At 35.5% G+C, this 271075-nt stretch overlaps 2 protein-coding genes across 2 annotated transcripts; one reads left to right on the plus strand and one right to left on the minus strand.

Moving 5' to 3' along the window:
- Positions 1–3953: 3953 nt before the first annotated feature.
- On the plus strand, positions 3954–126168 carry LOC124370054. The gene is made up of 5 exons (XM_046828374.1): positions 3954–4189; positions 91433–91468; positions 120074–120230; positions 121401–121527; positions 125962–126168. The coding sequence occupies exons 1-5, from the start codon at positions 4066–4068 to the stop codon at positions 126007–126009; spliced, it is 492 nt and encodes a 163-aa protein (XP_046684330.1). The 5' UTR covers positions 3954–4065; the 3' UTR covers positions 126010–126168.
- Positions 126169–128292: 2124 nt separating this feature from the next.
- LOC124370055 (chaoptin-like) lies at positions 128293–222245 on the minus strand. The gene is given in 24 exon segments (XM_046828375.1): positions 128293–129782; positions 130459–130694; positions 142416–142529; positions 146032–146157; positions 146710–146994; positions 150238–150432; positions 152176–152460; positions 153690–153908; positions 155697–155807; positions 158860–159156; positions 160792–161016; positions 161639–161745; positions 162362–162474; positions 166467–166621; positions 184773–184931; positions 187580–187790; positions 190169–190392; positions 190395–190438; positions 191093–191132; positions 191135–191167; positions 191170–191226; positions 191229–191275; positions 211106–211319; positions 222166–222245. Coding segments are annotated over 24 exon segments (3840 nt in total). The 5' UTR covers positions 222238–222245; the 3' UTR covers positions 128293–129511.
- Positions 222246–271075: the final 48830 nt, after the last annotated feature.

Genomic DNA, 271075 nt, shown 5'->3' on the forward strand with positions numbered 1-271075 from the left:
TTAACCCCTCCCCCCATCATTGATACAAATATTCAAGGTATATTTTATCTTGCGTTACACCGACTGTGAACTCGTAGTCCAGCAATGTTTCATAGTTCAGTTCTGTTTTGATTTCTTTTGATATATAAATATTGACATATAGTAAAATCGTTTTTAGTAATTTTTCAGAATGATGGGTCTCTCTGCAACCCGTAGTGGTTGACAAATATAATGCTGCCACTGTCACTTCTACACTACGCCTACCGGTCATCCCTTTGAACGGCTGATTTGTAATGTGATCGTTGTTGCCGCTAATTGTGTATTATCGATTTCTGTTAACAATAAATACCAACAGTTGTAGTAGTAACATAGTCCTCATCGCTTTCTTTGTTGGCGCTAGCCGTGTATTATCGAATAAAATTGCAATATTTTAGGATTAGAATAGCTTTTCCAAATGAGTTGTGAAACACTCTGAGTGTTTTAGGATTTCAACAAAACAGTGAAGTACCAAATTGGCCACCGGCAAAACTCATTATAATTGCCACAAATAAAATAGATTTATTTTTCGTCGATATATTCGTGTACATTAGTTATTGCGATAGTTATTTACTGATCGCTACAACATGTTTCTGTCTTAATTTGTGTATGCAAACAAAAAATTAGATAATCCAAGGAAAGAAATATCATGCTTTGTAGATAATATTAAACTTGAAGTTCATATTTTCTATGTTTATTTCTGTTTATTACCGAACCTCTGCCGCATCTATTGGTAGTGCATTCAGTGGATGTTAACCGCTCGGCCGCGGTAAAAACATGCAATTAATAAGTTCATGCCTAGAACATATGTCGTTCTATACATAGATAATATAAGGGTGTCCCACGAAGAGGTTTAAAAGTTTTTATTTTATATTACTTACCCATTTATGCCCCGAACATTTTCAAACTCTACACAATTCATTAAATAGATTTTTTTAATGTTCTGTAAAAATGTTAGCTCACTATTATTGAAACAACAATTTTGAAAACTATGCTTTAAATCAGTATTTTTTGGTTTTGTACGATTATTTATTTTATTATTCTAGAGAAATAAAGAAATTCAATCAGGAAATTAGTACACAGCCTATTAAAAAACATACAATTACAGTCCAAAATCATTCGAACTGTAATCCATCCTCAGCGACACACTGACAATAGCGCTTAAAAAACGAATTGTAAGAAAACAAAACAAAAAAATCAAAGAAATTATGTGGTATCCAGAGAAGTTTCTCTTCAATTGATTGTTTTAATTCCTCATCATTATTGAAGCTATGAGTATAAACTTGTTCCTTCAAGTAACTCCATAGAAAGAAATAACACACAGTTAAATCTGGGGACAGGGGTGGCCAATCTAAAAGATCTCTTCCAAGACCAATCCAACGGCCATGAATGTTGTTATTTAGTAATCGTTTGACAGGATTTGCGAAATGAGGAGGAGCACCATCTTGTTGGAAGATTGCTTGATCCATTTCTGGAACAGTAAAATGAGGCAAGACTTGTTCATTTAAAACCTTTTCATACCTATTCCCAGTCATTGTACTGTCTGAAATGTCGTAAGATATCATCCCATTACAACTGACAGCTGCAAAAACAGTAATTCCTTTGGATTTGAGTAGATTCTGTTCAAGATTGTGTGGGTTACTGGTGTTCTAATAATTACAATAATTATGCCTATTTAAATCACCATTGCGGTAGAAAGTGGACTCGTCTGAAAAAAAACAATTTGAGTATGCCAATTATTATCTAGCTCAAGAAACTCGATGATACGAGAATAAAATTCCACTCTCCTGTCCTGATCATCTTCAAGAAGATTATGGATTAGGGGACTTTTGTAAAATTTAATTTGGTTTTTCTTAATTATTCTCTGTACTGAAGACTTTGGAAACACCAGTTTCAAGTTCAACCTTCCTTGGTGATTTCGGTTTACTTGGAGAGCGGAGCATTGATGCTCATACTAGTACTTCTTTTACCTCATTAGATCCTATAGAGTAGGTACTTTTGTGTCCACTATAAAAATTACATGTAGATTTTTATCTAAATATTTATCAGGGATAGCATGATTTTAAATAAAGAAATTATTGTAAAACACATATTATTTAAGTAACCCAATTGACGCAAATATTTTCAAAATATAAGGCACGTTTCCAGAAAGCTCATTTTAGAATGTAAAAGTCTTACATAATATATTGAGGATGTGTCTTGTAGTTCTTAAGATACCCATTTCGCCATCCCAGATATGCCACCGATTAACTCTGATAGTATAACCGAAACGAAATGCATGGGGCTGAACGTGGTCAAAACTAGGCGTGGACCTGCAGTCGTATAATCAACATGTGAAAGTAGGATCTGTAGTCCACGGGTTTCGGCGTGGACTCACAGTCCTGCCCTGTAGGAACGTTGTCAGCTATACTCGTCAAAACTAGGCATGCACCTACAGTCGTATAATACACATGTGAAAGTAGGATCTGTAGTCCACGGGTTTCGGCGCGGACTCACTCTCCTGCCCTGTAGGAACGTTGTCAGCTATACTCGTCAAAACTAGGCATGCACCTACAGTCGTATAATACACATGTGAAAGTAGGATCTGTAGTCCACGGGTTTCGGCGTGGACTCACTGTCCTGCCCTGTAGGAACGTTGTCAGCTATACTCGTCAAAACTAGGCATACACCTACAGTCGTATAATCCACATGTGAAAGTAGGATCTGTAGTCCACGGGTTTCGGCGTGGACTCACTGTCCTGCCCTGTAGGAACGTTGTCAGCTATACTCGTCAAAACTAGGCGTGGACTTGCAGTCCTCATATCAGGGAATTCGATCTTAAACCCGTGAATTCACGCAAATTGTCTAAAATAATTCTAAAGATAGTTCAAAAAAGTAGTAAAATACTAAAAAGTAGATAGGTTACAAGTTATAGACTGCATTCTTTAATTTGTACACGGATTTCACAACATTTATTTTCCAAATTCCATGATTACAACACGATTTAAAGTGCGGTGTTCCGCTGTTAGCTGTGCCAAATGTATTATAGGTTGTTTTCATTTTATTACACAATGATTGTCATTATACTTCCATACCATAAATCTTCTTTTTTTAAAGTTCTTCCTGACGGGTGTTAGTAATTTTACGTTCTTAAACCCATTGTATTACACAGCTGGGATTTCTCCTGAAAACATTTCAATTTCATGCTCTTCAATCCAACGGTTCTCCGACACTTAGTGTTAATTGGTGCCATGATGATTTGTCAATTTAGAAAATCTAAGCCCATTTTTTAATAAATACAAAGACTATTATGTATGTTACAGTTTTAAAATTCCTGGCCGGGGTTTAAAGAAAACAGTAACAAATCTTTAGTTCAATCTACTTTCACTCACGTTGTCGTATTTACTTAAACTAATTGAGTTTTGTGTCAAAGGTAGATATGGCACGACTGCCAACCACCAACACGGTAATCTTCATCTATTAAAGCTTTAGCATAAATATAAGATAAAACATTCCAATTGATTACAGATATATCGGTTTGAAATTTTCTCGCGCCTTTCCAGCTAACGAATCGCTACTAACCTTGCTCTGTACGAGTATACACGCTCTGTATATACACGACCACTTCTATTACGTAGTGCACTATTCTTTATCTCATTATTGTGCAACTATCACGATCAACCCATATCCGACATTGCCAAATCAACATATATTTACTATAATTAATGAGAGATACGGTGGACTGTGATATCTGTTATTGTATTCGGCGAGCTTTGAATGTGACAACCCCACTCGAGCGCGTCACTCATTGATTTTGTCCATTACGACATCAGTGTTTCGTGCCTTTCCCGTTGCGTGTTAATTAGTAAAACATAATTATAAAAATGCATTATACTTGACTTTTGATGAAATCGCGTGTACGGAACGGATGTTTACAATAAGTTTCGGTCAGTGGAGATATGCCGTTGTCGCGCGGATGTGCGAGTGATCTTTCTGCCTCCCACGCCCTCCCCACGACTCCCCACTATTCCTCCCCGTGCCCTCCTGCGCTCTGCGCCTTATATAGGAGTGATGGCGATTACACGCTCACTCCCCGACACCATGTCCTCCAGCACGTCACGAAGCTCCCCCCTCACGGCCGTCCAGCTCCACGTGGTCGTGCTCATCGTAAGCTGTCTCGTGGGCTGTGCTGCCGGTAAGTCTCGTCGGGTGCTAAGAGAAATTCTTGTCATTGCAGGATAATAATGATCTTCTGAACTCTAAACAGTTATTTTAATACGTAATAACGAAGGAAAATGGTTAGGAAACGTTTGGGAAAAAAGTTAAATTTAAATGTACCTTTCGACGACATGAAACCTTAGTTTGTGAAGAGTGTGTACATTTATAGAACGTAAATGTTCTATATCTATAAGTCGATATATCCGCATTACAACAAACACGATGTAACAAACGTGAAGTATTAAACTGTTATTTACAAAACTGTAACAAACAAAAATTGGTAGAAAACGAGGTTTACTTAAGTTGCAAGAGTTAGGACGTACATGGTTAGACGATAATGAACGAAATAGGTTTTGAATCCAAACTACACTATTTAATTGTACATTTTCATTAAATTCAACCAAGAAATACATAATTATTGAAGCAGGTTAGTTATTTTGTGCTGGGGATATCTGTAAAGCTCTTTTTGTGTATATTAATATAACGAACATATTCAAACGCAAATTTCACCACGAAGTGATGATAAAAACTTAATATAGGTAGTACGTAAGTTATTCGAATCTCAAGTGTTGTAAATTTTGTGTGATCTTTTCTTTTAAACTGTTATTTACAAAACTGTAACAAACAAGAATTGGTAGAAAACGAGGTTTACTTAAGTTGCAAGAGTTAGGACGTACATGGTTAGACGATAATGAACGAAATAGCTTTTGAATCCAAACTACACTATTTAATTGTACATTTTCATTAAATTCAACCAAGAAATACATAATTATTGAAGCAGTTAGTTAGTTATTTTGTGCTGGGGATATCTGTAAAGCTCTGTTTGTGTATATTAATATAACGAACATATTCAAACGCAAATTTCACCACGAAGTGATGATAAAAACTTAATATAGGTAGTACGTAAGTTATTCGAATCTCAAGTGTTGTAAATTTTTGTGATCTTTTCTTTCGTACGTACACCGGTCACCATACTTCATATACGCGGGTTTCAAAGAGCAATGTTAACTCGTACAGTGAGCAATAGAAATCAGATTTAAAAGACAACAGTCACAATAGGAACTGAATAACCATGATTACATGATAAAATACTGATTTTTGTTAGTTAAATCGTTCTTTATGAATATTAATTAATGTTTTGTAAGTTATAAACACGTTCTTTATTCAAACTATGGACACAGTTATGTGAAGGCATCAGAAATAATGAAGAAAGTTGTTGTTGCTTTACTGTTGTAATAAATTGTTTTGAGCCTGCTTTGATGTACACGACTTGATCTTTTAAGTTTTATAGCTTTTAGTTTTTGAGATACATTGACAGTTGCGCTCCGCGAAGATTAAGCAGTTAAGTTTTTCTCACACCATTAACTTGTAGTTGACTCCAAGCCCGCTGCGAGGACCGAGATATTTACCTGAACACAATTAGTTTGATTTTTCTGCACGAATGATGAAGAATATTAATAATTGTATTTGGTGAACTTTTAATTTAACTTCGCACCTTGAAAGTGCATCATACAATATACCTAAAAACGGTTCAGCTTCAGTTCATTCATTAGTTAATCAATGCCTAATAGTGACGATAAATACATTTCACTTCGAGTCTGAACCTTAAAATTTCGTTTCAAATACAATTTGCTGAAAACTATTACAATGGAGTAATGTGCAGTACTAAATATTCTGCCACTGCAAGTTTTGCAATGTGGGAAACAAAATAAATGCTAGAAATGAGAATTCATTGACTGCAGTATCGGCCAAACTTGTATCGTAATTATACGACGTTTTACCGTAGTGAAATGCTCAATAACACTAATTACTTTATACCTACCTGCTTCAAGTTCACAATCTAGAAGCTAATCTAGCCTCTCAAGAATAATTCCTTGGGTTATTAAATAATATATTGTTATATTATTTTTAACCAAGCCGGGCAGTACCTTGTTAACAAAATTAGATAGTTATGACAAATTTTGCTTAAAATGTACAGTACGACCTCCGGTATAGTTTTATTGTGATACTATTTTACAGAATATTGTCAGTTGATAATATTATTCATATTAAATCATCAAATATTTTGATATAAACTATTTATTAGGAGATTGAGTTAAATGAAAAGTTACTTTTATGTGAGGTCTTCCCATTCCCTCAAACTGAGAAATATAAAATAAGTACAAAGAGAATATAAAATATTTATTAAGATAAGTTTTACGTACACGGGATACAGCAACTTCTGTAATGTCGTGCAGCAAAGATTTGGATTCTCCCAAGAGAATTTATTTTTCAATCTATTTATAAAATAAAAAAAGACGAAAACCTACAACAAGATAACTAAAATATCACCTGTGGAATAAGATAGTGTAGTTTTTAAAATACAAATTTAATATTTTCTCAAAGAATATTTTTACATCAACGTATAACGTACAATATATTTTTCCTAGATTAACATAAACAAAAGTTACAGAGAATACTTGAAGGATTAAAAGTTTTGGAACTACTGTGACGCCAGATACAGTATTGTATCATCATAGAGTAAGTACCTAAGGCGCTCAGTATTGACCACAAAGCCGTGCCACCTTTCATAGTCCATCTGGTTTGTATTATGAGGGGTATATACAAGTATATACTATACAGGAAGCGTCAGAGAAATAAGCGCGAGCCGATTACGTTACTAAACATTTCTATCTCAGTTCTCATTTTGAACTCCAAACATTAATGACCAATAAATAAATTTCAAGTAGTGGGATCTCTGCTACAGGTGGAGTCGAGAAGGGTCACGTTTGAACGTGTTCAGGGACCCTTCCTCCTGAAAGATTTTAAATTGTAACATTCCAGAGCATTTTATATAAACCACGGATATTAATCGTTATATCCGTGACTTAAAGCCGAATTAAAACGTAACAAGTATAATTTAGACACTCAGAACAATTTAATTTGTGTGTGAACAGCTTATTTTTCAACTTTTAAGGCCAAAGAATGGAGATATTGCCTAAATCAGTAGGTTTTAGTCTAAATAAACAGCTTTTTATTCGTATTCCCCATAAATATTTAGAGTATTTCAAATAGCAATTATCTCTTAACCTTTAAATTTCTATCATTCAAAAACAAAGTGCCATGTTTAAGGGGCAAAAATGGTACACACTTAAAATAGCTTGAATTGTTGTCAACAATTTGTAGTTTAAATCAAAATAATCGGTAACAAGTTTGGACTTCAACGCGTACCTTCACAAAAATCATATAGTTTGATCAAATATTTGTACAGCAAAATGAATTAAAAAATTATTTCAAATAACATTTAAACTTGTAAGAGACCGGTGAACGAGAGACTAATTTCGCTAACCACAATTTGAGTTAAGGTTAACACAAAAATCAGCAGCCTTGATCGTTGGAAACGCCAATCGTTATAACTCGGTTATTAAAACAGGCACGGAAGTGAAACTTAGTTGAAAATTCTAAAGGTTTTTGCTCTGTCTGTGGACTGCGTACAGTCTAACAAATTACTCCAAAAGCTTCATTAAAATAATGGCAAATATATTTAAATAAGTGTTTAGTAACTGTCCTCCGCAAATAATACCTTATTAAAATACTATTCGTACAGATGTGATGAATAGGATTGATCAGTCACTGACAATATTGTCATTATTATAACGAACATATTTAAGATGCCACAAGCTGATGCAAAATGAAGACCGAATCTAGCGGCTACAATCTTATCACACATTTGCAGGTGCATGAGACTTTAAACTATTTATAATAGTCCGACAGTTTTACCGAAAGTCTTTATCCGGGTAATAAAAATGCACATTACACATCTTTAAAATCAAAATATGAGGGAACTACAATTTTGAGAACACAAGCACTGTATAAATAGTTTTATTTTGCCCGTGTTCAAACACCATTCATTCTACAGGTAATTTTACTACGGGGAGTGTTCTCATTAGATCCGTTCTCAGTGATCTCACCCACACTGTTATCACACAACAAGTGTGTGAGTTGCATGATTAAGATACATTTCCAGAAAACTGTACGTATGATATTTCAGCAATGTATTTGATTTTTAATACAACACTGGTAATATCGTGTTTTAAAACAGCTGATAGGATGGATACCTATTTCGGTTAAAGGCGTTTGGATTTTTGTTGACAGTATAACTGACGCGGGTTATTGTTACGTTTCACCTTCGGCTGTAAGAAGTGATATGGCACAGCCGAATGGACGAAACTCGAACAGAAACATAAAAACATGTCCACACTCGGTATACTGTCATTATTTAGCTTTCTTGTGTGATTTCAGTTCCCTTTGTCTCCGTTCTATGAATGTTTTCTTACAATTCATCTGGAATCTTATGATGGATTAATTATAAGATATGAGTATTTGATACGTAAACGTGTGGTTTTTACTGGAAACAATTCAGGATGTTCAAAAATTCCAATTCCAAGAAAATGTCACTTGGAAAAATGTGAAACTATCCATTATTATGTAAAATCATATTTGTAACTTGGGCATGAGATCTGAACATACGAGTAGAACTAACAATGAGTTTAATTATAGTTAGACAATATTTTAAATTATAACTTCAAGATGATTGACTATATGGATTCAGTTAACGTATTTTCTGTATTATCTTATAATGTTTTTTAATAAGTAAGATATATACATGTTTTGTGTAGATGGCTGGATTTTTTCAGTTCTTGCTAATTTAATTTTTATGAAATTGGATACCAACATGAAAAATTATTGGTGTATTTGACTAAGAATACAGAATTTTTAATTTATCACAAAGTTAATCATTTCTGTATAGATATCGTCCTTAATTATGGTTGTATAAAATCAAACCATTTATATGTAACTTTAGACAGATATTCACATATAGACAAGTATAAGGCAGAACAGAGAGTTTGATGCTATTGTATCTATGGATTATTTTTATCTTCAATCTCTATTTCTATTTATTACCGCCCTATAACATCTTACCACTACAGCCACATAATATTTGGATGCAAGACATGAAATCAGATAAATACGTTTGAATTTTCGTTGTATGAAATTACATGTTAAAGTACATGTGGAAATAGAACTATTTAATTTTGCTCTTGGTTCACCTGTTTGTGACGAATGTTTTAATCCAACATACAACTTGTTTACAATCGTCGATGTAACGCACGCTTTCAGTATTAAACGTATAACTTGTAACAGCCTTAGATATAACGAACTCTTTCAAATATTAAACGTATACTGTACAACATACAACTTGTTACAATCCTAGATACAAAGGATGTTATGGTAAGAAATACCAACTATCAATAATGTTGTAGCTTTAATAAACAAAATTTTACATGTTACTCAAGTTTAAAATACGAAAATTATAACAATATTTGTGGAAGTATTAATCAAGAATGTGCGAATTTATAAATAGATAATATTTGTTTACTATCCGTTAGGTTTCAGTTCCATGTGAAAGTATAACAAACATTGTATGACCGCTAACTACTACACCCAGCGATGGCAAATACAGTTAACAATCAGGGTCAACCTTTACAATACCCCACCGTTAAAATCAAACTTAGTTACGATACTATTATTGTATTATTTAAATATAAATTTTAAGACTAGATACGTCGAACAACCTATTTTTGGTTCGCTATTCACAAACTGATGAAATTTGTATGAAGTTTTAAATTTAGTAAATTAATAAATAATTCATATAAGCAATGCAAGTGAGGACCATCGGACTAAGAGAGAAATCATGATTTTAATCTATACAAGATGTTATTCCCTCTGCACATTAGAAAATATTGGTCAAAGGTTTGCAAATAGGCTCACTTAACAGAAAATGGTTCTGGTAGTTTTGTTCCTAGTGGTTAGAGAGTAATTTAAACCACTGTATACATGAGAAACTTTGTGGAAATTTAATGGAGAGTAGAGTTTTGCTTCATAAAATAATAAAAACTATCAGATCACTTTTTAAACTACCCCGTATGATTTTTTAAAAAGTTAAAAATTTAATACTTGTATCACCTTAAAAATAATTTTTCTGTTGGTATTTCTGACTGTAAGATAAGTACTGTATTGTTGTGGTTGAATTCCATGCAGTTGGCATAGTGTAAATAAATCCATTTTTAATTATTTATCTAAATTCCTTCAACCAATGAAAATAAAACTGATCTATAACAAAGTTTAACTTGGTAATATAAAAAGAGTAATCAATGTGTCTTCACTCTATTTTTTAGTGAAAGTTTCTTTTGTGGGCTTAATTTTAAATGCAATACATTAATACCGAGACATATCTCTACATAATTTACAAAACATAGTTCGATTTGATATTTACTAATTATAAAATACTAATTACAATGAAGTGTGCAAAAATGATGCACAACCAACCTCACTGCACCACGAATATGTCAACGGTTTATTAACTTAAAAGATGTAAAGAAATATTTTCATGTTCATATTTAATTTACGCGTTCTGTGTTTCCGAGGAAACTTGAGGACTCGAAAGTGAGTTTCTGAGCACAATCGACCTCATGAGGTACTGTTGGCTGTACTTTTCATGGGCACAATCGAAATTAATTGCTCACAAATTTTTTTTGTTCGTGAGATTAATAAGGCCTTGACATCAAATATTTACTATTTCAGGTTTATCTAAACCTATTTGAGGTTTTCTAATTTTAATAAAATGTTTGACTTGTTTTCACTTCAAATTATATCAATTAGAAAAACATCTAAAAAATAAAACCTAAGGAATACGTAAAAAAATCATATTTGGTATTGTTCAAATTAATGAGTGAAGATCAAGAAATATAGAAGGCATACTGGAAACAAACCGAACATTTATTTTTGTAATGATAAATCTATCTGAAAAGGATATTGTAGTGTGTTCGTAAATTCCTACAGTATACCATAACGTTAAATTTAGAAAAATATTAAGATAATTTTTGAGTATACTACTTTCTTAATAAACCTAATACCTTTCGTTACATATTTTGTATATTTTATCTTCACAAACGCACTGGAAAACACATATTTGTATTGGTGGATTTTTAAGGAGAAGCCGTTCTGATTTATAAGTATTACCCTGCCCGACTCATGGCCACTGGCCTGTGCGAGGATCTTATCCAAGAGAGTAAGGGGATACTCGATACTGTGCAAGGTCGATGTTACTGATCAAAATTGCTACTGTCTCTGACTGTAAGACCATCGGATCTCCAAAACTTGAGAATATCGATATTGTTTTGGCTTACCCAAATTTGCACACTTACAAATGTATTCTAATTTATATTATCTGCCTATTTATATCCTGCAATCAATCAAGATAATTATCGAGGAATGTTAAACGAAACAAAATCTGACCCTATTCTCTCATATTTATAGTGACATTTATTTATATAATTATGCTTTAGCCGATTTGTTTCATTTTTATAATATTTATTTTACGCACCTGCGTTATGGTTTATTTGGGTGTCGATGGTCCGTGAGGAACCACCCCGAAGTTTAAATACTAAAACGCTGTGTTGCTATTTACAGAACAGGGTTAAACGAAACAAAATTGCAAAAGCCGAACTGTTATCTTTATTCTATTTTTAGGCAGGTTTATATTTCGTCAAATTTATTTCACACCACAAAGATAATAATTCTCCTTAATCTGTTAGATCAGAAGGCAAACTATCAGTAAAGGTTTTACATTGCAACAAAGAGGCTCTGTTACAGTTTAATAAATAAAGAGAAAACCACATTGATAATGTGTTAACATATGTGATGTCTTACACATTCACGGGTTATAAATTGTTGATAGGGGTACTATTAACTCTAAGCTTTGAATTGTTGCATTGAAACTGCTTTAAAGACTGATTTTACATTTTCTCTTTTTTATGTTTTAAATAAGAAAAAAATATATTTTAAGGTGCCAAAAAGACTGTTAAATTGTTTATGAGGGTATAATAATAAAACCTTCTGTAGTATTTAGAAGTATACACGTTGTATTGTATATTGTATATATTGTATTCACACGAATGTCGGTAATTGGTTTCCCGGCACTTCTAGTGTTAGTGGCATTGTTAATGACGGTATGAATTGTCTGTGTACTGCTAGGTTAATGTTAATGCATCTACTAACACGACAGCGATGTGGCGATGAGCTGCCTTACATGTTTCACCTTACAGGTAAACAACAGGTTTAACTTACAGGTTTTTGCTTTTGATCTTGTTTAAAATGAAGTCGTATTATAGATAAGGTTGTGTCTGATATATTTAGTTAGCATTCAAGTAAAATAGCCTATTATCGTTGCAACTGCATCCAGAGGTTTGCACTAACATATACTGTAGTTTGAGCAGTGCAGTTTCATGTAGGGTCTAAGTATTTGATTTTTACTTATCTAAAACGAAGTAAATATATTGAGTGTAAATACCTTTTTAATACCGTCATTGCAATAAGATGCACAGATATTATACGATGATTGACAAAAAATTACTTATCCTACCGTTTGTACTTGATTTTGAGTTCGCTACTTAAAACGTTGGCTGTATTCGAACAAATAGTTTACAAGTCAAATTAAAACTTTTCCCGGTCAGCAATACTTTGTTTGAGAAATACACTTTTACACTCAATTGTACAAGTACCGCCAAATTGTACCAGTACAAGTATTGTACAAGTACCGCCAAATTGTACCAGTACAAGTATTGTAAAAGTACCGCCAAATTGTACCAGTACAAGTATTGTACAAGTACCGCCAAATTGTACCAGTACAAGTATTGTACAAGTACCGCCAAATTGTACCAGTACAAGTATTGTACAAGTACCGCCAAATTGTACCAGTACAAGTATTGTACACGTACCGCCAAATTGTACCAGTACAAGTATTGCACAAGTACCGCCAAATTGTACCAGTACAAGTATTGTACAAGTACCGCCAAATTGTACCAGTACAAGTATTGTACACGTACCGCCAAATTGTACCAGTACAAAAATTGTACAAGTACCGCCAAATTGTACCAGTACAAGTATTGTACAAGTACCGCCAAATTGTACCAGTACAAGTATTGTACAAGTACCGCCAAATTGTACCAGTACAAGTATTGTACAAGTACCGCCAAATTGTACCGGTACAAGTATTGTACACGTACCGCAAAATTGTACCAGTACAAGTATTGTACAAGTACCGCCAAATTGTACCAGTACAAGTATTGTACAAGTACCGCCAAATTGTACCTGTACAAGTATTGTACAAGTACCGCCAAATTGTACCAGTACAAGTATTGTACACGTACCGCCAAATTGTACCAGTACAAGTATTGTACAAGTACCGCCAAATTGTACCAGTACAAGTATTGTACAAGTACCGCCAAATTGTACCAGTACAAGTATTGTACAAGTACCGCCAAATTGTACCGGTACAAGTATTGTACACGTACCGCCAAATTGTACCAGTACAAGTATTGTACAAGTACCGCCAAATTTTACCGGTACAAGTATTGTACACGTACCGCCAAATTGTACCAGTACAAGTATTGTACACGTACCGCCAAATTGTACCAGTACAAGTATTGTACAAGTACCGCCAAATTGTACCAGTACAAGTATTGTACACGTACCGCCAAATTGTACCAGTACAAGTATTGTACACGTACCGCCAAATTGTACCAGTACAAGTATTGTACACGTACCGCCAAATTGTACCAGTACAAGTATTGTACAAGTACCGCCAAATTGTACCGGTACAAGTATTGTACACGTACCGCAAAATTGTACCAGTACAAGTATTGTACACGTACCGCCAAATTGTACCAGTACAAGTATTGTACAAGTACCGCCAAATTGTACCAGTACAAGTATTGTACACGTACCGCCAAATTGTACCGGTACAAGTATTTTACAAGTACCGCCAAATTGTACCAGTACAAGTATTGTACAAGTACCGCCAAATTGTACCGGTACAAGTATTGTACACGTACCGCAAAATTGTACCAGTACAAGTATTGTACACGTACCGCCAAATTGTACCAGTACAAGTATTGTACAAGTACCGCCAAATTGTACCAGTACAAGTATTGTACAAGTACCGCCAAATTGTACCGGTACAAGTATTGTACACGTACCGCAAAATTGTACCAGTACAAGTATTGTACACGTACCGCCAAATTGTACCAGTACAAGTATTGTACACGTACCGCAAAATTGTACCAGTACAAGTATTGTACAAGTACCGCCAAATTGTACCGGTACAAGTATTGTACACGTACCGCAAAATTGTACCAGTACAAGTATTGTACACGTACCGCCAAATTGTACCAGTACAAGTATTGTACAAGTACCGCCAAATTGTACCAGTACAAGTATTGTACACGTACCGCAAAATTGTACCAGTACAAGTATTGTACACGTACCGCCAAATTGTACCAGTACAAGTATTGTACACGTACCGCCAAATTGTACCAGTACAAGTATTGTACACGTACCGCAAAATTGTTGTGTTCAGTACCGATCCTCGGTACATGCATAAGCCATAGAATCCATGCCTTTGGGGGAAAACCGGCCAATGTCTTGAGACCCGGACCAATTAATTGCTCGATTAATAGCCTTCGCCCACGGGATTCGTTCCTTCAGGGGGTATTTAATTGAAATCGGACCATAAAATTGCGATCCACCCGTAAAATTACTGTGTTGAGGTTCTTTAAGATCACCCAAATTATAAATCCCTAGTATGCTAGTTGCTGAACACGGGTTTCATCCCCGTTCTCTGTCTCCTTGAGTCTCGTTATGGTGATATCGTAATGACACTGGCATATAGGACACACATACACGGTTCACGTAGAAACACTTTTGAACTTTACTGGTATTAAAAAGAGAGTTTGTGCCAATTTTAGTGAAAATTACACGATTCCACGATAATTCAATTTAAAATGGACTTGACCTTATTGCAGGATTTATATGTATTGTACTTTTAATATATACAAGTTCAAATTGGAAATAGTTTATCTAGTGGTTGAAAGTTGAATCTCGAGATATTGACTTATGTATCTGTGAAACTGGATTTACTTATTATGTGGGACAGAATATCGAGGACAAAGCGAACACAATGAACCAGACTACGCCGACAAGAGTAAGACGGGACTTGTTGTAAGATACTTGTACTATCTGGAGAATGTGTCAGTTAAATTATATATATATATATATATATATATATATATATATATATATATATATATATATGTATATATATATAATTTCAATAAACATTGAATCACAAAAAGTACTTGCTCCGCCGGGAGTCGAACCCGGATCTCTCACTCGCCGGAATTCGACTCCCGGCGGACAAGTACTTTTTGTGATTCAATGTTTATTGAAATTAAATAAGGCTATTGCCATTTATACAATTTTATGTATATATATATATATATATATATATATATATATATACATATAACTGAAAATTCACACATGCAGAGAAGGCATTTTCTAGTCTATTACACTTTAGAAGAATGTTATATTACATTTCTAATGCTTTGTGGTTAGGCCACAATACGCAATGTCGAGCTTAGTCGAGCAATTGGAGAGAATTACAGTTAGTGAGTAAATCATTCACTTATTGGCAGTGAGCAAAGTTTCTGCTTGCTTAATCTGTCAACTGCTTATCGTTGGTTAATACAAATTCCAGGACACTACATTGATCATACGGAGCAACCAAATATATACAGATTGAATCAGTCGGTTTATATTATAAAAACATAATTTCATTATATAAATAATGATCGGTTAATGATTGAAAAGCAGTGATATTTAAATTGTAAGATAAATCAGGAACAACTGTAATTTAAATAGCAGATAAAAACATTACGTTGCAAATAGCATACGTTGAAAAAAAAACTATTATATTAAGTGAAAACTTAGTCTTGTGTTACTCCTTCTTCAATAAGTTTAATTATAAATCATTGATTTCATTGCTGTCAGTTACAAAATATCATTGAACTTCTAGTAGGAATTTCCAGATCACTGAAAGAATTTGGTATGGTTCATATCAGAGATTTGCAGAACTACGATCCTAGCCTCATCACAATAATCATGTCTCCCCAAATAACCAAAAACAGAATTTAAAAATGATGAAGCCTTCTGCACCAATCCTCAAAGGTTTGTCAAAAATAAAAAAAAACTGCCCAAATAAGACCACTAGTAAATTTTCAAAATGATCCTTTAAAATTTAGCAAAATACATGGACAGCAAAATTAAAGAACATTTCAAATTTAAAACTAACATAATTATTGAAAAACAGCATTGACCTAGTAAACAAAATTAATGATACACATATACTCAACAACAGTAAGTTTGTATTCTTCGAAGTACCAAATTTGTACACAAATGTTCCAATCCAAGAAACAATACTTATGAATTAAGAATGCTTTAACAGAACAAAACATTCTAAATAAACACGAAATTTAAGATATTCTTGAACTCACAAAAGTATCCCTAAAACCAAATTACTTTATATTTAACAACAATTACCACTATCAGGATTATAGAAAATAAGAAGAAAGATATAAAAAATACATTCAATCAGACTGCCTTGGAAAACATTGCCACAAAATTAACAAATTATTTTATAAACAAGGATATTAATTGGCTTTCAAAACTTCTAACAACCTTGGCTTTATAATAAAAAAAAGTAATTCAACAAACAAAATCAAAATTTAACAATAGTGGAGTATACAAATTAAATTTCAATGATTGGCAAAACCACTATATTGGACATATCGGCCGATCCTTCAAAATTATATTTAATAAACACATAAAAGCATAGAAATTATGTCTTCTAAAATATGCTGAACATTTAAATGACACCGGCCATACATACACAAATATAGAAAACAATCTTTATTTTACAAACACGCAAAAAGTCACCTATTGTCAACTTTAGAACATTTTGAAATTTACAAAAGTGCCAAAATTAATCCTAATGTATTATTAAACGACAAAATTATTATTCTGTAAGAGATATAAATTGATTACCTATAACATTTAATAAAGAAAATTAGCCACCAAGATAGTTAAAAATAATAACAATTTGGATGTCGGAGTAATTGAGTATAGTTTAAAAAATAATGATCAAAACATTGGTTATGAAAGGCATGGAAACAATTTTTACTGTTTAAACATCACTTAGTCAAGTGAAAGAATTCCATTTTCGTCAGTTCGTTAGTCGTTAAATTTCTGAATGGCACTCAACGTTCAGCCGTATTGGAAATGTCACATGAAAAATGGTCAGGATAGATCGATTAATGGGCATCCTAAAAATCTTGGAATTTATGCATGAGACTGTTTTATATATATACAGGGTGTTCACAAAAGGGTGTCACAAAGTACAGTAGCTTATAGTATTGATTATATTAAGCAAAAGAAGTCATATAAACATAGATCGAAAACATTTTGTTTTTTTCATAAAAATATTATTATCTCTAACACTAAAACTAAAGTAACTAAATTTGGCACATATTTTTCAATAGATAAGAAAATATTAAGAAAAATAATGGTTTTATTTTCTTGAATATTAACAAAATGGAGCCAGCTGATAATTTTTAAAGTCAAAAAACAAAAAAATTACAATATAGTTATAAAACTTTACTTGAAACCAACTATTTTGCAATATTATAGCAATTCCAACGGTACTTTTTTCTACGGAATCCGTCAATGCATAAGCGAGCACGACCACTTTAAATGTATGCTTGCACCAGCCGGGAGCACCAAACGATTTGTCTTTTAATAGGCATCAGCTATTTTATAGAGGTTATAAACATTTGACAAGATATCACGTATTTTGAAATTTTATAAAAATTTCAACGGTACTTTTTTTCTACGATATCCGTTAACGCATGATCGGGCACGATCACTTGTACAAGAAGCAACTGACAGGCAACCTCTCTACTGTAACATGTTTGGCTCACAGGGCTAGTTTTCGTGTCTACAGTGAAGAGCGTACATATTAACATTGGCTTGTCGTACCGATTATGTTTATCGGATTAGAGGGCCAAGAGAGGCTGTTAAATACTCCCTAGCGAGATATTGTACAGCTATATAAAAGATTCACTACCGACTGTTTTAACATCGGTGGTAGAGAGGGAGGTTCCTACGGGTAAGGTGGCATTGAAATAGATCAAAAGATAGATATCATCAAGGGATACTACGAGCTGTGTCTGCGAAATGGCCCTTCTACATTCAGTGATGACTTCCATATATTCGTTTGCAGCTTTGAACGCGATATATAGGTTTAGCGAAGGGCTATCCAGCAACTGAGTAATAGGCCTATAGCTTAATATTTTTAGGTTGGTATTATGTGTATTCAATGTCACTTTGTGATTACCTGAACATCCAGAAATATTTAAAGAGAAACCGAAAATATCAACTTGATTTCGGTACTACCTTTTACTGTAGCCTATGTTTTTCAACCTGGAAGATAAAACAGTCAAGACACCACTGATGCGGTGTTTGTCATTAGTTATACTCGTATGCCTGATTGACTCGTAAGTTCCGTCATTTGTTCGTTAATTCGTTATTTCAATCTAACATGAGAGAGCGTTCAATTTTTTTGTGACTAATCTTATTCTGTAACAAGACTTTTATTGAATTATGCATTTAGTAGTGATATTACATATAAATCATAACTACACAGTTCTTTGTACACTTTTCCTGGAAGTCGTGAAGGAGTAATTAATTTTATATATCACTATTGTAAGGAAGGGATGACAAATAATTTTGAAAAGAAAAATACATAAAACAGTAAGGCCCTTCTGGGGGAAAGTTTATAAGTATTAATACTCCTTATAAATAAGGGTCTAATTCTCTCTAAAAGAATTTAATTTTGTATCGCGCTGAGAGTAAATTATAACAGTGAGTAGACGTATGAAGCTTCTGACCCTTTGGGCAATCAAAGCCAAAATAAACACGCTTTTCAGTTTTCAAGTTTCAGTTCCTCATCAGCTTTTAATGCGTTTTAATTTCAATTGGCCTCACTACGCTTCTGAGAATATCCCTGTTTACTCTAGTTTTGCTTTGCTGAACAATGTTTTATTTGCTTGTTTGAAGTTAAAGCAAGCATCGAGCTACGAGAAGACCTATGAAGTTTTATGGGCTACAAGATGAACTCTGCACAAGAGCCATTCGAGTGTTGATACAACCTGTAACACTTAATAATGTTATTTGTTGGTTACGTGCAACATAGAACAACTATAATAGCACTTTAACCGTATGATATATTATTTTATTTTAATTAATTGTTGAAGTAACATTTTAACAAGCTTAGTTCTCGATTGACTTAATAAATCGTAATATATACTTCCATATGTATTTCTATACAGCTTATGACAAATTGAATGATTGATTTAGTTTGATTCCTTTCCTGTCAAAGCAATGGTTTTGGACCTATAGTTATTACTCACTCCTATACACTTATATTCTGAATCCAAAAACACCATACAGCTACCATTATAGTGATGAACAGTACAATATCGATGACAGAGGACGAACATTAACTATAACACAATGAAACGTTTAATAATGAATCTCTTTACTTGTTACAGTTTAATAGCGGCCATAAGGATATATTTTTGTAAGGAACTTACAATAAAAAAATTGGTCATTAATATCATCATCATTCCAAGTAAGTAAATTCCATCGTAGACCTTATGAAAGGATAATAGAATTTCTGACATTAGCCCTCGTCATTAGTTTCAAAACTAGAAAGCAACGTTTCGAGGAATGGTATCTGTCAGTGTTTCACCGCCGGGGGTAGGTTAAGGATGGAGTGTATAGTGGGCTTGTCCTGGGCAGTGAGATGGTTACTATTAGTGGATCGTCATTAGTTTCAAAACTAGAACGTAACGTTTCGAGGAATGGTATCTGTCAGTGTTTCACCGCCAGTGGTAGGTTAAGGATGGAGTGTATAGTGCGCTTGTTCTGGGCAGTAAGATGTTTACTATTAGTGGATCGTCATTAGTTTCAAAACTAGAACGCAACGTTTCGAGGAATGGTATCTGTCAGTGTTTCACCGCCGGGGGTAGGTTAAGGATGGAGTGTTCAGTGCGCTTGTTCTGGGCAGTGAGATGGTTACTATTAGTGGATCGTCATTAGTTTCAAAACTAGAACGCAACGTTTCGAGGAATGGTATCTGTCAGTGTTTCACCGCCAGTGGTAGATTAAGGATGGAGTGTTCAGTGCACTTGTTCTGGGCAGTGAGATGGTTACTATTAGTGGATCGTCATTAGTTTCAAAACTAGAACGCAACGTTTCGAGGAATGGTATCTGTCAGTGTTTCACCGCCAGTGGTAGATTAAGGATGGAGTGTTCAGTGCGCTTGTTCTGGGCAGTGAGATGGTTACTATTAGTGGATCGTCATTAGTTTCAAAACTAGAACGCAACGTTTTGAGGAATGGTATCTGTCAGTGTTTCACCGCCGGGTGTAGGTTAAGGATGGAGTGTATAGTGGGCTTGTTCTGGGCAGTGAGATGGTTACTATTAGTGGATCGTCATTAGTTTCAAAACTAGAACGCAACGTTTTGAGGAATGGTATCTGTCAGTGTTTCACCGCCGGGTGTAGGTTAAGGATGGAGTGTATAGTGGGCTTGTTCTGGGCAGTGAGATGGTTACTATTAGTGGATCGTCATTAGTTTCAAAACTAGAACGCAACGTTTTGAGGAATGGTATCTGTCAGTGTTTCACCGCCGGGTGTAGGTTAAGGATGGAGTGTATAGTGGGCTTGTTCTGGGCAGTGAGATGGTTACTATTAGTGGATCGTCATTAGTTTCAAAACTAGAACGCAACGTTTCGAGGAATGGTATCTGTCAGTGTTTCACCGCCGGGGGTAGGTTAAGGATGGAGTGTATAGTGCGCTTGTTCTGGGCAGTGAGATGGTTGAGACAGTTGAGACAAGTTGAGACAGGCGGAGTCACGGGCGAGACAGCGGCGGACCTCAGCAGACGACAGCCTGCTGGCCGAGATGACCTTGGCTGAGGCTAGCTGCCCTCCTCCCCATGCTACATTGACGGCGGCTCATCAGAGCACCACATCAGCCCGCAACAGCATCGACCAACCTACCAGCCTCTCTAGTCTTCCGGTGCCTCATGCTGTCACTCCCACACCCTCAGCAGACCGTCGGGACTGCAGTTTTAAGAATGTTTTGTTGATAGGTGACTCACATTTGAGACACGCTAGTAGTAAGTGCGTTTTCAAAGGGGCCTATCTTGAGTGCTGTCCTGGGGGGAAAATAGTAGATATTAAGAATAGATTGTTAAATTATGTAGGTTTATGTTTATCTGTAATTTATATTCATGTTGGTGCCAACAACTTGAGGAAAGGGTATCGGGGGGGTCTTGGGTACAACGGAGGGCATGGTAAGCGGGAGGCCCTCCACAGCATGGCGGATCTGCTGTTCACTGTCAAAACCAATTTTCAAAATTCTAAAATTTTCTTGGACAGTGTACTAATTCGACGTGACATTGGCTATAAAGCTCTACATGACTTCAACCTTCAGTTGGAGCTCATGTGCAATAACTTCGACGTTGAATTCGTCGAAGCTAACACTTGTGTTAGCAGGCGGGACCTCACCCGGGATGGTGTGCACTTCTCCAGGAGAGGTGTTACTCGCTTGGGATCTCTATTTGTGAACGCTATTACTGCGGGTTTGCGGTATCTGGATGCAGCACCAGCCGATGACCTGGGTGAGGACATGTCTAGTCTCGATTTGAGTCCCGGGCCTGGGAATACCATCAGCGGGGACCATGACCCCTCTGGGAGCTGCGATGTTTCTCTGGTCCCGGGAAACTAACTGGGATGGGGGGCACGGGGCGTCTCAAAGTCGCGCACCTCAACATTAGATCCCTCAATACAGGGTTTGAGGAAATGTGCTCATTTGTGCGTGACTTTGACTTTGATGCAATTGGGATATCTGAGACATGGCTTCACCCCGGCACCCCATCAGACAATTATCAGATGACTGGGTACACACTTCTGCGATGTGATCGGCGTGCTGACTTACACGGCATTGCAGACGCGGTGACAGGTGGTGGCGTTGCCTTGTATATTAAGGAGGGAATCTCCTTCGAGCAGCACACACTTACTGAGGATGTGGGCCCTGGTATCGAGTCTCTTTGTGTTGTCCTGAGGATAAGGGGAGTAAGGCTTGGTTTATGTGTGGTATACAGGCCACCACATGTAAGGTACACCTCACTGTCAGCTTTGTTTCACTCTATCTTTGTTAACTTGGCTATCGGATCGAACTCCATTATGTTCTTGGGCGACAACAACATAGATTTATTGTCAAATAGTTGTAATGAAGCCAAGTACTTACGCCGACTCTTGAAAGAATACAATGCAATACAATTAGTAAATGAACCAACAAGAGTGACAGCAACCTCTTCCACCTTGTTAGACCACATAATAGTGGACAGGTCGGTCGAGGTCGAGAGGACCGGCGTCATCGATGCAGCAGGCATTAGGGACCATAGAGGGGTGAAGATAACGGACCACAAGTTGATATATTGTTGCGTAAAAGTTAAGAAAGAGAAAAAAGGGCCAAAAATGATAACCTACAGAGATTTTTCAAAATTCAACCCAGAAAGTGCTGTCAAAGCAGTCGCGGAGATTGACTGGGAGAGAGCAATGCACATTGACGGGGTTGACAATATTGAGCACTTCATCACTACCCATGTTAAAAGTGTATTTGATTCACATGCTCCAATTGTATGCAAGAGAGTGACAAAAAAGAAAGCCCCGTGGAGGAACGATGTCATAAACAAGCAGACTAAACTAAAAAACAAACTCCGTAAGATATATTGGAAAACCAGGGACAGTAAAGATTGGGAGATGTATAAAAGAACACGCAATGAATTGAATGGGATGGTGTGGAGAGCAAAGAGAGATTTTTTCACTGAGAAATTATCCACTAACAAGGATCCCAAAGATTTTTGGACTTGTTTGAAACAGTGTAATATAGTTATGAAAAACAGAAATGAAAACATTCCACACCAACTGAAGCTTGATGACATCAATCAGTATTTTGTCAATATGGGGAATGGAAATGAAGCCAGAGTTGAAGAAATCGATGTCTTCAGAACTAGTAAGAGAATTGAATCGATGAATGATTTTAGCTTTTCTGCTGTCACTGAAGATGATGTAAAAAAAGCACTAAATGAAATAAAATCTAGAGCTGTTGGTAGTGATGAAATATCCATCCAAATGATTAAGGCCGTGAGTCCGTATGCTTTGGGTGCAATTACTCATCTTATTAACAAATCATTGATGAGCGGTGTGTTCCCGCAGAGATGGAAAATGAGTGTTGTTCATCCATTGCCAAAAGTAACGTCCCCTAAAAGTGTCCAACAACTGAGACCCATCTCGATTTTACCAGCAATATCGAAGATTATGGAAAAAATAGTAACACGTCAAATAGCACAGTATATGAACGAAGTAAACATATTGCCAAAAACACAATCTGGATTTAGAAAAAATCATAGCACATGCACTGCCCTGGTAAGTCTGTTCAGTGACTTAATTGATGCGAAAGATAAAGGGATGTGTAGTTCACTAGTGATACTGGACTACTCACAAGCATTTGATTCCCTTAACCATGAACTTTTGTACGCTAAGATGCATTTTTATGGCTTTGGCAAAAATTCAATCGAGTGGGTAAAATCATACCTAGGAGACAGAAGTCAGGTTACAAAGATGGGAAGTGAGACGTCAACTTCACTTGTCAAAAGGCGAGGTGTTCCTCAAGGAAGTTGTCTTGGACCTATATTGTTCAACTTATATACGTCTGACTTCCCAAGTTGTGTTCAAAGCTGTGCAGCTCACCTGTACGCAGATGATTGTCAGTTGCGCTTGTCATACGAGCCTGGCTCCATTGATGAGGCTATTGAGAAAATAAATTCCGACCTAGTGAACATCAACACTTGGTCGGTTAACAATGGCCTTAAACTCAATATAGGTAAGTGCATTGTCCTTCATCTTGCCCCACACAATCTGGTGCAGGCCCTTGGTCAGAGAGGAGTGAGAGTAAGGCTCAGTGGGGAGAGCCTGTCTGTCTCTGAGTCAGTCAAGACTCTCGGAGTTGTGCTTGACAGTAAGCTCACCTTTTCTGATCATGTCACTCATGCTATCCAGCGTGCCCTTGGTAGGCTGAGGGGTCTGTACAGATTTAGAAGTCTGCTGCCAGAATCCGCTAAGCTCCGGCTTATGAGTTCTCTTGTTCTGTCTGTATTTTATTACTGCTATCCTGCATACGGCAACAGTATCTCTAGGGGAGACATAGATCGGATTCAAAGACTGCAAAACTCTGCAGTTCGATTCATTTTCAATTTGAGGCGCTTTGATCATGTGTCACCCTTCCGAGATGCTGTCAGTTTGTCCCCCATGGAAAATGTATGCAGGATCCTGACATGTGGCATGATCCACAAGGTGCTTGCGCTGGGTGAGCCGCGGTACCTGGTCGAGAAGCTCCAATTTCGGGAGGAGGTCTCTCAACGCAGTGTCCGCCATGGTGACTTGCTTCACTTTCCCAGAGTCAAGCATGAGTTTGGGAGGAGGAGCTTTTCTTACTTTGGCCCAAAGTTGTACAATGACCTCCCCCAGAGCCTTAAACAGACTTCTGTTACTGTTTTTAAAAGTAAACTAAGAAAAATGATTGTACAGTAATTTATTTGTCTTGTTTGGGTGTTATATTTAGTCTATAGGTTTTAGTTTTTAATTTTATTTCCCAGTATTGTAAATAGTGTAAGATATGACAAGAGTTGTTCTGTAAAGCAGTTGTTATACTGAGAAACGCTTGCAATAAAGGCATTTTTATTTATTTATTTATTTATGGTTACTATTAGTGGATCGTCATTAGTTTCAAAACTAGAACTCAACGTTTCGAGGAATGGTATCTGTCAGTGTTTCACCGCCGGGGGTAGGTTAAGGATGGAGTGTTCAGTGCGCTTGTTCTGGGCAGTGAGATGGTTACTATTAGTGGATCGTCATTAGTTTCAAAACTAGAACGCAACGTTTCAAGGAATGGTATCTGTCAGTGTTTCACCGCCAGTGGTAGGTTAAGGATGGAGTGTTCAGTCCGCTTGTTCTGGGCAGTGAGATGGTTACTATTAGTGGATCGTCATTAGTTTCAAAACTAGAACGCAACGTTTCGAGGAATGGTATCTGTCAGTGTTTCACCGCCAGTGGTAGATTAAGGATGGAGTGTTCAGTGCGCTTGTTCTGGGCAGTGAGATGGTTACTATTAGTGGATCGTCATTAGTTTCAAAACTAGAACGCAACGTTTCGAGGAATGGTATCTGTCAGTGTTTCACCGCCAGTGGTAGATTAAGGATGGATTGTTTAGTGCGCTTGTTCTGGGCAGTGAGATGGTTACTATTAGTGGATCGTTATTAGTTACAAGAATACTCACTATATTACTATCCAGTGTGTGAACAGTAAATAATGCATTGTTTATTACGTGTATAATAATTACTTAATTTAATATTTAATTATTATATATTTAATGACATCAATCAATACATTACGAGACCGAATAATGTCCACAACTTTCCTGTTTTTAAACTGTAATTCCCTCTAGCCTAACTGCAATGTTTATAACTGCAGCATACTGTGAATGGGTTTAATGTCTTGACAGCTTAACGGGTCTTAACAGAAGTCAGATGATTAACAACGGCATTTACTTATTAGTTTAGGTAAATCACAATAAAATTTCGTTGTTTTACTACTTTTCTTTCATAATGATTTTCATTGTTGAGAACAGTCAATTTGATTTTTATAGGTATATTATTTAGAAAAGATAAGAACAAGTTTATTAAATTCGTTATTACGAGACATTTTTTTGAAAATCTTATGATTTTCTCTTTTAATACATTTAGAATACGCAGCTTTCCTCTTTGTTTCTAAACTTTGCACTTGCAGATCAAATGCAAGAAAGTTAGATCACTTAATATTTGTGCCATGATTGTTATATTAACGCTGTCCCTTTGTAACTTTGAGAAGTATATGTGAATGTTTTGCTTCCTCCAAAAACGGCATCACATAGATATAATAGTACCAGAATATTTGTTTCCATAAAAGAAACTAAAATGTGCTATCACGTAAAATCTTAGTTAATAAAGAAAATAGACCCAAACGTTAGTTCATACATTCGAATAGTTCGAGCTTTATTTTATTTTAAGTGGTGAAAAAACTATATTACTTTTTTGAAGAATCATGTACGTATAAATATATTTCATCCAAATCTTATTGTAACTATATCTCATCAGTGAGTACAAAATAATTTGAGTTTAACTTTTGGTAAAGCTATGACAATAATAAATATATTTTGTATTGCCTGTATACATTGATATGTTATCACAACATGCATGAAAGTAAATTACATACTAAAGTTTTGCATCCATTCACTACATTTGAATGTCATTTATACATAGAATAACAATAAATTCATCCTAATTCTCAATTAGTTGCATATTTTCGATCTTGCCCCAATGTCAGTCAGCCAATCATGTGTTCTCTGAAACATGAACCATAAACTCGTCAGTATACTGTATAATATACAGAATACTGTATAATATACAGAATACTGTATAATATACAGAATACTGTATAATATACAGAATACTGTATAATATACAGAATACTGTATAATATACAGAATACTGTATAATATACAGAATACTGTAGAATACTTTTGAAATCACGTGTTCCGTCTGCTGTTGAGTTTTAAATGCCTTGGGCCATCGCAACATTTTAACTGAATTTTTTAATTGGTTGAAAAACGTTCAAAAGCTATAGTTCTGTGTTTCCCAGTTTCGTAGTTACCTCTGTCTATAGTTTCATAAGAGTTTATGTCACTATCTCTTATAGAATTGTACTTCCTCTTTAAAAAAGAGACATTTTCAAAATATAGAGGCAAATATAGAGCAATGTCAACAGTTTCAATTTCTCAATACTGGTCTTCATGAATGAGTATTGCAAGTTACATTATTGCAATTATTTGATGGACGGACTTTTGTTAGAATAAACATTATAAAAAGACGCATATTTGCTCAACCTCCCACAACCTCCCCCCCACCCACAAAGCTACATTACAGAATAGATGTGAGTAGATTGTCCATAATACGCCGTGATCAGCTCTTGAGTTGGGCAGTATTTGGATAGCTGTTTCAGTACATAAATGCCTGAGGACAGGTTTGTCTACATGACGATCCCATGCCAAACTCGATCAAGGTGTATTCCTAGAAATTTTGATGACACTTCTTCAATCTTGGAATCTTCCAAGGTCACTGTTGGACTAAAACTGAAAATTAAAATTGATTAATAAAAATGGGACGTGTTTTATGATTGAGCTCATTACGCTGAATTGTATTTTTGAGCTCAGTAATGTCACCGTTTCAAGTTCCATGTTTGATTTCGCCTTGAAAGATAGAGTCGTGTCATCTGCATGCTGGACAGTTTGACTGTAATTCAGCGATGAGCCAGCGTTGTTAACTTACAATACAAAGGGTAGTTGGCTGAGGATAGGCCTTTGAGCAACAGGATATATCCACGTTCCCTCGACTGAGCGTCTTAACTTTGGACATGTTGTTTACTGTATATCACTAAGGTATAACTTACAATACAAATGGTAGTTGGCTAAGGATAGGCCTCTGAGCAACAGGATGTATCCACGTTCCCTCGACTGAGCGTCTGAACTTTGGACATGTTGTTTACTGTATATCACTAAGGTATAACTTACAATACAAAGGGTAGTTGGCTGAGGATAGGCCTCTGAGCAACAGGATATATCCACGTTCCCTCGACTGAGCGTCTGAACTTTGGACATGTTGTTTACTGTATATCACTAAGGTATAACTTACAATACAAAGGGTAGTTGGCTGAGGATAGGCCTCTGAGCAACAGGATATATCCACGTTCCCTCGACTGAGCGTCTGAACTTTGGACATGTTGTTTACTGTATATCACTAAGGTATAACTTACAATACAAAGGGTAGTTGGCTGAGGATAGGCCTCTGAGCAACAGGATATATCCACGTTCCCTCGAATGAGCGTCTGAACTTTGGACATGTTGTTTACTGTATATCACTAAGGTATAACTTACAATACAAAGGGTAGTTGGCTGAGGATAGGCCTCTGAGCAACAGGATATATCCACGTTCCCTCGACTGAACTTTGGACATGTTGTTTACTGTATATCACTAAGGTATAACTTACAATACAAAGGGTAGTTGGCTGAGGATAGGCCTCTGAGCAACAGGATATATCCACGTTCCCTCGACTGAACTTTGGACATGTTGTTTACTGTATATCACTAAGGTATGACTTAAGCCACTCAAGTCGCACTCCTCGTACCCCGTGATACTCCAGTATGTAAGTTAAGGTGCCATGATCAACACAGTCGAATGCTTTTAATAAGTCAAGAAAAAACTATGAATATCTCTTTAGCTTTAAATTACTTCCAATATCATGTCTACTTGATGCGTGGTTACATCAATTGTCGACTTTCTAAATCCAAACTGTTTTAATAGTGTTTTTCTAATTGTTTAATTCTTTAGCAGTCATAGTAAACACCACTTGTCGGTGGTCTGCTAAATTTGTCTCGTGAGATAAGCCAGAAACTGCGACATAACAAGATTGTATCATAGAAGTAAACAATAAAGGAGATATATGAAAGTTTGATCCAGTTGTGGTTTAAACCAGTTGTCGGTGGTCTGCTGATGTTGTCTCGTGAGATAAGCCAAAGACTAAGACATAACAAGATTGTATAAGGGAAGTAATATGGAATATATATATATATATATATATATATATATATATATATGGCTTCAATCCAGTATTAGTAGAAATTATATAAAAAGCTAAGAATATCCTTCCTTCTCGGTCCTACTATATAGTACTTATTGCAATGTAAATGAATCTTTCTTTAGATTTTTACCAAATAATTTTCAAAACTAAAAAAGAACAAAGCGATATTACATATCTTTACAATGTAAGATAAATTTCTACGATGTACTAAAAGTACGTATTTTGTGTCTGGAACGCAAAGGAAATAATCTCAGTTCGTGAAGTTTAGTTCAGCTAGCCCACACATTAACAAATAGCAGTGTATACTTCACTTCACTGATCTACTTCCTGGTGAATTTATATTTGGGTTAGATCCTGACTTGGTAGAAACCACTTGTCGGCGGTCTGGGGAAGTTGTCACGTGTGATAAGCGATAAACTGAGAGATAACAAGATTGTATCATGGAAGGTGGTTTCTAACTGATCGTCACTGACACAAGCGGTATCTGTGCGTCACATCTATTTTTGTGTCAGTTATTTATTTGAAAAAAATCTCACCTATACCTTTATTTAAACTAGTGCGTAACAACGTGTTATGAAATTGACTGTCTAGTACCTGTTACTGTAGAGGAACGAAATAGATTTACGTTATCTCGTGATTGGATAACACATTAAATCTATCCTTGATGTCCGTTTGTTTTATTTCTACTCTTGTACATTATACAAACAGGTACTTCGATTTTTGCGAGGGTGAACTAATAGAATTAAAACATCGAGTATTCCGTATATTTGTAGCATGCGACTTTTATTACCCGTACTCAAAGATCTAGTATTTACTGTATTTGCAACTCAACAAATAATAATAGACTATGAGAGAACAGTACAGGCAAGATAGATAGTCTCCGACACTATGGACACAAGAGGTATACTTACAAGTCTTGGGGTTTGGATTTTATCTATACTGTTTTCACCAAAAACAGTTTCGTCCTTGAACAAATTTAAATTTTACTATATAGCTTTAAAACAATTTTTTTTTTATAGCAATATAATCCTTATAACATGAAACATAGCAATACGTTCACCTTATCCGCACAACCAAACAGAATTTAAAATTACGTGATACCCCCAGCAAATGTATGAAAACTAATTTTGTTTGATGTCAATTAAGAAACATCCAAACACGCATTTAGGCTTCCAGAAAGTTACATGCAACAAAACTAGAACACCACGCTTCGAGAATTGGAATATATCTTCCTTCTCAGGTGCCAATATATCTTAATCTATAAGGCTAAGCACAAATCAAACATAAACACTTAATAGCATATCAAATGTTTTGTCAAAGAAACCTTGCATATATCTGTAAATTCAAAGTGGTAAAAAGAATAAAACGACATTTTGACAAATACTCGAAATCATGTCATTCACTCAATAGTAAACTTTAAGCGATGAATTTCGTATAGGATTGATAAGATGGGTATGTCTTGCTATATTTTAATATCTGCTTAACACAAGAGTAAAGTAGTATAAAGACTTTAATTACACTATTTCCTGGACAGAAAGAGGAGTAGTACTTTTAATGGTTTAAAATATGAAACAGAATAAAAATAAAATTGTGTTATTGATAACTGAATTGGACCACTCAATGAGTAGCAATAGGTAGCTGTATTGAGGGAGATCAATGGCCAAATCAGCATCCGGACTGATCCAGTCATTCATCGTTCATCACACATTTACACACTTTCAGAACTATCAATCTTATTGACGGTTATTTGTCATTTTAATAGTATTAGACATACATTTACTCTTATGTACGTACTCGTAGATTAAGTATTCAATTTACACATTCATTAGGAATATATATATATATAATGTTAGAAACTCGTGTTCGATCGATGTTGGTATTTAAAACGTAACAGGAGAGTAGGTCGAAGTGTCGGCAACGAACGGGACAGAATGGCAGAGGTGTGCCGGCCATAAAACAACTGAGAAGTGAAATTAACAAAGTTGTCTTAATTATTATTTAGGGCGAATCAATTATTCCATTTACAAGATTTTCTCGGTTCTGTCTCACAAATCAAGCCAACGTTTTTAAGATACTAGCATAAAAATCCTGATCATAGTTTTACCAAGTTATCAGAGTCTTAAGTACATTGTATTTGTTTAATGTTATATGTTCAAATGTTCCAATTACGTACAATGATTAAATTTCCATACTGATCTCAAATACGTGTTACACTCAAAAATAGTTGTACACAAAACTGGTAAAGATGAGTGAAGACAGATTTTGAACAGTTGGCAAATTATTGGCTTGGTCAGTTTTAATTCTGTAAACCAATCTAAATTAGATATGGTGAAACTTTATTTTCAATAATACAATACCCATAATATCATTTATCATGAAACATGTAAAAGCTAGTTTTGTTGAGTTTTATAGGCATTTACTATCTGACACAAGTTCACCTGACATACCCCAACAAACTTAAACACATACCTTAAATCTTTAAAGTGAATCTTTCAAAACTAGTTTAGAGAATTCAGCCTGGTAGAACTTAACTTTTAAGTGGTTCTGTCTAAAGAGGAAGTTTAAATAAAAAAACGCACTATAAATTTTCACTGTATTCTATATTTTATATAAAATACCTAAATTTATTACCAACACACACAACATTATCATAGGCCAAATTTCTTATATATTATATAATTATTATTATGTTTTGTCCTCAATTTATTCGCCCATTCTTTGAATACCTGATTTGTCAAGACATAAGTATAGCCATACTTTAATTACATAGGCTCTACCTACAACTGAAACTACTCTACAACTGACTCCTACGTTCAAAATGTATTGTTCAGGAACATTTCTCTGTAGTTTAGCCCTTCCAATTTATTTTCCACACAATCCTTAACAGTTTTTAAAACCAGTTGAGACAATTAGAATGCCTCTTCCCCTAAATTCAACCATATTTGTATATTGTTATTTTGTAGTCTAGGTGTATCTGGTGTCGAAACGATGTAGAAAGTTCGTATTTGACTTGTTCGTCACCGAATTATTTTGGATCTCTTCAGACGAACACGACTCCAGATTCCAGGAGTCAAGTCTGTGACTGATATTAACTACAAACACATTCAAAGATGCGGTAGATTCAATTGTAATATTCCATTTAAGATTTCCGGCATTTTATTTTTAGCTCTCTTTTCAAAATTAAAAAATTAATTTCGATTATGTACGGTGGATAGAAAAACTTCTACGAAGAGGTAGACTGCTCTTTGTTTTTCCCTACTTCACTTTATTTTATTACATATATTTGTATAAATAGTAATCTTATCGGTTGTTTTTTTTTTAAGTTTTTCATTTAAATTGGAATAAACTCAAATTAAATTCAGTTCAATGGTAAACAGCAGCGTTGTGCTATAAACAAGGTGGTGCAGTTTAGGAAACAAAGGTGGGCCTTATTTGTTATTGGGTCATTCTAGATAATTTTCTCAAAGCGATAATTTTATTCACAATTTGTTTATTAGAAATTTCTAATTTGTTTGATATTTTACATTTCCTTTGTTGGTAAATGTTTTAGAACTAGCAACCAAGGTGGCCTAATGCCCACTGACGGTCGTTCAACTCATTTAATGTATGAAGCCTCGATTAAGGAAATGAGATTATAGATGTTCTTTTAATCCTTTTCTCGTGTTTTCTGTGTTCTTGTATCCCACCCTAACCTACAATAGTCTATTTTTCTCACCTGTGTTCTCCTTGAAACAAGTACATGTGTTTTATTAATCAATTTTTTCGGTTTGGTTTTTACCAGACTCTCTGATAATCCCACCACCTAAGGGATTGACATAAACTCAAATTTATATCTATTTTGAGTTACTGATTCAGGAATATTTATCATGTTACGTTTACACTTGTTGATTACTAAATGAGAGCATCCATATCGTCTAGGATCGATCTTTTTCCTTCAAGATCGCTGATTGTTCAGTTTTAAGTATATTCCCCCAGCTATAAACTTGCTTAATTTGACTAATTTTGAATCCGTGCAGTCTTTCCTATAAACTTGAAATATCTACGTGGATACAGAATTTAATACTCGAACACTTCGCACATTGATTATACTGTGGTTACTAGTACAGAGACACTGATATTTTTCGTTAGTAATCAGACTTTTGATTTAAATATTATGAAAATAACTGCTGCTTAGTCTTGCTTATTTGCACTTTGAACACTATCATCTTATTTTAACACTATATTATGATTGTTATCATCCTCAGCTACTGTACGCCATTCCTATTAGAATAAATAACTTTAGAACCAAGCACATTTTTCGACTGCAGCAGAGAACTCTGCGAACCATACATGGTTTAAAAAGAACCGAGTATTGTAGACACTTGCTCAGGAACATAGCATGCTTTCTTTTACAAGTCGGTTTGTTTTGTAGTCTCAGAGTTTCTTCAAAAATGAAGCTTTTTCGACGTTACCCGTATCTCTACGACACAAACAAACATAACAGTCCCCATCACACTTCAGTTTTTTTCAAACTTCCGATGTATAACTGTTCAGTTGTTCAACCATCTCCCAGCCATCATGAAACGTTATTTGTTTATACATTGTTTTGAGTAAATGTTAAAAAATGTCTAATGGACGAATCATTTTCCAGTGTCTATGAACTTTTTTCTGGTCAGGTATGATGTTATATTTTGTTTAAAATTTTAAAAAATCAGGAGGATTTAGTTCTAGCGCAATTTTAATAATCGTGTGATACTTACAACAGAACATAATATAATTATACCAGAACTTTAATACTTATACCAGAGCCTAATAAGATTATTTATTGTAAATTTCTAGTCTTCACGGTGCAATAACACAAATAGCGGGAATAAACCACTTTACTTGGTGCCATTATTGTTGTGTTCTTAACTGAGACACCAAATTCCTCATTTTTCACATCATACCCTTCAAAATAAGGTGTCATCTGATTGTGTGAAAACCTCGTATCTATCCCTGTACATATCCATACAAATATTTGTTGGGGTTTATTAAGATATGTTTACCTGTAAACCCAACAAATGACGCCCCATTTTAATGGTTTAGTAGGAGAAAGTTAGAGGCCATTATACTGAATCTATCCGACTTGGCGAAGTTGAAGTCAGAATGTGTCTTTGTTGAGGAGTAGTCATCGGTCAGAAATAGGTCTTCCTTCGTGTCGTCGGTACTGTCTCATCCGCACTTTTAATTTTACCTGGTGTGTAGTACTTTTACCCATTAATACTTTTTAAGTCGCTCCTCTACCCCTATTTTGGGGACTGATTGTAAAAACCAACAATAACGTTACTCACGCATTGTAATTAGGCCTACATACAAATTATAACATTAGAAAGTTACAGTGTGTTGAGATTGTGGAGGCCACTTATTTGATCCACTGTAACCGATCACAAACAAGTAATGTGGAATTAAATTTATCAATATATTCTCAAATAAAGCGAAAGGTGTTGAAATTATCGAAGTGCTCATAAGCGCCTCCTCTCTAAGTGGTACTAGCCCAATACTCCGGGCTAGAGATGTCCGCGACAGTCTTTCGTTTCCAACACTACAGAAAATATTTACCTTGTTGTATAAATTGTTAGCGGATTAACATAGATGAAGTTAGATTAGTATTCGTAACGGAAGGAAAATTTAATTCAGATGCAATATTCCTTTTACTTCTAACTAAATATTTTTGGAAAACATCTGATACACGGGGATTTAACATTTTTTTAGCTAAATTGTTCAAATTGAGACGGATGGCAATATACTTGGCAATAAATTATCAAGAAAGTGAACTAAAGGTAAAATTAGATAGGACAATAATATCGCTATAAATGCCATGATTTATCGTATAGCGTCATGAATAATCTTTTAAAATAAATTATACCAATTTTCAACACTTCTTGTTTATTAGGATAAGTATTGATGAGCTTTTTGCTACACAGTAAATGTGATTATTACTGTCAAAACAGATCGTCACCTGAAATTCAGAAGTTAAATTTAAAATCACGTACTAAACCACATATGATACTTAAATATTGTATATGAAATAATCCATTGGAATTAAAGTTATAAATATAAGATAGTTACGTATCTTGTTCTTGTAAATAATTCTGTAAAATACCACACTTAAAGGAGTAGTAGGCCTATTTTAACCAAATATTGTATTTTAAAGAACCGAAAGTGACTTCTGATATACTAAAATCAGTTGTAAGTCAAAGGAGTATAAAGCAACAAATGTAGATGAAAATAACTATGTTATATGTAGTAAAAATATTAAATTAAAATGAAAAACAGGATCTTTAGCAAAAATCAAGTAAGCGTAACTGTAAATAAGTAGCAGATACTGAGCCAAGTCGATTTCATACAAAAATAATACTTAAACATGCATAAAAGTGTCTAAAGCTAAAATCAATTTAAATACGGACATTTCTCAAAACTAGGTCAGTCAATCAAGGTGTCCAAAAACACAATTGAATCTGTTTAATACATTTGGAAACACATTCAGTAAATTCTTAGTCAAATCGAAAAGGCACTTACATTTCTGGCATTGGCCCTATAGCGTTCATTACTACTTAGTTCAGTTTTCCTCAGTGAATAGTGTGAAATGTGTTTAGTTTGAATATTACTATTTTATTTAAGCGCAAATAATGTTTCTTACTGAATAGACATTTGAATACACATTATCATTAAAATAAGAGAGTACTAAAAACATTTGGTCGGTCTGAAAAATTTAATATTGTAAAATTGGTCAGTTATCAGAGTGCCACTCTCACCAACTAATTATTAACGAGCAAACAAACATGCAAGTCTCTTTGGTGACACGCCTATCTGTATACTAACAGAAAATTGGGTCCATTCCGGGACGTTCATATGTAAAATAGGTCAGATAACAGTGTTACTCTCCCCCTCTAAACATCGTTAACGAGCAAACAAGCATTCAAGTCACTGTGACGACACGCCTATTTCTATTATCTAACAGAAAATTGGGTCTATTCCGGGACGTTCATAATTGTAAAATAGGTCAGATAACAGTGTTACTCTCCCCCTCTAAACATCGTTAACGAGCAAACAAGCATTCAAGTCACTGTGACGACACGCCTATTTCTATTATCTAACAGAAAATTGGGTCCATTCCGGGACGTTCATAATTGTAAAAAAGGTCAGATAACAGTGTTACTGTCCCCCTCTAAACATCGTTAACGAGCAAATAAGCATTCAAGTCACTGTGACGACACGCCTATTTCTATTATCTAACAGAAAATTGAGTCAAGCCCGAGACGTTTATAATTGCAATTAGGTAAATAATAGGATTTGATGAGTACAATACATCTTCTAAAGTAAGTAAGATAAAGCCTAGCTTGGTTCCGGCAGGCAGCAAAGCCTCTGCAGCATTGGCAGTTGAACCATTAGTGGTGAGCTAGGTTCCAGCAGACAGCTAATTGCTATAGCTTGTGTATAGTATTTGTCTGTCCCTAAGTTATATATTGCTGATGCTGACCTGATATAATTGCAATCAACATGCTGCCATTGTTTTCACTGTCATTTACAAATTTTACTTGGAAACCAAAACATTAGCTTAGAGTAAAAGTGAAACAACATTTTTGTGTTAATCTTGTAATTGTTTGTACAATGATCCTCATTGTACTATATTATATTCCGACGTTATACACAATTTTACTCAATTTACATTATACTCTGACATTTACACAATGCTCAAGATTAGCTCGTTCGTTCGTCCCCTCATGTATTCAGACATATTTTAGTTATTAACATTTATGAAATAATAACAATGTTCAGAAGGGTGTTTTACCATCATTTATGAAATATTTTATAAAAAGTAAAATAGGGGGTTTTTAATTTATTTTAACATTTTATTTTTAATAAATATTAAAAATTAAAGTTATGAAAAACCTTTAAAAACAGATTGATTATGGATATTTGCATAAAACACAAACATTTGTACGGATGCATTTTAATTCAACTCATAATAAAAAGTATATTTATACTAATACTGCTCATGAATGTTCAAAATTTACCATTTTATAATTCTGTACATCAAAGTTACAAGGTCTTCCCCTTTTTAGTAACTATTTTATAATTATCATGACATACAAATTGTTAAACTACTATAGAACATCGCCTCACGATTATAACACCTTTTAAATTCACATTATAGTTGGAACATTCCTCATTTTTCAACATAAAAGTTGTATTGTTTGATTTTAAAGACGTTATAAAACAAGAACATTTTAATATTTAGAATACTTAGTAAGCAGGTTTATATGGTTCAAATTAACAAACTTCTTTGGGTAGTAAGACTAAAGTGTTTTTTAAGGCAAACGCTAATCATAAATTGTAAGATAGAAAAATGTGTAAATATATTATAAATTGATAATTATTATTGTTCGAATTCAGTATATTAATTGATTAATGTCTAACTGAACTGAGATCTATAGTAGAGGCTAGTGTTGAGTGTTCACTTCGTATCTTTAATAAATTAGGGCATATAAACAGAATTAATCATCTAACCGATTTTTTTCAAAACTAAATCGATTTATACACCTAACTGGACAATGAAATTCCGTATAGAAGCAAATATGGAATACTCGGCACACTCAGACCTCGTCTTGATTTACGTGTAGTTACAAGTACACTTGAGATTAGGAAGAACGATTGTTTTCCTGTATAAAATTCTAGTCTTAATAGTAGGTCTGATGTAATAGAAATATCAATAAATAAAGTATTTTGGTCCTTAGCTTGACAGTGGACTCCGTAACTGTTGATTCACCGTATCCTGTTGTTGGTCATTACTAAAAAAGGAACTAAAAAGGCTAACCCTTGAGAATAGTTTAAGCAAGTGTTATAATCTTGGTCTGTTTCAATAAATACATCAATAATGGCCCAAGTTGGCAATTCTAGTCCATTCTAATACCGTTAACCTGCGATTTGGTGTCGTCATAAATTTTACCTTACGCTACCTAGGAGGCTTGTTAGGCGCAGCGAGGGGAGGGGGTTAGGGGTAGTGCCGGTCTTATGAGGAGAGACGGAGAGGGACCCATTCTGAGTTATCGCGTCCCGAGAGGTCGACGATATGCCATTAGTCATCTCTTCCTAAATGCTAATATATTTTTCCCAGTTAATGTCCAATTGATTTCGATAACTCAACGTATTTATTATTAAAATGTATCAACTTATTGACAGCAAAATAAACTACAGTTTATGTATGTATATATATGTATATATCTATATATCGTACACTTCTACGACACTTTTGTAGAAATCCAAAATTCAATAATAAATATCTTAATGACTAAAATACCACAAAATATCTATATTTTAGAGCTATAGCACTTAATTATAAATAAATAAATAAATAAATATATATATATATATATATATATATATATATATATATATATATAATAATGAATCGTGAAAATTTAACACCTAAAGTTTCAAAACCATTCGAAAACATAAAATTTCAAAACTAAATAATTAAGAAATTTGCTAAATAATAACATTTTACGAATGCCTATTTAAAAAAAGTCGATTAAAACCCAGTAAAGTGCATCAAAATTTTATGAAAATAACAATTCTTAAATAAAAATTTATTTTACAAAATATAAAATCTTTTCTCTATTGTAATATTGTCCTTACCGCAATTAAGATATTTTAAAGCAAATTTCTAAAGGAATGTGTAGAGTTTGTTCAAGAACTACAGTTTATGGAACATAATTCTCCTTTACGTGGGAACATAATTTCTTATTTGAAAAATAACCTTTGAGTTAGATGTATCAAAATTAGTATTAAAATAAGGCGAGGTAAGCATATAAGTCCTATAATAAAATGAAAACCTTCCAGGAAAATACTATGAAATGACCCGACGGACACAGATGTGTTCCGTTTACACCAAAACTTAGAGCTAAACTGTCCCAGTGAGGTACGTAAATATTACCCGTCATCAGAATGTTCTACGATTCACGAGGCCAATTTTCCTAAATGTGTTGTACGAGTATTTATTAATACCGATTTATAATACGAGATGTTGTCACAACCTGGTGAATATGTTAGTATGTTACCTAAAATAAGGGCCAAGTGTAATTTTAAGGTTAACAGAAGTGCTTGTTAATTTAAAATTCTAAATATGAAATATTTAACTTTTGAACATTTTTGGTTATTATGTTTGACACCTTATACGTGACAACATGTGTAGTAGTTCTTGTTTTTAGCTCCTGTGTTATTTAATACAAGTAGACAAACAGTTCTTACATCGAAAATTATTACAAGAAGTTTCTGCATATTAATATTTATAACTACCAAAATAACAGAAAATGTGAAAGAACCTTTTTTGACAACCGCCAAAACAAAACCATTCACTAATGCTGTAAAACAAAACAGTCTGATTGACGAGACAACACACCTGAGTGTATTCGTTTGTTACATTGTTCTCTTAACGACGATTATTACGTTTATTTGACCAATGGACTACAATAATAGTTAAAATTCTCACTGTGTTTAAAGGTAATTTATTGTATATATAATCACACACTTGACAATATTGTTAATCCACATTAAAGAAATAATTATTCGTGCAATCGGTATTTCAGAGTGGTTTGTGATATATAAACCAAATAAGTAATTTCTGTTCTATAACTTCAGATTGTTATTTTAGTATATAGCAACGTACCAATATAAGAAAGATATTCCACTCGAACCATGCCGAAATACAGTAAGCGACCCGAGTGACGGCACTTGTCCCAGCGGGAATGGGTTTGAGGGGAGGAATCCAGGTACATGTCCCAGCGGGATTTGAATATTAAGGGGAGGAATACAGGCACTTCCCAGCCGGATTGGGTTTGAGGGGAGGAATGCAGGTACTTGTCCCAGCGGGATTTGAATATTAAGAGGAGGAATGCAGGCACTTCCCAGCGGGATTGGGTTTGAGGGGAGGAATGCAGGTACTTGTCCCAGCGGGATTTGAATATTAAGGGGCGGAATGCAAGCACTTCCCAGCGGGATTGGGTTTTATGGGAGGAATGCAGGTACTTGTTCCAGCGGGATTTGAATATTAAGGGGCGGAATGCAAGCACTTCCCAGCGGGATTGGGTTTGAGGGGAGGAATGCAGGTACTTGTCCCAGCGGGATTTGAATATTAAGGGGCGGAATGCAAGCACTTCCCAGCGGGATTGGGTTTGAGGGGAGGCATGCAGGCACTTGTCCCAGCGGGATTTGAATACTAAGGGGCGGAATGCAAGCACTTCCCAGCGGGATTGGGTTTGAGGGGAGGAATGCAGGCACTTGTCCCAGTGGGATTTGAATATTAAGGCGAGGAATGCAGGCACTTCCCAGCGGGATTGGGTTTCAGGGGAGGAATGCAGGCAATTGTCCCAGCGAGATTTGAATATTGGGGGGGAGTATGCAGGCACTTGTCCCTGCGGGAGCGAGATTGTGAGGGAAGCTTCTATACATGAAATATAGTGTTGTAAGTGGGTGCCAAAATAAACACGTAGAATGATCTGACGACCCAGGCGCCGGCGATAGTGAGTGGTGGTGGCAGGTACCGGGGGATTACATCACGGAAATATAAGGTACACTTGTAATCATATTTACTCTAGAAACTACTAATACGACGATAGTGAGTGGTGGTGGCAGGTACCGGGGGATTACATCAGGGAAATATAACGTAAACTTGTAATCATATTTACTCTAGAAACTACTAATACATTAATTTTAGTAATCGAATCAAGTAAAATTACACTTTTGCATAACGTTGTTGGATTTTAATGATAAATAATGAGAGATGCAAGAGAAAAATAGTTATTGGGTTAGGAACGATCTTTTTCTTAAATTTAAGAAAGATTTATGGTGACATATTAGTAAATTGTAGTTTTTTAATTGGCCTTGTCTTAGACTCAGATTATAATTCAAATGTTAAATAAAAGTAATCACATATATTGTGATAAACGCAAGCACAACGCGAGTGGTTTACTGCTTAGACCATCTCGTCTCATTGGCACAACTCAGCCTCTGATTCCCAGCCATACTAAACACCGCAGATTATATATAAAACTTGCCCATTTCTTTAAATAAAACTTCCCACTGACGAAAACTGCCTTAACAATAAATTAAAAACACAGAGTTAATTTTCATGTCATATCTCTCAACTTCAAACTGTTTTTAAAGTTTGATACTTAGTTACAAATAGAGATAAAGAGGCAATACAATTTACCACAAATAGTCAGTGCTTCTTTAACTGCCTCACAAAATATTTCAAATATTCTACGCAGCAATTGCAGTTTAAATTCTATTTATTTTGTAAAACTATTCAGTATTCAGCGCAGATTTGCCGTCGAGTGAGGCAATATTATTTACAAGGAGAGTATATTGTTACCGATAAAGTGTCGCCACCTACGCCGCTTACTGTACATACACTTTCACTGGAAGACTTTTTTTGTATGCGTCATAACCCACTGAGAACGTGGTACCTGTATGTGATCTGTTGTTCCCTGAGCATAAAATGTTTATTTATCGAACACTTGCTACTCGTTCACATAGGGCCTTATGTTTCAAAAATTTACATTTTTGTTCAATTGGATCCATACTCATATTTTATTTTATTTTTACAATACATTTTCTAAATTATACTTTCCATGACCACATAAGTTTAAAGAATTTGAACAGTTGTTCTTTAACATGTCGGTAATTTATATTGTTTTATTTGAACTTGTATCCAAAGTCCGTATAAAATAAAGTTTAATTTAATATAAAACATGGTAAAGTCCTGTAATTAGACATCGTACTTGCATTAACTGGATTATTATTTTCTAAGCAAATCATTTTTTTCTTTCAAAACAATTCGTTGAAGGCGAACAGAATTTTTTTGTTGAGCAGAGCAACTGAATTTTGTTGAGCAAACATTTTGTCACTCCACATATGACACTAAGTCTGAGGCTTTTCACGCATATACATAATTATTTTATCGCCACTGCATCAAATCTTAAATAAAACTGGTTTAATATACATTTTTATAATAAAGTATTATTGGAAAATATTATTTAGACAGCGTAAACAGTTACTGTAATATATTCTCTGTGAGGGAAACTTGCACTACCAATCCAAGTATTTAGAAACTAAATTTCATATATTAAAAATTTTACAAATTTTTATTGATTTTCTATTTGAAGCGGGGGACTTTTGATTGTTTTTCTGTACCATATACCACAACAAATCAATGCATTATTTGATAACGGGAAGTTTTTTCACCTTTAATATATTTACTTTCTGTAGAATTTTGATTCACACGAGTATGCTTTACCAATATAGCCAAGATAATAAAACCAAGAAGTTGCTTATATTATTATTATTTGCTTAGAGAAGATATCTTAAAGAGATGTGAATAAAAGACATTTTAAATAAAAATAAACTGACAAAAATTCAGTTGCACCACCTTACTACAGTTGCACCACCTTACTACTTGAACACTGAAAATGATGTGTGTGTGTGTGTGTGTGTTTACTACACGTAACGTTCGGTTTACACATACGTCATAATATAAAACAAAGATTATACATATTTATACAATTATTATACATAGATTACACACATACACATATATTAGGAGTAAATTGGCATCAGGATGACAAGCTGTTATCGCCGGGACATATGGTCGACAAGTGGCATATTCGTCACAATCACAGTTCTCATTATACGGTACTTCAAATTCTCTCTAATTACAAGTTTCATAAATCAATGTTAGCAGTCCCTCCACAACACCCATGGTAATACTATGTAATTATTGCTTGTGCTATCGCCGGGACATATGGTCGACAAGTGGCATATTCGTCACAATCACAGTTCTCATGATACGGTACTTCAAATTCTCTCTAATTACAAGTTTCATAAATCAATGTTAGCAGTCCCTCCACAACACCCATGGTAATACTATGTAATTATTGCTTGTGCTATCGCCGGGACATATGGTCGACAAGTGGCATATTCGTCACAATCACAGTTCTCATGATACGGTACTTCAAATTCTCTCTAATTACAAGTTTCATAAATCAATGTTAGCAGTCCCTCCACAACACCCATGGTAATAGTATGTAATTATTGCTTGTGCTATCGCTTCGTACTACAATCGATAGAACACGGCACATTGGAATTAGTGCCATTTATAAATGTGATATTTGAATCGAGGAAATGATATACGCAAAAATGAACTACGCAAAAATGTTAACCCGGCCGCAAAAAATTACTATCAGTCGAACACAAAATATTTTTGATTTGATCCCGTTCTTATCAACAATAATAGTTCAGCTACATCGAAAAGCCAATTTCTTGTATAAGGATTTTAATTCATATACTTAAATTTAAGCTAAATACACCATAAGTTAATATATATAAACTCGTCTGCCATTGATGAGAATTTTTCTTTAATTTACTTATATATAACCACCTGTATTTAAAAGATACAGACATTTGTAACATATTTATCGGCCCAAATAACGAAACTTCATCAAAACTTGTCATATTTATTTTTAGATAATTACTAAGAATTGTTTTCGTACTGTTTCCGTAGTTTCATATAGTAGATGCGTGAGTCGCTGAGGACCAATCCTCCTGAGTACAATCGCCGCGACGACACAACCTGTGATGTGCTGGACAATAAACCACTGACCGAGTTAGCCTAGACTGAGGTCAACAATATTTTCTAATTGCAACTCTTCTGAACAGATCTACGTCAGCTACAACATGATTAAACCGCGCAGATACAATAATAATATAAATTAAGCTTTTTAAATTTTTCCATGAAACTTTTCAAACAGTGATTTTTCACACCAAAAGTAACACATAATAATAAACAACATGAGGTAGGACTAATTAAATGTCACTAATATCGGGGCTGCGTAGTTGTCTGGATCTGGTGAAAAGTATAATTTATGTCCATTGAACGATTGACTTTCTTCGGTGTCAAATTGCAAACAGTTTAACATTTTTTTTATTAACAGTGTTTAAGAATATGTCATTTTAAATCATCGTGTTTAATTTCAAATCGATGTCCAATCATTCTTACATTTAATTTGATTGAAGTTTACCCTACCTCTTACACGAGAGTTAATTAATAGCATTTTCGAAGGAAAATCCATTTTGCCAATTATGGCGTATGTTATATGTAAAATTGCTTTTGAATTTGCCAGTTGGTTGTACATTTTGAAGATGACAAGACTAGGTTCGTGGCAGAGTTTACATCTGAGATCTAATTTTAATGTTATTACATCTTTATGTAATACTGTGCCATGTGGGCCGGACGCGGAGTCTCCGCGCAGCGCGGTAGCGGTCTCAGGCAGCGGAAGTCAAACAACACTTGACAAACATAATCGAGATGGAATTACTTCCACGTCGGTCATGTGAGGAACAGTAGCAATATATGCAACATATGTGGCTGTACCGTGTCTATGGAGAGAGGACTGAAAGTTGAGAAGACACGTACAGATAATATTTTACAGACAATGTAAGTATTTAACACCATTTATTAAAATAATTTCTGTTGTAACTATTTAGAACTTTTTTATTTTCCCACGTTACAAAACAGTCTAAAATAATATTCCAATATACGATCCCTTGGCCCTCCTGTACCGCCCGAATCGCAATAACTGCCAGCGCATTCGTAAGAGAAGGCTGTTCGTTTAATTTTAATTGATTGTAGCATTGGCTACGTATGCAGTTTAAAGTTTATTTACTAAATATTGATGGGAAAGAATATATGCGAAAATATTTTAGAATTTAATTAATGATGCTAAAATATAGGTAAAATAAATAATGTAATTTCTCAAAAAAGGGTCCAGTAATGAAAAAAGAATGATACAATAAAACAACAGGTTTTTCTGGTAGTCTACTTTGATAAAGGGATTGAAATAGAAATAGGCTTGGGTTGATAACGAGAGTCTCTGAACTTGTGACTGCATAGTCTGAGGACACTCACAGGCGTTGGTGTTAGTTAGCTGGTTGGGGAAAGTGGTCGGTATAAAAACTTCCATCACGCGCATCTCAGCGTCCTTTTGAGTTTCTTTTAAAGTTTAATTGTTGGTGGCATCTGACTTATTTATTACTCAAGAAGTTTGAGCTGAATTTTGCGTCAGTATATCTTTTACAATCGAATTACGTTTAATATGAGAAATGTGTCAACTAATGTTAGCTTTCTTCTAAAGGGTTTATTGTAAAAGGGAAATAAGAACATTTGAATTCACTTAATAACTAACAAAAGTTTTCAAGAGAGTACATGACGTCATTGCAAGTATTGTTCTAAGTAAAGTTTTCAATTCCAATATTATTTAACAATTACTTGTAATAACCATTTAATATAATACAGTCAGAACAATTTTTATAAATCAAGATTTAAAGTTTTTAGTAAACATTTTTGGGCGAAACATTCAATTACAGTTTGAACTTTGAGTGTGTACCAACCGTAACAGGTTGTGACCTAAGTGGTACGAACCATTTTTCAGGAGGTTTTTAGTTCAGTTTTATTCAGCCATGTTTTATAATAGAGAAAAGTACATTTTATTTTGAATTAAATTTAAAATACGATTTCATTTGAGTTTTATAATAAAGTTAAATTTTTAGTTCAATTTTATGTTTAAAAAAAGTTCTATTTTAGTTTTAGTTATTTAGTTTAATGTATATCATTTGAAAGAAGAAAACCTTTTCTTGAGAAAACTTTTACGACAAAAGTGGTTGTGTAAACTTTTGGGAATCAAATCTAAATATGTAACAAGTACAAAGACTGCTTTTTCAGTCCAATGTAATTTCAAATTATTGAACTGGTAATTAATAAAAAATTTTAAAGTAATTTGAGAAAGTATTCTCCTGTCTATTTACAATAGCAAATATATTTAATTCGTTATTTAACTTGATGCAATTTTAATACAAGAGCAGTAAAACTAACCCAACAATTATTTAAAGGGAATTGTAAAACTTACGGATCTCTATAAATTGAGTTTATAATTTTGTAAAATAATTTTTTGTGTCGATGCAACCGATCGCAATCTAACTAATCACCAGACCGCCCTAGACATATTACTTATCTCCGGCTAAGTACTGTAATGATGAGTAATGTTTAGCTGTTTACAATCCGTGTTCTTCGTGAGTAATCTAACTACTCATTAGACCGCACTAGCCTCGTCCTGCTTGATGAGTATCACCCTCGGGCACTGGCCAGACTGTCTCTAGCTGTAATTTCATCGCTATGCCATAGAGAAATAATGACCGACCTCTTCTACTCGGCTTGAGTAGAATCTGATGCAAGTGTAAGAAAACAAAACCACATTATGGAGAATGGTTGACCATAAAACCACTTAACTAACGAACACTCGAGTACGGACAGCGACTGCATTAAGGCCTTAGTAACATGTAAACACAAAATTAAATACCTTCGGCCTTCGTACAGTACAAGTGTAACCCGCTGGAAATTATTCTGAAAGGTTCGATTTTACGAATAACGGAAAGAGATAAAATCCGATTTCTACTATTCCACCGGAAAGTAATTGAGCTCATACAAATGAAGTGTGGGTCTATACCCTTTTAAATAACGTGATTATACCGGCAGCAAGAAGTGGCAGGCCAGACTTGTAGCGTGGGATAACTCACTTACACTCCACGTATCGCCTCATGCGCTCTTACTCCGCTCTTGGCTCGGTGTTAAACGTTCTAATTGTTTGATGTATAATATCTAATGACAACAATTGGTTTTCATTACAATTAATTCAGTATAAAGACATTTATGAGGATTATATATTGTTTCTAAGGACAGTAAATTGTTTTTTTTCTCCTACTATACAAGTACTAGTTTGTCAAATGAATCTAATACAAGCATTTAATCTTAGATAAATAACTTTTATTTATTTAAACTCATTCTAAAATTGATACTAACATAAAGTATAAAATGTTTCGTGATTACTTATATATCCGATTAGCTTCGTGTTATACTTATATGTACAAATATGTTTCATTATTCGGAATGATCAATAACGTAAATAAACAGCTATTTACCGCGTTTGTTTGATAATAACATACTGAATTTCCATTAATGAGTTATTTTTTAATTGTTAAACCACTAATTAGTTGTACCCAGTGTTATAAAATTAAAACATACCATATCGTAGACCAACATAAGGGAAATCATTTGACATATAATTAAAAAAGTATAGAAATAATATAAGTTCAGTGTGGCTTGTAGTTTGACCATTACTCTCATATCTCTATATGCCCTCCCTCGTTTTTAATGTAGAAGTGAACGATATTTTCAAGAACAACTACACAGTGTTCGCCTTAAAGCACGTCTGTGTTTTGATGCATCACTTCTACTATGTGTTTTGATGTAACACTTCTACTATGTGTTTTGATGTAACACTTCTACTATGTGTTTTGATGTAACACTTCTACTATGTGTTTTGATGCAGCACTTCTACTATGTGTTTTGATGTAACACTTCTACTATGTGTTTTGATGCAGCACTTCTACTATGTGTTTTGATGTAACACTTCTACTATGTGTTCTGATGCAGCACTTCTACTATGTGTTTTGATGTAACACTTCTACTATGTGTTTTGATGCAGCACTTCTACTATGTGTTTTATGCGGACCTGAACTCGGGAGTCCTCGCAATTGATAGTTGAAACTTTCATTCATAAACGTGTCTATCGCGTGAATTTACTTTTAATATCCTGATATTGGGAATTAAGTGTAATGCATAGGCCTTGTTAATTATGCATAATCTTATAATATTCAATCCGCAGACTTGGCCAAATTGAGAAAACCTAATAGATAACATATAATGGCAAAATAAAGACTATTAGGATGTTCATAAGACTAGTGTATTGAAACTTACGCGCACTAAACTAGAAACTTCTAGCCCTTATACCTCTAAAACCTGGTTCCTGGTAGTTCTAGAATTTACATAACACTAACTTTAAAACACTTGGTCTCTGCGAACCCCTATGCACTGAGAGCGTTCTGGCCTCTGAAGATCTCGTCTCAGATGAGTTCTGACTATAGGAAGTTGTGGCCTCTGGAAGCTTCTGACCTCTGGTAGATCTCGTCTCCGATAAGTTCTGACTTTAGGAAGTTGCGGCCTCTGGAAACTTTGGCCTCTGGTAGATCTCGTCCCCGATGAGCTCTAACTCTAGGAACGTGCGGCCTCTGGAAACTTTGGCCTCTGGTAGATCTCGTCCCCGAGGAGCTCTGACTATAGGAAGTTGTGGCCTCTGGAAGCTTCTGACCTCTGGTAGATCTCGTCTCCGATAAGTTCTGACTTTAGGAAGTTGCGGCCTCTGGAAACTTTGGCCTCTGGTAGATCTCGTCTCAGATGAGTTCTGACTATAGGAAGTTGTGGCCTCTGGAAGCTTCTGACCTCTGGTAGATCTCGTCTTCGATAAGTTCTGACTTTAGGAAGTTGCGGCCTCTGGAAACTTTGGCCTCTGGTAGATCTCGTCTCCGAGGAGTTCTGACTTTAGGAAGTGCGGCCTCTGGAAACTTTGGCCTCTGGTAGATCTCGTCCCCGAGGAGCTCTGACTATAGGAACGTTGTGGCCTCTCTGGAAACTTCTGACCTCTGGTAGATCTCGTCCCCGATAAGTTCTGACTATAGGAAGTTGCGGCCTCTGGAAACTTCTGACCTCTGGTAGATCTCGTCTCCGATAAGTTCTGACTTTAGGAAGTTGTGGCCTCTGGAAACTTTGGCCTCTGGTAGATCTCGTCTTCGATGAGTTCTGACTTTAGGAAGTTGCGGCCTCTGGAAACTTCTGGCCTCTGGTAGATCTCGTCTCCGATAAGTTCTGACTTTAGGAAGTTGCGGCCTCTGAAACTTTGCCTCTGGTAGATCTCGTCCCCGAAGCCTGACTCTAGGAACGTGCGGCCTCTGGAAACTTTGGCCTCTGGTTAGATCTCGTTAGGAGCTCTGACTATAGGAAGTTGTGGCCTCTGGAAGCTTCTGACCTCTGGTTAGATCTCGTCTCCGATAAGTTCTGACTTTAGGAAGTTGCGGCCTCTGGAAACTTTGGCCTCTGGTAGATCTCGTCTCAGATGAGTTCTGACTATAGGAAGTTGTGGCCTCTGGAAGCTTCTGACCTCTGGTAGATCTCGTCTTCGATAAGTTCTGACTTTAGGAAGTTGCGGCCTCTGGAAACTTTGGCCTCTGGTAGATCTCGTCTCCGATAAGTTCTGACTTTAGGAAGTTGCGGCCTCTGAGAGAGCTCCAGCTTTCCTTGTGTCAGGGAATTCGCAGGAATTCTGTCTTTGAGAGCTACCGGCATGTAAAACTCAAGACTCAAGCCTCTGGTAGGCTTCGGCCAAGGCTCTCCGTCTAAAGTCAAAGTCAATACTTTTATTACCGTTGACAATAATACAGTTATGTGGCAAAAGTCATACCGAATAAATCTATAATTTTTACATTTGTTCACAATACCACATTCAGACATACAATCGTTACATTCATCCATACCACTTTACTCGCCAATTCTCTCCACCGCCAACGCCAGTGTCAGTCTTCTAGATTGGAGGTCTCCCAACTATAATTCAAAAACTCGTCGACGCTATAAAATGCTTTAGATGCTAAAAAGCACTTTAGACGAGCTTTTAACGCCTTGGGCGTTTGTACGTTTTTCATGGAGTCGGGAAAACTGTAGATGAAACGGACACCTGCCTGCAAGGGCAGGTGTTCATAAACCACCGTTCTGTGTCGCCCAGTACGGTAGTTGTCTTTGCCTCTCGTTTCAATTCATGCACGTCTCGGCCCCTAGTCAGGGCAAATTTTGACTTACAGAATAAACCTGCCTCCAAGATATAGAGACATGGCAGAGTCAAAAGCTGCAATTTTTTGAAAGCTGGTCTACGACTCTCTAAAGTTCTTGTTGGCGATTGTTCTGATCGCTTTCTTTTGAAGCCTGAAAACTCTCAAAATTTGATTGTTTGAACAAGCTCCCTACAAAATCACACTGTAGGAAAGATGTGGGTAAATCAGGCCGTAATACGCCGCCATCAGCACCTGACTTAGGCAGTATTTGGTTAAAGATCTTAAAACATAAACGCCAGATGCTAATTTTTTAGAAACTGAATCAATGTGAACATTCCATGTCAAACCTCGATCAAGGTATATTCTAAGGAATTTGGAGGAGTAAACTTCTTCTAATCTGGAGTCTCCTAGCATGATTCAAGGCCCACACCCAACGTCCATTGGCCGCAAGGCGAAATTCATAAAATTCGATGTTGTGGAATTTGTTGTGAGGTTGAGGCTATGAAAGTGTTGGTCACAGTTGTTAAGGTCAAAAAATGGGTTTTTGTTCCAAAACTTCTTTTGATTTTTCGTTAAAACATAGAGTTGTGTCATCAGCGAACTGTACGACATTCCCGTACAGAAGTGATGACTCGATGTCATTGACATAGACCAGAAAAAGGATTGGAGAAATTGGATTGGAGGATGGGGAACTCCATATCTCAAATCCAATGGACTTGAAAGGTGATTTGTAATTTGGACAGTCTGTGGTCTATGGCTTAGAAATTATTTAATCCACAACAGAGGCATACCTCGAATGCCATGAGATTCAAGTTTGTCAAGAAGTGCATTGTGGTCAACACAGTCGAATGCTTTGGATAAGTCGAGAAACACACTTATGGTGGGATTCAGAAACCCTAACCCCTTCACAAACCATTTCGACCAGACTCACCACTGCATCTACCGTCGATTTTCCCGTTCTGAAGACAAGTCGGTCTTCAGAAAGCTGGGTGTGTTTGCTAAGAAAATATTCTTCTCAAAAATAGTTATTTGAAAATTTTGCTCACAGTTGGCGAAATAGAAACAGGCCGATAATTGTTAAGAGAGCATGGGTCATCTTTTTTAAAAATGGGGTGTACTTTAGCATTTTTCCGGAGGGAGGGGAAAACTCCTCTTTGAAAAGACAGGTTTACTAATTGAGTCATAGGGCTCACAATATGCACATTTTTCTAAAATCCACATGGACAATAAATTGAGTTGACTTTTTTGACCGGGAGCTGCTGAATAATTTTTTCTAACTCTTCCTCAAGTACTACTGGACTACGTCTTCGCTTGTGAGTAACCTGGGGCCAGAGCCCCACTACACACAGAATACACACACACACCACACACAGTCAAAACTGTCGAGGACTTCGCCCACAAGCACAAGCACAACAGACTCAAAACAATCTATTAAACTCATGTGCGATCCCAGCATCATTCTGCACCAAGGTATCTCCAATTTTAATTTTGATATGTTTGTGAGTTTTATTTTTATTGTTAATAATGTCCCAAACAGTTTTGAAAGAAGGAATTCTTTTGAGACATCATTTGATTTCGCGGTTTGGATCACTATCGGTAAATTCTTTTGAAGTTTAGGAAATAAATTTTGAAATTTTCATTTGAACCCGATTTTTTAGTTTATCTTTCGAAACCAATATTCCTTTCGTGATTCAAGTATTTCTTGTCTTTTTTGGCATATTTTAATTGTTTTGTAGGACTGCATGAATTTAGATGAAAATTTACGCAACTATTGAATGCCTGGAACTCCTTTTCTACTGTTTGGCTTGAATTTAGAAAATGCTATTGTTCTTTAAAAAGAGAGGCATTTAGGAGAGCAATGTTGCTAGGCCTTATGTCTCTAATTGTTTTATTAATTTTGGGCTCCCTCTCGATTTGTTGTCCTGTAATTATAGCCTCTTGGCCATAATGATCCGCGATTGCTGTGTTGATCACGGACACTTCGACATTTGGGAGATTTGAAATGACATTGTCGATAGCAGATTGTGTTGCTGGCGTCACTCTCGTTGGAGTTTTGACCAGCAACTCCAAGCCAAAGCATTGTAGCATATCGACAAAGCGTTTAGTCGACGGATGAGTTTGGTTCATCGCATCGATGTTAAAATCACCCATCAGAACGAAGTTCAGCTGCTGGGTAGTCAATTCTGTCAGCAATGCTTCAAATTTTGACATGAAAACATCTGCGTTCCCGTTGGGAGACCTATAAACGCCAACGACGATTTCTTTTTACTTGTTGGTGTACATGTTGACTCCAACTGCTTCAAAATCTTTTTCAACTGTTTCCTTGACTGGAAAAAGGTTGAATTTAAAACTTTCCTTCATAAAAATGGCGTCACCCTCTCCTTTGGAGAGTTGTCTACAAAATGCGTTGGCCAAAGTGAAATTTGGAATTTTGCAGAATGCAATGTTCCTGTCGTTGAAACCGTTTTCGGTCACTTTTTTCGTCTTCAAAATGAGTTGCAGTTCCTCCAGTTAGTTTCTCGCTGATTGGGCATTTTTGTTGAGGTAGTCGGACTGAAATTTTTTGATTGAGAAATTTTGAAGTGGTTGTTTGTTGTAATGGAGAGGTGTCTGTCAATGTAGTTGGAGAGTGGAGTCCCTAAAAAAATGTTGAGGTGAAATATTATTAACTTTTGCGTCATGCAGCTGTATTTGTGGAGGCGCAGGCTGGCCCGGACCTCCAGGTGTAGAAGGTACTCTGACCACCTCCGCGTACGTGAGTAGCTGGAGACCAGATGACCGCCGAGGGGCAAAACAGAATTCCCCGTTGGTAGCAGCAGGCGTCGGCAATATGGGGGGTGAGACGGCCACTGCTGGGGCAGTCACTAGGAGTGGTGGTGGTGAACGCGTCTCAAGTCTTGTACCGGCAGAACCCGAGAGTACGAGGCCGCCCACGATCATCCTCGCCAGTAGTCTCTTGCCCCGCATTGAAAGATGCTGACCGTGTCTCGTGAAATACCTACGGCCGATCTCATTGAAGTTTATGACAAAGATGTTGTGTCCAATTTCCAGTTCTTCAATATAGGCATTCACGAGCACGGTCCGAGTTTAGAACGTCGAGCAGCTTTGCGCCTGGCAAGCACACGCCATCAACTGAGGTTCCAGGGGCGGTCAAGTCACTCACCAGCCCAGGGATGTGACGGGCGTGGCAGTCACCTCTGATAATTACTGATGCAAAGTGAGTGCTATGATTGTGAGATGGTTGCCTGTTAATGGGGAGATTTTTTAATCTGTTTTTACATTTTGAGATGTTTTTTTGGATTGGCAATTCGGTGATATTAGTCTATACCAGTCCCAAAATGTGACGGCTACAGCCCTTGGCAACTCTCCTAATTTGGCAGTTCCTTGCCTCAGGGAGCTTCTGGTCTTTTGGTTCAAAGTGTTGTAAAATCGACATGTTCGAAAGCGGTTGGATTGGTTTTCACCGGTTTTGGTTAAAATCTGTAAAATCAATATTAAGTAAATATATAAAAAGTAAATATTTATCACATGAAACATAAATTCCAATCCTACAATCGCTGTACATACACTGTTACCAAAAATGCATTAAGAATATCGACTGTTATCTTAACGGTAGATTGTAAACATGGTAAGCTTTTTACACTCACACATTGCAAAAAGAACATTATAAATTACCTACAATTAAAATGATACGCTTAATGTTCTTGTATAATCAATTATATTATTATTACTTCAGGGGAAATTATTTAAATTCATAAATTGGACAATTTTGGGGACGAATTTGTACAATAATACAAGTAATACCAGACATTAGTTTACATGGAGCAACTACTATCGTATAACTGATCTTACACCTGAAATAAAAATTCAACAACAATCTTAATTTTTTATTTATTAACAAATATTCATTAATGACAACAAGTTACTAAGTTAACTATTCAAGTAAAATAAACATATCACGAAAAGGGTAAATTGAGTAACTAGGCGTAACTTTTGTTGGATTCCATACCTAACTCACCGGGGGATGAGTAGGGGGGGAGTAGAGGGGTAGTAGGGGTGAGTAGGGGGGAGGAGTAGGGCGATCACAGACATCTTTACCGATCTGTACGCTGAGAAATTGTATGATATAATAATAACTTATTTATCACAGATCTTTAAAAATAGATAAATGAGGTAGGTCTTACTGTGCTACAGACAAAAATTAATTTTATGTGTGCTGTGAGTAAAGTTGTGTGGCTTGAAGTTTTTAGTTTGTATACTTCCTCAGCCAGTGTCTTAAGTGATTTCAGTGTTCCAGTTCACTTCCTCAGATGAACGGTCTTCCTATGAAGGTTTTGGACTTAAGTACTACCCTTCGTACTAGCATATAATGTCAAGTTCAATATTAAACCTCAACTATTTAATACATATATTCATACATAAATCTGAATACAGCCTAACTGTATAGCTGACGAATACTTGTTACATGATTATATCAAAAATATTTAGGAATTTTTATATTAAAGTTTTAATGAAATATTGAGCAACAACATAAGTTTTATAGACCGGATCCATTTAAACCTAATTAAGTTTTTAAAATATGTATCTGTTGTAATTAATCATGTTCAATTTAAATGATTTATTTCTTTTTATGGTACGATTTTAAATCGTATCTATTTTGTTCCATTCAATATAAGTTCATTTTAGATTTATGATACGAATAAATGAATATATTTAGGATGAATAGAATCGAAGCTCGGTGGCATAGCGTGACCCTCAGCCCCTGAGTACGCTGTTGCTCACCACCTACGGTATACACTGTAGCTCGTTACGGGCCTAAATGCAGGAGTCGCGACAGGAGCAGGTGACGGCTTGCGCTTTAACAAGCCGCCTTCGCCAATTTACCCCGTGACCCATACTAAATATCGCGTCTCGGATGCCTTTTATTAAAAATTATTTTATTAGAAAGCGACGGTTTCCAAGTAAAATTATATACTTGCCGTCGGGCTCACTATTATAACTTCGAATATTTCAATAGCTAATCGGCCTTCCAAATTAAATATTTTTGGTACAAGATTTTTATGAGCATAAACATAAAAGTTTTTAATTTGATTTGGTGTGATTGTGACTATTTGTACGGTCTGCTAATATTACAGGTGTATTGAAAAAATAACGTTAGTTGTGAAATAAATTATAATTTATAACCCGAATCCATGAATGTAAATATTGTAAAAGCGAGCAGGGGTTTACTGTATATTCGTTACGTTACGTACATACTGGAGTCTGCGATGTCTTATACACAAAAGCCAGAACGTTGTAATGTATTACTTATGAACAGACACAGTAAGTTCACAGTACATATGTACTGCGAGCAGGGGTTTACTGTATGTTCGTTACGTTACGTACATACTGGAGTCTGCGATGTCTTATACACAAAAGCCAGAACGTTGTAATGTATTACTTATGAACAGACACAGTATGTTCACAGTACATATGTACTGCGAGCAGGGGTTTACTGTATGTTCGTTACGTTACGTACATACTGGAGTCTGCGATGTCTTATACACAAAAGCCAGAACGTTGTAATGTATTACTTATGAACAGACACAGTATGTTCACAGTACATATGTACTGCGAGCAGGGGTTTACTGTATGTTCGTTACGTTACGTACATACTGGAGTCTGCGATGTCTTATACACAAAAGCCAGAACGTTGTAATGTATTACTTATGAACAGACACAGTATGTTCACAGTACATATGTACTGCGAGCAGGGGTTTACTGTATGTTCGTTACGTTACGTACATACTGGAGTCTGCGATGTCTTATACACAAAAGCCAGAACGTTGTAATGTATTACTTATGAACAGACACAGTATGTTCACAGTACATATGTACTGCGAGCAGGGGTTTACTGTATGTTCGTTACGTTACGTACATACTGGAGTCTGCGATGTCTTATACACAAAAGCCAGAACGTTGTAATGTATTACTTATGAACAGACACAGTATGTTCACAGTACATATGTACTGCGAGCAGGGGTTTACTGTATGTTCGTTACGTTACGTACATACTGGAGTCTGCGATGTCTTATACACAAAAGCCAGAACGTTGTAATGTATTACTTATGAACAGACACAGTATGTTCACAGTACATATGTACTGCGAGCAGGGGTTTACTGTATGTTCGTTACGTTACGTACATACTGGAGTCTGCGATGTCTTATACACAAAAGCCAGAACGTTGTAATGTATTACTTATGAACAGACACAGTATGTTCACAGTACATATGTACTGCGAGCAGGGGTTTACTGTATGTTCGTTACGTTACGTACATACTGGAGTCTGCGATGTCTTATACACAAAAGCCAGAACGTTGTAATGTATTACTTATGAACAGACACAGTATGTTCACAGTACATATGTACTGCGAGCAGGGGTTTACTGTATGTTCGTTACGTTACGTACATACTGGAGTCTGCGATGTCTTATACACAAAAGCCAGAACGTTGTAATGTATTACTTATGAACAGACACAGTATGTTCACAGTACATATGTACTGCGAGCAGGGGTTTACTGTATGTTCGTTACGTTACGTACATACTGGAGTCTGCGATGTCTTATACACAAAAGCCAGAACGTTGTAATGTATTACTTATGAACAGACACAGTATGTTCACAGTACATATGTACTGCGAGCAGGGGTTTACTGTATGTTCGTTACGTTACGTACATACTGGAGTCTGCGATGTCTTATACACAAAAGCCAGAACGTTGTAATGTATTACTTATGAACAGACACAGTATGTTCACAGTACATATGTACTGCGAGCAGGGGTTTACTGTATGTTCGTTACGTTACGTACATACTGGAGTCTGCGATGTCTTATACACAAAAGCCAGAACGTTGTAATGTATTACTTATGAACAGACACAGTATGTTCACAGTACATATGTACTGCGAGCAGGGGTTTACTGTATGTTCGTTACGTTACGTACATACTGGAGTCTGCGATGTCTTATACACAAAAGCCAGAACGTTGTAATGTATTACTTATGAACAGACACAGTATGTTCACAGTACATATGTACTGCGAGCAGGGGTTTACTGTATGTTCGTTACGTTACGTACATACTGGAGTCTGCGATGTCTTATACACAAAAGCCAGAACGTTGTAATGTATTACTTATGAACAGACACAGTATGTTCACAGTACATATGTACTGCGAGCAGGGGTTTACTGTATGTTCGTTACGTTACGTACATACTGGAGTCTGCGATGTCTTATACACAAAAGCCAGAACGTTGTAATGTATTACTTATGAACAGACACAGTAAGTTCACAGTACATATGTACTGCGAGCAGGGGTTTACTGTATGTTCGTTACGTTACGTACATACTGGAGTCTGCGATGTCTTGTACACAACAGCCAGAACGTTGTAATGTATTACTTATGAACAGACACAGTATGTTCACAGTACATATGTACTGCGAGCAGGGGTTTACTGTATGTTCGTTACGTTACGTACATACTGGAGTCTGCGATGTCTTATACACAAAAGCCAGAACGTTGTAATGTATTACTTATGAACAGACACAGTAAGTTCACAGTACATATGTACTGCGAGCAGGGGTTTACTGTATGTTCGTTACGTTACGTACATACTGGAGTCTGCGATGTCTTATACACAAAAGCCAGAACGTTGTAATGTATTACTTATGAACAGACACAGTATGTTCACAGTACATATGTACTGCGAGCAGGGGTTTACTGTATATTCGTTACGTTACGTACATACTGGAGTCTGCGATGTCTTATACACAAAAGCCAGAACGTTGTAATGTATTACTTATGAACAGACACAGTATGTTCACAATACATATGTACTGCGAGCAGGGGTTTACTGTATGTTCGTTACGTTACGTACATACTGGAGTCTGCGATGTCTTATACACAAAAGCCAGAACGTTGTAATGTATTACTTATGAACAGACACAGTATGTTCACAGTATGTACTTATTCCAGGTAGGAACCAGGTTTAGAAGACATTTTACCATGAATCAGAGTTCAGTAACTGCTTAGGTATTGGATTACATTAGAAAACACATTTAGTAAGCTTACTGTATTTGCTTTTAAATTTAAATAATATTCTAAAAACTATAAATTTTGCCATTTGACATAAGATATTTCACCACCTGTTATCGGTAGGGATAATAATGATTTACACAGATCTTTATGAAATACATACGTAATTCCTCATAACAGTTGAAAATATATCATCTATAACTTTCAAACTAAAAATTAAAATATACATTTGTTTATTTACTAAAAGAAATATTTTAAATATTCTTAATATTTATGATTTTATAAATATTATTGTTTTTTATGTGAAACAACCAAACTAAACACTTTGGAAATAAGAAATAAAATAAACATGATCTACCCACCCTTTCCACCATAGCAACGTTGCTGGTGGGAAAATAAATGACACGAAGTGGGATTATACCGACATAACAGACCGCGAGCATAAATTTTCAAATGTAAACTAATTGACGCTTCATAGATAAAATCAGTAAATCAACCGACAAAATATGAACCATGTATAGTCTGGTTAATTAGTGTTATGTATTCACGTTGCAATCGAGGCCATCTTTTGTGTATTTTGTAAATTTAAGCCAGTTTAGCAACAATTTTATATAAAGAATGATTTTTTGAACGAAAAAAATTGTCATGACCAAAGAAACCTGCCCTATAAAATTCGAACGTAAGCCAAGACCTTGACTGTCTTCAGTTACTTTTACACCTGAAGAAGAAGAAGACTGACTCCAATCCTCGAAACGTAGTGTTCTAATTTTGTTAAATATAACGGTAGTAAATGCCCGGAATCCCGTTACCCTTTCATATCATCCATCGTCAGTAAAAAGTATAAAAATGTAAGAGTTCTTGACCTGAACGAGTAAGTATCTAGCTAATTAGTAACGAGAAACGGTAAGTACACTTAATGTGTACACTTTAACCATGGTGTGTGTGCTGATTATAAATGCAATATGTTAGTTATGCCTAGTCAGATTTCTTCATGAATATATAAAACTAATTTCCCACATTGACTAGTCTATGTAATCGTCGGAAATAACTTGCGGTAGAATAATGACAGGAAGGGAAGTGGGCGAGTTCGCACTACAATAACCCACTGTATTATATCACCGATAGTTTGGCTCTTTCGCACCATCCGAGTTGATAAATACTAGAATTACAGAACTTAGTTTAACACATAAATACAAAATTTAATAATGAACTTATTTATTTAAAAAAGGAAAATATAATTAGTACAATTAGTTTTCTCAGTAGTTCATTTTTGAAAGCGCTTTATTTTATATAAACTAGTACCAGATTTCTTTAAAATTTGACAACAAATGTAAGAGCCTTTTCGATTCTGTAATACATTAGGTATCTGGACTATCCAATAACGGGAAAAAGTAAGATGTGTACACTATTAATGAATTAACTTTTACACGCAAACTAAAAACCCTTTTCAAACACTTCTGAACAAGTTTTTTGCGGGTGCTATATTTAGTGCTGCATTTTAAATACCCAATATTTAGTTTATTACAAAACTTAGTGCTAACCTTTTTGTGTGAAACTTATTTGTACAATGCATGGGGATGAATATGTATCAAGCAATGGTTTATATATTAACCAATCCTTACGAAACTATGTAACCATGTTAAATTAAACTTATACTTTTCTACTAATAATTATCATACATGTTATAGCTTTTAATATATTACTAGATTATAAATATCATTGCGTATACAACTCAAGGTCGAATGTAACCAACATGAATATTCCCGTTACATCTAGGAATGACATGCACACTGACTAAAAGCCATTCGATAGTACAACTGATCCTCAATATATATTTTTGTACAACTCCCAAAAGTAAACAGATTTCTTAAATTGCCCTCAACAATATCAATATCTGGAATAAGGAAAGTACTTACGATCTTATTCGGATTTTATTTCTAACTTGTTGTTGAAAAGTTATCTTAACTCTCGTCTATACTTATTTCTTTAAAGATCCTTCTCGACATTCAACGTTTCGAAGATTGAAACCACGAAAATGAAATGACAGCGATGTCACTGCACTGAACTATGAGCACTACAGAACACATTTCCCATACACCAGGGAAGGTGTAAGACTAGTGAGAATGGACTCCAGCGATGTCACTGCACAGAACTAAGAGCACTACAGAACACATTTCCCATACACCAGGGAAGGTGTAAGACTAGTGAGAATGGACTCCAGTGATGTCACTGCACAGAACTAAGAGCACTATAGAACACATTTCTCATACACCAGGGAAGGTGTAAGACTAGTGAGAATGGACTCCAACGATGTCACTGCACAGAACTAAGAGCACTATAGAACACATTTCTCATACACCAGGGAAGGTGTAAGACTAGTGAGAATGGACTCCAGCGATGTCACTGCACAGAACTAAGAGCACTATAGAACACATTTCTCATACACCAGGGAAGGTGTAAGACTAGTGAGAATGGACTCCAGCGATGTCACTGCACAGAACTAAGAGCACTATAGAACACATTTCTCATACACCAGGGAAGGTGTAAGACTAGTGAGAATGGAGTCCAGCGATGTCACTGCACAGAACTAAGAGCACTATAGAACACATTTCCCATACACCAGGGAAGGTGTAAGACTAGTGAGAATGGACTCCAGTGATGTCTCTGCACAGAACTAAGAGCACTATAGAACACATTTCTCATACACCAGGAAGGTGTAAGACTAGTGAGAATGGACTCCAGCGATGTCACTGCACAGAACTAAGAGCACTATAGAACACATTTCTCATACACCAGGGAAGGTGTAAGACTAGTGAGAATGGACTCCAGCGATGTCACTGCACAGAACTAAGAGCACTATAGAACACATTTCTCATACACCAGGGAAGGTGTAAGACTAGTGAGAATGGACTCCAGCGATGTCACTGCACAGAACTAAGAGCACTATAGAACACATTTCTCATACACCAGGGAAGGTAGTAGGACGGCGAGAATGGACTCCAGCGATGTCACTGCACAGAACTAAGAGCACTATAGAACACATTTCTCATACACCAGGGAAGGTAGTAGGACGGTGAGAATGGACTCCAGCGATGTCACTGCACAGAACTAAGAGCACTATAGAACACATTTCTCATACACCAGGGAAGGTAGTAGGACGGTGAGAATGGACTCCAGCGATGTCACTGCACAGAACTAAGAGCACTATAGAACACATTTCTCATACACCAGGGAAGGTGTAAGACTAGTGAGAATGGACTCCAGCGATGTCACTGCACAGAACTAAGAGCACTATAGAACACATTTCTCATACACCAGGGAATGTGTAAGACTGGTGAGAATGGACTCCAGCGATGTCACTGCACAGAACTAAGAGCACTATAGAACACATTTCTCATACACCAGGGAAGGTGTAAGACTAGTGAGAATGGAGTCCAGCGATGTCACTGCACAGAACTAAGAGCACTATAGAACACATATCACGTACACCAGGGAAGGTGTAAGACTAGTGAGAATGGACTCCAGTGATGTCTCTGCACAGAACTAAGAGCACTATAGAACACATTTCTCATACACCAGGGAAGGTGTAAGACTAGTGAGAATGGACTCCAGCGATGTCACTGCACAGAACTAAGAGCACTATAGAACACATTTCTCATACACCAGGGAATGTGTAAGACTGGTGAGAATGGACTCCAGCGATGTCACTGCACAGAACTAAGAGCACTATAGAACACATTTCTCATACACCAGGGAAGGTGTAAGACTAGTGAGAATGGAGTCCAGCGATGTCACTGCACAGAACTAAGAGCACTATAGAACACATATCACATACACCAGGGAAGGTAGTAGGACGGTGAGAATGAACTCCAGCGATGTCACTGCACAGAACTAAGAGCACTATAGAACACATTTCTCATACACCATGGAAGGTAGTAGGACGGCGAGAATGGACTCCAGCGATGTCACTGCACAGAACTAAGAGCACTATAGAACACATTTCTCATACACCAGGGAAGGTAGTAGGACGGTGAGTATGGACTCCAGCGATGTCACTGCACAGAACTAAGAGCACTGCAGAACACATTTCACATACACCAGGGAAGGTAGTAGGACGGTGAGAATGGACTCCAGCGATGTCACTGCACAGAACTACGAGCACTGCAGAACACATTTCACATACACCAGGGAAGGTAGTAGGACGGTGAGTATGGACTCCAGCGATGTCACTGCACAGAACTACGAGCACTGCAGAACACATTTCACATACACCAGGGAAGGTAGTAGGACGGTGAGAATGAACCTAATCCATAACATCGCCTAGTCAAAGAGCACTGATCAACATTGTACTGTTAAATATAGTTTAGTCTGTGCAGAATTAACAGATAACAGTTTAGAAATTTTTATTACTGAGGAACGTGAGTGATTTAAATCCTCGAACGGTACATTTTATTTTTACTGTAACAGACAGCTTTGAGAAAGTAGCCAGACCCGATTACCTTTTGTAAGGTGTAAGAATTTAATTCTTGGCTTTATCGTCCAGGATACAATACACAGAATTTGGTTTCAGTACTTGAACGAGTGATCAATATTACAATGAAAGCAGCTAATTCAGAAATAAGCGTCACAATTAATTACTGGATTACACAACATTGTATAATTAGAAGTGAGGCAATCATTTTGATCTTGTTTACTAGCGAATTACATTTTTGTCATTTCCGGGTGTCCGTAAAAGTAATACAAGCAGAAACATTATGTTTTTTATTGTGTCTCACTCACAATTCGAATATCACTATTATAAGGCCAACCACTGTTCCGTCCATATCTTTGACTATTCGTTTTGTTTGTAATTATCTTTACAATAGTTAAAAACCACACACGCGCACACGCACAAACCCACGCACGCACCCAGACACACAAGCACGCACGTTTCCCAGAGTAATAATCATTCATTATTCTTGAATTCTAGGTACAGTCTGCTGTGACTCTAGTTGGCATCGGATAGTGGCGTCACAGGTTTATGACGATTCAAGTAAAATAATTCACCCAAAGTGGATCGAGGGTTTATAGCGCGTAAAGTTCGTCTGGTCGCAGAACAACTGGGTGGATTGGTAAACAGGTCGCTCGTATTGATCTTCACCTTTTAATAATAAGTAATAAGCTCAAGTCAGGATTTTCACCTTAAAACAGTGCAAATACAGTAAAGTCATAGCAGATCTTGTTCGAATAGAAAGCTGTAAAACTTCAACTTTGTGTATCATTTGTTACACTTATGTCATTTCACCAATCACGTAGTCTCTAACTTTAATGTAGTGTAATGGGTTTGTGTTACATTACTTTTTATAAATAACACTACTATTCCACCCAGTTATCTTACAAATACTCAGGTTACAGTAAAAGTATCACATTGTTACCTCGTGCAATTTATCTTTGGACCTTATTTATAAGATATCAATAATTATAGAACTTGCATAAATTGCTACGAATTAATATTCACATTTATTGTTAAGAACGTTATAAACTTCCATTTATAAATTCATTAAAAAGATTTATTTTTAATATTGATTAAACTCTACAGGATTCTTGAAAAATTTCTTATTATTTTTCTGGTTTTGTAGAATTTTACATGTAAGATCTCATGTATAAATGCCCATGTATAAATTTGTACTTTTTTGAGTTGTTTATTAATCACATTAATTATGAAACTATTCTAAAAACGAAGATTCTCTGAAACATAGATCAGTTGATGTAAATTTTTGCCATTTAAATCCCCGAAATTAGTTTATATAGCTAACATCTATGACTAATTTCGTGTTGATGTGCTATTGAAAGATTCGCAATGCGATGGTGAACCCACACAGCGAAGCATATTGTCTGATACTCCGCTTAGATCATATTCTTGAACTAATTGGCTTAGTTTGTAGTTCTCGTATAAATCTTTATGTAAACTTTGGAAGAATGTGGCCAAAGAATCATAAAACAGATTTCTTTTAAACCGCAAATCAGGACCTTAGCTGTGGAGATTGAAAAAAATAACGTACAAACTAAAAAGTCTTAGATCCTAATCAATAGTTTCACCGATCTACCTTACAACTAACATATAAATACAAAAAATAAATAGACAGAAATAAAGATTACAGAAAGAGAGTGTTGGGATTTTTGATGTTATAAGTTTGGTGCAGCGTTGGGCTGAGAACAATACGAGAAAATGACGCAGCAACTGTATACTAGCAACTTACGCAGCGACTGTGGACCAGAAACTGACCAAGCGACTGTAGACTAGCAACTGACCCAGCGGATGTGGATCAGAAACTGACACAGGGTCTGTAGACTAGCAACTTACGCAGCGACTGTGGACCAGAAACTGACCAAGCGACTGTGGACTAGCAACTGACGCAGCGGATGTGGATCAAAAACCGACGCAGCAACTGGGTACTAGCTAGCTGTACAGAGCTGAAGCAAAGCTATCAGTTTCCATTGCCACAAAATAGTGTTAATACTTCAAATTATAAACCCAGTTTATGTCATTGCCATATTAACGTTAAATAATAAGAGTAACTCGTCTGTGATTGAGTACTACCAGTTGTCTTTACCATAAAAGAGTTTCAATGTTTGAATTCTTAACATATTTTACATACGTGACATTATTGTTACGTATGTAAAAATTTTCTATTAAAAATTGCGGTGGGTATTAAAAACTTTCTACGAGAAAAGTGGAAACAGGAATGACAGAGTTTACCAAAGAACAAGAGGTGACATACTGGGGCTGTTCATGAGACCGAAGGTAAATAAGTCAATTTTCAAAAAAAGTTTTTCTTTTTTGAGTCCAAAATTTTTTAATCTTTTGCCTTTACAAATAAAAAATTGTAAAAATAGAAGCAAATTTGAGAATAAATTGAAAATTTGGCTTTTAAATTTTATTAATATTGGTAGCTTTTTTCAAATTTTAGTTTAGGAATTTGTACAGTTTTATATTAAAAGATTTTAATTTGTAAAGTTATAATTGAAAAATGTTATGTTTAAAATAATGTTAACTGTGGGGTGTGCACACTGCAGATTAACCGAACGATGTACTTGTTAAGTTTTGACTGATCATTATACAATGAAGTACAACTTTCAGTTGAGCTAGCCACGCTTACTGGATACTGTGGCTAGTAATTCCTACCAGTACTGATGTAGATTTTTGTAAACTATATTTTCTGGAATAAAGTATATTCTATTCTATTATTGGGAATGACTCATCTGGGATTGAGCACTATCAGTTTTCATTGCCATAAACGAGTTTGAATGTTTAAATTCTTAACATATTTTACATACGTGACATATTGGGAATGACTCGTCAGTGATAGAGCACTATCAGTTGTCAATGCGATAAACGAGTTTGAATGTTTGAATTCTTAACATATTTTACATACGTGACATTATTGGGAACGACTCATCTGTGATTGAGCACTATCAGTTGTCATTGCCATAAACGAGTTTGAATGTTTAAATTCTTAACATATTTTACATACGTGACATATGAGTAATGACTCATCTGTGATTGAGCACTATCAGTTGTCATTGCCATAAACGAGTTTGAATGTTTGAATTCTTAACATATTTTACATACGTGACATATGAGTAATGACTCATCTGTGATTGAGCACTATCAGTTGTCATTGCCATAAACGAGTTTGAATGTATGAATTCTTAACATATTTTACATACGTGACATATGAGTAATGACTCATCTGTGATTGAGCACTATCAGTTGTCATTGCCATAAACGAGTTTGAATGTTTAAATTCTTAACATATTTTACATACGTGACATATGAGTAATGACTCATCTGTGATTGAGCACTATCAGTTGTCATTGCCATAAACGAGTTTGAATGTATGAATTCTTAACATATTTTACATACGTGACATTATGAGTAATGACTCATCTGTGATTGAGCACTATCAGTTGTCATTGCCATAAACGAGTTTGAATGTTTGAATTCTTAACATATTTTACATACGTGACATATGAGTAATGACTCATCTGTGATTGAGCACTATCAGTTGTCAATGCGATAAACGAGTTTGAATGTTTGAATTCTTAACATATTTTACATACGTGACATATGAGTAATGACTCATCTGTGATTGAGCACTATCAGTTGTCATTGCCATAAACGAGTTTGAATGTATGAATTCTTAACATATTTTACATACGTGACATATGAGTAATGACTCATCTGTGATTGAGCACTATCAGTTGTCATTGCCATAAACGAGTTTGAATGTTTAAATTCTTAACATATTTTACATACGTGACATATGAGTAATGACTCATCTGTGATTGAGCACTATCAGTTGTCATTGCCATAAACGAGTTTGAATGTTTAAATTCTTAACATATTTTACATACGTGACATATGAGTAATGACTCATCTGTGATTGAGCACTATCAGTTGTCATTGCCATAAACGAGTTTGAATGTATGAATTCTTAACATATTTTACATACGTGACATATGAGTAATGACTCATCTGTGATTGAGCACTATCAGTTGTCATTGCCATAAACGAGTTTGAATGTTTAAATTCTTAACATATTTTACATACGTGACATATTGGGAATGACTCGTCAGTGATAGAGCACTATCAGTTTTCATTGCCATAAACGAGTTTGAATGTTTAAATTCTTAACATATTTTACATACGTGACATATTGGGAATGACTCGTCAGTGATAGAGCACTATCAGTTGTCAATGCGATAAACGAGTTTGAATGTTTGAATTCTTAACATATTTTACATACGTGACATTATTGGGAATGACTCATCTGTGATTGAGCACTATCAGTTTTCATTGCCATAAACGAGTTTGAATGTTTAAATTCTTAACATATTTTACATACGTGACATTATTGGGAATGACTCGTCAGTGATAGAGCACTATCAGTTGTCAATGCGATAAACGAGTTTGAATGTTTGAATTCTTAACATATTTTACATACGTGACATTATTGGGAATGACTCATCTGTGATTGAGCACTATCAGTTTTCATTGCCATAAACGAGTTTGAATGTTTAAATTCTTAACATATTTTACATACGTGACATATTGGGAATGACTCGTCAGTGATAGAGCACTATCAGTTGTCAATGCGATATAAACGAGTTTGAATGTTTGAATTCTTAACATATTTTACATACGTGACATTATTGGGAATGACTCATCTGTGATTGAGCACTATCAGTTGTCATTGCCATAAACGAGTTTGTATGTTTGAATTCTTAACATATTTTACATACGTGACATACGAGTAATGACTCATCTGTGATTGAGCACTATCAGTTGTCATTGCCATAAACGAGTTTGAATGTTTGAATTCTTAACATATTTTACATACGTGACATATTGGGAATGACTCATATGTGATTGAGCACTATCAGTTGTCATTGCCATAAACGAGTTTGAATGTTTGAATTCTTAACATATTTTACATACGTGACATATTGGGAATGACTCATCTGTGATTGAGCACTATCAGTTGTCAATGCGATAAACGAGTTTGTATGTTTGAATTCTTAACATATTTTTCCTACGTGATATATTGAGATTGACTCGTCTATGATTGATTACTATCAGTTGTCATTGCCATAAACGAGTTTCAATGTTTGAAGTTATTAACCTATTTTTCCTACGTGATATATTGATATTGACTCGTCTGCGATTGAGTACTATCAGTTGTCATTGCCATAAACGGGTTTCAATGTTTGAAGTTTTTAACATATTTTGCCTACGTGATATATTGAGATAGACTTGTCTGTGATTGAGTATTATCAGTTGCCATTGCCATAAACGAGTTTCAATGTTTGAAGTTATTAACATATTTTTCCTACGTCATATAATGAGAGTGACTCGTCTGTGATTGAGTACTATCAGATATCATTGCCATAAACGAGTTTCAATGTTTCAAGTTTTTAACATATTTTGCCTAAGTGATAAGTTGAGATTGACTCGTCTGTGATTGAGTACCATCAGTTGTCATTGCCATAAATGAGTTGCAATGTTTGAAGTTATTAACATATTTTACATACGTGACATATTGGGAATGACTCGTCTGTGATTGAGTACTATCAGTTGTCATTGCAATAAACGAGTTTGAATGTTTGAATTGTTAACATATTTTACATACGACACATATTGGAAATTACTCGTCTGTGATTGAGCACTATCAGTTGTCATTGCGATAAACGGGTTTGAATGTTTGAATTCTTAACATATGTTACATATGTGATATATTGGGAATGACTCGTCTGTGATTGAGCACTATCAGTTGTCAATGCGATAAACGAGTTTGTATGTTTTAATTCTTAACATATTTTGCCTACGTGATATATTGAGATTGACTTGTCTATGATTGAGTACTATCAGTTGTCATTGCCATAAACGAGTTTCAATGTTTGAAGTTATTAACCTATTTTTCCTACGTGATATATTGATATTGACTCGTCTGTGATTGAGTACTATCAGTTGTCATTGCCATAAACGAGTTTCAATGTTTGAAGTTTTAAACATATTTTTCCTACGTGATATATTGAGATTGACTTCTCTGTGATTGAGTACTATCAGTTGTCATTACCGTAAACGAGTTTCAATGTTTGAATTCTTAACATATTTTACATACGTGACATTATTGGGAATGACTCATCTGTGATTGAGCACTATCAGTTGTCATTGCCATAAACGAGTTTCAATGTTTGAAGTTTTTAACATAGTTTTCCTATGTGTTATATTGAGATTGACTCGTTTGTGATTGAGCACTATCAGTTGTCATTGCCATATTGAGTTTGAATGTTTGAATTCTTAACATATTTTACATACGTCACATATTGGGAATGACTCGTTTGTGATTGAGCACTATCAGTTGTCATTGCGATAAACGGGTTTGAATGTTTGAATTCTTAACATATGTTACATATGTGATATATTGGGAATGACTCGTCTGTGATTGAGCACTATCAGTTTTCAATGCGATAAACGAGTTTGTATGTTTTAATTCTTAACATATTTTGCCTACGTGATATATTGAGATTGACTTGTCTATGATATAGTACTATCAGTTGTCATTGCCATAAACGAGTTTCAATGTTTGAAGTTATTAACCTATTTTTCCTACGTGATATATTGATATTGACTCGTCTGCGATTGAGTACTATCATTTGTCATTGCCATAAACGGGTTTCAATGTTTGAAGTTTTTAACATAGTTTTCCTATGTGTTATATTGAGATTGACTCGTTTGTGATTGAGCACTATCAGTTGTCATTGCCATATTGAGTTTGAATATTTGAATTCTTAACATATTTTACATACGTGACATATTGGGAATGACTCATATGTGATTGAGCACTATCAGTTGTCAATGCGATAAACGAGTTTGAATGTTTGAATTCTTAACATATGTTACATACGTGATATATTGAGATTGACTCGTCTGTGATTGAGTACTATCAGTTGTCATTGCCATAAACGAGTTTCAATGATTGAAGTTTTTAACATATTTTGCCTACGTGATATATTGAGATTGATTCGTCTGTGATTGAGTACTATCAGTTGTCATCGCCATAAACGAGTTTAAATGTATGAAGTTATTAACCTATTTTTCTTACGTGATATATTGATATTGACTCGTCTTCGATTGAGTACTATCAGTTGTCATTGCCATAAACGGGTTTCAATGTTTGAAGTTTTTAACATATTTTGCCTACGTGATATATTGAGAGTGACTCGTTTGTGATTGAGTACTATCAGTTGTCATTGCGATAAACGTGTTTCAATAATTGAGTTTATTAACATATTATACACTCGTGCTATATTGAGAGTGACTCGTCTGTGATTGAGTACTATCAGTTGGCATTACCGTAAACGAATTTCAATGTTTGAAGTTTTTAACATATTTTTCCTACGTGATATATTGATATTGACTCGTCTGTGATTGAGCACTATCAGTTGTCATTGCGATAAACGGGTTTGCATGTTTGAATTCTTAACATATGTTACATACGTGATATATTGAGATTGACTCGTCTGTGATTGAGTACTATCAGTTGTCATTGCCATAAACGAGTTTCAATGTTTGAGGTTTTTAACATATTTTGCCTACGTGATATATTGAGATTGACTCGTCTGTGATTGAGTACTATCAGTTGTCATTGCCATAAACGAGTTTCAATGTTTGAAGTTTCTAACATATTTTTCCCAAGTGATATATTGAGAGTGACTTGTCTGTAATCGAGTACTTTTAGTTGTCATTGCCATTAACGAGTTTCAATGTTTTAATTTCTTAACATATTTTACATACTTGACGGATTGAGAGTGACTCGTTTGTGAGTGAGTGCTATCAGTTGTGATTGTTATAAAGGAGTAACACATTTTTCCTAAGTAACCTTAGAGGGTGATCAGTCAGATATTGTATCTTTTGTGGTATGTTTAACATATTTTCCCTAAGTAACCTTAGAGGGTGATCAGTCAGATATTGCACCTTTTGTGGTTTATTTAAACATAGTTTCCCTAAGTAACCTTAGAGGGTGATTAGTCAGATATGGTACCTTTTGTGGTTAACACTGATCGTAGTGACGGAATAACGCTCACATGCTATCAGTGCTAGCAGTCATAAAAATTTTTAATCATGAATGTGTTGTCATTTTTCTTTTACATGGCCTTGATACTTTTACTTTAAGTAAAACACGTGTTATTGTACATAGTCGTGTTTTTGCAGCAAACCTTTTAATACAAAGTTACTGTATAAATCTCTTTACGAAGCAAAATATTACCATCACTGTCTAGAGGTCTGTACAAGGAAAACTGCGCTCCAAATGAATTTCTCCAAATACAAATAATCGAAAGCTGCACTTAATGGGATTTATATAAAGCACCTAATTCCTACTTAAGCAAGTATCGTGCTCGGGGAGCTTTTTATAAAACAATATGACCAGTTGTTAAGTTCAACCTGTTGTGCTTACACATTTACCGCTGTAATAAATCATCAGTTTCATCGTCACTTCTATAGTTTTTAGACATGATACGTTATTTTGATGATAACATATTTAATATAATATACATTGATTAAATTTCTCTCTAGATTATCTTTATACCAATCGTATAATGCCTTTGTATAAAATAGTATGTAATTGAATGCCGCAGATAGAATTTGTGAAACCTGTAACAGAACATTCATAATTATTAAATAGCGCCTTAGATATAAAATGTTGATAATATAAAGAAAATCAAAAATGCGCGATGTAAAAACTTGTTTTCTCAAATATTAATCCTGTTGTATACAAGTAAACATATTTTCAAATATTAACTACTCTTTCATAGAAATGAATCAAACTCTATAGAAAATAATTCTTTTTGCTGATATTTAGCATTTATTTCACGCAACGGTAAAGTTTCAAAAATAACTGACTCTCATTGACAAGTGTCATAGGGAACCATTGATATCGCTTCCCTTAATAAGTCCGCAAACAATGAGGTGTGTATTCCTTCCCTGCGGCCGTTTATAATTGACGCTTCATTTTCAAATATTCACTCTTCTAAAAACCCAAATTAAAACGGCGTCATTGTGTAAGTATCATCCCAGGAATAACTATAGGATAACTTTTGTGTTCTGATCAGGATTTTGTGCATTATAGTGTTTTACCTAGGAGATATTCAGCAGGTAGCTTCATTTATTGAATATGTATTAGCACGAAAAATTAACTGTAATAAGACTTGGAAACTAGCGTATATATTATATAATATCAATAAACATTTATACAATTTAATGTAAATAAAAGTCGTTTGACAGGTATTTGGTCTTTCGATCATATTTTAGTTTGCTTATTTAAACGCATATGTGACAGATACGGCCAAATACAAAATAATTGAATCGGAAAAAGTAAGCGCTCTGTGGTGTAATGGTAGCACATTCACCCGGCAAGTGAGAGATCCGGGTTCGAGTCCCGGCGGAGCAAGTATTTTTTGTGATTAAATGTTTATTGAAATTAAATAAGGCTATTGCCATTTATACAATTTAATGTATATAGATATATATATATATATATCTAGGCTCAACACACTTTTAATACTTATACCATTGTTCCTTAACATTTTGTTCAGCTTTTGCGAAATTCCAGGTAGAGCTTAATGATGTTTATGGTGTTTCTCTCTTAGGACAAAAAGCTGAGAAGTTTCACTTAGCCCTAAAAGGATCTTTACGTTGCTTTCGGAGTGACATGACACTCCGGATGTGCAGGGCTGGGGGTAGGTGCCGCCCCGCCTCTTGTCAAAATCCATGAGGAAAGATATTGGGCATTGATCTCAGTCACGTCTTCTTGGAAGAAGGTACCACAGCCTCTCCACTCTAAGGGAGCAGGGGTGGCACTCCCTTATATCTAGGGTAACAACAGCCTTTAACACTTAGGAAGGCCCATCAGCTCAAACAGTCATCTATGGCATTAGGTTAGACCTATCGATCTACCCTTGCACCACACTATCTCCACATTTGCGGTTAGTGATGTGCCGCTCCTGGACATCTATAGGGTTGACAGATTTACGTGACACGTCGGTTTTTGCTGTACCCAGTGCAGGTTAATTGTAATAGTTTAAAACATTATAAGTATATTATAGTTCTATTCTCTTGTTTCATATTGCCATCTTTCCTAAGCAAACTTTCCGTTTTCGCAGATTACCGACTAACAAGCGCCATCTCAGATAACCTTTCATAAACCTCTCTGAAGCAACGATGACTTCTGATCATGCTTTTCTCATAGTCACTGATCATATTCGACCCTGAAACATCAACTTACGTAGACCCTTTATTCTCACATGAATACTTCCAATGAATACGCAAATCAACAAGGCGTAAAGAAATAACTACGTATTTATGACACCAGCGGCGACGGAAATTCTTCATATTTATGCTTAAGTAAAGTTGCGTATCCCACTAAATAAACGTATTAGTTTCGCAAGTTAACTGGATGGGCGTTCTTCAAGTTGTCATATAAAACCACAAAAACTGACAGACATTTAAATATGAAATAACACACAGTCCTATTTACGTTATAAAAATACATTGGGACTTAAATGGACACATTGAAATTTTCAGAAATACTAACTATTTTTTTAAGAAAGCACTTATGTTACTTGAACCAGTTTGTTATTTATCATGCAAATTATACCCAAGTAAAAAATTGAAGAAACTGAATCTGAAATATACTTTGAAAAACAGGTTAAATATTATTAATCGTACAGTATTTCAATAGTAGTGTATTTTAAATAGTAAAAGTATCATCTAACGTTTAATATTTATCACAGCAAACACTTCTACTGAAATACATGAGTTTACAAATGAGTAAAATACATAAAAGCACGGTTTACGGTAGCAGAAACAGAAAATCAGAGAAACAAGCATTAAGATAATACAATAAGTCGATCTGTCCGAGACGAAAATCCAAAGTAACGGACGTGTTCCCTTTACAAACATTAACATGATACGGTAAACCGTATTATACGAGACAGAAATCCAAAGTAACGGACGTGTTCCCTTTACAAACATTAACATGATACGGTAAACCGTATTATACGAGACAGAAATCCAAAGTAACGGACGTGTTCCCTTTACAAGCACTAACATGATACAGTGAACCGTAATATACAAGACAGAAATCCAAAGTAACGGACGTGTTCCCTTTACAAACATTAACATGATACGGTAAACCGTATTATACGAGACAGAAATCCAAAGTAACGGACGTGTTCCCTTTACAAGCATTAACATGATACGGTAAACCGTAATATACGAGACAGAAATCCAAAGTAACGGACGTGTTCCCTTTACAGCCATTAACATGGTACGGTAAACCGTAATATACGAGACAGAAATCCAAAGTAACGGACGTGTTCCTTTTACAAACATTAACATGATACAATAGACCGTACCTTCCAAGACTTAACTCTAAATTAACGGTCGTAGTACATTTAACAAGCATTAACATGATACAGTAAACCGTAATATACGAGACAGAAATCCAAAGTAACGGACGTGTTCCCTTTACAGCCATTAACATGATACGGTAAACCGTAATATACGAGACAGAAATCCAAAGTAACGGACGTGTTCCCTTTACAAACATTAACATGATACAATAGACCGTACCTTCCAAGACTTAAATCTAAATTAACGGTCGTAGTACATTTAACAAACATTAACATGATACAGTAAACCTTAATATACGAGACAGAAATCCAAAGTAACGGACGTGTTCCCTTTACAAACATTAACATGATACAATAGACCGTACCTTCCAAGACTTAAATCTAAATTAACGGTCGTAGTACATTTAACAAACATTAACATGATACGGTAAACCGTACTATACGAGACAGAAATCCGAAGTAACAGGCGTGTTCCATTTACCGAACATTAACATTTTTCGTAATGCAGTATGATTGCAGTGTTGACTCGTATACTGGTAGGAAGTAATAGTCATATCGGAGAAGAAGGAGAGGTAGGAAGGTGGATTATCGAGGAAACAAAAGGAGTTTACAGTCGAGTGACTCGTCACGTGCGATACGATGCCCACTGTCAAACCGAGCCTGTACACGAGTTACCGCTGCTACCGCCTCACTACAGCTAGTCTTACCTGGAATACGTGTCTAAGCGTATGCTTTAATCTATAGGTAGCCTATTTATAGATATTTTTATTACAATGTTACAATTTTCAATTACTCATAATAAATGTAAATAATTCCAATTCATAATATATACATTCTTGAAGCTCTTGTCTTATTGGAAATGATATATTAATTCAAACAAACTCTCCAATAACATAAAGTTTTTTATTTTTGTGAGGCCTTTCGTACTCAATGAGTACATCTTCGGACTCACACAACTGAATGAAAGTAATAATAACAATAGTAACATAAACAATTTTGTACTAAATAAAAACATATGTCATTAAAAATACAAAGAGGTAATATTCTATGACAGCACAGTATGTTATATGTATATATAAAAATAAAGTTTATATTTAGTTAAATCAAATAAAGTAACGGTGAATTTTGAAAAGGTCCAGGTTCGTTGTTTACCAGATTATTTTGGTTCTTTTTTATAAAAATTGTTTCATATGCATCAAGGAATTTTTTATTTTGTACTTCTTTTAATAATTTTGCATTTGAAAAAGAGTGTCCAGTTTGAAGTGCATGTTTTGCCATGGCTGATCTTTCTTCCTGTTGGTATTTTAAACATGCCCTATGTTCCTTAGCTCTCTGTTTTAACTTTCTTTTTGTTTGGCCAATGTATTTTAAATCGCAGTTGTCACAATTAATTTGATAAATTCCAGATTTTTCTTCTTCATTAATTTTGTTCTTGGGATTTCCTAATATATTCTTTAATTTAATTTTGGAATTTGTAGATACATTAATATTGGCATGTTTCTTAAAACTTTTAGTAATATCTGTAGATAGATTGTTGTAGGAAACAGATATCCATTTTTCAGGTTCTTTACTTTTGATTTGATATAAGGTTGTTCTAGAATTTCTTTCAATAATTTTCTTTTTCTTTTTTATCATATTGTCTACAAAATGTCTACAAAATTTATCATAATGGCTGCAAAAACTAACATGATTGACAATATGATAAAAAAGAAATCAATCAATCATGTTAGTTTTTGTAGCCATTATGATAAATTTTGTAGACATTTTGTAGACAATATGATAAAAAAGAAAAAGAAAATTATTGAAAGAAATTCTAGAACAACCTTATATCAAATCAAAAGTAAAGAACCTGAAAAATGGATATCTGTTTCCTACAACAATCTATCTACAGATATTACTAAAAGTTTTAAGAAACATGCCAATATTAATGTATCTACAAATTCCAAAATTAAATTAAAGAATATATTAGGAAATCCCAAGAACAAAATTAATGAAGAAGAAAAATCTGGAATTTATCAAATTAATTGTGACAACTGCGATTTAAAATACATTGGCCAAACAAAAAGAAAGTTAAAACAGAGAGCTAAGGAACATAGGGCATGTTTAAAATACCAACAGGAAGAAAGATCAGCCATGGCAAAACATGCACTTCAAACTGGACACTCTTTTTCAAATGCAAAATTATTAAAAGAAGTACAAAATAAAAAATTCCTTGATGCATATGAAACAATTTTTATAAAAAAGAACCAAAATAATCTGGTAAACAACGAACCTGGACCTTTTCAAAATTCACCGTTACTTTATTTGATTTAACTAAATATAAACTTTATTTTTATATATACATATAACATACTGTGCTGTCATAGAATATTACCTCTTTGTATTTTTAATGACATATGTTTTTATTTAGTACAAAATTGTTTATGTTACTATTGTTATTATTACTTTCATTCAGTTGTGTGAGTCCGAAGATGTACTCATTGAGTACGAAAGGCCTCACAAAAATAAAAAACTTTATGTTATTGGAGAGTTTGTTTGAATTAATATATCATAATGTATATTCAAATTATACGATACAATATTTTTGGAAATTTATAAGAAGGTGGCAAATATATTGCAGAGGGTACCAAATAAAACTCCAAATAATCGAATTGTATCTCAGTATAAATTAAATCCCAGAAAGAACTATGTAGTGACATTATAACGAGGCTGCTGTTAGAGCAACTCTCAAAGCATGTTTCCTTTTCCTGAAGACGAGTTTCCGACATTGAAAGGGTTATGAGTGATTACCAAAACCAGCAAATATTTCATTCACTCAGCTTATCCCCAAATATGGTTGCGCCCCAAACAGATCATATAAGCCCAGTCACCAGTTCAAAGATGTCCGCAGCAACTTTGAGTGGCATTCGATTACATTGAGTGACTGATGGATGTGCCGGTTTGGCTCAAGTCCTTCTTCTTAAAAGAGTTGGAAATAATGATTTAGAAATCACCGAATGGTTGGCTGATGTTTATTCGATTGTTGTGCTGAGAACTGACTCGAGTAACTACGGAGCGTGAGCGCTACTTTCTCTAGAGTTAAACTTGTACAAACATTTTCCAAAAGATTTATACTTGTAAAACATCAGTAAAGTATTTTGATTTATATTAATTTATAAATATCAAATATCCGACAGCTTAAAATAAGTAAATTGTGCATTATAATATATTTTTTAATACATCATTAATACCTTCCATGCAAAATTTGTATGATGAATGTGTTTATTTAAAATGCATTTTAACAAAAAGACATACATACAGATGGAATACCAAAAACTTAAAAGTCCAACTACTGCTAAAAATGATTAACGATAGGTACAATCGACCTTATATATTCTATGCCATAGCCTGATAAGTTTCAAAATCTTCGTTTCTCCTTATAGAGACTCAACTCACTGTTAATGTGTAATGTAATATCAAATTCAATCGATGATTTACTGAGCAATTTCTTAACACAGATATGCATGTGAATTTCTGAATAATATACAGAATGTAATTAAATCCTCGTGATAGACCACCACAGATTTTGGCCCCAAGAACCAGTCTACAACAACCCCCACCTAATTAGGTTTATGCCGACACATTAATTAATTTAATAAAAACGACCTCACACAAATGTTGACTGTGTTAATCATTTATAAAAAAAACTGGGTTACTTTATCAGTAACTGTATAATACATTAAACTTACAATTGCAATAAGTTTTCGGCTTAATAACTTGCAATACGCAAAATTAAATAGTTACGGTCGGAATTTGAGAGATGTAACTTTGTGTATGAGACAGATCAAGAGAATTCACCATACTTACACCCGACACGTTTAACTTAATAGGGAACGTTCGGTATGATTGTTGTATCGTACCGTTTTATATTATAATTTACTAAAACTTGTGAAGGATTGATAGACCTCGTTCTTACCAAGGATAACCCGAATGACCTTCGAATACCTTTGCAAACGTAATAATATATTCTACAACAAGTATTTTAAGATATCACTAATTTGAATCGGAATTACTCATTATGTGAGGATTTTCTTGTAAATGTAACTTATTTTAATGAAGTCAGATTGAGATGTTTAGATAAGATAGCCAATGTGGTGTCCATTGTACGGTTATCAGTAATCAAGAAACGTCATGAGGCCACGGTTATCAGTAATCAAGAAACGTCATGAAGCCACGGTTATCAGTAATCAAGAAACGTCATGAGCCCACGGTTATCAGTAATCAAGAAACGTCATGAGGCCACGGTTATCAGTAATCAAGAAACGTCATGAGGCCACGGTTATCAGTAATCAAGAAACGTCATGAGGCCACGGTTATCAGTAATCAAGAAACGTCATGAGCCCACGGTTATCAGTAATCAAGAAACGTCATGAGCCCACGGTTATCAGTAATCAAGAAACGTCATGAGCCCAGATGTATCTATAAAGTGGTTGAAAAAGTATGAGAAAACAACTAAAACCTACCTCCTTTTTGCTATTTAAAAATGAAATCAGGGAATATTAATTGTTAGGCTATATAAAGTTTATTTTACGTTCTTTTTTACAAATTCACTCTTTCTCTTAATGGATGATATTTATTTTTGAACCTAGTATATAACCAGGCAACTCCATTCAATGCTTATGTGTTCTGAGTTACACAAATGTTTATCCATAAACAAATTCATATTAATAGTAAAATGTCCTGGGATGAATTTTCACTTTTACGAACCCACGTGACCTATAGGATAATACGATGACTAATAAAACTTGTCACACAAAACCCTCGGTCCAGTGCTAGCTTTGAGTCACTCGAGTGTAGTAATGATACTAATTAACTTTGAAATCCAAAACTATAACATCATTAAGGACATAGCTCCGAGCCAGTGTGCTAATAACAATACTGTAGTCATGTGTGTGCTCTAGCGTCGCCAGCTTCGCCTTGGTTACATTTCCTACTGGACGATCAACAAAGTTTAGGTGTAAATATTAAACCCAACAAATATGTCGTCACCTATATATTTTTTAATCAATTAAACTATAAAAAGAAATTTTTTACTACAGTAAAAGTTAATGCGTCATAATTGATACTAAAGTATTTAAACTATAATACAGGTATAAATGTCAGTGGTCAACGAGTATTGTACATCAATCAATACTTAGATTATTATTAATAATATAACGTTATATTTATTGACATTACATTTATTCTTAAAATAATTTAATGTTTTGTAATTAACTGCATGCGTACATTTTAAAATTATATTTTTAATTTCTTAGTAAAATCTAAGTTATCGTGAAAACGTGGTACTCAGCCAGTAACACATACATCTCTTTATTATTATTTTATTATATTAGAATAATATAAATGTTGCATTTGTTGAATGACGACAAGAAAACACTTATTGAATGTAAACAAATAACGCCTGTAAGGTTATTTGGTTATCCCATTGTTTATTGTTGTAGTTGTAAAAGTGTTGTATGCAATTATTTCAAGTTATATACGTTTTAAAGGTGATAAAAGGAAGAGCAAACATCGAAAGTAGAGAAATGCTATTGACTGTTAATAAGCTCATAAGAATGAGAGTGTAATTAACGGAAATCCGAAACAAGCGTGGGCGGTGACGCGTAGCTAGCGTCAGATAAATGCCGGTAATTACGTGGAAAAGGATTTTAATTAAACTATTTAGCCGATTTCAATGCAAAAGTTTTAATATTTTAAAACTATCTATTTCACAATGTTCTATTACAAATAAAATAATTGTTTTCCTTCCATACATCACATTCTATGATTATATTGTTTACAAATCAGTTTTAAAAATTAAAATCAGTTGAAATTGCAAATACAGAACAATACATGTGGTCACAGAGACGCATCCATCGGATAAATTCGGTAACATTTCCGGGTATGTCAGATTTAACACCGGTTTGCTTGGTACAAACAATTAGGGGTTAGAGAAATTATCTTTAGTGTTTAGTTAAATTTAATTCCTATAAAAATGATTGCTGTAATGTAATTGTAAAAACACGGGAAACCTAATTATGTATTTTCTTCCTTACCTTATAAATAGGTATCTACCAAATAATTTTCCGTTTTATGGTACACTTTTTATGTATGACAATTAAATCAGCCGTTCACATTTTATGGTCACCCTTCTACTTATAATGCAGACTTTTCGAGTCCGGAACTATGTTTCATGTCTACCGTTATTTCTAAAACTAGAGTTATGCAATGGGTTTGGGTATATACTTGCAATGAATGGAATAGATATCATTTTACCTCATAATACTTCCATTTATAATACTTATTTATAATACTTGTTTTCCCCTTCAATAGTCGACACGGTTTTACTATTCAAAAACAAAATACGATACGTAAATATTATAAATAAATTATTTTAAGTTTATTTTTTTAATTTTATATCCTTTACTAATATACTAAACCGTTTATAAACTAACATTCGGTTCAATAATTTTTCTTTGATTTAAGCCGGTCTTGTTTACATATCTGTTCACAAACAATCAATAGTTTAATTATTATAACAAAGCAGAATATAATAAACCAAATAACAATTAGAAAACACATTCACAGCATAGAGATAGTTTAAAACTAAGTTTAGAAATATAATATGTATTTCTCCACATCCTTTAAATTGTCTTTATTGTATAATTTGCACCTTTTTAAAAATAACTAAACATGTAAAATCGATTTAATACAGTAAAGCAATGAGCACTATGATTCATATTATCTCAAGACAAGGAAAGTCAAAACATATTGTAATATTTCTAATCATTAATATTATTATTCTTATTATAATACATAAAAATATATAGTTTGTATTAATACTGTAAAAATTTGAAATTAATGACCAAAGATAAGAAAGATGCGCGTACTTTTGTCAAGACTTTACCTTCTTGTTGACATACTTTCTATTAAGGGAAGTGTCCATAGAAGGGCACTTCAGTCATTTAATTAGTGAAACTTAAGTTTTGTCGTAACACTTTTAAATTTCATTGTTATTCGTGTTAATTTGTGAAACCCTAAAGAACTTTACGGTTTTACACAGTTCATGCTGAAGGATAATAACAATACTTAAATCGTGCACTTTGTATAGTCGTGTACCTTACTGTACCATATTCAAGTAATAGAGGAATACGGCTAAGATTGTGTGTTAGATAAGCCTTTCGATTCAACCTTATATCTAAAATAGAATCAGTAGTAATGGATAGCACAATAGATATTATAAGCCTGTAAGGATGCCGGTTTCATGTATGACACGCTCTACTTTACAAAGACATCCGCCCATTCTGTTATACCTACCTGCAGAGGACCTCAGAAGTAACCTCTATGCGAAACATTGTAATGCACCTGTTCACTGTGTTTTAGTTATTGCATATTCTTTAGAAAGCACAAATACGGATAATAATTTTAGTTTTACATAAAATGAAAGATCCAGGATATATGCATGTAGTGAATTAAAATTTGCAGTTTTGTACAGCGTTTAACCCCCTATTGTTGTATTACGCGGAGCGAGAACTAGTTGGCGGCCGTGTGGGACAAGGGGGGGAATGTAACAAGGAAGATGCTGATACAATTATTATGTATAAACCGTGTTGACGTGTCGTTCACCAGTTAGCGTGTTCCAACATCGTACTTACGTATACCGATGAGCAGTGACTAGGTGGTTAATTATGTTAATAGCTCAGTCATCGAGTCAATAGAGTTACGCAGAGGGAGTTACTGTATTGATGTGGAATCATCTATTACTATCGAGTTAAGATATACGACTGCCTTTGCCTCCTACACATTCTGCTGATCAATACTTGATGTTGCAATAGTGGAATCGGAATCGAACATTCATTATGCGCGATATTTCATAACTCAAATGAAAAATGTTTAACTTTCGAATTTGCGACACAGATCGATTTTCGATCGGTGGTTTTTAACGGTATGGAACTATGTAAAATAGCTTCAGTCCTGAATGAGAATCCCCATAACGTTTATACAACTTTCAAATTTGTGACACAGATCGATTTTCGATCGGTGGTTTTTAACGGTATGGAACTATGTAAAATAGCTTCAGTCCTGAATGAGAATCCCCATAACGTTTATACAACTTTCAAATTTGTGACACAGATCGATTTTCGATCGGTGGTTTTTAACGGTATGGAACTATGTAAAATAGCTTCAGTCCTGAATGAGAATCCCCATAACGTTTATACAACTTTCAAATTTGTGACACAGATCGATTTTCGATCGGTGGTTTTTAACGGTATGGAACTATGTAAAATAGCTTCAGTCCTGAATGAGAATCCCCATAACGTTTATACAACTTTCAAATTTGTGACACAGATCGATTTTCGATCGGTGGTTTTTAACGGTATGGAACTATGTAAAATAGCTTCAGTCCTGAATGAGAATCCCCATAACGTTTATACAACTTTCAAATTTGTGACACAGATCGATTTTCGATCGGTGGTTTTTAACGGTATGGAACTATGTAAAATAGCTTCAGTCCTGAATGAGAATCCCCATAACGTTTATACAACTTTCAAATTTGTGACACAGATCGATTTTCGATCGGTGGTTTTTAACGGTATGGAACTATGTAAAATAGCTTCAGTCCTGAATGAGAATCCCCATAACGTTTATACAACTTTCAAATTTGTGACACAGATCGATTTTCGATCGGTGGTTTTTAACGGTATGGAACTATGTAAAATAGCTTCAGTCCTGAATGAGAATCCCCATAACGTTTATACAACTTTCAAATTTGTGACACAAATCGATTTTCGATCGGTGGTTTTTAACGGTATGGAACTATGTAAAATAGCTTCAGTCCTGAATGAGAATCCCCATAACGTTTATACAACTTTCAAATTTGTGACACAGATCGATTTTCGATCGGTGGTTTTTAACGGTATGGAACTATGTAAAATAGCTTCAGTCCTGAATGAGAATCCCCATAACGTTTATACAACTTTCAAATTTGTGACACAGATCGATTTTCGATCGGTGGTTTTTAACGGTATGGAACTATGTAAAATAGCTTCAGTCCTGAATGAGAATCCCCATAACGTTTATACAACTTTCAAATTTGTGACACAGATCGATTTTCGATCGGTGGTTTTTAACGGTATGGAACTATGTAAAATAGCTTCAGTCCTGAATGAGAATCCCCATAACGTTTATACAACTTTCAAATTTGTGACACAGATCGATTTTCGATCGGTGGTTTTTAACGGTATGGAACTATGTAAAATAGCTTCAGTCCTGAATGAGAATCCCCATAACGTTTATACAACTTTCAAATTTGTGACACAGATCGATTTTCGATCGGTGGTTTTTAACGGTATGGAACTATGTAAAATAGCTTCAGTCCTGAATGAGAATCCCCATAACGTTTATACAACTTTCAAATTTGTGACACAGATCGATTTTCGATCGGTGGTTTTTAACGGTATGGAACTATGTAAAATAGCTTCAGTCCTGAATGAGAATCCCCATAACGTTTATACAACTTTCAAATTTGTGACACAGATCGATTTTCGATCGGTGGTTTTTAACGGTATGGAACTATGTAAAATAGCTTCAGTCCTGAATGAGAATCCCCATAACGTTTATACAACTTTCAAATTTGTGACACAGATCGATTTTCGATCGGTGGTTTTTAACGGTATGGAACTATGTAAAATAGCTTCAGTCCTGAATGAGAATCCCCATAACGTTTATACAACTTTCAAATTTGTGACACAGATCGATTTTCGATCGGTGGTTTTTAACGGTATGGAACTATGTAAAATAGCTTCAGTCCTGAATGAGAATCCCCATAACGTTTATACAACTTTCAAATTTGTGACACAAATCGATTTTCGATCGGTGGTTTTTAACGGTATGGAACTATGTAAAATAGCTTCAGTCCTGAATGAGAATCCCCATAACGTTTATACAACTTTCAAAGCATACAACCATTAAAAGTCTGGAACAAGCGTGTTTATTACTTGTAATGTATTTTAATTTAATTTACCTGTTATTAATTTCACACAAATGTAACAATATCGTTTCCAACTCCTAATGTGACTTTGCCTAGGTGTGACGGTAGAAACTTATTTATTTTCTTTACCTACAGTACTTATAAAAGTGTTTGGAGCTTCTTCGTGTATAATCTTTTTATTATTTTTCTTTGTTTGGCGGATTACTAGGCTTTGAATTATAGCTAAGCTCAAAATGCATATTAAACACTAACAAATGGTTTTTTTACTATGATGTGTCAGTACAGTTGAGAAACTATGCATGACTCAAGCAAACACACGACCGAGTATGTTGTGGTGGGACAGTTGTACAGTGTATTGCTGGTTATACAGTACGATGCTAATCAGAGAGATCTGACAGCAGATTGTTAACTGAATTTTACCAGTTGTCATAAATGGTCTTCAATGTTGTTAATGGTGTAGAAAAGTCTAAATATCGATCAATTCGTGAACAGAAACTTTTATTCGCATACATTTATTATTTCTCCAGATAATTAACATCCACTTCACACACCTATTCCTATATCTGCTATGGTAATCAAACTACTGTTAATAACGGCAAAATAGAATGAATAACACAAATATCAATCAAACCGTATTTAATAAGTTGTTTTTCTTACATCTGTTTGGATATCCCCCTATCATTGCATATAGAGCAGTTCAAATAACTTCACACATTTACAGACACGCACTTACATATATAGCTTCACATTCTTTAGATTGCTGAATTCCCATTTAGATGAGTTCGATCAAAAAGTACAGGAATCTGAAAAGGCTAATTGGTATCCGAAGACTTAACTAATTGTAACACGAGTTAAAATGTTCCATTTATGTAAATATAAATAACTGTAAAAGTTATTAAATTATAAATAATAAGTGATAGAAGCACTTCTTAAGTTGTTGCTATAAGACTAAGCAATTCACTACATGCGCCGTGTTAAAAGAATGTTATACTATATAAATTTATATGCATATAGTTATGTATAAATTTATTTGCATCTACTTATTTAGCATTAAAATGCTTAATGTTTTTGTTTGAAGAACATTTTAAAATGCATTTAAAACATTATGTTTTTCACTTATACAGGGTCTCCGAAAAAATAATGTTTGGGATTTTGAACTGCCGTTACTTAAGATCTATTAAGATATAACTAAATGATTTCAACGTCAAATTGAAACTGAAACCACTACATTTTGTTTTCCGTGTAGTATGGGAGAAAACGTTGACCTTGGCATGTGCAGAGCGGCTGCGCGGTGGCAGTCGTGGGTACGGTGTTTACGGCGTAACACAGGCGAAGTGTGACTTGTGGTACATAGAAGTAGTGTGCAGCGTCGGTTTCGAGGCTAACATTCGCCAGATGATAAAGCAATTCGTCGCCGGTTTAACCGGTTTTGTGACACAGGAAGCGTGTTGAAAGCACATTCAACTGGCCGACCAAAAACAAGTGATGATAAAATGGAAGAAATCCGAAAATCTTGCACCGAAATCAAAATGTCGAAGCATGATTTTCACTTGGGTGTTTGCGTTTACATTCTACACTTTTTAATTCAAATAATTGTTTAATCATATTTTCTGTGAAAATGATGTTATCATATTGAACACAAGGCTAATTTGTTCAATGCTAAATTGTTATGGTTTTCTATCCATAATGATATCTTTAATACGTCTCTCTGATTGTTTTTGATCTTCGAATAAACAGCTCTTAAAATGTTTCATATTTATTGATCTAAACTTCCAAATCAATCCACCAGAGTTATAATAAGGATTTCGGTGCTTCTAAAAATATCCTCACGAAAGAATGGACAAATTATGTTTAAGTATTCATTTTTAGAACAACTTTTCTTACTGGATTTAGTATTTTTCAATTGATGAGTAAATGTTTTATAAAATTCTAATTCTAATTATATTTTTGAACTATATAGAACTGCACGAGACAATTCAAACGACAACTTTTCAATAACTTTTATGTCCTAAACGTAATCACATAGTTCATCGTAGTTTTTTCAAATAATGTTATTTTAAGAAAAGGCAGTGTAATATTTTAATACTACTTTTTCAATAATTTTCCCTTGATATTTTAGATTTTTCAGAGCTTTTTGGTCATTGATAAATTTTAAGGAAACTTTATTATCAATATTTTGACTAGCTTGGTCTATGAAAATAAATAGACTGCAAGAGTCAAAACACCGCACTTTTAATTACTTTTTAAATTGATAATTTTCGAAAACCCCAGCAGACATCATCTAGTATGATACTTTATAATAGGTCTAAAATTATTAATATTGATAATTTTTTTAACAAAAATAATTTTTAGTATTCTTTACGAGTTTTTGCTGTTACAATTTGTATTTAGTTCAACTCGTAATGTAAAGTCTGTTCTTTTAATGGTTATCAAACTTGGACCAGGAAACATTAGATGATAGACTTTTACAGATAAAGAATAAGACGTGTGATTGTAATAAAAACCTGCGGAGTTATTCTATATCGCCTTGAGAACTTTAAATTGAGTATTTACTTCCATCCCGGATCTGAAGAAGGTTTTATTTTTCAAGACTTTATAAATCACGTAGCAAAATAACACGATTTCGCTTTCCTCTTGAATGGTATTTGGTAACAATATCTTCAAAGTTAACCCTTTCTACTTTCAAGTATCTGCGTTCTTCTCCATCACTTTCAATCATACAACGATAATACTACCTTACTACCACTGTACTCATAATACAATTTTAATAATCTTAAATACAATATTTATCTATTGCTATGTGTCACCACTGTCCAAAACAAAAAGCGTCTTCTTTATCTTTTAGCGGTGTTGTAAAAGACAGTTTACTGAAAACTTAGAATTCAAACAATAAACAACTGCAATAAACCTATACGTATGAAACTCTGAACTATACGTCAAATAGTCTTTATGTTTTATCGACCAAACACTAACCTACCGCACTCTCGTGTATTAGGGCTGCATATCTACAAAAGTATCGCCTATCGATGTGTTACAGTACAGTACATACCGAACCCTGAACTATACGTCAAATAGTCTTTATGTTTTATCGACCAAACACTAACCTACCGCACTCTCGTGTATTAGGGCTGCATATCTACAAAAGTATCACCTATCGATGTGTTACAGTACAGTACATACCGAACCCTGAACTATACGTCAAATAGTCTTTATGTTTTATCGACCAAACACTAACCTACCGCACTCTCGTGTATTAGGGCTGCATATCTACAAAAGTATCACCTATCGATGTGTTACAGTACAGTACATACCGAACCCTGAACTATACGTCAAATAGTCTTTATGTTTTATCGACCAAACACTAACCTACCGCACTCTCGTGTATTAGGGCTGCATATCTACAAAAGTATCACCTATCGATGTGTTACAGTACAGTACATACCGAACCCTGAACTATACGTCAAATAGTCTTTATGTTTTATCGACCAAACACTAACCTACCGCACTCTCGTGTATTAGGGCTGCATATCTACAAAAGTATCACCTATCGATGTGTTACAGTACAGTACATACCGAACTCTGAACTATACGTCAAATAGTCTTTATGTTTTATCGACCAAACACTAACCTACCGCACTCTCGTGTATTAGGGCTGCATATCTACAAAAGTATCACCTATCGATGTGTTACAGTACAGTACATACCGAACCCTGAACTATACGTCAAATAGTCTTTATGTTTTATCGACCAAACACTAACCTACCGCACTCTCGTGTATTAGGGCTGCATATCTACAAAAGTATCACCTATCGATGTGTTACAGTACAGTACATACCGAACCCTGAACTATACGTCAAATAGTCTTTATGTTTTATCGACCAAACACTAACCTACCGCACTCTCGTGTATTAGGGCTGCATATCTACAAAAGTATCACCTATCGATGTGTTACAGTACAGTACATACCGAACCCTGAACTATACGTCAAATAGTCTTTATGTTTTATCGACCAAACACTAACCTACCGCACTCTCGTGTATTAGGGCTGCATATCTACAAAAGTATCACTTATCGATGTGTTACGGTACAGTACATACCGAACCCTGAACTATACGTCAAATAGTCTTAATGTTTTATCGACCAAACACTAACCTACCGCACTCTCGTGTATTAGGGCTGCATATCTACAAAAGTATCACTTATCGATGTGTTACAGTACAGTACATACCGAACCCTGAACTATACATCAAATAGTCTTTATGTTTTATCGACCAAACACTAACCTACCGCACTCTCGTGTATTAGGGCTGCATATCTACAAAAGTATCACTTATCGATGTGTTACAGTACAGTACATACCGAACTCTGAACTATACGTCAAATAGTCTTTATGTTTTATCGACCAAACACTAACCTACCGCACTCTCGTGTATTAGGGCTGCATATCTACAAAAGTATCACCTATCGATGTGTTACAGTACAGTACATACCGAACTCTGAACTATACGTCAAATAGTCTTTATGTTTTATCGACCAAACACTAACCTACCGCACTCTCGTGTATTAGGGCTGCACATCTACAAAAGTATCACTTATCGATGTGTTACAGTACAGTACATACCGAACCCTGAACTATACGTCAAATAGTCTTTATGTTTTATCGACCAAACACTATCCTACCGCACTCTCGTGTATTAGGGCTGCATATCTACAAAAGTATCACCTATCGATGTGTTACAGTACAGTACATACCGAACCCTGAACTACACGTCAAATAGTCTTTATGTTTTATCGACCAAACACTAACCTACCGCACTCTCGTGTATTAGGGCTGCATATCTACAAAAGTATCACCTATCGATGTGTTACAGTACAGTACATACCGAACCCTGAACTATACGTCAAATAGTCTTTATGTTTTATCGACCAAACACTAACCTACCGCACTCTCGTGTATTAGGGCTGCATATCTACAAAAGTATCACCTATCGATGTGTTACAGTACAGTACATACCGAACCCTGAACTATACGTCAAATAGTCTTTATGTTTTATCGACCAAACACTAACCTGCCGCACTCTCGTGTATTAGGGCTGCATATCTACAAAAGTATCACCTATCGATGTGTTACAGTACAGTACATACCGAACCCTGAACTATACGTCAAATAGTCTTTATGTTTTATCGACCAAACACTAACCTACCGCACTCTCGTGTATTAGGGCTGCATATCTACAAAAGTATCGCCTATCGATGTGTTACAGTACAGTACATACCGAACTCTGAACTATACGTCAAATAGTCTTTATGTTTTATCGACCAAACACTAACCTACCGCACTCTCGTGTATTAGGGCTGCATATCTACAAAAGTATCACCTATCGATGTGTTACAGTACAGTACATACCGAACCCTGAACTATACGTCAAATAGTCTTTATGTTTTATCGACCAAACACTAACCTACCGCACTCTCGTGTATTAGGGCTGCATATCTACAAAAGTATCACCTATCGATGTGTTACAGTACAGTACATACCGAACTCTGAACTATACGTCAAATAGTCTTTATGTTTTATCGACCAAACACTAACCTACCGCACTCTCGTGTATTAGGGCTGCATATCTACAAAAGTATCACCTATCGATGTGTTACAGTACAGTACATACCGAACCCTGAACTATACGTCAAATAGTCTTTATGTTTTATCGACCAAACACTAACCTACCGCACTCTCGTGTATTAGGGCTGCATATCTACAAAAGTATCACCTATCGATGTGTTACAGTACAGTACATACCGAACCCTGAACTATACGTCAAATAGTCTTTATGTTTTATCGACCAAACACTAACCTACCGCACTCTCGTGTATTAGGGCTGCATATCTACAAAAGTATCACCTATCGATGTGTTACAGTACAGTACATACCGAACCCTGAACTATACGTCAAATAGTCTTTATGTTTTATCGACCAAACACTAACCTACCGCACTCTCGTGTATTAGGGCTGCATATCTACAAAAGTATCACTTATCGATGTGTTACAGTACAGTACATACCGAACCCTGAACTATACGTCAAATAGTCTTTATGTTTTATCGACCAAACACTAACCTACCGCACTCTCGTGTATTAGGGCTGCATATCTACAAAAGTATCACTTATCGATGTGTTACAGTACAGTACATACCGAACCCTGAACTATACGTCAAATAGTCTTTATGTTTTATCGACCAAACACTAACCTACCGCACTCTCGTGTATTAGGGCTGCACATCTACAAAAGTATCACTTATCGATGTGTTACAGTACAGTACATACCGAACCCTGAACTATACATCAACTAGTATTTTTAGGAAGTTTGAAAAGATCTAAAATTTTAGTAAGTTTCTTTTAGGTGTCTAAACAGAGAAATGCTGTTTTCTATAGAACTTTTGGCTTTAAAGAGCTTTGTGTTAAGTTATGATTACGAATAATAATTTAACTATCATCACACTTATAGATTTCAAATATGAAATAAAAATAATATAGATAAGGAGGTATATTTGCTTTTCCGAAGAAACATGTTATTTCGTTTACTACATAATAATAAATTATAAATCACTCTGAAATATATGATTTACCTATGCTATCAGTCGTTTTCTTATACACTATTAAATTAGATGAGATTTGATTATGTCGTAAAAACTATTACTACATTACTGTTTTCATTTATGCTGCAGCTATGGCACTTCCCAAAAGGGAAATTATTTTTCAGTTCCTTAAGTAATAATTTCGTATTACAACAATATGTAAAATATATATTCAAATATAATCCTGTAAGTAACTTCTACCTTGTGCCCAAACACCTGTAGTAGTTTGGAACAGTATTTTCAAAATACAACACAGGCATCTGAAATTGTTTCACTCCCAGGACATTCACTTTTAATTTATTATTTCGAAAACTTATTTTTAATAGCGATTATAAAAATCTGAAAACTTCTCATTTTTGTAGTTCATTGAGAACACTGGAATTAAGTTTGTTAAAAGGTGTACATAATATCACAGGAAAATATTTAGTACGCTATAAATGGATAAATTATATACCTTAAAGTTAAACACATTAACATTGATTTTAATACAGCAAAACATAGTTGTTTACGCTGATTCTGTAGACAATAGTTATACTGTCATTAGTTATTATATCAGTATTGACATACCAGATCAGTGTTCAGTATTAATGGGCATAGGAGTTTATTTAGCTTCGTGTAAGTTCCCAGCATTTCTGATATCTGTATTATTTTGTCTAGGGTCCCACCTGAGCTATGGATAAGTACATGAATTTGCTGATGATAATAATAATAATAATATCTGTATTATTTTGTCTAGGGTCCCACCTGAGCTATGGATAAGTACATGAATTTGCTGATGATAATAATAATAATATCTGTATTATTTTGTCTAGGGTCCCACCTGAGCTATGGATAAGTACATGAATTTTCTGATGATAATAATAATAATATCTGTATTATTTTGTCTAGGGTCCCACCTGAGCTATGGATAAGTACATGAATTTGCTGATGATAATAATAATGATATCTGTATTATTTTGTCCAGGATCCTGCCTGAGCTATGGACACTCCTGCTGGGGAGGTGAGTACTTTTTACGAGAATAAGTAAATAAAACCTTATTTTTACTGTAAATATAAGAATGAATGGTCACAATGCAAATGGTCTTGCGGTTAAAATCTCTTCGTCCAATCTTATTGTGGTTAAACTGTGAAAACCTCAAAATTACATGTTTGTCTTTATGGCCGTAATACTGCTGCAGGCACGTATGAAACAGCAATCCTTGGTTGTTAATAACCACTATCTGTCTGTGAGTATAGTGTAATAATGTGGATTGTTATAGCTTAGCGCAGATTAATAACCCACTTCAAGTGTTTTAATTATGTTCAAATATGAAGATATATGCATATCTAATGTATCAAGTCCGTGTGCTGAAAAGATGAGAATTCTGATTGAAGTACTAGAATACAATATTTCTAGTTACGGAATTTTTCAGTATATTCGGTATTCTCTGTATGTGCTACAGTCGGAAGAAAATAAGAGGAAGGTGCTTATTAAAATACACTAGGTAGTGCTACGATTTGTACATCAATACAAAAAACTCCCATAGAATTTAAATATTAAACTGACAGAGTATTACTCTGAACCCACAGCAACCTTTCAGGAGGTAATCTAGAGGTCAGAATAAGAGATTCTTTCCAGTGGGCACGAGAAAGTTTTCCCTTCTGAACAACAATATTTTTTCGTTACTCAAACTTATCTATGGAAACTTAATAAATGTGATATGTGGTAGAACTGTTTTGTTAAAAACTGAAGCAATAATTGTAATATTTACAGTAACTAATCTATTTCTTTAGCTTGTATTGCATAATTCTAATAACTAATGGGCAAGAATGTTAATTTAAAAGAGTAAGTTTTGTTTAAGTAAGGACAGAGTTACAAATGTTCCACGTTGTTAAAGAAAACAAAATTGACATTTACATTCAGTTCATGTAAGTACCGAATAAAATTGAAGTTCATTTGAATAAAAAGCCTTAGTTTGAGCCCTAGAATAGCTCTGGGAAGGTGTTCCTCAAGTTTAGTAATGCCCAAGTGTATAGTAAATACCCTGTACACTGTATCTTTCTACATTTGTCATAGAATATTGTAACTGTACGGCTGCCAACATTTCAAAGTAGTATTGTTTCATCCATACAAATTAAAGTAGCTGTGTCCGCCCAGAAAAAATTCTAAGAACTTTGGCCTTTTTACAGTAAAATAAGCATGCATGAGTGTTTTTGTGTAATTTTTAAATGACTTCTAACTTTTAAATTACTTTTTAAATTATAATGACTTCATTTATAAGAAAATTTATGTTTTCAATCAATTAAAAAAAATATTCTTAAAACGTTCGACCCGGCATTTTTCAGAATGTTGAAAAGTATTAATAACACCACCCAAACTATCCCCAATACCTACTTTTCTTTACTCGACTACTAGCCTAAGTATTTTCAAGCAAAACTGTTAGTGGACAGGCATAAACTAAAATCGTTCCACCCATAAATTCTGTTTTAACTGGCTAGCTTCCTTGACATTTGCTTATTGAATTAAAATTATATTTGAATGCATTTAAAAATATACATATATGTGTATGTATATATATATATATATATATATATAATTGAATATTATTTTTACAAAGAGATGCAATAGATTACAGAATTACATTATTATCTCGAAAAGGAAGAAAACATTAACCCCCTCACTATTAACTTAATTTTTTAAAGTAATACAGTATTTCAATTATTATAACTGCAAACAATATAAACCCTAATAATTTTGTCCAACCTATCAAAAACGCCCAGGAAATAAACCAGAGACACGTAATGCTTTTGTTGAATGAGTTGCTACACTTACGGCAGAAACAGATGTGTGTAATCTGATAACATGAGTGCAGAAGAGCCAACTAAAGTTACCTCAGACATTAAATTTACCTCGCTCTTTGTTCAGAGAAACACAAAAATCGTTACAAGAAAATGTACAAAAGAACATAATTCGTTTACAGACAGTTAAATAAGTAATAATAATTGTAACTAATACATAAAATAATGAGTATGAAAATAGAATACATGAATATTTGATACAGAGTTTATTTTTTTAGCCTACACTAAACTTTAAAAAGTCTTACATAAGAAAACCAATTGTTAACCATTTCGTATAACACAAGAGGTGAAATGTAATAATATAAATCTTTCTATATTTGTTAGAACTATTTACTATATTTTTCAAATGTTGAAAATGAAAAATTCTAAATAGTGAAAAGGTCTTTTTTAAATTGAACTATTTAATACAGAAAACTGTTTAGAAATAATACCATCACATAATAGTCAATATAACTGTTTCCATTCCAGTAAACTACAAACTTTGGTAAAGTTAAAACTTTTATTTTAATAAATTTGTGTGAGAGAACATGAACTTTATAGGCGTGTAGTACTTAATTATTGAAATTGCAATATTATTACAGCAGGTCTTTTAGACGATGAACATTCTCGGCAGTGTCACCGCAGTCTTGTGTCTCTGCTACCGCCACCTTTGTATGTAAACCAGTTGCATGTAAAAATTATCATAGCCAAGTCATAATACACACTATTAAGTATCTACATATTAATATTACTTTATCCCTTTCTCATGAAGCGTGTATATTATTTGGAAACTGGAACGACAATTAAAGCGCTAGGCTTTATGAAACACAAATTATTTTCTTGTCGACAGTTTAATTGGGGATAACTGGGATGCAGATCTGTCGAACATGGATCTGATCGTGTCACATTAAACCCAAGAGAATATTTTTCTGCAACCAATTATGCCAACCACTGCTAAGTGTCACCCACCATCTTGACGTGAACAGTTAATTTTATCTACGATCTATTGAATCTTATTCTGCAACCACTTCTGCCAACCACTGCTAAGTGTCACCCACCATCTTGACGTGAACAGTGAATTTTATCTACGATCTATTGAATCTTATTCTGCAACCACTTCTGCCAACCACTGCTAAGTGTCACCCACCATCTTGACGTGAACAGTGAATTTTATCTACGATCTACTGAATCTTATTCTGCAACCACTTCTGCCAACCACTGCTAAGTGTCACCCACCATCTTGACGTGAACAGTGAATTTTATCTACGATCTACTGAATCTTCTTCTGCAACCACTTCTGCCAACCTCTGCTAAGTGTCACCCACCATCTTGACGTGAACAGTGAATTTTATCTACGATCTACTGAATCTTATTCTGCAATCACTTCTACCAACCACTGCTAAGTGTCACCCACCATCTTGACGTGAACAGTTAATTTTATCTACGATCTACTGAATCTTATTCTGCAACCACTTCTGCCAACCACTGCTAAGTGTCACCCACCATCTTGACGTGAACAGTGAATTTTATCTACGATCTACTGAATCTTATTCTGCAACCACTTCTGCCAACCCCTGCTAAGTGTCACCCACCATCTTGACGTAAACAGTGAATTTTATCTACGATCTACTGAATCTTCTTCTGCAACCACTTCTGCCAACCTCTGCTAAGTGTCACCCAGCATCTTGACGTTAACAGTGAATTTTATCTACGATCTACCGCGTATCGATGTCTTTGATGATAGTAAACTTTATCTACCTATTTCTACTGGAAAATAAATAATAATGATTTTAAACATACTCCTACCTATACCACATCGATCTTTCCATTAAACTGATCACAAGAATTCTCCTGGATGTTGCACTTTAAAACATAAGGCTATATCTGCTGGTCAGTTTTAAATACCAACCTGCTCTTAATGTTCGATACAAAGAACTGCTCTTTATTTTGGTCACCAAGTTGGTGTCAAGGTTTGAGATGTTGTTCATGTCATCGATTATCCAAGCCGATAACAGATATCAGGAGAATTCTTCTCGTCTTGCCTCAGTTCCAATAGCAACCTGTTCTTAAGGTTTGATGCAAAGAACTGATGTTCGTTTTGGTTAGCTAGTTGGTATCAAGGTTTGAGATTCTGTTCATGTCATCAATTATCCAAGCCGATAACAGATATCAGGAGAATTCTTCTCATCTTGCCTCAGTCCCAATAGCAACCTGTTCTTAAGGTTTGATGCAAAGAACTGATGTTCGATTTGGTTAGCATGTTGGTATCAAGGTTTGAGATTCTGTTCATGACATCGATTATCCAAGCCGATGCCAGTTATCAGGAGAATTCTTCGCTCCTCCCTTCAGTCCCAATACAACCTTTCCTTTTACCAGTCGAAATTAAGACTTGCAAACTTAAACTCGACGAGTACAGTAAATACTGCGTTGGAAATAGCATTAAACAAGCTGCATTTTTGAATCATCAGACACAGAATTAAAACGTAGTAATATTGCTTCTATTACACGAAAACGTGTATCTATTATGATATCGATAGTCGGACATACCAGTTGTGAGGCAGTGGGCTGTCGACTGTCAAGTGGGCGCGCGGGAGGACGCTGTGAAAAATACGGGATTACCGTAATGTGACGGCCACCGTTTGTAATACCGGGATATCTGTGGATTTACAGGATTAACACACTTTGTAAAGATGTTGTTAAGCTTCGGAGTGACAATGGCAACTACACAGCACCACCACAGTGGCATAATGTTTGAAAGAATACATTGTACATTTTCTCTTACCTTAACACAGTGTTTGTAATGTATGGCTTAGAAAATGTCGAGTACCTTCTTTCAAATCATATGTCTGATACATTAACAGTATGAAGTTCAGGTTAAAATTTAAGACAGTTCCAGTTAGTTTTTATGTGAGTTTTGAGACACTGTGGAAGCCTATGGTTCTCACTCGGATCAGTGAGGATGAGTGAGGTGTTGAAGTACAAGCAATGCGTTGGAGAGGTTTACTCTATTCCTCCTCAATCTCTCATTGATCATTCACAAACCCCATTCGCTGTAACCACAACTTTCTGATGCTCGTAGAAAAAGTTAAGGCTAAATTAATATGTTCGAAATACAGTAAAACAACTGCTTTCAGTTAGGTTTTAAAAATAAACTTTATTTAAAAGTTATTATGAATTATAAATGTTCTCTTTAGTGCGTGTTTTAGTTTCTATAAAACAGGCGTTGTATATAAAATTCTGTTCAACATACAGTTATAATACGCTAAGTATTGTATAAACCCGCCCACAAAAAATACGGTTTAACAGTTGTCACAGAATATCTCTGACAGCAACATTAGCGTAGCTTTAGTCGGAAGGATCCGTTCAATGCGAATGTTGGGTCAGTTCCATTTCACTATTTGCACCCTTTCAATGTCAGAGACTCATAGGCCACCAGATCGAGTGCAATCCGGATGAATAGGAGTTCTCATTGTCTCATCAAATGCACAACGGAGTGCGCTACGAGATTTTAGACACGATCCCAAAGCACGCGGAACTCTGTGATACGGAGCTGAACTCGATATTCGCATTGCTCCAACGCTTCCCACCATAACTACGTTGTGTAAAGAAGTCCAACCTACTTTAGGATCGTGTATAAAAGATTTCATTTTTTAGCAAGCATTTCAACACTAAACGTGTATAAAAACAGTATTTATACTACAGAATATACACAGTAGCTTTGTGCATATATTACATTTTATAACAAAATCTGTTTTTAATATAATTTTTAATTAATTTAAGTTAGAGAAATAATATTTAAACATTATCTAATAATAAAATTTAATTACACTAACGCGCCTCTGGGCCCTTGCCAACCAATTGTATTGTTGGGAGCAAGTATGAAACCACTATAAGACAGAGAACCCTTATGTTGTGTTTGACAGAAGTTATATTTGCGCCTACTTAACCCTTCTATTCAAGTGTTTTTCTTCGATTAAATATTAATTAATATCTCGGATTAAAGCTACTTAGTTTGGGAACTAGGCGGGTTCATAATCACAACATTACGTGGTGATGACATTGTAATCTCAAAACAAACAAATCCAAAACCATTGTCATCAACTTTGCTCTGCGGCCTGTAGACTCTGAGTGTGGCCCTGCCGTCATGATAGCAGATTACATAGTAGAAGAAGTCTACAGCTCGAAATTCCTTGGAATACAGCTTGATCGAGGGTTGACATGGAACGATCACATTGACCATGTTTGCGCCAAACTATCCTCAGGCATTTATGTTTTGAAGTCTCCAGCCAAATATTGCCCTACTAAAGTTCTGATGAGGGCTTATTATGGCTTGATTTACCCCCAAATCTGCTTCGGATTGGTATTGTGGGGTGCTTGTGCAAACAACCAGTCGATAGAGTGTTCCAATTGCAAAAACAAGCGATGCGACTAATTGCACATTTGCATTTCAGAGTCTTACAGAGAAACCTTCAAACAACTCTGTTTTGTATGTCTAAATGTGTCAAGACAAGTGGCCGATACATACATTCGTATGAGACCAGAGGCAGAGATAGCTACCGAACTGGTAAACAAGAACGGTGGTTTATGAACATCAGCCTTCACGGGCAGGTGTTCATTTCATCAAGAAGCTGCCGAATTGGATCAAACATGCTAAAACGCCCAAGGCGCTCAAAACTCATTTAAAGCGCTTTTTGGCATCACAAGCGTTTTATGATGTCAACGAGTTTTTGGAATGTAAATGGGAGACCGCCCAATCAGAAGATTAACTACGTCGCTGGAGGTGGGCAAATTGGCGAGTGCGTGGAAAATGAATGAATGCTGAATTGTATGTCTGAGTGAGATTTTATGAAGTGTACATTAAAAAGGTTTAGTTATAAAAAACTTACGTTTGCTATAAATATAAAACTATGTTTTTGCAATAAAGAATTCATTGATTGATTGTGTGGACATCAACTTTTTCTTGTCTCTTCTTTTGGTTTTCTTCAAACGATTCCTTCATTACTAGAGTACAAGCCATTATACAGGACATCTAGTTTAAACAGTGAAGCGAAGTTATTACTGATGGGGAACATTGCGAGGGGAAGTATCAGAGCACAGTACCATGCCATGCGCGCGCGCGCGCGCGTGTGTGTGTGTGTGTGTGTGTGTGTGTGTGTGTGTGTGCGATTTGACTACATAGGTGCTTTATGGTTACAAGTACTCGTACATGAAACCATTAATTAGTAATGTCTTGTTAGTGATTTTACTCTACAGGTCAAGGTGATTTGATTGTGTAGGTTCTTTACAGGTATACGTATAGGTAGAAGGGACCATGAATGAGTGAGTGTCTTGTTTGTGATTTGACTATACAAGTTCTTTACTGGTACAGGTACAGGTACATGAAACCATGAATGAGTGAGTGTTTTGTTTGTGATTTGACTGTACAAGTTCTTTACTGGTACAGGTACAGGTACAGGTACATGAAACCATGAATGAGTGAGTGTCTTGTTTGTGATTTGACTGTACAAGTTCTTTACTGGTACAGGTACAGGTACATGAAACCATGAATGAGTGAGTGTCTTGTTTGTGATTTGATTGTACAAGTTCTTTACTGGTACAGGTACAGGTACATGAAACCATGAATGAGTGAGTGTTTAGTTTGTGATTTGACTGTACAAGTTCTTTACTCGTACAGGTACAGGTACATGAAACCATGAATGAGTGAGTGTCTTGTTTGTGATTTGACTGTACAAGTTCTTTACTGGTACAGGTACAGGTACATGAAACCATGAATGAGTGAGTGTTTTGTTTGTGATTTGACTGTACAAGTTCTTTACTGGTACAGGTACAGGTACATGAAACCATGAATGAGTGAGTGTCTTGTTTGTGATTTGACTGTACAAGTTCTTTACTGGTACAGGTACAGGTACACATGAAACCATGATTGAGTGAGTGTCTTGTTTGTGATTTGACTGTACAAGTTCTTTACTCATACAGGTACAGGTACATGAAACCATGATTGAGTGAGTGTCTTGTTTATGATTTGACTGTACAAGTTCTTTACTGGTACAGGTACAGGTACATGAAACCATGAATGAGTGAGTGTCTTGTTTGTGATTTGACTGTACAAGTTCTTTACTGGTACAGGTACAGGTACACATGAAACCATGATTGAGTGAGTGTCTTGTTTGTGATTTGACTGTACAAGTTCTTTACTGATACAGGTACAGGTACATGAAACCATGAATGAGTGTGTTGTTTGTGATTTGTTTGTATGTGTGCTTCACTGGTACAGGTACAGGTACATGAAACCATGAATGAGTGAGTGTCTTGTTTGTGATTTGACTGTACAAGTTCTTTACTGGTACAGGTACAGGTACATGAAACCATGAATTAGTGAGTGTCTTGTTTGTGGTTTGAATAGTTGTAAACGAGCGGCGCCATTCATTTTCTATTGAAGTTAATTTTGTTAATGAATGGAAATTTCAAACTGTCTTACAAACGTGACATAGTTGTATACTCGTGGTGCTTACAAGATCATAAGTTAATATCGTTATTGTTCTTGTTCAATAAGCAAATGTTTCTCTCACCTGAATGCTACTCCTGATTGACATATTCCAAGTGAATAAATTAATTTTATTTCCCATAATAAAATATATAAAGGAATAAAATGTTTAATGTTTAAGAAATTAAACTAACCACTTAATTCAGTAGAGTGGTCAATTGTACAAAGTAAACTAACAATAACTGTGTAAGAAACCAGTTATATTGAGTTTAGCGTTAGTTTAAAAGTCAATAATGTTCTAACTGTAACACCTGTGGGTTTACTATTACTGTAACAGAGGTAAACATATTGAGTTCTCAACTGTGTCCCAGAGTATTTATTTCTTCTACTTTAATTATATATTATACTTTAATTAATATCCATTGTGTGCATTAGAATTCTCTCCTCGTATCTTCAAAATATCTACGAAAATTTTAAACTTAAAATAGATATTTTTTGTAGCAGAGATTTTATAGAAAATGCGGCAGTTTTCATAACTGTCTTCGTTCATCTAAGTCTTTTTACACCATGAAAATCAACATAATATAACTCTTTTGTCCTACTGAATGAACCTTGTGTATGTTCTTATAAAGATTTTCAAATCAATATTTGTGTATAGATTTTATATTCTGCAAAGACGTTTGTAATTATATAAAAGACAAAAATCGAGAGAAAATGTAAAATACGAAAGAAGCTTTTTAATATATAATATATATGACAGTTTAATACATCTATCTAGTTTCAGTAAAAAAAATTAAAATCATATAAGATTAATCTATACGCATCGAAGTGTCCAAACAAGAGAGAGTGCCTTTGGCTGAGCGTTCTAAGATGTCGAACTTTTGACCTGAGTTATATACATATCGCAGGCTGAAATCTTGTCTGTGACCGCAGCACTTTTGTGTCAGTATTGTCAAACTCGTACTTTACGATCCTACCCCATATGTTGTTTGATAAGATCCTTTCACAAGCCAGAGAATCCATGATGACGGGAAGAATAATATTCATTTACCACAGTTTGTCTTACAAATTTATTTATTAAGTTATTTTCTCGTTTCCATCATGGTTACCCATAAGAACAATGTAAATATATTCTTTAACACACAGGAAAATCCCATGGAGTGACATGTACCATAATCTAACTCAGTGTTCCTTATATAGAAATGAAGTATCATGTGAAATGTCAAGTATATATGTGAGTTTGTTTTTAAGACATCGTCCGGACACAGACAGACAGAAATTAACTTTTTTCGTACCCAGGAACAAGTGTTTTTAGAGAGGGCAAGAAATCCTTTATTCATACAGGTGGCCAGCCTGTAGTGTGGGACTCCTCCAAGCGGCGGGATAGAACCCACATGTTACCCACTAAAAACCTGCTCTACTACTTGAGAATATAACCTGGGATTGTTTTTCACATTGATTCAGGCTACGCCTAAATTTGGTTTGCACCCATAGGGCTCTCTCCATTACAAGCTTTGTCATAGGTTTAGCCCGCTTCTCGGTCCAGATAAGTCTTCTTCAATTGGAGGACTCCCTGGACAAATTTTGAAGCGCTATTCCGGTTTCCCTACCCCTCCACCATCTTTCCGAACACCGTGTCTACACATGAACAAGTGGCATCCAGGCGAGGTCTTTCTCAATGCGGGCAGCGGAAGAAAGTTTGTTCCATGTCGTCGAGAATAGATACAGTTCTGGCTTTGCACATCCGATGCAAGTTCGTCGATGAAGTAACCGTGACCTTTGAGGAACTGGGTAAGGTAATATTCCACCTCACCAAGTGGACCTTACCAGCAGGTCTTTCCACCCGTGGTCGGACTCGATTGTATGTATGGACTGCAGGCATCAACAAACGTCTTCTGCTAGACCTAGGTCCCCCTACGTCGGCCATTAGCGAGTTAAGAATTGTATACACTTTAGCAGCCCTGTCCGCCGTTCGGAAGATCTGGTCCCTCCAACCCAACTTGCTGTCCACCATTACACCCAGGTACTTCCGCGTTCCGTATTTTGTGGTGTAGACAACCGTCTAGAACTCAGACAATTTCCGATGAGCCGCGACAGATAGAATAGTTGTGGAAGTCGGTTTTCAGCTCATCCAACATATCAATCCACCTCGTCGAGTTAAAAGCAGTCTTGATATCAAGCGTAATAAGTAGCACCACTCCACGGGATAAGTAATTGTGGTTTTCAGCTTTTACTACAGTCAGTTTCACTTCAGTGACAGCGTCGATTGTTGACCACCTCTTTCTGAATCCGTATTGACGAGGGCACAGGTCCCCAGCAACCAGGCGGGAGAAGATCAATTTCTCGAAGAGTTTACCCGCAGTATCGAACGTGCAGAGAGGTCTGTTGGGTGATGGCAGATCACTATCATTCATCCCTTTGCCGATGAACACGAGCCAAGCTATTTTGCAAGATGAAGGAAAGAATCCCTCGAAGAGGCAGCATTGCATTCCTCAACAATAACCTCGGGTGTAAAGAGAAACCCCATCTGAACCAGGGGCATTATTGTTTTTCAGAGAGAGAACAAAGGTTTCCAACTTTTCAATGGTTAGCCACGTCCAGCTTATAGTGTTTCCAGTGTTGTGGGCCTTCCCCTGATGTGGGTACTCTGCGTTGTGCGTTATATACACCAAATACGATATATTGCTGGTCAACACCAGTGTATTCTTCAACAACTCTCCATCTCGAGATTCTCGTTAGCGGAGACGCAAATTTCACGTCGGGGTCTGTGCATCTCTGCCCAGGTTGCCAGAAGGTAGGTGTGTCGCTCTCGTTTAGGGCAACGAGCCCGGCCTTGGCGGCAATTCCAGGATATATATCTCCGGGATGTACTAGAAGGTCTTCCCCACTCAACAGCCCTAGCGTTGACATCTCCCTTAGAAGGTCTTCCCTACTCGACAGCCCTAGCTTTGACATCTCCCTCAGAAGGTCTTCCCCACTCGACAGCCCCAGCGTTGACATCTCCCTCAGAAGGTCTTCCCCACTCGACAGCCCTAGCGTTGACATCTCCTTCAGAATGTCTTCCCCACTCGACAGCCCTAGTGTTCACATCTCCCTCAGAAGGTCTTCCCTACTCGACAGCCCTAGAGTTGACATCTCCCTCAATCATGATGTGCCCATCCATGTTGAGCATTTATCGTGGAAGTCTTGGATGGCCTCGTAGTGGGTGATATAGTAACTATGAAACACTAATTTCCTACAGTTTACTCAGGCAAAACCTCAGCCACACCCGTGACACTGCATCGATACTTCTTGTGTGTTACGAGCCCAGAATCCAGCAGTACCTGAAAGTCGGTCACCCAAAACTTAGGATTCCTGTCCCTGTACTGCTGCTCACTCAACAGAAGTGCATCAACACCGAGTTGGGCAAGCTGATTTATAAGATCATAAGCCACTTTGGATCTCCAGGTGTTACAACGGAGGATACGAATTAATGGACCCTGCCTGTTGCCTGTTCGAGTGTAGCTTTTGTTCAGACCGGGGAGATGCCCTGACGAGTTACTGCTCTGTGTTCTTGCAGAGGAAGCAGGAGAGATTATAAGTGCAATTGGTTCTTTTATGTCCTTATCACACCGAAGGCAGTTTTTACTCCGGTCGAGTCTCTAAGAGTCTCGAGAAGAGTGCCCGTACCCGAGGCATCGATAACATCTCGAGACAACCACTCTACCTCTGAGTCCGCAGTTAACCCATCTGACTTTCACATTAGGGAGACTCAGCTGCTTAATAGCAAAATGTTCACCTAATTCAGCGACCGCCATTCGCTGTCGGCTCCTGTTCGGTTTTGTTACCCGAACCTAAATCCGTGCCTCCCGGGTCAATTCAGGAATGGCTTTTTTGTGGATTCCGTCACCTCCTATTCAATCGAAAGGTCATCCAGGTCGGGGATCTTAACCGAAGACTCTAGATCAATTGCCCAAACCGATTCCCTGTCTCCGAAAGCGTTCCTAAGAGCCGCAGCAAAACCTGCCTTGTCCTTAGACTTTCCCAGTTCGAGTAATACTTCCCTTCTGGGTCCGTCGAATGGACTTTATCACGGTCTTAGTCTGTTCCGGCTTGGCCTCGCTCTTCATCTGACCCAGGACTTCAGGGAATGATCGCCCTCCTAAGGTCTCGATCAGGATCGCCTCAGACCTGAGACTTTTTGTCTTAGGCTTTATTTGCCCCACGGGACGGTGCAGCTCATCCCTGCCTTGCACAGGGGTTGCAGCTTCTCTCTTCTTCCCCTCTTCTCTTTTCCTTTTTCTCCTTCTTCGTCAGGTCCACTGCCCTCTACAAGCTGGGTTCGGGATACCTGGCCCCTCTTCGCTAACTGCAGTAAAGGTTGCTGTGTCAGGAACCTATCCCCCTCCCACAAGAGCATTTTATTTCAAAATAATCGATAATAGCCTATTTTCGATAACAAATCACATTTATGTTGGAACTTTGTATTAAATCACAATCAAATAGCCTATATAAATTAAAACCTTATAACTACTTTAATTCACAAAATACACGGCACTGGACATATAATACTAATTTTTTCATAATCCTAAATATTTGAATTTTGCCACGAAAAATAGGTCGGTTCTTACTATTTCTACCTGTACCTGGTACTGCAGGAACCGAGTATAAAATGTACTCCTAAATGGTACAGGTACATGTTTCAGTTACTGCTACTGGTAAACTAGTCCGAGTGCTTTGTACCAGGAACGGCGGTAAGCCTGTATAGTATCTGTATCGTAAAATTATCTGTAACAATGACCTGTACCGGGTACTTTCGGTTTGGAGTATTCTCCCTACAGACAAGTAACCTGTACAAAATGTATCGTTCTCAGTAGTCGGAATGATCAGTTGTCACAGTACGGAGAGAGTTCTGAGCAGTCCTGTACTGTGTTAGTTTGCTGTCACTACGAGGCAACATCGCTCTGGATAGTCTGACGATTGCGCGTTGAAACGAACAATTACCGGTTACCGTGAATGACAAAATCTGCTCAATTTAAAATTTTTTAAAAATTAAACTTTTCAATTAGTGATTTATAAAATTATACACTCAAGATAATGGCCAACTCCACAATGTGACCAATGCCGACATTTTTGGACCACACGGTCAAAATTAAGGTTAAGATGGTAATTTACAGCCAAAAATTAAAAGAAACCTGACGAAGATGATTGATTCCAATCCTCGAAACGTTGTGACCTACCGTACAACCCGTATCGTGTGACATGTCATATTAAAGGTCTATTCAATATAAACACAAAGACGCTAAGAAAAAACCTCTTTGCCGTTTCCAGAAAAAGTTATGGGCAAATGACGCAAAAACATAATAATCTTTAGGCACAGCTGACTTAATTTCTGACATATGATTAATTGAGTTATTTTATTATTCTATGATATGAATCGATTTCAGAAATATTTGCTACCCGTAAAAAATCATGTATACACATAAAAAAACCATCATTTCCCCATATATATATATACATTTGACTCTTGGCAGGCGGCAGGCTATAAAGAGAATAAACTTTTCATATTACAGAAATTAACTTTTTGTGTAAGTTTCTTAGGGGTCCATCTTGATTTTGACATGAAATGGAATACTCATATAAACACATTGTCGAAGCACCTAACTTCAGCTACATTCGCCCTGAGGTGCCTTTCTACATTTGCCTCAGAACAAGATCTTAAACTGGGTTACTTAGGCTTATTTACTGTAAGTCAAATCTGAGGTACAGAATAATATTTTGGGGATTTTCTAGTGTCACCAACTTTGTTAGAGTATTCACTTTTCAAAAGAGAGCGTTGAGGGTCGTCTGGGGAATGAGATCAGATGAGAGCTTTAGAGAGCGTTTCCGATCTAGTGTGATCCTTACCTTGGCCTCCCTTCTCATTTTTCATTCGACAATTTTTGTTTATCAAAATAAAAATCTTTTTCCAAATTTAAATCATGATCATACCACACGGCACAGAAATTACATAATTTCAGACCGTTTCAAAACTCAATTTTTAATTTTTGTCCTAAACTTTAAAACTTACTTCTAAATGAAATTCAAATTCAAACAAATTTAAACAGTTTCAAAAATTATTTAAAGACTTACTTGATCGGGAAGGCTTTCTACAGTCACCGCGAGGCTCTCGTGATACCCATGTCTTGATTAGGCCGATGTTTTTTGCAGTAGGAATAACTTTAAAATGTTATAAGAATTTATTGTTGTTTACCTTTAAATTGTATGCTGTTCTGTTGCTTTTTTTATAATTACTTTTGATACTGATGTTTTGACTTGCACAGAAAGAAAACCTTTGAGTTCTATTATGTGAATAAATTATTCTTATTCTTATAAAAAGTTCTTAAGAAAAAGGCCTTACTTCAGTAATGTTTGAGAACGTGTCAGTATTACAAACTGACATCGGTATTTTGTATATAAGAAAGTACGAGACAGGACACAGAACAGTTTGGATTGTCACAAGTAAAGACATGTCAATGGTACGTGTCAGTATTACAAACTGACATCGGTATTTTGTATATAAGAAAGTACGAGACAGGACACAGAACAGTTTGGATTGTCACAAGTAAAGACATGTCAATCGTACGTGTCAGTATTACAAACTGACATCGGTATTTTGTATATAAGAAAGTACGAGACAGGACACAGAACAGTTTGGATTGTCACAAGTAAAGACATGTCAATGGTACGTGTCAGTATTACAAACTGACATCGGTATTTTGTATATAAGAAAGTACGAGACAGGACACAGAACAGTTTGGATTGTCACAAGTAAAGACATGTCAATGGTACGTGTCAGTATTACAAACTGACATCGGTATTTTGTATATAAGAAAGTACGAGACAGGACACAGAAACCGTTTGGATTGTCACAAGTAAAGACATGTCAATGGTACGTGTCAGTATTACAAACTGACATCGGTATTTTGTATATAAGAAAGTACGACACAGGACACAGAACAGTTTGGATTGTCACAAGTAAAGACATGTCAATGGTACGTGTCAGTATTACAAACTGACATCGGTATTTTGTATATAAGAAAGTACGAGACAGGACACAGAAACCGTTTGGATTGTCACAAGTAAAGACATGTCAATGGTACGTGTCAGTATTACAAACTGACATCGGTATTTTGTATATAAGAAAGTACGAGACAGGACACAGAAACAGTTTGGATTGTCACAAGTAAAGACATGTCAATGGTACGTGTCAGTATTACAAACTGACATCGGTATTTTGTATATAAGAAAGTACGAGACAGGACACAGAAATAGTTTGGATTGTCACAAGTAAAGACATGTCAATGGTACGTGTCAGTATTACAAACTGACATCGGTATTTTGTATATAAGAAAGTACGAGACAGGACACAGAACAGTTTGGATTGTCACAAGTAAAGACATGTCAATGGTACGTGTCAGTATTACAAACTGACATCGGTATTTTGTATATAAGAAAGTACGAGACAGGACACAGAACAGTTTGGATTGTCACAAGTAAAGACATGTCAATGGTACGTGTCAGTATTACAAACTGACATCGGTATTTTGTATATAAGAAAGTACGAGACAGGACACAGAACAGTTTGGATTGTCACAAGTAAAGACATGTCAATGGTACGTGTCAGTATTACAAACTGACATCGGTATTTTGTATATAAGAAAGTACGAGACAGGACACAGAAACAGTTTGGATTGTCACAAGTAAAGACATGTCAATGGTACGTGTCAGTATTACAAACTGACATCGGTATTTTGTATATAAGAAAGTACGAGACAGGACACAGAACAGTTTGGATTGTCACAAGTAAAGACATGTCAATGGTACGTGTCAGTATTACAAACTGACATCGGTATTTTGTATATAAGAAAGTACGAGACAGGACACAGAAACCGTTTGGATTGTCACAAGTAAAGACATGTCAATGGTACGTGTCAGTATTACAAACTGACATCGGTATTTTGTATATAAGAAAGTACGAGACAGGACGCAGAAACCGTTTGGATTGTCACAAGTAAAGACATGTCAATGGTACGTGTCAGTATTACAAACTGACATCGGTATTTTGTATATAAGAAAGTACGAGACAGGACACAGAAAACCGTTTGGATTGTCACAAGTAAAGACATGTCAATGGTACGTGTCAGTATTACAAACTGACATCGGTATTTTGTATATAAGAAAGTACGAGACAGGACGCAGAAACCGTTTGGATTGTCACAAGTAAAGACATGTCAATGGTACGTGTCAGTATTACAAACTGACATCGGTATTTTGTATATAAGAAAGTACGAGACAGGACACAGAAACCGTTTGGATTGTCACAAGTAAAGACATGTCAATGGTACGTGTCAGTATTACAAACTGACATCGGTATTTTGTATATAAGAAAGTACGAGACAGGACACAGAACAGTTTGGATTGTCACAAGAAAAGACATGTCAATTGTACGTGTCAGTATTACAAACTGACATCGGTATTTTGTATATAAGAAAGTACGAGACAGGACACAGAACAGTTTGGATTGTCACAAGTAAAGACATGTCAATGGTACGTGTCAGTATTACAAACTGACATCGGTATTTTGTATATAAGAAAGTACGAGACAGGACACAGAAACCGTTTGGATTGTCACAAGTAAAGACATGTCAATGGTACGTGTCAGTATTACAAACTGACATCGGTATTTTGTATATAAGAAAGTACGAGACAGGACACAGAACAGTTTGGATTGTCACAAGTAAAGACATGTCAATGGTACGTGTCAGTATTACAAACTGACATCGGTATTTTGTATATAAGAAAGTACGAGACAGGACACAGAAACCGTTTGGGTTGTCACAAGTAAAGACATGTCAATGGTACGTGTCAGTATTACAAACTGACATCGGTATTTTGTATATAAGAAAGTACGAGACAGGACACAGAAACAGTTTGGAATTGTCACAAGTAAAGACATGTCAATGGTACGTGTCAGTATTAAAAACTGACATCGGTATTTTGTATATAAGAAAGTACGAGACAGGACACAGAACAGTTTGGATTGTCACAAGTAAAGACATGTCAATGGTACGTGTCAGTATTACAAACTGACATCGGTATTTTGTATATAAGAAAGTACGAGACAGGACACAGAAACCGTTTGGATTGTCACAAGTAAAGACATGTCAATGGTACGTGTCAGTATTACAAACTGACATCGGTATTTTGTATATAAGAAAGTACGAGACAAGACACAGAACAGTTTGGATTGTCACAAGTAAAGACATGTCAATGGTACGTGTCAGTATTACAAACTGACATCGGTATTTTGTATATAAGAAAGTACGAGACAGGACACAGAAACCGTTTGGATTGTCACAAGTAAAGACATGTCAATGGTACGTGTCAGTATTACAAACTGACATCGGTATTTTGTATATAAGAAAGTACGAGACAGGACACAGAAACAGTTTGGATTGTCACAAGTAAAGACATGTCAATGGTACGTGTCAGTATTACAAACTGACATCGGTATTTTGTATATAAGAAAGTACGAGACAGGACACAGAAACCGTTTGGATTGTCACAAGTAAAGACATGTCAATGGTACGTGTCAGTATTACAAACTGACATCGGTATTTTGTATATAAGAAAGTACGAGACAGGACACAGAAACCGTTTGGATTGTCACAAGTAAAGACATGTCAATGGTACGTGTCAGTATTACAAACTGACATCGGTATTTTGTATATAAGAAAGTACGAGACAGGACACAGAAACCGTTTGGATTGTCACAAGTAAAGACATGTCAATGGTACGTGTCAGTATTACAAACTGACATCGGTATTTTGTATATAAGAAAGTACGAGACAGGACACAGAAACAGTTTGGATTGTCACAAGTAAAGACATGTCAATGGTACGTGTCAGTATTACAAACTGACATCGGTATTTTGTATATAAGAAAGTACGAGACAGGACACAGAAACCGTTTGGATTGTCACAAGTAAAGACATGTCAATGGTACGTGTCAGTATTACAAACTGACATCGGTATTTTGTATATAAGAAAGTACGAGACAGGACACAGAAACAGTTGGAATTGTCACAAGTAAAGACATGTCAATGGTACGTGTCAGTATTACAAACTGACATCGGTATTTTGTATATAAGAAAGTACGAGACAGGACACAGAAACCGTTTGGATTGTCACAAGTAAAGACATGTCAATGGTACGTGTCAGTATTACAAACTGACATCGGTATTTTGTATATAAGAAAGTACGAGACAGGACACAGAACAGTTTGGATTGTCACAAGTAAAGACATGTCAATGGTACGTGTCAGTATTACAAACTGACATCGGTATTTTGTATATAAGAAAGTACGAGACAGGACACAGAAACCGTTTGGATTGTCACAAGTAAAGACATGTCAATGGTACGTGTCAGTATTACAAACTGACATCGGTATTTTGTATATAAGAAAGTACGAGACAGGACACAGAAACAGTTTGGATTGTCACAAGTAAAGACATGTCAATGGTACGTGTCAGTATTACAAACTGACATCGGTATTTTGTATATAAGAAAGTACGAGACAGGACACAGAAACCGTTTGGAATGTCACAAGTAAAGACATGTCAATGGTACGTGTCAGTATTACAAACTGACATCGGTATTTTGTATATAAGAAAGTACGAGACAGGACACAGAAACAGTTTGGATTGTCACAAGTAAAGACATGTCAATGGTACGTGTCAGTATTACAAACTGACATCGGTATTTTGTATATAAGAAAGTACGAGACAGGACACAGAAACCGTTTGGATTGTCACAAGTAAAGACATGTCAATGGTACGTGTCAGTATTACAAACTGACATCGGTATTTTGTATATAAGAAAGTACGAGACAGGACACAGAAACAGTTTGGATTGTCACAAGTAAAGACATGTCAATGGTACGTGTCAGTATTACAAACTGACATCGGTATTTTGTATATAAGAAAGTACGAGACAGGACACAGAAACCGTTTGGATTGTCACAAGTAAAGACATGTCAATGGTACGTGTCAGTATTACAAACTGACATCGGTATTTTGTATATAAGAAAGTACGAGACAGGACACAGAAACCGTTTGGATTGTCACAAGTAAAGACATGTCAATGGTACGTGTCAGTATTACAAACTGACATCGGTATTTTGTATATAAGAAAGTACGAGACAGGACACAGAAACAGTTTGGATTGTCACAAGTAAAGACATGTCAATGGTACGTGTCAGTATTACAAACTGACATCGGTATTTTGTATATAAGAAAGTACGAGACAGGACACAGAAACCGTTTGGATTGTCACAAGTAAAGACATGTCAATGGTACGTGTCAGTATTACAAACTGACATCGGTATTTTGTATATAAGAAAGTACGAGACAGGACACAGAAACAGTTTGGATTGTCACAAGTAAAGACATGTCAATGGTACGTGTCAGTATTACAAACTGACATCGGTATTTTGTATATAAGAAAGTACGAGACAGGACACAGAAACAGTTTGGATTGTCACAAGTAAAGACATGTCAATGGTACGTGTCAGTATTACAAACTGACATCGGTATTTTGTATATAAGAAAGTACGAGACAGGACACAGAAACCGTTTGGATTGTCACAAGTAAAGACATGTCAATGGTACGTGTCAGTATTACAAACTGACATCGGTATTTTGTATATAAGAAAGTACGAGACAGGACACAGAAACAGTTTGGATTGTCACAAGTAAAGACATGTCAATGGTACGTGTCAGTATTACAAACTGACATCGGTATTTTGTATATAAGAAAGTACGAGACAGGACACAGAAACCGTTTGGATTGTCACAAGTAAAGACATGTCAATGGTACGTGTCAGTATTACAAACTGACATCGGTATTTTGTATATAAGAAAGTACGAGACAGGACACAGAAACCGTTTGGATTGTCACAAGTAAAGACATGTCAATGGTACGTGTCAGTATTACAAACTGACATCGGTATTTTGTATATAAGAAAGTACGAGACAGGACACAGAAACCGTTTGGATTGTCACAAGTAAAGACATGTCAATGGTACGTGTCAGTATTACAAACTGACATCGGTATTTTGTATATAAGAAAGTACGAGACAGGACACAGAAACCGTTTGGATTGTCACAAGTAAAGACATGTCAATGGTACGTGTCAGTATTACAAACTGACATCGGTATTTTGTATATAAGAAAGTACGAGACAGGACACAGAAACAGTTTGGATTGTCACAAGTAAAGACATGTCAATGGTACGTGTCAGTATTACAAACTGACATCGGTATTTTGTATATAAGAAAGTACGAGACAGGACACAGAAACCGTTTGGATTGTCACAAGTAAAGACATGTCAATGGTACGTGTCAGTATTACAAACTGACATCGGTATTTTGTATATAAGAAAGTACGAGACAGGACACAGAACAGTTTGGATTGTCACAAGTAAAGACATGTCAATGGTACGTGTCAGTATTACAAACTGACATCGGTATTTTGTATATAAGAAAGTACGAGACAGGACACAGAAACAGTTTGGATTGTCACAAGTAAAGACATGTCAATGGTACGTGTCAGTATTACAAACTGACATCGGTATTTTGTATATAAGAAAGTACGAGACAGGACACAGAAACAGTTTGGATTGTCACAAGTAAAGACATGTCAATGGTACGTGTCAGTATTACAAACTGACATCGGTATTTTGTATATAAGAAAGTACGAGACAGGACACAGAACAGTTTGGATTGTCACAAGTAAAGACATGTCAATGGTACGTGTCAGTATTACAAACTGACATCGGTATTTTGTATATAAGAAAGTACGAGACAGGACACAGAAACCGTTTGGATTGTCACAAGTAAAGACATGTCAATGGTACGTGTCAGTATTACAAACTGACATCGGTATTTTGTATATAAGAAAGTACGAGACAGGACACAGAAACAGTTTGGATTGTCACAAGTAAAGACATGTCAATGGTACGTGTCAGTATTACAAACTGACATCGGTATTTTGTATATAAGAAAGTACGAGACAGGACACAGAAACAGTTTGGATTGTCACAAGTAAAGACATGTCAATGGTACGTGTCAGTATTACAAACTGACATCGGTATTTTGTATATAAGAAAGTACGAGACAGGACACAGAAACCGTTTGGATTGTCACAAGTAAAGACATGTCAATGGTACGTGTCAGTATTACAAACTGACATCGGTATTTTGTATATAAGAAAGTACGAGACAGGACACAGAAACCGTTTGGATTGTCACAAGTAAAGACATGTCAATGGTACGTGTCAGTATTACAAACTGACATCGGTATTTTGTATATAAGAAAGTACGAGACAGGACACAGAAACCGTTTGGATTGTCACAAGTAAAGACATGTCAATGGTACGTGTCAGTATTACAAACTGACATCGGTATTTTGTATATAAGAAAGTACGAGACAGGACACAGAAACCGTTTGGATTGTCACAAGTAAAGACATGTCAATGGTACGTGTCAGTATTACAAACTGACATCGGTATTTTGTATATAAGAAAGTACGAGACAGGACACAGAAACCGTTTGGATTGTCACAAGTAAAGACATGTCAATGGTACGTGTCAGTATTACAAACTGACATCGGTATTTTGTATATAAGAAAGTACGAGACAGGACACAGAAACCGTTTGGATTGTCACAAGTAAAGACATGTCAATGGTACGTGTCAGTATTACAAACTGACATCGGTATTTTGTATATAAGAAAGTACGAGACAGGACACAGAAACCGTTTGGATTGTCACAAGTAAAGACATGTCAATGGTACGTGTCAGTATTACAAACTGACATCGGTATTTTGTATATAAGAAAGTACGAGACAGGACACAGAAACCAGTTTGGATTGTCACAAGTAAAGACATGTCAATGGTACGTGTCAGTATTACAAACTGACATCGGTATTTTGTATATAAGAAAGTACGAGACAGGACACAGAAACCGTTTGGATTGTCACAAGTAAAGACATGTCAATGGTACGTGTCAGTATTACAAACTGACATCGGTATTTTGTATATAAGAAAGTACGAGACAGGACACAGAACAGTTTGGATTGTCACAAGTAAAGACATGTCAATGGTACGTGTCAGTATTACAAACTGACATCGGTATTTTGTATATAAGAAAGTACGAGACAGGACACAGAAACCGTTTGGATTGTCACAAGTAAAGACATGTCAATGGTACGTGTCAGTATTACAAACTGACATCGGTATTTTGTATATAAGAAAGTACGAGACAGGACACAGAACAGTTTGGATTGTCACAAGTAAAGACATGTCAATGGTACGTGTCAGTATTACAAACTGACATCGGTATTTTGTATATAAGAAAGTACGAGACAGGACACAGAAACAGTTTGGATTGTCACAAGTAAAGACATGTCAATGGTACGTGTCAGTATTACAAACTGACATCGGTATTTTGTATATAAGAAAGTACGAGACAGGACACAGAAACAGTTTGGATTGTCACAAGTAAAGACATGTCAATGGTACGTGTCAGTATTACAAACTGACATCGGTATTTTGTATATAAGAAAGTACGAGACAGGACACAGAAACCGTTTGGATTGTCACAAGTAAAGACATGTCAATGGTACGTGTCAGTATTACAAACTGACATCGGTATTTTGTATATAAGAAAGTACGAGACAGGACACAGAAACCGTTTGGATTGTCACAAGTAAAGACATGTCAATGGTACGTGTCAGTATTACAAACTGACATCGGTATTTTGTATATAAGAAAGTACGAGACAGGACACAGAACAGTTTGGATTGTCACAAGTAAAGACATGTCAATGGTACGTGTCAGTATTACAAACTGACATCGGTATTTTGTATATAAGAAAGTACGAGACAGGACACAGAAACCGTTTGGATTGTCACAAGTAAAGACGTGTCAATGGTACGTGTCAGTATTACAAACTGACATCGGTATTTTGTATATAAGAAAGTACGAGACAGGACACAGAAACAGTTGGAATTGTCACAAGTAAAGACATGTCAATGGTACGTGTCAGTATTACAAACTGACATCGGTATTTTGTATATAAGAAAGTACGAGACAGGACACAGAAACCGTTTGGATTGTCACAAGTAAAGACATGTCAATGGTACGTGTCAGTATTACAAACTGACATCGGTATTTTGTATATAAGAAAGTACGAGACAGGACACAGAACAGTTTGGATTGTCACAAGTAAAGACATGTCAATGGTACGTGTTAGTATTACAAACTGACATCGGTATTTTGTATATAAGAAAGTACGAGACAGGATACAGAAACAGTTTGGATTGTCACAAGTAAAGACATGTCAATGGTACGTGTCAGTATTACAAACTGACATCGGTATTTTGTATATAAGAAAGTACGAGACAGGACACAGAACAGTTTGGATTGTCACAAGTAAAGACATGTCAATGGTACGTGTCAGTATTACAAACTGACATCGGTATTTTGTATATAAGAAAGTACGAGACAGGACACAGAACAGTTTGGATTGTCACAAGTAAAGACATGTCAATGGTACGTGTCAGTATTACAAACTGACATCGGTATTTTGTATATAAGAAAGTACGAGACAGGACACAGAACAGTTTGGATTGTCACAAGAAAAGACATGTCAATTGTACGTGTCAGTATTACAAACTGACATCGGTATTTTGTATATAAGAAAGTACGAGACAGGACACAGAACAGTTTGGATTGTCACAAGTAAAGACATGTCAATGGTACGTGTCAGTATTACAAACTGACATCGGTATTTTGTATATAAGAAAATATATATATAAGGACACAGAAACAGTTTGGATTTTCACAAGTAAAGACATGTCAATGGTACGTGTCAGTATTACAAACTGACATCGGTATTTTGTATATAAGAAAGTACGAGACAGGACACAGAACAGTTTGGATTGTCACAAGTAAAGACATGTCAATGGTACGTGTCAGTATTACAAACTGACATCGGTATTTTGTATATAAGAAAATATATATATAAGGACACAGAAACAGTTTGGATTGTCACAAGTAAAGACATGTCAATGGTAAAATTGTATTGGTAAATGTCGCGTTGCAACAACTGCCTTTGTCTCGACGAAACAAATAAATCTATCTATCTAGAAATACATCAGGTATATAACATGTTATGAATCTGTTGATTGTAATCGATTTGGGTATCGAGTTTTGTGACGTTACAGTTTTTCTTCCATTAAAAAGTATTCACTGATTTAGAATATTTATTAATACTATGAACTCATTTGTTGAACTTTGTAAAAGATTTAGTTATTGATTTTTAGGATCATAGAATAAATTAAAAAATTTATTTTTCGAGACTTTTTTTAATATAATGGAATCTAAGAAAGAGAAAAACTTAAATAAAACACAGATCAATCTTTATTTGCCTCTAATAATCAAGGATCTGTCCTGGTTCTGGGAGCAATGTAGTTATTTGAAAAAGCAATGAAAAAATATTATTTATTACACCAAGATTTGTTAACAAATTACAAAACAATATTAAAGAATTACCGAATAATAAAACATTTTTGAAAAGACTTAAAGAGTGGCTGCTAACTTTGGAGCACCTTGACTTCCTAATTAAATTCAGCATTAACATTTACGATTGTACACCATACATATTGTCCATCATTACTTTGCATGAAGATGCTCTCATACATAGAACGAACTTTAAAACGTTTTTCATCATCTTTTATATTACTTATTTTTATTTCAATAATTTCTCATGCACTAAGCAAGCAAAGAAACACTGATAGTAAGAAAAAAATTGGCCGAAAAAATGTATACAAAAATTCATTCTTTCACCATCTGGACACTGTAAAACAGTGTTAATGTTAAATAATGGGAACCTCCAAACAGGCCAAGGCCCTAATCTTCTCTTCTGCTATTTACAAAAATCAGTATTTTTACAAGTTTTTATAATGATTACATATGTAAGGGGACTTAAAGAAAATGTATGAAGTTACTTTTTATGTTGCATTAAGTTATTTTTAAAACCTAAATACATGTTAAAGTTTTCATTTAGTGCAATTAGTCAGTCTTGGCAAGTGTAAATATGATGTATATTATTCTTAATTTTGCGAGTTTTTTATATGTTTGATTTATGTTTTGCGGCAGAATGAGAAAATAAATTCATGTATCTGACGCTCGGTAGTGTTCGAGTCCACGTTTCTCAATTTGGGGTAGAATGCCCTTAGACTTGAGTTACTGGATATTCGAATTTTCACCAAGAGTGCTTTTTGTTAATAGTTTTAAAGCCAAATTATAATAAAACATGAAGTGTAGTGGAAGAATACTATGTCGCTGAGTGGTAGACATTGATATTCGTATTCTAAATAGACAATAATTGTTAGGAGACAGTTGAGTTTGACACCGTGCGGCTAGACATAGACGTAAATCCGATATCGGTCGTTGGAAACGAGTTAAATATAAATAACAGCTGGTTTTGTGCTATCCAGCAACAATAGTATACCTGTACACTGTGTGCCGTTTCTGTCTTAAAGGGGTTTTTAGAGATAAATATATTATAACACTATTTTCATACTACCTTGCTGATTAATAGATATAGTCTAGATGTTTATATTATAATGACGTTTATACGAATTATTAAATATTGCACAGTTTAAACTAGAAGAACTGTTTAAATTTCATTGTTTTTAATTGCAAACTGTCTAAATAAGAAGACAATTGAGACACTACACCTGGTATAGTTATATTCCACCCCACACTGAGACAGCTTTTGAAATTATGTGAAAGTTGCTCATACTGAAAGGTATCTTGATCCAATATTCGTGAACAACTCATTTTTTATTTTGCACGTGAATCCTGAAATATTGGTGATATTGGCTTTGTGTATTTTATTTGGACAGTTCACACGTACATTTGATACCTGAATGCATTTGGACTAATATATTAATTTTCAACCTTAATTGAAACAAACAGGCGTAAAGTAGGTGGAGATCATTAGAACTGCATATCCTTATATTGATTGCCTATTATCGTTTGTGTTGCACGATGTTGCCTGATATGGATGGCAAGGTAGATTGTACAGTGGACGTTTCCGATATGTCAATATGATTTTCTGGGCAAATAAACCCCCTTCCATTAACCTCATTAAATATGATCAGCTTTATCCCCCGATAATGTAACTGCAAAATTTCGCAATAAGATCAATCAATTTGTCAACATGAGTTCCGGGTCAACTAAGTCACTACCTCCTATTAACCTAAATACCTGATTAAAATTAAATATGATCAGCTTAATCCCTCGATAATGTAACTGCAAAATTTCGTAATAAGATCAATCAATTTGTCAACATGAGTTCCGGGTCAACTAAGTCACTACCTCCTATTAACCTAAATACCTGATTAAAATTAAATATGATCAGCTTAATCCCTCGATAATGTAACTGCAAAATTTCGTAATAAGATCAATCAATTTGTCAACATGAGTTCCGGGTCAACTAAGTCACTACCTCCTATTAACCTAAATACCTGATTAAAATTAAATATGATCAGCTTAATCCCTCGATAATGTAACTGCAAAATTTCGTAATAAGATCAATCAATTTGTCAACATGAGTTCCGGGTCAACTAAGTCACTACCTCCTATTAACCTAAATACCTGATTAAAATTAAATATGATCAGCTTAATCCCTCGATAATGTAACTGCAAAATTTCGTAATAAGATCAATCAATTTGTCAACATGAGTTCCGGGTCAACTAAGTCACTACCTCCTATTAACCTAAATACCTGATTAAAATTAAATATGATCAGCTTAATCCCTCGATAATGTAACTGCAAAATTTCGTAATAAGATCAATCAATTTGTCAACATGAGTTCCGGGTCAACTAAGTCACTACCTCCTATTAACCTAAATACCTGATTAAAATTAAATATGATCAGCTTAATCCCTCGATAATGTAACTGCAAAATTTCGTAATAAGATCAATCAATTTGTCAACATGAGTTCCGGGTCAACTAAGTCACTACCTCCTATTAACCTAAATACCTGATTAAAATTAAATATGATCAGCTTAATCCCTCGATAATGTAACTGCAAAATTTCGTAATAAGATCAATCAATTTGTCAATATGAGTTCCGGGTCAACTAAGTCACTACCTCCTATTAACCTAAATACCTGATTAAAATTAAATATGATCAGCTTAATCCCTCGATAATTTATAAGCAAATCTCTTATTTAATTTTGTCAATATGATTTTCTGGGCAAATAAACCCCCTTCCAAAACCACATTAAATATGATCAGCTTTATCCCCCGATAATGTAACTGCAAAATTTCGTAATAATATTCACTTTGTCAACATGACTTTCTGGTAATCTAAATACTCGATTAAAATTAAATATGCTACAAATGCAGGAGGTCCCAAGACTCTTTATTAACCCTGCACAATACCCCATGTATATAAAGTTTTTAAAACAAAGCAATAATGTATTAATTCGAGTGATAATTTTTTACTCGTGCAGACACAGTGTTAACAAACCGGAAGATATAGGGTAGCTCATAGTCAATCCTTCAGCTCCAGAATTGTCTGTGAGACGGGTGCTTCAGGAAACGTTGATTACGACTCACATCGTTCTTTTGTAGAAGTATTGCACGTGGTATCGGATTAAAAAAACCCAAGCTAAAGACCCCCATAAACTAGAATATTTTTATGGAATTCAGTGTTGTCGATCTGCATTCATCTCCAGCCCTGCCGGATAACACACAGCTTTTTCCGGATTTACTGGGTCCACTTTGTGTTTATGTTATACTCGTATGTGTGTATAGGTAGTATAGAAATATTCTTGCTTTATTGATATGGACGATGGTAACAGTGAAATGTACCTCCAACAATGCTGATGTTCTTTATCATACCTGAGTGGGTGATACAACCCTCAACACGTTACAGTTAGAAAGGAAGCCTAGCTTTACGATAAAGGAAGATTTGCGCTGTGAAATTACACTATTTCTGAAGTTATAATCGCCAAGTTCCCACAAGTCCGTTTTCAAAACTCCGGTTTCTTTTTAAGAAGACCAGCGACCTGAAATCATCGCCTATAGTTTTAGGCACATCAGGTGTGAACGGGCTTTCTAAGTAGGTTCTAAATTTGCTCTAAATTAGATAGTGATACCATTAATAATTATTGATGGTGTTATTCTGTAATGTTTTGTATTTCAGCACACGGCAAGCGAAACGGAGGAGCAAGAGGTGGTGGCGACACACAGTGGTTTATATCGAGACTAGCGCCAGTGTCGTCTCGGGCTCACCAGCAGTCAGACCCTCTGCAGCACCAGTGGTTATCCAAGTCGCCCACGGACGTATCCGAGGACCAAAGGTAGGCGAACACATCACTCTTCGCTCTGTTGTCTCATACAGATGACCTTCTCCCTTCTTAAAAAGTCTTCTTGAATTTTGGTCTTCCCATCTAACTCTCATACCTGCTACTTTCGTGCCCTTCCTGCCTTCTTTCCTATATGTTCACATTTTTATTTACCAATACTCAAGATTTCTACAAAACCAATATAATGTTACACGTGACAACGGGAGAAAGATGACACGTTGACTGGAGATGGCTAAAATTTTGCCCTCCTCCAGAGCGGGGCAAGACTTAAACTGTTTTGGTAATATTTCAGAGCGGTGTGAACAAAAAAACTTACTTTATTGTTATGACTTAAGAACTACAATAAGTGTTTGATGCCTTTATCACATTGTTCATAATATTTCTCACAAACAGATCAATAATTAAGTGTAGGAGTTAATAGGATATTATATTATGAAAATGTTAGTTACATGAACGAACGTGGTCTGTAATAGGTTGAAGAAGAGACCTACAAAGGAGCTTAGCCCGGTTATCCAGCAGCTATCCAGTGTAGTCTAGATGAAGAGGTGCTCTCATTGTCTCAACAGCTGAACAATAGAGTACACTAAGATGTTAAGACACGATCCCAAAGCATGGCGGAGCAACCGAGTTTTATACACATAATATATTTCTGGCCTAAGTGTCACTAATGTCGAAAAGATGCAACAAGTTTTTTTTTAACGTTTTCATCGCCGAATGTTTGTGGATCTCTTCGGCCAGATTCCAGCAGTCAATCCGTACCATTGTCAGATTTCAGTCACTCTATTAAGTGGAAGGAAACATTAAGCTCAACACATTATTCGCATTGCATCAACCCTTCCCACCACAGAGCTACCGTATGATTCCAGATTATGGCTCAACTTTGTACAATAAAATTTGAAAATCAGAGCAAGTAATCACATACAATGAACATATGGTGAAATTAAAATTTCCAATACAGTAAACATCATACTAGAATGTAATAAATGTATTGCTACCAACTGATAATGATGAATGTATAAAAATGTATTTGCCGTGACGAGTATTCAATACTTCGTTAGTATTAATACTCTGTGTCCACGAGAGTAGTAACATCTACATTGACCGGTATGTTCTATAGTTGGAGCTTGTATGTATAGACTAATACAAGAATTAAATGTGTTTCAGGAGGGTGAGTTTGGCCGAAGCTTCCATGATCCTTCCAGAGGATCAGGACGTTTCTGACGATGTTGTAGCGGCAGACGACAAGGAAGTTATTATTATGGAACAGCCTCCTCGACTCTACAAAATTTTGGTAACCAAAGTGCACGCTACATTAGATGTTATTGTATCAAACAATTAGTTTCTATTTCATGAACATTCACACGGAAATTAATAAAATCATACAATAGGAAATTGCACAATACAGGAACATGGGCGTACCTAATGAGGGACAGGGAGGGGAAGATACTGCCCTTGAAAAACATTATACAAAATAAAATTAAGTGGGACGACGACGAATAATCAGTTGTTTACCACAATGAAATTTCAATATAGAGCCACTGAGCAACTGTTAAGGCTGCAGGCAATGAGAGAGTAGGAGATCTTGTAGAGGGGGTACATCAGTACCACAGTACCAGGAAAACATTATTATTCACTGTGTGTCACTAAATCTTTTGTGAAAACAGATTTAAGATCAATTGTTACTTTTTGTGGTATTGAATAACACATAGCCTAACACTGTGACCACACACTGACTTGCCTTTTATGAAACATTTCTCTTTTTTGAAAACCCTGAAAAGTATACAATCTGGGCATACAATAAGGGAAGTAAGCTGTAATAAGACTTGACCAGAAAATAAAAATTGAACTGCCACAGGCCTGCATTGAAGAATGGAATTTTCATGTCACTAAAGTGTTTTGGGTTAGTAATTATAAGTATTTATGTTCTGATTTCTTGATTTTGTTTAAAGTATCATAATTTTGGTGAGATGCACAGAACAGGTGGACAAAACTCTCTTTCATTTTTTATATTTCTATCAAAAATATTTGACTTACTTTGCCTAAATAAAGTAACATTAACTCGTCTTTTTCAATTGGTCCAACTATCTTTGTTAGTGGCACTTAATGTAGTTTTCGTTATTTGTTATGGAAGCGTTTAAAAGCACACTTATCGTAGACACTATAAATCACTGTGATGAACTGTTTCCCTCCATAAAGTATTGTTGAAATGTTCAGTAATTTAAGTTAACATTTATTAACCCGCACGCTTCAGCAACTCTCTTTCTGGCCATGAAACAATCAGTAGAACCCTCGAAGATACGTGCACCTGAGTCAAACCTTTACTGCTGAATGCAAACACTTACAAAAACAAGGCAATACAAGTTACACATAAGCAACAACAGTCATTTCACATGATATTTACATAACAATCTAAACATTTGGAATCATGTTATAAAAAAACACCTTTGAAATGCTAATATTATCAACCAGAGGAAGGTTTTCATTGTAATTTTATTCTACCACGTCCATAAGCTATAAAGACTGGCAGAAGGATATTATGGGGTACCGGTAAAGGGTGCACCTGCCCAAGGATTTGCTCCTGACCCTACATTTACTTTAGTCCAGACCCTTATACTGTGGGGTCACCAAGCACTCATACAGTTATACAGGGTGTATATTATGTCTGGAAAGACCCAAATATATCCTTTAATAATTTAAATATAAATTTGAAACCTCTTACAATCGTGATAGAGATTGGGCATCTACTTTTTGGAACAATGTTTTGTTATGTCACACCAACGGGGGGACGTCCTGCCGCGAGGGTATCGTGAATATTCTTAATGGAAGCCTATACCTTGTGATACATAATTTTAAAGGTAATAGCTTACTGAATTTTAATGCCACAAACCGCATCTCAAAGGAATTATTCTATCAGAAAATAGAGCATTTTTTAGTATTGAAAATTTACTGATGTTCAACAATGTAATTTTAAACATGGTTCTTGCCACAAAATGTGTTACACTAATTTTTTAGCATTTTTTAAATGTTCAATTAAAATAAAATAAACAATTTATTTTTAAGCTGGTTTCATTAGTACAAATTTACCAGTTTTTATTACAATGAATTAAAACTTATGAGTCACTTTCTCTGATTACTTATGAATCTGTACTTGGTGTTTTCCAGTCAGCAGGAAGGTTTAAAGAGACAAAGGTCACTAGCCTATGAGAAACATTATTGTGTTATTAATCATCTGGTCTACAGGTTTTCAGTTTGTTGAGCATGGAGCTTTCACTAGACAGGTCTAAGCTTGGGAATTACAAATGGACAAAGGTCATATCATTCCTGTCGAGTTAATCAGTGTCTCTGAAGCATTGCTGTCAACAAGTTATCTAATTACAGTAGTTCAGTTTTTATATTTGGCATTTTAATGGAATTGTCTGAAAGAGAACGAATTACTCTGTTGATGATGCGAGGATATGGCGATCGTCAAAGATCTTATCGGGAAGTTTGTAATTTGTTTAATGACACTTTCCCAGAAAGGAATCCCATAAGTGTTTCAACAATATCAAAAACTATTGAGGCGTTTTGAAATGACAGGGAGTGTACGTAATCGGCCAAAGTCGGGTAGGATACAATCTGCAAACAGATGAAGAACATGCACTAGATGTTTTGCAAACATTTATTGAAGACCCACATACATCGCTCAGAAAAGCTGCACAGCAACATGATATGCACCCTATGTCTGTGAGTAAGATTTTGAAAATTAATAAATACAAACCATTTAAAGTTCATTTAGTCCAACAGTTAAGTGAGGATGATTACGACAGAAGAGTTGAGTTTTGTGAACTTGTGATGCGCAAATGTGATGACAATAGAGATTTTCTGACCAACATACTATTTTCTGATAAGGCAACTTTTTTTCCTAAATGGCAATGTTAAACAGGCACAATTGCCGTTACTGGGCTAGTGAAAAACCCACATTGGATTACTGAGTCCCATTCACAGCAACCACAAAAACTGAACGTATGGTGTGGGAATTTTAGGTAACAAAATTGTTGGAACCTTTTTCATCAATGGAAATTTAAATGCCGAACTTTACTACAATATGCTCCAAAATTGAAATAATCCCAGCTATTCAAATTGCATCAGGAGAATACTTTGATAATGTATGGTTTCAGCAGGATGGTGCTCCACCCCATTATGGGAGACAGGTAAGAGAGTATTTGGATTTAAGGTTTCCTCATAAATGGATTGGCCGAAGAGGAGGAGAAATCGAATGGCCTCCAAGATCTCCGGATTTGTCACCAATCGATTATTTCCTATGGGGTCATTTAAAATCCAATGTTTATAGAAGAAAGCCTCATAATTTGGGAAGACCTAAGAAACAGGATTATAGAGGAGATTGCTTTGATAACTGAAGAAATGTTAGGCAACTCTGTCGAATCATTTTACACAAGATTGGCTCATTGTCAAACCGTTAGAAGGAACACAGTTCGAACAATTGCTTTGACACCAAATGCAGGTAAAACGTTTGTTGTAAGACTTTTCTAACAGCATACATTATTTTTTATTTGTAATAAGAAATCAATAACATAAGTATTTCCATAATTGTACTGTAATAAAAACTGGCAAATTTGTGCTAATAGAACCAGCTTAAAATGAAATTTTTGTTTTATTTAATTGAACATTTAAAAAAAATGCTAAAAAATTAGTGTAACACATTGTGTGGCAAGAACCATGTTAAAATTACATTGTTGAACATCAGTAAATTTTCAATACTAAAAATGCTCTATTTTCTGATAGAATAATTCCCTTGAGATGCGGTTTGTGGCATTTAATTCAGTAAGCTATTACCTTTAAAATTATGTATCACAAGGTATAGGCTTCCATTAAGAATATTCACACGATACCCTCGGCAGGACGTCCCCCGTTGGTGTGACATAACAAAACATTGTTCCAAAAAGTAGATGCCCAATCTCTATCACGATTTGTAAGAGGTTTCAAATTTATATTTAAATTATTAAAGGATATATTTGGGTGTTTCCAGACATAATATACACCCTGTTATTCTGACACTTGAACTGTACTATCGTAAAGAACTGTGTAAAGAAACAAGTCTACTACGTATTTACAATTTAAAATGAAGAAAAGATGTTTTTTGTTAATCCTGAATTTCATTTTTAAGAATAATATACAAATCTGTACAAAATATTGTCTTGTTTTCATTTAGTAATATATAAACATCATTTGAATTTAAAATATTTTTAGGAGGGAGGGATAATTTATGTAGACAATTCATGTATATATTCAGAGTATGTGTGATCACATTAAACACAATTAATTAATAGTTGCAGAATATAGGATACCTTTAAACCTGTAAAGTGAATTGATTTGTGTATAATTTTTAAATCAATCAATAATTATATTTAATTAAAAATCATTAGTTTTGAGAATGCAGTTTACAGAATGTATAGGCAAGATACACATTGTATAGGCACCATACAATGTTCTGTTGATCAGTGTATATTTCATGAGATTGGTAAATGCGCATGCCTCAAACTGAATGATTAAATACAGATTGTTAATAAAAATAGTACTAAAACCCAAAACAGCTTCTTTATGTATTTCAAAATTAATGTCATATGAAAATAATCATTTACTTATTTTGTGTGTTTTGGACTATGGGTATTTTCTAACAAATTAAACAAAATCCGCATGTTTAACATTTCATGGAATTTTTTTTCAGAACCGTTTACCCAGCAAACTGGAGTTCAAAACACCGGAGAGTAAATAATCCTGGGAGAGAAATGGAGATGGTGAACTAAAAACAGCTAATTGAAAACTTCAATCACCTGTTTATCTACCCTCTTGTTGTGTTGTAAATGTTACATCTGTCTCACTTCTTAGCTGTGCTGCCTCAGAAATAAATGTTCAGCATTACTGTCTTTTCAAATATTTGTCCTTTGATTCCTTATCTTGAACACAATCATTGAAATATTTGGTTAAATCGTTGAGAAGATTAACTCAAAAAGTTTATGAGCCACCAAGAAATATCATTCGTGATTTTATGAGCAAAGGGCTTGTAAAACCAGTCACAAGAGTGGTTTGATAAGTCCAAAATAAATTAAGAGAGACGATTTTACTGGCAAGTAGCAAGTAATGTTCATTGGACAATAAACACAAACTTTCAACCGTAACAATTTTATAATTCTGTTAATGATTTGTTTGGATAAACATCATCCAATCAAATTCAAAAAAAAAAGAAATTAATATTCATAATTTATGTTGTTGTTTCATTTGCAACATATGGAATTGTTCCATGCAAACTTATGTGGTCCAAGGTCGGTTACTGTAGAGAAAGGAAAATCACAGGTTACCCTGATCACACTGTGACTAGACAACTCAATCTGATTTTGCCAGCTCTGTCAGTAGATTACTAGCTTGTGGCTCAACATGAGTAATAGGCTGCCACAGAAATCGGGTGACAATACCTATTCTGGACTTTTCCACTTGATTCAAATAAATGCCAAACACAAATTTCAAATTATGTAATGAGTATAACTGAACCTAACCTGTTCAAGCAGCAGTAGTTACAAACCACCCTCATACTTACAGGAATCTCCAAATCATATTTGGAAAAATCGACTCCATTCACATCTTTTTTGCATACTTGTATTATAGTAATACTTATGGGGACTAAATAAATCTTTTTATATAACTGTATTGAATACACACTTTATTCATATAAAATTACAGAATTTTTATTTTATCTCATCTGAATCCTTTTGCCAAAACTGTATGCACTTGTAAATTACTTAAATTATCATACGTATGTAACCATTAAACTATTAACATCGATTTTAATTCAATTAATTGTTTTAGCCTTATGTACAGCATCCGAGCTTGCTAAATATTTTTAGTGATGACATATTCTTTTATTTACTACCAATGGGGATATCATACCATTATTGCAATTATTTGATTGGTTTTAATAGTTGACAAAAACGTTGCAGACAATCGTTTCATTATTAAGAACAACTAAGAAGCTAACAATAATAATTTATCATCGTAGTTATTTGTAATTTTTAAATATTTATGAATAAGGGAACTCTTTCCATCCAAACTTGTGGAATGCTTAAAAATAAATGATATTTTCCATGGTCGTAGGTTTGAAATACTCATATAAAATACAGTAAACGAGTAAATTATAATTATTTCCATTGCTCATGGTTGTAGGGAACATTTCAACTGAAAGCATTTTAACAGCACGGCACAGCACCAGCACACTGTGCACTGTCTCAAGTTCTCCTTAGTGCCAAGTATTAGTAAGTAGTGAGTAGTGAGTAGTAGTAGTGTGTGCTACTCACTTGTTGTGTGTGTTAATACTGTGCACATGTTTAGGATTGCTATATTTAAACCAAATGGAAACAATTTTACATTCACACACATTTTGAAATAAAATGCTTTTTGTCTTCTTAATAAAGAATGCACATTCTTTGTTTGAAGTTTGATGTTTACGATAAAAAGGATTGCTAAGGAAGCAGAATGACATAACGGCACCCACAAGCGTTGACACAAGTATGTCTAGACAAGAGCCTTCAGAGTCTGAACCCTCAAATCCTCACATCTAAAATTTTTAATTGAACAAGAATTTGGATTGATTTAACAAACAAAGCTCAAGGAAAGCACACTCCCTTCCTATAACTACTAAGCTATTTATTTACAAGTATTTTATTTTTAGTGTTCACTCACTATTTCATAATATGTTGTTCAAAATGCCATCAACAAAGTGTTTACTACTTACAGAGGATTTTTATTTTTCATTTGTTTTGTTTCAACTTAGACATTTTAAACTTGTTTAAAAATTTAAATCATCGCCTCCACACCAGTTTTCAAGTTGGGTCTGTTATAAAAAATATTAGAGATCCATTTAGGGGTAATTTAGTCAAAATTTACAAAAGTAACATTTTCCACTTTAGAAATTAAAAAAAAACTGTTGTAACAACTTAACATCTAATGAAGGGTAAATTCACAGGAATCTAAAGTTATGTATAAGGGGAAATTATTAAAACTCATACATTTTTATACTGAATATTTTATCACAAATAACATTTCTTGTTTTAAGATCAGTACACTTGTAATAACATCATGATAAAGCTTCCAATTATAACCAAAATTGACAAAATGTTACACTGCATACAAGTATAACATTATCATGACTAGATAACCTGTGAAGTAAGTTGAGAAAAGTTATGAACATTCCAACATTGTTTACAGTAGTTTTTTATCTGTTAAATAATATCTTACTACAACATTTTGATTATACATTTTCTTGTTGAGTAACACTTGCTTTATTTTAACATTTAATTGTTTGTATTGTACAATGTTGTATAAGCTCACTAAGATGAAACGTGCAACTTACGCTGCTATAGCACATGGGACTCTACTGTAACTTTTAAACTATTACAAATTTGACAGTTAGTTGGGAGACTGGCTAAAACACCTAATCAAAACTGGATAGGTAAAATGACTAAAAATTACACATATAAGTAAAAAAAACTACACTCAAAATAATATAATAAATTAATATGGCTTTGAAACGTATCAATAAACACAGCCTAAAAGTAAGATACACAAATAAATACACAACATTTATAACTTTAATCGACAAGTTCCCGATGGCGTCATTTATCATTTCTGCAACCTAATGAAAAATAGTGTTCAGTTGCATAAAACAAATCCAAATTACTCTTTTCTAATTAGTCTGTATTATAAGTTTGTAGTGTTTTTAAAAATTAATTTTTACTACTTAAAATTGATTTACTTTTATTAATACTTCAATTACATTAGACCTAATATGTTCCAAATTCCATTGGCAACACTTACTAATTTTAATTATGGTTGTTATTAATGAAATGTTTTTTTTTTATTAAAGTGATTAGAGTTAAAATATGAAACAGTTTAATATGTGTGTAGTAATTATGAATTCACAGAACATGTTTGGGATTTCATTTTTTAATTTCTTCAGCTACATCGTATTCTATAGAACGATTTAAAATTTGTTTTAAGGATGGATTTCAACCAATATTTCAGACACCTCCTCAGTAAATTCCAATTGGCCAAAAACTTCTCTTATGTTAGGAAGTAGTGACACCAAAACCGGATTGCTGAAATGTCAAATCCTCCATGACTCTGTAAACAGTTTTTGGTGGCGGACAAAATAACTGTTCATATTACATTATTTGTACATAGGTAGTGAAGGAGAATACGGGCACAACACGAGGTTATGTGTCGGTCTAGAAGGCAAGGAAGATAGAGAGCAGCACGGAGGCCACAAGGACCACTATGGTGTCGGTCACCCTTCCTGCCGCTCCCCAGCCACACTCCAGGTCCGTCTTCAACACCTCGAGAAGTGGCTGGTGTTGACGGTTAGCGCAGTGAGTCTCGCGCAGGTCATCCTCCGCCCCACGGCACTCCCAAGCCGGCCACATGTGGGTGGTGGGTGCCGTGGCGGTGGGAGCACGGCACAGGAACTGGCGCTTCTTCCGCTGCCACACCTCCACCCATCTGTTCCACACTCATCCATCAGTGATCAGTCATTCCATACAAACTGCTATCTGCTAAAGTATGTACTGGGTGTCCCACGAAGAGGTTTTAAACCAAAAATACTGTTTCTTTTACTGTTTTTAAAGTATAGTTTTTCAAAATGCCACCATTTTGTTTTAACAATTGCTAGATAGCTGAAAACCCTATTTATGAATTGTGTAGAGTTTGAAAATGTTTGGTGCATAAATGTGCAAGTAATATCAAATCAAATGTTTGAACCTCCTCATGGGACACTCTGTACTTTAAGATTAATATCTCGAAATTCTTCCTTTTCTTTTAGTTACAAATCTGTTTTATATTTGAATGGGTTTTTCACACCATTATCTTTTGCAAAATGTGATTTTGTTGAATTTGTTGATGAATGTTGTCTTTGTGGAAAGTTTATATATGGCCTAATAAAAATGAATTAAACTTACCAAAAAAGTCAATTTTCCTCTAACATTTAACCTGGAGACCAAATGCTTAAAAAAGGTAAATTCTGAGCCAGTACAATGGACTGCTCACAAGGAGCAGATCTCTGTGGTCCCCAGACCTATGCTCTCTGTTGCCTGACCAAGTTCTTGTTTCTAAATATAGATTGAACAAACTACAGTTATTAATAAAATAACCACATCTACTAAGCCGTAGTGCTCCTCACCCCAAATCGCAGTCACACGCCCAGTTGTTGCCGCCCATCCAGAGTCGCTGCAGGAATGTCTTCTGAGGCACGCCGGGCCAGTTACCGGTGCTGGGGTTGCCCACGCTCTTGAGCGAGTTGTTGCGCAGATCCAGTGAGATGTTGCGCACATATGGCAGGTTGTTCCACAGCGTGCGTGGTAGACTCTCCACACTGGTGTTACGTAGAGTGAAGTTCAACGATGGGTAGCGGATGCCCTACACAGACGATACCATTTTGTATATGTGAGTTCTTAATGTAAAGTGAAAGACGTACGATTCTCTGCCATGCAAGATATTTTTTAATTGAGTGTGGGTAAATTTACCCGTACATTTATTACACTGCAGTTCGCAGATAAGCAAAAAGAACTAAAACATACATTTTATTATTTATAAAAATTGAGGCATTTCCTATCAAGAAAAGGTGCAATAAAAGTAGGCATGTCATTTATAGTCTGTTTAAAAAGAGCTATGCAGATTGTAATATTACAAGAATGGTTCGTAGTATGTAAACTTTATTACAACAAGACACTGCAGGACTGTCAAACCCCCACTATGAAGAAATATTTGGCACATTATTGGCTGAGCATTAGCAAAGTCTATCAATCGTGGTACTGGAAAAATGTAATTTCTGTCTGTCTGTCAGTTGACAACGATCTAACTTGCATAAAGCCTCATTTCTATATATGCAACACTGAGTTCGATGGAGAAGCACGAGATTTGGCTGAGCTTTAGCAAAGTCTATCAATCGTGGTACTGGAAAAATGTAAATTCTGTCTGTCTGTCAGTTGACAACGATCTAACTTGCATAAAGCCTTATTTCTATATATTATGCAACACTGAGTTGGATGGTGAAGCATGAGATTTGGCTGAGCATTAGCAAAGTCTATCAATCGTGGTCCTGGAAAAATGTAATTTCTGTCTGTCTGTCAGTTGACAACGATCTAACTTGCATAAAGCCTCATTTCTATATATGCAACACTGAGTTGGATGGTGAAGCATGAGATTTGGCTGAGCATTAGCAAAGTCTATCAATCGTGGTCCTGACACAATGTCTCTTTATTGTACTGGAGGAGATGTCAAAATGTATTTTCTGTATAATGTCTGTCTGTCTAGACAGGACATCTCTAGAATGAAATTAACTACAGACTTCTACCTTATATACAGGGAGCGGCAAAATGATCTGACGGTTTTCGCTGCCGCGCTGTCAAGCGAGTGAGTGGTGGGGGGTGGTGGGGATAGATATCATTTAAATGCCATTGATGCAAAAAAGGAATTTATAAATAATTAAAATCATGAATTCTGATAATGTCTGCAAATCTACTTGGAAAATAATAAATAAAGAAATAAAACATAAAATAGAAAGAAACAATGACATTAGATTGATTGCAGAATGGCCAAATGAGCTCCGATCCATACAAAGTTTGTGAAATATTTAATAGTCACTTCATAAATGTTGTAGATGACAGTATAGTTCAAAATTTCCCTATCTGTGTTAACCATAATAGGTAATAATTTAAATACTCAAAATCCACCCATCAAACAGCTTCGTATAAAGCCTTTAAGCGAAATCGAACTTGATAAAGTCATATCATCTTTTAAAAATAAATTCTCTGCGGGGTATGACGATTGTCCCTATGCCTATTATAAAAAAATGCAAAATATCTATTGATTAAACCATTGATGCATGTTATTAACTCTTCTTTTGTGAGTGGAATATTTCCAAAAAAAAACTGAAAATTTCTAAAATAAAAACAGTTTTTAAGAAAGGTATAGTACAAACTGATCCTACTAATTATCGTTCCCATTGTCAATACTGCCAAACCTTCTCCAAAAATATTTGAGCGTGTAATGCATATTAGGTTAGTGGAATTCTTAGAAAACTAATGGGTTATTTGAGGAGGAGCAGCATGGGTTTTAGGTCGGGTAGATCTGTCATCACTGCTGGAATTGAGTTTGTGGAGTCAGTTCTGGATTCTGTGGACTCGGGTAATCGTGCTTTCGGTATATTTATGGACCTCAGCAAAGCATTTGACAGAGTCTGCCATAATACTCTTATTAGAACATTAGAACATTTAGGAATTGTGGGTGTGCCGTTGAACTGGTTTATTTCCTATCTTAAAGAGAGAAAAACAATACGTTGAACTTCCTCATATTCAGAATGGGCAACTAACCTCTGTTAAATCAAAAATGAAAATAATTAAATATGGAGTCCCTCAAGGCTCTATACTTGGCCCCTTATTATTTCTGTGCTATATTAAAAGGCTTACCGAATACTGTATTAAATTTAAATAGTAAGATGTGTTTGTATGCAGATGACTGTAACCTAGTTATATCTCATAAATCTCCTAAACGAAATAGAAAATATAGCAAACCAAATATGACATCAATATATAATTATTTTTGTGAAAAAAATTTGTCACTTAATGGCAGATATAAAACTAAATATATTTCATTTTGTACACACAAAAATAAACTCAGTCCACAGCCAAAAATTGAGGTTCAGAACACACAAATAGAAAGAGTAGATAAAATTAAATTTCTAGGTTTTGACATTGGATGAATGCGCTTAACTTGGGATGGTCACATACAGGTAGTTTCAAAGGAAAATATCTTCTGGTCTTTACGCATTAAAAATCAATTTCAAAAATATTGTAATCTGGAAACTTTAAAAAATGGTTTATTACTCACATATTCACTCGCATATTTCTTTTGGTGTTGCTTTGTACGGAGCAACCAGTAATGCTAATTTGCAAAGTATTTTGCTGTTACAAAAAAAGGCTATGAGGGTTATGTTAAATTTACAGAGACAGGGAGTCAGTGAAACAAAATATTTTCGGATTTAGGTATTTTAACTATTTATGGGCTTTACATTATGGACACGATATTAGAAGTAAGGAAAGCTAATTACAGCTTACCTAGATTAGGCACCTTCCATAACTATTTAACTAGACCACCGTAATCAATTGGCAGCTCCCACAGATTTAATTTGCAGTTCACAAGGAAAAAAAACCAATAGTTGCAGGCATTAGATTTTACAATTAATTTACCTAAAGATATTTTAGCAATTGACAATTTTCAAAACTTTAAAAATAAGCTTAAAGAGCAGTATTTGATTAGTAGACCACTTTATTCATTTGATGAGTTTTTTTGTCTTTAGTTAGTAGCCTTAAGGACTGAAATGTAAAATACACAAAGTAATTCTTGTACATAATGATAACTGTTTATAATGACCGATTTTTCATGGGCCTAGAATAAAAATTTTGTAGATTGAGTAGGCATTATGCACCTTGTATTATCTTATGATACCATGGTTATTGTAATGTATGGTACATATTATAAACTGACGCCATTTTATGTTTGTTACATGTTATGTACAAATTATGAATAAAGTGAATTTGTATTGTATTGTATTGTATTGTATTGTATAGGGACGTGGCAGAGCCTACGTGCGGACATTTTTAGTAGCCATGGAGCGGTGGACGGGCTGAGCACCGTGCGTTCGTTGTGGAAGCATTTTTTTAAAGTGGCGATAGTGTTGTTGCTGTTCAGCGGCAGTTCCACAGACGTTTTAATGTGGCTCCAAGAGGGAAAGTGCCAACTCGAAACACCATTTTGCTGTGGGTGGGTAACTTTAGAGCTACCGGTTCAGCTTTAAAACGAAAATCAACAGACCAAGGTCCAAGGTCAGCCCGGACGCCAGAGAACGTCGAGAGAGTGAGAGGAGCTGTGGAAGCCAGTCCTCGGCGGCCTGCACGTAAACAAGCTGCAGCTCTGCAGATGTCTGACCGCTCGGTAAGAAGAATATTAAGGTACGACCTGCACTTTCCTCCGTACAAAATGGCTATCGTGCAACAGTTGAAGCCCAGTGATTATGCAAACCGCATTGAATTTTCAGAGCAAATGATTGATTTGCTTAAAGATGAAAAAATTCTCATTATGAGCGACGAAGCTCATTTTCATTTGAATGGTTATGTTAATAAGCAGAATTTCCGATATTGGTCAGAAAACAATCCAGAAGAACTGCATGAACGACCTCTCCACAGTCCCAAGGTCACTGTGTGGTATGGCGTAAAAAAAAATTGTGTTATAGGCCCATACTTTTTTGAAGAGAACGGTCTAACTGTAACCGTCAATTCACAACGATGCCTGACTATGTTGAAAAACTTCCTGATCCCTGAAATACGCATAAATCGCTTTAATCGCCACAGAATTTGGTTCCAGCAGGATGGGGCAACTGCCCACACAGCCAATGTGGTAATCAACTTCTTAAGAAGCAAGTTTCGTGGCCGAGTCATCTCGCGTTTCGGGGACATTGCGTGGCCACCTCGCTCCCCGGATCTCAGCATCTGTGACTTCTTCTTGTGGGGACTGCTGAAATCTAGAGTATACACAAAAAAACCCCGCACATTGGATGAACTGAAGGAAACCATACGCCAAGAAATAGCCAACCTCTCTCCTGAAATGTTAGGGAAAGTGTTTGACAACTTCAGTGCAAGATTGGAAGAATGCATCGCCAAAGACGGACATCATTTGAAAGACGTTATATTCGAATCTTAAACGGATCAACTCGCCCTTTTTTGGTTATTTTTATAAATGTTCATAAATACCAATCTGAAATCTGCAATAAAATACTTTGTACCACTTTAAACGTTTGAGTTGTTTACATTATAAAACCATCAGATCATTTTGCCGCTCCCTGTATAAGTAGAAAGTAAGAAAATTAGTTTTAACACAGCAGTTATTGTTTTTTATTTGTTTAGTCAAATAATACAGTTAAAAAAAAGTATCTATGCGCAAATTTCAACTCAGTAATGACAAAATAAACAAAAGCCAAAGTCTACAACACATTAGCATATCTGCATTTATTAAAAAAAAGATTATTCATGTTCATTCAGAGTGTTGAAACACTGTTAAGCTTATTTTTGAACCTTAAACTGCAGCTCCTGCCAGCAAATTAAGATAAAAATGTTTTTATGAAAATTGCTATTTTTGTGTTTTTTCTGTTTAATTTAAGAGGATCCTATTGGAAAGTTTTTAGTTAGAACTGTGAGCATTATTTTTGGTGTTCGCTCTTACAAATTTTGCTTCCACACAAAGATTATTTTTACCATCCCTATCTCAATGTATGGTAATGTACAGTGTTATCAAAAAAGAAATGAACACTTTAAATAATCACTGTAAAACAAGTTTAATCAACAGAAAAAATAAGTATTATCGTTACAAAGAGGACATTTGAAGGTTTTTTAACAATGTTATAGATGTTCTATATAAGCCCCATGGGTTATACGGCTGTCATTAATTGCATAGCTCCCTATAGCTCTTGTTCCGAGCTGCCTCAATTCCAATAAAAGCTTCATCTTTAACGTGACGTTGTACGATAACAGTGACTCATAACAGTAGACACTTATGGGCACAGTGGGTGGCAATGTGGCGGAGCACCATATAGCATTACTGTCTTCCTACAGTTCAGGGATAAGCCATTCACTCATTATGTCCATGTAGGATGTGCCTTTCACTTTACTTTCTTCCACCTGTATATACGAGTATTCTGCTCTGATACAGCACAAAAAACGTTTAGTGTAGGAGGTTTCCTCTCCCAAGTCACTTCTTTCTGTAAAGTTATGATAACGATCAAGTTTCTATCCCCTAACAACCATTGAGCACATTGAAATTAAGGCAGCACATAAGAATAGCTGTACAGAGTATTGAATGAAATAAATATTTTATAAAAAAACTTTAAAATAATCGCATGTATTGTAAGATTCGTCAGTAGCATAAAAAAGTTGTTGAAAAAGCAAATCATAAAATTATTATAAAATACAATTTTAGGGCAATTGTGTTTAATATTACTTAATTTATTATAAACTTTAAATAATTGGACGTAATGGCTATTTAACTATATAGTCCAAGCAAAGTACAAATTGCTGTTTGTCTTTCTTATTTTTATCATTGACGCCTCCAAGTTTAATTCTTTGCACTCTTTGAAGAAATCAATGTATATAATGTTTTCAGCTAGACAGTCTTGAGCATTTATTGCAACACCACCCATTTTATGGCCTGTTCTGCTAAATTGAGCTAATTCAATTCAATTCAAAACTTCTTTATTCATAAGACAGTACAGGTATTGTACATAGAATAGTGTCAAAATTATTGTGTCACATATTGTACAGAGTTATAGAATAATACAAAATATAGTGCCAGTTATCTAACATAAAAGTAGTCTTAATCTATGGTAATAATGTATTAACTGTAGATAATACATTTTTAAATTGTTAGTTAGCTTTTTATTTAGTTAATATTGTCTTATTTATTTATATGTTAAGTGTATCAAAATATCAAAGTTTTTTTTTTTTTTTTTGCTAATGCAACTATATTAAATGTGACTAATTAAGTTAAAGAAAGTTAAGCAAGTATTATACACGGCTCAAAAAACTCTTCCAGGCTATATAGGGCTCTTTTTATTAAATACTGTTTCAGAAGGACTTTAAATTTATTTAAATGTGGCTCTGATTGAATACTAGATGGCAGATTATTATAAAATTTTGCACCCATGTATGAGGGTTTTTTGCAATAAAATTGCAAATTATGTTTTTCTAAGCACAACTTGTTTTTGTTTCTTGTTGAATATTGATGATGGTGTCCTAGTTTTAAATGGTTATGAAAGGTTTCTTTTATGCTTAAGACAGTTTCAAAAACGTAAAGACTATACACAGTTAGTATTCCTAATGTAGAAAAATGCTGTTTAACTGAATTACTATGACCCAATCTTAAAATGATTCTTATGGCCTGTTTTTGAGTCTTTAAAATAGAGTCCATATTTTTATTTGTAGTCCCACCATAAAGGCTTATGCCAAATGAAATTATTGAATGTATGTATGTAAAATAAATTATTTTCAATGATTTTGAGCTGCATATCAAGGACATTTTTCGAAGGGCATACAAACCAGATGATATTCTTGGCAATATCATTGTTACATGATTTGTCCAACTTAGGTGTTGGTCTATTACCAAACCTAAAAATTTTGAGCTACTGACCTGTGATATGGTTTGGTCATCTAATTTTATTATTGGGTTATATGATTTCCCTTGTTGAGTAGAGAAAGTGATAAAATTAGTTTTATTTGGGTTAATATGAAGATTGTTCTTTTTAAAGTAACTATTCATGGTGGAAATATTTAAACTAGATAGAATTTCAATTTCTTCTTTGGAGCTGGCCGATATTTTTAAATTTGCATCATCTGCATAGAAAACCACTTGACTGTTTCCCTCTAGTTGTGGTATACCTTTAAGGTAACAGATGAAAAGAATTGGACCCAAGATTGAGCCCTGGGGCACACCAAATTTAGTAGTCTTGACTGTTGAATTATGTATACTTTTGAAGTTCTTTTTATTTAAATGTGTAATTTGAACAAATTGTTTCCTATTTAGCAGATAGGATTCAAACCAATTATACGCAAAATTTTTTACTCCCAAATTATGAAGACGTTTTAGCAGTATTTCATGTGAAATGCTGTCAAATGCCTTGCTAAGATCCAAAAATATCCCAAGAGCTTTTTCTGAATTATCAATGGAATCTATTACTGATTCTATGAATTCCAATGCTGCTGTTTTGACTGACTTGCCTTTTCTGAAGCCATGTTGAAAAGAATCCAGCAACAGATTTTTTTCAAGGTAATCAAGTAATTGGTCTGACATGGCGCGTTCATAAATTTTTGAAAATGCTGGCAGTAAGGCAAATGGACGATAATTATCCATCTCATTTTTACAGCTTTTTTGTTGAATTGGTATAATTTTAGCTATTTTTAATTGTTCTGGAAATGTCCCTGTAATTAATGAGGAGTTTAATAGGTGTAATAGTGGTTTTAACAGAAATGTCTAAGAGAGTGTAATGAAGAAGGTTTATCATGCTCAGTTCATCTTCATTTAAACCATGCTCTACGATGTATGGCTTTGTTGTTAGAAGCAAATGGTTTATACAGTCAATTTTTTGTGCTAGTCCCCTTACATTTTGATTTGTGGATTGTGCAGTCTTTCCTTGATGAGTAGGCCTTAGTGACGAGTTCATGAATATTCTCATCTTCTGGTAGTGGTGCTTCATCCTCTCTTCTTTTCTTTGACGGAGTTCTAAAAAAACTGGTTTGTGAGATGTCTGAACATGTACAGGTAGAGCTAGAGAAGTTTTTGTGCATGAATCTCTTCTATTCTGCATTATTTTTGTTGGATCCTTTTTCTTTATAAGGAAGGCTGGTAGTTCCACATAAGTTCCGTCAGCGTATTGGTGAATATCTGGAAATACGGTTATAGTCGCTTATTTGTGATCAAGGTTAACCACCGTTTGAGGGGTCTTGGGCTTATTTAGGTAATTTGGAGTTTTTAAGACTTATTTTTTTCTAAACGATGAAGCAATGATGGAAGGTGCTCATGAACAGTTATGTCTTGTTTGTTATTTATTTTTCTTATCCACCTACTAAGCAAATCATCCACTAATGGTGTAAAGTAGGTAAATGATGTTGTACATCTAGATATTGCAACCAAGCAATGTGACAGTGAGTCATAGATCTCTTATTTTTTCTCAGATGTTCGGACCACAGCAACATTCTCTGCTTGCCTTCCTTGGCATTAAATCCCAATTTTCTCAATCAATCTTTTCTGATTGTTTAAAAATGAGAACCCTGAATTGGTCTTTATTCATTGACAAATTGTTGATTCCATTTAGGTAAATTTATATTTTTTCATTGTTTTCTAGATTTCTGGTTGTCATACCTTGTGGTAAAAGGTTGAGAGAAGATCAGCTACTGCTGTCATGTGATAACAGTTAAAAGTTTTTTTAACTAGCTTTGGCTGGCTACTGCTGTGCAATAGGTGTTGTGTTGGAAGTGATGATGCTGTGTGTCAGTTACAATAATGTGGTTACATAAAGTGATGTAGCGTATAATATTGCTGCAACTCATACCTGTACTTGTGTCATTTTAACCTCCCTTTAATTGAACTAGCTTTGGCTGGCTACTGCTGTGCAATAGGTGTTGTGTTGGAAGTGATGATGCTGTGTGTCAGTTACAATAATGTGGTTACATAAAGTGATGTAGCGTATAATATTGCTGCAACTCATACCTGTACTTGTGTCATTTTAACCTCCCTTTAATTGAACTAGCTTTGGCTGGCTACTGCTGTGCAATAGGTGTTGTGTTGGAAGTGATGATGCTGTGTGTCAGTTACAATAATGTGGTTACATAAAGTGATGTAGCGTATAATATTGCTGCAACTCATACCTGTACTTGTGTCATTTTAACCTCCCTTTAATTGAACTAGCTTTGGCTGGCTACTGCTGTGCAATAGGTGTTGTGTTGGAAGTGATGATGCTGTGTGTCAGTTACAATAATGTGGTTACATAAAGTGATGTAGCGTATAATATTGCTGCAACTCATACCTGTACTTGTGTCATTTTAACCTCCCTTTAATTGAACTAGCTTTGGCTGGCTACTGCTGTGCAATAGGTGTTGTGTTGGAAGTGATGATGCTGTGTGTCAGTTACAATAATGTGGTTACATAAAGTGATGTAGCGTATAATATTGCTGCAACTCATACCTGTACTTGTGTCATTTTAACCTCCCTTTAATTGAACTAGCTTTGGCTGGCTACTGCTGTGCAATAGGTGTTGTGTTGGAAGTGATGATGCTGTGTGTCAGTTACAATAATGTGGTTACATAAAGTGATGTAGCGTATAATATTGCTGCAACTCATACCTGTACTTGTGTCATTTTAACCTCCCTTTAATTGAACTAGCTTTGGCTGGCTACTGCTGTGCAATAGGTGTTGTGTTGGAAGTGATGATGCTGTGTGTCAGTTACAATAATGTGGTTACATAAAGTGATGTAGCGTATAATATTGCTGCAACTCATACCTGTACTTGTGTCATTTTAACCTCCCTTTAATTGAACTAGCTTTGGCTGGCTACTGCTGTGCAATAGGTGTTGTGTTGGAAGTGATGATGCTGTGTGTCAGTTACAATAATGTGGTTACATAAAGTGATGTAGCGTATAATATTGCTGCAACTCATACCTGTACTTGTGTCATTTTAACCTCCCTTTAATTGAACTAGCTTTGGCTGGCTACTGCTGTGCAATAGGTGTTGTGTTGGAAGTGATGATGCTGTGTGTCAGTTACAATAATGTGGTTACATAAAGTGATGTAGCGTATAATATTGCTGCAACTCATACCTGTACTTGTGTCATTTTAACCTCCCTTTAATTGAACTAGCTTTGGCTGGCTACTGCTGTGCAATAGGTGTTGTGTTGGAAGTGATGATGCTGTGTGTCAGTTACAATAATGTGGTTACATAAAGTGATGTAGCGTATAATATTGCTGCAACTCATACCTGTACTTGTGTCATTTTAACCTCCCTTTAATTGAACTAGCTTTGGCTGGCTACTGCTGTGCAATAGGTGTTGTGTTGGAAGTGATGATGCTGTGTGTCAGTTACAATAATGTGGTTACATAAAGTGATGTAGCGTATAATATTGCTGCAACTCATACTTGTGTCTTTTTAACCTCCCTTTAATTGAACTAGGAATAATTAGAGAGGCCAAAATCAAAATACAATACTCATACTTGACTGGAATTTGGTAATCTTTTTAATGTTATTTAAAGATGCCCATGCTTTGTGTTATTGGTTGAGCAGTGCCAATTGTTCACTTGGATATCTTTTAAAACTGTGTTGTTTTGATAAAAGGTTTTAAGTAAACATTTTCCAAAGTAGGTGTTGTGCACAAGTAATAGTAGTTTGTTGTATTTACTACCATTTGCAAAAGCACTTTTCCGGGAGTCCACTTCACTAACACTGTATTCAATCCACCATCTTGTTATTTTCTTGTTAAGAGCTGGCCTTAGCACAGCTACTAACTCTGTACAGACTTCAAAATTAATATCTGCCCAAAACATGAGAGATCCACCACCAATGGCACTCTATGAAAAATGGAGGTTTCAGCATCTCTCTCGTGTTGCCTTCTCCACATTTATTGGCATCCATTTGGAGTATTTAGACTTATTCTTGTTTTATTTGTGAAAAGAGTTCATCCCCAGTTGTCCTGTGTCCTCATGATGTACTCTCGCACACACCTTAGCAGAGGTACTCGATGTTCTCTGGTAAGCAGTGTCATCTCAGAGATCACTTCAAATGGTTCTAGTTGAAAGCCGCACATTTCGTACTCTTGCTAGCGAACTTTCCACCTCAGAACTCATTGCTGACCTCCTCCTGATTGTATTCATCCCTCTGACTTGTGTCTCTCACCTTCTTCTATCAACACGAGTCTTAACCGAGCTGCTTCTTGGGCTGTTAGACTACTCACCATGCTCCCAAACATATACAAAAACTAAAGAATAATGTAAACAAAGGTCAAATACAATAAACTTTACAGGTTGAGCTTGAAATGAAGGCTAATGCAAACACAGGGACAAATCACGATTAGATAAGGCATGTGAACTTTAAACCCTTCCATGATATGAGAGAGTGAATGAATGGTTGAAGCATGATTATACCTCTCATGCATATTAGGATAATTGTGGTAGGGTACTCCATTTTATATAACAAGATAACTTTCAACCACAAAATATTATATAAAAATAAAATATTTTAAATAATATTAGTTGTACTTTATTGTTCAGGAGTGAATAATATTAATGTTTTATTAGTACTTCTGAAAAAACAGATAGTACGGTCTATAAATTGGACATAACTATCAAAACAATATTATATTTTAACAATAAGCTCTCTTAATAATAAATTACCATTGCTATGTACCCATTAACTTTTGTCTATAAATAATGAAAACGTGTTTCAATAACGTTATTGTACTTTTATATGTGTGAGATAATGTTTTTCTCATAGGTTTGTGTAAGTAGTTCTTACAAAACACAATGTTACGCTATACAGAGACCTACCTGCAAAATGTTGTTTCCCAATGTCCTCAACTGTTTCCCACTTATTGTGATGTTGCGCACTTTGAACGGAAACTCTCCATGCATCTCTTCATTGAGTGAGTTCTTATCTTCCATCTAAACCAGAACAGTTACTTACGTAAATCATCTACATGAATGGTGCTTTTGGTGAAGTTTCAGAGATATATTTCATGTTTTTACCATGTGATAAAAAGACACGCTAAAATATAAAAACAGCTAAAAGACTAAAAAAATTCATTAAAAAACTAGTAAATCAGAAGACAACAAAACCTTTAAGTGCAGTTATACATAAACAACAAGTCCATCTGTGACTAAGTAAAGCATTACTGACAATCAGTCCCACAGTACAGAAGCACAGAAGAAAACTTTGTGTCCCCTTCCGACGATCTTACCCGTGCTATTTTAACAAGCGTACCCGTGGTGAAAGTTATGTTGCTTCTTTTGTGTGCTATATATTTGTACTTTTTCAATAAATCTAGATTTGTTTTAAATAATAATAATTCTTTATTTACCAAAATGAAATTTATAAATCAATTTCCATAGTTTTAATTATATTAGTGTATTCAACTTGATAAATAATCGGTTCCCCTAGGCTTAGCCAGTTTGGGGTTACGTTCTTATGAAGGTACCCGAATTAATATTATTATTAATCATAAGAGAAAAGTGAAACTGTAGATAAATATTGTACACTATGTTACTGAATGTCTTATTTACTGCTTATGAAATTGCATCTATACCCTTTGTAATTGCTTTTATTGCACATACCTTACAAGAAAACACTTTATTCAAAAACTCCACTGTAGAGGTTTTGTTTTAAGTTTAAAATACAAGGCGTGTTCAGAAAGTAAGTACCGTTTCATACTACTGCCGCCGTAGCGCTGCAATCGGTGTTCTGCGCATGCGCACTAGTCGACCTTGTTCACTGGCAATCGACTTAACGACTCACACGATTTTAGTTGTTCTACGTTGTGTTTTCAGTTTTCTCTGAACGTCTAATATGTTTAAGATAATTAGTGATCCCGCCGATTGTGAGATTCATTCTGTAATAAGATTTTTGAACGCAAGGAACGTAAAAATGGCTAAAATTTATCGTCAACTTCGAGATGTTTACGGGGAAGACGTGCTGAGTGAAGGAATGGTGAGAAAGTGGGTTAGAATGTTCAGTGGTGGTCGAACAAATGTACATAATGAGAATCGGAGCAGTTGGCCTTCTCTCGTCATCGATGATTTGCTAAGAGCAGTTGACAAAAAATCCAAGAGAACAGACATTTCACTATGACAACGCTATCTGACGATTTCCAACAAACTTCACACAATCTTTTGTACGAAATTGTTAGGGGCCGCTAAGGTTATCGTAAGCTGTGTTCCCAATGGGTTTCCAAAAAGACTCAATGACGTGCACAAAACCAAGAAATTTGGAAGTGCTTTAACTTTTCTCATATGGTACAGTGATGATGGTGAGGATTTTTTAAATAAAATTGTGGCAGGTGATGAAACTTGGGTCCGTCTTGTCACATTGGAATCCAGATTATGGATATGGTTAATGGAGTGGCGACACACACAATCCCCGAAGAGACAAAAATTCAAGAGGACAATCTCTGCACACAAAATTATGTGCACTACCTTTTGGGGTTGGAAAGTTGTTTTGATGATTGATTTTCTCCCAAGAGGTGAAACCATTAATGCGGCAACGTATTGCGAAACCTTAAGAAAACTAAGGAGTGCAATTCAAAACAAACGGAGAGGAATGCTCAGTAACGGAATTGTGTTGCTCCATGACAAAGCTCGGCCCCATACCGGTGGTAACACTCAAACACTGGTTCGACAATTACGTTGGGAGTAGTTTGATCACCCGTCCTACAGAACGGACCTGGCACCGTCTGACTACCACTTGTTCCTGCACATGAAGTGCGAGCTAGGCGGCCAACGCTTTGAAACCGACGATGAAATTAAAACTGCAGTGGGGTCATGGCTACATTCATTGGCGGGAACCTTTTACAAAAAGGATATAGACAAATTGATCACCCGCTATGACAAGTGTTTGAACATTGGTGGAAACTATGTCGAAAATAGTTTAAGGTTTGGGCTTTCATGTAGAAATAAATCTATGTTGAAAAAAAATTGTTTAATTTTTTTATTAAACATTATTTTAACATTATTAAACATTTATTAGTAAATTCGTATTGTTTTACTTGTTTTTTTAACGGTATTACTTTCTGATCACGCCTCTTATGCTAAACATTTGCTGCATAAATAAATTTTTCAATATCATAGGAAACAGTTCTAAGGTAAAACTTAACATTTTCTTATTTACGCAGTGCCTTCAAAAAGAAATTTGCGCCATCTGTAACACATTCGCTATAACTGAAGACCATCAGATTACAATGCTATATCCAGGCCCGATTGTGGCACCAGTCATAACAGAGTAGATTATGAAATGCGGACAGCTTATTATGAGGGCTAGCCAAAAAGTAGATTACGTTTTGCTCTGTAACCACTAGGGGCAGGACTATCGCGGCATTTCAAGTAGAGCGTTTTACCAGCTAGTGGATATCCCGCCATGCTAGTGAGAGGTTAATGATGCTCCTTGTTGTTTTACAATAGCAGTTGAAAATGTAAGAACACAATTAAAACTCCTGCGAGTTGTGAAGTGTGGTTAATAATACGGTTTTTGTTAGTTAAGCACAATAAACCAATTGATATTTATTACCAACTCTGTGAAATTTATAGGAATAATATGATTACTGAAGGTGGAGTGCATTAGGTTTAAAAATGGCCGAACTAATGTGCATGATGATGAACGACGTGGACGTTCAAGCATTGTGGCTGATGAAATTGTCCCTAAACTCGTTGAGAAGATTAAAGAAGACCGCCGATTCACAGTAACAGAACTCTCATTTAGTTTTCCTCAAACTTTAAGGAGTTTGTTACACGAAACAGTTATGCTGAAGTTAGGTTACCATACATTTTGTGCAAGATGAGCACCGAAAATCTTAACAGAAATCTATCAAAGTCAGTGTAAGGCTGCTTCATTGACATTTTTGGACACTTATGAAAAAGATGGTGACTTATTACTCAATCGAATCATTACAGGATACGAGACTTGGGTAAAACACGTGAATTGCAAAACCAAATTACAGTCTATGGAGTGGGCGTTTAGATGACGATGTTGAACTGCGGAAGGGTGTAACTACGTGGTTGAAGTCTCAGGTGGCAGAATTATATAACACTAAATTTCAAAACTAGTTTACGCTATGATAAGTGCCTTAATTTGTATAGTGACAATGTTGAAAAATAGTATTTTAGTGCCACTTTCAAATATATGAATTTGAATATACCATTTTTTTTGTACTTTGTTTTTTGTTTATATCAAAACGTAATCTACTTTTTGAATAGCTCTCGTATATTAAATTTGTGACTTCCTTTTAGTTGAAAAACAATACTCAGAACTAAGAAGTTTGTAGTCTCCAGAAACAGCCTGTATTCACAATCCTCAAACGTGTACACTGCAAGACAAACCACAGCTGCCATGAAATGATTTGTAAAGGGGGTGATGAAGATGTTGTTTATGTGTAATAGAGCAGAGACTCACACTGACCTCAATATGGAGGTTGTGAAGTCCATAGTTGTATTGGAGCAGCTCGGGCAAGTTGAAGTCTCTCACATTCTTGGTAGGGCTGATATGTAAGGTCTCCAGGATACGCATTTTGCCCAGGGCTCCCATCTGTCAACATCCACAGGAAGTTTGAATAAAACCTATTGGAGATCTTTTGTGTGTTTCACGATCTAGTTCTATTATTGATATCACAAAGCTTTACCACATATTTAAGCTGCAGAAAAAATTTGTTTTTCAAACTATATAAACAATTTTGACAACAGTTGCTTGCATGAACACAACTACATAAATCTCAAGTTTTAAAGAACCTGTCATTAATTAAAGAAACTAAAAAAATATGACTAAGTTATGCCTTTGATATATTTAGGTTATAGAAGCCAATTAATGGTATTATCAATTTTCTATCAACAAAAAATGGCAAATAAAGAATGTCTTTCAGGAGTCATTCATAAATATACCCATAAATTCTTGAGTGTATTTCCAAAATATGCTATATATAATATTTAGTTTCATAGAATTTGACCCATAACTAATACTCCCCTAAAATATTAAAACTTATATCAAGACAGTATATTATTATTTAACCTTCCTTTAAATTTACTTGTATTAGGAGAACATGGAATGGTCGACTAATCTGTGACTAGAGAGAGAAGTGGTCACCTCAAAGTAGTTGAGAGGCAGGTGTCTGATGTCAAGCTCTCTGATCCTCTCGGCCCCACCCAGCAGACTGGTGTTGGTCAAAGAGGAAATCATGTTGTGGCTGAGGAACAGGGCACGAAGCTGGGGCAGTGAATGAGTCACCAGAGGGACCTGACTCAGCAGGTTGTGGCTCAGATCCAAATGCCTCAGCAGTGTCAGGTTGGATGCCATTTCGGGCGGAAGCACACTGATAGTGTTCCATGACAGTTGGAGAGTGTGCAGGTTAGGCAGAGGCAGCTCCGGTATCTGTGCACAGTTTCAGTTAAATGTGTAAATTACTTAACAAATATCACTTCAATGACAGTTGGAGAGTGTGCAGGTTAGGCAGAGGCAGCTCCGGTATCTGTGCACAGTTCCAGTTCAATGTGTAAATTACTTAACAAATATCACTTCAATGACAGTTGGAGAGTGTGAAGGTTAGGCAGAGGCAGCTCCGGTATCTGTGCACAGTTCCAGTTCAATGTGTAAATTACTTAACAAATATCACTTCAATGACGGTTGGAGAGTGTGCAGGTTAGGCAGAGGCAGCTCCGGTATCTGTGCACAGTTCCAGTTCAATGTGTAAATTACTTAACAAATATCACTTCAATGACGGTTGGAGAGTGTGCAGGTTAGGCAGAGGCAGCTCCGGTATCTGTGCACAGTTCCAGTTCAATGTGTAAATTACTTAACAAATATCACTTCAATGACGGTTGGAGAGTGTGCAGGTTAGGCAGAGGCAGCTCCGGTATCTGTGCACAGTTCCAGTTCAATGTGTAAATTACTTAACAAATATCACTTCAATGACAGTTGGAGAGTGTGCAGGTTAGGCAGAGGCAGCTCCGGTATCTGTGCACAGTTTCAGTTAAATGTGTAAATTACTTAACAAATATCACTTCAATGACGGTTGGAGAGTGTGCAGGTTAGGCAGAGGCAGCTCCGGTATCTGTGCACAGTTCCAGTTCAATGTGTAAATTACTTAACAAATATTACTTCAATGACAGTTGGAGGGTGTGCAGGTTAGGCAGAGGCAGCTCCGGTATCTGTGCACAGTTTCAGTTAAATGTGTAAATTACTTAACAAATATCACTTCAATGACAGTTGGAGGGTGTGCAGGTTAGGCAGAAGCAGCAAATGATTTAATTGTGGTATTCCACAAGGATTAATTGTGGATCCTGTCTTATTTTTAATATATGTTAATGATCTCCCATCAAATACAAATTCTAGTTTAATATTGTAGTTGACACAATAGCAATTCTCAGATTCTACTATTCGCCTTCATATGTTGATTCAAGGCTCTTTTTGAATTATCAAGATGGTTTATAGCAAATGGTTTAAAATTGAATTCTACTTAAACTCAATTAGTCGATTTCCAAACTGTTCAAAACCAGAACCATCTTGAATGTAAAATCAAATTAGAGAGTCAACACATTGAAGTTTTGAAATCAGCATTTTTTTTAGGAACCCACATAGACTTAAATCTAAAATGGACTGAATATTTTCAAATTTTGGGAAGAAAGCTTAACTCTGCTTGTTTCCAGATGTTAATCTTAAGAAACTTTGTTGACTTAAAAACAAAACTTATGATTTATCATGCTATGTTTGCTTCAGTCATGCAATATGGCATTGAAGTTTGGGGAAGTCCTGGTAGGCTGGCAGAAATTTTCAAAATCCAAAAGAAATATTTAAGGATTATAACATTTTCCAAAAGAAGAACTTCATGAAAAGGAACATTTAAAGACTTAAATTCGTTAACCTGTCCAGCTATATGTGCTGAGATGTCTATTGTTTGTAAGGCAGAATTTTGAGCTCTCTTTTGCTAATCACTATAACCATAACTATAATAAAAGAAGTAGAGATATTTTGCACTTTCCAATTCATAAACTTTGTTTTTTTGTGTTTACCCAATATCTTGGAAGAAAATTATAGAATAGTTGTCTACAAGATTTAAATCAAATCAAAAAGACAATTAGTTTAAAATAAATGTTTTAGATATGTTAAAAGAAAAAAAACTATTACTCTATTGAAGAATACCTATGTGATACAATAATTTAATAACATCATGAATATACAGTAAATACACAAATTTATCAATTTTATTTTTATGACTCTTTTATAATTTAATTGTATAACATTATACTTAATTACTTAAACATTTTACTTTGACGATGTTTCATAACTGATACTAATATTAAGTTCTAATTTATATCTTGGCAATGTCACCTGTTCTTCGAGCTGTGCTGGATTAAAAGAATGTATATTATGTAAACTGTGGCTTTTTAAGAATTTGAATAAAAATTTGAACTGTAACAAAATGAGCAAAACCAACAGATACTAGTAAACACAGATATAAAATTTTGTCCACCAAGAAAAAACATATGAAAAACAGCTGTTGACTTTAATAATTTTGCAGCATATTATATTAATTTACACAAGATTTATAATGAGTATACCTCCCCACACAGTATTTATTCGTATACTGACTTTTTACGCCTTTAGAACCAGTCGAAGGAACAACGAAATCTAGTGACACTTGTATGTCCCTGATTTCACATAATATCAAGTCACCATACATCGGGAGAAATGTAAAGAAATAGTTCTCTTGAGAAATAGTTATATAATTAATCCTTAAGACTTATTCAACCGAATATAACCTCCAGCTGTACTTAACGATGACAAGGAGAAGTTCATGAGGCCAATGAAGGAACCACTATGCTACAGATTCAGCTGTACTTGCCAATGACAGAGATACATATAGGCCCAGATAGTTTAGAGTGTCATCAAGGCCAATGAAGGAACAGCCTAGTTGCTCCAGATTCAGCTGTACTTACCGATGACAGGGAGACATTCCTGAGGCCCAGATAGTTTAGAGTGTCATCAAGGCCAATGAAGGAACGGCCTAGTTGCTCCAGATTCAGCTGTACTTACCGATGACAGGGAGACATTCCTGAGGCCCAGGTAGTTTAGAGTGTCATCAAGGCCAATGAAGGAACGGCCTAGTTGCTCCAGATTCAGCTGTACTTACCGATGACAGGGAGACATTCCTGAGGCCCAGATAGTTTAGAGTGTCATCAAGGCCAATGAAGGAACGGCCTAGTTGCTCCAGATTCAGCTGTACTTACCGATGACAGGGAGACATTCCTGAGGCCCAGATAGTTTAGAGTGTCATCAAGGCCAATGAAGGAACGGCCTAGTTGCTCCAGATTCAGCTGTACTTACCGATGACAGAAAGACATTCCTGAGGCCCAGGTAGTTTAGAGTGTCATCAAGGCCAATGAAGGAACGGCCTAGTTGCTCCAGATTCAGCTGTACTTACCGATGACAGGGAGACATTCCTGAGGCCCAGATAGTTTAGAGTGTCATCAAGGCCAATGAAGGAACGGCCTAGTTGCTCCAGATTCAGCTGTACTTACCGATGACAGAAAGACATTCCTGAGGCCCAGGTAGTTTAGAGTGTCTTCAAGGCCAATGAAGGAACGGCCTAGTTGCTCCAGATTCAGCTGTACTTACCGATGACAGAGAGACATTCCTGAGGCCCAGGTAGTTTAGAGTGTCATCAAGGCCAATGAAGGAACGGCCTCGAGGCTCCAGACTCAGCTCTGTGTTATGGCTCAACTCCAGGGAAGCGAGTCTTGGCATGGAAGCGAAAGTGGAATCTTCCAAACGCAACAGCCGATTGAAGGATAGGTCCAGAGACATGAGCGACTGCCAAAGTCACAAGAGAAGAAAATAAGGTCGAGAACACAAAAAGTAGTTAACAAAAATTAATACACATATTCGTATTCTAATGCAAAAGAGTGCAAAATAGTACCATTTTCAAGAACAAATTATAGAGAACATTTTGCATTTAATCTTTCTTAACCATTACCATTATTTGGTTTGATTTTATTGCATGTTTATACTGTATCAATTTGAGCTGTCTTATTAAAAACCTCTTCTGGTTAACGCTAGGAATCTGTTAGGCATTGTGCTACAAGTCACCATGTCAATCCCAGTGTACACAAAGTTCTGTTCCTACAAAAATATAAATCTGTACAACTGTCTTATTAAACTTCTTCTAGTTAAGGTTAGGAATCTGTTAGGCATTGTGCTACAAGTCACCATGTCAATCCCAGTGTACACAAAGTTCAGTTCCCACAAAAATATAAATCTGTACAACTGTCTTATTAAACTTCTTCTAGTTAAGGTTAGGAATCTGTTAGGCATTGTGCTACAAGTCACCATGTCAATCCCAGTGTACACAAAGTTCAGTTCCCACAAAAATATAAATCTGTAAAACTGACTTATTAAACTTCTTCTAGTTAAGGTTAGGAATCTGTTAGGCATTGTGCTACAAGTCACCATGTCAATCCCAGTGTACACAAAGTTCTGTTCCTACAAAAATATAAATCTGTACAACTGACTTATTAAACTTCTTCTAGTTAAGGTTAGGAATCTGTTAGGCATTGTGCTACAAGTCACCATGTCAATCCCAGTGTACACAAAGTTCTGTTCCTACAAAAATATAAATCTGTACAACTGACTTATTAAACTTCTTCTAGTTAAGGTTAGGAATCTGTTAGGCATTGTGCTACAAGTCACCATGTCAATCCCAGTGTACACAAAGTTCTGTTCCTACAAAAATATAAATCTGTACAACTGACTTATTAAACTTCTTCTAGTTAAGGTTAGGAATCTGTTAGGCATTGTGCTACAAGTCACCATGTCAATCCCAGTGTACACAAAGTTCTGTTCCTACAAAAATATAAATCTGTACAACTGACTTATTAAACTTCTTCTAGTTAAGGTTAGGAATCTGTTAGGCATTGTGCTACAAGTCACCATGTCAATCCCAGTGTACACAAAGTTCTGTTCCTACAAAAATATAAATCTGTACAACTGACTTATTAAACTTCTTCTAGTTAAGGTTAGGAATCTGTTAGGCATTGTGCTACAAGTCACCATGTCAATCCCAGTGTACACAAAGTTCTGTTCCTACAAAAATATAAATCTGTACAACTGACTTATTAAACTTCTTCTAGTTAAGGTTAGGAATCTGTTAGGCATTGTGCTACAAGTCACCATGTCAATCCCAGTGTACACAAAGTTCTGTTCCTACAAAAATATAAATCTGTACAACTGACTTATTAAACTTCTTCTAGTTAAGGTTAGGAATCTGTTAGGCATTGTGCTACAAGTCACCATGTCAATCCCAGTGTACACAAAGTTCTGTTCCTACAAAAATATAAATCTGTACAACTGTCTTATTAAACTTCTTCTAGTTAAGGTTATTAATCTGTTAGGCATTGTGCTACAAGTCACCATGTCAATCCCAGTGTACACAAAGAGCACTTCTACTACAATTACTATAACCAATACTGTAACGTTCTCTTTGAATATCATGTCTTTAAATGTTCAGTTTCTGTACGGCTAAAATAGGCTGAAAAATCATAGAAAAAGACAACAAACCCTGAAGCGAGAGAAGGTTTCTGGAGCATGCAGTGTGGCAATAGCGTTGTGGCTCAAGTCCAACTCACAGAGGGTGGCTGCAGCAGCAGGACTGAAGGTAGTAACTGGCATACGGGACAGCTGGTTCCAGGCGGCGGACACACGTTCCAGACCATCTTCGCTGAACAGGGAGTCAGGCAGAGAACGCAACCTGTTCCCGGACACGTCCACCACACGCAGGTTTACCAACCCGCGGAACAGCTCGGCAGGAATATCATGGAGGTGGTTCCAGGACATGTACAAGACCTGCAATATACCAGAATAGTGTATTAGGCCTTTAAAAAGAATGTGGTGAGTTATTGTATTTTATCTACCTGTAGGTCAGATTTTTAGGATTATTTTTAATTTAGGTACATTGGGATTGTTTTAATCATTTAATTACATTCATGCAAAAGTCTAAAATTGCTCAACATTGCTTGTCTGAAGATCATCACATGAAATGGGACAAAGCCAATATAATACACCGCGAGGAGAATTTTTCAGATGCAAACTTATTGAGGTTTCATACATGAAATTAGCTGACCAACCGCTAAGTCAACATTTGTTTGAGGTTAGACCACTTAGGGTACCAATATTAAAAAAGAACTAACTAGGAAACCTAAAAAGATTATAACAATCGAACAAACCTCAGCCAACAAAATTCGTACACACCATGATACTAAGGCCTAGGACCAAAACTTAGGGCTGGAAACGGCTGAATTTTGATTTCTCTCATATGTTTTCTGCAATTCTACAATGGTATGAAGGTGGCGGGAGAAATAGAAAAGGCCCATCAAATTGCTGTAATCCATTGGCAAAGAAAGCTCAAAATTTGAGAGGGATTTTTGTGGTTCACATCTGGACAAGGAAACACCTATGAAGAGATTTATACTATAATGTGAACAGTATTCAGATGAAATATGGTAATTTTTACTTCAAGAGAACACGGGAAATTTAGTAAAAGTAAATGCAAATTGAGAAACTGTAATCAGCTTTTAATTATGAATCGCATTTAAAGAAAGTTTCAAAATATAAGATTTTACGTGGAGGGTGTAAATGTTTGTGCTAAGAAACCATTAGTCACTGAGAAACAACTAAGTCATTGAGCCATTTGTAAGAATTGGATTTAATTAAGAAAATAATTTAGTACAGTTATCTTAGCTATAGCTCAGAAGCCACTGATATTATACCTAAGCTTCTCAAAGTACTTCAATACAGTGGTTCTGATGAAACCAGGACGAGACAAATATGCAACACTTCTGTGTTATAACAGGGAGAAGAGTTTCTGGGACATAATCAGTATGAAATTTACCAGTTTGTTCACTTGTTAAATTCACTAATTACAATATATTGTAATATAGACCTACATATTTATTTTTATGTTCTCAATTGAAGAAGTTGACAACATCGTAATTTTTTAAATATTTAGTTTATTTTATTAGATGTACACATTTAAGTAAAGTATCTGGGCAAAGTGAGAGTGTTTACGCACTGACCTGAAGTTTCTTGGTGTTGCGAAAGGTGTCAAAGTCGACTTCGTACAAGTTGTTGTGGTTGAAGTCAAGCCATTGCAGATGCTGCATGTTTCCGAAGACGTCGCGGGTGGCGTTGCTGAGCCAGTTGTGCGCGAGGTAGAGGTGAGTCAGACTGCGCTCCACCGGCCTCAGGAACCCGCGTCCGATGTGGGTGATGTTGTTGTGGGACATGTCCAGGACCTGACAGAAGCATTTTGCAGGTAACCAAAGTCCCTTCACTGTCATATCATGAGAGTACAAACTTTACTACTACTCATCAATAATAAAGTACTGTAATACTCATTAAGTAAAACGACTCAATCCTTATGACTCATTCCATTCGTATTGATCGAGTAATAAGCTATTATTAAATAAAAATAAAACCAATTACATTATGTTCTCAATCAATTACGAAATAAGTGAGGTAAACGCTAAAGTTATATTATAAGACCACGACTTTGAGTAAGTTCATTCAACAACATTTTTAGGTATTAATCTTGACCATCATTTAACTTGGGACTACATTTCAATCAATTAACAAAACAGATCTCATCTAACTTATACGTTATATACAGAATGCTGAAATTTTGCTTGCTTAATTCATTATAAGCTCTGTATTTTGCACATATTGATTCAGTCATATCATTTGGAATATGTATTTACAACTCAATACCAAAATTTAATTTAAACAGATTTTCAATATTGAAAAAGCATGCTATATACATTATTCTAGGTTTACTATGGAATAAATCAGTAAGGGAGAACTTTTCTTTTCTTTCATACGGGAGTACATACTCTGTATGTCTTTCATATGATTGCATATGTTAAACAAATGGCTGAACTAAACCAATTAACTTTCCTGGGATCCAACCATAATTATGATATCAGGAACAAAAGCAAAGTAGCTGATGAACTCCACAGATTAAAATTTTTCAAATATTTAAAAGAATGAAGTTCTTTTCCATTCATTTCAACTCATACAATAAAATGACAACCATTACAGCTCGTATGTCGATCAGTTACATTCACATGACGGGCCGTATCCGATATTGTAATGAGATGCGGATACTTTTACTTCATTTTCCGGTGGCCTGCAATGTTTCCGATTGGTGTTCTGTAAACATGACTACAGTCCAATAACTACAGACACGCCAAATCTTGGTAGTTTTGAGATTAAATTCTTCAATTCGACACTTGTTTAAGATTCAGTGGATCGGCGACATATCATTAATATCCACAAACATGATTTAAATAACAAGTTTTTGAAAAAATCTTACCATTTATTCACTGGAGAATTTTTAGATAAATAAATACTATTAAGTAGTAATAATTGAGATAGTACTTCAAGATTGTGTTTAAATATTTTGGTATTTATTGTATCATGATTGTACATAAAACAAATAGAGATGTTTTACCGAGTCATTGTTTCACCACAAAATAGCTCTCAAATTTAAAAAAATTGTATTATTAGTCTATTTGTTAGAGTTGAAGAAATTACAGAATATACATCTTGATAAAAAATAAACCTTATTGAAAACAAGGTCTATAAATCACAAATCCATCTACCCATCGTAGGATGTTCAGAATTCTCTGGCAGTGGTGAAATACAATTTTCATTTAAGAGATCAATCCTAATTAGTGAATGTGGGGGTTGGCGGGGTAAAACCTTGATGTGGGAGTATAAACTTGATGTGGGGGTATAAAATTTTTGTGGAGGGGTATAAACTTGATGGGGGTATAACCTTGATGTGGGTTATAACCTTGATTTGGGGGTATAACCTTGATTGGGAGTATAAACTTGATGTGGGGGTATAAAAATTTTTGTGGAGGGTATAAACTTGATGGGGGTATAACCTTGATGTGGGTTATAACCTTGATTTGGGGGTATAACCTTGATTGGGGGTATAAACGTGATGCGGGGGTATAACATTGATATGTAGGTGTATAAACTTGATAAGGGGTTATAACATTGTTGTGGAGGGGTATAACCTTGATGTTGGCGTGGGTGATGGTCTCTCGTCCCGTGAAGGTGGTGTTCAGTTCCAGCTGCCGGAGAGAGTTGTAGCTCATGTTCAGTCGGAAGGAAGCCAAAGTCCCTACCTGAGTACACAAACAGAGATACGGTACAGTGTACAATCACAGTGTACAATCACAGAGTACAATCACAGTGTACAATCACAGTAAATAATATTTACTTAATATGTTCCAACACTACGAACCATATTGCAAGAAGATATGAACAAAATGTAATGACTTAACTATTTTGTACTAGTGTGTCCATGGTCTTTGGATCAATTCCAATTAGACCTTATTATCTTTGACTGGCATTAGTTCTACCACTGATGCTACAGAAGGGAGTACCCAAAAGTGACCAGAATAACATTACATATGTAGTACACATCCCTACCACTCGGTATGTACAGCGCAAGATTCAAGATTTCTTTATTAGTCATTAAGCAACATAACAAGTTACAATAGATTTCATCAAACTATTAGGCAGTAATACTTACAAAATAATACTTTAAAAACTAGAGACTTATTAACAGGACTCATTGCCAGAACAATGCAACTTGCCATTTGAAATGGTTTTTTTGTTAGCACTGTTTATGACATTTCTTTTCTACTCAGTGAAAATGCTGCTGAACTGTGTTAATGTAGACAAGTGTACAAGTGGTTTGGTGGATTTAAAAATGATAGCATGTTCATTAATGACATACCTCTTTCTGGACTTCCATCAATTGCCCGAATCCACAAAACATTCTAGAGCTTGTGCTCACAGATCATCAACAGATAACTGATTGATCAACTGTCAAACATTAGTGGGATATCTTAGAGCCTGGTTCAGTGAACTTTAATCTAAGATTTGAGAATGGAAAAGGTGTTTTTGAAATAACAGCTTGAAACTGATCCAGATTTTTTTCAGGCACAAACAGAAAGACAGATATTTTTTCAACTATTCCTATGATAGTCTTAACCCTTTGCATGCCAACGTACCGGTATTACGGCCGTCGGCTATTCAACTGAAAATCGTCAACGGCCGTAATATAGGTACGTCACGTTTTTTCGCCTGTAATTTTCTTATAGTTTCATCTTATTGCCGCGAAATTTTGACTAATCGATAGTCGATTAGTTGCTTTGCAACCACAAAGTAGTTAATTCCTTTATGGACTGTTTGTTTGGTCGTATTTGAGCTTCGCATCTGTTGAATTGTTTGGTCGAGATTGAGGTTACGTTCGTGTTGCTATGCGTTGTTTACGTTTGTAATTCTCTCTCATTACTTTTGTTGTTAGGGCATTTTTTACTATGCCCCTTTTATTAGATTCATTGGTAACTTTGGGATTATACAGACCACACCCAGACATGAATCGTTATTTGACATTTAGCTTCAAACTGATTTATAGATTAGCGTAGAACAATATTTCGTCGATATAAAACAGGAATTGTCTTATCGCAAACCCCTCCCCATCCTCAGACAGTTGACAATTTAGCTTCTACTGATTACTAGATTAGCGTATAACAATATTTCGTCAGTATAAAACAGGAATTGTCTTATCGCAAACCCCTCCCCATCCTCAGACAGTTGACATTTAGCTTCTACTGATTACTAGATTAGCGTATAACAATATTTCGTCAGTATAAAACAGGAATTGTCTTATCGCAAACCCATCCCCATCCTCAGACAGAGGTCAAAGTCGAGCGGTTGTAGTAGATAACGTGATTGCAGAGTCTCGCCGCCCGTTCGCTTTGTTGTACTTTCGTATTTTACCCCTACATTTCTCTCCAAACACAAAAATTCAACAAAAACAAAACATTACCAAACAAAAACTAAACTCTTATTGAAAAAAAGACAAAACTTGTTATTATTCTTGATCAAACTCCGCCACCCAAAATGCGAGTGCCTCCGGCCGAAGGTGCTTCCGAAGCTCGCGCTGATGTCAACGAAAGAAAAACATCCCTCGAGATAGTATCTATCAGTAAATATAATTCTAGAGGGGCTGATCAGAAATATAAATTGAATTGTAATGGAAAGGCAATTATGTACTGTGCAAAAAACTTAAATAATCATGTGATGCCGCGCGGCCTGCCGTAATCGGGATTCTCGAGAAAGATAACAGCCACCACAATACCGATCACAATTACCTGGAAATGCTTGTTGATTGATGGAATGTTAGTTCTGTTACTCAAATACATCGTTTTATAACGTTCTAAGTTCATTGAAAAAAGTTTTAAGCGAATCTGACCTCATTAACAATTGATAATCTTTGTAAGTTTGTAATTTTGTAATTAAAAAGTTATTTTTTCGTTCTACAATGTTTGTTTATAATATATCTATAAATTTATATTTTTGTGTTCTTCATACTGGTGTGGTTGGTATAATCCCAAAGTACCGATTTGTATAGTGTCAAATATTGATTTGTGAATATAGTGTAACATTACATACAAACGTCCATGCAAATTACAAAAACTGTGCCCGTGGCACATTTAGTGAAAAAAAAATCATAAACTGGACTTCTATATAAGGTAGGCTTTTGAAATTTTGTAATTAAGTTAAGGGTTATATATACTTTACTAGGATATAACAGGAAATCAGCATAAATATTTTTTTAAACCACTTATTTGTGCTAAAAAAATGTTTTTTGGAAATTTTAAATTTTTTTTTCTTAATTTTTAACTTTTTATAAGTTTAAATTACATTTATGCAACTAAAATTTTACCAACAGAACAAGGGCATTTCATAAGCAAAATAATGGTAAAAAAATCATCAATATCTGTTAAAAAATAAAAAAGTTATGATACATTTAGTGAAAGCTTGCAAAACTGCTGAAAATGCCCTTGGCGTTTCTGGGTAGTACTTTTGGAAAATGGGCTGGCATGCAAAGGGTTAACTAATGCTCAGGCAAATTATTATAAATAATACTAATAATAACTATAGTTAGAGACACTGCTTATTATGAAAAACAAACTGTGCTAAAAATCCCTACTGTGCCCTAACTCTCTAACGGCTAAAACCTTTAAAACCAATTGAAAATATCTTGAAATCTGAAATGTGTTAACCGCCAACCGATGACTCTTCAAAAGCATCCATTTTTTAACTTATAAGTGACAATAAAAACAAAATTTTAATCATGTAAAATCGGACAAATCTAGTTACTTGGTCTAAGCTGGCAAAGTTGAAAGTCTTGAGCTGATTGTATGCCATGTCCATGTCCTCCAGTTCTGGGAGGTTTTGGAAGGCTTCATCGCTGATGAAGGAAAGCTTGTTGCCTCGCAGGTCCAAAACCCGCAGGTGCTCCAAATTGACGAAGGCGCGACGGTCGACTCTTGAGATAACGTTGTCATCAAGGTGCAGTCTGGTCAGCTGGGACAAGTCCACAAAGGTATGGGTGTTGACGGCTCCCAGTTTGTTGAAAGAGAGATACAGCTCCTCCAGAGAAGAGTGAATGTCTCCCTGGAAACGTGTAAATTTGTACTGGATAATTGTATATACTCGTATGGCAAATTTGGCAAAAAATATTTTATTTAGAAGGACTATTGAATAGTAATAAAGGAATGAAGGAAACTATTTAATATAAACCTTGGCTAAAGAATAGCCTATAAGCCTTTTGACAGGTCAAAAAAGCAACAAGTAGTGTAAGGAGCTTCGAGATTGCTACCACAATAAAATAATTGATCATCTCAAACTAACAACAGTTTTCTAATTATTATTTGGGGAAAAATCTAACACAATACCCATAAACAACTATTCTAGCAATAGTATTTACAGAGATTTATCTCCAGTATTTTGAAGGTTTTGAAGGTTGAAATGCACTGGTATGTTCAATGTCACTCCTTCTTTTCTAACAATTACCAAGTTTTAAAATTTGCACCTCCCCCCTCCCTCAATCATCTCTTGGTATATAACATAATATTTATATTCAATGTGATTAAAAACCTTATTTTTTGACAAAATATGTTTAATTAACTTAGAAACTCAGGAGAGATATAGTGTTTGGACGATACCACAACACCCAGGGATTATATTGAATTAACTTCATTCCTTAAAATCAACAAAAATTCATTCTGTATTTATTACAAAAAGTGTATGACAGAAGAAAGTAAATGATTCTCAGCCTGTATCAACACAATCAATTTTACTTGAGTGGGTGCATTACATATACATTTTAAATCACTTTTATGACACTCTGAACCTAATAATTTTCATTCTATAAACTTGAAACTGAATTATCTAAACTTTCACTAACCTATATCTGTTCTCCATTAGGTGTTTTGTATAGTCCTTTTTCAAGCTTGAACAAAATTCTATTCTTACATACTTTTCCATTTTATAAAAACTGTAATAAAATTTAGAACTTTCCTATATATACTGGATGTACACAAAAGGCTATCAAAAAGTTCTGTGGGTGATAATACTCAATAATTAGAAATAAAAAATCTTATATAAAGATAGAACGAGAAATATGTTGTTTAGCCGATAGCCACCATTTTGTATTTATTGTTTTAGTTATTATCTCTAAAACTAGTTAGACAAACTAACTTTAGCACATATGTTTGAATAGATAAGAGCAAATAAAAAAAAATAATTGTGCTATTTTCTTTAATATTAACAAAATTGCATCTGTTGAAAAATTGTAAAGTCAAATAACAAAAAAACCAGTATAGTTATACATATTTACTAAATATTCACTATTTTAATAATTTTATTATAATTCCAATGGTACTTGTTTCTATGAAATCTGTCAACATATAAGAGAGTACGACCACTTTAAATGTACGCTTGCACAAGCCGGGAAGCAACAAACATTTTGGCTTTTGATAGGCATCAGCTATTTTATATACATTATAAAAAAGTACAGGACACCACCTATTTTGCAATTTTTATAAAAATTCCAAACATACTTTTCTCAATGAAATCCGTCAACGTGTAAGCGAAGACAAACACTTTAAAGATACGCTTGCACAAGCCGGGAACAACAAACAGATGATGCCTCTCAACTGTGACACTCATTTCTAAACAAATTTTGACAAGGCTCAATGATTAATCAACATTCTGCATAACAATAACGTAGGGTAAACAGTATCAAACCTGAAAAGTGCCCTTGTGAACATTTTCTATGGAGTTATCCTCTAGCTGTATGGTGCGGATACGCCTGAGGAAGTGGAAGGCAGTTTCAGGCATGGTCTGGAGTTTGTTATGGCTGAGGTCGAGATGCTGGAGACTCCCCAGAGGCCTCAGGGCATCTCCTGGTACTTGCTTGATTGATGATGACAGAGCGTGAGAGAGCCGCAGCTGTATCAGTGAGTGGCCAATCTGAAAATGGTAAATAAAAGGTCTGATATATGAACTTTATGTGCAATTAAAGAGACGATACGGCTTTTCAGACCTACGTTTGTTTTTATTTTTAAGATCAAGGCAACAAGCTAAGTCACCTATGGCACCAAAAATATAGTTCATTTAAAGTGGTTCTGAAAAAATAATCAGAAGTCATCAGGCCATAGATCAGAAGATTGTTGCAGGAAGAATGAATGTACTCCTAGTTTAATGTATAATTACAATAATAATAATGTAAATATCTTAAACAATTATACCCTACCAAACATTATACATCTACATATGAGGGAGAGCACATATCAGGATGGATGTGACTTAGTACATTCTATAAAGCAATATGCCTATTATTAGTACAGTCTGAAGGTGCCAGATAATGTCGTGTTTATTGATAACTTACATTTTATTCACAACCAACTTCAGTCGGGTTGTTTTTATTTTGTGAAACAATTGTCATGTGCACAGTACAGTACAAAAAATTAATATTATTAATATTTCAAATCGTAACTATTTATATTTTTACAAATACCAGTTCGCTTGCTATATCAACACTTATTGATGTAATTCTGTAGGAAATATAAAAAGAGATTGCATTTATGTTTACCTCATCAAAGGCATCGTAGTCAATGTTCGTAATGCTGTTGTCAGACAGATCCAGCCGTTTCAGACCTCGGATGTGTTTAAAAGCATGTGCACTAATCTTCTGCAAACCTGTTCAGGGAAAAAGTGTTCTATCAACATTTTCTTCAATCATTTACATTCTTGAAAAACCTAAATTAATTATAGAATACAATCACTTTTCGGTTGTAGTTGTAAGCGAGATTTGGATAACTCTGATCATAAATTTGCCATACCTGTGGATAGGATAACATACAGGCCATTTAAAAAATCATAAAACCATAATCAGAGGTATTCATTACAAAAATTAAATATGTAGTATATTTTTTTACAAACAAGGTAGCAGTAGCCACACCACATGCCATGTGCCTCACAAAACATTACCCTCAAACATATATACATAATGACATACAGGTATATAGACAAAGTTTAAGAAAACAGATATTTTAAAATAATCCAAACACATCCCTCTATACTAAAATCTAAAAAAACAACAACAGAAAACCAAATATTAAAGTTTAGCTTCTTCAAAAAAAGATTTAAATAATTCAATATCCCAAGTGTAAAATTATCAGGTATGTATGTACGTTTGTATTCATTATTGGACATGGATATGTGGTAGGAACTAATTTTTTTTTTGAAAATCAGGCACACAATCACTTTTGATAAAAATAATAGATTTTCTTTGTTCTTGAACTGTTTTGTATACCTCCATCATTAATGTGAAGCTCCTCCAAATCAACTCCAAACTCGTTGAAGTCATCTGAAGTCAAAGACGCTTTTGCGAGACGGGACATCTTCAGCCAGCGTAGATTCCTCATCCTGCCAACATCTCTTTGCTTCATTAAAGGCATCAGGGTTTGTTGAATTGTTCCAGATTTAAAGATAAATTATTTAAAATCTAAATACAACCCTTGAAGACATTTTGGGAAGACGAAGCATAAACTTATAGCATTCATTTAAAAATACAGTATATTGTATAATTGGTTCTATATTGTACTTCCTGGAAGTTTCAATCAAGACTAATTATTTATTCTGCCAGAACTTCCATGATTTCAGTATTTCTAAAAACATACCATTATTGGCCCATGACAATAATTAAACATAGTATTTATAACATTTTCAAGATTTTTAACGCCCTAACTATCAACTTACCAGTCTGAAAACTGTCGAGATCTTACAAACTACTGTCAGCCAAGAAGTTTAATGTCATCCACCCAACACTGGTCTACTACAATTTTCACTACCCGATATTCTGTAATCTATTCACTGATATACCAGAGCTTCTATACTTTTTCATTCATCTATTGTCAACTACAATTTCCACAATCTATACTGTGTGATATTAACCCATTGCCCTAATAGTTTAAACAGCCTCTCAACTGCACAGTCATTCCAATTAATTTAGCAGAAACTGAGACTTGTACTTAAAATTCTTTTACTTTACTTGCGCTTTACAGATTTTAATAAAACTCGGGAGTTGTAATAGCCAATAGTAGTGAAGTATTTATTGCGGAGACAATAAGTACATTTGTATAGCAAATGTCAAGTATATAATAATGTTGACACACATGCTACATCGAACTCTCATTTATGCATACATTTTGACACTCACTCTGCTCCATTCATCGCCAGTTTTTTCCCACTTCAATTCGAGAGTAAGTCTTCTGATTGTGCGGTCTCCCAGTTATACGCTATAAACTCGTTCACGCTATAAAACGCGTTTGACACTAAACAGCATTTCAAACGAGTTTTAAATGCGTTTTTATTTCATTTGGTAAACTGTTGACGAGATGAACTCCTGCCTGTGAGGGCAAACAGTAATATATCCATCCTAAGCTACATTTTTATAAGAAAAATCGCATCAATCTTAAAATTGTAATGTAATTTTTTAAATTACAAAATAAACATTTTTTATGTCTTTTAGTTGTTAAGATATACCCATTTTCCAGAGCCTTAATAAAGCGTAATTTTCTAGCGATTCTTTTGTGTTATCAGGCAGTCTCCAAAAGCGTACATTTTCGTTTATGTTATAGCCATTCTTGTAGAGCATAAAATAAGAATAATAATAATGCTCTTAGACGGCTGTGAAACATCCAATTTTTAATATTATTAACATTTAACATATTCCAGTGGGGGGGGGGGGTGGTTTTCATGGCTGATTAGGGATTTATTTTACAAGTTTCTATCTGTTTTTCCATTTTATATAAAAGTGTATAATTAAATACATTTATGCTTACTCTTCTGTTTAGTATTTTTTGTAATTAGTGCAGTAATCGTAGAAATCCAGTGCTCAGAAATATAATGTGCAAAAATATTCCAAATACTTACATTTACATTTTAGCTTATTGTGAAATTTGTGGTTGAATTGCAATGAAACTCAGCAGGTTCCAGCCTAAACATTTTAATATGTCATAAAAGTTCAAATAAAAGTAAGTACCGGTAAGTGGTATATTTGTAATATGACACCAGAATGAAATTTTACATCTTAAAATTCAACTTGATATTTACTTTTCTTAATTCTCTACACTCTGATTATTTTAAAGGGCATGTCATGTTTTATTTTATATTAATATAAAGATAGATTTGTGTATGTGTACATGATCTGTCCATGTCTGTTGCAATGGAAGTTAACTGTGTGTGTCATGTGTGTCATCTGAGTGTAGGCATGTAAATTGTCTATTGTCTATTGTATGGGTGAGGTTGTGTATTGTTCTTACTACCTCTTACATAGAAAGTTTTATACAAATGAAGTAAATGTATACAATATTTTTTATTTGTTTTGTTTGATTTTAATCCGTTATTAAACTTGTAAACTTTTAAATAATGTGATGAATGAAAAATTCTATTCAATTCAATAATTTATACATCATCTCTAAATCCTGCTTTTTCACAATAAACTATTTCATCCACCGGATTAATCCATTAATTATATAATTGTCAAGAACTTTTTGCCTTTATAAAACATCATATAAACATGCATTTTTTAACTCTGCACTTACAGAAATCTACGTAAATATTTTAAATACACTACGGCAGAGTTTTCATGTGGAAAATATGAGCTGATAAAACACAACAATTAAGTTCTACTTGGAGGAATGCTACAAGGTTTTCATAATTCTAGAATCTGAACAAAGATTTACATAAAAAATTATGTAATACCATTTTATACATTTTTAATTTCATTTGTGGGTTATAAAAAGTTACACATTTTTACATAAATGAATATAAGTTATAAGTATTTCATTTTCCACTGATGGTATTTTTTACTGCTTCTTTTTATATTGAATACATTATGTTATGTTTCAGGAGATAAAGCTAATTAGAAGCAGTGGTTTTTTAGTTATGAGTAATGAAACAGTTTTCCCATAAAACAGTAGTTTGTAATTTTACCATTTATTGTAAAACTAGTGATATATGAATTTATAATAATGTTTTAAAAGCTAAAATTGTAACACTAGTTGACCAAGACACAATTGCTTGTTACTAGGTTTTGTAATGGAAGGTTTGGAACATTTTCATATTTATAAAATATACATAAATATTTTTACATATGTATAAATCATATTCATACTTATTGTATATAATTATCAAATAAATTTTCCTCATATTCTCATGATCGAACAAATATAAAATTTGATGCTGACGTATGACATCAGAACTCATAAATAATATTTTTTTAAATAAAAAAGAGTTGAATTAATATGAGATTAAGAACCCTTCCTGCTATTAAAAAACAAAGTGTTAGAATTTGCCATATTTTATGTTTGACCTTAAAAACCTTAGCCCCACAAATATTGTAGAAGAAAGTATTGCAATAGATCAAAAAGTTAAATTTTGATTTGGAATGGAAGTTTGTTTCGGACCACTTTTTGTGAAATTTCTATTCATTATCTGTTCATTCCAGACATATATAACTTGTATAAATCCTATAATGCTCCCCTGGTTCAATAAATTTATAATATGTCATTACAAAATACTACACACATATTTACACCGGAGTAAGGGAGTAAGTACAGTGGAGTAAGGGAGATACTCGTACAATGTTACGGTAAGGTGAGGATTCGTGCTCAGTAAGTCTGTAACAATGACCTAAAACTTGTGTCAGATAAAAGTATTTTCCATAAGGAGTGACTCTGAGTTTGGAATGTAAGCTATAAAAGTTTGGAATGTAAGCTACTTGCCTCTCAGTGCCTTTGAAAATACAAACCACATCGGTAATGGGCCTGAAAGAGGACAAAATATTTCCAAATTCTTCTTGTAATTTCAGAAAAATACAATTACATACAGCTTTAGAAATATTATTTAAAACTAGGATTTTACGATTACATGGAAATCGGAGCTCTCCACTGGTACACATTCAATAGAGGAAATTGTGCGTGTATGTATCAGGTTTTTGGTTGTGTGCTTTGCCAAAACAATATAAAACTTGCATGACTGCTACAAGAGTTACAATGTTGCTGACACCATTACAGTTTAAATTCGGAGAAATACTGTTTTAAATACACGTTCTTACTGAAGTATACAGATTTAAAATTTTAAAATCTTCAATTTTGATTACAATAATCATTGATGTTACTAGATTTAAATTAGTAAATTAAATACACATATAGAAAAAAACTCTTAAATTACACGATTTAAGGGAAGCACTTCAAACTATGTATAAACAATACATGCACACAGGAGCTATAAGAGATCATTAGCACACAAAAACTTAAAATCTTAAAAGCAAACATACAATTTACAAAGGAAACTAATCTAAAGCGACAGCTTACTCGGAAGGCAACCACTACGCTACGAACTGTTCGGGTTACCTCCTCATCTGTTGGATGGCCATGGGCGCATTGGTCCTGCCACTGACGTCCAGCCGGTAGAGCGAGTACTGGAAGCCAGTATCGTGTTGCTCTTGAGAGCTGAGACCAAACAGGGCGTTGTCCTTGATGTACAGAGTGCGCAGGAAGTCAAACTCCTGCACAGCCGTACGGTGCTCAGGTGAAGGCGTGTTACATACTCACATTGCATTACGCTTGCATTTACAACAAGTGTTCTGAGTGTGGCATCCACTTATTTGCCATCTACATGATTTATAAAGGTGTTTTATAATGTTTTTAAAAACATATATTTTCTCAAGACATAATTCAAATACACAAATCTAAGACATTCTTATATGAAGCCACTTTTTTCTTTGGAAAGGTAATAAAATTCCTCACAATTAGCCTATGTTCTTGTAATTCCTTGAAGAATGATAGAAAATTTTTTTTTCCTGCCTTTGGAGATTAGCCTTAAAGGACTGTGAACATTATTGTTTTTTAAATATGTGGTAACTACATCTCTATCTCCAGGAGGGTTCACTTCTGGATAGTTTGTATACCTTTCAGTTCAACCTACACTGGGTACAGAACAAACCGATGTGTCAGCAGCAGATCACTACCCACTAATGTTGAGATACTGGGGTTAGAAAGGTTGGATTGATGGCCTAGTCTACTGTTGGTCTGTGGGTGGAGCTTCCTTAGTGCTATATGCTGCCTGCTTTGACTAGAGAGGCTGCCACAGAGCTGGTTCTCCCCTTCTTCCATGACTGAGATAAAGCCTGCTAAACCTCCTCGGGATTGTGGGGGCAACCCCTGACCCCTACCCTACCCATCCTGCTGCATATCCTGTCACTCCTGAAGCTAGAGATAAGGTCTTTTTAGGACCAAATTCAATAAGAATTTTCTCAGCTTCCTAAGTTAACAAAAACTCTTTATTGCTTCAAAACTAAGGATATTTTTAAATTTATGGAGAAAATACTTTTAATAATATACACCATTCAAGTATATTTTAAAAATCACCTCTATAGTGGGAGTATTTATCCATTTTTTATCTTTGGAGTAACGAATTTAGTTTTGAAAAAGAAGTGAACATTTTAAGGTGAAAGAAGAGCTTTAGTTTATTTACAATTCAAGCTTATTTACAGACATTTCAATGATGTTGAATACCTTTCACAGCAGAAAAACCAATAAATAATTTGATCTGCATCTAAATCATTGCTTAAAGAAAGACCTTTTTCACCATCAGGGGAAAACATCCTCCAAACTAATATTGAAATGAAAATAAAAGAACACACAAATTTGATAACCAATAAAGCAATAAATATCCTTTGAAGCATCCAAAATATATAAATGTTCAGAATCAGATAAGAAAGAGAAAGTTTCTAAACTCGAGAAACTCAGAATAACTCTCTTAGAAATAAAGGATGCAAATAATATAAAAAATGTTAAAACTCTTTCATTCAGGGTGTTAATTGAAACAGAAAGTGTTATTTTATCTAAAGGGTTGAACTTTTCAGAGGCCCATAAATCTGTAAAAGCGTTGGACTTGATGACTAGAATTGAGTCAGTTGTTCTCACTCATCTGAAGAACAGGGTAAGTGTTCAGGTCTTACACTACACACAATTTCTCCCTCACCCCAATCTTACTAGAGAGGAGTTTAGGGCAGTATTGCTAATTAGAAAAGATGATACAATCTAAATCTTACAATCTAAAAAGGAAATGCCACTGTTGTACTATATACACTAACATATAAAGATAAAGTTATGGAAACTTTGAACATGGCAAATATACCATTCTAAATATGAACTCAACAGATGCATTCAAGCGCAAAGTGGCTAAAACCCTTCAAAGACCATTATTCAGACACATTCAAATTCAAACTGACACCTTACCAGTCCAATTCCTTCACATATATGACCTCCAAAAAATCCACAAACCAGGCATTCGTCTCTGGCCAATAATTAGCTTTTGGAATTCACTGAGTACGGAATTATCTAATCCTCTTGGACATTCTAACAGCATTTTCGGGCAAAACTGACTCATTTACTCAAATGTCTAAGGACTTCTACAACTTTGAAACACACTGAAACCAATAGGCTATCTTTGACATTGAAAGTCTATTCACTAATGTACCAGTTACAGACACACTCTAAACCATTGAAAGTTGCTTAAATGAAGATGAAACATTAATTAAGAGAGCTAAATTTCTGATGTCCGTAATCATAGAACTGTTAGAATTATGCACTCAATGTAAATATTTTGAACTAGAGGATAAAATGTACCATCAAGATTAGGAAATAGTAATCAGGTCCTCTCTATAGTTTTACAGAAGAATTTGAGCAAAAAGCCCTGGTTTCAATTTAATTCAATTCAAGGAATTGCGAGAGATACTTATATGACACTTTCGTCATGTACCATCATTGATACACTAAACTAAATTTTTAATTCCATTGATCTAACCATAACATGCACAAGTAATAAGACTGTCATAGAGAGGAGAAAACAACCACTAAATAAGAGAGTTAATGAATAGAAAGACAGTACAAAAATAGGGCTAGTGGAAAAGTCTAAAATTATTCAACGTTGTTGGTCTGAAACTCATCACATGAAGTGAGATGAAGCCAATATAATACACTGTGAAGAGATTTTTTCAAACATTAAGTAATTGAAGCTTTGTACATAAAAGTAGCAGACCAACCACTGAGTCAACCTTTTGCTTGTTAGGCCACTTTGGCTGCTAATATTATAAAAATAAAGAATGAAGCCTAAACAGATTGTAACAATCAAAGACATATTGTCAATAAAAATTGAACTATCTAAAACAGGGCACCCCAAGATATACTCATATTTAAATTGATTGAATCAGTATGAGTTTATTAATGTAAACTATTTTTGTTACTAAAATGCATAATTTTTAAAACATACAGTTAAGCCTCAAATTAATTGTGTCTGCTATGTTACCTTCATAAATATTTTTGAGACAGTTCAAGCTGTATTTGAACTATTATGGATCCTCACAATCCCAACCTTATACAAACAAAGAGTTCCAGCACACAAATCCATCACATATAATTTTGGTAGCTGTAGATACGATTCCAGAGAAATCTTTATACTACATGCTGCTGTACTCAGATGTTTTTCATATTTTTCTTAGATGTTCTCAAAGTCACCCGACATATAGAATAACCCACAAGTATACCCCCAGGAGGTTTCCCTGCTGTAGGAATAGTCATTTTAGGGCTATGTGCAATTTTTAAGCTTCTTGTCCTAAGAGAACAAAAAACCCAAAAGTATGGTTACTAAAGAACACTGTTCTTACACTTTTTCAATCACAATTTTTGAATGAGTAGATTTCAAATTTAAAAATTAAGATAGCCAAACAAAAAGCTAAAATTCTATTTGGGGAAAACATTGACCACGCATTTATTTAGTTTACCAGTCCGATTATCAGACTTCCCTAGCCCTTGAGCTAATGTGGTCTTCTATAAATAACACATGAGTTATAACATATAATTCCCACTCAATGCTTACACCACAATTTTACACAACTCATGGTTTTTTATGGTCAAACCCGCTTCTGGGTACTACAAGTGGATCTGTGGTCAAATCTTCAAACATGAGTTATAATGTATAGCTTCCAATTTGTAAGTTCTTTGGGAAATTTAACCAGACTATTGAGATCGTAAGAGTGCTAGCCATTGTTTACTATACTCTAACTCTAACACATAAATATATATTCATATTACCCATTAAAACAGTTGATCATTTGTACCTACAATTAATCAAATAATTCATTCATTGAAGAAAAACAAAAGTCTGCACGGGGAACTAATAAAATTCTTACAGTAAATTTAAACCAGATATTTCAAATAAAACTGTACAAAACCCAAGTACTTCACAAAGGCTACTTGCATCTTTCATTATTATTTTTTTATATTATTCATCCATTCTTTTCATGGCAAAAATTATCTTTAATTTCAAAATAAATTTGTCTACACAGCTATGTTTGACAATTCTAAAAACTAAGAAATTTTAATACCATTAATTAGTTTATAGTTAATTAATTCACATCTAAAAATGTTAATATTACTATTTGTATTAGAGTTTATTTATTTGTTAGCAAATCAATTTGAATGGAATCTTGTTTATGTTAAATTACAGTAATATTATTACTGCTAACGATAGGAGACCAGGGAAAGGGAATTGTTTGGCGGATATGTTTTTATTTATTTAACAATATTATTAATGATACCAAGGTTTAAAACTTTCAGGGTCTAGTATATTCATGTCTGACATCTTTGTACAGCTTTTATGTGCATCTTAGTTATAGTTTTAACTTTTTTATTTATTTATTTTACACATAATTTTACAGAACCAACATGACTTATAGGTGAGGTCCATAATGAAACTTTAAAAAGCAAGATACTTTTATAACATATAATATTATGTTATATTACGTAGCAATGACAATATTTATTATTGTTCTATTTCTATTTATTATATAACGAACTGTTTTGAGTGAGCAAAGATCTTAAGAAAGATTATACTTTACAATCAATTACAAGCTCAAATTTGTATGTAAATTATTCTATTGTAAAATATTTTTGCCTTTTGTTCTTTTAAATGACAAGACAGTACTTTAAAACAGTTTCACATCTTTATTTTGAATAGTTAAATTTTTCTTCTTATACAGATTATGTCAGTATACGACCATACATATTTTAGGTTTAACTGTCTTTATTTTGTTTTCAAAACTCCTTAAAATGTGTATTTTTTAAGGAATTTCACAAAATACAGTGGTCTTGGAGGAAAGCAACAACTCCAGAACTTTCATCCAAACAATCCCCGCAAGTTGGAGGTGTGCAATGCTCACATTTTTCTAATATTTTACCCTAGAGCCCATGACATGAATTAATTTTTCAGTTGTAGAACAGGGCTTGCTTTAATCAGTGTTTATTTTGCTATCTTTATTTTAGCAACACCAACACCAATTGAAAACAATAAGAAAGAAATAAAAATGAAAAGAGTTAATAGCAAATAGAAAGAACACCAGCGCAGTTGTTCACCTTGAAGTTATAGTGTATATATATATATATATATATATATATATATATATATATATATATATCTTGCACATAAATGGCAATTGCATTTAATAAGCTCTAATGAGACAAGTACATTAACACAAACAGGGATTTCAAACATTTCAGATACAGATTACAGATACATTGTTTTTTAAGTGATAGCTTGTTAAAAGATAACTTATTTTGTTCTGAAGGCTACAAACAATTATTTAAAACATAATGAAACACCCTATCCTAAATATATCAATGTGAAATTTAATGAAATATTCTCTATGTCTTAGGCTCATTATTGTCTGCAGTTTGTAAAATGATGTTACAATATAATGAGGAACATGTAGGTACCTGCAACACTGTACGCGTACTACTGTATTAAGTTACATACTACTGTATTAAGTTAGTGCTGTGAATTTGATTATTTACAAAACCTAACATGGACTGTCTTCTTAACCACCAATAATTTCAATATTTCATAATTTCTTGCTTGAATAGTTACAGTTGCTCATTGTCTCATTAATATTCTCAATGCGTGTGCGGCTACGCTAGAATGTGAGAACACCCAACGTAAGCCACCCTCCACACAAAATGAGAGTCACTGGCCACATCCAATATTGTTTTAGCTATATTTGATACGTTTTTGTTTGTGCACAATATACATTACTGCACTAGATACATTAATGCTGCACTTCTAGAATGAAAACAGACGGTTCCAAGTTTAAACACTCATTTTAATACTATGTTAATGGCATTAAAGTTATGTTCCTGTTCATGACCTGACATCATCCACACAATGAAATGTATTTGAACACAACTTACAAATTGTTTGTGCATAGATACTTCCAAATAAACACACCACAAAATAAATAAGACAAAACTCATGCAATCGTAAATGTGCCAAAAATCGTATATGCAAGTAAAAACTACTTTGAACCAAAAACTGTATGTGTAAGATGAAAACCAAAAAAGTATATATACTAAAACCCACTCACTCAATGATTTTGGAACACCTACGGAGAAAATCAAAAACCAAACACGTGCCAGGACTGGGACCCACCTTTCTTTCAATTCTTGGCAAGAAGGGTTTTGTGACCCCCTCTGTATGAAACTGAAAACGGAAAGATGTGTAAATGACATAACTTTTATAGTTTGAATTTTATTTATAGTTTGTTTAAATTTACTAAGGGCAAAATTACTTCTGTTGTAAGTTTTAATCTCATAACTATGGATAATTATGTTGTACGGGATGTTAATAAATAGAGTATTTAGCAGAAAGAAAATAAACTCTACCATTCAGATGTTGTTGATCGTTACAGAAAATGCCTACTGATTCCAAACTTCGGTATTTGAAATTTTCTCTTTATACAAATGTGAAACAAACATCACAAGCCGTCCTCGTGTTTAGTTTGCAATTGAAACAGTCAAACTGAATATTTTGTTAGTAATAAATAAACGCTTCACATTGAAACAAAAGTGGGTCAATGATTGTTCATACACTCTCTGTATTTATATTACGATATAAAAGCCTATAATGAAACTGTGCCCTAGATTAATACCATGAGAAAGCCACTTGGCCTACTTCAGTTTGGCCGTGTAGAAGGTACGATGGTGAAGTCTCTAACCCAAGTGCAGCAGTCGATGGGTTTTGTGAAATTGTTCTACAGAGAATTACTTTCAATCTAACAGATGTTGCAGTTGCCAATAAATTGTTATACTTGTCCACCAATTGATACCAATTTTATGAAATTATCATTTGTTTCTTCAATAGCGTAGCCTACATGAAGAAATAAGTGACCTTAATCATAACACTAATCTATAATTAATTTATTTTATAGTATATGTTCTAAAAATAGATATATTGACACACTAGGTTGTTTACATCAGTTGTTTGAAGAAGTTATTATTATTTGAATGACAGAAGACTCAAATAGTGCAGAATACAAATAGTGCTTGTGATAATAAAGCAAACAATACATTTGATAAGCCAGTTTTGTTATATGGTAGAAGTTAAAAGTAGAACGGCTGCGGGGAGAAGGAAGAGTAGTGTGTTAACAGTGTTGGCAGTCAGACTTATGGGAGGAAAAGAAGGATATTTTAATAGTTTTAGAGCCCCAGTTAGAAGTAGAACGGCTGCATGGAGAAGGAAGAGTAGTGTGTTAACAGTGTTGGCAGTCAGACTTATGGGAGAAAGAGAAGGATATTTTAATAGTTTTAGAGCCCCAGTTAGAAGTAGAACGGCTGCATGGAGAAGGAAGAGTAGTGTGTTAACAGTGTTGGCAGTCAGACTTATGGGAGAAAGAGAAGGATATTTTAATAGTTTTAGAGCCCCAGTTAGAAGTAGAACGGCTGCATGGAGAAGGAAGAGTAGTGTGTTAACAGTGTTGGCAGTCAGACTTATGGGAGGAAAAGAAGGATATTTTAATAGTTTTTAAAGCCCCATTTGGAAGGACTTGCACATGACCATTGAAGGAGAACTGTCTGACGATTTGTATGTTCAAGTATGCAGACGCAGGCAGCAGTAGTTTAATGAAACCTCTCAGTTAAATTTCTGCTAAAAATTAAACATTTAAAACATTGGTTATAAATCTTTATGCTCAAGATAATGACAAGAAAAGTATGTAGGCTTTGTAGTTTTCAATATATTTTTTCAATATTTCTCCGTGTACACCAAGGGGTACATAAAAAATAAATTTACATTCAAAACTAAGCAATTGTACACCCGACAGAGTATACGATAGTTTGAGGCATTTATTTAAGCGTGGGATCAAATTTAACAAACCACAAAGACAGGCAAACAATAAAAATGCAATAAAAGCATAGCAGTATGTACCCCAGTGCAGCTCTTCTCTAACATAGCTTTCATAAAAATAACTCAGAATTATAGCTAGTGGATTATAATAGATTAGGATATAAGAAGCTGTGCCTTTTGGTATGCTAGCACAGACATGATCTTTAATGAACATTTGCATCTACTACAAGAACAAAATTAAAGAATATAAAATTTATGTATACTTATATAAATGTTTTGCTGAGTAAGGACAGGGAATACCTTTACTGCGGTTCATAACCATTAAGTATGCACTAATAATTATGCTGCAGATTGCTCACTTAAAAAGATCCAAAATAATGTTTTGTAATAGTATCTCCAAATGTGTTTCGCTTGATCTGTGTTTAAGCGAAATGACTTAAAATAAACAAGTTTGGCAGTATTTAATGACAATTGTAATTAATAATCTACACAGTGATAATAAAACTAATGGATCAAATCAATGAACCCATTATTTACCGTATAATGCTAACTGTTAGATTTTAAAATCAAATAGGATTTATTATCATGTAATATTTACATATTTGGTGTAATTAATAACACAAAATGCATTAAATGCAATAACAAATCTTATAGTTCAAGTTCAGAATTTAGATTGTTTTGTCGATCACTGCAATGACAACCTGCTACCGTCACCCCTCGCAGAGATAGAGAGGTGGGCTTTGTGCAGGTGATAGAACAGAAAGTTTCTAGATGCGGCAAAGTAAAAATTGTTCAGGAATCATACAATCTTTAAAGTATTAAATGAAATCTAACGTGTGACAAATTATTAGCCCTTTGGCATCAGCAGTATTTGACTCAGGTCATACGTGAGTAGCGACAGCGATGCTGCACAGTCCTGTCTGCACTGGCTGGCCGGCAGGATGTTGTGCAAATCTCGCGCTCAGCACATTTTTCCAGTTAAATGAATCTAGTTCACTCATTACTAAGTTCATTAGTTTGAAGTTGACATTTCCTTGAGGGAAACTCAATTAACAATTTTGATAGTAAAAGCTAAAAAACTGTTTATCAAATTTCAATGTACTAAATAATTGTATATCATTACAAAATAATAATAAGCTCAGAAAAAGATTGTAATATAGATAGGTTAAATAATTTGTATGAGTTTGGTACTTTTAACTAATTTTCAATGTATTTTTTTTTTAATTAACTCTTTATTAAATTTGACATAAAAAGGTAAATTGGCTATCAAGTAAATAATTAGGGAACAGAGCACTACAATACTAGATAACAGGTGTCCCAGGTGCTAAACGCCTACCCTATGCAGGAACAGACACTGTCCTGCGCACAACTTGTCCCCTCATTCTAGTAGAACAGACACTGTCCTGCGCACAACTTGGCCTATCATACTAGTGGAACAGACACTGTCCTGCACACAACTTGGCCTATCATACTAGTGGGACAGACACTGTCCTGCGCACAACTTGTCCCCTCATACTAGTGGAACAGACACTGTCCTGTGCACAACTTGGCCTATTATACTAGTGGAACAGACACTGTCCTGCGCACAACTTGGCCAATCATACTAGTTGGACAGACACTGTCCTGCGCACAACTTGTCCCCTCATACTAGTGGAACAGACACTGTCCTGCGCACAACTTGGCCTATCATATAGTGGGACAGACACTGTCCTGCGCACAACTTGTCCCCTCATACTAGTGGAACAGACACTGTCCTGCGCACAACTTGGCCTATCATACTAGTGGGACAGACACTGTCCTGCGCACAACTTGTCCCCCTCATACTAGTGGAACAGACACTGTCCTGCGCACAACTTGGCCTATCATACTAGTGGAACAGACACTGTCCTGCGCACAACTTGGCCTATCATACTAGTGGAACAGACACTGTCCTGCGCACAACTTGTCCTATCATACTAGTGGAACAGACACTGTCCTGCGCATAACTTGTCCCCTCATACTAGTGAGACAGATACTGTCGCGGCTGGCCCCAAAGGGTTCAAGATAGGAATGTCAACACTATGCGTTCTCTATAACTATCACTTGGTCCCAGTCCCCAGACAACAAATTTAAAGGCTCTCTTTTGAAATACAAACACGCTGGCCATGCTAGATTGGGTGGTGAAACTCCTAAAAATAATTCTATATGTTATCAAGAATTGAGAAGTACTGAAATACGCAAGACTAGGAACATCTTAGGGACCAATAGGAGCCAGACACATTCATTCACAATATCACACTCAAACTTACAAAGAACAACCATTCATTGGATCTCATTCACAATCCAATTCATTCCCACTCCAGTCATCCTCCTGTTTCCAATTCAGTGGTATCCCAGTTGAATGCCAAAAACTCATCAGCACTATAAAATGTCTGCGATGCTAACACATTTTAGCGAAGTTTTGACAGCTTTTAGCGATAAAACATTTTTATGGAATTAGGCAAACTGCTGACAAAATGAACTATCACCCGTGATGGCAGGTAATAAACTACTGTCCAGTGTCTCCCAGTACGGAGTGCCCTTGCCCCTACTTTCATATTCGTGCACATTTAGAGGAACAAAAGTATCATTTGCAAATCATAAAGGCAAAATAAAGTAAACAGTTGCAGCATTACTCTGTGTCCCAAATTAGAAATTACTCAGGATTTTTATTTTATCCTGTGGAATTTTTCTTTTTCATTTTCTGAAAGATGGAATTATGGTTGATCTATTACATTCTTATACACTCTCAAAACATAACAAATAATGCCATCCATAGTCCTAAGCTACATTTTAAGTGCTTTGTTACTTCCATTGCTAAGTCTTCTATTACTTGGAAAATATGATAGTTCGTCGTAAGTACCCAACAAGAGAGCAATTATTCAATGTACTGTTTAGTATAAACAATATTTATTATTTCCTAACTATGAAATCTGTCATTGGAAATAATAATAATTGTAAAAAGATTTTTTTGATTGGTTACATAAATTACGTAACTAACATGAAGGATAATAAATTTGTTTATATAAGCTTAGCTAATAGTAATCATAGTGATTAGTCACAGTAAAAATATGTTTGATTAATATCAGTATAAAAAATCTGTTGAGGATACCAAACTGTCTGTAAACATCTACTGCCTAACTATTATCAGATAACACCCAAGACTAGCAACAAGAAAATGTACCCAGTCATAGAACCTGCTGGCTTTAATCATGTTTTATTAATTCTGCTCTAAAGATCATTGAAAATATACATAACAGCACTAGTGATTTGCTTCATAGAAATAAGATAATCTTGTTTTATAACCAAATGGAGTCTGGTAGCATCTAAGGATGTTCTGGATGCAGCCAAAAGGTGAAATCACTCTGACAGCCTTCAATTATTTTATGTCTAATAACATTCTAAATAAAGTTATTTGGAGCATTTTTTATCACGTTAAAGTTTTCATCAATCAATGTTTAACACAAAGGGTTTTATCTGGATCAGTTAAAAGTTTTTCAGATCTGAGAAACTGTTTTTCATACATGTTTTTCAGTTAAGAGTTTTTTTTTTATCTGTGTAATATACAAGAAACGGGTACCAACTTTCCTCAAAGTTACGGTCCAATTTCTTTGATTCCTATTCTTTCAAAACTGAATGAACTTTACGTTTTTGACAGATTAGTCATTATTTAGAAAAAAAAATTCTATGTGCCTCTCAGTATGGTTTAAGAAGTGGAAAGCCAGCTCTGGATGCTATGGATAATTTTGTAAGGAATATGCTTTAGGTTTGTGACATGAAAACATTAGTCAGGCCACTCCGTTCAACCTGAGCCAAGTTTTGACTGTGTGAATCATAACAATGTTTTGGACCAATTTCAATGTCTTTCCCTTCTCTGCTTTATAAGCAATTATAGACAAAGACTATATGCTGGTAATCAATAATCACAGAATATTAGTGTTAAATACGGATTCTACAGGAAAACAGGATTTTACCTGGGACATTTCCATCGTTCATGAGACAAGAAACAGTAACACAACGTTTCGAGATCTGCAATCTGATCTCTTCTTCAGGTAAAGAACTAACCTAATACATAATTACAAACTAAAAGTTAAAATAAACAAATCTTACTAAGCTTGTGGCACCCTACAATCAGGAATCACAACCTACATTGTTGTTGTCAACTTCACCTAACACAAATGACAATCATCTTAATTACAAAACTATACAACACTAATCATTAAAAGAAAACTACGAATACAGGTCACTAATGCCTCTTCACTCGCTTACTGACCACCTACGCGGACAATCAGCAGTCTTAACCTATGGCTATCTACGGCAGCTATAACAAAGGCGTACTTACTCAGGAAGGGAACAGAATGGGCCTTTTCGTTATATTGGGTTCATCAGATGAACTCTTAAAACCATATTGTACTCTACCGCATTGGTTTATTACAAATATCCGAGCCGTTTGATACTTTTGGTGTTTCGCTTTATTCTTTTTTTTAGAATTGTGCAAACAAAGCGCCTATCTCGACTATGTTTACCCTGATTGGGTGGCGTCGCCAATTTAATGTATTTTGCCTTCAATAAGTTTCCTTTTGAAAAATTGGTTTCCCGTGTATTATGTGGGCTTCATCCCAAGTCATATGATGGTCGTTCGACCAACATTGTTCAATTTTGGACTTTTTCTGGGAAACCCTTTCTCGTTTTTCATTGTGATCTTTATCCTTACGTGTTGTGTCTTTTTGTCTCGCCTATGGATTCCCTATTGCAAGCTCTACATTTATACTGTAAACACATTTTGTTTGGAATCCGTTTCAATTCTTTTTGGGTTTGTTTGTACAACGTTGTCTAAGATGTTGTGTGGTTTTTAAAAACCGGTTCTAGATGTTGGTTCTTTCTACCTACCTTCTAATTATCCGCCATAATCCCGCACATAAGGAGTGACATAAAACGCAAATTTTTCACAAAAGCTGTTTTTCTGACTCAGAATATTCTGCTGGTTGCGTTTGCACTTATTTATTACTAATGGAGGGTATCCATTGCTTTCTGAATCCGATTCAATTTTGCGCTTAAATTCTTCTTTTAGTCCATCTGTATCTGACTACAACTCTTTTCTCTAGTTCAAACTAAACAACGAGTAGGCTACTCCTCTCTGACAGATTGTTGATGGTTGATGTGAAATATTCAATATTTTCCGGTTTTTATTATCTTTCGAACAACAGTTGTCTTAAAGGAAATCCCTATCTCTTTAATACACCCACATCCATGAAGGGGAACTTTTTTGGACCTTCCACTTCCATGTGATGGAGGCGATGGAAGTATAAATACTAATAAAGATTCAAAAAATTTTTTAATTCAATGTCTCCATGAGGGAAAAATAAAACAAAGTATCATCCACAATACCTCCAACCAAATCTTTCGGCCTCGGGTTTGAACTGAGCAGAAGCCAAAGCATTCGCTCGCAGAATTCTCCCTATCCATTTCTCCCTCCTCCAATAAAGATATTGGGGAGTTTGCGAAAATCAAGATGTGTAGAACACCCCCATTAGCCATCCTCTCATCCTCTCATCTCCTCCTCTCTCTCCCCTCATCTTAACGGGAAATTTTGAAAACCATCCTATTAACTCAAATAATTATGCATTGAGTGCATTGTTCTAACATTTTTCCATAATTACTGTTCACAAAACAAGTTTAGTTCATCCTTTAATGTTTTGGGGTCTTTTCCTTTGAGTGGAACTGATGTTTAAAATAATTCCTGAGAGTTTCTTTTTCTTCTTTCTTCTGGAACGGTACAACTGAAAATTTTGTAAATAACCTTCTTTTTTGTTTTCTTTTTTTTTATTTTTTTTCTTTTTCGAACATCTAACTTTAAAACCCCACCATTGGTCCAGTTTCCAGAGGAATTCAGGTCATCAACTTTAAAAAGGATTTTTTATTTTGCCTTCTCTATCTTCTCTAACTTTTCTCCTTCTTTCTCTCTCCTCCTAAAATTTCCTCCCTCTTTCTCTACGATTCCTTCTTCGTCTAAAAAAACTACCTTCTCTAACTCTCTTCTCTATTTCCTCTACTTCTCTAAACTTCTCTTCCTATTCTCTCTTACTTTCTCCTTTTCTCTTTCTCGAAAAATTCTCTACTTTCTCTTCTTTTTCTCTCTTATCTTTCTCCTAACTACTCGATTCTCTAAAAATAACTATTTCTCTCTGGACTGCCTCTTCTCTTTTCATCCTCTATTCTCTTCCTCTACAATTCTCCTCTTTCTCTCCTATATTCTCTAACCAATTCTCCTACTCTCAACTATCTCCTCGTTCTCTAAAAATTCTCTTTTAATTACTAATTCTCTTCTCTAAACGCTCTATAACATCTCGAAAAAAATCTCTCTAAAACCTCTAAAAACTATTGAACTTCTTCTCTCTAAAAAACTAAAACGAAATCCAGGGAAATTTTGGATTGAAAAGATTCATATTTTTTTTTTTTTTTTTCCTAACCAATAGGTTAAAATAAGTGCAATTATAATTAATTAAATATAAGTCAAAACCAACCAGAGAGAATCATTCCTCACAAATCATCATTTTCCCTATTCCTCTGAGAAGATCCCCCGTGAAAAAAAAAAAAAAAAAAAAAAGAAAAGAAAAAAAAAAACAATTTTTTGAAAAATTTTTTTTTTGCGGTTATGTTCATCCCTTATGTAGTGTGGGCCGCCCCGCCGATTGTGACGTATTAATTCGAGAAAAATAAGAAATTAGGTAAAAATGTACAACATTAGAAAATAAAAAACCCAGAAAACTACCCTCCGAACAGAAAAAAAAAAAAAACCCCACCCCCCCATTCTAAAAAAAATGAGAACCCTCAACCCTCAACCCCTAACCCTCACCCCAAAGTAAAAACCAAAAAAAAAACCCCCGCGTTTAAAACACCACACAAAAATAAAAATAAAAAACAGCAAAATACACACACTCTTAAGGACAAAGTACCTCAGTAACTCTTAGACAAAGTCTCCCCCTCTATAAAAAACAAAAAAAAAAAAAAAAAAAACAAAAAAAATAAAAAAAAAACCAAATAAAAATTAAAATGAAAAAAAAAAAAAATAAAAAAAATCGGCAACACAGATTTTTAGATTTTTTGTTCATCCTCTTAAACCTTTTCTTGTGTATATTCCAAAAACTCAATTTTAGCTTTTTTTACCAAAAAAAAAAACTATTTGATTTTTTTTTTTCTTTTTCGTTCCAAAAAACTTTTTTCTTCTTTTAACAGATTCCACAATCTTTTTTATTCCAAAAAAAAAAAAAAAACCTTGTTTTTTTATTTAACCCCCGTATAAAAATAGCTTGTACTGAAATTGGAATACATAGTGATTAAGGTAGCAGAAGAGAGACAAAAAAAGAACCACAAAGCTTAAAAAACCACAACAAACACTATAATCGTAAGGATAAAAGAAGTACCCAAAGAAAAAAATAAACGGAATGTTTCACCCATTCAACCCGAAATCGATTTCTAAAAATTTCAACAACCACCATTGGGGTCCAAGACGTAACCATGAGACCAACCATATGAAAAATTGGGATGAATGCCCACATATTACATACAATCGGGAAAAGAAAAAAAACCCCAAAAAACCCCCGCGACCAAAAAAACAACCACCCCCACATTTTTTTCTATTTCGTTCTTTTCATTCCTTTCAAAAAATGGTAAAAGAAAATTGAGGCAAAAACATAATATACATTAAAAATGGCAACCATCAAACAACGACAATCACATCAAACAAAAAAAAAACCATCATCCGATTTAGAGCCTGGGTTTAGGGTATGCCGCTTTGGGTTCTTTTGTTGGGTTGCAATTTAGCCAATAATTTCAGTTCTCCTATTATTCTATCTAAAAAAAAAAAAATATGAAAACTAAGAAAAAGAGAAAAGAAAAAAAAAAAAGAAAAAAAAAAAAAAAAACCCAAAATGAGATGCGGGAAACGGATCTGGCATATATGAGATCAAAACCAAGTGCCGAGGGGACTCCACGAATATGGTATTTAAAAAGAAAAATAAGAAGTTTCATGCCCAATAATACAATCTCTCGCAGAAACCCCAATAATTCATATAAACGAAAGAGAAGGCCGGCGAGGGAGCTGCGGGGCCCATTCAATGTGCGCCGCTATCCCCCGTTCCCCTTCGTTTTAATGCCGCCATCACCGACCTTGTTTTTAGAAAAAAAAAAATAAAATAAAAAAGATTAAAAAGAGGAATAAAGGTAAATGGAAGGAGCCTCCATCATCGTTTGCCATTGCTAGTCCCTTCTGCATCGTAGGTGGCATAACCGAGTGAATGACGCTTTGTGATCACTGGATCCGTATTTACTTTTATTATTTAGTGTTGTATAGGTTTTGTATTAAGTTCATGTCTTATATTTTATGAAGTTGACACGCAACATGTTAGGTTTATGGTCCTGACTACGTGCCAACAACGCTTTAGTAAAGATTTGTTTATTTTAAACTTAGTTTGTAAATTTAGGTATTAGGTTAGTTCTTTACCTGAAAGAGATCAATTTGCAGATTCTCAAACGTAGTTTACTGTTTTCCCTTGTTCACATCCCTGAACGATGGGCAAATGTCCGGAAAATCCGAGTTCCTTCACATCCTCCATCGCAAAAATAACCTTTAAAAAAAAAAAAAAAAAAAAAAAGAAAAAAAAAAACAAAGTTCTACAGGGATTGTTTCAGTGCTTGGTTCCCTATTATCTTTAATTAGTATTAATGACTTTCCTAATTTAGTAAATTCAACTGTTCCGCTATATGCAGATGACACTATTTTTTTTAATGTCTCAGTGAACATAAAAAATATTACTGAATTGAGTAAGAAATTTGATCAAGTTTGCCTACTTTCAGTCCACTGTCAGATATGGCCTTGTGTACTTGGGAACCTGTAGAAGGATACAAGACCCATATAATAGTAATACACAAGGGAGCTTTAAGAGCAATAATTAGTAAATTAGCCACTTGACAGCTTCAGTGAAAGTTTAAATTAAAATTAGAACCCTCACTGAAAAGTGCAGTAAACATACTTTACATAAAAAGCTAGTAACAATTAACCCTTTCTAGTAAAAAAACATTTTACACTCTTGACACTCTTGAAGTTTTTCATCTTAAAAACATTATATTTTAAACTGTGACATATAAAGTATGCTATTATCTTTCTTTTTTGTTATATGTGGTTATATTTTAAACTGTGACATATAAAGTATGCTATTATCTTTCTTTTTTGTTATATGTGGTTATATTTTAAACTGTGACATATAAAGTATGCTATTATCTTTCTTTTTTGTTATATGTGGTTATATTTTAAACTGTGACATATAAAGTATGCTATTATCTTTCTTTTTTGTTATATGTGGTTATATTTTAAACTGTGACATATAAAGTATGCTATTATCTTTCTTTTTTGTTATATGTGGTTATATTTTAAACTGTGACATATAAAGTATGCTATTATCTTTCTTTTTTGTTATATGTGGTTATATTTTAAAGATTATGCCTGTCATTTGTTTTACTGTAATGTAGGTTTGATTCTCGTGCCAAATTTTGTTGTCTATTTGTTTGTTTGTTATTTTCTGTTTGCTTTTAAATGTTTTAACTCTGTTGTTGTTGCTTCATTGTTTGTTTAACTGTATAATAACTGATCTACCAATAAGCGAACTGTGATAGTTATTCAATATTTATGTTAATTTTTTCTGTTTTATCTTTAGTGTTTAGGCATATTATACATATGACATATTTTGACAGAACATACTTGTACGAGTGCTTGTATTGTGCCTTATAGCAAAGAAAGCTGTTACTATTACTATTATTATTATTATAAAATAATAATAAATAAATAATAACAAATAAATAAACAAATTATTATTATTCTTTCAAAGAATCCAGTGCTTCCAGTGCACTGCAACATCGCCTGGAGTTTTGAGAGGCGTTACTACCAAATGTAACTACTAATTAAGTTTCATCAATTATATCTTACATGAATCCAGACAGCATTAATAAAATTACTGGGAGAGAGTTGTATAAGAATATTCTCTGCAGCATGGTTTCTACCTTTCCATGGTTTAATTGAATCACAGTAATTGTAGAGATACCCCATTATTTCCTTTTTCTGCGATTTACCTCGAAGATGGTTTTATTATGTGTTTTTATAGTTTTCTATGTTTACCACTGATGTATCTACATGTATATTTATATACATAAATATCGAGGGTCATCCCTCTACGGAAATTAAGTATTACATACATTCAGTTATTAACTAGATAAACTGTTTTTATAACACATTCTACTTGTCTTTACATCAGACTCACAAGTGGTTCTTTCTGAACTTATCTGGTAAACAATTTACAAGTTTTTACACATTTGTGACAACCCTTACATCACGAGGACTTGTCAAAGATAATTAGGAATGTTCACCCCCCTCCCCCAACTGTGACACAAGACTGACAGGATCCACTGACCTGAAGTAGGTGAGGAGGCAGAGTGGTCAGGTTGTTGCCAGAGAGGTCCAACAGCTGCAGGGTCGCCTCCAAGCCAGAGAAAGCCGACGGGGAGATCTCTTGGAGACCACAGTCGACCATTGACAGCTCTCGAATTCGGGCATCACGAAAAGCGTCAGTCTGTTTGTGCAAATATTTAACTTCAGTTTTTGGACATTCGTAAGAGACATTTACCAAACAAATTGTGTAAACCCTCGACAACACACAAATGGGAACGTTCTGAAACAGGGAAAAGTTCACCCATAGCAACCACTCGATTGTGGAAATAGTTTTTACAGACAATGTGATACAATATTTAACCTAACTTAATTTTCAAGGTGTTCAAAAATCTGAAGACTTACTTTATTACTCCATTGAGGTTATGTTAATTAAGAAAATGTAAAAAAAAATTAATCCTGTTAAGTTGTTACTCAGCTTAAACTTATCAGACATCAGGTTATACATATTTTTTATTTTACGATTTCATGCTCATTCATGGGTTGTGAAGATTATTATTACCTGATGACATGGGGATTTAACATATGGTGAAATAAAATAGGTTTATCTACAACTGATTTGTTACAGCCTTGTAACAGGCTCTCAAACTATTGGCTGTACTTAATACACTGTTTCACAAACACTTCTGCTATTATTTGCTTGTAAAACAGCTGTTCAGCTGCCTTCAACTGAGATAACCTAAGATATTTAGTAAAGTTCTTAAATATATATATTAATACAAACAAAATTGGAGATGATACTAATCCAAACAAAATTATGTACACCACTCTCATGTTATGAGGGCTATCCAGAAAGTAACAGACGTTTTTGAATGGTGCGGCAGTGGGCGGAGCTACAGCCGCCAATTTGGTGTCAAAACACTCTGGCATTCAGTATGCATCGAGCTGTAGTCGCGCGCGGTCTGTATCTCTTTTACTTTTCTCACTGTGATTAATTAAAATATGTGCTGCAACTGAAAATCCTGCCACTTGTGAAGTGTGTTCGGTGAAAAGGTTTTTGTTGGATAACCATTAAACCGATTGAAATCTATCGCCAACTGTGTGAAGTTTATGAAATGGAATAATGAGTAAAAGCAGAGTAAGGTAGTGGTGTTTTGACTTTAAAAATGGCCACACCGATGTTCATGATGATAGTCCCAGTGGCCGGCCTAGCCTAGTGACTGAAGATTGTATTGTTACTGGTGATGAAACATGGGTGAAGCATGTCAATTGTGAAACAAAAATTAAGTCTATGGAATGGAGGCACACATATTCTCCAAAAAATCCAAGAAAATGTCTCCAAACTCTGTCAGCGAGAAAGATTATGGCAACTGTTTTCTGAGATGCTAAAAGTGTGATTCTGGTTGATTTCCTTGAACGAGGATCAAAAATCAACGCAGAGAGGTACTGTAACTGAAACATTGCAGAAACTACGGCGAGCGGTACAGAATAAGTGTAGGGGAAAATTGAGCTCAAAACTTGTTTTTCCACGACAATGCACATCCCCATACAACCAATTTTACACGACAAGTCTTGGATAATTTTGATTGGAAAGTGTTTGATCATCCGATTTTGGCCCAGATCTGGCACCAAGTGACTACCATCTCTTTCCAGCGATGAAGACCTGGCTTGCAACGCAGTGCTTTGATAGTGACACTGAACTTTACGCTGGAATTAATGAGTGGTTAAGATCTCATGTGGCAGATTTCTACAAAGCTGAAATCAAAAAGCTTGTGTCACGTAATAATAAATGTCTCAATTTGAATGGAGATTACGTTGAAAAATAGCTTAAATTTATATAATAAAATGTTCCTATTTCAGTTGGTTAATCTTTTATTTTAAAACATATGTTACTTTCTGGATAGCCCTCTTATATATGATATCATGCTTTTCTATGTCTATAAACTGTTTTTTGAATACCCAGTTTTGCAAATGTTGGGTATTAACACAATCTGTTATGGTTGTAATATCATAACTCTCATACTGTGACAGTTAGCTTATAAGGTAAGAAGTCAAATACAAGATCAAAACTGAAAGTTTCTGACTAACCAATCTTCAGTAGAGGAAGTGTACTTTAACAAACAACAGTTCAGAAAAAAACTAAAGTTTAGAATAAAAATGAAGTAAACAGATTATGAATGATAAAAAAGCGGGTTTGGAATAAACCTAGAAATAAATGTGTTCTATATGATATACTTGTGTATATAAGAAACATTGATGTCAGTTATAAGTATAAAGGGCTCTTAAAATACAGGAGATTCGGTCTTGTCATGTTATCCAGTGTTTGGTCATCAATGTCCATGTCAGTGATAAGTATACAGGGCTCTTAAACTACAGGAGGTTCGGTCTTGACATGTTATCCAGTGTTTGGTCATCAATGTCCATGTCAGTGATAATTATACAGGGCTCTTAAACTACAGGAGGTTCGGTCTTGTCATGTTATCCAGTGTTTGGTCATCAATGTCCATGTCAGTGATAAGTATACAGGGCTCTTAAACTACAGGAGGTTCGGTCTTGTCATGTTATCCAGTGTTTGATCATCAATGTCCATGTCAGTGATAAGTATACAGGGCTCTGAAACTACAGGAGGTTCGGTCTTGACATGTTATCCAGTGTTTGATCATCAATGTCCATGTCAGTGATAATTATAATGGGCTCTTAAACTACAGGAGGTTCGGTCTTGTCATGTTATCCAGTGTTTGATCATCAACGTCCATGTCAGTGATAAGTATACAGGGCTCTGAAACTACAGGAGGTTCGGTCTTGTCATGTTATCTACTGTAGCCGACTGACCTGCACCAGTGCAAGGGGGTTGCCATTGAGGAAGGTGTGGTTCAGTATGTTGAAGTGCTGGAAGGCTCCAGGGGGCAGGTACTGAATGTTGTTGTAGTCCAGGTGGAGTGTGTCCAGTGACAACTGACTGCTGGAGTGCTCGGGCTCTGAGCTACCGGCAGAGTGGAGCTGGGTGATCATGTTATAACTGAGGTCCAGGTGTCGCAGCAATCTACAACAAGTTATCACAGTTACCAAACATGTGGCTATATTCAAATAAATTACCATTGCTGGAATATAGAAATTAAGGAGTAATCAAGCAAAAATGCAGTTTTTTTATTTATGTTGGTTCAACTTCTTTTGAAATGAATGAAGACTAAATATGGACATCAGTGGTATTATTCAGAATACTCAATCAGAAACTGACATAATGCATAGTGAACAATATTAAATAACTGTACCAAGAATTGTTTTTCATGAAATTTTAGGAATTTCAAAATGCAGTAAATGAACTGAAATGTAAATTTAAGAAGTGATTTTTCAATAATAATATGAGTCAATTAATAATATGAATCATTTACAGTGAATAGTTTGATTTATCAACGTTAATACTGATTTTGTGTAGATTCATTAATGGTATCAGACTTAAGATTTCCTACAATATGGACACTGGATATACATTTTTAATATTATATGGCAAATTATCGTGTCTGAGACAATCACAAAGTTCCCGATACAAACTTTTGCAAATTTCCTTAGTCATCAAGAAACAAAAAACAAACAATATTTGTGACCTATGGCTCTAAGTTAACTTATTTTTGAAACTTCAAACCACTGTGGGTCTTACAGAATAAGTTAACAGACAGCTGATCAGAAATGTTTTCGGGATTCACTCCAACCTCCATTTAAGGTGTTGTAGGTTGTACTGAAATAAAATGAGAACCGCACTCATTGGTATATAAGGTCCATTTAAATTTCAAATTTTAAGTTTCCATAGGTTTCCATTTAAGGTTTGCAAGTATTGATTGAATAGAGTTTTCTCATTGACTTTCAGTATTTGCACCAGTACATTTTCAAAGGAATCACCTTGCTAGACCTTACTTTACTCTGAAGTTGTTACTTCTCAAGAACTTTGAAATGTCGAGGACTTGTTGATATCTCATCATGAAGATTTATAGTGAGCCTCTAAATCTTCATGGTAATCTACATTCTGAATTTCAAGCCTACTCTCAGTTTGTTGTTTGTAAATCTCTTGCTGTTTCATCATAGTAGCGATTATATATCAATTTCTATCAAATCTGTTCTAAAAAATTAGCCCCTATGGAAACCTAAGCAGAGGGTGTGACAAAATATTAGGGATTTTTTAGGTTTTATTGATAGCTAAAAATATATGGATTTTTCGAGATTTACGATAATTACTTACTAATGAACCTCTGAAGTGTTCAATGAACCTATGAAATCCCAAGCTTATAAACTTCTAGTTCTAGCTTAAACCTGAGGTGCTTAGTTAGTGGGTATTTAAAATTTAAGAATTATCTGTCATGTGCAGATTTTACTTGCCTTTATTACAGGTATATGACATTTATTCTGAGAAGAGGCAGAAACATCCAAAAGTTACCAGAGTGGATCAGTACTGTTGCTGTCCAGTCTCATGGTCGGTGCTTCCTCCAGTCACCTTGGACTCTTAGATGCGTGTTTGACATTTTTGTAATGTAGATCTTTTTCACTTGTTATTCATGACTGTGTGAATTCATCGCGCCTCATATGTAGTAGATATTTTGTACATGCTTAATTTATGCCTTAAGGTTTTTTGATGCCTGATAAAAGGGGATAAAATTCCAATCCTCAATAACCATAGCATTCTATTTCTTTTTAACAAACCATGGCAAATGTCCAGGCTTATTATGCTTTTCAAATCATTCATTACAAACAAAATTTATTTATTAAAATTCTTTCAACTTTCTATTAAGAATACCCAAAAACGTGCTCTCCTCAGGAAAAACCTGGGGAAGGCTATTTGTTAAACTGAGGCACAGAGAAATTGTAAGACCCCCTGTCAAAACCACTTTGTACCCATAACCATTGACAACTAGTCTGTTGTTTCCTCTGTTCTCATGGAGATGTGTGATGAACCTTTCGTAATAAACCGTTATGTATTGTTACTCATGTACATACATGTCTCATACCCCACCAGCTATATACACTGCCACGTTTCCATACTAGGGAAAGAGGAACAAACCACCCTACCCACCAGCGACAGCCCTGAGAGTCCCATTTCTGAAGTCGGAATACACTTTCAAAGTATTTCTTACTTGACAGCTCCTACAGATGATCCCATACCACAAAAATGACTCGATATGACCATGGTAAAAAAAACACTAATACATACTAGTCAGACAGCTAAGTGCATAACAACATTCTGCGTAGCCTTTTGCGGAAATATGGTTATCTCAAGTGAGCCTATTATCCAAAGGTCTCCTAAGAACTATTATATAGTTAATTTAATCAAGATACTGAATTTTTATACTAATTTGAAAACCAAAATCAGCATGACCAAGACTGACAAAGGCATTTTAAACCAGTTACAAAAAAAACCTGGCCATAACTTACTTGAGAGGAGAGACTTGTCTGTAGGGAATGTGCTTGAGTTGATTATCGGCCAGGTTGAGTCTCACTAGGCGTGGGGGGCCACCAGCAAACACAGATGGATCAAAGTCCATAATGGCGTTGCCGGAGAGATCGAGATAGTCGAGGTTTTGAAGTGTGGAGAACACTGAACCAGGAAGGTGAGAAATAGCATTCTCTGCAAGATTGAGAGTCTGCAGAGTACTCTTCCCAAGCCTCGCCAACTCTCGGGGTTTATCTCAGAGATCTCATTGCCTGCAAACAAATACATGTCTGGGAACAATCTTGGAAAGAAAAGCAGAGCAATTTTTTTTGTTTTGGATCAAGATTCATCATAATATATAATTAAAGATTAAGTATATAATTAGCAGAAGTTTAATAATAAGAGCCCATGTTATTGCCCATGGATGTGAAGGTACCTGTATTTCAGAATAACACTCTAGCTTATCAACATAAAACTATTAATACGAGTAACCACTGTAAACCTTTCAACATACATTATTACTTAAGGTATATACTGACCTCTGAGGTTGAGGACTCTGAACTTCTGGAGGTGGATGGGGGTGCGACTCAGAGGTTAGGTAACCATTACATCAGAGTAAACCGCCGTAAGCCATTTGAAACATACATTATTACTTAAGGTATAACTGACCTCTGAGGTTGAGGACTCTGAGCTTCTGGAGTGTGGATGGGGGTGCGACTCAGAGGTTAGGTAACCATACATCAGAGTAACCGCCGTAAGCCTTTGAAAACATACATTATTACTTAAGGTATAACTGACCTCTGAGGTTGAGGACTCTGAACTTCTGGATGTGGATGGGGGTGCGACTCAGAGGTTAGGTAACCATACATCAGAGTAACCGCCGTAAGCCTTTGAAAACATACATTATTACTTAAGGTATAACTGACCTCTGAGGTTGAGGACTCTGAGCTTCTGGAGATGACGGACACGCCTCGACTAGGCACAGAGGTGAGGTAACCCATCACGTCAGTTCCAGCTCCCAGAGCGTATACCGCTCCAGGCCAATGAACGCCTCGTCCGGGCAACAACCGAATGTAGTGGATTTCGACTCACCTCCAAGCGGTACAATCCTGCACAACTAACTAAAAGTTAGTTACAATATATATCTAAATAGTGGATTCCCAACAAGATTTGGTAAACATTTGATAAATTATAAATTTTAATTTTGCATTGGGTTCATGTTTAGTAAGGATGAATTTGAACAATAATCAAAATAAAATTTTTAAACTTTCTGTAAATGGTCTACAAACAAGTTTAAGGGTCTTTTTACCCTATTTCACTAAATTATGACAGCTTTCCACTTTTCTTTTGTATTCAAAGCTCGGTTGTGGTCGATTTAGAGGTCATAACACAAATCTAAAGTGACGTATTGGTTAGAAAATTAAGTGAGCTGTAAAATAGAACCTGTGGTATTTTCCCATATCTGTTTTGTCATCGTGTAAACAGCTCCCCAAATCAAAACTTTAGTAAAACTCATGCAAGTTTTATAGCTATGAAATGTTACATTTTTATACATCAAAATTTCGTCAAATTCGATATTCAGTCACGGACCTTGACATTGGATTTGTACTTAATCCAGTGACTTTTTTTTTAATAAATCTTGCCGTTAAATATAAGCCTTGTGGAAGTAAATTTATTACCCCTATAGTTTTATAGCACGTAACATTTATTTCCCGCTTCAACATTAGCAAGACAGAGATCGATCAAGGTTGTACAGAATTTTCTTAGGAGTAATTTAAATGATCTTGCTCCATGTTAAAAATAATAAAACAAACAGAAAGTGAACTGAATTTATGATGTTTCATGAAATTGCCATTTATAATTACTGTATTTTTATGATTACTGAAATGTTAACACAATCTCAGAAATAGTAATTGGTGGAGGCGTGGCCAAGGAGTCCACCTTAACATACTGGATGATGGAGTTGCGTACTAAGGGCTCTGCTACCAGAACCAACATTACTATATTTGATATTTGATAAACTCATAAATATGATTGATGGTTGCTAAAGAAGCTGAGGCAAGTTCTAATAATTTGCTTTGTAAGATTATTACACATGGAGGTTAACGTAAAGGTAATAGTCTTCAAAACCTGGTCGTTCAGGATCAAAATGTATGGTCAAATTTTTTTGAGGGACTTGAAACGACCCATATGTCTGGCATGTTAAGAATAGGCTACTTTAGGTACCTTTTTCTAAAAAAACTAATAATAATAAAAATATGAACTTTTTGCCACCGTTTTATATGTTCTTTGGAAAGACTACTGATCTATTTTCATTATCAAAATTTTATAAGTTTAAAATTAAGAAACAAAATTTACAAAAATCCATGTTTTTTACTTTTTATTGTCTTTAAAATTAAATTTTTACTGATAAAATTGCTTAAAAATATATCAATTGCTGTTCAGTGTACCTATGAAATCTACAGTAAAAATGTCAGCTTGATGTCCTTTGTACTTTTTAAGAAAAAGGTACTTTGATGTAAAAATAAGATTTTTGGTGTGAATTACAAAAAACTTTTTTTTATTTGTACAAAATGAGGATAATATACCACTTACACTTTAAAATCATCCTATAAATATATTGGTTATTGTACTCCACTGTCTCCTTTTCTTTACTCAGCTCTCTTTGGTCATTGCTTCAGCTGCGCATTCAACTTTGGCGTAGACGGGCGACACTGAACTTTTGTAAGGCAGTAATCATGTTCTTACCTCAGGTCACTCACTCCAAGTTCTTGCAGCACTTTAACTCTTCCTACATTCCCATCCATTAAACACTATAACTGCATCCATGACACCTAAATCTAGAGTTTCTAGGCCTACAACACATTTTTAGGCCACATTCTGAGATAAAATTATAGGTTTTCCACACTGTTTACGTGCTACTTTCTCAAACATGGATTTCAGTAAAACCATAACTAACAATAATATTTTTTACTTTATCCTTCAAAATTATGAAATTTATGTCCACTAGAATGTATCTTCTTTTTTTTGATGCACTGAACTAGTCCTAGCAGTAATCCTACTTGTAGAGGCATCACTTGCCAAACTTAAAAGGATTAGTCCTATAAAAACTATTGCCTTTGTTGGCGCGTTTTTTCATAATTCTTTGAGGACGTGACATTGTTCTACGAGTACACAAAATACTAGAAACACTTAATTGAAATTCACTGATAGGTGACTTGGTATTTCGTCAAGTATCACTGCAAATACAAACACCTTTTGTTTATGTTCGGACTAACCTCAAAAGTTTCAAAACAAACAATCATAAACAGTCATAATTTTTTTTTTTATTATCTTGTTGGTGCCCCTTGCACAGGCTAGGTTAATTGACAACTAACAAATCAGTCTGTTAGTAACCATACAAACATTAAAAGCCTTTCAATGTAGTTTTACAAAGAGTATAGTGACACTATAAGCAATCTACTAGAAAGCCAAGAGAGTACAGGTGTAACTTTAAAAAAATTTTCTAGGGGGATTGGAGTAACATTTTTGTGCCTAAAATGGTATTTTCATGTTTATAAAAAAAACGTCAAATAAAAAAAAAATAATTAAAATGTTTTTATTTCAGTAATTTTATCTTCGAGTCTCCTTAATCGTAATATGAGATAACGAATGTAATTAATTGTTTATGTACTTAATTGTCTACAGTCAGTGAGAACGGAAGTTTTCGTTCAGGAAAAGTTGATGATGTGAATTAAGGAATGTTTTACCACAGTTTACGTAACTTCACAGGATTTGGTTGAGCGGTTAGCGAAGCGTACAAGTAAATAGGAACAGAGTGATTTTGAATCTGTTCATCAAACAGTTTATGCTTAAATTGCTTCAGGAACAAAACCCCTCGGTCAAAGTTTTGATGTCTATACGGTGTTATTAAGTCTCGAAAAAGAGTTATTTGAGTTGTGTTTCACTGGAAGATACTTTCTTGAGGAATATTTTGTCTACTGAATTAGTAGATAGGGCCAGAGTTATTTTAAATACAGCTCATATAAAGATGTTGTTTTCTAAACTTTACTTTTACATTTTCGGTGATCCCCCCCCTGGGAATCCTCTGATCAACTTAACACCTGATGCATCAGATCTTTAAGGTCACCAACACCCCCATTAATTTTCTGTTACTGGTAACTTTATAACCCCTGATAAACCATTTACTTATTCACATTATAATAAAGTCATTCACTGGTATTAAGTATATTATCTCTGGCAAAGAAAGATTCCAAATTGTGGCCAACACGCTACTGTTCGGACCCCCCCCCCAAAAAAAATGTTCAATGGTTTCAATTTACTTTCTGGGGGAAACGATTATTATTAATTTAAATCATTCATAATTATGACATGTACTGCTGAAAGATCGTTCTCAACACAGATACGGGTTAAGAATGGTTTAAGGTACAAAATGGGGCCTCGCCCTTTAACTCTGTCCACTTTGGGAAAATATCACTTGTCTTGACCCCCCCCCATTTTTTTCCTGGCTACGTTCTTGTTTTACAATTACGGTCACACAATATTTTTTGTACAATATTAACTGTAATAACTCAAAAAACGGGAGATATGAATAAAAATGTGTAAGAATAGTGAAATATGGGTTCCTATTAGATGAATGTGATAATACCACGTTTATCTCGCTAAAACACATAATAACGGGGTTTACAAGTGCCAACACACTACTCGAGTTGTTAATTAATAACTGCTAATTAATAATCAACGGGTTTGTTGCATTTAATATCATTAATTAACCCTCAAATTTGTAATCTTTGTGTTTGTTTATTATTAGGCTATTTCACATCATTCTGTTTCAGAATTACATTATCTATAAGTTTTGGTTAACTGTGACAGGTTTGGTGCTGTATATATACAGGGTGTTCACAAAAAAAGGGTCTCACAAACACCTGTGGGTGATAGTACTCAATAATACTGATAGCATTTTCGTGAAGCAGAACGACGCCGCTAGGGAGTAGACCTCGCCGGCGGTTTTGGAAAGAGCGCCTAGGTTCCAATAATTTTTTTACAGTACCTCTGTGCCATTTATTATTATTCCCTGCGGCAGAAAGTTCTACCAAAATTATGCCTTTGCATTCTAAAAACCGTGGCCACGATTTTTCTTGTTTGAACGTTCTTGCTTGAATTTCCATTCCCCTTCGTTGGGGAGTTGGGTGATGCCACTCACTGCATTGACGTTTAGTCTCTAGAATTTTAGTACGCAAACCACGTCTCATCACCTGTCACATTGTGACTTTAAACACCGTCGTTGTGGTAGCACTACCTCCAAAAAGCACAACGAATGTGCCATACGCTTTGCTTGATGTTCTTTGTTAAGATTTGTGGCATCCATCTGGCACACAACTTTTTTGTAACGAAGTGTATCAGTAAAATACAAAACGCTTCAGACCTTGGAAACTTTTTGAAATTTCTGATGAAGTAAAGAGCCTATTGTGGAGAATGTCCTGAAAATACTATAATCATACAAACAATACCATCTGAATAATGCATAATCTATTGACATGTTGTGTCAATTCTAAATTCATGACAGTAGGCCGTCCATCATCATGAACATTGTCCTTCCTGCATTAAAAGCATACACAATTTTTGCACATTTCCATAGTGCATTAAACTCTCATCATAAACTTCAACAAGCTCTGCTGATTTGAAAATGTAGAGACTTGGCATAGATTCAACACCCTGCAATTTTTTTGAAGCTACAAGACTGTCTGAAATTTAAATGAGCGAATTACTCGAACGCTTTTTTTCTGAAATGTTAAACACTCTTGACAACTTGTTGTTTACATAGGCACCCCACAAGCCCACATACCACTTTATAGGTAAGGTGGAGATATATCAAGCCATAGTACGCCGTCCTCAGAACCTCAGTTGGGTAATACTTGGCTAAAGACCTCAAAAAACATAAATGCCATGAGGGATAATTGGGTGTAAAACCATGGTCAATGTGGTCATTCCATGTCAATCCCTCGATCTAGGTGTATTCCAAGGGCCACATTCTGAGTCTGCGCAGTGACCACGCAGAGCAAAGTTCATGACATTCGATTTTGTTGTTTGTTTTGAGATTAAGGCTGTTGAAATGTTGATTGCAACAAAAGACTGTTCTTCCAAAAGAGGTTTTTGATTTTCTACTGAAACAGAGAGTCGTGTCACAGTATACTGCACGACATATTCCATGCAGTAGTGATGACCTACCCAATGTCAATTGACATATATGAGAAACAGAATTGGCCTGAGAATTGGTCACTGCGGGACCCCGTAGAATCAACTGGATTTGAATTGAAAGTTGATTTGAAAATTTGGACAATTCGAGTCCTGTCACTTACAATGTAATCTAAGAATCACAAGTATGGCACGCCTCGCACGCCTCGGAAGTTTTTGGTCAACACATTCGAATGTCTTTGATAAATCGAGAAACACACCTAGGGTGGTATTTTAATTTTATATTCCCCCTCGAAAACAAAGTCGACCAGACTCACAACGGTGTAGATGTACCTTTCTGGGACCCAAAACTGTTCATCTGAAAGTTGATTGTGTTTATCCAAATACTGGCAGCATTCTTGTAAAAAAATATTTTTTTTCAGACTGCTCAAAAAACTGGCACAATTCAGACTACGCCTGTAGTTGTTTATTGTGGAACTGGGATCATCCTTATTTAAAATTTGAAGTAATTTTGTGGTTTTAAGGAGTGAGAGAAAAACTTATGTTGGAAAGACAAGTTAATGAGTTATAAGATAAAGGTCTTAAAATATGCTTAGAGCATTCTTTTATGAGATACATTGACATCAAGTTCAGAATTATTTTTTGAGGTTTTGGCTGGTTCTGCTGTATAATTAGGTCGAGCTCTTCTTCAACGACAGGTGCCAGTGCCATTAAGGATACTGGACACTGTCTTCGCGTGGGATTTACATGAGGCTGTAGTGGTAGAGGACTTAGCTCACAAGCCACAGACGCGAAGAATCTGTTGAACTCATTTGCACCTCTTGTTTCATCACACCCACAAGTTTGTCCCTAATTTTTATTTTTACTTCTTTACAAAAATTTGTTTATTGTTGATGATGCCCCCCAACTAGTTTTAGAAACATTTTTTAAGAAATCATTGATTTAGAGACATCATTTTTTTTAAGCTGCTTGGATAACTTTTTTCGTAAGGTTTTATACTTTTTGAAACAATTTTAATTTTTTCATATAACGGGTGTTTTTGTCGATTTTGGAGAAAATTTTGAGTTTTCCTCTCATAACCAATACGCTTTTAGTAATCAACTTGTTTGCTCTTTTAGGACAAACTCTGACGTTTTTTTTAGGCTTATCAGAGATCCATGGTTGTTGTCCATCATTCGCCTCCGCGCACTTACACGTTTGTAAGTCAAGTGTAAATTCAAGTTTGTAAATTACTATTTTCGGCCTCCAATGCTTCTATTGTTGTTTTCATTCTGCTATTAAGTTCATTAGTATCGGTTCTCCTATCATCAGCAGCCGCAGTCTCGGCATAATCGCACTGTACGGAAGAATTCACAACGGAGGGGCGATTGTGTTCACTGTGAACATTTGGTCTGGTTCTATCGTATGATCCAGCAGCCAGTTTAATTTATTATTTATTTTATGATCATGCGTAATTTGCAACCTTTTCCTTACTTTCATCGTGTGGTGTCATGTTTTATCATGCAAAATATCCCACAATTATTTTACATGTGTATGTAGCCTATGTGCCTATAGTAGACTATTCGTGCTGGTTCCGGAATATCTCACAGAGGCCGCGGGTGGGCTGTGAGGGGGTGTCGACAATAGATTAGCCACTCAGGACCCGGCCATCCCGCAACTCCCATTTCACACCACCACCTTAACCCCTGGGAAAAATGAACGTTCACACTTTTCCCAAAACTACTGAAAGCGGATCATATTAATGCTCAGAATCCACTGAAAGGGTCAGATAGATGAAATCTGTGTTATTTTTATACCTAATTTGATATTATTTTTGTTAAATTCGAGTATTCATTAGTACTATTCGTACCTGCCTACGTGTCTTCCTGTGTGGAATCCGTTCCCCGCAAGAATGAGTGGATCAGTAAAGGGGGTGGTAGTCTCGTGATATACATCTAACAAAATTTAAGGGCTAAATAATTGACGCTTCACAACAGGAGTGCTCGGCCGAACACGAATATCTGTTCTTAGAAACCGATTGTCTGGTTCATGTATGACCAATTCAGGTTGTTTGTTTAACGACCTTTCTAACAATCGGATTTCTGAATAACTTTGAAGATGTTCTGTTTGTAGCCCCTGTCGAGGTGCAAGTCGTGTGTTGATGAAAACACCGAAACAATGATAACTATACCTGACTACGTGGCTGATATTCAAGACACTGTTGAATCTCACACCACTGTTATGTATTAGCAGTTGAAAAATTAAAAGACAATTATCAACAAAGGACACCTTCCTTTCCGTCAGTTTAAAAACATGACTTTATTTTCTGTTTGATTTCTTAGAAGACAAACCGACTGAAAGCTATATAAGGTATAGACTGTTTAGACGTACGTCAAGTTATTGTTTCATGACGTATATCAAGCTCAGTGTTACTTTGTAGTAGAAACCCAGCTTACCGCTAGTTAAATGATAAATATGTTGAAATATAATTTTATAATTTATGTTTTTGAAAATAATCTGACAACGTGATAGCATATCTATTCGGGAGATGAAAAGGCTCTGGCAACGATTCTTTCATTACTCACTCTAATTTTCATTGAGTCATTGAAAGTTCGCCCTAATCAACTAAACGAGATCCCATCATTATATGTATACGCAAGAGTACAACGTAAAAAAGGACCCAGCCTGCTTCATTAAAGTGAGCCTCGACCTTCTGTTCTCGCCGCAGAGGCATAGTGAGCACCTCGGCATCACTTCAGGTCTCGGTCTCAGTGGAAAGTGAGCCTCGACCTTCTGTTCCTCGCCGCAGAGGCAGTAGTGAGCCCTCGGCATCACTTCAGGTCTCGGGTCTCAGTGGAAAGTGAGCCTCGACCTTCTGTTCCTCGCCGCAGAGGCATAGTGAGCCCTCGGCATCACTTCAGGTCTCGGTCTCAGTGGAAAGTGAGCCTCGACCTTCTGTTCCTCGCCGCAGAGGCATAGTGAGCCCTCGCGCATCACTTCAGGTCTCGGTCTCAGTGGAAAGTGAGCCTCGACCTTCTGTTCCTCGCCGCAGAGGCATAGTGAGCCCTCGGCATCACTTCAGGTCTCGGTCTCAGTGGAAAGTGAGCCTCGACCTTCTGTTTCCTCGCCGCAGAGGCATAGTGAGAGCCCTCGGCATCACTTCAGGTCTCGGTCTCAGTGGAAAGTGAGCCTCGACCTTCTGTTCCTCGCCGCAGAGGCATAGTGAGCCCTCGGCATCACTTCAGGTCTCGGTCTCAGTGGAAAGTGAGCCTCGACCTTCTGTATTCCTCGCCGCAGAGGCATAGTGAGCCCTCGGCATCACTTCAGGTCTCGGTCTCAGTGGAAAGTGAGCCTCGAACTTCTGTTCCTCGCCGCAGAGAGGCATTAATGAGCCCTCGGCATCACTTCAGGTCTCGGTCTCAGTGGAAAGTGAGCCTCGACCTTCTGTTCCTCGCCGCAGAGGCATAGTGAGCCCTCGGCATCACTTCAGGTCTCGGTCTCAGTGGAAAGTGAGCCTCGACCTTCCTGTTCCTCGCCGCAGAGGCATAGTTGAGCCCTCCTGTTCCTCGCCATAGAGGAATGGTATTCTAAGGCATGGAATTCGTCGGTAGGGTTTAGTATATGTCACACTCACCAGTAGCGTAGCAAATAATCAGTTTCTGAATTTTCATGACACTCTAAATTGAAATGAATGGCGGAATTCTAAACTGGTCCACTCCGCAGTATTATTTTTCTTATAAAGAGCGTTGGTCGCTCACGCAGTACTGAAGCTCATATGGGAATGGAAATGTGTCGTTTGACAGGCTGGCGGCGTATTATATTCAATGGTACCAATCGGCTACGGCTACGATCACAACTTTCAGAATTCCCGCTTCTTTGAATTGTACATAAAACAGCAAAACATCGTTTCACATGTAAATCTTTGAAAAGGTTAGCCTCTCTAGTAATGCTCTTGTTCCTAAAAAATATTGGTGAGATATGGCGTTCGAGTCTAAAATAAATAAAATAACTATGATTGATCTAATAAAAAGTCAAATACAATGGAAACATTCAGTTACACAGAAGCAATTAATCGTTTGCAAGTCCTTCAACCACTTGGTCTAAACCATTCATATTTAGGCCTATACGCTAATCAGGTGACACTATAAGCATTCTGATAATGAATAAAAAGGTAATTGAACACAAATAACAAACAATAAATGTTGGACATATTACTGGTGCTAGTTTGTAAGAAACCTCAATCGATGGACTTGTCAAACAAGTACTACAACAATGCAACCATGCAAAATTAGCATAACATCTCCTGAAGATGATTAATAAATTACAAAAACATCAGTTAAATGTTTGTCTTTACGCATAAAAATCCATTTTTTCTGCACAACCTGAAAGGTTAATTATTCTGGGATTCATCAGTTCTGCAGGGGGTATTGGAAGAACACGAGTCCTGCTCGTAAAAAGTTATTTGGAAGGCTATAGACAAACCCAAAAGTGGCCTTTAGCAAAATACTAATCCTGTAGGTTTTGTAAATTACAAATCACTTATAAATCAAGAGATATTCTCATTAGGAGTTTATTTATAAGGACGTGTTACAGGAAGCGCATCCATGTTATTGCGAGGCTTCTAACAGGGGCACATGTGTTCGCTTGGAATCTCGTTATTGATCACGGTAACCACATTAGCTGATTTGTACGGCTTCTCTAGGAAGTCTCCCAGCCCTCTGTACCCCCTTCTCCACACCAGTTAAAAATATCTACAAACCCAAATGTGATCAATTAATAAATGTGACCTTTGGTTTTTGTTTATCTATCACACCGGTGTCATAATCTGGTTTATGCAGTATGGGAAACATCTATACGAGGAAACAATAGAAATACAGCAGTGGCAGTTCTATAGTGTGGATTTATAATATGGTCGGACAAGTGGTAGAGATTTGCGGATTGTGGAAGAATGCGAAAACAACGGTAATACGTCTATCCACGTGATATAGTTAATCTGATCGATATAGTAATTAGTCAAGGTACTAGGTCTAAGTAACAAATAGGATACAAACGGTAATACGTCTATCACGTGATATAGTAATCTGATCGATATAGTAATTAATTAGTCAAGGTACTAGGTCTAAGTAACAATAGGATACAACGGTTTAATACGTCTATCACGTGATATAGTAATCTGATCGATATAGTAATTAGTCAAGGTACTAGGTCTAAGTAAACAATAGGATACAACGTAATACGTCTATCACGTGATATAGTAATCTGATCGATATTGTAATAATTAGTCAAAGTACTAGGTCTAAGTAACAATAGGATACAACGGTAATACGTCTATTACGTGATATAGTAATCTGATCGATATAGTAATTAATTAGTCAAGGTACAGGTCTAGAGTAGCAATATAGAATACAACGGATTTTGTCTACAGTTTGTTTTTATAATATGGTGCATCAAGCGATGCCAGGAAACAAATTTTTGGTACTGTAAAATTTCAAAGAATAACAAGCTCTTTTGCTATAATTTTGAACCGAAGTGGTAAAAATATTAGAGTCCTCTAGAAACTGGGAGTACTTATTTTTGTTATCATCTATACTGAAATAGGTTTATAAACGTAAAGTATATATGCGCTTAAATTAAAAACAAATTAATTTATGGAAATCAAACACTAGCCTTAGATATCACAGTTACACATACAGCATTGGGTACGGTAAACTAAATCCATATAATGTAAACCGCATGTAAACTCATGGTGCAATCTAATACGCAATGTAATTGGGTTAATACGCAATGTCATGGGGTTAATACGCAATTTCATGGGGTTAATACGCAATGACCCACCTTTCGTTTCATGACTTAATGTAGACAAAACTACACTACACGAAAACTGCCATTCAATTGAAATACAGTTAACAATAAAAGCAAACTGGATCTCCTGACAGTTCTTGGACACATATGCAGCACGTAAAATCATTTACTTATTCAAATAATAGGAATTATTAAATTTTATAAGGATCATGTGTTTAAACTAAAACAACTATGAACTTTAACACTAGTCTTTCCCTATCTGATAGCTCGTGACTATGGTGGCTACATTGGTTTTTGTAGTATTTAAAATGAATTTTTGCAGATTTTTTATATCTCTAGTTGATAAAAAAGTTAAAACAAAGTAGTTTGGTCATTGTGTGTAATCCATAAAAATAATTCAACCTTACTTAAATAATATTTTAAGTTTCGAATCAAATATCTCGTATATTTTGTATATGAAGGATAACATTTCTAATTTTACTTTGGAATATACAAAATCGATTTTATTTTATTTACCAGTATTTAGTAACTACCATAAATGTGGCCATAATTCTTATAAGTAAGTGGCAGATGTTGTTCGTCTAAACTCCTATTACTCCGGTAATAATTGCTGTAGCGGATTAACATTTGTATGAAAATGTTCATATTATAAAGTAATCCATGCTTTTACTATTCCTATATATTTTTCATAAAATCTTATTTTTTGAGTTACTACACTTTGAAAGTTTTATTTCACCGCTATTTGAAAACTTGTCAATAATATATTTCAATTTTTTGTAACAGATCTTAATTTGGCTAAAACAGATTGCAAAGTTGAAAAATTGTATACCTTTATTTACTTGAAAAAAACACGACACACCTGCGGCAAACTAGGCAATTATACTTTATTAGAAATGTCGTACTTATTTAAAATTAGAATTATGGTGAACTTTGATAGAGTCGTTTATGGACATCCTGTGTAATTCATTCACCCCAGAACCGATGTGCTTCAATGTATATTTAGGATCAACTCGTTCTCAGCCTTACAGCTATGGACCATGTCTGAGTTCTGGAAGTAGATGTATTTCCTGAGCAATTATATCATATATGCTTTCATTGTCTTCAAGTTTTTCAAATTCCTGATTTGACTTCTGCTCTCGTACTGTTCGTTTTCTACCTCCCAATCCATTTATTACTAAACAGCATTATAGATGACAAATGCAAGAAAATGTTACGGTCTAATAAGTTTAGAATCAACACACTGTTTGTTTCTTTTATAATTTAAATCGTGTTGTTTTATCGTAACTCCTGTTTTTTTGGTTAAAAATATTACATTAAAAAACATTTGATGCATTAGTATACTTTTTTAAACTGCTTTGAATTGCTGCAGAATTAACTGAGCTTTTTATACATAATGAATTAATCTTGGAAAGATCTCGAACCTTTTTTATTTTATTATATATTTTTTTTACAATCTCATTTAGAACAGAGCTGGTTTTTATTTTGAAGCTTTGGTATATTATACCAAAACATAAAAATTATAAATCCAATAGTGTCCTCAGCCAACAATACTAATAATATGCAGAGGCACATTGAAAGGACTGAAGCAATCACAGACACCTGCCCGTCACCGGTAACTAAACAAGGGTAATCATTCCTGATTAAATATATACGACTGATTCGCTTGGAATGAATCAGCGAAGGATCAAGCCAGATATCTTGATAGGCAGGGTAGAAGTCAGTAGACACGCCCTTTATTAGATGTAACTGTCACTGAACTGATACGTTGATAGCGAAAATTTTATGTGAACCTTCCTAACGGCACCTAATCAAACAGAATGACACCTTGATGAACACTGGGAAAGATAAATGAGTAATTAGGGTTTCACAGGAGCCTTCAGTTTCAGATCAATACATGAGAATCTCAACAGTGGCCTGAGACTACGTGTTGTCAGTCTCCAGACCGCACTCACACAGACCATGGTAACTGCGTGAAACCAAGGACTCGACTAACTTGTTCTTGATACAAAGGTGTGCGTCATGGAAACGGCAATAAACATCATATAGTATCCTGAATAAGGCAATGGCTCCTCAGACAATGCACCGTAACCCACACGAGGAAGTTACTCACAAGACCCTTTATTTTAACCTGTTGAATTCGATTCTTAAGAAAACTACAAAACCACTTTAGTGCAACCCCCCTAATTCCAATAGCCTCTAACTTAGCTAGTAATATTTCATGGTCTACGAGGTCAAGTGCCTTTTTAAACCCAATAAATAATCCACAAGTTCTGTTCCTTAAGTTCAATCCATTATAAATTCTATAAGTTACATTAAGTAAGGCCTCTTCTGTGGATCTACATTTTCTGAAACTAAACTGATTATTACTAAAAAAATTTAATTTGTCAGGATATTTTACTTATCTATTTATTAACTTCTCAAATATTTTTTGAAAAAAAAAAAAACCGATAACAACCTAATTGGTCTTAAGTTGTTTAATTTTGTTAAGAGAATTTTCTTGTAAATTGGTATTACTGTTCTCGACTTCAAACATTCAGGAACAACTACGTGTGAGAAACTGCAGTTGGTTATATGAAACTAGAAGTGGTGTAATCATATGGGACACACATTTTACAATGTTTACATTTATCTGGTCAAAACCACTCGATTTCTTGCTTTTAAAACCTGTGACTACTCCCGCCACTTCATCAACAGAGGTTGGGTAAATAAAAAAGGAATTGGAATAATTACATAGATAACGGTTATTGGAATTATGCTGCTTATCCTGACTTTCAACTGAGATAAAATAGCAATTTATTTTTCTGCAACTTCATCTGGGTCTGTTATTATGTCGCCATTATCTAACTCAATCTTGTCAACATTTACAGTTTCCCGCCCCTAATGGATTATTAATAATTTTCCATATCTGAGAAGTATCACCATTACAATAATTTATCTTCTCTGAAAAATATTTATGCTTTTCGTAATCAAGATCATTTTTAAAATTGTTAAAAAAGTGCTATAATATTTAATAAAGATTGTGTCATATAGTCGTTGTTTTTTGGAAATATGATACAGTTTTTTTCTTTTTCTTTTTTTCAACTTTATTTAAAAGCCTCAAAGTAATCCACGAACTGAGCGAGCGAGCTTTTGACAAATCACTGCAGCCGACACGCTCTTTGGCTCCACTTAACGCTATTGCTAACAGTTCATAAAATCTATTGTAACTTTCATTAACATCATCTATATTATAACTCGTTTTCCAATTACTTTCATTCAATTCACTCAATAATCTGTTGAAATTCATTTTTAATAATAAATATTAATTAGAAATATTTACATTCGAGCTACTTTTATTTTTCGTAAAACTGGTTGGAACTCTTATTCTAAGACTCACTAGCAATGCTCAGTTAAGCCTATATCTGAAATTGCGCTTTGAAACACATTTATATTAGCATGTCTTACAAATATATGGTCAATTAGGGTATTCGATGACTCTGTTATTCTAGTAGGCTTATTTATAATATAGGTTAAACCATTATTGCTTAATAATCGATATAATTACGGGAAGATAATGAAATATCAAGCAGATTAATATTTAATTCCCCAACTAAAACTAAATTATTATTAATGTTTGGCAAATTGTTACTAAGTTTATTAATGAAATCATTTTTCCGAAAAATTATTTAAGCTGTATACACAGAGAAGGTTACAGTATAAATTTGTTAGTTTAACAGAGAGTAATATAGAATCAGCAGTATTAAAATTACTATTGATTTTTGTAACAATAATATTATTTTGAATGTAGCAAATTACGCCGTCTGATCTACAGTTATTGTTACAACATTCATACATTTGGTAACCAGGTAGATTATATAGATTTAGTTCTTCGTTTATCCATATTTCGCTTAAAACCAAACAACGAACATTTGCTCTTACTTCCTCGATTCCTGCAACAAAAGTATTAAAGATTTTTCTCAGACTACGTATATTAGCACGCATTAAATAAAATTCTTGTTTCTATTATTACAACTATTTAAATTGTGATAGTATTTGGAATTAGAAATTATGAAATATATTAAAAATTATTCTCAGTTATGGAATTTGATATCATATAAATTAAAATAAAATATATCAACTTATATAACAAAACATATAAATACTTAAAAGACTTCCTTACTTAGAACATAATCATTTTAACTTTTCGATGGCATTGATACTGTTGATATGTACGACCCTCTCGCCAGCAGATTTCCTTACAAAACACTTCCCCTCACGGCACTACACAAACACATACCCCACTGCTTGGCACTTCTTTTTAAGATGTCCGAGGAATCTCTTGTTTTCTGGATGCAGGTGATCGTTTATGTAGACCCTTTCCGCCTTGAAAGCCTGTTTCACACGATTGGTTCACGTTTAGTTTGTAATTATGTATTAGGTTAGTTATTTATCTGAAGAAGAGATCAGAATGCAGATCTCGAAACGTAGTGTTACTGATTTTTTGTATCACTGAACGATGGAAAATATCTGGAAAAATCCTGTTTCCTTCCTTAGCCGTGAGCTGCTTGTAGCCGTCACTGAACTCCTTGAGGAGGGCATCCCTCGTTGTCCTGTCATTAAACTGCACCACTATAGATCCTGTGGCCAGCTGCGATCTGTGCCGCTTGCACATCTACGTCGAGGGCCTCTCCGACGTCCTTTATTATCGTCCTAACATCTTCATTTAGCGTGACATAAATGCCGCTTATTCCTACATTGTTTTGTATTGTATTGTTTTGTATCTTATCTAAACATTGGTGTCGAGAGCTTATCTAAACAATTATGGGTCGAGAGCTGGCTGGCTCAACTAAATATTTATGTAACAATGATGGGTCGAGTATTGGTAGGATCATCTAAATATTCGTTTGACACTGATGGGTCGAGTGTTGGCTGGCTCAACTATATCTTGCCGTGACAATGATGGGTCGGAAGTTGGCTGGCTCATCTAAATATTGGTGCGTGACACTGATTGGGCCCGGAGTGTTGGCTGGCTCAACTAAATCTTGGCATGTGATACTGATGGATCGAGTGTAGGCTGGCTCATCTAAATATTGGGTGTAACAATGATGGGTCGAGCGTTGGCTGGCTCATCTAAATATTAGTGTGACACTGATGGGTCGAGTGTTGGCTGGTTCATCTAAATCTTGGTGTGATACTGATGGGTCGAGTGTAGATGCCTGGCTCATCTAAATATTGGCGTGACACTGATGGGTCAAGTGTTGGCTGACTCATCTAAATATTGGCGTGACACTGATTGGCCCGGAGTTGGCTGGCTCAACTAAATCTTGGCATGGCACTGATGGATCGAGTGTAGGCTGGCTCATCTAAATATTGGTGCGACACTGATGGGTCGAGTGTTGGCTGGTTCATCTAAATCTTGGTGTGATACTGATGGGTCGGGAGATGCCTGGCTCATCTAAATATTGGCGTAACACTGGTGGGTCAAGTGTTGGCTGACTCATCTAAATATTGGCGTGACACTGATTGGCCCGGAGTTGGCTGGCTCAACTAAATCTTGGCATGGCACTGATGGATCGAGTGTAGGCTGGCTCATCTAAATATTGGTGTAACAATGATGGGTCGAGCGTTGGCTGGCTCATCTAAATATTAGTGTGACACTGATGAGTCGAGTGTTGGCTGGCTCATCTAAATCTTGGCGTGACAATGATGGGTCGGAAGGTGGCTGGCTCATCTAAACATTGGTGTGACACTGATGGGTCCAGTGTTTGCTGGCTCATCTAAATCTTGGTGTGATACTGATGGGTCGGGAGATGCTTGGCTCATCTAAATATTGGCGTGACACTGGTGGGTCAAGTGTTGGCTGGCTCATCTAAATATTGGCGTGACACTGATTGTCCCGGAGTTGGCTGGCTCAACTAAATCTTGGCATGGCACTGATGGATCGCGTGTGTAGGCTGGCTCGTCTAAATATTGGCGTGACACTGATGGGTCAAATGTTGGCTGGCTCATCTAAATCTCGGTGTGACACTTAAGGGTCTAGTGTTGGCTGGTTCATCTAAATATAGGCGTGACACTGATGGGTCAAGTGTTGGCTGTCTCAACTAAATCTTGCCGTGACACTGATAGGTCGAGTGTTGGCTGGCTCATCTAAATCTTGGCGTGACACTGATGGGTCGAGAGCTGACTGGCTCGTCTAAATATTGGTGTAACAATGATGGGTCAACTGTTGGCTGGCTCATCTAAATCTCGGTGTGACACTGAAGGATCTAGTGTTGGCTGGTTCATCTAAATATTGGTGTGGCACTGATGGATTGAGTGTAGGCTGGCTCATCTAAATCTCGGTGTGACACTGATAGGGACGAGTATTGGCTGGCTCATCTATATCTTGGTGTGACACTGATGGATCGAGTGTAGGCTGGCCCATCTAAATCTCGGTGTGACACTGATAGGACGAGTGTTGGCTGGCTCATCTAAATCTTGGTGTGACACTGATGGGTCAAGTGTTGGCTGGCTCATCTAAATATTGGTGTGACACTGATGGGTCAAGTGTTGGCTGGCTCCTCTAAATCTCGGTGTGACACTGATAGGACGAGTGTTGGCTGGCTCATCTAAATCTTGGTGTGACACTGATGGGTCAAGTGTTGGCTGGCTCATCTAAATATTGGTGTGACACTGATGGGTCAAGTGTTGGCTGGCTCATCTAAATCTCGGTGTGACACTGAAGGGTCTTGTGTTGGCTGGCTCATCTAAATCCCGTTGTGACACTGAAAGGACGAGTGTTGGCTGGCTCGTCTAGATATTGGTGTGGCAATGATGGGTCAAGTGTTGGCTGGCTTAACTAAATCCCGGTGTGACACTGATAGGACGAGTGTTGGCTGGCTCGTCTATATATCGGTGTGAAAATGATGGGTCAAGTGTTGGCTGGCTCATCTAAATCTCAGTGTGGCACTGATGGGTCAAGTGTTGGCTGGCCCATCTAAATCTTGGTGTGACACTGATAGGACGAGTGTTGGCTGGCTCGTCTAAATATTGGTGTGGCAATGATAGGTCAAGTGTTGGCTGGCTCATCTAAATCCCGTTGTGACACTGATAGGACGAGTGTTGGCTGGTTCGTCTAAATCTTGGTGTGACACTGATGGGTCAAGTGTTGGCTGGCTCATCTAAATATTGGTGTGACACTGATGGGTCAAGTGTAGGCTGGCCCATCTAAATCTCGGTGTGACACTGATAGGACGAGTGTTGGCTGGCTCATCTAAATCCCGTTGTGACACTGATAGGACGAGTATTGGCTGGCTCGTCTAAATCTTGGTGTGACACTGATGGGTCAAGTGTTGGCTGGCTCATCTAAATCTTGGTGTGACACTGATGGATCGAGTGTAGGCTGGCCCATCTAAATCTCGGTGTGACACTGATAGGACGAGTGTTGGCTGGCTCATCTAAATCTTGGTGTGACACTGATGGGTCAAGTGTTGGCTGGCTCATCTAAATATTGGTGTGACACTGATGGGTCAAGTGTTGGCTGGCTCATCTAAATCTCGGTGTGACACTGATAGGACGAGTGTTGGCTGGCTCGTCTATATATTGGTGTGAAAATGATGGGTCAAGTGATGGCTGACTCATCTAAATATCGGTGTGACACTGATGGGTCAAGTGTTGGCTGGCCCATCTAAATCTTGGTGTGACACTGATAGGACGAGTGTTGGCTGGCTCGTCTAAATGTTGGTGTGGCAATGATGGGTCAAGTGTTGGCTGGCTCATCTAAATCTTGGTGTGACACTGGTGGGTCAAGTGTTGGCTGGCTCATCTAAATATTGGTGTGACACTGATGGATGAAGTGTTGGCTGGCTCATCTAAATATTGGTGTGACACTGATGGGTCAAGTGTTGGCTGGTTCATCTAAATCTCGGTGTGACACTGATAGGACGAGTGTTGGCTGCCTCATCTAAATCTCGGTGTGACACTGATAGGATCGAGTGTAGGCTGGCCCATCTAAATCTCGGTGTGACACTGATAGGACGAGTTGTGCCTGGCTCGCTTAAATATTGGTGTGGCTATGATGGGTCAAGTGTTGGCTGGCTCATCTAAATCCCGTTGTGACACTGATAGGACGAGTGTTGGCTGGCTCGTCTAAATATTGGTGTGGCAATGATGGGTCAAGTGTTGGCTGGCTTAACTAAATCCCGATGTGACACTGATAGGACGAGTGTTGGCTGGCTCGTCTATATATTGGTGTGAAAATGATGGGTCAAGTGTTGGCTGGCTCATCTAAATCTCAGTGTGACACTGATGGGTCAAGTTTTGGCTGGCCCATCTAAATCTTGGTGTGACACTGATAGGACGAGTGTTGGCTGGCTCGTCTAAATATTGGTGAGACAATGATGGGTCAAGTGTTGGCTGGCTCATCTAAATCCCGTTGTGACACTGATAGGACGAGTGTTGGCTGGCTCGTCTAAATATTGGTGTGGCAATGATGGGTCAAGTGTTGGCTGGCTCATTTAAATCTCGGTGTGTGACACTGATGGGTCAAGTGTTGGCTGGCTCATCTAAATCTTGGTGTGACACTGGTAGGTCAAGTGTTGGCTGGCTCATCTAAAAACTGGTGTGACACTGATGGGTCAAGTGTTGGCTGGCTCATCTAAATATTGGTGTGACACTGATGGGTCAAGTGTTGGCTGGCTCATCTAAATATGGGTGTGACACTGATGGGTCAAGTGTTGGCTGGCTCATCTAAATCTCGGTGTGACACTGAAGGGTCTAGTGTTAGCTGGTTCATCTAAATATAGGTGTGACACTGATGGGTCAAGTGTTGGCTGGCTCATCTAAATCTTGGCGTGACACTGATGGGTCGGGAACTGGCTGGCCCAACTGGCTTAACTGTTCTTTTCGACACTAATAAGCAAAATACGACTTAAAATAAAATAATAATAATTCCAAAACTTCCCTAACACAGGTAGGATGAAAACCTGTTTATATGTAGGACTTACCAGTTCCCTCCAGAAAGTGCGGTTCTAGGTATCCCATGCCGTTGTTCTCTAGGTTGAGCATGAAGACCTTGCTGCTGTTGATGGGTGGGGGGATGCGAGGCAGTGGCACGTCCCTGCACGTTACAATACCGAGGTCCGGAACCGCCTTGGAGCACGTGCATAGCGGGTTGAAGAAGCACGGCGGGTATTCTACATCTTTGTGGTGATGCGTTGTCTGGAAACACACAAAACTGTTACAACACATAGTGTATCACTGATTTATTGATAGTAACCGCAAGTAGATTTTATTTGAAAACACAACGATTTGTTTATAGTTCATAGTAGAAATATAAAGTACACATTAGTATACAGTAACTGCAGAGATTTAGTTTCAACAGATTCTCCACTAAATCTACCCCAAAGAATTTGTTTAATAATTTCAACTATAAAAATACTGAGTGTCCTAAAAACAGAGGGTTCCGTATTGGAATCTCAACAAATTCAAATGCAAACACGCGTAATTTTGTACAGTCTTACAGTTTTAAAGGTCTTTGCATGCTAAACATTTTGGCGCAGAAAAACATAAATGATCTGTATATGCGATACAAAATGGCGATCTAAAGTGTATAGAAAATAGTATATAATTTTTATTGCCGCTCCTGTGATACAAACCTACACCAAAATAACATTTTTTCTTTACTTCCTCATACAAGGTTTCATATTATATCATGAATGCTTGATGAGTATGATTATAGAATCCTTCAGTTGCGCAACTGTGATAAATCTTTTTAACTTTTATATAATTCGTCTTATTCTTCAGTTAAATGTTTCTTGTTTTTGGAATTTTTACTTTTTCGCGCTGTATTTTGGTACTTTATTGAGTTATTTTAATAATTTTGCAGGAATATTTGGTAAACCATTTGAATGTCTAGTTCTATAACTTAAAATGTTGGTTTGTAAATATTTTACATTTGACACTAGATATAATGTCAAACCCTAAAGAATATGTTTTTGAAGTGTTATAGTTAAAGATTTTAACGACTGTGTTTTTTAACGTTGGATTCTTTTTAAACAGCTATATATATAATTGCTCGCCTTAACAATATTTTTGGTGTTGTACGTTTTGTACTTTTCTAAACAACTCTTGATATCCATTTCAATTACGTAAGGATGAATACATTTCTTTTGGTAATTTATCTGTTTTAGAAATTGCATTATTAGTATACAAACCTCATGATTTGATAAGAAGTAATCGCCTAAATCATTTGAAAACGTAACCTTAGTTTTTACGTACATTATAAATACTACTTGTTTTTCGGATTTTGTGTCACTTACTGCAAGGCACCGATTAACCTATTAAGGATACATTACCATGTTAAGGATACACCTTTTGCAATACTGTCTCACCCTTTACAAACATCACAGTAAAAAAGTTTATACTTCTAGGCTACATAAGTCCGAGGAAATTTCATAAACCTTTTAGAATGTCATAAAACTGTTAAAACACACGATATTGTTGTGTTCTTGTATTTGAGAGTAAAGTACCACTATTTTATATCTGTTTATAGAAATAGGATTTTCTATCCGGAATATATATATATATTCCGGAGTTTTATATATATATGTCAAAATATATATATGACTGAGGGCATTCAGTTATGCCTCCTGCAATGTGTAATCATGGATGCATGGTTGCACGGATGCATGGTTGCACGGATGCATGGCTGCTACTGCTACTGATTTATAGAATAAACGATGAAAGAGTGATAACAGATAACTCAAATAAGTTAATTTTAAATATTGAAAAGTATTAATGTTAGTGTTTCTGAAATTTATAGAAGAATGCAGGACATTGGAAGGGGGTGGGTTCAAACTAAAGACGGTGCAAATCGGTGAAGTACAGGAATATTTATGTAAGTTATAAGAATAGACTAAAAACTTGAATGTTAAATTACAGACAAGATATAATTTGATTATGCGTATAGCAGACTGTAACATCGAGGAAGCAAATTTGTGTGATGAGTTAGGATGTCACTGTACGGTAGGACTAAACTGATTGTAATGCGGTAAGCACTATACTGATTGATTGTAATGCGGTAAGCACTATACTGATTGATTGTAATGCGGTAAGCACTATACTGATTGATTGTAATGCGGTAAGCACTATACTGATTGATTGTAATGCGGTAAGCACTATACTGATTGATTGTAATGCGGTAAGCACTATACTGATCGATTGTAATGCGGTAAGCACTATACTGGTTGTTGCATGCGGTAAGCACTATACTGATTGTAATGCGGTAAGCACTATACTGGTTGTAATGCGGTAAGCACTATACTGGTTGTAATGCGGTAAGCACTATACTGATTGCAATGCGGTAAGCACTACTAAACTGATTGCAATGCGGTAAGCACTATACTGATTGTAATGCGGTAAGCACTATACTGATTGCAATGCGGTAAGCACTATACTGATTGTAATGCGGTAAGCACTATACTGATTGTAATGCGGTAAGCACTATACTGATTGCAATGCGGTAAGCACTCCAGTTGAACAGTTTTAGAGTGAACATTTTAAATACAACATAAATGTTCCAAGTTTACCATTTGATACAAACATTTTTAGTAAACTTGAAAACCCGATTGAAAAATGTGTAACATGCTGAGAGAGTACAGACAGTTTCATCGTTGGTAACTCTTATATTTCATAACAATTGTGTTCAAAGTGAAGAGGGAAACATTGTTATAAGATAATCAAATTTCAAGCTCACTGTTATATGACCACTACTTGATCATCTGTTAGATGGCAATGAACTTGCACTAAGCGTAAATGAGATCAATCTGTTTATCTTAAATTCTGTCATACACACAATATGCTAGAAAAACATGAGAAAAGACTTGGTGATTAGACCACAAAGAATAGGAAGACATGTACAAAGTCTGTACGGTACATATCTGAAGTCAAAGTGTGTCAATATTCTGAACTAGAAATTGTGAAAATTGTCAACAACATAGGATATAATCCTGGCACCGGGTCAGAACTAGTGCTTACAGAAAACCCCCCCCCCCCAAATTCTAGAACTGGATGTGTTAAACGTAGCTTACAACTATGTGAAATGTATACACAGAACAGAGTAGGAGTCCAGGGCCTGAATCTCGGGTCATCTAGTTACAAAATACTTCAGAAAATGACCGGTCTAAAAATATTTTTCATAGAGGAGAAATACATAATGTTAGTTATTCTTCCTTATAAGATAAGGAACCAAAAATGTGTAAAAAAAAGAAAAAGCATTGTAACAAAATTTTAGCCAAGCAAGAAAAATAAGTTAGGGAAGTTAGTTCATAAATTATAATATTTAATAAACATTGATGTAAATTTAGGTAATACATTACAAAAAATGTCCAGACTCATACATTCGGGTTGTTCAATCGATGTTCAATCGAGATGGCGAATCGACTAACAGAGATGAAGTAATAATAAAAAAATAGGAAGTACAGATTTAATGTGTTATTCGGTTATTAAGGAAGAGATACAATTCTTGATTTTTATGTAATAAAACCAAATTGCTGTTATGTAAAATTCTTAATAGTAAGAGAATTAGAATGGTACATGATTTTTGGAACACTTTTATCGAATAGAGAAATAATACAGTTAGTGGATTTGAGTGAAAATCGATGTTATTTTTTAATTTAGTGATAATTTTAAAGTTAAATTTTGGAAAAATAGAATGTAAACGGCTAGTAATGTAAATATGAGGAACACATGACCGGATGTTCACATGGTACATTGTTTCCTGCGGCGCTTCTACTCACGAAAGACAGCTGTTAGGCAAATTATTTAACAATTATGTTTATAAATATGTATTATGATTATTGGGATGAAGCCCACATAATACATCGGGAACCACATTTCTTCAAAAGGAAATTAATTGAGGCAACATATATTAAATTGGCAGACCAACCAATCAGTCAACCATCAGTCGAGATTAGGCCGCTTTGGTTACCAATTCTAAAAAATGAACTAAAGAGAAAACCCAAAAGTATCAAACGGATCGGATATTTGTAATAAACCAATGCGGAGTCACAATATGGTTTTAAGAAGTTCATCTCGCATGAACCAATAAATAACGAAAGGGCCCATTCCTGTTCCCCTTCCCTTGTATTTCCGCCATCTTGTTTTAGCCAGCCGTCACGATTGCCATTGGCTAGTCCCTCTGGTCTAGGTCTAGACCAGGTCTAGTCGTAGGTGGTTAGTAGACGAGTGAAGACGTATTGTGACCTGTATTCCGTAGTTTAGTTTTAATGATTAGTGTTTTGTATTAAGTGCATGTCTTTAGTGTTAGTGAAGTTGACTAACAACATGTAGGTTGTGATTCCTGACTTAGGCGTGCCACAACGCTTTAGTAAGATTTGTTTATTTTTAACCTAGTTTGTAATTATGTATTAGGTTAGTTCTTTACCTGAAGAAGAGATCAGATTGCAGATCTCGAAACGTAGTGTTACTGTTTTCTTGTTTCACTGAACGATGGCAAATGTCCGGAAAAATCCTGTTTCCTTCACAATCCTTCCATCGTCAAAAATAACCTTCAAACAAAGAACGATGACTGCTGGACGAGTTGACCTGGGCTTGACCTTACTTCGAGCACCTTTTAGTCGGTATTGTAAAAGGTCCATCAGGAGTTCCAATTTATCTCTGACCCAGGCTAGATTGTCTTATGGGGTTACTGTGTTAACATCGAGGAAAACGCTGAATAAAAAAGTTGTTACTCAATCGGAATAGATCGCGCGGGTTAACCATGTCAATTGTCAGTACCTTATTAACATGTGTGATGGTTACTTTCTGAGTTTGTTAGTTTCATAAAAAGCGTGTGGACATGTTAACTTTAACCTGCAACGTCATATTCATTAGAAGCTAAGTTACTGTGTCTTGTTGACTGATATTATTGATAAAAAGGTCTCACGTATGACAGTTCGAAAGTTAATACTCACTCACTTTTCTTGTCTGTTTGTTAAGTAGCAATATTTTATCGATTGCAACTTCAAATTTGAAATAACCTTAATCTTGTAATATTAAACATAGCTGTACACGTATTACATAAGTGTGTGCTAATGCCTAAATAATGCCCTTAAAAGAAAGGGTAATAAATGAATTAATAATTGTAATATTCTTAGAGTTGTGCCCTTAATACTCGTATGTATTCACACACACACACACACACACACACACACACACACACCACACCACACACACACAACACACACACACACACACACACACACACACACACACACACACACACACACACACACACACACACACACACACACACACACACACACACACACACACACACACACACACACACACACACACACACACACACACACACACACAACACACACACACACACACACACACACACACACACACACACACACACACACACACACACACACAACACACACACACACACACACACACACACACACACACACACACACACACACACACACACACACACACACACACACACACACAACACACACACACACACACAACACACACACACACACACACACACACACACACACACACACACAACACACACACACACACACACACACACACACACACACACACACACACACATACACACACACACACACACACACACACACACACACACATATATTTATATATAATATATATATATATATATATATATAAATTTAGCCATTAAGAAGTTTAATTGGAAGATAACGTATTTTTGTAGTACTTTTCGTATGATAATCCGTCATTGCAGAACCACTAAAATTCATTAATTTGGTTTTTCCAACACCAAAATAATGAATGACCTGGCGCGGTTTTTGTAAATAATATTTAACTTGAGGTCAGGGCCACTCATCTTCCATGTCTATGCGCAAACGTCAACAGATCGGCGGTAAAAACATATACAATTACTAATTTTTATTTTACATGATAATTTTTGTAACTGTATATAAATATATATTATATAAGAATATTTCTCGACTTATAACCTAATATTTAGTTTAAAATACATATTACAAGTACCTAATACGAATACATGCTCATAATTTTCAAGTAAAAGACACATTATAGAAGACCATTTTTATGTATAAAATCAAGGGTAAAAGATAGTATATGAGGCTTTGTTCTGTACTAAATGTTACCTAGAGATTGGTTAAGAGAGGTTTGTAAGAGATACTGTTCTGTGCCAAACGCTACGTTCAGAATGCGAAAGGTTGTAAGAGATACTACATATTCTGGTGCCAAACGCTACGTTCAGAATGCGAAAGGTTGTAAGAGATACTGTTCTGTGCCAAACGCTACGTTCAGAATGCGAAAGGTTGTAAGAGATACTGTTCTGTGCCAAACGCTACGTTCAGAATGCGAAAGGTTGTAAGAGATACTGTTCTGTGCCAAACGCTACGTTCAGAATGCGAAAGGTTGTAAGAGATACTGTTCTGTGCCAAACGCTACGTTCAGAATGCGAAAGGTTGTAAGAGATACTGTTCTGTGCCAAACGCTACGTTCAGAATGCGAAAGGTTTGTAAGAGATACTGTTCTGTGCCAAACGCTACGTTCAGAATGCGAAAGGTTTGTAAGAGATACTGTTCTGTGCCAAACGCTACGTTCAGAATGCGAAAGGTTGTAAGAGATACTGTTCTGTGCCAAACGCTACGTTCAGAATGCGAAAGGTTGTAAGAGATACTGTTCTGTGCCAAACGCTACGTTCAGAATGCGAAAGGTTGTAAGAGATACTGTTCTGTGCCAAACGCTACGTTCAGAATGCGAAAGGTTGTAAGAGATACTGTTCTGTGCCAAACGCTACGTTCAGAATGCGAAAGGTTGTAAGAGATACTGTTCTGTGCCAAACGCTACGTTCAGAATGCGAAAGGTTGTAAGAGATACTGTTCAGTGCCAAACGCTACGTTCAGAATGCGAAAGGTTGTAAGAGATACTGTTCTGTGCCAAACGCTACGTTCAGAATGCGAAAGGTTGTAAGAGATACTGTTTCTGTGCCAAACGCTACGTTCAGAATGCGAAAGGTTGTAAGAGATACTGTTCTGTGCCAAACGCTACGTTCAGAATGCGAAAGGTTGTAAGAGATACTGTTCTGTGCCAAACGCTACGTTCAGAATGCGAAAGGTTGTAAGAGATACTGTTCTGTGCCAAACGCTACGTTCAGAATGCGAAAGGTTGTAAGAGATACTGTTCTGTGCCAAACGCTACGTTCAGAATGCGAAAGGTTGTAAGAGATACTGTTCTGTGCCAAAACGCTACGTTCAGAATGCGAAAGGTTGTAAGAGATACTGTTCTGTGCCAAACGCTACGTTCAGAATGCGAAAGGTTGTAAGAGATACTGTTCTGTGCCAAACGCTACGTTCAGAATGCGAAAGGTTGTAAGAGATACTGTTCTGTGCCAAACGCTACGTTCAGAATGCGAAAGGTTGTAAGAGATACTGTTCTGTGCCAAACGCTACGTTCAGAATGCGAAAGGTTGTAAGAGATACTGTTCTGTGCCAAACGCTACGTTCAGAATGCGAAAGGTTGTAAGAGATACTGTTCTGTGCCAAACGCTACGTTCAGAATGCGAAAGGTTGTAAAGAGATACTGTTCTGTGCCAAACGCTACGTTCAGAATGCGAAAGGTTGTAAGAGATACTGTTCTGTGCCAAACGCTACGTTCAGAATGCGAAAGGTTGTAAGAGATAACTGTTCTGTGCCAAACGCTACGTTCAGAATGCGAAAGGTTGTAAGAGATACTGTTCTGTGCCAAACGCTACGTTCAGAATGCGAAAGGTTGTAAGAGATACTGTTCTGTGCCAAACGCTACGTTCAGAATGCGAAAAGGTTGTAAGAGATACTGTTCTGTGCCAAACGCTACGTTCAGAATGCGAAAGGTTGTAAGAGATACTGTTCTGTGCCAAACGCTACGTTCAGAATGCGAAAGGTTGTAAGAGATACTGTTCTGTACAAAAAGCTACCTACACATTGGTTAAGAAAGGAAGTCGGAGATATCAGCGTTCATTTAATGCAGCCTTGGAAGTGTTGAGAAAACGTTGCCAAAGTTTATATAGGTACATAAGTGAGTGTGTGTGTGTGTGTGTGTGTGTGTGTGTGTGTGTGTGTGTGTGTGCGCGCGCGTGTGTGTGTGTGTGCGTGTGCTTTAGAGAGAGAGAGTGTGTGTGTGTTGTGTGTGTTGTATGATTGTATCTAAATTAGATACAAAATGAGTAAGAAGTTACTATTCCGTTAGTTTTGCTCAGTTGTAAAATGTATTTAGTACCCAAAAGTGGAAACTTTCTGATTATGATCGCCTCCGACATGGAGTGTTGTAAAACAACTTCTAAGAACATACCAATATTGTAAAGCCATATAACTATAACCTCTAAAATTGTGAAAATAACTTTTTTTAACAGACATTCCTACTCATAATGTTAAAACTTTGGACAAAAATAACGGAAGGGTTTACATTCTACAAATTTCGTATACATAAAACGAAATAAATGTGGGTCAATATAACACATAAGTACCAAAATAAAACAAATAGTTTACCGAACACCTTTGATTTCCATATGTAAACAATTTAACTCATTTTACCTCCAACGGTGTACTGCACAGGTTTAATCAGCATTTTTAAATGTTGTTTTTTTATCTAATCACCTCCAAATTATTGAACTTTAATAAAACGATGTTATTAGTACGATTCCACATAATACTAGAGAGCGCGCGCTTAATAGTTTTTTTGTCGAATTGTTTTCCGAGTCACAAATTCGTATTTATTTTTAGGATTTTAAAAATATTTATTACTAAACATTCGTTTTTATTATTATTCCGCTAGGAACTACACTTATAATTTGAATATTGAGCAATATTTTTACGAACCTCAAGGAAATACATCTGCAAAAAAGAATGTAAACCTTTTACAGTAATTATATGAATTAGAACTGGAGGCGATGCGTGTTTGTTTTAAAACGTAAGACTATACAAAAAGAAACAATTTCAATTAAAAATAAATTAAACCAATTATGTTAATTATGTTATCCTGAAACAATATAAATAAATTTGTAAATGAAAAACGTCACAAATTTTATTCTCAGCTTGGATTTTAAGATATCGCCAAATAATGCGTCCAATCCCGCGTTAAACTATCAAGAAAATACTCATTTTTTACCTTCCCTCCGGCAATAGGGTGTGGCATATATGTAGGCACACATGTACCAACAACACCGTAATCTTCTCATTGGCCAACAACCAAGAGTCAAGTGTTTCAACACAGAGGGAAAACACCTCGATCAATGAATAATATCCTGAAATATGTTATACTCAACAGCGTAAATGTAGGCACACATGTACCACAACACCGTATCTTCTCATTGGCCAACAACCAAGAGTCAAGTGTTCCAACACAGAGGAAACACCTCGATCAATGAATAATAATCCTGAAATATGTTATACTCAACAGCGTAAATGTAGGCACACATGTACCACTACACCGTATCTTTCTCATTGGCCAACAACCAAGAGTCAAGTGTTTCAACACAGAGGAAACACCTCGATCAATGAATAATATCCTGAAATATTTTTATACTCAACAGCGTAAATGTAGGCACACATGTACCACTACAACCGAATCTTCTCATTGGCCAACAACCAAGAGTCAAGTGTTTCAACACAGAGGAAACACCTCGATCAATGAATAAGATCCTGAAATATGTTATACTCAACAGCGTAAATGTAGGCACACATGTACTCCCACTACACCGTATCTTCTCATTGGCCAACAACCAAGAGTCAAGTGTGTCAACACAGAGAGGAACACCTCGATCAATGAATAATATCCTAGAAATATGTTTGTACTCAACAGCGTAAATGTAGGCACACATGTACCAACTACAACACCGTATCTTCTCATTGGCATAACCACCAAGAGTCCAGTGTTTCAACACAGAGGAAACACCTCGATCAATTGAATAAGATACCTGAAATATTTTATACTCAACAGCGTAAATGTAGGCACACATGTACCACTACACCGTATCTTCTCATTGGCTAACAACCAAGAGTCAAGTGTTTCAACACAGAGGAAACACCTCGATCAATGAATAAGATCCTGAAAATATTTTGTACTCAACCTACGTAAATGTAGGCACACATGTACCACTACACCGTATCTTCTCATTGGCCAACAACCAAGAGTCAAGTGTTTTCAACACAGAGGAAACACCTCGATCAATGAATAAGATCCTGAAATATGTTATACTCAACAGCGTAAATGTAGGCACAACATGTACCACTACAAACACGTATCTTCTCATTGGCCAACAAACCAAGAGTCAAGTGTTCCAACACAGAGGAAACACCTCGATCAATGAATAATATCCTGAAATATGTTATACTCAACAGCGTAAATGTAGGCACACATGTACCACTACACCGTATCTTCTCATTGGCCAACAACCAAGAGTCAAGTGTTCCAACACAGAGGAAACACCTCGATCAATGAATAATATCCTTCCTGAAATATGTTTTATACTCAACAGCGTATATGTAGGCACACACATGTACCACAACACCGTATCTTCTCATTGGCCAACAACCTAGAGTCAAGTGTTCCAACACAGGAAAACACCTCGATCAATGAATAATATCCTGATATATGTCTTATACTCAAACAGCGTATATGTAGGCACACATGTAACCACAACACCGTATCTTCTCATTGGCCAACAAACCAAGAGTCAAATGTTTCAACGCAGAGGTACATACGTCGCAAAGCTAAAACTTTCAACAGTTAGTATAACATAATCAATGTAGTTTTCACCAACTTCTCGAAGCCGCAAATTCATAAACTAGGTAGTCATCATTTTCTGAGAATATCCCGATTGGCTCTTAACTCGTCGATTGATTTCTCTATTAAAAAAAAAAAAAAAAAAAAAAAAAAAAAAAAAAAGAGGAGATCTTAACCTACAATTTTACAACTATTTTTCTAACAACCAAAAATCAACAACGATTAATATTAAGAAAATATGCTGAGAATTATGAGCGATTTTAACCTGAGTAGCTCCAATGATCCGAGGCCCAGACCAATCAACAGAACAGATACTGTACATGATGACGTATCCCATGTTGGCAATCACCACTTACCAGACCCCTGTAACAGAATGCAATAATGTAACATATGATCATCATAACAGTTACTATTACAGTTAAAATATCAGTGGTGATGTTCCCATCCTGTAACCCAGCGAACTAAGGAATAACCCTTTTACTGGAACAGGCGTAGTTTCTGATTGACAAATCCGTGTCTCGAGTGAGGGTAAAGGGGATAATACCTGCGTTATTTCGTACGCTACCAATACCGTCTCGCGGTTATTGCTAGTAGTAACTAACTTTCACCCTTCTACAAAACATTATTTTACATAATTATTCAGACATCTAAACAACCTCCTATTGTACAAAAAGAGTACGTATTGGAATGAACTATTTGGCTACATGTAAATGGAAAAACAGACCCACAATACGTCGTTCGAGATTTCAAAGCAACCTTTAAAATAGTTACCATTGTGTACAGATATGCGTCCCAAGGTTCACAATTACAACTGTTTAAACTCGATAGAACCTGGGTTTTTGTGTTAATGAAAGTAGGTACACAATACCAGAAGACAAATTAAAATGGTCTTATAGACTTGTGTCCGCACATTTTCGCCTACGAAGACTCTGAAGAGGCTGAACGTTGAGAGAAGCATTAATGAGAGTTTAACGATATTTTGTTGTAACTACATTAACTGAGTGACATTTCAAACTAAACACAAATTTTAGCATTATTCCTACTATAAAATTAGTTCAGTGGATTCTGCTTACTACCATATCGAACGCCTGCGAGTGACCATCTTTCCTTCAAATACATGTTGTTTGGTTGTTTTGCACTTTAGGTGATAACGTTTACTTTCAATTGACTACCCTGCCAGTGTGGTGTCCTTTCATAGATATATTTGCAGGTCACTGATCTGGCTTTGTAACCAAAGACCGCATGCTTGCTAATTGTACTGCCCTGACCATAGGTGGTAGTTCGCAAGTCACCTTTAAAAGCCGCAGGAAAAGTGTTGGAGTGTTACTCAACTTCGCCTTGGGTACAATACGACTAACTTAAACTATTACTGTTACTTTTAACTTTGACTCCTGCTAATGACATGTTTGGGTTCAAACACATTTGTTTGTTTTGTAGTATAGTGATAATGTTTACCTTTCAAAGACTCCTGCCAGTGACGTATAACATTCTTACTCAGTCTATAAAGGAGATGTACCTATATTTGATTAAACACTTAGTTACAGAGTTGGAAGAACCCGATTAAATCACTATAAAGCCATGTTTTGTTTATGTTCTGTAAATTAGAGATCTCCCTTACTATCAAAGACACCTGCCAGTGACATGATTTACTTCTTACTCATCTTTAAGTAAGGCGATGTTACTGCAATATATTGTATTAATCACTTATGGTCCAGTGAGTTGGAGAACCGATGATTTTTTTCCACTGAAGCCACATTTTGTGTTGGTTCCTGCAGTTTTATAGAGATCTGCTCTATCGTCATGACTTCCTGCCCTAGATGTCACATGTAACTTCTTACTCATTCCTATAAAGGAAGGTACCTATACTTTTTACTTTGTTCACCTTAGTTAAGGAGATCAGAGTTGGAGAACCGATGATTCACTATAAGCCACATGTTGGTTGTTTCTGCAGTTTAGTGATCTGCTTTTCTATCAATGACTCCTGCCAGTGACATGTTTAGCTTTCTTACTCAGTCCCTATAATGGAGATGTCCCTATATTTGATTTATCACCTTTAGTTTACAAGAGTTGGAAGAACCGATGATTCCACTATAGCCCATAGTTTTGTTTGTTCTCTGTAGTTTAGAGAATCTGCATTCTCCTCATCAATGACTCCTGCCAGTGACATGTTTACTTCTTACCTCAGTCTATAAAGGTAGATGGTAAACCCTATATTTGATTTTAATCCACCTTAGTTTACAGAGTTGGAGAACCGATGATTCACTATAACCATGTTGTTGGTTGTTCTGGTAGATTTTAGAGATCTGCTTTCTATCCAATGACCCTGCAAGTGTCATGTTATAACTTCATACTCCAAGTCTATAAGGAGAGGTCACCTCTATTTGATTATATCACCTTAGTTACAGAGATGGAGAACCGGATGATTTCACTATAGCCATGAATGTTGTTCTGTAATTTAGAGATACTGTCTTTTCTATCAAATGAACTCCCTGCCAGTGACATGTTTACTTCTTACTCAGTCTAATCAAGGAGATGTACCCTATATTTGGATTTATCACCTTAGTTACAGAGTTTGAGAACCGATAATCCCTATAGCCAGTGTTTGTTTGTTCTGTAATTTTTAGAAGATCTGCTTTCTATCATTGACTCCTGGCCAGTGACATGTTACTCTTACTCAGTCCTATAAGGAGATGAACCTATATTTGATTTTATCACCTTGTTACAGGTTGGAGAACCGATGAATTTCACTAATAGCCATGGGGTGTTTTTTTTTTTGTTTGTTTCTGTAGTTTAGAGATCTGCTTCATCCAATGACTCCTGCCCAGTGACATGTTTACATTCTTACCTCTCATTCCTATAAGGAGATGGTCCCTTATATTTGATTTATCACCTTAGTTACAGAGTTGGAGAACCGATGATTCAACTATAGCCATGTTTTGTTTGTTCATGTAGTTTAGAGACTCTGCTATTCTATCAAAGACTCCTGCCAGTGACAAATGTTTACTTCTTACTCAGTCTATTAGGAGATGTACCTATATATTTGATTTAGCACCTTAGTTACAGAGTTGGAGAAACCGATGAAATTCACTATAGCAATGTTTGTTGTTCTGTAGTTTTAAGAGATCTGCGTTCCTATCAATGACTCCTGCCAGTGACATGTTTACTTCTTACTCAGTCTATAAGGAGATGTACCTATATTTGGATTTATCACCTTAGTTACCAGAGGTTTGGAGAAAACCGATGATTCACTATAGCCAATGTTTGTTTGTTGTTCTGTAGATTTAAGAGATCTGGCTTTCCATACAAATGACTACTCCATGGGCCAGTGACATTGTTTACTTCTTACTTCAGTCTATAAGGAGAATGTACCTATATTTGATTTAATTCACCTTAGTTTTAGCAGAGTTGGAGAAGAACCGAATGATTCCCCTATAGCCAAGGTAGTTGTTCTGTAGTTTAGAGAATCTTGCTTTCTAATCAAAGACTCCTGCCCAGTGACTTGTTTACTACTTCTTACTCGCTAGTCCTTATAAAGGAGATGTTACCTATATTTGATTTTATCACCTCTTTAGTTACAGAGTTGGAGAAACCGATGATTCACTATAGAGCCATGGTTGTGGTTTCTGTAGTTTTTAGAGAATTCTGCTTTTCTATCAATTGACTCTCCGTGCCAGTGACATGTTTACTTACTTCTTACTCAGTCTATAAGAGAGATGGTAACCTATATTTGATTTATCACCTTAGGTTACAGAGTGTGGAGAACCGATGATTGCAGCTCAGATAAGCCATGTTTTGTTGTTTCTGTAGTTAGTTTAGAGATCTGCTTTCTAATCAAAAGACTCACTGCCAATGACTTTGTTTTACCACGCAACGTCGGACTCTAATAAATCGATTACACAATATCACCCCTAGTTAAAGGATCCGACTTCTCTTTTCGATTTATCTACATAATAATTGTAGCAGTTTATTTATTTTTTGCTATACTATAACGTGTTTTGCCTTAACTAATTTTGCTATATCTTATACCTTTTTTACTAATCTTGTTACTCCGCCAAATGTTTTAGGCCGTCTAACATAAGTTGCAAAATCTTTTGATGCTTAACCCAAATTTTTAAATTAAGTGTATAAAACTAGTAATTCGTTCACCCAGTTGGCATTGAAATTACAGTTTTATTTCTTGTTTAAAATTGTTATAAGTTTAAATTTTTTATGAGCCTCAATATTATTTTTCAGAAAAATCTTCACACTCGATTCCATAACGTCGACCTTTGAGGGCAACTAAAGTCATATTGGGCAAAGACATCTCAATTCTATATATCTAATAATAGAACTACCTCTTTAAAGTAATTAATCCATTATAACAATGAATACAATAGTTCTTGTATCCGTGCCGCAAATGATTAGTTTTGTGAACTATTTATCCTAATAATTATTATTTAGGGGAAATAGCTTAGTTTTTAGCTTCTTTTTACTTTATATTAAGTACTATTAAAAATGTTTATTACAGTTACTCCGACATTTTAACGCTACGCGTATACAATAAGTACTAGCTGTTAATAGTTTGTGAATTTGGTAACGATAATCAAAACACAAACTCGTTTCATCACTCAGTTTGTTTTATGTGCAAACTATTACTGTGACACCTGGACAATTGTAATAAATGAGTAAAACTCGAAACTTCCCTCTAAACGACATTTTGTTTTGTACAACACTCGTGATTAGTAAGAACCAGCCAGACCGTCAGTAGAGACTAACAACACATAGAGCAGTGGGGGAGAAACATGGGCAACCTGAATTCCACTCTCCAACTGTCGTAAACCTGATTGCCCTTGAGCTTTCTTCTGCAATCGGTCAAAGAAAATAGAGTTTTGACTTCCTAACTGTACTCTTTTTAAACTGTAACCGATGATTAAATGGACTCAACGGGAATGCGGTGTTTGAAGAACATGTAATCAACATACGAGTATAATGAAGCCCTGCAAGTTCGGTGTGTCTAACGAATAGGTCGTGTTTCAGAGTTTCAAAAATCGTCCCCTTATAAGGGCCATAGTGCACTCTCCAGACAATAATTGGTGGAACAAAGGGCTGAGTATGGTATTGTTTTGAATATACTTTCACATTGGAGTGTCAGTAAAAATATTTAATTTGAGGTGTTACGTCAAATACTGGGATGTAACAGTTTCCCCTCTAACAACACGGGGGGGGGGACCTATTCCTAGTGATGTTGTCGTGTCCGCGAATGCTACAATATTTTTCCTTCCTTAAAGCTTTCTTAGCCAAGTCATTTGAACTTGAATATTCACTGTAGTTTTCTCAAAAATTTATTGTAGAATTAAATCAGTATTTTCAGGTTTAACCGTGCTCTTCCAGTGCCAAATAGACTTCTATAATTATGTTATCAGAAATCAGCTGGTTTCCCTATAACATGAAATCCCTGGTGCTTTTATTAGAGTTATATTCCGAGGTGAGATAATTTCCAACCATCTCGCTAAGAACAAAAGCCATAATTGAGTTGTTACCATTTAACTACGTTTTAAACTTTAAAGAGGGGACTTCACAAAAATGAAGATAATAGGGAATTTTGTTGTAACGACTAATTGGTTTTAATACCGACTCTGACCCTTAAATACTATATGTGAAACATTTCTGCTTTCCTTAGTAGCTTAATAAATATATACACTTATCAATTTGGTTTTTATATATTTTAGCATACTTTAAGAGCTGAAGTTTTCCTAAAAATGTAAACATTTGCTAGCTATACTTAGTAAAACAGTCTAAAAAAACTTATAAGGAATATATCTGCCAAGTTTAACGGGAAATACCGACCATGTTTTTAGAGAATACGTGATCAGTCCGAAAATGTTATTTTGGCTTATATATATATATATAAGGTATTGATGTGTTAAAAAAAGTTAGACCCTTCAACCATCCCCAACTTTATTATCTCCTCCCTGTCCTTAAAAACTCCACCTGACTAGAGTCGGTTCAGAACGAGTATAGAACCGAAACTGACTAAAAAGAGCTTCGGCCCACCCGAGGAGAGATCTTAGATCCTGCCACTCTTGGTATCCTCATCCCATCAAGCTTAGTTATTATTGAGAAAGAGAATTATTTATAAAACACGAAATTTGGTCAACGGATGGGGCGAGAGATAAAATTAAGTGGCCATTAAACTAACTGAGGGCGAATTCAAGAGCTAACTCCGAATCCAAACTAAAGGCATTCCGCTTTTGCATTTAATATAGTTTTTTAGGGAGCCAACTACGGTGAAAAAAGCGCTAAATAATTAAAATTTCTCAAATTTTTCCCTTGTTTTTTTTTTTTGTTTTTTTTTTTTTTTTTTTCCCTTTCCCGCGCTTTTTTGTAGCGTTTGTATAAATCCTGTTAGTGTATGATATAGAAATTGAAATGCGATTCAACAGCAGGCAAGGAAACCTCATGCCTATACCAGCGCAATGAACGTCTACAAGAACTCATGATATCGCTGATTACATGGAGCCTATGTGTGTAATGTTGTATTAAGTAATACAAGCGATTTGTTAAATCGATATAGAGGAAGTACTTTATATAAATGAAATAGAATAATTGAGCACACCGCCAGGTTGTCGGGGGTCGAAACAGAAGTTATCAATATGGTTAATATATATCAAATAAGAAATTTGTTTTGTTTGTCATATCTTTGCCTTAGATTTGCACAAAAATAAGGAACTGTCGCTATCAGACCATTGTAGACACACGTAGCTACAGTGTGGGATCTGTGAGTGCCTTGGTGCAGAGTGCATTGCTATTGCCAACCAAACACTTGGTTGCTTGTCCTGTGTGCTATGGATCGATTTATTTTAAAATATTTCTTCTGGACTTTTCAGAATTATTTATCACCCTTATCAACATTTTAAGACAGATTAAATGAATTACAATAATGAAATGTTTTTATATAAACATGAACAATATTAATGTTATTGAATACAGCAAAAATTAGAAAAAATTGTCTAATTATATAAAAACGGATATAATTATAAATAATTGATTTCCCCAAAATTGTAACAAAATGATATATTATTAAACTGTGTTTGCTTTTAGCAAAAAATCGAGATACTAATGTGAATTAAACAACAATCATAGGAGAAATTCAGTAAACATTTACATTTTGAAAACACAATTTCAACGTTTGATTATAATTTCATAACATACGTATTATTATTTACTCATACTTTCTAAGAATTGAAAACGCATTATTCAGCGATTAAGGGGAAAATATCGACTTTAACTAACATTGCTATTTGTAAAACCAACTTAAAAAATATATCCATTTACCGTATACAGAAATATTATGTATAATCATTAAACATAATATTCCAAACGGTTATCTGAAAAAATGTAAATCATTTTCTATTTACCAGAAACCTTTCGATACAGTAATGTATTAACAAAATTCTAATGGAGAAATGTGTCTAAATGGGGGGGGAAAAAAAATAAGTTGTGTTCATTAATTTTGTTATAAACGTAATGAATGGAATAACACGTAGTAATAAAAGAATTTAAATTTTAGTTTGTACAAAATTGCAATTTGGAAATTGTATTAACAAACTTGTAATATAAAAATTATCAAAATAAAATTATACACATTGAGTTAATATATAGTATAATATAAATATAATAGTTTTGCTTAGAAAATGTGCAACATAAAAATAAAAACCAAAAAACCTTGTTACATAATTTATATAAAACAAACAAAATTTTAGATTTTCGTATAATGAGCATGACAACAATTAATATGCGGTTTTAAAGAATAATATCAGTTTTAGTGTTGTGTTATAAAAGCATATTTTAAGATGATAAGATATTACCTATGATTTTTTGCATTCTTTATATATCAGGTTTGATATCTGTTAGGTATGTTACCGGCACTTTGAGAGCTGATTGTACTATAAAAAGATAAAGAAAAAAGTAATCAGTTTTATTTTAATACATTAAATGCAATTCTAGAATCAAAGAATACAACGTTTTGGATTAGTATTTTTTAGTTTTAACAATATTATTTTTTATAGATATTTTTAATTGTGAACATGGGTCCAGGGGGGTCAGGGAAATGCTTTTTCCTTACTGAAGAAGTTAAGGCCAATTGAAAGAATTCACTAAGAAATATGCATTTAAAATGTAGCAGGAGGTCAATGATGATTGGAAATTTGCCGCGTGTTTATAAAATTAGAGAGATACAAATTTACACTAGGACCAAAATGCAACTTTCTTACTAAATCGGAATGACAATAAAGAGAGATTTACTGTTTGGTTTGTTGTTGCAGATACTTTTATGGCGAAAAAAGCCAATAAAACCTTTAACTTGCATTAATTATCTGACTGTCCCAAATCTGGGGTAAGCTTTGCAACAATTAACTGTCTTTTTTATTTATGAATATTTATTTGCATACACATACGTGATCTTTATATATCTAGTAATGTCTTTCCAAACTGTTTTGCATAACTAGAAATAAGTCAACAATTTTCGTTTTGGGTGAATATAAAGATTAAATGTATAATGTGTATATACAGTACCGAAATAATCATTTTTTAGATGAGAAATTGAATAAGGTTCCTCCTCATTGCTGTATCTCAAATTTAGTTTTTTTTTTGTTATCACTAGCCTAAAACACAGAACGCATAAAAATTTGTAATATTTTGAAGAAATCACATTTTTACTAAATATATTTTATTTTCTTTTCTTGAATTATTTTTCTCAATCCAGTTGGATCTTTCATCTCAATTCAATTTCTTACCAACAATTTTCCACCCTGAGGTTTTTAATAAAACGTGCCGGGATTTCATGAAAGGTTTTATAAAGTACGGTAACAATTAATTATTCCTATTCGTTGAAATATTGCATTGCAATGACCCACTTATCTATTTTATGACAAAGTAAACTTGCAGAAAATTTAAATTCTGAAATTAAGTTTTCACAACGCTTTTGTTGACATTGCAAAATAAAACTGTTGAGGTGTATACGGTTCCTGTGTTTTAGCTATGCAACCATATTAAGTAACATTCTCTTTATTGTACTCTTGTTACAAGTACAGAATTTAGAGCACTTTAAGGGTTGTTATACCGAATTTATGTCTTATTGTGAGACAAACAACCTTTTAACTGATTTATAACCCCTTGGTCCGTAGTTTACTGTCCTATTGTTGGCAACAACCTTTATGTGTATATTTTTCAATAATATAAATAAATTTGGTCAAATAAAATCACCAATAAAAATTTGCCGACATTTTTAAAAAAAACGGAAATTGATATTTTTTATTTAGTTTCTAGTGAGCGCTGTAACAAATGTTTAACATGAAGACTGAGTTTTTAAGACTAATCGTTTTTTGACATGTGATTCTAAAAAAAAAAAAATAAAAAACATATGTGCCAGACATACACTAAACAAAGTGAGATAGGACATATGGGTCATATGAACTTGTTTGTTTTTTGTGTCTTCTATCACATCCTTCAGTCCGTGCCAAACCTCTCTTCTATCACATCCTTCAGTCGTGTGCCAACCTCTCGTGAAAATCCTCTGGTACAATACCAAAGAAGACGTTTTATTTAATGCGATCGCCAGCTAGTACAAGAGTAGTCCTAGCTGGTAACCAGCTGACAAAAGCCCGCCCTTCGCGAGGTATTGCTGTAAAAAGCAGCTATTGAACCTCACTCGGCCAAGGTCATCTCTCGCATTACACCAATTAACCCGTCAACTTTAACCAGTCGGGATGAACCAATCAGATGTTCACGAGGCTTCCGGGTCTCATTCATCCCATTGTGTGTGTGTCACAAATCATCTACATAAGTCTATCTATTTGCTAGTTAATCATTCCAGTGAAGTAATTAGTTTCTTGAATTTAATTTTACAACACAATATAAATTAAGTACATTTTTAGAATTATTAAATCAATTCTCTCCTAATGTAGGATCCAAGGATATTTTCCTAATTTAGAGTGGATGGTATATTATCTCCAAATTGCAATTTTGTGGACAACATGCAAATATTTAACGGTGTTTTCCTTTTCAATAAATAGCTTAAATCAGATGCATATATTAAACCGGCCATTTCTAAATCAAGCCAGGTCAATACGTTATCTGCCCCAGAGCACTAAATATTAAATCTTATATACCGTGTTAATGAGTAATGAATTGGCTTTTATAAGGTACACATCACTATATATTAAAAACCGTATTTTTTGTATAATAAAATAAAAGTAGGCACCTGGAATTTTGGTTTTTCCACTGAGCACCCTCCTGCTGTTTGTTTTGTGAATAACTAAATATTGGTATCGTATTTCTCCATAACATAGCTTAATTGGAATTCTGCTACAGATCACTAAAATAATTTGAACTATAATTCCACCATAAATAGCCAAATGGTTTTTTCTGCTAACAGATCCACTAAATAATGTACCCGATAACGTTCTTTTATAATTCCGGTCCGATCTTTTTATTGAAACAAATAAGCACTACATAAAACCTTTTTTTTTTGGATATTGAACTCGCCCAACTAATTTTCTTCACAGCGTGAGTACTACGGATATTTGGCTACGACTACTATACTCCCTGGGTAGGAGATCAGTACAGACCAACAGCTAATAAGGGTTTAATACAAATTGGTTTTTAAACATGAACGTATTATTGCTCACAATTCTGAACACAGAAAGTTGTAACTCTCCGTAAAGAATAACGTGGCTGCGATAAAACACATTATATTGGTAGTATCTGCCGTGCTGCCAACATTTAACAATGTACTCCCTTAGTTTTTAATTGTCAAATACCGGAGGACGGCAATTTATAAAATTTAAATCTAATTAATCTCCATCCCAAAACATATTTCTAGTTTTTATATTTATTATACAACAATATCAAACATTTTGTACATAATAATTTTAAATATTTAACAAAGTAATGAAACTTTTTAACAAGAATAAAACTGAACATTATATTGACGCGGTATTAATCCTGGTCTTTAAAATGAGACACCTCCCCCAATTTCTTCTACGATGAGAAATAATGGCTAGAAAAGGTTTTTTGACAATAGATTCATTTTGGATACAACTCGAATTGATTCTCCAACCGCTCCTATAACGCGATCTTGAAAGCGCCAAAATCTGGACGGCTTTAAGAATAACGCATTGCACTTTAACAAATTTGTTTCTTCTCGGAGGAAATAATTGTCTTGGATAATGAATAACAACGAAAATTGTGTTTTTCAACTATGGCAAATAATACCGACAATGAACGAATTAAATAAATAAAAGCGCTAAAATATCAATTTATGATTTAGATCTACTCCTAAAGACTATAAGATCAATCCACCTTCGGATTCAATAAATTGTCATTGAAGTAACTGATCTGAGAGATGACTCGCGGGATAAGGGTATCCAGGGTTTCCTGGGACAAAAGTATTCATCCAGGAGACTGAACTGACAAATGGAACAATCATCTGGTTGGAGAAAATGCCTCGTCGGGATGGACTCGCCTTTCATTGTACTTACAAGAACTCGTTACAGAAAACTATCGAACGACGACATTATTCGAGTGCTCAGGAACAACCAAAGTTACTTTTTATCCGCTAATTCATGTATGTCCCTGCTGCTATTTGAGATGTAGTAACAGTATAAGGATCGGTACATGACCATAGTTGACGGAGGAGTAGAAACGCTCGACTGGCCCTGGAAGAGCCGACGCAAGGCACCAGACTAACCGGCGCGTGGGTGGGGGCTACCCAACGAATCATTACGGGAACGTCCACGGGGCCCACCATCGTACACTACCGAATCAATAAAAAACGTTCCATTTAGCTGAATCAAAATAATCCAGATTCATAGTGCAAAATATCAATAAGCAAAACCTCGTCTGCCACACTACTGACAGAGTCGACAAACGAAAAGTGGCATGACCCGCTTATACTCGACAAACGACACTGGCATGACCCGCCTATTACTCGACCACCCGATACTTGCATGACCCGCTATACTCGACAAACGACACTGTGCATGAACCAGCTATACTCGACAAACACACTGTGATGACCCGCTATACTCCAAAACGACACTGTGCATGACCCGCTATACTTCGACACCCACGATAACTGTGCATGACCCCCGCTATACTCGACAAACACACTGTGCATGACCCCTATAACTCGACAAACGACACTGTGCATGACCCCTTATACTCGACACACGTACTTTGCATGACCCGTATACCGACAAACGACACTGTGCCATGACCCGCAATACTCGACAAAGAAACGACACTGTGCATGACCAGCTATAACTTACTCGACAAACGACACTGTGCATGACCCGCTAATACTCGACAAACGACACTGTTGCATGACCCCTATCTATCTCGCTGGGATGGAAGGACATCGTGCTCTGGAAATGAGATTCATCACTCTTGGCTTTCCTTTCATAATGACTTAAATATCTGTTTTTGAGATAATATGGCCGAGTAGAAAGTGAACATAATCTTTAGCTAGAGCTCTGGGACTTTCTCGACTATGTGAAGTTTTGTGCTGAAAGTCCAACAAGAACTCTTCCTTGTTAATGCGGCATCTAAAATCTGACACTGTCCACAGCTTGACTCCTTGAGTCTGGATTCTCGTCTCTCTAAGAGACCCATAAACAGTCTGTAGGAGCTCAGCTTGGTCACCTAGCAGCTACCCAGGTGTAATCTAGATGAAGATCATATTTCCTCATCCGTGCGTCTTCGCGTTCCTGAACATACAGGGTCAAGGGTCGATTTCGAAACTTAATGATGTAAACATAGGGCACGTAATACATCATCTTAAAATTTGTTTCAGCCAACATTTGACAAATTGTTTTACTGTTTCTAAATACCGGAAAAACGTATTCAAAAATTGGGGATGTTTTTCTATGTTTCCCAATCGCCGAATTAACGTTGGTTTTATCATTCGATTCTGTATTCAATTAGGATAAATGTCCTTTCAAATAAAACCCCTTAAGGCAGGATTATTACAATTTTTTGGGGCATAAAACCCAAATTTTTTCCAACATTTGGAACAACATAAAAGATTTCAAATGCAAAAATGAGCGTGTATACTTAACTTAAAAGCGTTTTTTTTATTTCCAAACTGAACATCTTTTTACCATTTAATGTTTTTAAATTATTTTGGCCAAAAAACGTTCGGTTTATAACAGCACAGAAATAAAACTGAAAGGCAAGTGCCATCGTATTTACACAATTGTAATGCTAATATTGCAAGAGATACTCGTACAGTTCACTGTCAGGCTTACGCGGCCGAGCTGTCACCATTGACAACTGTTGTCAGACATGTTCGCCTCGCTGTGGAAAACCCTCGTCAAGCCTGTTTCGGAATTAGCAATCTCCATCACATCTGTGAAACATCTGGATCTGGGCACTTTTCTAACGATGTAAGAAACTCGCTTCATCAAATGTTTCTTCAAAGGTGGGTGAGGTAGAAAGGACCGGCGTAATGATCTCTAATCTCCAGATTAGAATGTATCGGAATATTATCTGTGGGAAAAACCCAAAGAAAATTGTGTATTAGGTTGTATATCGCGCTGAGGGTTACAACGAGGTAAGATACGATGGACGGATCAGAAATTGCTGGTAGTTCCCTCTATCTGGAAAATAAGTTATTCGTGCGTAGGAGCTTTTGCCCACCCAGAAATAAAGGCTGTGGGAGTTGATCCTTACTTACAGAACCAATGAATCCATTTTAAAACAAAACCCATTCATTTAGCATTCGGCTAAACTGTTCATGAAAATAGTTCAATAGTGAATAAATCGAACTTTATAACAAAATGTCCTATTATACAGTTTTTATAAAATTTCATAAATATTTAAAAATAAAAGGAATTAATTTTTTGTTTATGGTGCCTGACGCCTGTGTTTGCATGTTCAGCTCGTGCACAAATGATGTTTTCCGTAACGTAACACAAGCTAAACTGTATAAGAATTAATTTTTGTTTAGTGCCTGACGCCTGTGTTTTGCTGTTCATCTCGTGCACAAATGATGTTTTTCCGTAACGTAACACTAAGCTACGTATAAGAATTAATTATTTGTTTATGTGCCTGAACGCCTGCGTTTTGCATGTTTCAGCTCGTGCACAAATGATTTTTTCCGTAACGAACACTAAACTACGTTTAAGAATTTAATTTTTGTTTATGTCCTGACGCCTGCGTTTGCATGTGTCAAGCTCGTGCACAAATGATGTTTTACCGTAACGTACCACCTAAGCTACTATAAGAATTAATTTTGTTTTGTGTGCCTGACGCCTGTGTTTTGCATTTCTCTCGTTCACAAATGATGTTTTTCCTTAACGTAACAATCCAATAACTAAGCAACGTTTTTAAGAATTAATTTTTGTTTATGGGCCTGACGCCCTGCGTTTTGCATGTTCAGCTCGTGCACAAATGGATGTTTCCGTAACGTAAACACTAAGCTAACATTTTAAGATTAATTTTTGTTTATGTGCCTGACCCTGCGTTTTTGCATGTTTCAGGCTCGTGCACAAATGATTTTTCCGTAAACGTAACACTAAGCTACGTCATAAGAATTAATTTTATTGTTTGTTGTGCCTGACGCTGCGTTTGCATGTTCAGGGGATCGTGCACAAATGATGTTTTCCGTAACGTAACAATCAATACTAAGCAACGTTAAGGAATAATTTTTGTTTATGTTGTCTGACCCTGTGATTTTGCAGTTCCAGCTCGTGCACAAATGATGTTTTCCGTAACGTAACACTAAGCTACGTATAAAATTAATATTTATTTGTGTGCCGACCGCCTGTGTTTTGCATGTTCAGCTCATTACAAATACGGTGTTTATTCCGTAACGTCACACTAAGCTACAGTAATTTCTTGCTGAGTGGTAGAATGGAGTGTATTTGTATCACAGTTCACAATAATTTTATAATTCCCAAGAGAAAACTAATAAACTTTCGCATGTGCTATACATAGCACGTGTGGAAAAGGAAAACAAGTCCTTTTTAATATATTGGCATTGTATATTACAGTTGGGAAAGATATTCAAAGCCTATTCATCCTCTTTGGCAAGGGTGAACTTAAATTTTAAATAATTTGCATGTTTTAAATAACAATTTTTAGATGTATAAAATAGATAAACTATTACATAAATCAAACAAAACCAAATAATAGTAAAACGCTCAACAAATATCAGGACTAATTAGGGCAGTATTTATATATATACCATAAATATATATGAAATCCAACAATTAATCAACTGTACAAAATATATTAAGTTATTTAACTATAGTTCCAACACTAACAGGATTTAATGTAAAATATAAACTACATTAACAATGCAAACAATACATAGAACTAACAAACAATTTTAAAACAATAACAACTATGTCTACTTAACATAGACATTGATAACAAACTTAAAAAACAACCATTTTTAAACTATGAGATAATCTATATTGTAATGTGACACAACAAAAAAAATAAAAAAATTAAGAATTTTAGGTCTTTGACATATTCTCTGTTTTCATTCTTACATTTTGGTTTCGATTCATACAATATACTGTCACCACAGTTACATTAGAATGCATTAGTGTTTTTAATGGATGTATAAGTGAATTACTTTTTTGCACAACTCCTTGGTGTATTTCGGCACATTGAAATTTGCTTTACTTGCGATGAATGTATTAACTACATTTTTCTGTCGAAACTGTCTAAGAATTTATGGATGTAATTTAAAACAACGATAAACATAAAGTTTGATTAAAAGTTAAAAAATGTTTGTCTTCCTTAAATAAATGTGAAATACTATCATATTTAATTCAATTAATAAATATTTCTCACAGCAAACCTATGTGAACTTATTATACTTGGTATTAAAAAAGAGTCGTAAGGTACCCTCCATAGTGGACTTATTCCATACTGGCAAAGTGCCGTCAAGACCAATGAGCTATATAGTTGTCTTAGGCAGAATGGTTTCAAACACCTCACATACTGATATATCAAGCATCATTAATTTTTTCCTTAAGTTTAGTGCTTTATTGCATTTATAAATACATTCCATTTTAGATCTCAATCAATCGTTAGACCTAAGTATTTTTACATTAATCCACTAATGATTCCATTTTCATCACAGTTACAACCATAGATTACATGGGTTTTTATGACAATAAAACTTATTTCTTTCTTGCAAAGAATCACAAGACTTATTTCTATAAAAAGAAGAGTTTACATTTGGATGTACTAACATTTTAGTTATAGGAGTTTGTTCTTTGACAACCATAAGGCGAAAGGCTTTTCAATCATTTGAATTATATATCTTAACCGACTTTTATTGTATGCAGAGCATACCACGGCAAGTTTCATTTGCATAACAAACATGTTGATGAGGTTACTTTCAATTTTCAGCAGCTATTTATGAACTAGGACAAAAAAAATATTTTAATGGTCCTAGATTGTCGGAGAGTTAAAAACCTTTTTAAAAAAAGTGTCAAATGTTGTCTCAAACAATTTAAAGAATGATGTATTACTTGCCCTAATGGTTATTACACTCATAAGTTTTCGAAATCGAACCCTTGACCCTGTAATGTTCAGGCACGCGAAGACACGGATGAGAATATGTCTTATCTAGATTTACACTGGGTAGCTGCTAGTAGGACCAACTGATGCACCTACAGACTGTTTTATGGGTCCTCTTCAGAGAGACGAGAACTCCCAGACGTCCAGGAGTCAAGTCTGTGACAGTGTCAGATTTCTAGGATGCCGCATTAAAAGGCAATAGAATTCTTGTTGACTTTTCAGCACAAACTTCACATAGTCCGAGAAAAGTCCCAGAGCTAAAAGATTATTGTTCACTCTACTCGGCCATATTATCCTCAAAACAAGATATTAAGTCCTTATGAAAGGAAAGCCAAGAGAGATGAATCTCTTTTCCCAGAGCACGATGTCCTTCCATCCCAGCAATAGTAATAGCGGTCATGCACAGTGTCGTTTAGTCGAGTATAGCGGGTCAGGCAACAGTGTCGTTTGTCGAGTATAGCTGTCATGCACAGTGTCGTTTTTGTCGAGTATAGCGGGTCCATGCACAGTGTCGTTTTGTCGAGTATAGACGGGTCATGCACAGTATCGTGTGTCCGAGTATAGCGGGTTCATGCACAAGTGTCGTTTGTCGAGTATAGCGGGTCAGCACAGTGACGTTTGTCGAGTATAGCGGTCATGCACATATCGTGTGTACGAGTATAGCGGGTCATGCACAGTGTCGTTTGTCGAGTATAGCGGGTCATGCACAGAGTCGTTTGTCAGTATAAGCTGGTCCCATGCACAGTGTCCGTTTGCGTTCGAGTAAAGCGGTCATGCACAGTAATCGTGGTTGTCGAGTAATAGACGGGTCCTGCACATGTCGTTTGTCGAGTATAGCGGTCCATGCACAGTGTTCGTTTGTCGACCTCTGTCAGAGTGGTGGCCAGCGATGTTTTGCGTATTGATATTTGCACTATAATCAGGATTAATGTTGATTCAGCTAAATGGAACGTTTTTATTGATTTCTGTAAGTGTAACGATGGTGGCCGTGACGTTCCCGCTAATGTCGTTATGAAAGCCCCACACCACGCGCCGGTAGTCTAGGTGCCTGCGTCGGCTCTCCAGGCCAGTCGAGCGTTTTCTACTCCCTCCGTCCACTATGGTATGTTTACCGCATCCTTTATACTGTTACTACACTCAATAAGCAGCAAGGACATACATGAATAAGGCTGAATAAAAGTCACTTTGGTTGTTCCTGAGCACTCGAATAATGTCGTCGATCGATGTTTCTGTAACGAGTTATTTTAATTACAATAAAGGCAGTCCATCCGAACGAGGCATTTTCTCCAACCAGAAGATAGTTCCATTTTGTCCAGTTCAGTGTCCTGGATAATACTTTTTGTCCCAGGAACCCTGGATACTTACCCTTATCCCGCCAGTATCTCTCCAGATCAGTTACTTTCAATGAATAAGTTATTGAACCGAGGTGGAATGAACTTATATCTTAGGAGTGATACTAAATCATAAATTGATATTTTTAGCGTTTAAATATTTTTATTTCTTCGTTTTTTTGTAGTAGTATAATTGCAAAAAAAACTTTCGTTTGTTTATTCATTATCCAAGACAATTATATTCCTCGAGAAGAACAAATTTGTAAATGGAGACATGCGTTATTCTTAAAGCCGTCCAGATTTTTGGCGCTTCAAGATCGCGTATATAGGAGCGGTGGAGAAAGAAATTCGAGATACCAGCTATGAAAGATGTCAAACTTTATTCAATTATTATCTCCATCGTAAAATTGGGGGGGAGGTGTCCTCATTTTTAAACACAGGATTATACGCGTCCAAAAATTTTTCAGTTTTATTCTTGTAAAAAAGTTCATACTTTTTAAAATTTAAATTATTAATGTTACAAAATGTTTGAGATTGTTGTATCTAACATATCCGAAACTAGAAATAAGGTTGCATGTCGCCTACTTAGAATATCTCCTTTATCGACTTGCCGTGATCCGGTAATTGACCAATTATAACTAAGGGAGTAACATTGTTAAATGTTGTCAGCACGCCAGATACAACAATATAATAGTGTTTTTATCGCAGACACGTTATTCTTTACGAGAGATAACAACTCTTCAGAGTCAGAATGGGGCAATAAATACGTTCATGTTAAACAATTTATGTATTAACCAATTAGCGTATGGTTCTGTACTGAATCTCTACCAGAGTAAGTAGTCTAGCCAAACTCCGTAGAACACGCGTGAAAATAGTTGAGTCGAGTTTCAATATCCAAAAACAAAGGTTTTATGTATGCCTTATTTGTTAAAAAGATCGACGAATTATTAAAAAGTATGGTAAATATTTAGTGCGATCTGTAAGTCAGAAACCAATTTGGCCTATTTAATGGTGGATTATAGTTCAATATTTTGTGATCTGTAGCAGAAATTTCCAATTAAGCTATTTATGGAGAAATACGATACAATATTTAGTTATCACAAAACAATAGCAGGAGAAATTTTCTGCTATTTATTAAAAATACGGTTTAATATTTAGTGATGGTACTTACAAAAGCCAATTAATTATCTAATAATGGTATATAGATTTAATATTTAGTGATCCGCGGCAGAAACCAATCGACCAGTTCATTTAGGACCTCCGGTTTAATATATGCACCACATAAGTCTTTTTTATATGAAAAGAAAACCCCGTAAATATTTGCCATGTTGTCCACAAATGCATTTGGGAGATAAATTACCATCCACTCTAAAAACTTCCCTTGGATCCTACATAGGAGAGAATCTGATTTAATAATTCTAAATTTGTAATTATTCTATTCTAATATCTTCTAAAATAAATCTCATAAAATTTTAGTCACATGAATGATGAAAGAGCAAATAGACTTAATGTAGATGATTTGTGACACACACACAATGAGATGAATGAGAACCCTGAAGCTCGTGACATCTGTTGGTTCCCGCCGACTGGTAAGTTGTACGTTACTTGGTGTAATGAGAGAGATGAACTTGGCCGAGTGAGGTCTCAATAGCTGCTTTTTTACAGCATACCTCGCGAGGGCCGGGCTTTTGCAGCTGGTTAACCAGCTAGGACTACTCTTGTACGTAGCTGGCGATCGCATTAAATAAAACGTCTCTATTTGGTATTACAGAGGGATTTTCACGAGAGTTGGCACGACTGAAGGATGTGTAGAAGAGAGGATGGCACGACTGAAGGTTGAATAGAAGACCACAAAAGAACAAACGGAAGTTCCATATGAACCCATATGTCCTATCTCACTTTAGGTTTAGTTTATGTCCTGTCCATATGTTTTTTATTTTTATTTTAGAATCACATGTCAAAAACGATTAGTCTTAAAACTCAGTTTTCAGGTGAAATCTTGTTCCATTGGCTCACTACCACCCAAGTAAGGAAGCATTTCCGGACCATGTTTTAAAAAATATCGGAACTTGTTTTTTTATTTGACATATTTATTTATAAGTACATAATCAGCTCCAAAGAAAGTGCCGTGTGCAACACTAACCGTAATCACCTCAACAGTTTATTTTGCAATGTCAAAGCGTTGTGAAAACTTAATTTTAGATTTTTACTATTTTTATATGAATACTTTCTCATAAATGAAGTAGCAAATGCTGGTGCAATATTTAACTGGACTAGGAAATATTGATTTTACCGTACTTATAAATGTCATGAATTCCGACCGTTTTTGTATAAAAACTCAGGGTGGAAAAAATCTTGTTGTAAGAATTGAATTGAGATGAAAGACCAACTGAGTAGGAAAAATAATTCAAGAAAATAAAATATATTTTAGTAAACATACGATTTTCGTAAGAAAATTTACAAGTTTGTGCCCGTTGTATGTTTCCGGCTAAATTATTTATAAAGGACACTTTAAGTTTGTGAATTAAGAGAAGGAATCCTAGATATTTATGGAAAAAAATTATTATACGGTAACTGTATAATACCCATTAAACATAACTTATATATTCACACCAAAAGAAAATTGATTGAACTTATTCTAGTTATGCAAAACATTTTTGGAAAGACATTACTGAATAATAAAGATCACGTATGTGTAGCAAATAAAATATACATAAATAAAAAAGACCAGTAATGATTTCAAAGCTACACCAGATTTGGGATCAGTTCTCAGAAAATTAATGCCAGTTTAAAGGTTTTATTGCTTTTTTCGCCATAATCGTATCTTGCAACAACAAACCAAACAGTAAATCTCTTATTATTGCATACGATTAAAAATACATTTGGGTAGTGTACTTTTGTACTTCTAATTTTGTAATTATTATAAAATCAAAAAATCTTTAACATTTTCTAGATTTTAAATGACATATTTCTTATTTTCTATAATTTGATTTAACTTCTTATAATTATTAAAATGTAATTCTCTGACTCTGTTTGGATTCCATTTTTTCATCAATAATAATATCTATAAAAAATAATAATGTTAAAAACTAAAAAATACTAATCCAACGTTGTATTCTTGATTCAAGAATTGCAATTAAAAAAGTATTAAAATAAAACTGTTACATTTTTTTTTCTTAATATCCAAATATTTCAGGCTTGATATCATAATCAAACCTGATATTAAAGAGATGACAAAAAATGTCATAGTGTAATTTCTTATCATATTAAATATGCTTTTTAACACAAACAAAACTGATATATTCTTTAAAACCGCTATTAATTTTTGGTCATGCTCATTATACGAAAATCTAAAATTTTGTTTGTTTTATATTATAAAATATGTAACAAGTTTTTTGGTTTTTATTTTTATGTTGCAATTTTCTAAGCAAACTATTATATTTATATGTATATATATTAATAAACTAAATGTGTTAATTTATTTTTGGATAATTTTTATATTCAAGTTTGTTATACAATTTCAAATTGCAATTTTTACAAACTAAATTAAAATCTTTTATTAATATGTTCTTGTCCATTCCATACGTTTATAACAATTAATTAACAAACTTCATTCCCCATTTAGACACATTCTCCATTAGAATTTGTTAATACATACTGTTGCCGAAAGGTTTTGGTAAATAGAAAAGATTTACATTTTTTTCTTTTCAGAACCGTTTGGAATATTATGTTAATGATTATACATAATATTTCTGTATACGGTAATGGATATATTTTTAAGTTGGTTTATTTACAAATAGCAATGTAAAAGTCGATATTTTCTTAATCGCTGAATAATGCGTTTTCAATTCTTAGAAAGTATGAAATAATAATACGTATGTTATGAATTATAATAAACGTTGAAATTGTGTTTTCAAAATTGTAATGTTACTGAATTTCTCCTATATTGTTTTAATCACATCGTACTCGATTTTTTTCTAAAAAGCAACACAGTAATATATATCATTTGTTACAACTTTTGGGAAATCAATATTTATATAATTAATATCGTTTTTATAATTAGAAATTTTTCTAATTTTGCTGTATCCAATAACATAAATTGTTCATTTTATATATAAAACATTTCATTATTGTAATCATAATCTGTCTTAAAATGTTGATACAGGTGATAAATAATTCTGAAAAGTCCAGAAGAAATATTTAAAATAATCGACATAGCACACAGACAGCAAACCAAGTGTTTGGTTGGCAATAGCAATGCACTCTGCACAGGGCACTCACAGCCACACTGTAGCTACGTGTGTTACAATGGTCTGATAGCGACAGTTCCTTATTTTTGTGCAAATCTAAGCAAGATATGACAAACAAAACAATTTCTTATTTGATATATTAACCCTATTGATAACTTTCTGTTTCGAACCCCCGACAACCTGGCGTGCTCAATATCTATTTATTTATAAAAGAACTTCCTCTATCGATTAACAAATCGCTTGTTTACTTATACAACATACCCACATAGCTCCATGTAATCAGCGATATCATGAGTTTTGTAGCTGTCTGCGCTGGTAGGATGAGTTTCCTTGCCCTGCTGTTTATCGCATTTCAATTTCTATATAATATCATACACTAACAGGATTTACAAAGCTACAAAAAGGAAATTTGAGAAATTTTTAATTTAGCGCATTTTTCAACGTAGTTGGCTCCTAAAAACTATTAAATGCAAGCGAATGCCTTTAGTTTGGATTCGGAGTTAGCTTGAATTCGCCCTCACGTTAGTTTAATGGCACTATTTTATCTCTCGCCCATTCCTTGACAAATTCGTGTTTTTATAAATAATCTCTTTCTCTCAATAATAACTAAGCTTGATGGGATACCAAGAGGCAGGATCAGATCTCCTCGGTGGCCGAAGCTCTTTTAGTCCAGTTTCGTCCTAACTCGTTCTTGAACCGACTCTAGTCAGTGGAGTCTTAAGGACAGGGATAAATAAAAGTGGGGATGGTGAAGGTCTAATACATCAATACTTATATATAATATATAAGCCAAATAACATTTTCTGAACTGATCACGTATTCTCAAAAACATGGTCGGTTTCCCGTTTAAACTTGGCAGATATATTCCTTAAAGTTTTTAGATGTTTTACTAATATAGCAATGTTTTACATTTTTAGGAAACTTCAGCTCTTAAGTATGCTAAATATAAAAACCAAATTGGAAGTGGCATTATTTATTAAGCTACTAGAAAGCAGAAATGTTTCACATATAGAATATAAGGGTCAGAGTCGTAAAACCAATAGTCGTTACAAAAATTCCCTATCTTCATTTTTTGAAGTCCTCTTTAAATTTAAACGTGTAAAACAATATGGCTTTTGTACTTAGCGAGATGGTGGAAATTTATCTCACCTCGATAACTTAATAAAAGCACAGGGATATTCATGTTAAGGGAAACCAGCTGATTCCTGATAAAATAATTATATAGAAGTCTATTTGGGCCTGAAATATGAGCATACGTAAACCTGAAAAACTGATTTTATTCTACAATAAATTTTTGAGAAAATTACAGTGAATATTCCAGTTTAATTACTTGCTCAGAAGCTTAAGGAAGGAAAATATTGTAGCAATCGCGGACACATCAACTAGAATAGTCCCCCCCCCCCGCGTTTGTTAGAGGGGAAACTGTAACATCCAGTATTGACGTAACACCTCAAACTTAAATATTACTGACACTCCAATGTGAAATATTTCAAAACAATCCAACTCAGCCCTTTGTTCCACAATTATTGTCTGGAGAGTGCACTATGGCCCATAAGGGGACGATTTGAAAGCTCTGAACACGACTCTCGTAGACACACGAACTTGCAGCTTCATTATACTCGTATGTGATACAGTCTTCAAACACCGCATTCCCGTGATTACTTTAAATCATCGGTTACAGTTTTTAAAAGAGTACAGTTAGAAGTCAAACTCTCTATTTTTTTTGACGATGCAGAAAGCTCAAGGGCAACAGTTTACGACAGTTTGGAGTGGAATTCAGGTGCCCATGTTTCTCCCACTGCTCTTGTTGTTGTTAGTTCTACTGACGGTCTGGCAGGTTCTACAACACGAGTGTTGTACAAACAAATGTCGTTTAGAGGGAAGTTTCGAGTTTTACTCATTTATTTACAATTTCCAGTGTCACAGTAAATAGTTTGCACATAAACAAACTGAGTGAAACGAGTTTTGTGTTTTGATATCGTACACCAAATCACAACTATTCAGCTAGTACTTATGTATACGTAGGTAAAATTCGAGTACTGTAATAACATTTTTATAGTAACTAATATAAAGTAAAGAAGCTAAAAACCTAGCTATTTCCCCCTAAATAATAATTATTAGGAAAATAGTCACAAAAACTAATTCATTTGCGGCAGGATACAACTATTGTAATTCATGTTTATAATGATTAATTACTAAAGAGAGTTCTATTATAGATATAGAATTCAGATGTCTTTGCAATATGGACTTTAGTTGCCCTCAAAGGTCGACGTTATGGAAACGAGTGAGATTTTTCTGAAAATAATATTGAGCTCATAAAAAATTTAAACTTATAACATTTTAACAAGAAATAAAACTGTAATTTCAAATGCCAAATGGTGAACGAATTACTATTTATAAATAACTTAATTTAAAAATTGGGTAAGCATTCAAAGATTTGCAACTTATGTTAGACGCCTAAACATTTGGAGAAGTAACAAGATAGTAAAAAGGTATATAGATATAGCAAAATTAGTTAAGGCAAAACACGTTATATAGCAAAAATAAAAACTGCTACAATATTATGTAATTAAATCGAAAGAGAAGTCGGATCCTTTACTAGGTGATATTGTGTAATTCGTTTAATAGACCCGAGTGCGTGGTAAACAAGTCATTGGCAGGAGTCTTTGATAGAAAAAGCAGATCTCTAAAACTACAGAAACAACAAACATGGCTATAGTGAATCATCGGTTCTCCAACTCTGTAACTAAGGTGATAAATCAAATATAGGTACATCTCCTTATAGACTGAGTAAAAGTAAACATGTCACTGGCAGGAGTCACTGATAGAAAGCAGATCTCTAAAACTACAGAACAACAAACATGGCTATAGTGAATCATCGGTTCTCCAACTCTGTAACTAAGGTGATAAAATCAAATATAGGTACATCTCCTTATAGACTGAGTAAGAAGTAAACATGTCACTGGCAGGAGTCTTTGATAGAAAGCAGATCTCTAAACTACAGAACAACAACCATGGCTATAGTGAATCATCGGTTCTCCAACTCTGTAACTAAGGTGATAAATCAAATATAGGTACATCTCCTTATAGACTGAGTAAGAAGTAAACATGTCACTGGCAGGAGTCATTGATAGAAAGCAGATCTCTAAACTACAGAACAACAAACATGGCTATAGTGAATCATCGGTTCTCCAACTCTGTAACTAAGGTGATAAATCAAATATAGGTACATCTCCTTATAGACTGAGTAAGAAGTAAACATGTCACTGGCAGGAGTCATTGATAGAAAGCAGAATCTCTAAACTACAGAACAACAAAACACATTGGCTATAGTGAATCATCGGTTCTCCAACTCTGTAACTAAGGTGATAAATCAAATATAGGTACATCTCCTTATAGACTGAGTAAGAAGTAAACATGTCACTGGCAGGAGTCATTGATAGAAAGCAGATCTCTAAAACTACAGAACAACAAAACATGGCTATAGTGAATCATCGGTTCTCCAACTCTGTAACTAAGGTGATAAATCAAATATAGGTACATCTCCTTATAGACTGAGTAAGAAGTTAAAACATGTCACTGGCAGGAGTCATTGATAGAAAGCAGATCTCTAAACTACAGAACAACAAACATGGCTATAGTGAATCATCGGTTCTCTCCAACTCTGTAACTAAGGTGATAAATCAAATATAGGTACATCTCCTTATAGACCTGAGTAAGAAGTAAACATGTCACTGGCTAGGAGTCATTGATAGAAACCATATCACTATACTACAGAACAACAAACATGAAGAAGTAAAAATATCAACTTGCAGGAATCATTGATAGAAAACATATCACTATACTACAGAAAAACAAAATGTGGTTCCATGGAAAAATAATATAAAGCAGGAGTCACTGACCATAAGCATATCAATATATTGGCAGAACAACAAATGTGTTTGAAGATAAACATGTCACTGGCAGGAGTCATTGATAGTAAGCAGATCTCTAAACTACAGAACAACAAACATGGCTATAGTGAATCATCGGTTCTCCAACTCTGTACTAAGGTGATAAATCAAATATAGGTACATCTCCTTATAGACTGAGTAAAGAAGTAAACATGTCACTGGCAGGAGTCTTTGAAAGTAAACATATCACCATACTTGCAGAACAACAAATGTGTTTGAACCAAACATGTCATTAGCAGGAGTCAAGTAAAGTAAAGTAAAGTTAAGTAGTCGTATTGTACCAGGCGAAGTTAGTAACACTCCAACACTTATCCTGCGGCTTAAAGGTGACTTCCGAACTACCACCTATGGTCGGGCAGTTATTGGTCTTTGGTACAAAGCAGATCAGTGACCTGCAAATATTATCTATGAAGGACACCACACTGGCGGGAGTCATTGACAGGTAAACGTATCACTAAAGTGCAGTGCAGAACAACAAACATGTATTTGAAGGAAAGATGTCACTAGCAGGAGTCATTGGTAGTAAGCAGATCACTGAACTAATTAAGTAGAATATGCTAACTTTGTGTTTAGTTTAATGTCACTAGTTAATGTAGTTACACACAAAATATCGTTAACTATATTAACGTTCTTCAACGTCAGCCTTCAGGGTCTTCGTTGCGAAATGTGCGGACAAGTCTATAAGACATTTATTTTGTCTTCTGGTATTGTGTAACCTACATTCATTTAAAAAACCAGGTTTATCGAGTTAACAGTTTAATTGTGAACCTAGGGACGCATCTGTACACAATGGAACTATTTTTAAAGGTTGCTTTGAATCTCTTACGACGTATTGTGGTCGTTTTTCCATTTCATGTAGCCCAAATAGTCATTCAATACCGTAACTACTTTTGTACAATAGGAGGTTGTTTAGATGTCTGAATAATTATGTAAAAATGTTTTGTAGAAGGTGAAAGTGTTACTAATACAAACCGCGAGACGGTATTGGTAGTGTACGAATAACGCGGTATTATATCCCCATTACCCTCACTCGAGACACGATGTCAATCAGAACTCGCTGTTCCCAGTAAAGGTATTCCTTAGTCGCTGGGTTACAGGATGGAACATCACCACTGATATTTTAAAGTAAACTGTTATGATGTCATATGTTACATTATTGCATTCTGTACAGGGGTCCTGGAAGTGGTGATGCACATGGGATACGTCATCATTACAGTATCTGTTCTGTTGATGGTCTGGGCCTCGATCATTGGAGCTAACTCAGGTAAGTCCTCATAATTCAGCATATTTTCATAATATTAATCGTTTTTGATTTTTGGATGTTAGAAAAATAGTTGTAAATTGTAGGTTAAGATCTCCTCTTTAAAATGATACTAGCTAGTTTATGATTCTGCGGCTTCGAGAAGTGTGAAAAATACATTGATATGTTATACTAACTGTTGAAAGTTTAGCTTTGCGACGTATGTACATGTGTGCCTACATTTTACGCTGTTTGAGTATAACATATTGACTCTTGGTTGTGGCCAATGAGAAGATACGGTGTTGTGGTACATGTTGTGTGCCTACATTTACGCTGTTGAGTATAACATATTTCAGGGTATTATTCATTGATCGAGGTTGTTTACTCTGTGTTGGAACACTTGACTCTACATGTGTGCCTACATTTACGCTGTTGAGTACAAAATATTTCAGGATATTATTCATTGATCGAGGTGTTTTTACTCTGTGTTGGAACACTTGACTCTTGGTTGTTGGCCAATGAGAAGATACGGTGTTGTGGTACATGTGTGCCTACATTTACGCTGTTGAGTATAACATATTTCAGGATATTATTCATTGATCGAGGTGTTTCCTCTGTGTTGGAACACTTGACTCTTGGTTGTTGGCCAATGAGAAGATACGGTGTTGTGGTACATGTGTGCCTACATTTACGCTGTTGAGTACAAAAATATTTCAGGATATTATTCATTGATCGAGGTGTTTCCTCTGTGTTGGAAACACTTGACTCTTGGTTGTTGGCCAATGAGAAGATACGGTGTAGTGGTACATGTGTGCCTACATTTACGCTGTTGAGTATAACATATATTTCAGGATATTATTCATTGATCGAGGTGTTTCCTCTGTGTTGGAACACTTGACTCTTGGTTGTTAGCCAATGAGAAGATACGGTGTAGTGGTACATGTGTGCCTACATTTACGCTGTTGAGTATAACATATTTCAGGGTATTATTCATTGATCGAGGTGTTTACTCTGTGTTGGAACACTTTGACTCTTGGTTGTTGGCCAATGAGAAGATACGGGTGTTGTGGTACATGTGTGCCTACATTTACGCTGTTGAGTATAACATATTTTCAGGATATTATTCATTGATCGAGGGTGTTTCCTCTGTGTTGGAACACTTGACTCTTGGTTGTTGGCCAATGAGAAGATACGGTGTAGTGGTGGTACATGTGTGCCTACATTTACGCTGTTGAGTATAACATATTTCAGGATATTATTCATTGATCGAGGTGTTTCCTCTGTGTTGGAACACTTGACTCTTGGTTGTTGGCCAATGAGAAGATACGGTTGTAGTGGTACATGTGTGCCTACATTTACGCTGTTGAGTACAACATATTTCAGGATATTATTCATTGATCGAGGTGTTTTCCTCTGTGTTGGAACACTTGACTCTTGGTTGTTGGCCAATGAGAAGATACGGTGTAGTGGTACATGTGTGCCTACATTTACGCTGTTGAGTACAACATATTTCAGGATATTATTCATTGATCGAGGTGTTTCCTCTGTGTTGGAACACTTGACTCTTGGTTGTTGGCCAATGAGAAGATACGGTGTAGTGGTACATGTGTGCCTACATTTACGCTGTTGAGTACAAAATATTTCAGGATATTATTCATTGATCGAGGTGTTTTCCTCTGTGTTGAGGAACACTTGACTCTTGGTTGTTGGCCAATGAGAAGATACGGTGTAGTGGTACATGTGTGCCTACATTTACGCTGTTTAGTACAAAATATTTCAGGATATTATTCATTGATCGAGGTGTTTCCTCTGTGTTGGAACACTTGACTCTTGGTTGTTGGCCAATGAGAAGATACGGTGTAGTGGTACATGTGTGCCTACATTTACGCTGTTGAGTACAAAATATTCTCAGGATATTATTCATTGATCGAGGTGTTTCCTCTGTGTTGGAAACACTTGACTCTTGGTTGTTGGCCAATGAGAAGATACGGTGTAGTGGTACATGTGTGCCTACATTTACGCTGTTGAGTATAACATATTTCAGGATATTATTCATTGATCGAGGTGTTTCCTCTGTGTTGAAACACTTGACTCTTGGTTGTTGGCCAATGAGAAGATACGGTGTTGTGGTACTTGTGTGCCTACATATATGCCATACCCTATTGCCGAGGGAAGGTAAAAATGAGTATTTTCTTGATAGTTTAACGCGGGATTGGACGCATTATTTGGCGATATCTTAAAAATCCAAGCTGAGAATAAATTTGTGACGTTTTTCATTTACAAATTTATTTATAATTGTTTCAGGATAACATAATTAACATAATTGGTTTAATTTATTTTTAATTGAAATTGTTCTTTTTGTATAGTCTTACGTTTTAAACAAACACGCATCGCCTCCAGTTCTAAATTCATATAATTACTGTTAAAAGGTTTACATTCTTTTTTGCAGATGTATTTCCTTGAGGTTCGTAAAAAAATATTGATCAATATTCAAATTATAAGTGTAGTTCCTAGCGGAATAATAATAACAAATGTTTAGTAATAAATATTTTTAAATCCTAAAAATAAATACGAATTTGTGACTCGGAAAACAATTCGACAAAAAAAACTATTAAGCGCGCGCTCTCTAGTATTATGTGGAATCGTACTAATAACATCGTTTATTAAAGTTCAATAATTTGGAGGTGATTAGATAAAAAAACAACATTTAAAAATGCTGATTAAACCTGTGCAGTACACCGTTGGAGGTAAAATGAGTTAAATTGTTTTACATATGGAAATCAAAGGTGTTCGGTAAACTATTTTGTTTTATTTTGGTACTTATGTGTTATATTGACCACATTTATTTCGTTTTATGTATACGAAAATTTGTAGAATGTAACCCTTCCGTTATTTTTGTCCAAAAGTTTTAAACATTATGAAGTAGGAATGTCTGTTAAAAAGTTATTTTCACAATTTTAGAGGTTATAGTTATTATGGCTTTACAATATTGGTATGTTCTTAGAAGTTGTTTTACAACACTCCATGTCGGAGGCGATCATAATCAGAAAGTTTCCACTTTTGGGTACTAAATACATTTTTACAACTGAGCAAAACTAACGGAATAGTAACTTTCTTTACTCATTTTGTATCTAAATTTAGATTACAATCATACAACACACAACACACACACACACTCTCTCTCTCTAAAGCACACGCACACACACACGCACGCGCGCGCGCACACACACACACACACACACACACACACACACACACACTCACTTATGTACCTATATAACTTTGGCAACGTTTTCTCAAACACTTCCAAGGGCTGCATTAAATGAACGCTGATATCTCCGACTTCCTTTCTTAACCAAATGTGTAGGTAGCTTTTTGTACAGAACAGTATCTCTTGCAACCTTTCTTAAGCAATCCTGAAGGTAGCGTTTGGAACAGAAACAGTATTCCTGGTTAACCTTTCTTAACCAATCTGAAGGTAGCGTTTGGCACAGAACAGTACTTCTGGTATCCTTTCTTAAGCATTACTCAACGTAGCGTTTTTTGGCACAGAACAGTATCTCTTACAACCTTTCGCATTCTGAACGTAGCGTTTGGCACAGTACAGTATCTCTTACAACCTTTCGCATTCTGAACGTAGCGTTTGGCACAGAACAGTATCTCTTTACAAACCTTTCGCATTCTGAACGTAGCGTTTGGCACAGAAACAGTATCTCTTACAACCTTTCGCATTTCTGAACGTAGCGTTTGGCACAGTACAGTATCTCTTACAACCTTTCGCATTCTCTGAACGTAGCGTTTTGGCACAGAACAGTATCTCTTACAACCTTTCGCATTCTGACGTAGCGTTTGGCACAGTACAGTATCTCTTACAACCTTTCGCATTCTGAACGTAGCGTTTAGGTTCAGTACAGTATCTCTTACAACCTTTCGCATTCTGAACGTAGCGTTTGGCACAGTACAGTATCTCTTACAACCTTTCGCATTCTGAACGTAGCGTTTGGCACAGAACAGTATCTCTTACAACCTTTCGCATTCTGAACGTAGCGTTTTGGCACAGAACAGTATCTCTTACAACCTTTCGCATTCTGAACGTAGCGTTTGGCACAGAACAGTATCTCTTACAACCTTTCGCATTCTGAACGTAGCGTTTGGCACAGAACAGTATCTCTTACAACCTTTCGCATTCTGAAACGTAGCGTTTGGCACAGAACAGTATATCTTACAACCTTTCGCATTCTGAACGTAGCGTTTGGCACAGAACAGTATCTCTTACAACCTTTCGCATCTTCTGAACGAAGCGTTTGCGGGCACAGAATAGTATCTCTTACAACCTTTCGGCATTCTGAAACGTAGCGTTTGGCACAGAACAACAGAACATTTCGCAGTATCTCTTACAACCTTTCGCATTCTGAACGTAGCGTTTGGCACAGAACAGTATCTCTTACAACCTTTCGCATTCTGAACGTAGCGTTTGGCACAGAACAGTAATCTCTTACAACCTTTCGCATTCTGAACGTAGCGTTTGGCACAGAACAGTATCTCTTACAACCTTTCGCATTCTGAACGTAGCGTTTGGCACAGAACAGTATCTCTTACAACCTTTCGCATTCTGAACGTAGCGTTTGGCACAGAACAGTATCTCTTACAACCTTTCGCATTCTGAACGTAGCGTTTGGCACAGAAACAGTATCTCTTACAACCTTTCGCATTCTGAACGTAGCGTTTGGCACAGAACAGTATCTCTTACAACCTTTCGCATTCTGAACGTAGCGTTTGGCACAGTACAGTATCTCTTACAACCTTTCGCATTTCTGAACGTAGCGTTTGGCACAGAACAGTATCTCTTACAACCTTTCGCATTCTGAACGTAGCGTTTGGCACAGAACAGTATCTCTTACAACCTTTCGCATTCTGAACGTAGCGTTTGGCACAGAACAGTATATCTTACAACCTTTCGCATTCTGAACGTAGCGTTTGGCACAGAACAGTATCTCTTACAACCTTTCGCATTCTGAACGTAGCGTTTGGCACAGAACAGTATCTCTTACAACCTTTCGCGCATTCTGAACGTAGCGTTTGGCACAGAATAGTATCTCTTACAACCTTTCGCATTCTGAACGTAGCGTTTGGCACAGAACAGTATCATCTCTTACAACCTTTCGCATTCTGAACGTAGCGTTTGGCACAGAATAGTATATCTTACAACCTTTTCGCATTCTGAACGTAGCGTTTGGCACAGAATAGTATCTCTGGTAACCTTTCTTAAGCATTCTGAACGTAGCATTTTGTGCAGAACAGTATCTCTTGCAACCTCTCTTAACCAATCTCTAGGTAACATTTAGTACAGAACAAAAGCCTCATATACTATCTTTTACCTTGATTTTATACATAAAAATGGTCTTCTATAATGTGTCTTTTACTTGAAAATTATGAGCATGTATTCGTATTAGGTACTTGTAATATGTATTTTAAACTAAATATTAGGTTATAAGTCGAGAAATATTCTTATATAAATATATATTTATATACAGTTACAAAAATTATCATGTAATAATAAAAATTAGTAATTGTTAATATGTTTTACAACGCCCGATCTGTTGACGTTTTGCGCGCATAGACATGGAAGATGAGTGGCCCTGACCTCAAGTTAAATATTATTTACAAAAACCGCGCCCAGGTCATTCATTATTTTTGGTGTTGGAAAACCAAATTAATGAATTTTAGTGGTTCTGCAATGACGGATTATCATACGAAAAGTACTACAAAATACGTTATCTTCCAATTAAACTTCTTAATGGCTAAATTTATATATAAATATATTATATATATATATTGTGTTATATATATATATATATGTTATATATATATGAATACATACGAGTATTAAAGGGCACAACTCTAAGAATATTACAATTATTAATTCATTTATTACCCTTTCTTTTAAGGGCATTATTTAGGCATTAGCACACGCTTATGTAATACGTGTACAGCTATGTTTAATATTACAAGATTAAGGTTATTTCAAATTTGAAGTTGCAATCAGATAAAATATTGCTACTTAACAAACAGACAAGAAAGTGAGTGAGTATTAACTTTCGAACTGTCATACGTGAGACCTTTTTATCAATAATATCAAGTCAACAAGACACAGTAACTTAGCTTCTAATGAATATGACGTTGCAGGTTTAAGTTAAACATGTCCACGCTTTTTATGAAACTAACAAACTCAGAAAGTAACCATCACACATGTTAATAAGGTACTGACAATTGACATGGTTAACCCGCGCGATCTATTCCGATTGAGTAAACAACTTTTTTATTCAGCGTTTTTTCCTCGATGTTAAACATAGTAACCCATAAGACAATCTAGCCTGGGTCAGAGATAAATTGGAACTCCTGATGGACCTTTATACAATACCGACTAAAAGGTGCTCGAAGTAAGGTCAAGCCCAGGTCAACTCGTCCAGCAGTCATCGTTCTTTGTTTGAAGGTTATTTTTGACGATGGAAAGGATTGTGAAGGAAACAGGATTTTTCCGGACATTTGCCATCGTTCAGTGAAACAAGAAAACAGTAACACTACGTTTCGTAGATCTGCAATCTGATCTCTTCTTCAGGTAAAGAACTAACCTAATACATAATTACAAACTAGGTTAAAATAAACAAATCTTACTAAAGCGTTGTGGCACGCCTAAGTCAGGAATCACAACCTACATGTTGTTAGTCAACTTCACTAACACTAAAGACATGCACTTAAATACAAAACACTAATCATTAAAACTAAACTACGGAATACAGGTCACAATACGTCTTCACTCGTCTACTAACCACCTACGACTGACCAGAGGGACTAGCCAATGGCAATCGTGACGGCTGGCTAAAACAAGATGGCGGAAATACAAGGGAAGGGGAACAGGAATGGGCCCTTTCTTATTAGATTTATTTATTTATTTACGGCTATTACACCATTTTACATAGAAATTGTACAACTGAAACAACAACAAAGAAGAAGGCTGCTGCACAGAAAAGACATTTAATAACAAATCAGAAAGAATGTGGCAAGGGACTAATAATACTACAATTACTGAATAAACAGCTGTTTATCGACAAACAATCATAGATAACCAAATAGTAATTATGAATAATAAAAAATAAAGACAGATTATAAATAACAGTAATAAATAACAAATTATAAATAACAATAATATTAAATGGAATTTAATAAATAAAAACGAATAATAAAGTAAACGATAGTAAAATTAACAATTATAATAACAAGGATAAGTAAATACTCAATTAATAAATAAGAATTGACGATTGATTAATAGAATAAATTAAAACATGCATAATGCTTATTTACAGCTTAGTTAAATTAGTAGTCTATGAAAACATTGTTGAGTTACTTTAGGATGAAAGCGAGTGCACACCGCTTGAAAGATTCTGTAGAAGGGCAAAGAAGTCAAGATCAGACACAGGCATCATTTACCAAGTTCCATCATTATGCGGGAGGTAGAGTACTGTAGTAGGTGTTAGTTTGGTCGGATGGAATTCCTTAGAGAAAAGCTGATGGTGACGAAGACTGACGAGGGTACATGGAAGTTCATTTATCTGAAGGATATGTCGTGACAATCAACTAAGGCTATTTAGTAGTCATTCTGATAGAGGAACATGAGATCCAGTAGAGCCCTGCGAGCAGCCAAGGGGAACGGGCAAGGTGCAGCTGTTGTCCCCATTTCCTCCAAGGTTTGTCTCCAAGTAAGCGATTATTCCCATTTCTTCACCGCCAACCAATCGGTTAGAAAAGCGGTCTTTGTACAGCACTCAAGACTTGAGAGCAGTGACCAACCTGATGTGGGGATCCCATTACCGTAACGGAGTATTCTAGTATTGGCCGAACTAATGTGACGTTAAAGTGTTCTTATTTGGGACATGGAATAGCAAAAGTGCTGGCGGCGAGGTTCGGTTTGAATAAGTCCTCCAAGAAACACGTATTCAGCCCTCTGCTGTCAAATGTCCGAGATAATGGGCACTGGCGGTCAAGGTTTGATTGTCAGAAGTACTCCGAGGTCGCGAATTACTATCCATCTCGCTTCTGATGGGCAGCTTCCGTGGAGGTAGTAGTCAGAAATAGAAGTAGTCTGTCTGAGGTCTGGAAAAGTGAGACGGAAACACACTTGGTTGGGTTTCAGAGTCACATTTCCATTGATAACACACCCATATGGTCCACACCGTCAAGATCCCTCTGCAATTCATTTTGTTGTTGAGCTGAGGAAAATTATTCTTCTAAATATCTTCAACTGTCATCAGCAAAACAAGAGGAAAAGTCCCCCGCTGTTGTATTCACCAATATCATTATAATTAAATAAGCTAAAGAGGAACGGGCCCAAGGTGAGGAAACCCTTGAATGGAGAAACGCCTGATTGTTGTTTTTTCCATGAATAGGGCCGTGAGAGTGCTGATGCATAGCTCACACCGGAGAGTGCGATTTCGAGAGAGGTAACTGTCAAAACCCAAATGTTAGAACTGATCCCAGCAACAACCAAGAGGCTTCCAGATTCTTCAGCAGGTCCCCCCCCCACCCCCCCCCCCCCCCACCCCCCCCCCCCCCCACCCCCCCCCCCCCCCACCCCCCCCCCCCCCCACCCCCCCCCCCCCCCACCCCCCCCCAAGGGATGACGGGTGGTGCTGCTTGTTGTGGTCATGTGGTCAGAGGGTGTGTTAGAGTGATTGAATGTCTTCTTGTTCTTCATTTTGAATGTTTCTTGTATGCATTGCAATATAGAATGACAGGACACCGATTTGATTATAAACACCAAGATTTAAAGAAAAACTGTCGTGACTCATGGTATAAATCACAATGAAACTTTTGAAAATACATATTCAGTCAAACCTATTCGGCAAGTACATACAAATTCAAACCCAATTTACCTCAGAACATTAGAACAAGCACACCAATTGGTTTTAAAGAGCAAAATTCCACATGGACTTCAACATCAGATAACTTAGCCAAAAACGTCTAAATTTTAAATCAACGTATGGAACAATTGTTTAGTTCATGTCATCTGTATTTATTATTATTTACTTATTCACTGTTTATTTACTTTCGTTTGTACTGTTGTATTTTAAATTTTGAATTTATTTTTAATATGTTGATTTTTACTTAAGGTCGTTTAATTTTATGTAGGTTAAGAAATTTTTTTTACTTTATACTTAAATTATAATTTACTCGAAATTGTATCAAACTATTGTAAATTTACTGTATATAATATGAGGTTGAGAGGTAGAAACGGCTTGAGAGGGGCCCTAACTCCGCCTCTATAATAAAGACATTTTTTCATTTTCATTTCAAAGCATCTTGCTCTCCAGGTAAAGTTTTTGTACTCGATGGTGCTTTTTTACTCTGGATTTGTCTTTCCTTGGACAAAGAGAATGAATACTGAAGTGCAGGTGACACATTCATGGCATGGTGTCCCATTTTATTTGATAAACGAGTTTACTTTATATGCATAAATATCTTGCAAAAACTGTCAATTGGTACCTACTCTACTAGTATATTTTTAAGATGTTTTTGTAAAGATTTGGCTTTAACATACTTAGATCCAGTTTCTTCTATACTACTAACGCTGGTCTCCATCAAGAAGCTGAAGCTCATTTCCAGTTTGCTTGCAGCGTTTTCTTTATGTTCTAGGGAATACCTTAACACCGTATTAATGTTTTTGTAACAACCTTGAGTTGTACGAAATCAAGAGTTCTAAAATACTCTTGTACTCTCTCGACTTAAGTTGGAGGTTTTTCATCTGTTGATGCATTGTTTTTCATTCAGTAATGCTTTTCCAATTTCTCGTGGAATTTTTAAAAACGACATTCCATCATTTATCAAGATTTATTCCTGAAGTTTTGGAGGAATATAATAACTCAAGTTAAAATATTTAAAGGTTTTAGTAGCGGCGTTAAATTGGCATGTTGACGACAGCTCTAATTGTGGCTGGGTGCTAGTAAACCATCTGCATCCTAGTAAGCACAAAGCCAAGTTAAGTAATCATAAATGTTCTATCTACTTTGTTTTTAATTGTCATTCATCATGTCCTTAAACATGCCGGTTCACCTAATGCTGTACTTATGATAATGAGTTACTGTAATTTTATATGTCTATATAAATTATTGGGATTTAATGTAACTGGTGAGATTTTTAATAAACTATTTAATCATGATCTCATCCCCATGTTCTGTTATGGTACTTACATATTCTAATTGTCAATTAATCTTAGATAGTCAACAAATTGACTTTTCTGTAGCTTTGACTTTACTCCAAAAAGGCTCGGACCTCTAAATTGTCTCATGTTTTTTTCGCCTGAATGTTTGTATCACGATTATCCCCTCCTCCAATGCCTGCTCTTTAGCACGAGCTCCTCATGCGTCACCTGGATGGGGTGATGGCAAGCTGAGGAGAGAAAGAGTGAGGGCAGAGCCGAACAGTACCGATAAATCCCGAAAATTCTACACAAAAAATCTCCACTGCTACTGTCCGATGAGACGTTCTAAAAATTATTGATTGTTAGTTTTGAGCTATTTACAATTTTAGAAGGAAGACCAGTGAAACGGAAGTGCTTGAATAGTTGATAAGTCAAGCTAGCGTTTTCTACGCCAGGTGCAGGGTTGCAGTATTGGTTGACTCATATCTCCGTTCATTGGCATGTTCTTTGATATCTTATCGTATTTTCTTTTGAGAACTTTAGTATTTGAAAAACTTTGTTAAGTATTCATATTTTAATAAACTCAAATTATTTCGATCAAGTTTTAACTTATAGCAATAGATTTCTCTGTCTGTTTGTTGGATATATCGAGAATGAAAAATAAACTATAGACTTGAAATTGTGCATGCAACTTTCAACCAAGCCTGATACGTATCATGTGTTGTCTGGCGTACGCAATTATAATGCTGACCTGATCTTATAGTACATGGCAATTATCGAATAATTTCTAACTAATAGTAATGTAACCTACAAATTATATTTATTGGATTAAGGCAGTTGGAAAATGCAATGAACCAAATATAATCTTACAAAAATGTTTATTGGTTTACATTTTAATACAAAAGATTCAATTAAAAAACTCAACTTAATTGTTGATTTTGTATTTTGGAGACCCTGGAGATTATTATTTAACTACTATGCTAAGAACACAAGTCTCGAATATTTTGAAAAGTTTAAATGTTTGCATGCATGAATGATTAAAATCACATTTGAGTGACTAAGAAAATTAAAAAAAGTACAATTAGCTTGAGAATTCACTTATAAACAAACAAATTTCTAAATTTTGCGAGTAGGGCTGGCTCTTTTTAACCTCCCGGATGTATAATCCACCCTCGAATGTTTTCTAGCTACGCCACTGAATGTAACGAGGTTACTTTGTTACATTAGACTTCCTTACGTCTTGTTGGGTCTTTCGATACTCCGTTGTATTGGTTTATTTGTATGTAGACAAGATTAATTGCCTATAATTAATTACGTTGTAAAATCAAGTTTTAATTAAATCAATTTAATTGTGCTGTAATCTGCAACATCCAGCTTTGAAAATGTAATTTAAATATATGTATGCTGTACCAAACTACGGGAACGGGTTTAACTCAGAGTATAAGCTGAAAATATAGTGATACATTTTAATAGGTTTGCCAGGTACTGAACTAAATTAAATCCAGAGGAGTACAGTACGCGCGCTGAAGGTTCGGCTCCGAGTCAACCGAGCGGACTATGGCGGGGGACGGGTGGATTGCCCGATATAAACAACTGTTCTGCAGACATCCGCCAATGTTTGGCCCGCTGCAGTCTGAATATTTATTGTCCCTGTTCTCAGGATTCTTTATACATCAGTGTTTCGTATTCATTCATCTGTCATAAAATTAGTGTATAAACAATACACCCCAAAACATTTTCTATTCGAATATAATACAATGAAATTCAACATAATTGCATTAAAGTTTAAACTTTTAGTTTATCACAGATCACCACTATGGCCTAAAGTGTTTTTTTTTTTTTTCAGAAATAAACTATTGCAAAATGATTCAATGTTTCAAATGGTATTGCCGTGTTGCATTTACGTGAATGGGCCATAAACTGTAGGGCAGCGGTGTCGGTGATACATTCCACTTCAGACTAAGTTACGGCTAACCTAAACTATGTATCTGAAAAAAGTTAAATCTAAAATTAACTTCAGTTCATTCAGAAAAACTTTCCCGCTGGTGAAAGTTTCCTGACCAAATAATAAAAAAAAATCCTCACATACAAACGTTTTTGTATCACAATTTTGGCACAGTTAATTTTAAAATATATTTTTATTGAAGAAAGGTAATAAAACATTTAAACTTAATACATCCATTAGCATAAACAGGAAAATAGATCTGCGAAGTTTCAGAATTTTATTTGTACAGGAAGTTGGTCTAACCGTAAGTTGATTGTCGAGCGAGAATTAAACATTGCCGTCCGTGACGGATCATTGGAGAGTCAATGTTTTTATTTGGTTAGTAGGGCCACGACAGGGCCGAACCTTCAGCGCGCGTACTGTACAGTTGGAGGAATTTAGCTGTGCTCGTAGGGCCCAGATACTACCCTTTCAACAAACAAACGCTATCTGTGTGGCGGGTTGCGTTTACGTGCTAGCCGCTGAGATGAAGGCGCAACAATCTCTTTAACGACTTTAAACTCACGATTTTGATTTACAGATAAAATTGAGAAATACGTTATTTTCAAAAACACGTTAGACAGCACTATAACAACTGAAAAACAAGGATAAGTCCTATTATTCCTATTATTTTGTTTTCTCTTAATATTTAATTCTACCACAATCAGCACTTTTACAAAACAGACTGATTTTAGCGAGTGTGATGAGTTATTCGGGCCAATACGATTCCTGAAAGGAGGGGTTTACCCATGAGTCACAGGAAATGTTTTCGGCATAATGCTAACCCGCCACCCCTCCCGCCTATCACCACACACTCAAGGACACGCGCACAGCTAAAGTCCTCGAACTGTACAACGGAGCGAGAACGCGAGGACTGCTCATTCCACTATTCCAATACACGGGCTATCTGTAGTTGGCAGGAGGGGCCTCTCCATCCCCACTCTTCCTCTCCGCAACTTGCGATCACCCCATCCAGGTGACGCATGAGGATCTCGTTCTTTAGCTTGTTATCTCCCTCGCCAAGACACCCCGATTCCCCTAGATTGAGCAGCTATTTGAGATATAACGTAAAATTTCAAACAAATTATTAGTTATGCAATTATGGATCTTGATCACCTAAAATTCTTTCTGGAAATGAAAACATACTATTTTCAGAAATTCGTAAACGTGGTTTGATGTCGTTATAGTTAACTTGGCGAACGTAAATTAGAAACATATAATGTTATGTATATCACTGGAAAAAGGGATAATTAGATATAAAAACATAAATTAGTAAAAAGAAGTTTGTGTTCTGACACCCCATAAATGGAAGGTCGACGATTGAAAATATTCAAAACATATGAGGCGTGTTCAGAAATTAAGTACCATTTACTCTAGTAAGTCCACTGCCACCATACTGTTGCAATTGGTGTTCCGCGCATGCGCACTAGTCGTCCTTGTTCACTGGCTATCGACTCACGCAATTTTAGTTGTTCTAATTTCAAATTCAAATTCAAATTCTTTATTCAGCATGTAGACAGAGTTAACAATGTATATGCCAAGTCAACAAATCATAACAAAATATAATAATGTCTCTCAATAAAATAATTTTACTTTTTCAAGTTTACACTATCTTATCAGCTAAAAAGTCCTTAACAGAATAGTAAGCCTTCTCGATCAACAACCATTTCAATTTTTTTCTAAAAACTGTGTAATCTTGGACTAATCTTAAGCTTAATGGAAGACTGTTAAAAAGAATTACTGCTGAATATTTTAAATGATTTTCAAAAAATGAGGTGGAGTGTGCGGGATATTCATAATGCATCTGGGTTTACTTCTTGTTCCATACATGTGAGTCGGAAAAAATCTATTAAAAAGGTGAAAGTTTTTAATGAAGAAATGATAAGGTTTTCCAGAATATAAATTGAAAAGGAAAAGTTAAAAAGTTTGTTGGAGGAAAAAAGGTTAGCACATGAGGTTCTGGATGGGACATGATAAATATTCTTAAAGCTTTTCTTTTGAAGCCTAAACACAGACTTAGTTTTGGTGCTTTCAGAACCCCCAAATGGAAACCCCGTAAGATATGAATGGATAGATGATGCCATAATAAGTAGCAGTAAGAATTTCAGTTGATGCGAAACGAGCCAGATTTCTGAGCACAAAAATATACCCTGACTCAGCTTCCCACATACATGCTCTATGTGGAGATGGAAAGACAAATTGCAGTCAATAATAAGGCCAAGAAATTTTACGGAGCATTCTGAGAAAACAGCTTCATCACCCAAATGAATACTGAGCAAACTTTTGCTTGAATGGCTGTTAATTGAAAATTCAATGATGTAGTTTTTGAGACATTTACCTGAAGACTGTTTTGCTCAAGCCAATTAACAAGTGCATTCCCTTCTAAGAATGTGTCCGAGTTCCAGGTGATTCTCTGGAGGTATTAGAAAACGTTAGTGACGTGTCATCTGCATACAGGCACAAGTTTGGCACAGTTAAGCCCTTACAAAGATCGTTGATAAAGATTAAAAAAAGGACAGGGCCCAAAATTGAACCTTGGGGCACGCCCTTGCTGATAGTTTTCCTTTCGTGGAAAAACTATTGCAGATGTTATTTGACGCATCAATAGAACTCACCTTAACAAACTGTGCCCTTTTGACCAGATATGATTGAAACCACTGAAGTGCGACACCTCTAATCCCCATGATAGACAATTTATTTAGAAGAAGAACGTGATCAACTAAATCAAAGGCTTTAGTTAAATCAAAAAATAAGCCACTAGACCGGTTATACACCGAGTCAATAGTATCAACAATGTTCTGCACGACACAGAACATTGCGTCAACAGTACTTTTCCCTTGGGTGAACCCATATTGAATGTTGAAACATCAGCTTGTTGTGTTTGTAGGAAACTCCAAAGCCTTTTTAATACTATTTTCTCTATAACTTTAGAGAAGGTTTGAAACTACAGAAATCGGCCCTGTAATTTGAACAGTCCAGATTGCAGCCTTTCTTGTACAAAGGGGTGACCATAGCGAGTTTCAAACAGTCAGGAAATATACCCATTGAAAATGAATGATTAATCAATTCACTGAGTGGCTCTGCCAGCTCTAAGACTACGTTTTTCAACAAAGCAGATGATATTCCATCTGAACCAGCGGAATTCTTTGATTTTAGGCTGCGAACTGACTCAGCAATTTCCATAGGATTAGTAGGCGACAAGAAAAAAACGAATTCAGAGGACATGTGCTCAAGGCAGAAGAGCTAATATTAGGCGGAACCTTGTTGGACTTATCACCCACATTAAGAAAATAATCATTGAAAATATTACACACTTCTGAGGGATCATTAACAACCTCTCCTAAATTATTCCTGATTTCTGGTTTTTGGTACTTTTTAAAGTCATGTGAACCTCGACTCTGATTAACGATCCCCCAAAGTGTTTTGGTTTTTATTAGATGACATTCTGAGCCGCTTAGCCACACTATCAGACTTGAGTTTCAGAATAAGCTTACGATACAACTTCTTGAGGCCAAGATATCTTTGCCTAAGGGGTGGACAGAAGGCAAATCTTTCGATTCCAAGTAAGAGGATCTTAACTGTTCCCTAACCCTTATTGCCTCACCATCTAGCTTAATCCTACACTTGTCCCTACTCTCTGAAGGGACCTTTCTCTTGACCAAGGGGAAACAAACGCTGAAATAATAGTCCAATGTGACTCAAGAACAGCTCAAACTTTGCATTTAAGTCAGTCAATGAATACAAATCAGCCCAGTTTTCCTTATTCAAGTAATATTTGAAGAGACTAATGTGTTTTCCTCTGAGAAAACACGGTTGTAGCGGAAAAGAGCTGGGGATGACTTTGAAGATGATTGAGAGCCAACAATTGCAGCCTGTGCATGATGGTCACTTAAAGTAATGACACTATAACAGAGCTCGAAAAACAGGGTTCAGGTATATCTGTGTATATATGATCAATTCAGGGTCCTAGACTTCTTAAACTCTCGTGTATACGAACGAATGGTTTGGCGAAGACCAAAGGACAGCATATCGTTTAATATAGTTTTTGGAGTCGTTGGAAGAACCCGCTAAATCAATATTGAAATCGCCCAGGACAATTGTATTTGCACTCCCCTTTCATAACCTGTGAAAGACAATCATAAATATTTTTGTAGAAGACCTCCTTGCAATTAAGGGGGGGTCTATATACCCCAACTATATAAAGTTTTCCACTGCCTAGCTCAACAGAAATGGCCACCAATTCACAGAAACCTTCAACGCAGTAGTTAGAGACATCAATAAGGGAAAAGGAAGCATCTGGTTTAATGAAGAGAGCAACTCCACCCTTTTCCATTCCGGATCTACAGAACGAACTTGCCATCACATAACCATCCAATTGCAAAATGCCGAATTGGTTAACGTGATGCTCACTAATACACACCACCATTGGATTTCTTCCTGAATGAAAAGCTGGAGAGTTTCATAATTAGAATTTAAACCCCGTATATTCTGATGAAGGACCTTCAGGGAGCTATTATGAAATCCGTTGCGTAACATCACCTGGACTGAAGTCCAAGGCAGAAGCAACGGGGGAAAAGTCACGTAGTGCTAAGATGGGGGATTGGGATGAGGCGTTGAATCGTTTCCCCCGACGTGAGAGCAGGAGTATCTGGTTCGGGTTTCAGGTGTATAAGGTTTAGTTTCAGGAGCAGTAGGAGTATCAGGTTCAGGTGTACCTGGTTCAAAGGATTGTGTTTCGTCCTTATGAGCATTTATCTTACAAAGAATCTGATGCATTATGAAACCCAGTAGAAAATTACCCTCCTTATTCCAGATGTCTACCATCCCTTGCAAGGTGACGCAGTCTTAAGCAAAAGTTTAACAATCAACATACTGTACTCCAAAGTTGAAACACATCAACTCTATCTGCTCATTCAACATGCACAGAGTACCATACTTCAAATCACGCCTTATTGGAATACAATTTTAAAAATACCTTAGAAGTAGGGAACTTAGTTTTAATAGTATACAAAAGATCTGCCATAGAATCTAGAATTAAACGTTTGCCACACCCCCGTTATAACCAGATCCACCATTATAGCACAAGGGTACATCATTAGTGCCAACATTCAAATAAATAACCTTAGGCTTTTCATTTAGATAAGACATAAGATTTTTTGCTTTATTTGTACGTATTCTGGCTCCAGGATTCATATCAATTGTAGCACCTGAGTCGGAACACTGCTTGCCCGAGTATCTCAATAACGAATCACCAATAATCAAACATGATTTTTAAAGGTAACTCATTACAACTTAGGTTTTCATTACATGAAATATCATTAACAGTCAAGGGGCTATCGCTAACATTACTTTTATTTGCATGTATGTTTTTCTCTTTTGGCTGATTTCGATCTGTTACAGAGAGACAGAGGAATGAGATATCACTGAGAGCTCCTTAGCTGGCTTAGAAGTCCCGCATACACCAGGGGTCGTGTTTAACTCTGTACAGTCGTCAACAATCAATATCACTCAGGGACAGCATATTTATTCCCGCACTCGATTGACACTTCTTGCCGAGGAAGTTTTGTTTGTTTAGATCGTTTACGCTTTGAATTTGATTTTACAAGTTTCCACTTGTCACCTTTACATCTAACAAGTTTTTACAGTGTCAACTTTACAGCTAGTAGTATGAGTATTGTTATCTAACTGAGGGGGGGATGATTGCGACTGGTTGTGAGAAGGAGTGCTCGAAGGTATGACAGAGTTGAGGGCAGGTGATGGACAGTCAGGTAAAGTTTACAACATTACAATAGAACCAATCAGTGAATTCTTCCTTACGTCTAGGAGAACAATAGTAATTAACAATGAATTTTGCATTGACAATTACATTGAGACCACATTCAAAATCATTCGCCTGTTGTTGACATTTGATCTCTACTAGACTAGATTGAGGTACATTTAAATTTCTTAAAATGTTTACTGCTGAGCTCAAATTTACACCCAAAACAGAGTCAATGTGGTAAGCCTTACATACACCTCGATCAATAAATAAAAGGGACCAGTGTGTTCCAGAGTCAGCTCTCTGCTTATCAACACTGTTATTTACACAAAGAAACACATACTTGGCATTATTGAAAGTGGAGTTTTGACAAAGTGTCATTAATCGCCTCAGGTGTACCAACTTTTAACAAATGAGAAACAGCTGGGCTAAACAATAAAATTTCATCTCTACCCTTCACACTATTAGCAATAGCTGAAAAAATAATCCGAAATAATATGCTCCTCAACCCATTTGTAAGAACTACATTTTTTGTCACTAATACTATTTACACTGAGTTCAGCAGTTAATAAATCTAGCTTATAACTGAGATTTTTTATAGTTAAATCGTTTTTTTCATTGGACTCAGACGACAACAAAAGCTTGGCTTTAATACTGCGAACATCGTCAGACAAGGTGTTGTTCTCGGCGATGAGCGTTGAGATGTGAAGCTCTCGCTGCCGTAGTTCGTCAAGCAACGATTGGACCTGTTTTTTAAGGTCGACAATCTCAACGTTCGATTCGTCCAGGATTTTAAAAGAGTTGTTCATTTCGTTCCTTCTCTGTTCCTTTTCTAAGTCAAGCTTCGTTGAAAGTAACTGAAGTTCATTACTTGAATGAGTGAGATCACTTAGGCAGCATTTATATGAGGAGTTTTGTTTATCAATTTTATTTAGAAGATCACTGATGTGTATACTAAGGTTAGTGAAATCAAGTTCTGGATAGTTAGTCATTAGAGCGTTCAGCTCAGAAGTCAAAGAAATAAGACAGATCTGAAGATCGTCGTCAGTTTCGCTTGTAAACAATATCTCCGCATTGTTAATCATCTTGCGAAAAACAAAACTCCTTCAAACTCCTTCCTGATTACAGTTTTTTTATGACTTGTCAAGGATTTTTATTTATTTTTGCTGGCCAATGTCTATGCCCTTTAATAATCACTTTAGGTGACGCAATGTCAATCGCCTACACATAAGTAACTGCAAGCCCAAATACACGTAAGAAATGTAGTTGCAGCGTAGAAATTGAAGGCGCAACAATAAACCTTCACAGCGGGTAGGTACAGCCGAGCTGGTCTGGCCGTACTGTACAGCAGTTAGTCACAAGCGGGGACAATCAAGCGGCGGCGGCTGCGGTTGGTAGCGGCGCACACTACCTGCGCATAGGATGAAAGCGTTGACAGATAACGAGTCCACTGCGGCCTGCTGTGTTCAATCTGGTTAGTCACAGAGCGCCACATTCAACTACTTACAAATGTCCAGCGCCGTCGATAAACAAAATTAACGCACTGGATCTCGATAAAACTACCGGACAACACTGGTAATACAATTCACCGGTAATAACGGCGAAAAAACACAAATTAGACGCAGCGATATATACGCAGTCAAACTTCAGCAGACCAGGTCTGCCACTGTTCTATGTTGTGATTTCAGTTTTCTCTGAACGTTTAAAATGTTTAAGACAATTAGTGATCCCGCTGATTGTGAGATTCGTTCTGTAATAAATTTTTTGAACGTAAGGAATGTGAAACCGGTTGAAATTTATCGTCAACTTCGAAATGCTTACGGGGAAAACGTGATGAGAAGGAGTGGTGAGAAAGTGGGTTAGAATTTTCAATGGCGGTCGAACAAATGTGCATGATGATAATCGGAGCAGTCGGCCTTCTCTCGTCACCGATAATCTGGTAAGAGCAATATTGAGGAAAAAATCCAAGAGAACATGTTTCATTATGACAACGCTATCTGACGATTTCTGACAAATTTCACGCTCTCTTTTGTACGAAATTGTTACGGACCGCTTAGGTTATCGCTAGCTGGTACAGTGATGATGGGGAGATTTTTTAAACAAAATTGTTACAGGTGATGAAACTTGGGTCCGTCATGTCACACCGGAATCCAGAAGTCAATGGAGTGGCAACACACGCAATCCCTGAAAAAAAAAACAAAAATTAAAGACGACAATGTCTGTACAAAAAAAATCATGTGCACTGTCTTTGCACATTGCGGAAAGATGTTTTGCTGATTGATTTTCTTCTAATAGGTGAAACTATTAATGCGGCAAGGTATTGCGAAACCTTAAGAAAACTAAGGCGGGAAATTAAAAAAAAAAAAAAAAAAAATCGGAGAGGAATGATCAGTAATAGAATTGTGTTGCTCCATGACAATGCTCGGCTCCATACTGCTTGTATAACGATAATTTCGTTGGGAGCAGTTCGATCACCTGGACTTGGCACCGTCTGACTACCACTTGTTCCTGCACATGAAGCGCGAGCTAGGCGGCCAACGCTTTGAAACCGACGATGAAGTGAAAACTGCCGTGGGGTTGTGGCTACGTTCGTTGAAGGAATGTAGCCACTAGGAACCTTCTACGAAGAGGGTACAGACTAATTGATCACCCGCTACGACAAGTGTTTGAACATTGGTGGAAACTACCTGTATTTTGAAAAATAGTTTAAGAACTGGGCTTTCATATGTAAATAAAATTGTGTTGAAAAAATTGTTTTACTTGTTTTTTTACGGTACTTACTTTTTGAATACGTCTCGTAATTTAATTCGTCTCACAGGCTCTTGAGGTTGAGGAGTTGGCCATAGGAGTATTTTTTTTATCTCACCAATGCTTTCAATATGGACGATCATAATTTGATAATACAAAAAGACTATTTTGTGAAAAGAGAAGTTTCCTACTCTTGGATCTTTTCATATCTCAGGAGAAGGGTTCAAGTTCTCTTCAGGGATTCTACAGTTTGTACAAGAACTGTTTTATCAAGTTCAAAGGAGATAAAGTACGGGATTCCTCAAGGGCCAGTCCTTGATCGTCTACGTTTTCTTCTATTTATTAACAGTTTGCTATCTTGCGTTACTAGCACCAATGCCTAAGTCTCTCTGTTAAGTCTCTCAATGACGCTTCTGTCTTCATAAAGGCTCAGAGACGAATTGACACTGATATTTTTGCTGTTAGTCATTCTAAGTGCACTTAGAAAATTAGTCACCCGCTACATTTGAATATCGGTGGAAAGTATATAGAAAAATAATTTAATGTTTGGGCTTTCATGTGGGAATAAAATTGAGTTGAAAAATATTTTTTTTTATTTATTTAAAAAAAAAAAAAAAAAAAATGGTACTTACTTTCTGAACACGCCCAGTATGTTATAGTTTTATCAAAGTTAAACGTAACCTTTACAAGCGCTTACATGATCAGATCTTGAATTGGGTACTATCTCGAGGTATGTTTTCTCGCCAGCAGTGCAAGATCATACAACGTAATCAGTTGGATGATCTGGGACGTGATCTGAAAGCGGGAAAGTACTGATCAGAAATGCCTCTTGCCACTAGTGGGGGCTTCAGTGGTGCCTTACCCCACACTTCTTACAATACAGTTCAGCTGTTCTTATAATTTTATGAAAAATATATGCTATAATATGTAGGCTATGTATATTTATAAAATCTAACAAATGAAACAGTGTAATATTTACTTACTTTTTACTGTTTTGAAGGATAAACTTGTTTGACATCTTGTGACATAAATAGTCATTATACTTGTATTTGTGGCCGTTATAGATGGGCAGTATTAATGTCAGTAAGAGGTTGTTCAGTGGTAACCTATTACAGGGATTACGTGTATAACGTGAAGA

The sequence above is a fragment of the Homalodisca vitripennis genome, chromosome X (assembly GCF_021130785.1).
Source record: "Homalodisca vitripennis isolate AUS2020 chromosome X, UT_GWSS_2.1, whole genome shotgun sequence".
Classification (NCBI taxonomy): domain Eukaryota; kingdom Metazoa; phylum Arthropoda; class Insecta; order Hemiptera; family Cicadellidae; genus Homalodisca; species Homalodisca vitripennis.

Bases quoted from the DNA above. Each gene is read 5' to 3' on its own strand.
- LOC124370054 (XM_046828374.1), top strand. From the start codon at position 4,066: ATGGCGATTACACGCTCACTCCCCGACACCATGTCCTCCAGCACGTCA. The intron at 91,469-120,073 runs GTGAGTACTTTT...TTTGTATTTCAG, and splicing joins TGGACACTCCTGCTGGGGAG to CACACGGCAAGCGAAACGGA. The intron at 120,231-121,400 runs GTAGGCGAACAC...AATGTGTTTCAG, and splicing joins GACGTATCCGAGGACCAAAG to GAGGGTGAGTTTGGCCGAAG.